General features: G+C 34.6%; 2 long non-coding RNA genes and 1 pseudogene across 2 annotated transcripts; 2 read left to right on the top strand and 1 right to left on the bottom strand.

Annotated features, from left to right (window-relative positions):
* Positions 1–13,216: 13,216 nt before the first annotated feature.
* Positions 13,217–26,769, top strand: LOC144287636 (small ribosomal subunit protein uS2 pseudogene; annotated as a pseudogene).
* Positions 26,770–82,247: 55,478 nt separating this feature from the next.
* Positions 82,248–185,641, top strand: LOC144287550 (uncharacterized). The gene is made up of 6 exons (XR_013355333.1): positions 82,248–82,322; positions 107,607–107,670; positions 115,232–115,272; positions 168,255–168,285; positions 174,768–174,847; positions 185,570–185,641. It is a non-coding gene; the product is annotated as an uncharacterized LOC144287550 (long non-coding RNA).
* A 9,706-nt stretch (positions 185,642–195,347) lies between these two features.
* Positions 195,348–265,605, bottom strand: LOC144287549 (uncharacterized). The gene is made up of 4 exons (XR_013355332.1): positions 265,469–265,605; positions 254,433–254,500; positions 206,765–206,889; positions 195,348–195,491 (listed from the first exon to the last, which is right to left on the bottom strand). It is a non-coding gene; the product is annotated as an uncharacterized LOC144287549 (long non-coding RNA).
* Positions 265,606–288,358: the final 22,753 nt, after the last annotated feature.

The following is a 288,358-nucleotide window of genomic DNA, read 5'->3' as shown; positions in this document are numbered from 1 at the left end:
GACATTTTCACAATATTAATTCTTCCAATCCATGAGCATGGAATATTTTTCCATCTCTTTGTGTCTTCCTCCATTTCTTTCAGAAGTGTTCTGTAGTTTTTAGGGTATAGATGTATTTCCCCCTCAGGACTGCTTTTGCTGTATCCCAAAGATTTTTAATCATTGTATCTTCATTCTCATTAGTTTCCATGAGTCTTTTTAATTCTTCTCTAATTTCCTGGTTGACCCTTTCATCTTTTAGCAAGATGGTCCTTAACCTCCACATGTTTGAATTCCTTCCAAACTTCTTCTTGTGATTTAGTTCTAGTTTCAAAGCATTATGGGCTGAAAATATGCAGGGGACGATCCCAATCTTTTGGTATCAGTTAAGACCTGATTTGTGACCCAGTATGTGGTCTATTCTGGAGAAAGATCCATGTGCACTTGAGAAGAATGTGTATTCAATTGCTTTTGGATGTAAAGTTCTATAAATATCTGTGAAATCCATCTGGTCCAGTGTATCATTTAAAGCTCTCGTTTCTTTGGAGATATTGTGCTTAGAATATCTGTCAATTGTAGAAAGTGCTGTGTTCAAGTCACCAAGTATAAGTGTATTATTATCTAAGTATGTCTTAACTTCGGTTATTAATTGATTGGTATACTTGGCAGCTCCCAGATTTGGGGCATAAATATTGATGATTATTAAGTCCTCTTGTTGGATAGATCCGTTAAGTATGATATAGTGTCCCTCTTCATCTCTTATTACAGTCTTTGGGATAAACTTTAATTTATCTGATATAAGGATGGCTACCCCTGCTTTCTTTTGAGGACCATTTGAATGGTGAATGGTTCTCCAACCTTTTGTTTTCAGGCTGTAGGTATCCTTACATCTCAAATGAGTCTCTTATAGACAGCAAATAGATGGGTCCTGCTTTTTTATCCAGTCTGAAACCCTGCGCCTTTTGATGGGGTCATTAAGTCCATTCACGTTCAGAGTTACTATTGAAAGATATGAATTTAGTGTCATCATGATACCTATTCAGTCCCTGTTTTTGTGGATTGTTTCATTGGACTTCCCCTTTCTTTTACAGAATCCCCCTTAATATTTCTTGCAGAGCTGGTTTGGTGGTCACATACTCTTTCAGTTTCTGCCTATCTTGGAAGCTCTTTTTCTCTTCCTCTATTCTGAATGAGAGCCTTGCTGGGTAAAGTATTCTTGGCTGCATGTTCTTCTCATTTAGGACCCTGACTATATCCTGCCAGCCCTTTCTGGCCTGCCAAGTCTCTGTGGAGAAATCTGCTGTTAATCTAATACTTCTCCCCATAAAGGTTAGGGATCCCTTGTCTCTTGCTGCTTTAAGGATCTTCTCTTTATCTTTGGAATTTGGAAGTTTCACTATTGAATGTCAAGGTGTTGAATGATTTTTATTGATTTTAGGAGGGGACCTCTCTATCTCCTGGATCTGAATGCCTGTTTCCCTTCCCAAGTTAGGGAAGTTCTCAGTTATAATTTGTTCAAATACACATTCTGGACCTCTGTCCCTTTCAGTGCCCTCGGGAACCCCAATTAAACATAGATTTTTCCTTCTGAGGCTATCACTTATTTCCCTTAACCTATCCTCATTATCTTTTAATTGTTTGTCTCTTTTTCTTCAATTTCCTTCCTTGCCATCAACTTGTCTTTGTCACTCACTTGTTCTTCTACCTCATTAACCCTCATCGTTAGGACCTCCAGTTTGGATTGCATCTCATTTAATTGATTTTTAATTTCGGCCTGATTAGATCTAAATTCTGCAGTCACGAAGTCTCTTGAATCCTTTATGCTTTTTTCCAGAGCCACCAGTAGCTTTATCATTGTGCTTCTGAATTGGCTTTCTGACATTGAATTGTAATCCAAATTCTGTAACTCTGTGGGAGAGAGGACTGTTCCTGATTCTTTCTTTTGAGGTGAGTTTTTCCTTCTAGTCATTTTGCTCAGTGCAGAGTGGCCAAAAAACAAGTTGTACTGGAAAAAGGAGAAAAAGAGAGAAAAAAGAAAAAAAAGGGGGGGGGGACAAACAGTAAGCAAATAATAAGGGGGGTTATCCTCTGATTCTATATACTATAAATCCCTCAACTTCCCCTGGAACTTTCCAGTGCTGCTTGGTCAATAACTTGCTTTTCTCCTGTCCGTCTAGCTGGTCTTCTGGGGGAGGGGCTTGCTGTGCTGATTCTCAAGTACGTGCCCCTGGGGGAGCTGCCCAGCCCCCTGCCAGGTGCACAGCACAGTGGGAGCTGTTTATCCTGTGAGGCCCCTGCTCAGTCCCAGGTCCAAGGTGAGGCCAGGAGTAACAACAACAGTGGCGGCGGCCAGCTCTCCAGCCCTGGAGGCAGCTCCTGCAGTAACTATGGAGCTCTCAGTCCGTAGGGGCCGGGATGCTCCAGGGGCGGGGCCGCTGATCTGCTCAGCTCCGGCTGGAGGCTGGAGCGTCCTCGCTGTCCTGTGCCCTCCCGGCCTCCTCCTGTCCCAAGGGGAGCACCGGATCCTGGGCTGTGTCCCCTGTGCCCTGGTCTCCTGGGTCTGTGCTGCTGGAATTGCACTCCCGGCTGTGCAGCCCCCTCCCCTGGAGCCTCTAGCTGAGCCACCTCCCAGCTGCTCCTGGGCCCAGCTGTGTGCACTGGAGCCCTTTAGGGAGCTCGGCCGCGGGGTGTGGGGCTCTCCCCGGGGTGCAGGTCCTGTTAGTGCCCCCGGGAGCCTGGGGGCATCACTGCCCTCCTGGGATCCTGCCCGAGCTCACTGCCAGCCCTTCTCTATCCGGGAAGGTTGGTGAAGCTCCTGCTCCTCCTGGCGGGGCTTCCCTGTCCTGGGGACACTCGTAGCCCCCCTTAGCCGCTCCTCACGGGCCCTCCCCCTTGGATGTCTTTTTATTTCCTTATTTTTTTTCTGTCTTCCTTCCTTGATAAAAGCAGACTCTTCTCTCTGTAGCATTCCAGCTGTTCTCTCTTAAATCTCAGGCCGAATTCGTAGGTTTCAGGATGATTTGAAAGTTATCCAGGTAAGTTGGTGGGGACAGGTGACTTGGGGACCCTGATCTTCTACTGTCTTGCCCCTCCCCTGTCGGGGATCCAGCTTTAAATCAGGGCATAAAGTATGTAAATGCTCAGTATGTTCACACTACATATTTCACAGGTCACAATACTGTTAATAGGTGACTAAACATCTGGCTCAGTGTTTTGCTGCGGTGGTTAAAAATTCTAACTTGCAAATCTGGTGTGCTATATAATATGGTTGTTAACCACTTTTCAAGCAAGAATAGATATCTTTAAGTTCAAATCTCACAAATCCTATCTGGACTTGTAAGAGCTCATTCTGAATTATTCATCTAAGTGTATGATTAAATCAGGTGATGAACATGCATTTGTTAAAATCATACCAAAGATTTTTAAAAAGTGTTTAAACTGATTACATTAATAGCTTCAATTTTTTACCACTTTCTGTATCCATATACCTTTATATATGACTTTATGCTTCTTTACCCTGAAGAGTACTGGTGTCTCATTCCCCATTCTTTAAACTTGGGCTGGTGCTGTGATGTACTGGATCCCATAGATGGTGGCAGAAATGGTGTTATGCCAATCCTGAGCCTATGCTCAAAGAAATTTTGCATATTTTCTCTTGTGTTCCCATGCCTCTGTTATTCCCATGTGTGATAGTTAATTTTATGTATCAGCTAATCAGGGCCACTTAGCAGCAAGCTTTTTATCAAACATGACTCAGGGTCTTTCTATGAGGGGGTTTTTGGATGACATTAACATTTAAATCAGTGGAATTTTAATAAAGCAGATTGTTTTTCATAATGCAAACAGGCTTTATCCAATCAGCAAAAGGCCTAAATAGAACTAAAACAAGAGCCATCTCCATATAAGGGAGAATTTTTCAGCAAATTGCCTCTGAACTTCATCTGCAACATTGACTCTTCTTTCTGTAGTGAACTGCCTTTGGACTTAAATAGAACTTTCTGGGTTTCTGGGTCTTCAGCCTGTACACACACACACACACACACACACACACATACACATGCACGCTCTGTAGATTCTGTTTTTCTGGAGAATGCTGATTAAGACACTGTGATAATCTAATAGAGGGAGAAGCACAAATTGAGGGGAGCTGCCATATAGGCCTCAGAAAAAGCCAGTGTAGATCACTCACTAACCATTCAATCCAGACAAGATGATCTGAGTCTCCTAACTGACCCCAGCTGACTTCAGATGCACAAGCAATAAACATTTGTTTTTTATTGTTATGTAGCAGCATTATCACAATACTTATTTCTATAGGAATTAAAGTTTCTTAGTGCCTAAGATACTTTTCAATTATTATGCACTTTTAAAACTTTTTAAAGTTTTGACCTTAAGAAGGGCATTGTTGCATTGTTTACTGAGTAACAGAATTTTATTTTGTTTGAATTTTTAATGAAAACACATTCCTGAACTTTTTCCAATTCGTTATTCATCAAAACCACTAAATATTTGAAAATTACCATTATATTCTATAATTTACATATTATTTCTACCTATGTGAAAACAATGAAGTAAAATTGCTTACCTTTAGTTACATACATCTGAACGCTATACAAACTGACTAGAGGTGAGTTCAAACACTTTGACCACAGGTCTCAGTGAGGATGGAAAATAATTTTAAAAATTATTTTATTTTTCATCATGTTAGTGTATTCTAATCCCTGTCACCTGTTTCATCCATCTAGTAACCATCAGTTTGTTCTCTGTAGTTAGGAATCTGTTTCTTGGTTTGTCTCTCTCTCTCTTTTTTTTTTTCCTTTACTCATTTGTTTCTTAAATTCCACATGAGTGAGATCATATATTTGTCTTTCTGATTGACTTATTTCACTTTAGCATTATACTCTGTAGCTCCATCTATGTTGTTGCAAATGGCAAGATTTCATTCTTTTTGTGACTGAATAATATTCCAGTGTGTGTGTGTGTGTATGTGTGTGTACACATACCACATCTTCTTTAGCCATTCATTAATTGACGGGCACATGTTTGTCTATAGTAACTAATGCTGTAATAAACATAGGGGTGCATGTATCCATTTGAATTAGTGTTTTCGTATTCTTTGAGTGAATACTCAGTAATGTGATTATTGGTTCATAGAATAGTTATGTTTTGAAATTTTTGAGGAACCTCCATGCTGTTTTCCACAGTAGCTGCACCAGCTTTCACTCTCACCAACAGTGCATGAGGGTTCCTTTTTTTCAACATTCTTACCAACGCTTGTTGTTTCTTGTGTTTTGATTTTAGCCATCAGGTGTGAGATGATTTTTCACTGTAGTTTTGATTTGCTTTCCCCTGGTGAGAGTGATGTTGAGCATCTTTTCATGTATCTCTTAGCCATCTGTATGTCTTCTTTGGAGAATTGTTCATGTCTTTTGCCCATTCTTAATTGGATTATTTGGATTTAGGTGTTAAGTTTTAGAAGTTCTTTATATTTTTGGATACTAACCCTTTATCAGATATGTCATTTACAAATATCTTCTCCCACTCAGTAGTCTTTTAGTTTTTTTGATTGTTTCCTTCACTGTGCTAAAGCTTTTTATTTTTATGTAGTCCCAATAGTTTATTTTTGCTTTTTTTTCCCTTACCTTGGGAGACATATCTAAGAAAATGTTGCTGTGGCCGATGTCAGAGAAATTACTGCCTTTGCCCTCTTCAAGGATTTTTATGGTTTCAGGTCTTACGTTTAGGTCTTTAAACTATTTTGAGTTTATTTTTGTGTGTAGTGAAAGGAAGTGGTCCAGTTTTATTCTTTTGTGTGTAGCCATCCAGTTTTCCCAGCATGATTTGTTGAAAGACTATCTCTTTCCCATTGTTTATTCCATTCTTCCTTTGTTAAAGGTTAATTGACTATATACGTTTGGGCTTCTATCTGGATTTTCTGTTCAATTCCATTGATCTATGTGTCTGTTTTTCATGTTAGTAACATACTCTCTTTTTTTTTTTTTAGTACTATACTGATTTAATTACTATCACTTTGTAATATAATTTGAAATCCAGAATTGTGATACCTCCAGTTTTGTTTTTCTTTCTCAATAGCCTAATTGCTTTGGCTATTTAGGGTCCTTTGTGGTTTCATACATATTTTAGTATTGTTTGTTCTACTTCTTTGAAAAATGCTGTTGGTATTTTGATAGGAATTGCATTAAATCTATGGATTTGTTTGTATGGTTTGGACATTTTCACAATATTTGTTCTTTTAACTCATGAGCATAGAATGTTGTTCCACTTCTTTGCATTATCTTGAATTTCTTTCATCAGTATTTTATAGTTTTCAGAGTACACATCTTTCACCTCATTGGTTAAGTTTATTCCTGGATATTTTAGTGTTTTTGGTGCTATTGTAAATGCAATTTTTTTCTTTTAATTTCACTTTCTACTGCTCCATTATTGGTATACAGGAATGCATTTCTGTACTTTGATTTTGTATCTTCCCACATTACTGAATTCATTTATCAGTTTTAATGGTTGTTTGGTGGGTTCTTTAACGTTTTCTGTATATAGTATCATGTCATCTGCAAATAGTGAAAGCTTGACTTCTTCCTTGCTGATTTGGATGCCTTTTATTTCTTTTTGTTGTCTGATTTCTTTGGCTAGGACTTCTGATACTATATTGAAGCAAAGTGGTGAGATGGGGCATCCTTGTCTTGTTCTTGACCTTAGAGGAAAAGCTTTTGATTTTTCCCCATTGAGTATGATGTTAACTATGGGTTTTTTATCTAAGACTTTTATTATGTTGAGGTATATTCCCTGCAGACATACTTTGCAGAGGGTTTTATCAAGAATGGATGTGGTACTTTGTTGAATGTCTTTTTTCTGCATCTGTTGAAATAATCATATGGTTTTTATCCTTTATTGATGTGATGTATCATGTTAATTGTTTTGTGAATATTGAACTACACTTGCATCCCAGGAATAAATCTCACTTGATCCTGGTGAATGATTTTTTAAATGTATTGTTGGATTTGGTTTGCTAATATTTTATTGAGGGGTTTTTGCATCTATATTCATGAGAGATATTGGCATATAGTCCTCTTTTTCTATAGTGTCTTTATCTGGTTTTGGTGTCAGAGTGATACCAGCCTCAGAATGAATTTGGAAGTGCTCCTTTCTTTTCTATTTTTTGAAATAGTTTGAGAAGAATAGGTATTATCTCCTCTTTAAAAATTTAGTGGAATTTTCCTGTGAAGCCTCCTGGTCCTTCATTAAATAGATACAGGTAGATAAGAATATATAGATAGGGATATGGCAGATGCAGATATATAGAACATTCCATTCAGCCACACAAAAACACATTCTCCTCAAGCATGCAACAAATATTCTCCAGGATAGATCATATCTTAGTTTATGGAATGAGTCTTAACAAATTAAAAAAGTTCAAGATGCTATCAAATATCTTTTCTAACCACAATGGTATATGTTATATAATGATAAAGGGGTCAATTCACCAAGATACAATAATTATAAATATTTAGGCATCCAGCATTGGCACACTTATATATGCAAAGCAGATACTAAACAAACTAAAAGGAGAAATAAACAGCAGTAGAGTAGTGGACTTAATACTGCACTCTCAACAGATAAACTATCCAGGCAGGAAATTGATAATAAAAGAGAAGATTTCAAAAGCACTGTAGAGCAAATGAACCTAACAGATACATAGATCTAGATAAAGTTATAGAAAAAGCTCATGTAAACAACTTGAACTTACACCCTTTAAAGGAACTAGAAAAAGAAAAACAAACAAAACCAGTAGGGAGAAGAAATAAAAATTATTAGAACAGATCAGTAGAACCAGGAGTGGTTCTTTGAAACAATCAACAAAATTGATAAACTCTATCCAGACTCATCCAAAAAAAAAAATAAAAGAGAGAGAGAGAGAGAGAGAGACAGAGGGAGGACTCAAATATATAAAATCACAAATGAGAGAGGAGATGTAACAACAAACACCACAGTAATACAAACACTAGTAACAGAATATTATGAAAACTGATATGCAAGCAAATTGGACAACTTAGAAGAAATGGATAAACTCTTAGACACATACAACCTATACAACCCACCGAAACTAAAGCAGGAATAAATAGGGCCTCCAAGTCCTTTTGTTTATAAGAATTCATGAAATTTAGCCTCTCCCTCTCTCAAGGCAAATATTTCAGGGATTCATCCTCCCCATTCATCAACTCACAAGTGTGAAAGTCTGGTTTTTGTCATTTTCTGCATCACTGGCACCCTCCCCACTGTGGACAACCATGGTCTGTTTTGCTCCCAGACTGCATCTTGAGCCATTCCTACCTTCTTCAGTGTGGGCTCTTGTCTACCTGCAGTTGTGGAGTTTGCTCTGATAGTCTCCGATTCTTTCCAGGGTTATTTATGCTTATGTGAGTGTTATCTAGTTGTATCTGTGGGACAAAGTGAGCTTAGTTAGCATCCTTCTACTCTGCCATCTTCCTGGCTGACCCCTGGAAAATAATTCTTGATAAAAGGCTTCTTAATGCTATGAACAGTTGTCTTGCTTTTTATTGTGCTTTTATAAAAATATTGTATATAGTATTAAATTTTCAGGAAAGCATTGTATTTAGGTGCTCTTAGCTTTTATAATAAAACTCAAACTCTGATTTTGTTCAATCTTATAAATACTTATTTCTTCACCAGTGGATAAAGAGGGTAAATTTGAGCTTACTTAAAATATATATCAAGAGTATTTCTAATTAAACTTTAAAAAATCCTGAATATTGGAGAAAAACATAAAAACAAAGTTACTGAAGATAAAATAAACTTTGTCTTCAGCTAATAATACATATACACACTATCCTATATATATATATATATATATATATATAAAACTCAAGTTATTTATTACATGAGTCATAATATACATACATACACACATATATATGCAAATATGTATACACATTATGTTAATTAATATATACATATTATGTAAATTGAATTTGTGGCCTACCTTAGAATTTCAGAAAATTCTTGAAACATATCTAGGCAGTTACATATATTTTTTCTTTTGTGTAATTGAAGCGAAATCCTAGAAATTATTTCGGTCTTTTTCTTTCTGAAGATCTCTTTACTTCCTGAAAGTACAATACCCTTACAAACACATACAGTTACAGGGAACTTACATTGAGTTAGTTAGTGGACCTACTTCTTTTCTCTGTAAGTCACTTATTTAGTCATATATTATGAGAACATTTACTAAATGTCTGCTAAGCACCAAAGAATGTTTCCCCCCCCCCGCCCTCTGGAAATTAAAACTTGGACACAGTCCCTGTCTATAGCTGGCTCCCAGTCCTGGAGTAACTTGGCCAAATAAGCACTATACCCCAATTTTTTATTTCTTTTGGAAAATCCTAAACTACAGTGGCTAATACAATAAATACAATTTCTCTGAACTATGCTGTGACAGAGTGAGGTGAAAGGATAGTGTTCATTTAGTAAATGTAAACTGCTTTGGATTTCACTTATTAGTGAGTTAATGGCAGCATTCCAGGATTGTGTAGCTTTACTCTAGAGGGGTAACATCTTGAATAAAAGTTGATTGGCATCACCATCTGTTTGTGGTTGTAATAATTGATTGCCATTCTCCACCTCACAAATGACTCTTTTACTGAGTAATTAGATAAGTGGGCTAAAATAGGAATCATACCTTTTCATCTCTCATGGATTTAATGGTATTTATAATCTTTGAATTTTCACTGAAGAGTTCGTATTACCTTAGTTTATTATTGAAGCAACAGAGCATGCTTTAGATAAGGCTACAGAGAAATTTTGCGTATTTTCTCTCCTTTCCCTGTGCCTCTGCTTTTCCATTGTGTGATGGTTAGTTTTATGTATCAGCTAGTCTGGTCCATGGATATCCTGTAAATAGGGTAGAGATGGGTAGTTATTGGGACTTTTGCTTAGCTTTTACTACCTTAGTGCCCCTGACTTAATGAGTCTAGGGACTACTAGTGGATCCATGGTACCACTGGAAGTACTGTTAAATGAGCTGGGCTTAAGTCTTTATTTAATCCCTAATGTCTTTAAGTCTGCTTTTGCACTCTTGGGCTTCAGGGTGTTGAATCTCTCAGGGTCAATGTAAGTTCAGTGTTGTGTTAGTAACTAATAACTCCAAAAGGAATAGTTGTTTATCTATTCCAAGTTTCTGGTCATCTGTAAAATGTAGAACACTTGAAGAAAGATTCATGGGATACAAATATGACTATAAGACAGGATCTTTCCCCAGAGAGACACACAGACTCTCCCTTAATCAGGGGACTAGAGGTCTGGGAACCATCTTAGTTCTAAAACCTGAAAAGACCATGAATTTTCATGCCCTTGAATTGAGTTATGATGCTTATTTTTTCCTCCACTGTATGTCAAGCAGCACTTTAACAGAGTGCCTGTCTATTTCACTTTTACAAACTCTGAGATTAATTAACCATCATCAGAGAAGTCTCATAAACCAGTGCTTAGTGTCTCTGTTTCAATCCCATGGCTGACTATATTAGCTATGCTTCTCTGTTCTCAGATAGTTAACAAAACTTGGCTTTTACTCCTCCAAGTTCACATTATTTTTCTTGAAATGATGGAATAAAATATCATTGCAGCATTCACATATCATCCCTGATCTACGAAAGTGAGCCAACAAAAATGTCTTCAAAAATGGTGGTGTCCCCCTTAGCTGGGAGGATGTATCCATTTCTTCTGGGTTGTAAAATCAATTGGAGTATAATTGTTTACAGTAGTGTCTTATGGCCCTTTGCATTTCTGTGATGTCAGTCATAAAGTCTTTTTTATTATTTAGAATTACATTTGAGTCCTCTGTCATTTTTCTTGGTTGATTCAGTTTAAGATTTGTCAATTTTAACTTTTCAAAAAAAAAAAAAAAACAACACTAGTTTCATTGACATTTTCAATTACTTTCCTAGTTTCCATTCCATTTATTTCTACTCTTACCTTTTTTAAAAATCTTCTTTCTGTTAATTTTTTGCTTAGTTCTTTTTCTCTAGTTCCTCGAGATATGTTAAGTTGTTTATTTGAGATCTTACTTTTTTCTTAATACAGGCATCTTTATAGCTATAACTTTCCTCTTAGAACTGCTTTTGCTCCCTCCCATATGTTTCGGTATTTTACGTTTCCATTTTTGTTTGTCTCAAGATATTTTTTTATTTCCATTTTGATTCCTTACATGATCCATTGTTTATTCAGGAGTATGTTGTTCAATTTCTACAAGATTGTGAATTTTTCAGTTTTCCTTCTGGTATTGATTTCTAGTTCATACCATCGTGGTTAGAAAAGATACTTAGTGTCATCTTAAACTTCTTTAGTTTGTTAAGACTTATTCCAAGGCCTAAAATATGATTTATCCTGGAGAATGTTTCTTATATGTTTGAGGAGAATATATTATGGTGCTGTTGGATAGAATGTTCTGTATATCTGTATCTATCCATATCCCTATCCAAATATCTATATCTACGTCTAATCTGTATTTGTATCTTTATCTATATCTATGTATCTGTTAGGTCCCTTTGCTCTACAGTGTTTTTGAAATCTCCTCTTTTGTTATCAATTTTCTGCCTGGCTAAGTTATCTGTTGTTGAGAGTGGGGTATTAAGTTCCCCACTGTACTGCTGTTTATTTGTCCTTAGCCTGTTTAGTATTTGCTTTGCATATGTAGGTGTACAGTGTTGGATAACTAAGTATTTGTAATTATTATGTCTTGGTGAATTGACCTCTTTTTCATTATATGAAATTTTTTGTCCCTGGTGACCATTTTAGACTAAAAATCTATATTGTCTGAGTTAAGTATAGCCATCCCGGGACTCTTTGGGTTACCATTTTCTTGGAATATCATTTTCTTCTTTTCATTTTATGTGTCCTTAAAGGTAAAGTGAGACTTTCATAGGCAGCATGTCATGGGATCTTGTATTTTTATTCAGCCAGTCTATGAATTTTGTTTGAAAAATGTAATCCATTTACATTTAAGGCAATTATTGATAAAGGCTTACTACTGCCATTTTGGTAATGTTTTTCTGACTGTTTGGGAGATCTGTTACTTTCTCCTCTTTCTGTCTTCCTTTGTGTTGTGAAGTCTAGTGGTGTGGTATGCTCAGATGCCTGTATCTTAATCCTTTGTGTATCTTGCTATAGGGTTTTCTTTGAAGTTAATTGAGGTTTACATAAAATTTCTTATAGTATAATATCCTATTTTAGCTGAGAATGAGTTTGGTTCAATAACATATAGAAACTGCATATATTTCCCCAGTCACATTTTAGGTTATTGAAGTTACAATTTACATCTATATTATATTTTGAATTTAGTAACAAATTACTGTAGTTATAGCTATTTTTTTAAGATTTAATTTTTAGAGAGGGAGTGCGAGTAGTGGGAGGGGTATAGGGGAGGGTGAGAAAGAATCCAAAGGAGACTCCTCACAGGGTACAGAGCTCTATTGAGGGCTTGATCTGACAACCCTGAGATCACACCTGAGCTGAAACCAAGGGTCAGACATACAACCAGCTGAGCCACTGAGGTGCCCCTAGTTACAGCTATTTTTAATGTATTTGTTCTTTAATTCTTAGAGTTGAAAATGACTTATGCATCATCATTACGTTAGTAATGTATGTACTTTTATCACAGAATTTTACATATCCATAAGTTTATACATGGTTATTTAGTTTCATTTCAGCTTGAAAAGTTCTCTTTAGTATTTCTTGTAAGTCAGGTTAGTGGTGATGAATTCCCTAAGCTTTTTTGTTTGAGAAGTGGTTTATCTCCTTTTCACTTATGAAGGACAACTTTGCCAGGTCAGTATTCTTGATTGATAGGTTTTTCCCAGTATTTTGAATATATCATTCTACTTTCTTCTGGCCTACAAGGTTTCTGTTGAGAAACCCAGTGATCTTCTAATGTGGACTCACTTGTTGTGACAAGTCTCTTTTCTCTTGCTGCCTCAAAATTTTGTCTCTGACTTTTGGAAACTTGAAAGCTAGGCAGTGCTTATCTGGATAGTGCTAGTGGCTTGAATCCACATTTGCAGGGCTGAAGGCAGGGCTTTATGATTAGGTGGGTTCTTAAGCTATACTCTGTGCTCAGATGGGACCATAGGTTATCTCCAAGTTGGGCAGGGCCACTGGCTGGGCTCAGCTATTGGGAGAGGTCACTGGCCAAGCAGCCTGATCAGCCATGGCTGACAGCCATTCCTGGCAGTTGGATAGGGCTGGAGCCTATCTGCTGTTGGGAAGGTTGCTTTTTGGATTTACTGGTCCAGTAAGGCTACAGGTTATGCCTTGTGCTTGGGTGAGGCCACTGGACTTCCTGCTTTGGTCAGTCTGCAGGCTATGTTCAGTAGTCAGACAAGGCCTGAGGCTGTGCTCAGTGGCTAGGTGGCATAGTAGATTGTTCTAACAGACTGCCTAAGTTCGCTGGAAGCCATTTACTGATTAGGATCCTTAGTGAGTTGGGGAGTTGGGGTCAGAGATTATGCTTCATAGCTGGGTAGGGCTTCTATCTTGGCTCTCTGCCCATGTAGGTTTGTAGGATGGGCTCTGAGATTGACACAAGATTGTTCATTGGTTCCCTGTCCAAGCAGTCTATAGCATTTGCTCCTTAGCTGAAATAGTCCATTGCATAAGAACCCAAATTGGGCAGAATTGTGTTTCTTTTTTTTTTATTTTATTTTATTTTTCTTAAATTTTTTTTCAGAATTGTGTTTCTTTACCAGATAGAGCCACCAGCTTGGCTCCGCAAATGGGAAGAGCCAATGGATGGACTCTATGCTTCGGCACTGCTGCCAGCAGAAATGTGGACTGCCAAGATCTGGATGTCAGTTGCTGTGAGCTCCACCTCCTTCTCTCTTTCTAGCTGATCTCCTATAGTCTAGCTTCTCTGATCCCCCTGGAACCCCTGTGAAGCAAGACCTACATGGGCCTCACAGGAAGTGTCTTATAATGCTGGGGAAACTGAAAGTCCACTTTGGGCTCTCTTTTTCCCCACTATAGAAACGATAAGCACAGGGAGGTACTCTCAGAGCAGTGTTATAGCATCTTTGGAAAGGGGAATGTGTTCAAGGTAAAATTGCTTCTCTTTTCCTTCTAATGCAGTTTTCCTTTTCTCAGTTTTTGTGGTCCAAGGGGTTGCTTCAGTGTCATTTCTTAGTTCTGAGATTTTCACAAAGGTATTGTCTATATGGATACTAGATAGCTGATCTGTGAGGGGGATTGAAGTTGGGAACCACCTACTCTGCCATATTGTGACATCATGCTTATCAGGAATTTAGTTGCTTAGTTTATCTAGTAGAATAGTTCTCCAAATTTTTGGTATCGGGTGATTTTATGCCCTGAAAAATTGTTGAGGACCCCAAAGAGCTTTGGTTTATATGGGTAAAATCTATATATATGTGCTGCATTCAGTATTACAATGAGAAGTTCGCTGAATATGTATTTATTGATTCACTTTAAAGTAACAATAGTAAGCCATATAAGACAATTTGTCATATATAATTTTATGAAAGTATCACTACATTTTCAAAAAAAGTGAGAAAAATATCATTATTTTATAATTTCATAATCCACTTTAATGTCTAGATTAATAAAACAAAGTTGAATTCCTAGAATGAATTGTATGTTTTTTAAGTTAAAGTATGTGAAGAGTACTTGGTATTACAAAGGCATGTAGTTAGAAATAGAAGTCACACTTTAATAGCATTTCAGGTAATTATGGCTATTCTTTAATATTACAAGAAAACTGGAAAAGTGGTAGTTTCTTAAAGGTCAGTTGTAATGCAGAATTTGAAACCTTATCAATAAATTTCATACTCTATTACATCAGCCCATTTGCACTTTGAATGGATCTTTTATGTCTGCATGACTTTGTAACATCATGCATTGATCATTTGGAAATATTGATTCATGGTGTTATGTAGACCATTCAAATTTTGACACATTTTATTATGCAGTGTCAAAGATCTCATTCATAAATACCATGACAAATCTTATTTGAAAACTCTTTAAATATTGGGGAACTGTCAAGTTCCTGGTAGCAGATACAAGCTTTCTAAAATTATAATTTTCTACTTGAAAACTAGAATTTTGTCATTGGCAACAAATGCTCTCAGCTTTTTTTTTTTAAAGAGAAACTATCTATTTTCAAGGATATATTAGCCAAATGCCTAATTCTTTACCACTATGACTTTTGTACCAGCCTTTTAAGTGAAAATTTAAAAGAAAAATATTATTTTGATTTTAGGTGACACACAATGTTACATTAATTTCAAGTGTACAGCATAATGCTTGAGCAACTTTCTATGTTATGCTGTGCTCACCAAAAATATAGTCACTGTCTGTCACCATACAACACTATTACAGTACCACTGACTATATTCCCTATGTTGTGCCTTTTATTTCCATAGATTCTTCATTCCATAACTGAAGCCTATATCTTCCACTCCTCTTCACCCACCCCCCTTTCCATCTGGTTACCATTAGTTTGTTCTCTGTATTTATCAGTCTGCTTTTGTTTTCTGTTTGCTTATTAATTTGTTTTGCTTTTTAGATTGCACATATTAATGAAATTGCATTTGGCTTTCTTTGTCTGACTTATTTACTTTCTAGAATCCATCTATGTTGCAAATGGCAAGATCCTGTTTTATGGCTGAGTAATACTCTTGTGTGTGTATGTGTGTGTGTGTGTTTATATACACATACAAATATATATATAGACACACACTTACATATATATTCCCATATAAATACATTTGCATATATACACATTACATACATATATTACATATATTTGTTTGTATATATATATCAAATCTTCCTTATTGATTCATTAAGACTTTATTCTTCATAGAAGGAATATATGGTATTGTAACCCCCATGAGTCCACATTTTTGTCAACCACCTCAGCAAACTTCAGAACCACCTAAAGATGCCCAATTTAGTTCTTTAAGTCCAAAATCTTTGTCCAGTACACCTTTATAGATATTTGGGGCTGTATTTAAATATATATATATTTTTTTCTTTATGGTTTTAATTAAAAAAAGTAATTTCTACAATTCCCTAGATTTCTACTGATACATGGAGTAATGCTGCAACATTTGTGGCACATGAGGTTTTTTTGTCTCAGATAGAAGTTTGTACTATCTGAGGATGTGTTGAAATCTGGGTCCACTTATAGACGTGAGAAGAATTGGAATCACTGGGGCGCGCCTTGAGATCAGTGTTCCTTGCAAGATAACTTGCCTAGGATCAGTCACTACATTGTTTTTAAATAAGCCCAAACTAGACCATCAGACAAGTTTATCATATAATTATATTCACATTCAACTTCATCCATAATTTCTCATTTCCATTCTTACAGTCCTACTTTATCCTGTGAATTTCCCAATTTTAAATAATAGTTCCAGCAAGAATGTGAATTAAACTTATAAGCCATTTCAAAAGCCCAAATTATCAGACCCTGAATCTGATAGTTTGTGAAACAGGCCTATAATCACAAGATATAGGTTTTATTTTAGATGGTTGAAACTATCCAGTTCTCTATGCTTTGAGCCATTAATTTGATATCTTGCACTGGCCATTTTCTTCCTTGAATCTTTCTCATAAAGGGAGGAGAGAGCCCATGCAGTTTTCTCCATCAATATGTTTTATTGCAGCAGACATTTGACATCTGGTGTTTCAAAGTGTTATCTTAATTGACTTTTTATTCCAGATGACCACAGAATAAAATTTAAGTAACTATTTTGTCATCACGTGCCATGCACAACTAGTGTCCCATTTTCCAATAGTAACCAGATAATAACTGCCTTCTGTCCCATTTTCCAATAGTAATCAGATAATAACTGCCTTCAGTAATAAGCCATTCAAATAGTCATATTGATTCCCTTCCTCAAGTGTCTGTAACCATTTCTAGCTCCAATGCTGTGACATTCAAAACTGAGATTGACAAAGAGCAAATATTCTCAGTGCTTTAGGAAAAATATTATTAATATAAGAATATAATGGATTATATAATATTTGAGGCTCTAGAGGATGGTACTCTATAAGCTCTTCCTGTAACTGATAAATTCAAGACCAAAACACGCGCATGTGCGCACACGCACACACACACAAACTGCCATAGCTGCAATTCAACAAAAGGAAAATGGAATAGCTTCTCTTGCTCTGCTCCCCAACTTTCCTCTTGCCCAAGAAGAAAGAAACTAGATACCAGAATACTGAGAATAGTCCTTGCCACCAAAATTGCCAGGAGAAACTCATATACCTCTAGTTTTGCTTCTTGGCAGGAAACTTTATTTTATTTATTTATTTTTTAAAAGATTTTATTTATTTATTTGAGAGAGAGACAGTAAATGGGAGGGACAGAAGGAGAAGGAGTCATAATCTCAAGTCAACTCCCTGTTGAGCATGGAGTCCAATGCAGGCCTTGATCCCAGGACCCTGAGATCATGACCTGAGCTGAAACCAAGAGTCAGATGCCTGACTGTGCCATCCAGGCGTCCTGGCAGGATATTTTAAAGCAGCAAAAAGATGTCTTTTGTTCTTCTTTTAAAATATTTCATGAATATATTTAGCTAATGGGATCTAATTTACATCCAGAATGCTAACTAAAGAGTATATGTGAAATAAAGCTTATTATTTTCTGGCTTTTATATTTAAAAAAAGCACAGTAGATGTGAGGATAAACAACGAGTCTGCACCTTTTATAGTCAACCCGTTTTCTGTGTCTCTATATTGCTTATAACCTTCAGTGGTTCCCTATAGTCTTTAAGTCAATTTAAAAAATATTAATTGAGCATAAATAATTTTCTAAGTACTGTGATAGTTATAAAGAAACTGGTTATAAAGTAATTTCATGAAGCTTAGAATCAACAAGTTAAGGCAAAAATTAAACAGTTTGGTCACCTGAAATGAGTGGGGAAATAAAGTGTGCTAAGGCAATGCAAGGAGAAGGGGTCTAAAATGGTGTAGATAAGGAGTGAATTATAAGCTGAAAAATGAAGGAAGAAATTGGTCCAGCTAGTCTATGTGTGTATATAGGCAGAGGGCAGAAAGGAAGGTCCCAGAGAAAAGACAGAGAAAGGTTAATGTACTTCTGTTTTGGGAGAATACAGCACATCATGGTAGTAAAATAATGTTGCATACAGTACAAAAAAATAGCTCAAGATAAAGTTGATTTACAGTTGGTTTAAAGTTGGAGGTTGATATCATATGTTATAAGATGTGATGAAGATATAACTTTTAGCTTAAGGGTAGTAGCATTCTGTTGAAAGCACTAAGGATGGAAGTGGTATAATCATACACTTGATTTTTCCCAAAATAATTGATTACACGATGAACAATATAATGGGGGAGACGGAGATGAAATAGGAGATTTTCAAAGATGGTGAATCAGGCAAGAGTGGTTATAGCCAAAAGAAGACTGATAGGGATGGGAAGGATAGAGCCCAGAATATATGGAAGAGAGGGACAAGATGAAGTTATGTGTCAGAGGAAAACAAATTACAGCATTCTTTATAATTGAGATTTTTGAAACTACCAGAAATCTGTCAATATGGAATTTAGCTAATTGTAATATACTGATATTAATACATAATTAAAAATTTCCATGGTTATGAAGTATATTCTAGATAGGTTATAAAAATCCTTATATTTGTCAATGAACAAAAAACAGCATATGCTAATTTATGTATAAAGTGAAATTATCCCAAGTTTTTGGTAAGGTGTGTGTGTGTGTGTGTAAAGAGAGAGGAGAGATTTTCCTACAGGGAGGGATATAAGAATAGATTGAAAATGTGATCAATAGAGGGGTACCAGTGGCTCAGTTGTTTAAGCATCTGATTCTTGGTTCTGAATGTAGGGCTCCATGCTCACTGGGGAGTCCACTTGAAATTCTCCTCCCTCTCTCAGCCCCTTATTCTACTGGCAAGAATTATTCACCTAATAAATTAATTTCCTCAAGTTCAAAATATCAGAGAGAGACAATATTATGTTTCCTTCTAGTATTTATTTTTCCAAGCAAATTCTTCTGTGATAGATATCATTTCTGTGGGTCTCAGTGTGCAGTTCTGCTCAGAGAAACATTCTCGGTCAATGCTAAATAACTGTCCGGAGAGAGTAGTTAGACCCCTATAGAAAGCTTCACAGTCATCAGTCTTGAGACATGAAGCAACCTGGCTTTTGGTCTCTCTCTCTTTTTTTCTCCTTTACAAAGCACTCACAAACATATAAGCAAACTCTAGTAATCAAGATTTTATTTCACACTAATTTATTTAGGTCACTTTGATTCAGGCATTTATTTAGAAGTAACCAGTATGGAAGCCCATCTAAATGGCATGATGCCATCCCATGGATGCAATCCATTGTATAGGATTCCTTCCTGTCTGGTATGACCAAGAGTATCAGTGCCATACTTACCTTGAGATTTCCAACTCTCCAATTAGAATGTGTATCTTTTTAAAACAGTATGTTATGTACACAATTAAATGGTTGCTTTTGTACTCTCAGATTTTAAGAGTCTAGACTGAGGGCTGGCTCTTAGCTTCAAAGAACTGTTTAATCTCTGTATCTTTTCTTCCACAAAAAAAAATCTAAGATTTTTTGCTATAACCGGTTACACATGACTTCATATCATAAGTCCTGCCAAGTATTTATGAATTTATGATGCATCCGATATGGTTACACTCACTTACGTGACATATTACACCTGTTTCTCACATGAGAAAATCAGGATTACAAATTGCTTATAAGACTTTCATTTCAAATCCAACATTTTAAAATCATTTATGCTACTATATTAGTTTATAATTATACGTTACTATATTTAGTTATATCCAGATAACTGGATGACATAGAGAGCTTTAATTAAAAATGCCTTCTTAGTCAATCAGAGAATTTTCCTCTAATTTCTCTAAGTAATTTACTTAGTTCTATAAACAGAATAAGTCGAGGACTATTGATGTGTAGGATACATATAACTAACAGGTAACTAAGTATACTTAAGATTGAAACAAAATTAGAATAAATCAGAAGAGGAACTTTTGAATCTTCCCATGCTTCACACTTGGCCATTTTCTCTTTAAAGCACAAAAGTTGGAACTGGAGGGTATTATGCTGAGTGAAATAAGTCAATCGGAGAAGGACAAACATTATACGGTCTCATTCATTTGGGGAATATAAAAAATAGTGAAAGGGAATAAAGGGGAAAGGAGAAAAATGAGTGGGAAATATCAAGGAGGGAGACATAACATGAGAGACTCCTAACTCTGGGAAACGAACTAGGGGTGGTGGAAGGGGAGGTGGGCGGGGGGGTGGGAGTGACTGGGTGATGGACACTGAGAGGAGCATTTGATGGGATGAGCACTGGGTGTTATTCTATATGTTGGCAAATTGAACACCAATAAAAAATAAATTTATAAAAAAATAAATAAAGCACAAAAGTTGTGAACACAAGAGATTTTCTTGTCTTTTCTATAATTTTTTACCATCTAAACTAATTGTTTTAGATTATCATGCAATTGCCCATATCCCATGCAATTGTAAAATGTACAATTTACATAATGTGATATATTCAACATATAATGCTGAACTTGGTGCTATAAGTCAAGGAGTAATAAGAGAAAAGTATCCTGGAGAGAAAAAATTTCTGGTCTCCTTTGTTACTTGTACAGCCATAGAAATGCCAGACACTAGAACTTGTATTCTAAGGAAATTATAATATCCAGGCATAAGAAATTCTGTTGTGTCAGAATTGCCTGACTTCCATAGTATAGTGAAATAGAATAAAATTTTGGAGGATTTTGTGTTAGTTCTGGTACTTTGGATCCAGTTGAAAGATTCTGATTCTGACCACTTATACTAAAGGCTATAGTGAAATGTGTAGAATAGTCTAAGAAATTAAGCTTTAAAATAATCATAGGGATCCCTGGGTGGCGCAGCGGTTTAGCGCCTGCCTTTGGCCCAGGGTGCGATCCTGGAGACCCGGGATCGAATCCCACGTCGGGCTCCCGGTGCATGGAGCCTGCTTCTCCCTCTGCCTGTGTCTCTGCCTCTCTCTCTCTCTCTCTCTGTGGGTGTGTGACTATCATAAATTAAAAAAAATAAAAATAAATAAAATAAAATAATCATAGTAAGAAATTTTGGTGCTGTTATGAAGGAGTATTGATGGGTACCAATTAGTCAAAAATTCATCAAACATTCTAAGGTCAGCTGATTTATTTTATAGTTTGCCTTAATCTGAGATTCTAAGATGTCAACAGGGATGCACACACACATTTTAGTAAGTACTTTTTACTATCAAATATTTTTAAAACTAATGGATTTGAAGAAAATTAGGCTAAGATTTAGGTTGTATTTTATAAATAATAATACATAGTATTTAAGCAGAATAAATTTAAACTTTTTTTTTTGTTTTTTAGTCTGCAGAGATCACAGGCAATTTAATATACCACTGGATATTTAGAATACTAGATGTTTAAATAGCAGTATGTCAGTCCTTTCCTCAAATAGAGCAAATGCCCTGATCAAGATTGGTTTTATATCTGAAAAATCATTTATTATGGTAAGTGCATTTTTTAACACAGCATATATAATGATAAATGTCACTTTTGACCTTCTTGACTGATTTGGAGAGGTTTGATTAGAATATTTTTTTCACTATCTAATATTTTGAATGCTTACCCATTATTGGATTTGTTACCATTTCTGTGAGACATTTACCTTTTAAAGATGTCCAGCTTTGTGTAATTGCTATCCTAGCTTACTGTACAGCCACTACAATATTGAAATCTCTACATAAATAATGGGTGGTCCCCAAACTCTTTACCATTCTCCAAAATCTAAACTACATCTGATAGAAGTAACCTCTCTGAAAGCAAAATAAACTGTAAATGATTTGTTCATATTATTATTTAATCGAAGAACCATGTTTCAGAAATAAATATAATATTATGAAGAAATAAGTTACCACTGAGAAATGCTATATTAGCTATTTATTCCTGAAAAATGAATCCCAGTCTGATCCCTGAAGTTCTTACCCAGAGTTTATGCTTTATACTCAGAACTGGTATTTATTGTGTTCTACCTATTTGATAGATGAGGGGATTGTACCACAGAGGTACAAAGTCAACTTCCAATGTCAGACATCTCTAAACTTAAAATTACTATTCTCAGTCTAGGAATTTCACTAAAATACAATATTACATAGAAAGGAGCTAGTCCCTAAATGTCTGACCTGCCAGTTTATGTAAATAAGAAGCATAGGCTTTGGACTAGCCAACCCATTGCTTTCTTCTCAACACCTGGAGCAGTGCCCCAACAAGTAGCTCCAATGTAGGCCATCAATTGGTGTGTATGGTGGTGAGACATGGGTCTGTAAGTCAAATTTGCCCACTGACCAGGCAGACAACCAGCACATTTCTTTTTTTTTTTTTTTTGAGATTTTATTTATTCATTAATTCATGAGAGACACAGAGAAGGAGAGTCACAGACACAGGGAGAAACAGGCTCCATGCAGAAAGCCCGACGTGGGACTCGATCCTGGGTCACCAGGATCACACCGTAGGCTGAAAGCAGCGCTAAACTGCTGAGCCACCCGGGCTGCCCAACCAGCACATTTCTTGAAGAATATATTCCTACTGTGTTTTATAATTATGTTGTGAGTGTTATGGTATGTGGAAAACACATGACTCTTTATGGAATACAACTAGAAAAGACAATTATGTTAGTTTATGTCTTCTATCTTATCCACAAACAGATACATTCTTAATTTTTTTTTTCCCTTTGAGTCCTAAATCATTTGACAATATCTGCAAAGGGGTATCCTGAAGTGCAATACTGTTGTCTCAACTCCCTTATTGTCCTAGTGAGAGCTATGATCCTAAAGGTGATAAAGGCATAATTGGGAAACTGTAAGAGATCATTCTCATTGCTGCCACACAAGGCTTAGCCATGATTGAGGGTTCTGTCACTTCAAGGCAGTTTTTGATGAAGCTTCTCCAGCAGTTTCCGGGCTATTCCCATCAAGAAGAGGAAGGGAAAGTGTCTGCTGGCAAAAATCTAATACTCTCATTTCCTTGCTCTGTCTCTCTTAGAACTGATGTACATTTTGCTCAAAACTGGTGGAGCCTTTACATTCAATGCCAAATTTTTGTTACAGATTAGTTTTTCCATACAATCATTTGAGCCAATCAGAAATTCTAGAGTTTTGTATGTTTAACGTATGAGTTCAAATTTTCATATTCTATTAAAATTTAGCCCCCAGATGACAAGCTTATTTTTTTAGAAGAAGATTTTATTTATTTATTCATGAGAGACACACAGAGAGTGGCAGAGATATAGGCAGAGGGAGAAGCAGGCTCCCTGAAGGGAGCCTGATGCAGGACTCAATCCCAGGACCCCAGGATCACACCCTGAGCCCAAGGCAGACACTCAAGCACTGAGCCACCCTAGTGCCTGACAAGCTTCTCAGAGACTTATTTTCAGTACTCTTTATCTTTGCTTAGATTGAGTTGCCAAAATGCTCTCTGAACTATGTTGCATTATGTGCTACAAACACTAGGCACTGAACTGTTTTATGGACTTTTGTCTTTAAGAAGCCTGTAGCTTCTGATATTAAGAAATTGAGATGTTTTTAATTAGTTTTCAGATATGTAAAGCAAAACACCCTCCTTAATGAAATGTATTTTACTATATTCAATAATTTGTCAGTGTTCATTCCATAATGCTGTACTGTATATCATAATGTAATGAGAATAGCTCAATTCTTTGGATGAATCTTAATATTGTGATGAATTTAAAAAATAGTTTATTAGCCTTTGCTGAGATTTTGAATAAAAATCTTATTCCTATGTTTCTCCTAATGAAGTATGCTGCTCTTAGCTGTGGGTGTACTGGAATGGAGTGTGTGAAATATTTGACATGATCAAAAGATGATGACAGTATTTTGACAAAATATGAAGTGGAGATTAACATACACTACACTGTACACAGAATAATTAAGCTGAATAAAATGTCACAAGTAAAATTTCTAAAAGGTTATTTTCTGTCAAATGCAGTTGAGGATGAAGAAAAGTTGGTATTATCACTGTTCTCTGAGGCTTTTCCTTTTTTTTTTTTTTTACACCTGCCACCTCTCCCACGGTTGAGTATTTAATTCACTCTGAATAATTGCTAACTTAGTAAGTGTACTTCTTTTCTCCTCCTTTACGTGCATTAAGTCTCTGTATTACAAAATCTTCCTGAAAAGTACGCAAATTTTGTGGATTTTTTTGTAGATTAGCAAAAATGCATTCTTGTTTTTGTATTACTTTATTCAAATTTGATATAAGCTTTCCTTAGTTTTCTAGGAAGTAGGAGTAAAAATCATCTGTTGCAGGTTTACAGTTTGCAAAATATTTTATTCTTAAACTATGAATCTTAACGTCCTGTCTTGCCAGATTACTAGCACTGAAACTGACCCTACTCTTTACCTCACCTACATGGACATGTGCTTCTATCACTGCTTTGCCTAAAAATGTTACTTTGTGTTGGTGAGGTTTTGAAAACTCAGGGACAGAACAGACAATGTTCAGTACAGTTTGCCCACTGGAAGAATAGTGGTGGACTTTTAACGACTTTTAAGAACAACATTTTTAAATGAATAGTTGCAGGATTGTGGAGTGATTTTATATATGGATTTTTTGCTCATAAAATTAGCAGCATATTTTGCATGTATGAGTTAATAAGTCCTTGAATCAGTGAAGGAATTTATTAACAACTATATGAACAAATTTGATAACTTTGATGAAATAAAAGTTTGAATGAAGTTCAAACTTCAAAGTTGAAATAAACTTTGAATGATATTAACTACCAACACCCACATGAGAATACATAATCTGCATAGTCTATATCTGTTAAGTTGAATCAACAGTTAACAATCTTCCAAAAAAGGAGGCATCAGGCCTAGATAGTATTACTGGTAAATTTTACTAAACTTTTAAGGAAGATATAATACCCATTCTCAGAAAATTATGTGATAAAATAAAAGCAGACATCTTAACTTGTTCCGTAAGGCAAATACCAGAGTACTAAAACCAGTTCTCACAAAGTACCAAGTCAAACTCAAAAAAGTATAAAATATTGTACACTGTGGCCAAGGATGAACTCATATGTAGCTTAATATAGATACAAATGTTTACACATAGAAGTGTTTATGGACATGTGCATATACACAGTTTAGGTTATAGACATACATATCCTTTGTCAACTGAGACCAGTATACAATGACACTCCATTAGCAGTGAGCACATTTAATACCCAGGTTTTAGTTTCTAATACCCTTCTCCAATATAAAGAGCTAGGGCTCCTTGAGAAATGGAAAATCCCATGGTTTGGGGGCAGGAAATACACGAAATGAGTCTGGAGTGTCTTACATTGCCAGAAAGTAAGGAAGTGCTCAAAACAAACAAGCAAACAATAACAAGGAACAAGAACAACAAAAACACATAGATGAGGGTATGATAAAGGGACACAGGAGCTGACTGAACAGATTCCTGATGGCCCAAGCTGGAACATTTTGAAGAGCAAAAAAATAAATTACCACTGAATTATAACTTAAAGTATAAAATAAATGTTCCTGAGTCCATACTGATACAGAGTATTAATTAAATGAATGACTGGAAAAAAGAGATAAATCCTCATGCAGAAAAATTCCAAAATGTTTATGTAGACCTGCTACCTTTAAGGAAGGAGCATATTAACTCCCCACTCCTTTAGTATGGGCTGCACCTAGCATTGAAAGGAGAAGAAAGAACAACCTTGCCTTTCTGCACTACCCAGGGAGGGGTATGTATGGCCTTATTCTGCATTCCCATAGGAACTTAAAGGAAAACTTTCACAATATCTGGAGCCTTTAGTCTCCTACAAATGAAGGAGGAGGATGTCTTCAAATTCCTTGCAGAAGGAACCCGCTTAGGTGACAAAATCCTTGACTTCCAAATGGAATGGTACATCTATACAAGAAATAGTGATGCTATCTATATCATAAATCTGAAGCGAACCTGGGAGAAGCTTCTGCTGGCAGCTGGTATCCTTGTTGTTATCGCAAACCCTGCTGATGTCAATGTCACATCCTCCAGGAAGACTGGCTGGCAAGCTGTACTGAAGTTTGCTGCTGCCCCTGGAGCCACTCCTACTGCTGGCTACTTCACTTCTGGAACCTTCACTAAGCAGATCCAGGCAGTCTTCCAGAAGCCAAGGCTACTGATCCCAGGGCTGCCACCAGCCTGTCGTAGAGGTGTCTTATGTTAACCTGCCTACCATTGTTCTGTGTAACACAGACTCTCCTCTGCACTGTGTGGACATTGCCATCCCTTGCAACACCTCAGTGGATCTGATGTGGTAGATGCTGGCCTGGGAAGTTCTGCACATGCGTGACCCCATTTCCTGTGGACACCCCAGGGAGGTCATGCCTGATTTCCACTTCTACAGAGATCCTAAAGAAGTTGAAAGGGAGAGCAGGCTGCTGGTGAAAAAGCTGTATAACCAAGGAGGGATTTCAGGGTCGTTGGACGGCTTCAGCTCATGAGTTACACTGCTACACAACCTGTAGCTGCAGACTGGTCTGAAGGTGTTTAGGTGCTCCTTGGGGCTATTGAGCAGTTCCCTACTGAAGACTGGAGACCCAGCCTGCCACTGAAGACTGCCACTGCTCAAGCTCAGACAACTGAATGGGTAAGAGTGACCACTGAGTGGTCTTAAGCTGCTCTTCCACAAAGGCAAACAAAATGCAAGTAAGGTCCTCAGGTTGATGAAAAACAAACATTTCTGCCAAAAGAGAGAGAGAGAGAGAAGAAAAAAAGAACAACCTTATACTGGCAAAACCAGAAAAATACTATTATCTCAACCACGTGATCAAGGTCAACATGAGCAGTGCTAAATTATGTAGAGAGTACATACTTTGTATATTATGTGATAAAAATGGCATTGTACCTCTTCCATCTTTCTCTAACAATCATATAACTAAGTCTAATTGTGAGAAAATAATCAGCAAATTCCAATAGAGAGGTATTCTACAAAAATACCTTACCAGAATTCTTTAAAATTTCCAAGGCCACCGGAAATAGGAAAAATCTGGAAAACTCTCTGTGAGGAGAAAGCTAAGGAGATGTAACAACTAAATGAACTACAGTATCCTGGATGGGGTCCTGGAACTAAAAAATGACATCAGGAAAAAACTGAGGAAAACTGAAAACTTTGAAGAGAAGAATGTAAGGGATAAAATCTCTCCAGTTAAAAAGAGAATTGTTTTTACAACAACTTCTGTATGTATCAACAAGAATCTCATAGTATGGGTTCAGCTAAGGGAGGAAAATGACTTAGCATCATACTGATATATTCATTCATTTAAAAAAAATAAATAAAAATAAAAATAAATATATGCCATTTTATTTTCTTCAATTTTGAAGAAAAATTTGGTTAGCAGCATGTATTGTAATCAATAGTAATTCATTAGATGAGAAGATTGTAAGCTTTTATTTTTCTTTTCCTACCACCAATTGCAAGAACATCCCCAGATTAAAAACAAAACATAAGAAAGAGCAAAATTCATTAGGAAATACATATTTAAAGATTGATACATAGAATCATTTAAAGAGGACACTCATTTCTAACTTAATGTCCAATTAATGACTCTAAAAAAGAAATAAGTGATGATTCCTTGGAATATTGGGGGTCAAAAAGCTTAATTCTACATTCTTTATCTTCAAAATGTTCATGCTAATCAGCATAAACATCACCATTTTGTTAATTATGCTTCTATTTTTGTTACAACTTACATGTTTGTTTATATCATACAAAATGCATGACCTTAATGTTCATAAATAAACATATAAATGAACTCCAGTTCATTGTGAGATACTATGCCCTAGGCAATTTATAAAAATACTAAAATTTATGTACAAGTTAATTTAGTTTTCATATATTTTTTATATCACAATGCAAAATAAAGCTGAGTAAGATTTAGTATTTACAATGAAGATGTGAATAGAAAAAGTTGGTTTCCTAGACTAATACAGTGAGTTATTTTATAGTTATGTATTTACACATTATAATAATTTATTGATTTGTGATGATGCATTTCTTTTTTGTCTTTGAATATTTTTTCTTTGATAATGTCAATTGTTTATATATGAACTAGTAGATTCCTTTGATTATTTAACAACTCTGGTAATGTACAGTCATCAGTTATATTAATGTATTTGTCAGGATGAGTTTATAGAAGTAGAGTATTACTGTATATAAGATGTTCCCTTAGTTTAAGTGGACAAATAAAAATAAATGCTTGCTGCATTTATTTTTAATAATGTACAGTTATTGTCTCATATGGTTACAAAAATGCTTTTTATTTTCTCATACTGAGAACCGTTAGGATCTACTGTTTTAGTGCTTTCAAATATACTGTAGAGTACTGTTAACTATAGTCACGCGTGTTACATAAGGTAACTAAACTTAATTTGATTATCACCTAAACACAGTTAACTAAATTTACTGTGGTAATCATTTTATAGCATATGGATGTTAGATTATTAGGCATTATATCTTAAACTAATACAGTACTGTACATCAACTATGTTTCTATAAAACTGAAAGAAAAGTGGCCATTTTGAATAATTCAAGTATGATAATTCAAATAAAGGGTTTATGGACACATGCTTTATTTACTTTAGGGTAAATACCTAGGAGTGGAATTGCTATATTGCATTACTTTAACTTTTAAACATAAGAAACTGCCAAAACGTTTTCTAAAGTGGCTGTATGTCCTTGATTTTGGAAATTCCAGTTGCACCACATTCCTTCTAATACTTGATTTTTTCACTTTAAAGGATTTTTTAAATAATTCTGTTTTATGTTTCATGTAGCTTTTCTTATTTTCTAGTTGTTTATGTGAGCAAGGAGAGGGGACAGTAAACCTAGTTTTTATTACTCAGTTATAGACAAAGCAGAATTCTTAATTTGACTTGTTAAGTAATATACTAGTGTTATTTAATATAAAAATTAATTAAAAATAGCAATCTGAGAATGATATATTGTCATCAAAGGAGATACCAAGATTGCTGAAATTAAATGTGTATATGTGCATATGTGTAGGGTGTTTTTAAGATTTATTTATTTATTTTAGGGAGAGAGAGAGAGAGAGAGAGCATGAGTGGGAGGGGCATAGGGAAAAGGAATCTCTTGCAGACTCTGTGCTGAACATAGAGCTGGAGACAGGACTCAATCTCATGACCCTGAGATCATGACCTGAGCCAAAACCAAAAGTCAATGCTTACCTGACTGTGCTACCCAGGTATCTTACATGTAGATTTTAAACAATAGGATCATTATCCAAAATCAGAACTAATTATTTGAAAAAAATGAAAATAGAAACACTAAAATGTGGAGGCAAATAAACTAGGAAATCTGTTATCAGAATAAATGGAGCAGCAGCAGGAAGAAAAGGATCACATGAATAGCATTAACAAATGAAGAATGAAATTATAGGAGTTTAAGTGAGGTGGTTAGAAAGATTACATCATGAAGACCCAAATAATCTTTACACAAAAGATCCATATTTATTTGCATATTTTTCCCTAAAACAGCAGCATTTCACTCTATTGAACCTTTGGATAATTCTCTGTAGGCTGACAACTATACATTAAAGGCAATTCCTATGAAGTTTTTGGTTAAAGACCTCTCCTGCAAGAATAGTGAACATAAATCTTTATTAACTATAAAAGGTAAAACTGCTGTTTCCTCTTACCTAACATACTGTAAGAGCTATTACTAATAATATATCTTAAGCACATCTCTTATTTATCACACCTTTGAATTTTTTCACATTAGTTTAACTAACTTGCCTGAAGTCACAGATCTAGTAAGCATCCTTTCCAAAATGTAGCCTCCAAGTTGGCTGAATCTACCACTGGCATTTCAACCTCTATTCTAGTTGGGAGCAATTAAAATAATAAATATCACATCAGCATAATCTGTTTTTATCATTCAAATATGCAAACCAGGCTAATCTGTAGTTTAAGTGATACAAGTGGAAAAATATACTCATAGAAATTGTCCAGATTAAATTCCCCCAAATCTAATGTGTATGAAAATATAGTCACAGATATCTTTGAAAATTACTCTAGAAGTAAAAAATATCCCTGAAACCTAATTTTGTAGGAACAGTAATTAAATTAGTTTGAAAATTTCTTTGGTATCCTGCCTCACCCCAATTTTATACACATACATATACACCCCCACCACTTATCTATTATTAAAATAAATTTAGAATAATAAGAATTCTCATTCCTTTATTTTATAAGTATATAAATATATTCTAATATTAAGATCATATAATTAAAGAATTTTTCAAATCAGAAACTTAAAATTCCTTAATTCAACCAAAAAATGAATTTGAATATTTGTATATTATGGAAACAATAATAGATGATAGATAGATAGACATCACATCTATAAGAGTATTGAACCCAACCAAATTAAATCATATGAAATAACTGTCCTAAGTTTAAGGCATCCATGTTTTGATTTCAATATTTCCTTAACTAAATTAAAAAATTTTCTAATGACTTGTAGGAAAGTATCTTGAGCCAACCAAGATAAGGTTTTTTAAATTAAACCATAAACAGAATCCAAGCCATAATATACAACCTCTTTTTATGGAATGAAATTTCAATTACCTCAAATCCCCATTTAATATAACTTCATGTCTGATTCTGTCTTAAATGCATAAAAAATGGAATATTTGCATATCTTTGAAGTGTAGCCTGATATAAAATGATATTGATTTTTTTTCTATATTCATTCTTATTTTTCCATGTAGTTACTTTATGATTGGAAAGCTTTATCTTCCTATTAATTTATTTCCCTTGATAACAAAAAATAATCTGTGTCTCCTATAATTTTATTTCAGAGTTCCTCATTTTCCCGAGCCTCACTGGCCTGGGTAAATGAAAGGTATCTCTACATCTGAGGTCAAACCCTTAAATTATAACTGTATTCATCTCAACATCAGTCCAGTATTAAATAATCATTTAAACTCAAAATTCCTAGGAGAACTAAGTTATTAGATCTTATTTTTAAAAATATAATGTTCTCACATATTTTTTTTAAATTGCCTTGCCAATTATATTGCACATTCTTAAGTGATGAGGACCCATACCAAATCTTGTACTTGTCTAAATCAAAGCTGATAGGGAACGGACTCTTCAAAGCATTTTGTTTTCTGATTGATAGAACATCAGAAGATTTTCAATAAATTTATATGCTAGAAAACTCTTGCTCAGGGGCATCTGGGTAGCTCAGTGGTTGAATGTCAGCCTTCAGCTCAGCTCAGCTCAGCTCATGATCCTAGGGTCCTGGGATGGAGTCCCACACCAGGCTCCCCCGTAGGGAGCCTGCTTTTCCCTCTGCCTATGTCTCCTTCTTTCTCTCGCCCATGAATAAATAAACAAAATCTTAAAAGAAAAAGAAAACTCTTGCTCAGGTCTTAAGAAATGTTTCTTAAGATACATCACATTTTGACATAATAAGATCCAGACCAAATCATGGCAAATTTCATCAATGCTGTTTATAATCTAATGGGAATTCAAGTTGGTGAATTGTGCTGTTTCTGAATGTCTTACATTATTTATACATAGAAACAGTTCTTTTTTTTAACTTCCCTGTAGTAACTGAGCACAAAACAAAAGGTGTTTTTTATAAATTTAATCGAGCGCAAAGTCAGTTGCAGGAGCAAGTAAATGCACTTGAGACCTCAAAGACTCTACTGATTTTTACTGTGATACACGACAAATACATTGTGAAATCACTTCCAAAAAATGAAATGATGTGAATCTGTGATGTCTATCATCTATCTATCTATCTATCTATCTATCTATCTATCTATCTATCATCATCTATCATCTATCATCTATCTATCATCTATCTATCTACCTACCTATATCCATCCGTTTGTTTATCTATGTGTGTATCTATCATGGTTATCAAGAAATTAATATACATATGTATATTTATCCCTGTAGAAAATCTAAGGTTGGAGAATTTGTTAGCTTTCAATTTTTCTTAAAACCATTTAAAGTAAAATTCCTAAATCTATTCAGCATACATACTTTTTGGAATAAATTCATTTTCCAGATCCATCTTCTATATTAATTACATATTATATAGCCCTTCCTTGCCAGATTGTGCACAGAATTGTGGTTAAAATAAAAGAAAATGACCTAATAAGGAATTAAAATGTGCTACAAAAGGCACAGTGTTCCCTCTTTTTCCTAGAGGTTTTATTTATCTTTTTAAACTGTGTTTTTATTCTTCCAAACACATACAGTGAGACTTTTATATTTGACCTTAGACTTAGAAGTTTATCTGTTGACATTCCTTGGAAATGACTTTACAATAAAAACAATAATGTATACCCAAGGGCATCTGGGAAAGGAATTAGATTTTTAGAAAAAAGAATGGATTCTCTATTAATTTCTCATATAGAATAATGTGACATCTACTGTCAGGAGTGTTGTACTCCAATGGCCATGAGATAGGGAGTCAGATTTGATGGACTTCTACCTTCAGTGATTTCATTCCTCCTATAGAGACAGGACGCCAAAGGGCAGCATTGGATATTTGTTCATTTACTGTGAGAGTTTTTGTATAGCACCTCACGGGGTTTTATTTCATCTCTTTGCCTCTGTGGTACTTATTTAAGACGCTGTGAAGGCTGTGATGGGCTGTGTATTATAGTACTACCAGTTCACTGATGACATTTTGATTTATGTGACTTTTCTGTTGAGCTGGAAAGAATCATTTTTGTTTTCTTTTTCCCTTACAGGGAACTATTTTAGATAAAGGAAAGTGTAATTTTTTAAGTATTTTTTTTTTTTTTACAAAATGTGGCTAAATATATACTAGGTTTTAACCCTTCTGAAACATGAGTTATTATTAATGGGCTGTATTTGCTACACTGCTGATTACTGGTAGTTTGGCCAGACTTCTATATGAATTGTCTCTCCTTCAGTATTTCAAAATTACATTCTTACTATTATATTTCATTGTGCCTGATGGGCCTTTAAAATCACAGAAGTTTCATTGCTAATGCTAGATTTCAAAAATCTCCAACTGTTATCCTAATTACAAAATTCCAGGTAATGTTCCGTGTATTAGGTCTTATGCCATATTAGCAATGCACAACAAGGAAACACTCTCTATTTTCTCTCATTATGTATAAAAAAACTTTATTTTAGGCATGAAGAATATACTAAGAAGTTTTCCTAAGAATGATCCTTTGATATTGTCAAAATATAAAAATGGAATTGAGGGACACCTGGGTAGTTCAGTTGGTTAAGCATCCAACTCTTGGTTTCCCCTCAGTTCATGATCTCAGGATTATCAGGCCTCCATCAAGTGGGGAATCTGCTTGAGATTCTCTCCCTTTCCTTTTGCCCCTCACCCTGCTGACATCACACACTCTTTCTCTAAAATAGTTTTAAATAGATCTTTAAAAAATGCATTCTAAATTATTAAAATGTGCTTATTATAATCAGGATAGTTTCACTAATGTATGATTTTTATTACCTACTATCTGAAATAAGTTAACCAGATGTAATAACTATTTATGGATTACCTGCCATATATTAGATTCTTTCAGCATTTGACTTTCATTTACACTTGACAGCAATACTTAGTGTGAGTTTTTTTTTTTTTTAATAGGTGAAAGAAAGAGGTACAGGAGAGTTAAGTCAAGCACAGAACATAAGAATCATTTGTGTTTGTATGGGTGGTGGAGCTGGTTTTTAATATCAAGTATTCAAACTTGAAGTCCGGCATTCTTTCCAGTAAACCATAGCTGTGTTTACTAGTAGTAAACTCATTGAGTTAACTAGAACTTCTCATTATCAGTACTTGAGGAAATTAGTTTCCAATTTGGGGGCATACAGTGATAATAGGACACGTATATCTGATTGTAGTTGAAGGCATGGTATTTTCAAATATATCTATATTTTGTGTTTAATATTTATTTCTTCTCTGTAATGTATTCTGTGACACTTAGAAGAATTGTGGCACACACTTACATTGGCATCTTATGGTGTCAAAATGCAATCGAGAGTAGGGACTGAGCTGACATGTTGACAGTTGAAGCTGCAAGAGATCATTTCTTTGATAAATTCATTCTTCTTTGACTTGTGATTCAAACACTGTGTTTATCTTCAGAGCACTGCATTTAAATTCTAATAGCTAATGATTTCTCTCTCAATATCATTCATTATTCAGTTATAATTTTTTTTATTTGGCATGAATTAACTACCATTTATAAATTAATATTTATAAGTGGGAAGATGTGTACATGATTCTGTACACCTTTGCATTGTTTTTTAATATAGCTTTATTGAGAACTAGTTCACAGATCATGAAATTTACTCTCTTAAATTATACAGTTCAGTTGTTTTTAGTGTCTTGTGGATTGTATGACCGTCACCAGTATTTTTAAAACATTTCACTGTTCCCAAAGGAAATCTCATACCCATTAAGCAGTCACACTCTATTCCCATAGCCTCTAGTCCCTAGCAACCAATAATCTACTTTTGTCTTGCATTTATTTTCCTAATCTGGACATTTTGCATAAATAGAATTATCTAATGTGTGATTTTAAAATAAATAAATAAATAAATAAATAAATAAATAAATAAATAAATGAGTAAGGAAAGGGGCAGAGGGAGAGGTCGAGAGAAAATCTTATGCAGGTCCTCCATGCCCATTGTGGAGCCCTATTCAGGGCTGGAACTCACAATCCTGAGATCATGGCCTGAGCTAAAATTAAGAGTTAGGGTATGCTTAGCTGACTGAGCCACTCAGGTGCCTGTGTGTGATCTATTTTTAGCTGCCTTCTTTACTTAGAATAATTCTTTCTCTTTTTCTTTTCTTTCTTTCTCTTCTTTCTTTCTCTTTTCTTCTTCCTTTCTTTCTTTCTTTCTTTCTTTTTCTTTCTTTCTTTCTTTCTTTCTTTCTTTCTTTCTTTCTTTCTTTTCTTTTCTTTCCTTTTTAACATTTTATTTATTTATTTGACAGAGAGAGAGAGCGCACAAGCAAGGAGTGGGGCAGAGGAAAAGGGAGAAGCAGACTCCCTGCTGAACAGGTAGCCAGATGCAGGACTCTATCCCAGGACCCTGGGATCATGACCTGAGCTACAGGCAGATGCTTAACCATCTGAGCCACCCCAGTGCCCCTAAAATAATACTTTCAAAGTTCATCCAGGTTGTACCATGAATCAGTACTTTACTCTTTTTATTTTTCATAGCTAAATAATACTATATTCTATAGAAATATCACATATTTTTTTTCCATTCCACAAGGGATATTTGGGTTGTTTCCACTTTTTACTGTTATGGATAATGCCACTATTAATATTTACATATAATGTTTGTGTAGACATATGTTTACAATTAAGTTGAGATGTACTCAAGAATTAAATAGCTGAGTCTTATGTTTAAGCTTTTTAGGAACTGTCAAATTGCTTTCCAAAGTGGTGGAAACATTTGAAACAATCCTGCCACCAGAGCATGAAATTTACCACTTCTCTGTGTTCTTACCAACATTTGTTACTGTTTTAGTCATCCTAGTAACTGAATATCTCATTATGGTTTTGATTTGTGTTTCTCTAATAATTAATGATGTTGAGCATCTTTGCATTTGTTAAGTGGCCATTTGTACATCCTTGGAGAAATGTCCATTCAAATTCTTTAACATTTTCTTTCTATTGTTGAATTGTAAGTATTTATGTGTTCTGAATATAAGTCCCATGTCAGACATGATTTGCAAACATTTTCTATTCTCCAGGTGGTTTTTCTTTTTATTTCCTTGATGGTATCCTTTGATGCATGAAACTCTTTAACTTTAAGAAATCCAATGATTTATGTCTTTTTTTGCTTGTGTTTTTCTTATTGTATCTAAGAAACTATTGCTAACTCAAGTCTATGAAACTTTGTTCCTATGCTTTCTCCTGTTTCATATGTTTACCTCTTATATTTAATTCTGTGATTCACTTTAATTTTTACATATGACATGAGATAGGGATGCAAATTCCTTTTTTCTCCTTTCTTTCTTTCTTTCTTTCTTTCTTTCTTTCTTTCTTTCTTTCTTTCTTTCTCTTTCTTTCTTTCTTTCTTCTTTTTCTTTCTTTCTTTCTTTCTTTTTCTTTCTTTCTTTCTTTCTTTCTTTCTTTCTTTCTTTCTTTCTTTCTTTCTTTTCTTTTAAATATATAAATAGTTATTCTAGTGCCATTTGTGGAAAAGAATATATGTCCTCACTGAATTGTCTTGGCATGTTTTCAAATGTCAATTGACCATAAATGTAAAGGTTTATTTGTATTCTCAGTTTTAATCCATTGATCAGTGTGTCTATCCTTAGGCTATTATGCCATTACCACATTTCTTGATTATTGTTCCTTTGCAGTAACCTTTAAAATCAGGAAAAATGAGTTTTCCATTTGATCTTCTTTATCCAGGTTGTTTTGACAAATCTGGATTCCTCAAATTTCCATAGTATTTTTATGAATATTAGTTTTTGAAAAAAGAAAAAGAAAAAGAAAAAGCAACTGGAATACTGATAAGGATGAATTTGGAAGTTCTTACTATTTTAACAACATTTCTGGGATGACAAGGGATGTTTTTCCATTTATTTTGTTCTCATTTAATATCTCTCAACAATGGTTTATAGTTTTAAGTGTACATCTTTGCGTTTTTGCTAACTGTAACCATAAGTATTATATTCTTTTTGATACCATTTTAATTAGAACTCTTTTCTTACTCTTATTGGGGATGTTTATTTGCGCCTCTCTATGTAAGCACGATAATAGTTTCAAGATTTCCGTTATGTCAGAATCTCTGTAAGTATTGGGAATTTGCCTTAAGTATTAAAATCAAATTATTTTGACTTATATCTTCCAGAGAACAATTACTGGGATGTTGCACTATAACAATGATAATAAAATCTGAAGTCCTGCTCTGGGTCAAGTAATGTGAAAATTTAGGCAAAAGATAATTTTATGATATACTACCATTTACATAAATGAAAATAATATAAATAAGTGGAATCAATTCTTTCAGGGAGTTGCAGGCTGTTAGGGTAAAGAGAATACATGAAAAATTAAATTTAGACCACATTTAATTGAGTGATGTTTTCATATTGTTGCAAAATACAGATGTACACATATTACATTTTACTTTTAAGTAGGCCTTTCTTTCTTCTCTTATCTCATTTCTTATCATATCAAATAATATTCTTCAATTTGTTCTAAATAAAATAACACTTGAAGAAAATCCCACAGAATTATTTCCTGAGTTGATACGTAAGTAAATTTGTCGTATCATCAATGAAACTGAGATTCAAATAACCAAAACTACTTTTATCTCTGAAAATTGTCACTACTTAAATTTATTTATGTATATTTAGGTTCTTTATTAATGTTTTTTTCAAAAACTTTCATATTTACATAGCTTGGATCAATATTAGTATTCATATATCACAACATACTTCTTTTCATAGCAATTCTTTAAGATAGGTTTCATAATCCCCTTTCAAGAATCCCCTTGTTAAAAAAACAGGATTGGAAGATTGAAAAGGAAGTGGACAGAACTCTGGTTCTCAGATCCCAATTCCCCTAATCTCTTTACAACAGCTCTCCTTCCATTTCCCTCTCTTCCCCAAACAGGAATTTTAATTCTATCTTCTCAAAAGAAGCACCACTAAAGAGAAAATGCAAATGGTTTAGACTATCTGAATAATATTTTCTATAAAAGTAATATGTTAAAATTTCAAAACGCTCAAGAATATTTATGAAGCTAAAACTTTATGAATTTAATCATAGCATTTTGACAAAGTCTTAGAGATTGTATACTTCAAGCCAATCATTACACACTTCAGGAAATTGAAACCTGAAGAGGTTAAACCACTTTTTGGTGGTCAACAGCTAAGAAACTGTGCAATCAGGAATATAAACCAGGCAAAATAGAAACCTTTTTTTGAACTGGAGCAGGTTGAACAGCCAAACTGCTTGGATTTGAAAAGAGGGTCTGTCATATACTATTGTGTAGTATTAGGCAATTTTCTAAAATGTCTTTGCTTCAATTTCATCATCTGTGAAATAGAAATGGCAGTAATAGCACCTTCTTCTCAGGGTTGTTTTGAGGATATGTAAGTTAATATATAGAGAGTACTTCTTACCACATATTAATCACTCAATTGACATTTTTAAAATCCCCACCCACATATTTCATCTTTCATACAGAAATAAATTTTTTTTCCAAAAATAACTCACATCCAAAATAAGTATTTATTTGTCCAAATTTCTGAAAGTACTTATATTACCACCTTTCCTAATGTCATTAATGTTGCAAATTCTAATCTTGTCATTTGAATATTCCTAGGTATTCCAGTTGTTACATTTGTAGATTCTTATAGGCAGCTTGAGGAATGTCTCTCTCCCTAAATATTAATCAAAAGACTTGCATGTTTCTTTCAGAACTATTAACAACAGGAATAAGAATTGCAGCCAAATGAAATTGCATAGGCCATGCATTTCCATTGAAGACTTAGTTATTTTTTATAATAATTGGAGAATATTAGTAAATTATGTTATACAAATTCAGTGGTGGAGAAACTGTGGTCTGTAGGTTATATAGCTCGTTGCCTACTTTTAGGCAATGGTAAATAAAGAATTACCGCAAAACAGTCACACACACTTATTTAAGTATTGTCAATGACTGATTTTGTCTTACAGTGGTAGAGTTCAGTAGTTATAAGAGAGACAATGTGGGTCATACATCCTAAAATATTTACCTTCTGGTTCTTTCCAGGAGAAAAAAATGCTAATCCCTAATTTAATCCCACAAAACAAGTCAAACTCATGCAAGCATACCAGTTTACTCCTGGATTATCCCATATACTACCATGCAAGTGCTATATCATTTTTGATGCGTAAACTGATATGCCACAAAATATTTCTAGAAAATTATTTTAGAGTACTTGTCACAATCTGACTGGTATATAACCAAACTGATAAAAAAGAAAGTTCATATGAATAAACACCATTGTGCTGTAATGTAATATACACCAGAGGAGGTATAAACTCATGTATGTGAATATATGCATTATGTATACCATAATATATCACAATATAACAACATAATTATGATATATGTTGTGCTGAATTAATAATTTAATGAGCAAAAACTTTACAGTTTAGTACCTTAACACAGAAGAATATTATATTCACTTTAAGTTTAAATATCCAAAAACTAGAAACATTTTCATAAAATTTGAAGCATGGGGAGGAAAGAGTTTGTTGGGCATTGTGAAGATTACAAATTAAGTAGAAATTTATTTTGAGACATAAATTGAAGTTTATGTCGGATATAATTTTGTATATGTAAATGAAGTATATGTTTGGTATAATTTTTGAGGATGTGACTGCAGATTCAATTAGAAATTTGATTCTAGATAGTACTTAATGGCCTCATGTGTCAGACTATGGCATCTAGAATTTTCCTGCAGGGAATTGTTGGCTACAAAAGATATTTATAAGGGGAGCTGTGTATTATTCAAAAGTTAATTTAAAGTAAGTAGGACATAGATTTATAGGGTTTTTTTTTTTTCAGTTTGAAGTAAGAAAGAACAGACTTTAAGTAATATCAGATCCTTACTCTATTTATTAGACATTGCTAAGTTTTGAAATATGTTTTATAGCAGAACAAATGTATCTTCTAGGACACCATCATGATTTTTCTGTCAATGACTTCCCTAGGAAATTCAGGTTTTACTATCTGGTGTAAAAGTAACTTTCCCCAATAATACTCTCTTATGTTTTGAAAAATTATGAATAAAGAAATGCTAGTAATTCTTAGAGTAAAAAGTGATGTGCCTTGGTTTAGTTCTTAATCTTATGAAAGTCCCAGGGAAGAGTGAGTATTTAGAAAATAGAAAAGCTAGCTGTTTGCCACTTGCTAAAGATTTTTTACAAGTGATTATGTAAAACTTAATGAAATCAGTGTTTGTAGAGGTGGAGAGTCTTGTTCTTATTTATGTTAGTTTTGCCTGAAGAGGTACTAATTCTTTCTGCCTTGACCTACTCTGCTTTTTGGTCATTGGGAAACAATATACCTAATAAAGTAAAATTATCCCTTGAATCTTTTACATGCAATATATTCCTTTCTTTTATTTATTCAATTAACTTGCAAATAATGCAAATGAAGTCATTCCATAGATAACTCTCATTCTCATTCTCATTGCTTCCCACAACCTTCAGCCTGTTCTGTGCTAAATAAGAACAGAGGCAATGGCATCAAATATAATGCCAAATACAAAAGCATAAATACAAAAAGTCATAGACACAATAATAAACACATCTTTCTTCCATTGTTCATGTGCTGGTTTTGTGATTATTCATAAATGCACAGCCACAAACAAAAAATGATCTCAGTTGATCATGTGTTGGCTTAATAATTAAACTGTATAATGTTGGTTTGATAAAGTAATTCATCAAGTTATCAATAAATCTATTATTTCCTCTTAGAAAAAGAATCAATAAATATTTAATAAGAATATTTTCAAAAACACACTCCAGGTCATTTTAATAGTAAAATATTCCCTGATTAATGGTTAATTGACTATTTAACTACTCCTTCTTAAGTTTAGTATTGCTTAAGCAATAACAACAACCATATGATGTTAGGTCATTAGTTAATATATAAAGAAAACCACTTAAATTATCATGCTGTCAGTTTGGTATATTATTATTATTTGTCAAGATAAGGCAAATATTATTTGAAATATAAGTGGAGGTTGGGGATCCCTGGGTGGCTTAGTGGTTTAGTGCCTGCCTTCGGTCCAGGGAGTGATCCTGGAGTCCCAGGATTGAGTCCCACATCAGGCTCCCTGCATGGAGCCTGCTTCTCCCTCTGCCTGTGTCTCTGCCTCTCTCTCTCTCTCTCTCTCTCTCTCTCATGAATAAACAAAATCTTTAACATTTTTTTTGAAATATAAGTGAAGGTAAAAAAAAATGAGGGTTTCTTTTACTAATTTCTGTATATATTGTTTCTTAAGAGGTTTCTTCTTAGAATATATACATATATTTCATTCCTTGGAAGTTTCAGAAACCTGTCATGAAAGAAATTGTAAGATGTTCAGAATTTTAACTGATGTAATGCAGATAATTTCAAGATGTCAATAATTCCAATTTAGAAAACAAATCTAGTAATTTTGACTCCATATGGATGATTACTGTGATAGCCAAGAGGGCATGAATACAATGTGTCAGCATTTCTATAGCGTTGCTTGGAGAAAGACTTAGCATATGGGAGCACATTTCACATCCTTTATGGAGAGGTGTACTTTTGAGGGGTAGATTAACTTCATCAGATATCAGCATGTCCTCTATGGATTTCAACATTTTTCTAATTAAAAAAGAAAATATGACTACTGACTTGATTTGACAAGAATCTTGACAAATGATGCTAGCATTTAAACAACTGTAATAAAAAGACATCATTGTAAATCAAGGAATTGAATTTTGTTTTATGAAACAGAAAATATTATTTCTCTTAATCACAGTTATGTTACTGAACTCCAACTTCATATATTTAATGCTCTATTGACAGCATCAATTGGATACCTAATATAAATCTCAAACTTAATTTGTGCAAAAGTGAATTTTTTTCTTTCCCTGAAACCTGATTTACCCATAATTTTTCCCATCAGAATGGGTGACAATTCTGTACTTCAGGTTATTTAGGTCAAAAATTTTTACTTTTTTCTTTCTCTTATATCCCATATTAAATCAGTAGGAATTCATATTATTCAAACTTTAGATTTTATATAAAAATTCAGCCATACGTCCATAAATCTATTGTAATCACCATGGTTCAGGCTATCTTCATCACTCACATGAAACATTGCAGTAGTCTTCAATTAAGAATAGCTGCTACCACACTTAATCCCTGATGTTTGTTTATCAAGCCAGTGGCCAGAAAGTAATTTTAAAACCAAGATCATATTATTTCACCCTCCAGTTCAAAATCATAGTAGGCTAACAAATCAAAAAGATTATATACCATGATCAAATGGTATTTTTCATGGGAGTGCAAAGTTGGTTTAATATTGGAAAACCATTGAATCTAAGCTACCATATTCAGAATCTAAAGAGGAAAGACCAAGTGATCATATTAATAGATGCAGGCATCAAAAAAAAAAATTGGCAACATTCAGCAACCATCTTAGCAAAAACTTCTCAGCAAACTAGTAGTAGAAAGCAACTTCTTCACCAAATAAAGGGGCATCTATGAAAATGAGAAACAAGGGTGGTTGGGTGGCTTAGTGGGTTAAACTTCTGACTCTTGATTTTGGCTCAGGTCATGATCTCAGGATTGTGTGATATCTGGCTCTGTACTGGGTGTGAAGTCAGCTTGAGACTTTCTCTCTGTCCTTCTGCCCTCCTCCTGCTCGTGCTCTCTTTCTCTCTACAGTAAATAAATAGATAAATCCTTAAAAAAAAAAAGGTGTCATGAGGCAGCTGGGTTGCGCAGTTGGTTGGATGACTGACTCTTGGTTTCAACTTAGATTGTGATCTCAGGGTCCTGGGATGGAGCCCACCTTGGCCTCTGTGCACTCTCTCTCTCTCTCTCAGTCTCTCTCTAATATAAATAAATAAATCTTTAAAAAAGCTGTCACGGGACATCTGGGTGGCTCAGACGTTGAGCATCTGCCTTTGCCTCAGGGCCTGATCCTGGGATCCAAGATCGAGTACCACATTGGGCTCCCTGTGAGGAGCCAGCTTCTCCCTCTGCCTGTGTCTCTGCCTCTCTCTGTCTCTCATGAATAAATAAATAAATCTTAAAAAAATAAAATATAAATTTAAAAAGTTGTCATAAAAAAGCACTAATTGATGAAAAATTTCATCATAGAAAATTCCTACATAGATGGGCTTAATATATTTTTAAGTTGGAGGATGTTTTAATATATTATCTTCAAATTGATTTATAGATATGATAGACTCTCATCCAAAATTCCAGCACTGTCTTTGTAGAAATCTACTGGTAATTTTTAAATTTAGGTGGAAAGAAAAATAATTAGATTTTTCAAAATAATTTTGAAAAAGATCAAAATTAGATTACTGATATTACCTGATTTTAAACCTACTATAGTTCCAGTGATTAAGGTAGTATGTTTGAGCAAAATGATAGTTGTACAAAACAATTAAAATAGTGTCAAGAGTTGGAAAAATTCGATATCCACATGCTAGAGATGTTTTTTCTCTCTTGCTCCTCCAGCTTCCTTACTCAAGACCACAAAGATTTTTTTTCTTTTTTTGTCACATTTACTTCTAAAGGTATAGAGTGTGACACTTTTAAGTCTTTGGCCCAATTTGATTTAATTTTTTATTTAATTGATAGTATGATGTCTGGGAGGTTTTCTTAAAATAATGAGATGCATTTAATTTATTTATTTTTAATTCTGATAAGACAACATTGAATTGTTGGTATGAAAACTGAATATGTCAGAATATGTCAGAAATTCAAGAGTAATTTGGTGATTTCAGGCATCTAGAAAGATTGCACAATGGCTGAAAAAAAATCCTCTTTTTTATGATTGAGAACACCTTTAATTATACCATGGTAGGAACAATCAACTAACTATTAAGTAGAACAAACAAATGAACAAACAAAAGCAAAAAAGGGATAAAAGAATCTGTTACTATATTTGATTATAATAGAAAACTCTTTAACGCAACCAGTGTGTGGTAGCACCATAGTCTCAGCTCAGTTCTCTTCAGATGATCTAGTAACAGTGTTTTTTCAAGTTGTGATTCTGTTTTTCTTTGGTATTGATTAGAAGCATAATATTTCCTCTGACTCTAGACATTCATGTAAGCTCATCTTCTCAAAGCCAAATTCCTTATTCAATTTAAATAAAGGGATACATTATTTTTGTCCATAGGAATCCTTGGTTAAATTTTCATAAAAATAAATTTTTATATAAAGATATACATTTGTCCATGTATTTGTGTACATAATATTTGTTTCCCATTATTTATTTAATTAAATATGCTGCTTTAAATAAAGGCAAATATGCCTTAAATAAAGGAGCATATTTTCATATTTTTTCAAGATTATTAGTTGAATATATTTAGATTTTCAACTACATAAAAATGAAACATAAAATGAAGATGGATTTTTATTTATGGAGGTCAGGTATCAAATGGAACCATAGGTGTATATAGTCAAGGTAGTTAAATATTTAAATTTTTCTTTTTTCAAAACTTTTGTACTTTTTTAAAAAAGATTTTATTTATTTATTTGAGAAAAAGAGATAGAAACAGAGATAGCAAGAGAGAGCAGGAGCAGGGAGGCAGATGCTTAACTGACTAAGCCACCCATGCCCCCAAACTTTTGTACCTCTTCAGGATATCTTCCTTTTAGATTTCCTAACCACAGTTCAACTCCATTAAAATATATACAGTATTGATTATGGGCTAGTATATATCATATCCATAAAATAATCCTGCCAGTTATAGTTTTTCTTTTCTTATCTTTATTTTTTTAGTTTATTATTATAATTTATCAATCCATTTTTGCATGGAAAAATTTCAGAATGAAAAAGTGTATAATGTAAAAATAATTTTCACTTTAATTCCTGTTCCTTTATATTTTTATATAATTAAATAATTTAGAGACTTTTTCCTTGTCTTCTATTGACAAGTTCTTTGAGGGAAATATGATAATCTCGAAATCATATTTCATATGGTCTTATGTATTTAAAGATTGATAATTAGCAAATCTGCCTTAATCCTGTCCCAAGCAAAAAAAAATGAATGCTATGTGATTTATTATTTTTAAAGTGGTAGGTTAATACTAGTCTCCAATAAAATAATGAAGATTACTTGGAAAAAAGGCTAGTTCAAGGCTGGGTTAGGAAATACAGAAAGTGAGCTTGGAGCATCTTGTTCTACCAGAAAATAATATGCTAATAAGCTAACCAACCAACCCAGAAACCAACCAAGAAAAAAAGTTTTGTTTTGTTTTGTTTTGTTTTGTTTTGTTTTTTTAAACTGTTGACGAATTAGATCAAAGGGACCCAGGAGCAACTGCAAGGGCTTCCAATGACTGAAGCTGGGACTGTTTGACCAAGTAAATCATGTAATTGGATTATAACCCAAAGTTTAAAATTTCATATATCCATACTAATACACACAAATGATTGACATATTTATAAATAGAGGAAATAAATCTCTTATGCAGAATTCCAAATAATTTAATAATTTTATTAGTAATGAGTGTCTCCCCCTACTATACTGTAAACCCTCTGATGGTAAATATGTCTCTTTTTTCACCATTTTATCATCAGTGATTTACTAAATCCATGATATACAAAGGTTTATTTATAATTATATGTGGGCTAAATGAATCAGTTCAATAATTTTAAACAGAAACAAAATTTTAATTAAAATATATAACTAATTTTCTGTTTTATAAATAATATGTTTTTATGGCCATTTGAAAAATTCTACCTACATGATTAGTATTTTATATGCTTCCTTTTCAAATGTTCTCTACTTTAAGTCTCTTTTTTCTCATTTGACAATTCATGTTCCTTTCATTTTTGGAAGTAGAGTTTCAGTGGGATCAGGTGATGACTTAGTACAGGTGCTGGGACACTGGCATCACCTTTTTCATTCTCTTTCAACAGAAGAATCAATCTGAGCACTTTAGAATGATCAGTAACACAATGAATATATAGTGCTACATCTTTCTTATAATAATCTTTATGAACATCTAAAGATTTTCTTGGGGTGGATGTTTCCTGGAAAAATTATAGATAATAGTGAAGATGTTATTAGCTTTGAAAGCTTGATAATAAATGTAAAGTATCTAGACACATGGTAGGCAGAAAACAGACCTGGCCCTTTTATCTGTGTCTAACTATATTGAAGATGCAGTCCCATGAAGAAGAATTCCAATTTTCCTTTAAAACTGTGGATTAGCAAATTTAGAAGCTTGGTCTTGAACTTAGATCTTTTGATGCACTGATATTTGATTCCTATAGAATACCAGATCTACTTTGAATACAGACATCAATGTATAACACATTGGAAATGTTATGTTTAAACATTGCTAATGTTACTAGTTGATGGTGTTTCCAGGACAAATTGAAAGAAATAGGTATTAAAAGACTGTTGTTTAGGAAACTTACTGGTAATAGGATTTGAACCAGCAGACTGGGAGAAGGAAATTGCTTCTATTGCTATACTTCTAAACTATACTTCTAAACTATAATGAAAATTATAGTAGCAACAAAATAGCACTACTCAGAATTCAAAAGGCATGGGCAGAAAAGGCAGAGTTGAACTATATAATCTCAAGATCAGATACTTCCAAGATGTTATTTAATTTCCTTTTTCATGTTAAAATGAGCTGTTATCTGCTGAAGAAATTTTTTTTTCAATATGTAGTTTAGTAATCCTTTAGTAGAATGCTCTTATCTTTAAAATCCTATTTAAAAATTTTAAAACAAAAATAGAGTAACTATTGACTAATGAATGCATGACACTGACTTAATAAAAATACTATAGTCAATAAGTGGAAAATATTTGAAGTATTCATTATTCACCAAATGCTACATGTTTGCCCAAATATTTTTCTAGAATTGAAACTTGTGCCTGGTAATATAGTTTCAGTCACGTAGTCAAAAACAAAATTTATTTAAAAGAAAGCTATAAAGTACCTGCTATAGTATTACATTTTTTATTAGTGTAAAACTTGGAAAATAGTTAATGAAATCAATATATTGGTTATTCTCAGAATAAATGTTTTATAATATAGACCAGAAATATTTTTATTTGCTTGTATTTAAGGGAAAAAAAACTTTCATGGAAGAAAGTGATCAAAACAGACAAAGAAAGGGGAAAAAAAAACAAAGATAATATGGGGAGAAAAAGAAACTATCTATTATCTGTTCAGTAGCTTATTGAAAAATTACCTATTTCATTCTAGACAGTAGTGATTTTAGAATTGACCCCATTTCTTGGGTTCAAGAGTAGTTTATGATTCTGGTTACAAGATTGATATTCCACTTGCTATAAAACATGATTGACTCAGATATAAATGAGTGACTCAACTTGGATCAATCAGAATCAATGTGAGTGCTTTGGCTGAAAAACTTCAGTGGGAAATATTAGAGATTTTTCAAAAATTTTCCTGTTTTTTTTTTTCCATTTTTCTCGCAACAGGAAACACTTTCTAGTATTGGAAATACTTTATAGTAGATGTTGGTGATTTGTTAGTCTGAAAATCCTGCCTTCACCAGTGTATATTGACAAATACCTAGTAATTAAACCATTGCAGAGAAAGTAGAGTCTAGAGTTGAAAAGACAGATTTAATAGCAGTACCATTGGTTTTCATACTGAATAGAGCCTACTTGAAAACAAATGTACACAAACTTTCTAAATTATGCTTTTTGTCACTTGATCCTAATAATATCAAGAGATACCCATGTAGATATCAAGAGATACCCATGTAGATATCAGAAATAGGTACAGCAGTGATGGATAATAATATTTGGAATAACCTGAGTTAAGAGAGGTTGAGGAGTAATGAGAATTTCTGGATGCCCTGCATGGAAGCCAACAATCCTTAAGAGGTAGTGAAGTAGTTGCTTGAACTTGCAACTCAGATCATTTACCTTTCTAGCCAATAAATTTAGGAAAACTTAGTTGGAGGGGGTCAAGGGAATTGGTTTATTGGAGAGTTGTGACTATGTCCTGTAATTTTCAATAAAATCTTATAGGAAAGGAATATGTGTAATCATAACGAGGAGCAGAGAGAGAAGGAAATGTGACCTTGCTAACGGAAGCCATTTAGGTCACATCCAACATTCCAAGATGGCTGAAATTTGCAGTATTATAGCAACTGAATTTACTACCTACTTTTCATTTAGTGAGATGTTAGGCAAGTATAAGGAAGTGCGTCATAAACAAAGATAGCAATATGTGAAAATCCTGAACTAATGTTAAACGGCATTCTATCTGAAAACAGTGGCAATTTCCCCTTGAAATCATTTATCTATCCCTTTTTCTTCAACACTGTGGTCTATATAGCTAGAGAAATAAATATTCCCATTAAAAACAGCAAAGAGCTAGATAAAATTTTATATGTTAACAAATCCAGATAAGCAGATAAAAAAAGTAACAAAACAAAAACAGGTTAAGAAAAGGAAAAAAAAAAAAAGACTGAGTCAAGGAGCACTTGGTGGCTCACTCAGTTAAGCAATTGACTTGATTTCGGCTCAGGTCTTGATCCTAGAATCCTGAGATCCAGCTTCATGCCTGGCTCTACATTGAGAATGGAGCCTGTTTAAGATTATCTCTCTCCCTCTGCTCCCCCCCACCACTAGCTCATGTCTGCACACTCTCTTAAAAAAAAAAAAAAAAAAAAAAAGTCAAAAAAGGCTTTGAATATAGTTTGATACAGCTGATATGTTGCATAATAAAAGCAATGAAATTTGGAATACGCTAAGTAAGAATAGATAATTTTCTGAGTTTTCACACAATAGCCCATTAGTTTTGCTTGATAGAGACAGAGACCAAGATACATCAATAAATAGGTAAGGAAATGGGTAGAACACTGAGTCATAGTTCTAAGAGAAAGAAGTATAGAGCCTGAACTTCACATTAAAAGATCAAGATTGCACATTATTTCTGATTTGGGTCCTGGCCACCATGTTCAGATACTGCAAAACCTCCGTGCTATTTCATTTAAAGCCCTTATTGCACCAGTAAAATGCATGACTGAAGATAAGGGGTGGTTTTTACTTCTATGTCTTTATACATAGTACTTATCAGGATATAGATTAAGGAATTCTAGATGAATATAAAACATCCATATGCATTAATATATGTATATACATAAATATATGATTATGTATTACTAAAGGATAGACTGAGACATTTAACACAATTCTTGTTGAAAAGTCCATTTATAAACTTTTACATCTATTTAATTTCCTTGTTCTTAGCAATTATGTTTAGATTACTCATGAAAGGGATGCCAAGGGGACTCAATGGTTGAGCGTCTGCCTTTGGCTCAGGGCATGTTTCTGGTCCAGGGATCAAGTCCCTCATCAGGCTCCCTGTGAGGAGCCTGTTTCTCCCCTCTCTCTCTATTTCTCTGCCTCTCTCTGTGTGTCTGTTCTGAATGAATGAGTGAATGAATGAATAAATAAAATCTTTAAAAAAAGATTACTCATGAAATTTCATGAGACATCAAGCAGCTAAGCATTATCTTAAATTATCTGTCTGATAAATTCTGTAATAGAAATAACATAAGCTTATTTGACTTTTAGTGAACCTAGGAAGAATGAAAGTACTATATATTTAATACCAGTAACTCTAAGAATTGACTGTTTTAATTAAACCAGCAAATTCAACCTAGCTTTTATTTACTAAGATTATCCTAGATTATGTGAACTTGAAAAGCATTTGTATTAGTTTCTGTATTTCTCAGAGTATCCCTGATTTATATAAACACTTGTTTCCCTTTAAGCCAATTAAATAAACTCCTTTACAAACTGATTTTGGCAATGTCATCCAGGGGTAGAAAAAATTTCACACATTTGTAGTATACATACATACATAGGTATACATAAATATAGAAACAGAGATTTTACAGCTGTTGTTTTAAGATTTTAGCCATAAGACAGTTATGAGAATGCAAAACTCACTAGTTTATAAAAGAACATTTGCATCCAAACTGTGTTTCTGGCAGATGGGATTAGTTAAGGTACCTGCTCAGATGTCAGATGCTAAAACTTTCTACTAATATTTGTGGAAGAGACTTTTAACATTTTTCATAGGCATAGTTTTCAAAATAGAATTTCCTTTCTTTTCCCTTCTGGTAATAACTACCTTGGTTCCTAGAGAAGACCACATAGAATACTTATATCTCAACAGCCACACACACACAAAAATAAAGTTTCACCAAGAAGGACTTTTGTTCTCTCTGTCCAGATCCTTTCCATTATCTACAAGCCTTTGAAATGAATAGGAGAGGTTTGGAAATTGTAAAAAAAGAATATGTGGGCTTTGAATTCTTTCTAGAGTCACATTTCTGTTCTTGTAAAAGCTTTATTTGTAAGACAAGCACAGTTTCTAATTCCTCATAGAATTGAATTGCAACCTGATGATATCAAGGGATTAACCCGTCCATCCAACTATATTATCTTCAATTTGACTCTTTATATCAGGGAAAAGATCTTCCACTAAAATGGAAATCAGTGGACTCCTATGTTCTAGATTTAGAGCTATGCATCCTTGGAATGTTCTAGTAAATCCTTCCACAAAGGCTTCAGAATGTTTTTCTTTCCCTGTGGGTACAAAGTTTCATTTTAGCTTACTAGAGAAGGCCTAAAAACAAATTTGTATCTCAGCTTCTAATTTGGCCAACTTTCAGCCATAGACCTACCTAAAGAAAATCCTTTCAAATATCATGTCATGTCTCAGCTGTGGCAAAAAAGTAAATATTACTGACAGTATTGAACAACCCTATGGATGCCAGAGACATCCTCAAAGAAGGTGGAAAAGATACTACCCTCCCAAAATGCAGCATCATTCCCAAAGATAACCAAAAGAAAGAACACTTTAGATAATTTCTCTGTGAGCTGGCAACGTTTTGTAGGACCTTGGTCACAAATTCAGTGAGTTGCAGTGCAACTCACTTATTTTTGTCCAGCCATATCTAGCCACAAGTGGGGTACAGTTCATGTTTCTGTCTGGCCATATTTTGGGGGCCCCCAACTTGATGATGGTCAAACCTAGTTCTCAGGACACAAAACAAGAGGAACAATAATGGCAAAGCCGTCCCTGGGATGGAAAGGATTGATAACCAGAGGGCATTGAAAGCAGATTCACCAGTCACAATTCAAGGATTGAATTCTTACAAATGTTTTGTGTGGTTTTTGTTTTGTTTTGTTTTTTGGCTGCCCTTTTGAATTTGGGAAGGAAGGGAAAAGATGAAATTTTACATTCTTCTCCTGACTAAGGCACCACAGCTAGAGATCTGGGATTTCTCACTTTGGTAAAAAAAAAAAAAAAAAAAAAAAAAAAAAACCCTTTGCTGATTTCTGCCAATTTTTGCAAGATCTTGTCTGCAGGCTCTGGGGTGTCCCAGAAGGTCTCATCCTGATCAGCAGGAACTGTAGTAGAGGAACAATATTTTCCCTCTATGCTTTATAATGAGTGCTTGGCTTGAGACCCCTTTTTCTCTAGGATACCTTGTAAATGTTTTAGCTTCTATAAAATGGTTAAAAGTTCTCCACTGGGGCCACTGTAATTCGAGATTATCTTTGGTAAGACTAACCTTCTAGTTTAGCCTTAAAACACAATTTTACTCACCTGAAGCCTTATACTGGACTTGGTCCAACTTAAGACAATGACAGTCCAACTCCAGGTGTACTCTGGTTTCCAAGTCAGACCCAACCCAACTCCAGTTGGTTTCTGGATCCAGTCCAGGAAAAGAAATGCTCAAAGCAAGTCTGAAAGCTCTTACTACTGCAGAGCTAAGATCTGAGAGGGAGTTACCCATGGCCCCCAGAGGCAGTGAGAGAGCAGTGAACTCAAGGGGCTCTATGGGTATACCTGTCTGTTTGCTCATTACTCTTGGGGGTTGTTGGGGTCTCACTTGGTTCCCTCTTTTGACACCAGAACCATTAAAAGATAAACTGAGTATATATTGAGAATTTTAAGAATTTGAGTAAAAATCTATTTGAATCCGGTGGCATCTAATCTAGCAGGTGGAAAGGAGCTCAGAGACGTTATACAAAATGAAAGTCTTTTATAGACAGAGAGAGCAGGGACAAGGAAGTTATACTATGCAAATAATAATAATAATAATAATAATAATAATAATAATAATAATGTCGGTTATTGTGAGATCACTTTCCTTTAGGGAGCAATAGGGATCTATCAGGTAGATTAATAACTAGTGTGATCAGGTGATTGAGGATTGGTTTGAAATTCCATTTCTGAGAAAGCCAAAACTGTAACTAATTATAGTTTGGTGACTGGCTTTGCATAAGTGACTCCATTTGGGGCCTTTTGACTTGTTTTTTAACAGTATGTATGCATAATGTGAGAGAGTTAGAGAATGGTAAACCAAATGGGAGAAAAGTTTACAATTATATCAAAATTAGTTTTTCCAAAATGAGTTATATTGATTTATAATGGCTTTAATTTTTTCAGATTTTTATTTAAATTCCAGTTAGTTAACATACAGTGTAATATTAGTTTCAGGTGTAGAATTTAATGATTCATTACTTACAAACAACACCCAGTGCTTAACATAAGTGTCCTCCTTAATATTCATCACCCATCTAATCCATCCCCCGACCGGTCCTCCAGAACCCTCAGTTTGTTCTCCATAGTTAAGAGTCTGTTTCCTGGATTGCCTCTTTTTTTTTTTCCCCTATGTTCATCTGGCTTGTTTCTTAAATTCCACAGATTAGTAAAATCATATGTATTTGTCTCTCCGACTGCCTTGTAATAATACTCTCTAGCTCCATCCACGTGGTGCATGCAAATGGTTAATTCTTAGTTTGAGTGATGGTATAATTGCAAGTAGGGATATTTCAAAAGGCACATAATACTGTAGAAGTCATTGATATCTAGGCAAAAACTGATTAGAATCATGAAAAATGTAAAGTTAGAATACAGAAGAACACTGGATTAATTCTACCCTTCATGTGGTTGTATAGAGGTTATTTTTTTTAAGATTTTATTTATTTATTCATGAGAGAGACACACACACACACAGAGAGAGAGAAAGAGAGAGAGAGGCAGAGACACAGGCAGAGGGAGAAGCAGGCTCCATGAAGGGAGCCTGATGTGGGACTCAATCCCGGGACTCCAGGATCATGCCCTGGGCCAAAGGCAGGTGCTAAACTGCTGAGCCACCCAGGGATCCCCTGTATAGAGGTTATATAGCACTTCAGAAAGATTGCATTTCAGTAAGTGTTGGGGGTTAAGTTTGAGTTCTCAGAGTTAATTACATACATTTTAGGAAGACATTATAGTATGATGAAAAGTGTGATGACACTATATAAATGTTCAGAATAATATGTAACACGAATACCAGTTACAAGATTAAGCTGAGTTAAAAGTATTTGATTCTCTAGTAATCTCTTTATTTGTGCTCAGAACCAGGAGCCATTATTTCTAATATGTGTGGTTCTTGGGGTCCCAGTGTTATTTAACAGAACATAATGATCCTTTTTCCAGCTGAGTCTTACAAAACGCTGATGATGACATAACTTTCTGGTGTTAGAAAATATCCAGATTTGGGAAAATAAATAAAAAATCCTTTAAATTCTATTTTTGTTACTTTTCTCTCATTGCTCCCATTTTTACTACTTACAGTTCCTTAAAATTTCACATGACATTCTTACTATATCTTACCCAGAGTTCTTGACTCATTCAGTTTTTAATAATCCACAAGAAAGTGCAAAGCTACTTGTATTTTACATACCAGCAAAATGTTTTCTTTTTTCTTTTTTTTTTTTTTAGCAAAATGTTTTCTTATTGGGGTAATGAATATTATATCAGAGGAATGTGGTTAGCTAGCAAAGAAAGGAATGGCATTGACCCAAATTTGTGACCAATGAGAGCTTTGATCTTTAGAACATCATCAAAGAGAACTGAGGAGCAGATGATTTTTCTCTTGATTATAGGTCTCTTCAAATACTGACTACCTCTAATATCCCTTTCACCTGTAAAATGTTCAAAATATGTGAGCATTAAACTGATTCTTCACTGGCTAAAAAAGTTTACAGTTTAAACTTAAAAAAAGTTAGGCTGTGTTACAAGGAATGCAATGAAGACTGTTTATTTTCAACTACTTGATATTGTTGCCTACAAAAGACTTTCAAAAAGGCCTGCTCCAATGTTTGTCATAAAGCAAAACAAAACAAAATGAGACAAACTAAACAATAACTAAAAACTCTAATGATGCTTTCTAGCTTGTTACCCTTAGAACTGAGCTAGTAGATAGAAATCCTGTAGATTCAAATGTACTTTTCCTTTTATCCTTTTTAACTTCTCATTTGTTGGGGAATTATTTTCCATATCAAGGAAAGTGTTAGAAATGACAAACCCATTATGACTGTTAATGATCCACATAATGTTAGAATATATGGGAATATATATGCATATATATATATATATATTAGAATGAAATATATGTCATTAAACACAAAGGTAAAAGGGCAGTCTTCAAGAAACTGAATCCTAGACTATTTTAATTTTCCGTTATTTCCCTACCTTGTTATATAATTTATTGAAACAAATACGACTGGACTTTGCGTATAAATAGAAAAAAAAGTATTATCACCCTACCCACAAACTGACTAGCTTCGATCCCCATTCACATTGAGCCCTGTTTCAAAACTGCCCTGGTTATTTTAAAACCCTCTGAGGATATTTTGCGACCTGCTTCACAACTAGTCTACTCTTTGCTCTTTTGCCTTTTCCTAATACAGGGAGTGATTTTCTTACTTTGTGTACACTGGCTTTCTTCTCTGAGACTTGTTCAGTTGGTGACTATATTCCACTACCATGTTGTTGCAGAGATTTTTCCATTTCAGATCAGTTTTAATATTAGAAAAGGTTGGGGTGTTTTTATTGCTAAATACATTTCTGATTTCAGATTTTATTGCTATATTATTTTAGTACAAATATTAGTTGCTAAATGTGAAGCTTGATCCCAAGACTCTGGGATCATGACTTGAGCTGAAGGTAGACACTTTAACCCACTGAGTCACTCAAGCACACCCCAAAATAATTCTATACATGAACCCCTTGAAATATTCAGTTCAAGAGCTTTCTGCAGAGTAGAGGATGAAGGTATTGTAGGAGTAAAAGTGATTAAGACAACCATTAGTTATTGAACAAAATATCAAGGTGCCTATAATATATCACATACTGTGCCAGGAACTGTGGCTCAAGAAAGATAAAGAGGACTCTAGTCCTCTCTCCTTATTATTTACTAGGAAGTTATCAAATCAATAATAATGACATAATATTCACAAAGGTCCTCTGCAACAAGAATAATAGGCTCACAGAAGGAAATGGGTTTTTCCTGGATACATAAGGAATGCTTTACGAAGGTATAACAGAGATCTTGCAACAAATTTTACGATAATTCAGTATCTTATGAGACATGAAGAAACCGAGAAATATCTTGTTTTAGTGAATTGCTAATGTTTGTGCAGCTTATTAATGATAATTCAGAACTATGATTTAGATTAATCGTAATATCAAAACCCTCAAAAGTCCCTAAGGAGAGGGCAGTATGAAAGATGATGAAAATATACAGCCTTATGTGAAATATATTCCTTATGTGAGTGGACACACTGGAATGTGCTAGAGAACAAGTAGAATCCAGCCAGGAGTCTAGATTTTTAAGTAAAATTTTGGCTCAGATTTTTGTTTGTTTGTTAATTTGGTTAAGTTATTTGAGCCAAACAAATCTTTCCATAGGCTAAATACATTGTCACCATTTTGGGAACTCACAGAGATTTTGAAATTATGCAATGATTCTGTCCCTTGCTCCTCCTTGAGACTACACCAAGGGAGAGGACTAATAAATATACGTTGATAGAACTGATAAAATAATAATAAATCCTTATTATTTTGGCATTTAAAAGATTTAAAAGAAGTAAATCTTACATAGTTACTTTGATAACCTTATCCACTGTCTTTTTTCTTTAAAGCAACTATATGCTTAGGCAATTCTTAGATAAATTTGTCCCATATACAGTGCATTTCTATGGTTACAGGATAAAAGAATCCAGCCAAGCCCAATATAACAGGGGATTTGATGATCCTTAGTGTAAATGTGTTACTTTTTCTAATTAGTAAAATGATACCATTTTCATAAGTGTTACTTGACAGTCCTCAGACTCATATACAATTATTACTCTTCTATATTTTTAATGAGGAATAGAATATAATAGCCTCTTAGAATCCCCACACTCAACAAATCAAAGACCATCTAAGGCCTTCAGTGGAGTTGAGCCTCTTAAGGTTAATCAAATGTCTTTAAATCTTTCTCCATAACAAAGAGATGATTGATTTAACCTCAGTTTGAGAAATGACTAAGTTCACAAATCTAGTACTCAGCACCAATATATGGATTGGTTGTTAAATGAGTTCTCTCTTTCTCTCTTTCTTGTTCCCCTTTCTTGTAAAGAGGAAGATGAAGTTTAAAAAAAAAAATCCCATTTGGCTGGTAAAGAATTTCCTATTTCAAAGGTAATTTGTTCTTTCAGAACTATCAGCAATATGGCTTTTTTCATATCCACCTTTACCTTGGACTCAGCAGTCTTGTTTTATAAGCTGTTCACACACATTCTACCTGTGAGGACAAAGTGTTTTTAGATTTCTGGCGGGAAGTAGTTTATTTTCTTAGGTATCGAGTATCATTCTGAATCCTTTCTTCAACACCATTGACAATGACTGTACTGATTTTTTTGTTCTTCTTCATTTAAGTTTTTTACATTCTTATAATAATATCTTTTTTTTTAATTTGTATTTATTTATGATAGTCACACACACACAGAGAGAGAGAGAGAGAGAGAGAGGCAGAGACACAGGCAGAGGGAGAAGCAGGCTCCATGCACTGGGAGCCCGACGTGGGATTCGATCCCGGGTCTCCAGGATCGCGCCCTGGGCCAAAGGCAGGCGCCAAACCGCTGCGCCACCCAGGGATCCCAATAATATCTTAAATTTTTTCAAAATAGTGGAATTATTTTTATGCTGTAGTTTATAGGTGGCCTCAACTTCTGAAAAATTTTGATTGGTTCTCTCTGTTTTGTTTTTTTTTTTGTAAATAATGTACATATCACAGATATTAAATTCTGAGTCTTTCTACAGAATTTTAGAATTCACTTTGCATTTTTTAAAAAATATGCCCTCTTATTATAGTGAACATTCAAGCTAGAGCTTTTTCTAAGCCATCTAGAGAGCCATAGACAAATAATCTTTATTGCCCAATGTTTTCTTCTCTGTTTGGATATTTTCCTCTTTCTTGACAGTCAATAATGAATTATGGAGTTTGAAATTTTAAAATATTTTATTCCTTAGTAAATTTTTCCTCACCCCATGTTTCTGCATGTTGCTATTTTATCAATTTAGAGTACTATTCTTGAATATTATGTCACTTCTGTTGGGTGCTATTCAGCATTTATCATTTCTTCTGTTAGCCTGTAGGTAGTATTCCTTGGAGGCATGTAAAATAACAAAAGCCCTTGGCTTATATCAACATTTGACAACAAATTCTTTATTTTGCAAAGCACTTTTGCCCAGAGACAGATAAAATGGATTTATTGAATATTTTGAGTCTATGGCAATCGAAAATAAAATGTAAATTCATTGTAAAGCATCAGGCAAAACAGAACTGCATTTCCAGTCTGTTTCTAATGCAACAAAGAGTATATCAAATATAATGGAATTGACATTTCTCTATGTGGAAATACAGTGTTTAAAGGTTTTTTATAAAATTCAAAATTGAGATTATAAATATAAAACTAGATCCAAGCCATGTAATACTAATGGTGGATTTTAAAATAATCCAGAATCAGATTTCTCATATAAAAATGACATGAATCTGAATTCATAAATATATAACGTTCACCTAAATTATGCCCGTGGCCACTCCATGTTGTTTTAAAATTCAGCAGTTTAGTTTTAAATCATCCCATAATTTAAAAGGAGTCAAGTTTTAATTGAAACTTTTTTTCTCTTAGTATTTATTAGTTGTATTCCTTCAGTTTTTTACAACCACCAAGTAGTATCAGCCAATTCTGCACATGTGGATAAATTAATCTTATGCTGGTTTGATGAACATCAACATTTTAATAATTAAATCTTTAGTTTTAGCTTCCTAACTGACTCATCAGAATTATAAACTCAGAGTGTGTGTATTGTTCTAAAACGGGACATCTAGGTTGAGATTTCCAGTAAGTTGTATAATCAAAGTTTACTGGGTATTTCTATACAGATATTCAAGTGGAACTTTAAGTTTGTTATGCCCCAAACAGGGCTTTTTTTTCTTATACATCGACAAGGCTCAAGTCGTTTCTAATTCTATTCTTGGAAAAGATATAATTATCTACTCATATATTCAAGCCCCAAGCTTTTAACTAGTCAAAACACCACCTCTTTATTCATTCTTACTTCTTATCTGTTCCTTCTCATTCAGTCAATAATCACTAGGGTTCATCACCTGGCTTCATTAACTATTAATAAATATCCTGCCACTTGAAATGCACAAATCTTAATATTATGATCTTGATTAATGGATAAATCTGTTTTTTTTTATCTCCCATGTGAAGTTATCAAGTTAGAAAATTCCAATATGTAATTTCCTTCACCCGTCAGAGGCTATGGTGACATGTACATATATAAAGATGTATACATCTGTTTCTCCATCATCTTTGCCTGCTCTAGAAATGCAGGTAAATGGAATCATGTATTTTTATGCCTGGTTTTTAAATTTTAATTTTTTTGTGCATCCAGCATAATATCTGTAAAATTAGCCATGTTTTTTTCATGTAGCCGTATTTTTTTTTAATTTCTGAGTGTATATCATTGTGTGAATACACCAGAGTTTACATATTTGTTCTCCTGTAGATAGACTTTTTTGGTTGTTTTCAGTTTTGGCTATGAATAAAGTGAGTATTTTCATTTCTCTTGGCTAAATACCTTCTTACACCTAGTGTCCTTAATAATGTATAAGAATACATTTCAGTTTCTAAGGTGCTGAAAAAATATGTTTCAAAGGAATTGTAGATTTTACATTCTCAAAAGGGTTATATGAGAGTTCTGATTGTTATACCTAATTACTAGCATTTGGTGCTATGGTGTTTTTATTTTTTATCACTTTAAAGGATGTATAGCAGTATGACATCATTGCTTGGATTTTCATTTCCCTAATTACTAATGATGTTAGCTCTTTTATATATCTTTCTGTACTTGTCATTCATATGTATTTTTCACTTTTCATCTATTTATTATTATTTTTTTGTCTTTTTGATATCAGACATTTGTCAGATGAGTGTTTTCCAAATATGTTCTTCCTATCTCTGACATACCTCTTAATTTTCTTAAAAGTACATTTTGATGAGTACCAATTTCCAATCTCTCTTTCTCTTAATCTTCTATAGGCACTGCTAAATGTAATGACTTTTTGGAGAAAATAATTATTTTTCTACCTCATATTTCTACTTATTTATTTCATTGTAGTAACTTTGGATGCTATTTGTTCCTCCTTTTCAGAGTTTTAAGATAGAAGCTTAGATAATTTATATCAAGCCTTTATTTAAGGATAAAGTTTTTAATACTTTAGTTTCATCCCACATATTTAAAAATGTGTTTTCTTTATAATTTACACTAAAACATTTTTTAGTTTCTCTTTTGATTCTCTTTTTTAAGATTTTATTTATTATTCATGAGAGACACACAGAGAGAGAGAGGCAGAAAAACAGGCAGAGGGAGAAGCAGGCTTCATGCAGGGATCCCGACATGGGACCTGACCCGGGACTCCAGGATCACACCCCAGGCTGAAGGCCGCGCTAAACTGCTGAGCCACTGGGGCTGCCCCTGATTCTTCTTTAATGTAAAGGTTATTATATGTAAATATAATACATATGTATATATAATATAAATTTATATACTTCTATACCCTTTGAGTCAAAAACAAAAAGATTTAAGAAAAAAAACTAAAGAACTAAAAAATGAAAAATGACCCATGACTTGAATAGACACTTAAAATAGTTATATGAATGACAAATAAAAGAAAAAAAAAGATATATAAAAGTGTTTAAAAGCATTAGTCATTAGGGAAATGAAAATCCAAATAATAATGTTATACTACTATACAATTTAGAATTACACAAAAATTAAAAACACATAACACCAAAGGTTACTGAATACGTAGAACAATTAGAACTCTCATACATTACTAGTAAGAATGTAAATATATATATTTTCCCAATATTTAGCATTTTTTAGAGTTTTGTTTTTAACTTCAAGTAAGCCCAGTGTGGTCAAGAGACATACCTTATTTTATTTGAAATTTTAAATGTACTGAGATATTAGGACCATGATATGATCCTATTGGTGCATGTGCATAGATAGAGTCTATTCTGTTGTTGCAATTAGTGTTCTATAGAGAGAGGTCAATTAGGGTAAGCTGGTTGATTGTTCAAGTTTTCTATATTCTTTTTATTTTTTAAATTTATTTATTCATGAGAGACACAGGATGAGAGGCAGAGATATAGGCAGAGGAAAGAAATAGGATCCCTAATGGGAAGCCTGATGTGGGACTCAATCCCAGGATCTCGGGATCACAACCTGGGCCAAAGGCAGAGGCTCAAACACTGAGCAACCCAGGTGTCCAAGTTTTCCAAATTCTTACTGTTTTCAATATGTTCTAACATAAAAGGTTTTGAAATCTCTAGCTATAATTGTGGATTTTTCAGTTTCTTCTTGGAGCTTAATTTACTTGATGTATTTTGAAGTTGTGTTATTAGTTGTATAAATATTTAGAATTGTTATGTTCTCTTGCTGAATTGATCCTTTTATCATTATGAAATGATCTTTATCTCTGGAAATATTCTTTGCTCTGAAATATACTTTGTTATTAATAGTTATTTCACCTTTCTTTTAATTGGTATTATTATAATGTATCATTTTCTATCCTTTTACTTTTAGATATTTGAGTATTTTTATTTAAAGTGCATATTTTAGTAGACAGGATATTTGTGATTCTTATTTTTTCACCTAATTTTAAATATCTGCTTTTTAATTGGAGTATTTTATCTATTTAAACTTAATGTGATTTTTTATATGGCTGGGGTTTTTGTTCTTTTTCCTTCTTTTCTGCCTTCTTTTGAGCTGAGATTTTTAAATTTCTAATTATGTTGATAAAATTAATTTATTAAATAGGTTAATTTATTAAAATTAGTAATTAGTTTATCTGTTTTTTCCTTCATGGTGACTTATTTTCAATAGCTCTTTGAAAAAAAAATAGCTCTTTGTTGTCTTCTTTTGGGAGTTGCTTAAGGGATTCTTGTATGTAGTTTTAATGCATTACAGTTTCTATCTTCAGGTAACATTATACTATTTTACATAGCATACAAAAATTTTTCAGTGGCATACTTCATTTTCCCAACTCTGTGTCCTTATATTTCTTGTGTATTTTAATTTTAATTTTACATGTCATAAAAGTCATACGAGATTTTTGTTATTCTCACCTGAAAAATCATTTATCTTTTAGAATTTTTTAAATTATAAGATTTTTATACTATTTCCAATTATCTTCTTTCCTTTACGTAGATCCAGATTTCCATCTAGGATCATTTTTCTTCTGCTTCAAGGAATTCCTCTAAATGTTCTTTTTAGTAGATATATGTTGCAGGTGACTTTTTTCAGCTTTTGCATACATGATAATATCTCTGCGTTTGTAATATAGGTTTTCTGGGTATAAATTCTAGCTTGAAGGGTGTTTTGTTTTTTGTATGTTTGTTTGTTTATTTTGTCTTTCTAGTACTTAAACCACATTGTTTCAGGTTCCTCTTATTTTTGTTGGCACTAAGGAGAAATCTGCTGTAATTTTTATTTTCCTCTGTACAAAATATCTTTAATTTCCTGACTATTTTTATGGTTTTTCTCTTTATAATGAGTTTTGAGCAATTTGATTATGATGTCTTTGGTATTGTTTACTTATTATTGATTTTGCTTGGGGTTTATTGGGCATTGTGAATTAATGGGTTTAAATTACCATGAAATTTTTAGTATTTTTGGCCATTATTTCTTGAATTCTTTTTTTTTTTTTTAATTTATTTATGATAGTCACACACACAGAGAGAGAGAGAGAGAGAGAGGCAGAGAGTTCGAAGCAGGCTCCATGCACCAGGAGCCCGACGTGGGATTCGATCCCAGGTCTCCAGGATCGCGCCCTGGGCCAAAGGCAGGCGCCAAACCGCTGTGCCACCCAGGGATCCCTATTTCTTGAATTCTTGAATTCTTTTTCCTCTCTGTTCGCCAGTTGGTATGCTAATTATATGAATATATTTGGCTACTTAATCTTGATCCACAACCCATTGCTCCTCTGTTCCTTTTTTTTCTCCATCCCTCCCCGCTTTTCTTTGTTTCATGCATATAGCTTCTTCCTATGCATCAAGATTACTGATCTTTTATCTGCCAGGTCTTATTTGCTATTAGTCCAATCTAGTGTGTATTTCATTTTAGGAGACTATATTTTTACTTTTAGAATTCAAATTTGGGGATCCCTGGGTGGCGCAGCGGTTTAGCGCCTGCCTTTGGCCCAGGGCACGATCCTGGAGACCCGGGATCGAATCCCACGTCGGGCTCCTGGTGCGTGGAGCCTGCTTCTCCCTCTGCCTGTGTCTCTGCGCCTCTCTCTCTCTCTCTGTGTGTGTGTGACTATCATAAATAAATAAATTAATTAATTAATTAAAAAAAAAAAGAATTCAAATTTGTATTTACCCATCTATGCTTTATACATCTCTAATGAACAAGACTATTATTTCCTCTATTTGGATGTATGAATCTATTATAAATACTATTTTAATGTACTTGTTTACTAGTTTAGGTCTCTTTACATTGATTTTTTTCCCTATGATGTGTTATCCTTTCCTGTTTATTTCAATATCTTATAATATTTTATTGGAAATCAAGCTTTGTGTGTTCTGTAGACTGAATGTATTTGTTATTTTTTTCAATATTCTAGTAGTTTGTCTTGGATAAGTTGTTAGTGAGAAACAATTTGTTCTCAGGGATGCTTCAAACTTAAAAGTTTTGCCACTCAGTACTTGAGCAGTCTGTAGTTCAGGGCTGTTCTTTCCCCTAACTACTGAAATGATTTCCTTCTGTTGATTCTACATGATTCTCCATGTTATATAATGTTTTTTTTCCAACTTACTGGTGAAAATATGAAATTTACTCACCCTGGGTGAGCAGCAGCAAAGATTTTTTTTTTCTTTTGTTTCATTCTGGTGTTTTGTTTTTATTTCTGTACCCTCCCCCATCCCTGCCACTCTGGTTAATTTCTCACATGTATGCAACGGTAGGTATTCAGCTGAACATTTTAGGGAAATTACTTGCAATTATCCTGATCTCTCTTTTGGTGCAGTCTTCTTTACTTGGTGTAGTCTCCTCCTCTCCAATTTTCTTATCCATACGTTTTAGCTACTGTGGTCTCCGAGAGAATTCAGCTCTGCTGTTTCAACTGAGGGGGACTTCTGAGATTTCTTTGGGCTTCCTGGTCTGTGATAAGGTCTGAAGACTCTTTACAGGCAGTAATACTTCAACAATTGTAGACCTTATCTCATTTGTTTTCCTTCCTTAGAAGACACTTTTTTTTCTGTTTTCTAATACTTAAAAGATGTGTTTGTTTGTTTGTTTTAATTCCATGTGTTTTGTTTTTGTTGTTTATAGCAGGCAAATCTGGTCGCCATTCTACTATCATGGAGTGTAATAGAACTCGAATTTTAAATTTTAAAGGATTATTTTGCCAGATGCAGATTTTTTGCTTTGATGTATGTTTGTATCTCTCTGGATTTAAAAATATAATTTCAGGGATCCCTGGGTGGCGCAGCGGTTTAGCGCCTGCCTTTGGCCCAGGGCGCGATCCTGGAGACCGGGGATCGAATCCCACATCGGGCTCCCGGTGCATGGAGCCTGCTTCTCCCTCTGCCTGTGTCTCTGCCTCTCTCTCTCTCTGTGACTATCATAAATAAATAAAAATTAAAAAAAAATTAAAAATATAATTTCATTATCTTCTTGTTTTCATTTTTTCTAATGAGTAGTCAGATGTCAAATATATTTTAGTTTTCCAGAATGTAATATGCTAATTTTCTCTGGATACTTTCAAGACTTTATCTCCATCCTTAGATTTTGGCAGCATTATTTTGATTTGCGTAGGTGGATTTCATCTGTATTTATCTCTCTTGGGGAGATTCATCTCATTGAATTTTGCTGAATATCTAAGTTTAAAGTGTTTAGAATTGGGGATATTTTCAGCTACAGATTATGAAAATATTTTATTCTGTGCATTTATTCTCTCCTTCCTTCCTGGAACTCCAGTTACATGTATGTTCGAGGACTTCATATTTTCCAACATGTCACTGAGAGTCTTTATTTTTTCTTGAATCTTTTTCTCTTTCTGACTGTTCATTGAATTATTGTAATATTTTTTCCAGTCTAAGGACTCCATCATCAAATGGCACATCAAGTGACTTTTATTTTTATAGTTCTTTTCTGCTAATTGCAGCATCTTGGTTCTTGGGTTCATTCTCTTATGACTTTTTTCTCCTAATTATGATTACATTGTTCTGTTTCTTCACAGGATTAGTAAATTTGTAATTGTATATTGAATATTATGGATATTATATTCTAGAAGTTCTGAAATCTATGTTTTTCTGAAGAATATTTATTTTTCTTCTAGCAGATAGGTACCTGCTCTGAAATCAAATGCCAGACTATGCCTCCCTTGGATGCTAGCAGTTAAAACATCCACTTAATGATTTTAACTTTCTGCTTTTGTTCTTTTTACAGTCCCTTTTATACTTCTCTGTAGGTGCATAGTTTAGCAATCAAATCAGCTTACTGTTTGGTGTAATTTATATGCATATCTGCAGGTTTCCCATAACTGTGACTCTCTTCTATTACTCCTCTAACTTTGACTCACTCTGCTGTTCTGACAAGTGTCTGACTCCTCAAGGCAATAAGACTGCAGCTTGTCACCGACTCAAGCAAAGTTTGTAGGTTGAGAAATGACCTAAATCAAAAAGTGGCAAACTGACAAATCTCACTCATTGTAGTTCTGTTCTTTCAAGACTAAACTTTTGCTGTAGATTGAATAGTTTTGCTGCTCACTACCCCTACCCCATTCACCCCCAAATTCATATGTTCATATCTCATTCCTAATGTGCTGGTATTTGGAGGTAGGCTTTGGGGAGTTGATGAGATTACAGGCCTTATGAAATAGACCTTTCACCATGTGAGGACAGACAGAAAAGACAGCCATCTGAACCAGGCAGTGAGTTCTCACCAGACACTAAATCAGCCAACACCTTGATCTTGGACTTCCCAGTCTCCAGAACTGTATGATACACATTTCTGTTGTTTACAAGCTGCCTATTCTGTGGTACTTTTATTAGAGCAGCCCAAATTGATACCTTTTAAGACTATCTCTTTTCCAGTCCCTGCCGTATTTTTGTCGCCTTATAGTGCCTAAAGATATTTGTTTTTATGTGTGTATTTTTTTGTCATCTGTCTCAAGTCCCATAGTTATCTGTGAGAAAGTTAATCTAACCAAATCAATTTACCATTACTAGAAACCAAAACCCCAAACTGAAATAAACCTCTGTTTCAGCTTTGTTCTTCTCTTGCATAGCCGATATACAGCCCTCCCCTCAATTAAAATGCAAATTACTACTTCACTTTTTACAATATTTTAATCAGGCCTCACATATGCTTTAGTCTTATCACAAGATTATTCATGATTTGTTTACCGTTAATTCTATCCTCTCAAATTACACCATTCTTCCCACTTACACTCTATTCTAATTGCCCTGAAGTACTCACAGCTTCTTATTCATGTAATGGCATTCCACACTTCCATACATTTGCAGATGCTTTGTCCCATTTTATTATATGTGCTGCCAAAGAGAGCACACTTGGTTCCATTTTAAAAGCCCTTTCCTGGGTGGCCCCCAGGTGGTTCAGTGGTTTTTCAGCCCACAGCCTGATCCTGGAGACCTGGGATCAAGTCCCACATCAGGCTCCCTGCATGGAGCCAGCCTGCTTTTCCCTCTGCCTGTGTCTCTGCCTCTCTCTCTCTGTGTCTCTCATGAATAAATAAATAAAAATCTTTAAAAAAAAGCCCTTTCCTTATTAACCAACTACATTACACCTACACATTTTTAAAAACTGAGCTTAGACCTCACCTTCTCTTAGAAACTCCCAAGTCATCCCTCCTACTGCCTTTTCTTGAAGGTGTTCTCGTAATCTCAATCATGGCATATTCAGCACATTTAAAACTATGTTGTATTTGTTGACCTACCTGTCCTACACTTTCACATTTAAGTATTTTTAGGGCATTATCTATGGTATCTAATAAATAGGTGTTGAGATAATAGATAAATGAGAAAGTATAGATAAGTGTCTTTGTACTCGTATATCTGGTTTTCAAACACATTGCTGAAAAATTTTAATTTGTCTCTAAGAAACTTTATTAAGTAGAGTATTAGCCAAAGGAATACTTTGTTCACTAACTTTAGTCCACAGGGAGGTTGAAATGCTCAGGGCAGTGGATAACCCTGTGTCATGCTGTCCTTTAACCTATGCTACAGTCCTTAGTCGAAGGAATTGCATTCTGAATTGTAAGTTAACCCTATCATTTTCAGAAATATCACACAATATTTACTTTACATTTGCTAAGAAAGAAATATAAGAACAGAAGCAAAGCAAACAAACAAAAATACGGTTAAGGCCACATTTGCTATGATTTAAAGTAAACTCTTCATGATTCATGCAGACGCAGAAAAAAATCCAAATAGTGTGTTGGGAGTGTTATAATATTCTCATTGCATGATAGACAAATTATTCTCACTGTTAATATAATTTAATTTTTAATTTATTCCTATTAGCTTTCTCTTCTGCTTATATTTTATATACAGCTATAGTTATACACACTCCAGCACACACACACACGATATATTCCTTATTGTTATACATGGAGGAGCTCTCTCTCTTTCTGGTAGGTTTGGAAATACATGAAGATGAGGATAATAAACCTTATGTTAACTCAGGCTTGGGAAGAAAACAGCTATTATTTTTTTTAATGTTTATTCATTTACAAATGGAGAATTGCTGTTCTGGCATTCAGGAGCATATGCTGCTCTCATTCTGAATTGCACCCTCTTTTCTAGAATATAAACAGTTTCAAGTGGTTCTTTAATTGAAGAGTGATGCAATTATTTCATACGAAGCTATTGCAGAAAAGTTGAGAAATTAACTTATTGACAAAAATTAACTTTATAACAAATCAGTTAAATTACTAACAATATGCTAGTTAATTTAGGTTTGTTAAATTATCAGTTTTCATTGAAAAAATAATGAAATAATACAGTAGACCAATATGGAAGAGCAAAATAATCATCTTTATAGAAGAAAATATCTCATTGCCAGAAATTTTTAGTTTCTGTTTTTATAAACAGGAGAAAAAATATTTTATGGCATAATTTTTACTTTCTGACAAGTGAGGGAATTGAACCAGATAATTTTTATAGCTTTAAAAATCTGTGACTGATATGAAGTCTCTGGGGCAGGATGAAAATAGGTTCTGGGGAAGAAGTATAAAACAACAACAACAACAACAACAACAAAACAACTTATACATGGTTATGGGTTCTGAAGCTTAATTGCACCAACCAACCAAAATTGCATTCTTTAAAATTTAATTACTTTTGTTTGGTTTTCTGGAATTTGACATGAGCAGCTTTGACACTGAGTTATGAAAGATGCAGTGGTATAAATATATGGCTGTAATCAGGCAAGATTAGAGACCGGAGATGGTCTGAATGTGTATAGGGGGTGCTATTGATTGCTTTATGGATATTGTTTATATTTGATCTTCAGTATTTTTATGGGTGACTTGGACTTTGCGAATTCAATAAAAATCCTTTATGTTTTATTGTGCAATTCTACAAAATTTATTTAATTCATCATTAATTATGCCAAGTGCAGAAAACAAAAAAAGAAGCTGACAATTTCTGAATGACTGTCTTGCAGTTAAGGTACACAGTATAAGGATCCCTGGGTGGCGCAGCGGTTTGGCGCCTGCCTTTGGCCCAGGGCGCGATCCTGGAGACTCGGGATCGAATCCCACGTCGGGCTTCCGGTGCATGGAGCCTGCTTCTCCCTCTGCCTGTGTCTCTGTCTCTCTCTCTCTCTCTGTGTGACTATCATAAAAAAAAAAAAAAAAAAGGTACACAGTATATTCTTTAAGCAAAAGTTAAAAGTTAAGTGTGTTAAAAAGTTTTTAAGAAATGTATTATTTAATTTTTCTCATGAAAATTATTTTTGATGATTTTTAAAACTGGATTACACTATTAGTATGTATTTCTATGATCCATTAGCATGATGTTCATATGGAACTTCATACATTCCAATTTATATATGTACATAAACTGCATTAAAATTACTCAGCAAATGTAATTATAAAATTAAATATTACCACCTTTTATTTTATTTTTTTTAAAGATTGTATTTATTCATGAGAGAGAGAGAGAGAGACAAGCAGAGAGAGAAGCAGGCTCCAAGCAGGAAGCCTGACGTGGGACTCGATCCCAGAACCCCAGGATCACGCCCTGGGTGGAAAGCAGGCACTAAACCGCGGAGCCCCCAGGTGTCCCTATTACCACCTTTTAAATGTAACTTGAAAATTTGATTTTGTCATTCTTAATATTATTCTAGTCACTCTTAAATTAAATATTGTAATTTTTTTACTATCCTTTTTATGAATACCACATAGATTTACATGCAGTACATGAAAACACAGAATACCTATATTAAAACTTCATGTAAGAATATTAGGAAAAAATGGTCTCAACAGCGCTGTAGGGGACAATAGTAAAAAAGAAAATAAAGTAAGAAATTACTGCTGTAGGGAAAACAAAATACACTCATAATTTCTATTAGTTTTTTTCACATTAAATCCTTAAGAAGGAATGAATCTGAAATATAATCATCCACCAAAGTTTTACTTGATGGAGTATCTTAAAAAAATAAAGAGGGGCACCTTGATGGCTAAGTTGGTTAAGCGTCCAACTCTTGATTTTGGCACAGGTCACGATCTCAGAATCCTGGAATTGAGCCCTGGCTCAGTCTCTGCGTTCAGTGGAAAGTCTGCTGGGGATTCTCTCTTTTTCCTGATGCCCCTTCCCCTATTTGCTTGCTGCCTTTCTCTTTAAAATGAGTAAATAAAATATTTTTAAAAATAATAAAAATGAAGTTGCATTTGGATTACATACTGAATAGTGAACACACACACAAATTTTGACAAAATAGTTTACATTATAATGATTTCTCTGATAGATTTGCAAGGCTTCCTCCGCCACCCCCCCCCCCCCCCGCCCCGAGATACTGTTTTAGTCTGTTTGAACTGCTATAACAAGATACCATAGTCTGGGTTAAACAATAAACGTTTATTTCTCATGTTTCTAGAGGCTGAAAAGACAAAAATCAAAGTGCTAGCAGATTCGTTGTCTGCTGAAGCCCACTTTCCAGTTCACAGATGGCCATCTTCTCAGATGTTGGCACATAGTGATCTTCTTTAAAAGGGTATTAATCTGGGATCTTCTTTAAAAGGGTATTAATCTGGGATCTTCTTTAAAAAGGTATTAATCTGATTCATGAGCACTTTACCCTCATGACCTGATCACCTCCCAAAGGCCTCATCTTCTAATACAGTTACACTAGATATGAGGATCTCAGCACATCGATTTGAGGGTTGGGAGGCACAAACATTCAACCTTTAGCAGATACTATGCTTATAATTTGAAACATTACCTGTAGATTGAATGTGATACCTAAGTTATTATATGGGTAGGTCAGAAAGAAATTGTATTTCCTAATTAAATGAGTCTTAACATACCACTATTCCTGGAGATCATGGCTTTCCTAGATAATAAGTGACATTAAAATAGTCCATCATTAGTCATAATTGTTAATATTAATGTAACCTCTAAGAAGAATTCAAGACCAACTTGCCATGGCTGCCTCTTCCCATCTCAATCCTGTCTTCCATATCCCTAAGAAAAAGGAGTAGCCCCTCCCCACACCTTTTTTTAGCTTAAAAAAAAAAAATTGGTACACTCAATGTACAGGCTTTAAATTACAACCCTGAGATCAAGAGCTGCATGCTCTATCTACTGAAACTTCCAGGCTCCCCTTCTCCCCACCCCACCTTTTCTTTTCTTTCAAGTAATCACTGTGAAAAGGAGTCCCTTTAAAAATCAAGGGAACCTACCTGCACAGTCCTCAGAAGTAAAGGAGAAAACTGCTTTATTTTCAATGTAGAAGAACCACCTCTCCTCTTTCTCTCTCTCTCTGCTAATGATTTTTTCCCTCTTCCTTTTCCTTAATTCCTTTGTGTTCTAAGATGACATTTTAAAAATTCTTTTCTGAAAATAACTTCCTTCCATAACTGGGGAAATACCATAGCCAAAGAACTCTCTCCAGTTAAGAAGTGCAGAAACCCTCATCTTTCCCACACATTTCTTCTCCCTTCCCTTATATTCCCCAAGGGAGACAGAATGTAAAGACTGCTAACTCTGGGAAACGAACTAGGGGTGGTGGAAGGGGAGAAGGGCGGGGGGGTGGGAGTGAATGGGTGACGGGCACTGGGGGTTATTCTGTATGTTAGTAAATTGAACACCAATAAAAAATAAATTAAAAAAAAAAAAGAAACCCTCATCTTCTTACCTTCTTCTTTCTGTAAGTGTCCCCTCGGTTTGTTTGGAAATTCAAATGAAAACTAGAGTGAAGTCAGGGTAAATATCAGAAATGACTAATTTTGAAAGCTGATTTGAAGTTTTAGGCCTTAAGGTAGAAGAGCAAAGGAATATTCAAGGCATGTTCCAGCAGAGTTCACTAGGGAGTAGACTACAGAGGAGCTGGCAGCGAGCTTCCTCCCTGGGAGTGAAGTATTGCATATGTCTGAGTGCCTTTGTGCCCTTCCTCACCAGCAGAGCGACGGGGTAGCTATAGCCACAGGGTACAGCTGGCTGGCAATCCAGACATTGAAGAAACTGGCCAAATCTTCCCCTCATGGGATCTGTCTGACATCTGCTGTAGCTTGGCAGACAGGTGAGGATCTGTGAAGCCGACCCCCCCAGGAACTGAAAACTTCAAAAGCAGCTGCATCTCTTCAACAGCCAGCTCCTAACATAGGGGTAAGTTCCCGAATTGCTAGATAATATGTATTGTTACATCTTTTTAGGATCTTCTGTTATTCTAGAGCCCGGGAAAACTCATCAGAGACTCTCAAATTATAAATGAGGAATGGCATTATAGTAATTTCATATATACACAAAGAGTGAGTCCTGTATAAAGCCATATCAGGATCGATTTAGACTTAAATAGCAAGAACATATGCATGACTAACGGATCATGCATGATGTTGAGCAAGGGGGATATAATATTAGCAGAGGAATAAAGCTAAGTTGTGTCTTTTCAATATAAGCAAAGTTTGATGGTGAGTTGGACTCGATTTTATTTGGTGGTTCTAGATTCTTCTTTTTCCTTCTAATTTAGCCATGGCTCAAAGCTTTGCATTATAAAGAAAAAAAGTTATTTCAATTGGAACATTCACGTTAAGCATGTGAGTTCACATGCTAACTATATGTCAAGAGATTAAGGTAATGCGTGACCAGTAAAGAAAACAAGGGGATTTTGGGGCAAGGAAGATGCCCAGTGCTATAGATTTCTAAATTTTGAAGGAATTTACATCTTTTTCTAGTACTTTCTAGAGGGACTAGAAGTTTAGCAGATCCTTGTTTCACATAACTGGACCATTCATTAGTGAATTAACTTACATTTGAGATATTTCCTTATTAGGTACATTTCAATATTTTATTCATTTATTTATTTTTATTTTTCAAGGTACATTTTAAGTTTTGAATTGATTCTTATTTTTTAGTATAACAGATATATTACATTTTATTGGGATATCTTTTATTTTTTTATTTTTGGGGAGGATATCTTTTAGATGGTGCTGTATCACTTGTAATTTTAGAATATCGAAGGGCCAGTGATATTATTGTACTTACTTAGTATTTAGGCCTTAAGCTAGAGAGGTAAACACAATTCTCATGGCTTATAGACTGAGCTAAGTCACACACCAGGGCAGAAATTTAACCGAGAGTATGTAAACCAGTCTTCACAAAATAATAAATTTTACCCTTTTCAAGTAATATAAAGTGTACCATTTCCTCTTTGGGATGTAATTGTGTGAGAAAAAAAAAAAAAAAAGAAGAGAGTCTTGCTTTTTGTGCCTTTGGATGTTATCATGGGAGCAAAGGATACTTATTTTTGCCTAAGCCATCTTACAAAAGTGAATGGAGATGTTAGAACACATTGAGGTTGGAAGGGTTGAAATGTGGAGAGCACCAGATACTTGATCATTGAATCAATGAATCAAACTCCAAAGTCTCCAGATCTCATTACCTGAGTAAATAAATGAATTCATTATTTACTCTACTGTTAATTTGGTTTGCATTACTTACAATAAAAATCATCTTGATGTACCTAGAAAAATGTATTTCAGGATAAAAATGCTCTATCACATTAAATAATTTTGAGAAGTCATTTAGGTAGCCAATCAAAACATAAAAACTGTTTTTAGGAAGATAATCACATTAGGGAAGTGGCTTGAGCTCTCTGTACATGTGAATGCTAGGTTGGCCTGATAAGCCTGGAATCAAGATGCTGCCATCCATATATTGTTGCTGTTATGACTTGATCCTGGTTATGCTAGAGAAGGGAGTCACTCCATCCTTTCCTAACCTTGCAACTTAAAAGCTCCACAATGCAAACATTGTGATCCTTCTACAGTTGCTGTCACTCACTGTTAGATGTCTATTAATTGCCATAATAGGAAAGGATGGCCAACAGGTGCTCACACACCTACTGCTCCTATCTCAAGAATGTAATATTCCTGATGGTCTAGAATGTGTGTTTTCTGGCCCTTAAGCTTATTTACACTGCATTTCCTTCCTGTCTCCCTCTCTCCCTCCATTCCTCCTTTCCTTTTCTTCCCTTATTCTCTGATTTATTTACAAAAGACTTTCTTTTTTTTATTTATTTTATTTTTAAGTCTTTTATTTACAAAGACTTTCTGTAATTGATAATGATATACAATAGAAAGTGATAGCATAAGAAAAATAAGGATAATATGGAGAAAATAATAAATAATAAAATTGTAAAAGGAAGACAGGGTTAATTCACATACACAAATATGTATAAAGCATATCCTTAATGGTACTTTCATAAATAATTTTGAGAACACTGCAGATAAAATAATTATCTGGATACTAGTTTAATTGACCCGTTGATAAATTTCAATATATGTCAAATACTACCAAAAAGAATCTGCTAGAAAATATCTTTTGTTTTTATTTTGAAAAGATTGATTTTTTTAAAAAAGATTGTATGTGTTAGAACACATTGAGTTTGGAAGGGTTGAAATGGGTCAGTTTTCTATTAGAGTCACTTGATATTTGTGATAAAATGGACTGTTTTTGTTCTTTAGGACACCCATTTTCCATCTTTATTTTATGGTGAGGTAGTGAGTTAGAAAGATATCCAATTTATTTAGAAATTGTTCAATTTACACACTCTAGCAATTCTGCATCGTGTGTTTTATGCATTTATGATTAAATTAAATACATATGGCATATGATTGAAGACTTCAGTTGCTAAATAATACAGTCAAGTCAAGGAAGCTTCAATGGCATACAGATAAATGAAAAGAAACATGTAATTAAGTTTAAATGAAAACATTCTAATTTTATGAAATTGTGCTTTTCTATTTTTTAAAGAATGAATTTATTTATTTATTTATTTATTTATTTATTTATTTATTTATGACACACAGAGATAGGCAGAGACATAGGCAGAGGGAAAAGCAGGCTCCTCACAGGGAGCCTGATGTGGGACTTGATCCCTGGACCCTGGGATCATGACCTGAGTTGAAGGCAGATACTCAACCACTGAGCCACCCAGGTGCCCCTGTGATTTTCTTTTCTAACTCTACTCAAACACAGTCTCCTCGCTGAGGTACATTCTATGTCCTGAGTACCGATAACCATTTTACCTATTTAATTTCAATGCACTGTATGTAAGAAGGAAAAAAAGTCTTATTCATCTGTTCATCCATCGTATTGTGCTTAGATTTTTCTATGCATGTTTGCTCGATGGATTAGTGTAATGAATACCTAGCAAATGGACAGATACATGTTATCAGGAATTTTTAAGAACTTTATAATCTGAGAGTCACTAAGCTGCCTGCACAACCACTAATATTAGGAGGAGGATAATAATTCTAATGTGACATATTACAAAGTTGTCTGCAAGAGTCAAAAGATACCATTACTTCAGTTGAAATACAGTTGCACATTATTTTAATACATAATTTTTCGCAGCTTCCAGTAAATGGTGACTCATAGGCAGGTCACGTTTATGCAAAGAATTAAGGGACAGAGTGCCTACACTTTCATTTGCCAGAAATCTGGCAGAAGAGAGGGAGGAGTTTAAACTCTACTCTTATTAATTAAATAGAGGTAAAGTAGTATTTTTTTTTTCTTGAGGACTTTTATGGAAAGTCAGAAATCTCTAGCCCCAGAAGAAGATCCATGCTGAGATCTATTGAGATTGACCTATACATAGGTGTTTTCCTTTCACTTAGCTCCAATGATCCTTACTGTATTTGTGCTTCTGGATTGTGCTTCTGGTTACCTATAGTTAGAACTACTTTGTCTAAGAATGCAACCTGGCTGATTTAAAGCATAACTTAAAACCTCGTTATAATTTTAATTCCTCATTAAAAAGTGAATTTAAAATTAAATGTACTTGATCATGCTATAATTTATATTCTTCATATAGAAAACTCAATTTTTATAATTCACACTATCTATTTAGATGGATTGTAAACATTAAAACAAATATATTAAATAATATTTTTCTAGGGGGGTCTGGGTGGCTCAGTCCATTGAGCATCCCACTTTTAGTTTGGCTCAGGTCATGATCTCAGGGTCTTGAGATCCAGCCCCTCTTTGGGCTCTGTGCTCAGTGTGGAGTCTGCTTGTCCTTTTTCTTCCCCCTGTTTACACATGCTGTCTGTCTTTTTTTTTTTTAATTTTTATTTATTTATGATAGTCACACAGAGATAGAGAGAGAGGCAGAGACATAGGCAGAGGGAGAAGCAGGCTCCATGCACCGGGAGCCCAACGTGGGATTCGATCCCGGGTCTCCAGGATCGCGCCCTGGGCCAAAGGCAGGCGCTAAACCGCTGCGCCACCCAGGGATCCCTGCTGTCTGTCTTAAATAAATAAATAAATAAATAAATAAATAAATAAATAAATATTTAAACAATATTTCTTTAATTATAGCAAATATTATTTATATTAACTATTACTCCAAGTGCAATTTAATATGAATTAGAGGTGTGATTACAGCTGAGAGCGGTCATCTCAAACCTTAGAAAATTTATGTTTACCTTTTGCCTATGGTAACCATCTGAATTTGAGGCATAGAAACAAATGAAGTATAGAACTGGTATAGGTCAGGCCTTAGCAATTAAAACAATGATGACAAACTTCAGAAGCTGACTGGTTAATATTTATGGTTTCTGGCTTGGAATGGTTTATTCTATATCAAATATTCCTTCAGTATCACTTCAGGCCATGGAAATATTACATGTTCCATTTATACTGCTCTATTAAATATTCAGAAATGTAAAAGAAAACATGTGAAAATATTTTATAATTACTAATCAGCTTTATAGTCTTAACTGATCAATCCTTCCATGGTTCTTTAGTGATTAGCATATTTCTTCTCAAAAAATAAAACCTATTAATGAATTTTTTAATTGTTAATGACAAGCACTAAATGATGTTATGAAGTCATTAGACAACTACCATGGGTGACTTGAATGAGAATCTCAGTTCAAACAGAAGAAAATAACTAGTTTATAAATGTTTAGTGGGGATGAACAGGGGTTAATGATGAAGGGAAGAATTTAGGGGAAAGTTGTCATCATGCTACATAGAAAAGGTAAAAAATTATAAATATCCTGACATATAAATTTCTTAATCCTAATACAATGAATGCTGACTTTGCCTTTTGCAATAGATGTTACTGTGACTCAGAGCTTTTTTTTTTTTCAGGATATTATAATTTGTCTACTTGATAATGATCAGAAAAGTTGTTACTAGTATCAGCATAAATATGTTTTGGTAACTTGTCTAGCTTATAACAATTGTGTATCAGAGAGAACTCCATGTCTTGTTGGTGAATTCAGTTCAATTAAATTAGGAATACAATGCGAGTTTTAAAATAATGTCTCAGAAGAAAATAATTACTGCTCCATTTCTTTTTAAAGTCAAAGTTTTAAACAGAGTTGAAAATTTGTAGTTCTGTTATTTAGGAAAAAGATAACCTTGGGATACATAGTAGGAAAGAGGACTTGTAGCCTATTTTTTAAGTTAAAATATTACTTAAATGTTACATTATTTGTGTATCACAAATAACTGCAGTGTATCACATAATGGATTTAATGCAAATGAAGTGGAACTTCAGATGCTCATCTTCTAAACAAAATAATTACATTTTAAAATGACTTTAGAACTTTTGTATACTATGTAAGATGTGGCAAATATCTGTAATCATTTTTAAAGTGTCAGAGAAATTTTCGACATATTTCCAGTTCTCCTTTAGTAAGCTGAGAAAAAAAGCCCATGCACTGTCAATCAAATTAATGGCCCTAGAGATTGGACAATAAGAGTAGAAATGCCTATTAAAGTCAAATCTGGAAAAAAGTTTTGTCAAGTACCAGACTCTTAAGGGAACCAAAGCAGCTTCAGTACTTAGGGCCACAAATAGGCCAGAAAGTAGAGAATTAAATAGATCTAAGAAACTTGCTTAAGGTAGAGGACACAAAATTTCAATGGTAGAGGAGTTTCTTTTTTACTGAGTGTTGATGAAATTGGATAGTGTGGGCAAATAGAACTGAAGACACAAGCTCAGAGACTTATTCATTCTCGTGAATAAGTTCTTGATATGTAAAATCTTATCATTTTCATAATTCAGTCATGAGGAAAGGAGGAATCTTGGAATGGCCAGAGTTACTGGCGAAACTAACTGGAATGCAAACCTCAGTAATGCAAGATGTTTGAACAGTGTCAGAATTCAGGCAATCATTGATATTTGAGGGTCCAAGCAGATAACAAGTTAGGACACGGAAGGAATCTTGCCAGCAGGAGATACATAAAGTAAGATAGATTGTTGCCTTTTATTTCTTAACTAATATATTCATAATGGTGGTGTAATAAGATGCTATAAAAATGAGAGCCTGAGCCCAGTGTCTGGTGACAGCGACTGTTAAGGGTTTGCTGTGGACAGATTGTCTGAAATTTAGGTTAGAGATTCAGTCTTATGGACACAAGAACAGTATGTGGATGAATAACAATGACCAAATTTCAGCCCTGAAATCAGATTGTTATAGTGGGGAGGATGAAGGAGTTAAGTAGAAACTGTTTGTAGGCAAGTGTAGAAAATAGAAGAGGCCTTATAGCTTATCCTTAGCATTTTAGATATATGAAAGATTGATGCTAGCCCCCCTTAGCTTGAACTGTTGCTGCTGATACATTTTCCTTCTTGATTTAGGAAGATTCAAGAACAATTCCTTCATTGATTGCATTGATTCTTCATTTCTTCTTGGTCGTTCTTGATGTTCTCTGTTATAACTGTCTCTTTGCTAATCAGATGATCTTATCATTATTATTTTATATAATTATCTTTACTAACTTTTTTAATTTTTTAAAGAATCACTGCCCTTATATACCTTGATATGGTCAAAATCTTATGCAATACCTGGGAAATTATGGGTGCTAAGTAAATGAATAATTATAAATACAAATGTAGAGATATAGTTAAAAGGAAGCTATAGGCAGTAGGTACTGAAATTCCTGAGATGGACAGTCTTTTCCAGATTATGCCAAGAGAGGAAATGAGATTTCATTTGCTACTTTCAGTTAGAGACAATTTCATTGAACTGGAGAACAAATTATGCATACACTAACTGCTCATATATTCTGATTTCATGAAAACCAACATTTCAACAGCAGACCCCAGGACACTACATAGCTAATTGCCTGTGAGTTCTTTATGTGCCATATCTTTTTAAAAACTAGTTTTGCTTTAAAGTCAATGTAGAAAATCATCACTTTGGGGTTAATGTGCTTGAAGTTTAGACAGCAATCTGGTAAGTGAGAACCTACTGGCTTTGGTGTTAGAGAACTTTGGAGGGAAGGACATTCTGTTTCATTCATTAACCATTCATTATTTAATGCTAAGCATCATGTATATAATAGTAAAAAAGTACTTATAGTCCTTGATTTCAAGAAGTATGACATTTTATGAGAAATGCAAATAATCAGTAAATGATACAATTAGAGTAATCAACTCTATATTGTCATGAAATCAATGAATAGACTTCTGTGAGTGAAGGAAAAATGAAAAAAGAGCCAGCCATGACCTAAATTGATAGTTTAAATCTTCAGGAAGGGAAACATATGCAAAGCCTGAGTGACCTGATCAGACTGGTTAAGGAAAACTGCTGTGTGAGGGTGTTGAAGAGGTAGGGGGGCAACCGACAGACACAGTACGGAGAGAGGAGAATTAAGGTGCCTAGACCTGCATCTAGATATGGAAAGAAAACCTATTACTAAATATGTAAAGGTGAAAATATTTTACTTTACATCATTTTAAATCTCTGGAAATAAATTTGCTAATTAAGTGAGAGAGTATAGATAAAATTAGAAGGCTTAATGCAAGAGCCTAGGAATTCCAATATTTAGAATTTGAATCAAATGAAGGATATAGGACATAGCTTGGAGAAAAATCAAGGCATAGTGGTATCAAAGAAGAGAAGACAGCATTTTAAGAATGATACCATTTTTAACATTTCATAATAACAATAAAAGTTCAAGAATGAGGGCAAATGAGAAAGACCCAGGATTTTACAGGACATTTTTGGTTTGATTCATAAGAGTAGAATCAAGTGGTAAGAGGGGGAATTGTATTAGAATAACTTGGAGAAATAATAGCATCAGAGAAAATTAAATATAAAGACAATGTTTTCTAACTTTTTGTATATTAAGAGAAGAAGAAGGTTTTGGTTGTTGGGAGAGAATTTGAGGTAAAAATGGACTTCTTAAATGTAGGAGAAATTAGGCCCTGGGTATAGGTTGATGGAAAGCAAAGAATGGAGATGTAAATGTTGACAATTCAGGAGAGATGTACAAATGAACTAAACCCCTCAGAAAGGGAGACCATTCAAAGAGGATCTAGAAGAGCCTTTGATAGGAAGAGAGGTACCTCCTCTACTGTAAAGGAAAATCAAAGAGAAGGAGGGTGCAGAAACATGGAAATTGATGTAAGAAGGTATTCTAATTTGATGGTTTCTACTTTTTCAACAAAGTATGATGTAAATGGTCTGGTAAAAGTTCATGAGAAAGATGTGAGATAAATTTAATGTAATATGAGCTTCAATTTATTTATCAGACATTGAGTAGTAATATTAATTGCCACTCAAAATTCTGGGACTATGAAATGGGACAAAATATAAATTGATGCAAAGTAAACTATTAGTCACATACACACATATTTCCAAGTCCTCCCCAACCTTCAGATATCATGACCAGGTTTCCATTGAGTTATCCTGAAATCCATAGAACATTTATTTCATTTTCACATCTAGACTTTATTAATGGGGAAATTCTGAAACAGGCTAAATTATTTACCCTTATAATTTACAGTAAACTTCAGATAAGCTAGAAAACCATTGAACATTTTGGCTATCATTTAATCTCTTTATTTCTCTGTTGGATAATGCCAATCACTAAAGTTAACTGAGTAAAATTTACAGTAGATAATGGAAAATAAGGCAGTCTATTTAGATATATTTGGTATCACCAGATTTCATGTAGATTATGCATTTTATAGTGGAACAAAGAAAAGTTCTATATGTTTTTTTTTCTGAAAGTCTTTAAGTAGTGAAAAAGAAGGCCACACATAGAATAGAAGCCTCCTCATCTCCAATGCAACATGTTTCATCAAAAAACATTGCCTTCTAAGTTTTCAGTTATGTTTTGAGGATTAAATGAGATGTAAATTTTCAAGAAGTTTTCCTTTAGAAACTATTGACATGAAATTAATCTAACATATTACCATAAAACTACTGGTATTATTGCCTGGGTTATTCTGTTGATTTTACCTATTTACTAAACAATTATTTCAGCACATCCTCACTACTTATTAACGATAGAGGAAAATTAGAAAAGAAAGTTGTTTCATTATATTTTATATTACTTTGATGTTTAAAATTAAACTACTGCTATACTGAAAGTTGTTTTAAAGTACATTTTATACCCTGAATGATGCATCTCCTTTAATTATGACAGTTTAGGTATAATTTTCTGGATCTTCTCGAACATATGCAAAAAATAGTCATTTTCTCCTCACATTAAATGAGAGGAAAAGACATCACCTGTTCTTCCAATCAGAGCTCAATTTCTAGATTGTCACAATGAATTTTCAAAAATATTTCAGTCATAAAGATGATCAAAAGTTTGTAAACCAAAGATCAAATTGATTCAGATGTCAGACTGCATAAAAGCTGCTAAAAGTGAGAGTACAAAGATGATATAGGATTGTATTTTTAGAACTGTTGGAATAAGATCCCTGACAGTAGAATCATTAATACTGAACTTTTTAAGTTAAGAAACAACTTTAAATAGTATGCTATAAACTGTATGAGAAACTGGAAGAACAGGTGATTATGCTTGCAGTCATGAATGTTGCACTTCCTTTGCTTAGCATTTGAAATTTTCTGCTAGTATTTTTATGCAAAGAACAGTGTTTGACCTCACAATCAATTGAAAAAGAAAAAAAATCCATTAACATCGATAGCATCAATAGACAGTACATTTTAATTTTACAGATTCTTTTATTTCCTTACTTACAGTATTCTAATTTTTCCAGATATGTAAGTACATCATTTAGGAATTTGATGTGTGTGTGTGTGTGTGTGTGTGTGTGTGTGTAATCATATGCCTTCAGCCATATAGAAATCTGGTGTCTATGAAACATCAGTTCTTGATTTAATTTTACCTATATTCCATTTTTACAGGCTGTTATAATAATTCTATTCAAGTGACACCTACATTTTTTGTGACAAAAAATCATGAACAATAATTTCAACTGGCAAAATGGCATGGAACTTGAGGTATTATATTGACCTTCCTTGAAATAAGATTCTGCATATCTGCAATTCTGTAACCTCAAATCTTCTTAATGAAATCCCAGTTCTATTTCCAATGCAGCATGTTACCTTATTATATAAAATATGAAGCAAATATCTGGAAGAACATAACATACTGTCATTGGATTTGTAACATCACCTTTTTTTTCTGGGATAGCCATATGCTGCTGAGAGAACATGAGCTTTGGGAGTGTGGAGAAATATATTTGATTAAGGTTTTTCCACTAACAAGCTGTGTGACCCTAACCATGTAAGATACTCAGTGATTCTTAAATGATAAGATGAAAATATTTACAAACTTGAATCTAGAATCCACAAGAGGATTATGATGGTATACATTGTGTTTAATCAAGTATCTATTCCATGACTTAGCATTCTTATATTTTAAAATAAAAACTTAGTTTTACCTTTCTTATATTGAACTGCAAACACAGGAGAGTTAACATAATGAGAACATATAAAATAAAGGATTGATCCATTTTCTTTGGAACTTTAATATATTAGAATCTGTATAATTTTGCCTCACTCAAAACATTTCCTTGGTTTTTGTTTTTTACCTTCTTGGTGGTTGGTATAAGTAATTGCTTTATATGCCCTGCATCTGGCATTCACTCAAACAGAAAATGATCCTTGGAAAAGCACAAAGATTATGACCAAGCAGTCTGGTCCAAATGAGCTGGGAAAGTGCCCAAAATGTTCTTTATTCCCGGGACTGGGTTTTTCTGCCAGTGAATGTCACAGATTAATGTTACAACTGAATAGCCCTGTAGTTTCTGTGGAGCCGTTGAGAAATGTAGGTTCCCCAAGACCTGTGAATCCTTACAACCAGTGTGGTGGATTTTCTAATGGTTAGGAGTTCAGTAAGTTCAAAAACTAAAAAACACTGAGCTGAGGACAATAGCTCTTGTTAAACTCTATGTTACAGAATTTAGAACCTTACAGTGCTTTAAAGTATATTCTGACGTTCTAGACAAGAAAGTAATAGAATTAAAGGCCTGATGGCATGGCTGAAAATTGTGAAGCTAACTTGATCAGATTTTTTGGTCAGTGGGCAGGTATTCCTGTTACCTAATTGTCTAGTCATACCTTTCGCTATGGATGAAAATTCATTTTGCTAATTTCTGGGTATTTACTTTCTCAAGAAAGCTTGTGAGGGTTTATTTAGTACAGGTAGACCCCAAATGAAGGATAACTTACTGAAAAAAATTATTTATATTTGTAGAGGATTGGAGTTCTGAATAAATAATTTTTTGGAACAATAATATATTTAATGTCATCCCAGCATTCCTTGGTGAAATTGTGAAGTATTGTCTCTGATTCATAACTGATATATAGTGCTGCTAATATATATCACTACTAATACTTATAAGCCTAGACGTTATTTTTAAACAATATATCTACAAAAGGACATAATGGGACCATTAGACATATGTTTTGCTGTTTTGCCTTGTCAGAGTCTTTCACAATCATCAAAATTATAAATGAGACATCTTACTATTTTTATTTACTATTGACAGTTCTATAATAAAGAAGACCTCAAACCTAATTTGGGGGAAAAAATTGTTAAGTAACTCAGTTTAAAAGCCATTCCCTTAGTCTTCTGAACAAATGAACAAAGGACTCTGTCTAAGGTCATTTCTAGTAAGTTCTTAACTCAGGGAGGATGATATCATAGAATATTTATCTGATATTTTATGGTATGCTGTTGGTTTAACATGATGTGAAGCCAACTCAAACTGTTTTAAAAGAGACTGTATGAATTCATTAATTTGGGAGACCTGAAAGGTTTTAGGTATCTCTTTGAGGCTTGAAACAGAATGCAAAAAGATTCACCAGAAAGTATTTCTCAAATCTGTTCCTTCTCTCTTTTTGTCTCTCCCTCTCTTCTCTCTCTCTCTCTCTCTCTCTCTCTCTCTCCCTCAGTTATGTAATATTGACCTCATTCTTGACTCTAGGAGGTGCTCTTTGGAAGTTAAGGATTAAATAGTTCTTAGCTTCATAACCTTATACTTCTTAGGGAATTGGAGAGAGCTAATTTATTTCATCATTTTCCTAGTAAATAATAGTAAATAAAATGGCATGCCTTCTGTTTGCAAAAAAAAACTTAAGTTCTTTGTACAACTCAGTAAATCATTATGGCCAGGATGGCCACTCTGGAGCTGGGAGGAGGGAAATCAATTCTGTCTGCACCTTACAGTTTGCAAATTTTGTACTATTAAGAAGGGGAACAAGAAACTGTGTGATGAAAAGCAATCCAGAGACAACCTTGAAACTTCTTTATTTCAATTCAAGATAAACATGCAAAGTGTGCATTTCTAGTTTTTTAGGCAAATATACAATAAGACAATTCAAAATGTTTCACATTTTACTTAGCTTAGCATTTAGTGAAGCAGATAATATGGTACAATTTTGAGCAAAAATGATACAAGTTTATAGTATCAAATTTCATGGTAACAAATATGACAATAATAATGTTCAGTCATTATTTGATCAGGATTGACTGAAATGAAAAATGCTCTATCAACTCATTTTGCAGACCTATACACAGGTATCATTGTCCTTTGAAATGTAGAGCTATCTGCAAAATTATTCTTAATATTTGCTTTTCTGGATGTATTTGCTGAAAAATGATTCTCTAAGAAGAGAACTTCTCTAAACAATAGCTATTTTTCAGAAACCTTTAGCCGTGGCAAACATTTTGAACTTGTATTTTAAAGGTATGCTTGAAAACCTTTGGACAGAGAACCAAATGATTGTACATAATGATATGAATTTCTATACTCTGGATCTATTAGAAATGCCACTTTTTATGTTTTTATTAGTCTGACAAGTGAGAGGATTTGAGGTTTAAGCAGTTGAACTATAAGGATATCTTAAAACTTTAGAGAAAGAAACAGTAAAAATGTGCAGTAACTTAAATATGGAATTAGCAGTTCAGTATTTATTTAAAAATGTGCTAACAGTATAATGAAAGACATAATAGTCACAAAAAATTGTGCCAACATATAATAAAAGTCAAAAATATAATTACAAAGCACATATATACCTCATTAACCTACTGATCTTGGTCTTGATATTCACACATATGAGAATCCTCTCAATAGGACTGAAAAATAATTATTATTGCCTTATTTTACAGTTTAGGAAACTGAGAAATGACAAAAAATTAAAGTAACTTACTTAAAAATGTGCCGTGGTCTGAATGTTTGCATACTTCCCGAATTCATATGTGCAATCCTAACCCCCAAAGTGATGATAATAGAGAGGTTGGGCCTTTGGAAATGCTTACGTCACTTGGGTAGAGCCCTTATGAGTGGCTTAATGTCCTTATAAAAGAGGCTTAAGAACGCTTCCTTATCTCTTTCACAAATGTAAGGACACAATGAGAAATTGGCAGGCTACAACTCAGAAGAGGGCCTTCACCAGAACAAACCATGTTGACACCTTGATATTAGACTTTCAGGCTCTAGAGCTGTGAGAAATAAATTTCTGTTGTTGATAAGTTACCCAATTTATGGTATTTGTTATAACATTCTGAACAGATTAAGCTAAAAAATGAGGTTTATAATATGACAGCCCCCAAAGAAGCAGCCTAGCATAATATTGAGGACACAGATTTTTGAGGGGAATTCCCAGGGTTCAAATTCTGGTTCTGGTACTTACTTACTAGGTGTGTGACTTTAGGATATGGTTTCTCAGTTTCCCTCCCATCTGCAAATAAAGATAATAATCATAGATAAGTTACAGAGTTTTTCTGAAGATTAGACAGGTACCTAGAGAAAATCCTTACCCATTTAAAGAGCAACATGAGTATTTCTTTTTATTAGGAACCCAAACTGTTCTCATGTTACCACACTGTGCGCAAAGTTATAGTTTTGATAGGGTTGGTGTAAACCATTGGTATAATTTAATAACCTCTTTAAATCCACTTGCTTATCAAACTAGATTTTGTTGTAATTTCATTTAATTATACAATAATGTGTCAGGTGAACAAAAAAGAGAAAGATGAATGTAGACTATCTTTTTAGAGCATTATTTTTACTTTTAAAAGATGCACTATTTGTAATATAAAATGCACACATTTGAAATGATATAATACAAAGCAACCGATAAAGTTCTAGTGTTTAGTAAGCTGCTTTGGATTCTGACTTACTTTTCTGGGAAATGGATTAATTTTCCTATGATCTTATGGAAAGTCGGATTAAAATTTTGGATAAACACTAATCTATGTCATTTTTGAGACAGAGCAAGATTTACTTTATACTAATTTGTCCTTTGATTTACTTGTTGAGCTTTGATTTGATCTATCATCAGAATTCTGAGTGGTACTAAAATGTCTCTAAAGACACTGAAATTTGTAGCGAAAACTCTGAATGATAATGCAATTTGTAACCATAGAACCTATTATTGTGACACTTTCCTTTGAAGAGTTTATGCTTATCTGTGGTAACATATCATATAGATAACTTGCCTCTTACAAGGAGTTTCTTAGCCGTATACTCCCTATAGTTGGACTCAAAGACAAAATATATATGTAAGAATTAATGGAACTTTTAGTAGGAAGAAAAATTAAAATGATACGTTTAAAGCTATAGAATTTTTGTTCTAAATTTAGAATATAATCTATCTTTTATAAATGTGGAACAAGTAAATAATACATCTTTAAAATTAAAAAAAAATAACATGTGTTTTCTGTTTTGGAAAACAGAAACTTGCACATTTTTTCCTATTCTCACAAATATGTAGTGTTTGTTAAATCAGAAAACAAAAAATTAATGTTCACTTTTAGAAACTATATTTCCCTTCAATTTATTTGAAAATGACTTAATTTTACTATTTACCAATTTTTTTAATTTACCAATTTTTATCAAACACCCCAAAAATAAAATTTAATTTCTAATTTTCTCTTTCTTAAGTCTATATTAATAATTTTGAAGAAGTAGGTAAATAGTAAATGATAGATAAATGTTCTATACTAAAAGACACTCTATAGTCTGTCAGGACCATATGTATAGATTTTTTCCTTTTTTTAATTTTTAAAAATCTTTTATTTTTTTAAGATTTTATTTATTTATTCATGAGAGACAGGCAGAGGCACAGGCAGAGGGAGAAGCAGGCTCCATGCAGGGAGCCCAATGTGGGACTTGATCCTGGGTCTCCAGGATCACACCCTGGGCTGAAGGCAGTGCTAAACCGCTGGGCTACCCAGGGTTCCCCTAGATTTTTTCATAGATAAGAGAGTCACATTTAAGGTTCATCTTACAGATGAATATTAAGATGCAAATAAGTAAAATAAATGATATTAGATGGAATGTGAGGTAGATTCTTTAAACTTTATATTCAGTCATAACAGAATCCATTGTTCCTAGAGTGCCATCTTCTATCCTAAATCCTATGCAGAGCCTGCACTAGGTGCAGAGCCCATGACTAGAGTCAGCTTACCTGACTGAGCCACCCAGGTGCCCCATGATTTTTTATATGGTAAACCTAAAAACATAATTAAAAAATGTTAGAACTAAGAAATGAAGTCAGTAAAGTTACAGAATACAAAAATAATTTGCATTTCTATATGTTAACAACAAGACATCTGAAAAATAAATAGAAAATAATCCCCTTGATAATCAAAATCATCAAAATAACATAAAAAATAACATGAAATCTATGAAGGCCAACGTGCTGAGAGCAAAAAGTTGATGGAAGGATAATTTCTTGGATATGAAATCAGAGACCAAGTACAAAAGATCTAATGTAGTAGGTTTTAACCTTTCTTGTCAATTAGAATCACCTAGGGAGGGATGAATAGATAGGTGGATAGATAGATATAGATAGATAAATGATAGATGATAGATAGATAGATAGATAGATAGATAGATAGATAGATCACTATCTATTTTGATCTGTCTATCCACCCATCCACCCATCTTTCAAAGCCAACTTCTTATTCTACATATTTTTATATAATTGATTTCATCGATGGCACTTGGACATTTTATATTTTGAAATAGTGATTGCTAGCAGTGAAATTGAAGAGAAACATTTAGAATTTATAGCAAAAATAATTTCTGGCAAATTGAAATGTTTTTTGTTTGTTTAAAAAGTCTCCTTCATTTCTCAAGAATAACTTAAGTTTTGGCCTGAATAACTTAAAGGATCAAGTTGCTATTTGTTGAAATGGGAAACATAAAAGCAGATTTGTGGTGAGGATTTGAATGACTTTTTTATATCCAAAAAGTGTACTGTATTTTCTACTGAAACATAATTTTCCTCTCTACAATCACTCTCATTTCTACAAAAGATAATCACAATAAGAATAATTTGTTGACAAAATAAGCCAAGTTTCATTAAACTTGGGATGATTATTTGCATGAGTGCAGCAAGAACAGGGATTGACCATATAGGTTCTTTTTATGTCTGCTTTGCTGGAACTTTTCATAAGAAATTTCACAGTAGGCATTTAAAAAACTCTTGAGGCTAGGAAGCCAAGCCAAGGACTCCCCATCAGAATTTGCCTATAATACATATAGATTTGGGTAGATCCTTCACTTTTCAACATCTCTAAGATAGTCTCAGTTTCCTGTACCTGCCAGGAAGTGACTTTCTTTATTTGCTAGGCAAGGCTGATGCGGACACTATAAAGAAGGCACCAGGAGGTATTTCTAGGGGGCTTTCTTGTTTCCATAAAGTCAAGCTTAGTTCCTTAAAACTGTCTGGTCATATTTGATTCTGTGCACATCACTCACAAATTTGATATTCCAGTCAAAACCTTGGTATTATAACCAGTGCTTCCAATTGTGTTCTATTACAAAGAGAACGTATCTTTATTGAATTTAATGCAAATAATATATCACCATAGAAATAAGAATATTCAGTGCGAGTTTCCAAATTCTGAAGAGATCAGGTAGGGAGAAAATGTAATTATTTAAATTCTGGTTACAATGGTGTAAGTTACCAAATTGCTGTAAGTTAGAGATAAAAGAAAAAGTTTCCTTATGTCTGGAAATACAAAGCATTACAAAACTTGCAATGCTTTAAACAATAAGAATGTCCTCATGAATTCATTCAGTCCCACATAATTAGTTCTTGTTGATCTATTGTTAGCAGTTTTATAAATCAGTCAACGTCTCTGATAGAGTTCTATAGATTTTTACTTTAGTGCCGTCATCTGAAAGTTATCAGAAACCTGAACTTGTCAGAGACGTTTCTGTGCATCTCTTAAGAGGAAACACTTTTGTAGGAGCACCAGAGTAAAACAGAAACTGCCACCATCTGCCAGTCTTGCAGGATCTCATTTGCAGGTTCTTAAACAAGCAGTCTCTCAACAGGTCCCATCACAGGTTGCCAAACTTTTGCAGCCCACCAGCACAGAGTCTTCACATTCCAATTTTCTTTTTCTTACTTGTTGGTTTTGTCAAAGTTCCATGGTTTCCTAATATGCCAGCAGCATGTTTGTTTTTCTTTTCTTTCTTTTTTTTTTAAAGGATTTATTTATTTATTTTTTAAAAAAAATTTTATTTATTTATGATAGTCACACACAGATATAGAGAGAGAGGCAGAGACACAGGCAGAGGGAGAAGCAGGCTCCATGCACCAGGAGCCCGACGTGGGATTCGATCCCGGGTCTCCAGGATCGCGCCCTGGGCCAAAGGCAGGCGCCAAACCGCTGCGCCACCCAGGGATCCCAGCATGTTTGTTTTTCATTGCTTGTGGCTTATAAAGCCACAGATGTGGTTGGGTAGCCTTGAATAACTATCTTAGGAATCACTGCAATCTCATTCTGAGTAACATTTTTCTTAAACTCAGCAAATTTTAAATAAGAACATAATAAATGTCATAATGATATAGAGATGAGGGTAAGGAAGATGAAATGTATTTTTTTGCTTTAAATATTTACTTGTATTCTATATTTGTGGCCCATAGTATACTTATTAAAATAGACCTATCATCTCTTTTTTGGTCCATCCTTGAAAGATATATTTTTAGAACTTATATTTGAAACATTTATTGTCTCTTTTTCTCTTTGAAGTCACTACTCATTAATCCTCCTCCAATGCAAACTGATTTAATCCAAATCTATATAAAGGGTAGGGGGTAAAGGAGAAAGGCCATCAGAGAGAAAAGAACTACACAAAAATCAGTGTATACTTTGGGAAGATAACACAAAATCTCTGAAAAGATAGAAACGTTAGAAATTAGACAATGATGGTAATCTGTTGCTTACAAATGTATGAGGAGAAATATACAGACAAATCATAGAAAATACTGGATTCACTGAATATAAATAGGTGAATTTTATGATTCATTGAACCCTGTTGAATTTTATTGGACTCTTCTAAGCCTTATTACATGAGCTTGTAAAGTTCTTCTTTCCCCATTGATTTATTTCTAAATAAATAAAAGTTGCTATTTTTCATAGGATGTCATAATTCTTCATCATTATTGAGTGGCAACAGCAAAATGTCAGAATACGAGTTTACTACCATCTTCCCCTCCAAAAAACACCAATTTTGACAACCACCCATTGACAAAAGGGCCTTTTTGGAAGTCAAGAAGTCCAGCAGAGAAGTTCCAATACGTAGTTAGAGAAAAAAATAATCTGAGGCTGGACACATTTAAGAAGATAGGAACAGGGATCCCTGGGTGGCGCAGCGGTTTGGCGCCTGCCTTTGGCCCAGGGCGTGATCCTGGAGATCCGGGATCGAGTCCCACGTCGGGCTCCCGGTGCGTGGAGTCTGCTCCTCCCTCTGCCTGTGTCTCTGCCTCTCTATCTCTCTCACTGTGTGCCTATCATGAATAAATAAAAAAAAATTATAAAAAAAAAGAAGATAGGAAAAGTTTCACTTTATCCTCATCACCCTTCCTGGATGGCACAGCTTAGTGCCAAGAGACACTCATCCTACCATTTCTCCCATGGGCAAAAAAGGAGAGTGTATATGTGAGCTTCCTACTTCCTCAGCTGTGCTGGATGCTACCCACAAAGCCTACTTCTGTCTGAATACTGAGGTGCTGCAAGATTAGGGGATGGGAGAGGGCTGGAAGAACAGAAGCTAGGGCTCTTGGAGGGCATTTAAGACATGCAAATTCTAAAAGGTTCTCAGACTCCAGAGTAAGAATAGACTTATGGGGTGCCTGGGTTGGCACAATTGGTTAAGTATCTGACTCTTGGTTTCATTTCTGGCCCTGAGATCCGCATCAAGCTCCACGCTCAGCACAGAATCTGCTTGGGAATCTCTCTCTCTCTCTCTCTCTCTCTCTCTCTCTCTCTCCCTTTGCTCCTCCTACCCCTCTAAAATAAATAAATCTTAAAAAAAAAAAAAGAAAAAATAATTCCCACATACCACTGGGGATACCTCACTGGCAGATCCCTCACGTAGCCCTTGGACACCCCCAGTGTTCTGCACATTTCAGCCACATATATCTCCAACTCTCTGTGCATGATCACAGGGCAGTGAGGGCAAGCCTTTGCAGATAGCTAGGGAATGTGTGCAGAGAGCTGCCCCACACTGAAGGAATAGTCAAAGCAATCTTAAGAAAGAAACAATGCTGGATGTTTCACACTTGCTTATTTCAAACTGTATTCCAAGGCTATATTATTAAAATGGCCAACAAGTAAATGAAAAGGTGGTCAACATTCCTAGTTATCAGGAAAATGCAAGTCAAAACCACAAGGGAGTATTGCTTCACACTTGCTATGATGTCTACTATCAAAAACAAAACAACAACAACAAAAAAAAACAAGAGATAACCAAGGCTGGGGAGGATGTGAGGTTAAAAGAACCCTGTACACTGTTGATAGGAATGTATATTAGGGTGGGTAATAGAATGGAAATTCCTCCAGTAATTAAAAATAGTGCTACCATATGATCTAGAAATCCCATGTCTACGTATGTATCCAAAGGAATGGAAATTACTATCTAGAGATATCTGCATTCCTGTGTTCTTTGCAGTGTCTATTGACAGATGAATGGGAAGATTATACATTTAAAGGATATGCAATTGGGTAGCCCAGGTGGCTCAGCGGTTTAGTGCTGCCTTCAGCCCAGGGCGTGATCTTGGAGACCCAGGATCGAGTCCCATGTCAGGCTCCCTGCATGGAGCCTGCTTTTCCCTCTTCCTGTATCTCTGCCTCTCTCCCTCTCCTCTCTGTCTGTGTTTCTCATGAATAAATAAATAAAATATTAAAAAAATAAAATATATACAATTTATCAATTATACTTCAATAAAGCTGAAATAATACATCATTAATTTTGTCATATTTGATCATGAGAAATAATGTCATAGATTCTGTATTTGTTTAAAATTTATGAAATAAGGAGCAGTGCCATGCAATAAAATGAAATTTTTAATTGAAACATAAAACAGCAACAAAAAAGCAATTGCCATTTACTAAATAAAAATCTATTTCAGTGATAATGGTACAAAGAGTGTTACTAATTTCACTTATGAGAAGAGAAAAATCTACTTTGTCTTAAGAATATGACATTCAGCAACCTAACAAATGAGGGACTTTTGGAATGGCAAAACTCATGAAACATATACAAACAAACACTACTTACTATTCAGTCTTTTCATAGTCCTTTTTGATTATTTTCTTGTTAAGTCTGTAAAACTAGCTGATTAGAAATAATTTCCAGGTATCAGTACTAAAGGAAAAAGACAAGGACAGACCAATTTAGAAATAAAGTAGATTCTATTTCCCATATGCTCCATTTCTAAGATGTGACAACTTGTGTAAAAGGGAATTCTTCATTTTTACTGAAAATTGTTTCCTTTCATACAAGTGATTTTAAGGATTACTTATCTTATGTTACATATGAAATATTTGACTAATTATGCCAACTACTTATTTCTTTGTATGTTTTACAAAAATCTGGCTCTTTTCCCATTGTTATCGACATGATTCTAATTCAATTATTACCATTTCTTTCTAATACAACTTCAGTAATATCTAACTGATCTCTCTTTTCTTCTTCCTTTTTTTTCTTGCCTTCCTCACTTCTTCCTTCATTATGAAAACCTCAATAAAGTAAAATGCAGATAAAGGTTAATCCTCTATGTAAGATCATCTTAAAAAAGAGTAAATTCATGAGTCTGATCCCAAATTATGGGCAGGCTAAATCTTGGCTGATACCTTCTTATGGCATGAGAAGGTAAAACATAAAGCTCTATGTCAAAGTAGGGTGAAATGTAACCAGAATACAGTAATTTATGAGATAGCCACTCCTAGTTTCTCCCAGAAATCCATGATATTTCTCCCATCCAGGTGTATGAAAGGATTGTAACTTCACAAGCTGATGTCAAGATCCCCTCTGAGAGCTCATCAATATGAATTGCCTGTAATCACTGATTTCTGATTATTTAGTTCTCTGTTAAACGGAATAAAAATAGTGTATTTTTCTATTAAAAATAGAATAGCATTACCCCAGAAATTTCCAGGTCAAAATGTAATACTCTCTGGTGTTTTAACAAGGACATGATGAGATTTAGCCTAACTATCAAAGTGAATACAGTGAAAACTTCTAGAAACTAAGGGGGAATAGCCATGGTCTAGGAGTAATCTAGGCAGCCTCAAGCTTAAAATCAGAAACTGTGATTCATCTCCTAGAGAATAAAACAAAATGTTAATTTTGACTTTGAAGATTGTTATTCTTTTTTTTTTTTTTTTTTTTTTTAACATTTACTGTTTTCTGAAGTTGGTTTACACTAGTAGTAGTTCTGGAGCATGGACAATATCCAGGGAATGGAATTCAAAACCTATCACAAGTGCCTATTTTGGCTATCTTGATCTGCTCCAAACGATCAGTTTGGCAGTCAATGAGAGAAATTACAGTGCTGCCATGCTACATTTTGGAAGAAATGTTATCTGAATTTACTATGCATTTAGAAATCCCATCCCAAAGTGATTTTCACCATTTATTTCTCCTGACATATTTGTTTTTTTCTGAGGAGAGGGAGTCACATTATATAGGCATAAACTTAAAATATACTGGTCTGTTAGTAAGAAATGGATGTATTTATGGAGAGAGTATTAAAGTTGTAAAGTTAAAAAAGAAATTTAACTTATTTGAAGTCAGTCTTCCTCTTTAATTATGACCTTATTATAGTGCCCTTATTAATTTGTATTTATCCTTTTTTTAGGCTTTTTTAAGGACATGGCTGCCAGAAAAGTGGTATCCATCTCTAATTATCTTGTGGAGGAAATAACAAGAAATGGGTTTTGGGAGGAAAAAAAACATATATAAAGATCTTTTTAGGTCTTCTAAATTGCTGAAAAGTTAAACAAGAGAGCAGACAATGTTGTTTCATTTGATCCAAAAATACTGTGACAACTTTTCACTCCTTGTGACCCAATTTAGCTGATGTTACCAACAGCTTTACATCATTGCTTAAAACCTGCACAATATAAATAAATGGTTACAAGAAAAACAAAAAATAACCTTATATAGCATAACTTTTGCCTGACTCATTCATTTCATAGAATACTATTAAAAATGTTCTTCTTATAAAAATAATTGAGTGAATAATGTTTCTACATAAAAGTACTATTATGATTAATGCATTTATAGAAGTATCTGGAAATTGGACAAGTGGAAGGAATAAATTCATGCTGTGCCATTATATCCTACTGTATTCAAAGATGCTAAAGGAATGGATATAGATGTTATCTAATCATATTCAAGAGAAATAGTTCATTAAAATTTGTTATTTATTCATAGGTAAAGAGTATTTTTAGAGTAAGTTTAAGTTTATAGCAAAATTGAAAAAGACGTAATTCCTATATACCACTTGTCCCTGGACATGCTTAGCTTGCCCATTATCAATATCCTCCACTAGAGTGGTGTACTTATAGAATTGATGAACCCACATTGAGATACCATAATCACTCAAACTTCATAATTTAGGGACATCTTGGTGGCTCAGTGGTTAAGTGTCTGCCTTCAGCTCAGGGTGTGATCCTGGATTCCTGGGATCAAATCCTTCATTGGGCTCCCTGCATGGAGCCTGCATCTCCTCCCTCTCCCTATGTCTCTGCCTCTCTCTCTCTCTGTGTGTCTCTTGTGGGTAAATAAATAAAAGCTTTAAAACATAAACTTCACAATTTACATTGTAGTCATTCTTGGTGGTGTACATTTTATGGGTTTGGATAAATGTATAATGTCATGTATTCATCGTTATAGTATCATACAGTGTAGTTTCACATCCTAAAAGTTCTGTGTGCTCTCTTTTCAATTTTACCTCACAATCCCCAACTCTTGCTAAGTACTGATCTTTTTAGCATCTCTATAGTTTTGCTTTTTCCAGAATATCAGATAGTTCGAATTTTACAATAAATAACCTTTTCAGATGGCTTCTTTCATTTAGTAATATGCATTTAAGATTCCTCTATGTCTTTTTATTCATTTTATTAATCCATCTACCCACTGAAGGGCATTTTCGTTTGCTTTCAAGTTTTGACACTTATGAATAAACTACCTATTAACATCCACTTGCAAGTTTTTGTGTAGACATAAGGTATTAACACCTTTAAGTAAATATCAAGGAATGTGATTGCTGGATTATATGGTAAGAATATTTTTTGTACATATGGAAGACTGCCAAGCCATCTTCAAAAGTATCGGTAGCATTTTGCATTTCCAGCGGCAGTAAATGAGAGTTCTCGTTGCTCTGCAGCCACAGCAGCACTCAGTATTGAGCCACCCAGGTGCCCCCAAAGGAAATATTCTTGAACGAAATTAAAAGTGCTATTCTGGTAAACACACAAATAATAAGAAAGCGAAACAGCCTTATTGCTGATATGGAGAAACTTTTAGTAGTCTGGGTAGAAGATCAAACCAGGCACAACATTTCCCTAATGCCAAAACCTAATCAGGAGCAAGGCCCTAACTCTAGTTCTACAAAGGCTGAGAGAAGTGAGAAGCTGCAGAAGAGTTGGAAGCTGATAAAGTTGATTTATGAGGTTTAAGGAAACAAGCCATCTCCATAGCATAAAAGTACAAGGTAGGGCAGCAAGTGTTGATGTAGACGCTGCAGCAAATTATCCAAAAGATCTAGCTAATGAAAGTGGCTACACTAAACGACTGATTTTCAGTGTAGATGAAACAGCCTGTTACTAGAAGATGCCATCTAGGACTTTCATAGCTAGAGAGGGGAACTGAGTGCCTGGGGTCAAAGTTTCAAGGACAGGCTGATTCTCTTGTTAGGAGCTAATGCAGTGGGTGACTTGAAGTTGAAGCTAATGCCCACTTAGCATTCCAAAATTCCCAGGGCCCTTAAGAATTAGATAAAATCCACTCTGCCTGTGCCATACAAATGGAAGAACAAACCCTGGATGTTGTAAACACAACATGGTTTACTGAAAAATTTAAGCCCACTGTTGAGAACTACTCAGAAAAAAAAAAAAAAGATGCACTTGAAAATAATAATTCTCATCAACAATGCACCTGTTCACTCAAGAGCTTTGATGGAGATGTACGAAATGAACATTGTTTTCATGCCTACTAACAGAGCATCCATTCTGCAGCTTATGGATAAAGGACTAATTTTATTTTTAAAGTCTCATTATTTAAGAAATACATTTTGTAAAGCTATCGTGGCATGGGGATTACTCCGATAGATTTGGGCAAAGTAAATGGAAAACCTTCTGGAAAGGGCCTAACATCTAGATGTCATTAAGAACATTCATGATTTATAGGAAGAGGTCAACATGTCAATATGAACTGGAGTTTAAAGGAAGTTGATTTCAACCCTCATGGATGATGTTGGGAGATTCAAGATATTAATGAAAGAAGTACCTGAAGATGTGGTGGAAATAGCAAGAGAACTAGAGCTGGAAGTGGAGCCTGAAGATGGGATTCAATGGCTACAATGTCATGATAAAACTTGAGCAGATGTGAAGTTTCTTCTATGGAAGAGGAAAGAAGGTGGCTTCTTCAAATAGAAACTATTCCTAATGAAGATGTTATGAAGATTGGTGAAATGACAACACAGGATTTAGAATAATACGTAAACTTAGTTGATAAAACAGTGACAGGGCTTAAGAGGACTAACTTCAATTTGAAAGAAGTTCTATTTTGGGTAAAATGCTATCAAACAGCATCACATGCTACAGAGAAATCATTTATGAATGGAAATGTCAATTGATACAGCAGAATTAATTTTTGTCTTAATTTAAGAAATTGCCACAGCAACCCCAACCTCCAGAGCCACCACCCAGGTCAGTCAGCATCTATCAATGTCAAGGCAAGACCCCACCAGCAAAAAAGATTACAACTCACTGAAAGTTCAGGTTACGGTTAGCATTTTTTACCAATAGATTATTTTTAATTGAGGTATGTACATTGTTTTTTTTTTGACATAATGCTATTGCACACTTAATAGTCTACAGGATAATGTTAAACATAACTTGTATTTGCATTGAGAAACCAAAGAATTCATTTGACTTGCTTTATTGTGATACTCACTTTACTGCAATGGTCTGGAACTGAACCTGCAATAACTTGGGGGTATGCCTGTTTTTTGTATGCTTTTTTTGCCATTTGTATATTTTCCTTCTGAAGTTTATGTTAAGATCTTTGGCCAATTTTTAAATAATTTTTTTAATTGACGTTGAGCTTTAAGAGTTCTTTGTATATTTTGGATAAAAGTCCTTTATCAGATTTGCCTCTACTAAATGTTTATTTCCAGGCTGTGCTTTGTCTTCTTATTCTTTTGACATTGCCTTTTAGACAGCAGAAATACTTAATTTTAATCAATCCCAACTTACTAATTGTTTCTTTCATAGATCATGCCTCTGGTGTTCTATCAAAAGTCATTATCATACTCAAGATTATCTAGGTTTTCTCCTATGTTATCTTTAAGAGTTTAGAGTGTTGCATTTTATGTTTTAATCTGAAATATTGATCCATTTTGAGTTAATTTTTGTGAAGGGTGTCAGTCTCTGTCTAGACTAGCATTTTTTGCATATGGATGTCTTATTGTTCCAGCACCATTTTTTGAAGAGACTATCTTTGCACCAATGTTACAGTTTTTGCTCCTTTACCAAGATCAGTTTATGTGGGTCTCTTTTTCGGCCCTCCATTCTGCTCCATTGATCTGTTTTTCCATTCTTTCACCAATACCACGCTGTCTTGATTACTATAGCTTATATAGTATTTCTTGAAGTTGGGTGACATCATTCCTCTAACTTTGTTCTTCTCTCACTCTCTTTCAAATAAATAAATAAATAAATAAATAAATAAATAAATAAATAAATATTTTTTTAAAAATCTGATTTAAGGGACATCTGGGTGGCTCAGTGGTTGAGCATCTGCCTTTGCCTCAGGGTATGATCCTAGGTCCGGGAATCGAGTCCTGCATTGGTCTTCCTGCATGGAGCCTGCTTCTCCCTCTGCCTGTGTTTCTGCCTCTCTCTCTCTTTCTCTCTCTGTCTCTCATGAATAAATAAATAAAATCTTTTTTAAAAAATCTGATTTAAATATAAAGTATGAACTTCAGGAGAGCATTCTGAACTCTAGACAGAGATTAGGTGTACTAAGCACACAGAAATTGAAGCCTTGAAAAAAGTAGAATTCTCCGGGAGAATACGTAGAATGAAGAGATAAAAGCTAGCACTTTATGATAAAGAATTCCTCAAAGAACAGAAGTTAAAGCCAGTAAGAAGACTAAGAAAGAGTGGTCAGGTTTAAGAAAAAAGTAGGGAGTTTGCTAGTAACAAAGAGATCAGAGTTGGGGAATTATCAACAGTGTCAAATGTGCAAAGATGTGCAATTATTTAGATAATTAGTTTTTTAATATATCTACAAATATGTTACTAGTGATCTTCATGAGAATAATGTCATTGTAGAGACATTGGAGATGAAAGTCTTTTTGCAATACAGTGAAATATGGTTGGATAAAGTAGACCCAGTGACTATAGATAAACTAATCGCAGTGTTTGTACACAAAATGGGTGATAGGGATAGGACAGTAACAAAGGAGATGTATCTTCAAGGAACAAAGCTGTTTTTATTAGCTATATAATATTGAGCAATTCTCTTGAAGTTTTTGAGGTTTAAAATTCTTCCTTATTAGCCAAAAACCATAATAAAACCTACACAAGGTTATGAAATATATGTGAATGTGAGATTTAATTTTATAAGACACTTTTCAAATGTCACTTCAATGCTACATTAAATAATAGAAAATGATAGAAGTATATTTTATCACATAGGATGTTTTCTATTTTTTATTTTTTATTTTTATTTTATTTTATTTTATTTTATTTTTATTTTTTATTTTATTTTTTTTTTGGATGTTTTTTAGATATAAGAGTAAATTTGAAAATAATTATATATTTGAATAAAGTATGAGGAGCTATATGATTGTGAATTCTACTCAGCTTGTGATTTTTAAATTTTTCTCTTACTATTTACATCTGGGATTTATACTTTTTATTATTTTAAAAAGTAGATTAGTGCCAAATGGCAACAGAATTGTAAATTAAGATGGGGCACCTGGATGGCTCAGTCATTTGAGCGTCTGATTATTGGTTTTGGTTCAGGTCATGTATCTCAGGGTCATGGGAGAGAGCTCCACATTGGGCACTGTGCTCAGTGTGGACTGTGCTTGAGATGCTCTCCCTCCTCCTCTCCTTCCATCTCTCCCCCTGTTCTTTCTCCACCCCCCCAAATAAATAAATAAATAAATAAATAAATAAATCTTTAAAAAATGTAAATTAAGGGCAGTGAAGTTTGAATTATATTAAGTAGCCAAGAGAGGAAAATAATGAATAATAATGATAATATTATAAAGAGCTCTCTAGAGAATGCTTAATATTGCAATTTTATAGCAGAAGCATCATGACCTAAGGGAACACAGACAATGCTACTTTAGATATCAATAATCAACTTTGTAGTGTATTTCTTATGTCTTAAGAGAATAAACTTCGTAATAAATCTATGTAATTGTTCATCAAATAGCTGAGAATAATGGGACAATCTGCATAATTTCTTGATAAGAAAAAAGTCACCAATATGAATTTTGTTTGGCTTTTACCTTAATCACATTTTTTATTTACATTGACTTTCCTGACAATTATTTTTACACCAATGCAGAAGAAGTTTTATAATCTCTTTTGTGAAATATATATGAGCATATGTATATTGAATATTATGAATATACAGAGTATATACAGTATATGTATATATACACACAAATCCAGAGTCTCTATGAAAGTTGTATTCTTATCCAGTAGCCCAGTGACTGATGCTTCTGCTTCCTCTTCCTATTGTATGATTCTCTGTAATGCTGATGAATTTGTGGTGACTGAAGCAACCAAGTATAACTGAAAACCCAAAGGTAATAGATTTTGTAATATGCCTCAGAAAAATTCAGGAACTTTAATTTAAAAATCAGATTTCTCCTTTTTGTACATTAGCATTTTATCTTGGTAGTATATGCTGGTAGTCATTTTAAATTAATGGGGTCTAGTGAAAATGTGCTTCTTTTCTAAAAACCCATTAGAGACCGCCTGATGAATTGATAAATGTTGACATGGTGGTAAAACCACTAACTTTATCTCTCTGTAATGATATTATCTGCTTCAGTTTTACTGATAAATTTGTTGTATATCTTTTTTAAAATCACCAGAGGAAATTGCTCATCAAAGGGGACATGTAAGAATTTAGAACAGGTCCTTATATAGACACAATCTTCTACATTAGGAATGCCAGTTGTTTTTGGTGATTGTGTTTTGCATGGTTACTTTGGAAATGCCCTTAGGGATCAGTAAGAGCTATATATCATCGATCTCAGTTACAGGTAGAAAGTCTGACAGCAGTGGCACCAGCCTGTGAAGAGGAATAAAAGCTGAGTATAAGATCATGTTCTTTTCATAGCTGGTGCTTGCAGTGTCAATAAACATCGTGGTGTTAAATTTAAGACTTAAAATAGTTATGGCATATCACATGTACATTGCAGTATTTAGTTCCTTTTATATGATTCTTTTGTCCGTGGCATATGATTTCTCCCCATATTTCCAAAATGGCTTAACGTACCAAAATAAATATAAATCTGCATTTGTCTTTTTCCTATTGCACATTAAATGCTTACAATTTTATACTTCTTTTGGAAAGGATAGTTGAATGAACAAGACAACAAAATGGGTGTATAAAAAGCAAGGTATGATATTGCAATAGGAGCTTCTGATAATAGTCAAAATAATCTATTTTGGTTAGAAATAGAATCTTCCCATTAAGTAGTTTTTCTCACTACTTTGCTGGTACATCTAAAATCCATCCCAATATTTATGATATATTAATATCACTGATTATATGTTTTTTTTTAAGTTGAAGGTATTGTTACGAGCTAAAGTTTGCCTCTTTAGGAATTTGTACATTGAAGTCCCAGTCCTATGTACCTCAGAATATCACTATATTTGGAGATGGATCTTCAAAGAAGTGATTAAAATAAAATGAGGTCATTCTAATTTAATATGACCAGTGTCCTAGTAAGAAAAAAGCATTTGAACAAAAAATACCCACAGAGTAAAGACAAATAGAGAAGACCACTATCTATAAGCTGTGTCAGATCCTTCCCTCATAGATCTTAGGAAAAACAACCCTATTGACGCTTTGATCTTGGACTTCTAGCCTCCAAAACTGCAAGAAAAAAAAATTCTATTGCTTTAGCTACTCAAACAGTGCTACTTTGTTACAGCAGCCCTAGTAAGCTAATACAAGTATCAACTGCAATGATAGATACTGAATAGACCTTTGCAAAATATGTAATAAAAGAATATTGGGAATATAAGTCAAAACACTGGTCTGAATATGTGAATTCAATTCCCCCTTCTGGAAAAATTAATTAAGATAATTAAAAATGCAAAATATAAAAATATCCTATACCCATTCTAGAAAATAGAAAAGGTCACCATAGATATTCTAGCAATATTAAGAAAATTCTCTGATGCATAATTCAAGAGAGATCAATCTACTGGAAAGGCCAACCAACCCACAATTCTTGACTAATGGAAATGTCTGGATGGATGAGAACTGAAATGAACACTCAGGAGAATGAGACTAAAATCTAAGTAGAAATCACTGGGGTTCAGTGTAAATGCAAATCATGAATCAGTGATGCAGCTAGGATATGGAGATACATTTCTTTTAAATTGCACTTTATTTTAGCAGATTTAATGAAGATAATTTACATATCCTAATATTCGGCTCTTTTTATTTAAATTCTACAAATTTTAGTAAATTTCAAGAGTCAAACAGTCATCATACAATCAAAATTTAGAACATTTAAATTTAGTTTTTTCTCTCCTATCCATGTTTCTTGGTTTGTTTTGTGGAGGGGAGCTAGTGTGGTTGTCAATCACATGTCCTTAACTTTATATATGACACACATGCCACAGTTCACTCATAATACCCCATTCTCCTGGATGGAGTCATTGTCCAACAATGGGCCATTACCAAAATAAGGACTTATTTGAATCCCTTAGAGGGGACTGGTATGTCTATTCTCCACCAAATCTTAGATATCCAAGAAAAAGCTTTGTTAAGAATAAAGTTAATGTAGAGGAAAACTAAGCAGACTGCCTGAAAAGATACAGAATTGCTTGCCTGAAGCAAGTCAATTTCTTAAAATTCTAAGAAATCATATGTGGTTTAGGAAAGAAAAGACATTTTTTTTTTCTCTAAAGAGAATATGGGAACCAGTTGCCCTAGGTAAGATAAGATAACCTGATGATAGTATTATTTTATTTTATTGTGGTCTTTATAATATAGCCCATAAAATAGTAATATTTCTGTTTGATAGATGGACTTAATTATATAGCTCATTTAGTTAAAATTATTAGTTTCTTATGACTCGTGTACAAGAAACAAGAAAATGCTAACTTGGTTGGCACTTCTACCTTTGGTTTTTATTCTGAGATCCAGGTGTCACTTAACATGATTTCTGTTCTCGGGTCTATGGTATGCAGTAAACATTATTGATTTCTGAATAGTATAAAATCCTCCTTATGAAGAATGAAGAAGTATACTCTGATAAAGGAGAAAAATGGAGATGAAGTGAGGCTTTATTTATGCAATGTAGAAGGTTAAAAACAGACTTTCAGGGGCATCTGGGTTGAGTGGGCATCCAACTCTTGGTTTTGGCTCAGGTGGTAGCCTTGGGGGGCATGGGATAGAGCCCTACATCGGGCTTCATGCAGAGCGGGGAGTCTGCTTGAGAGATTCTCTATCTCCCTCTTCCTTCCCCTCTACCTTCCTATCACTTGTGTGCTCTCCCTCTCTAAAGAAAGAAAGAAGAAAGAAATAAAGAAAGGAAGGAAGGAAGGAAGGAAGGAAGGAAGGAAGGAAGGAAGGAAGGAAGGAAGATCTTTAAAAAAAATACCAGACATTTTTTGGCTGTTGGCTGTGAGAACGCTCTCTCTATATATAGCTTTTTTACATTCAGTGCATGCTGTAATATGTCCCTTACTTTGAGTCCTCCCAAAATTTCAAAAACATTCAAAATTACTGTGCGTAATATATTGACCTGTGTGAAGTATTGAAATTTTATAGAATGCTTTTTAAGTCAAGGTTTATATGAGTTGACACAGTCAGGTCATAACATCAAGGGCAATAACTGACATGATGATGTTACAGAAAAATCATAAAGAAGAAAGTGCATTAACAAAAATTATTAACTGAACATGATGCTTTTAATTTAAACACATTAAAAATGAAGTTACAAGAGAAATTAAAATAGAGGTAGTGTATAGGACAGGCATATAGCTAATGTATTTGCTCTATAAATATTTTATATTCCCCATTGGTAAATATATATGGTAAGATATGTTGAGATATTATTCTCTGTGATTTTTCTCTTCTGTACTTTTTCATATTTTATTTTTCAATAAGATTCAAAGTCATTCAGATTACCCAAGTATAACTAAGATAACTTATAGCTGAAGTTCAAAGAGGAAAACCTGTCTCTTTGGTATTTGACAAATACTATTCTAGTATTTGGCTTCCAAAGCAAACTTTTGCTGCCCCTAAGGGTAAAGATACTTTTAAAGTTTTAAGCAAGTGCTGGGTGAGTCAGGCTAGCAATTGGGATGGGACAAGATTCTTGAAAACAGTAAACTCTTGAAAGAGGTAGTAGGTAGAACTAATACAATGACAATGGATTGGAAGGAAAACATAAGAATGATCCAGACTACTTCTTTTTTGAGAAAAACTAAATGAGTGGAAGAAAGAGAATAATGTTTTGTGAGCATATACTATTAGATCAGAATAAAGAATAGCTTATGAACAAAATAAAACTATATACCACACATGGATGTAAGAATTAAGTGAGATATTATTTATGCATGGAGTAATGCCTACTTCTTGGTAAGTGCTTAAATATGTATTAGTAGACATAATTTTATATATTAATTTATATATTTCTGTTCATTAAATAAAACACATTTTAAAATATTGAAAAGCATATGGGGAAAGCTGCTGCTAGTGATCTTTTTGAACTACTACTAGAGACTTTCATGCTTTGTATTACATACTCTTGTGATGATTAACAAACTGTGAGTTTTTAATCAGAAAGAAATGTAAATAAAACACCCACACAATAAAAATACATTTAGTAGGAAACTGAGCAACCAATCTGAGCAGAAAATTCAAAAACAAAGGCCAAACCCAGAGGTTACACACCTACACATAGGAAAAGTCCGTTGAAGTAGCACAAGAGAACTGAGAACAGTGGCTGGCCTGTGGCAGGTATTCAGTAGTGAACTGTAAATGAAAAATGAATGAAACACAAACCCAAAACTTAGTACAGTTTTGTCTATAAAACTGTCAATAATTCCAATGGCATTATGTGTTCATTTTCATTTGGAAGCTAAATTGCAATATATATTATGCATTTTAATATATTCATATACTTCTTCCAGTAATTTCATTTCTGCTAATCTATTTGGAAGATATATTATTAAAGAAAAATTATACCATTTCACAAACTTTCATTTATTTTTACCATGATTTCTACAATAAAACTGGGCAAACTAAACTATTAAAAGGAATTAAATAGGAGTTTATAAAAATTGCAGTATAAACAAAAGTCCTCAGTAACATCCCAATTGCATTTTTTATTACATTCAACTGCTTCAATGCAATAAGATGAATTAAAAGAAAAAGCTGGCATTATTTTGTTTATCAATTTTTCATAAGCACAGTTATTACCAAAACAGACTGAAGCAGGAACCAGTCATTGCTCTCAGGTCCACATAAGTGGCAGTCCCAGACTGGGTTGGCCTGACCACAGGAAAATGAAAGTCCTGGCGATGCACTGATATTTCAAAATAACTCTGTTATTGGCCTTTGGTACTTAAGCAGACAATCTCAGTGTTGCATGGTCTGGGGATGATGTTTAGTAAAACTGAATCAAAGATAAAACTGTCAAGCAGAGAAGAAGATGTTGGTTTTCAGTAATACATTCTAAAATATTTTTGGAAAAATTAGAGTATTGGAATATTGAGCATTTTTTTTTCTTCTGTTTCTCTGTTTCTCATAGGTTGCTTTGTTATTTTGATTTTTGTAAAACAGTTATCTGAGGATAAAAAATATAAAGCTCATAAACAGAACTTAGTTTTTAAAAATGCAATTTTTCTGTTGCATAAAAATGGCAAAGCTGATCACAGAGCAAAAAATATTTTTAAAATAAAATTATAGCAGGGGGATATCTGGTTGGCTGATGAAACATGAATTTAAATTTACATATGAAAGTATATCATTAAGTACATTCAAATATATATATTTATAGGATAATATATTTATATATATTTTATATATACCATTACATATTATTCATGATATATATATACTGAAAGATGCTAATAATCAAATTACTAATAAATAATAACCGTCCATGCATAAATGCAGCTACTAGTCAAAGTAATTTCCTTCCTTTTTTCTGAGTCTCAAAGTGTATTTTTGAATTTGAAGTTTCATGATTTTTGGCAATATGCAAAGTAATACATCCATGATTTTTAAAAGATCAGAAAAAAGTCAGCAATTAAAAAAGGTGTTCTGGATGTTTAATCATTGCAAACAATGAAAATTTCCTTTGAAAATTTTGTTTCTTTTGGTTTTGTTATTACTAGAAAGTTATAATTCCTTATCACCTGATATATTTCTTAACTCTCTGTGGTTTGGGCCCCAAATTTCAAAATTTCATGTTAAATGTACATTGCATTTCTCTTGTTCATCAGGAGAAGAAACTGTATATATGGTAATAGTTGCATAGCACCTAACTCTTAGGTGATTGTCAGAAATAAATGCTATAAAGAACTATTCCTGTGCTTATGTTATCTGAAAGCCTCAGCAAATGCTAGTACTCAGTGTGGCCTATGGGATTAACTGAGCTAACATATGTAAAGCACCATGTATAATGCACAGTACAGGATGAATGAAGGAGTAGTTTTATTATCATTATTATTAAGAAGGATTTAAAAATCAGAACTATATTAATGTGATGCTGCATTGTGTTTTAATCTCCATTTAGTGAAAGGGCAGAACAAGTGTAAATAACATTTTCAGACTCATCTTAATGTTTGGGATACTTTTTTATTCTTTAAAAGTAATGTAATTATGACCTACCTAATCTCATACACATAATGCCAGAAAAGAGTTTAGGCCCTCCAGCTAGTGTCATTGGTGGCCAAGATTAGTCTTGATATTGTCACAGTCACACCTATTTAAATACGTAAACATAGAAAGTCTCCATATTGAGCAAAACATGGAATTTTAGAACTGGAATAAATAAGAGTTTTCTGCTCTAAGCCCAAGTTTTGCAGTCTGAGGGAATTTAAATAACTTGCCAAAGTCAAACAGAATTTTTCTAAGATAAGAGGGAGTTTGGTATTTTAGTCAATAATGAAAAAACTTGTAAATTTTAGCCCAAAACTTCTAGAAATATGGTTAATGTTAGAAAAATTTTAGAGATGAGATGGAGCAACTGGAAGAAAGGTCTTTGTTAAAAATATCTGACTTGTGATAGAGAATTCAATGGGAAGATTAAAAAAAAAAGGTAGCACTGCAGGTATCTGGTGAACACTTTATGGTCTATTTAATTTAAATACTTAGTTCAATTTGGTATTTGCATAATTGACTTTTACTAAACTATGCTATATTTAATCTCTCTGTAGGCTTTACTAAACATATATTTTTCATTCTATAGAAGTCACTGAATTTACAATTTACCAAAATATCTAAAACTTAATGAGCTGTAATTATTATGTCACTTACTGAGATGCTTAAAAATGTATTTAAACTTGTGCAGAGGACTAACTTTATTATTTTTCCACTTTCAGTCATATGAGAATTTTAAAAGAGCTAACATTTATTTATTGCTAACTCTGTGCCAGAGAGTAGATTAAGCATATTTGGGCCTTGTATTATTTAGTCACCTACAATCTTATAAGTTTGGTATTAGGTGTTTGTTTATCTGTAAAGTGTTAAGAAAGCAATGCCCCCAGAATCATAGAGCTACCACTGGATGTAGAATTGAGTCTAAGTATTTTTCTGACACCTAACAACTTCATTATACTCCTATTCGTTATAGTATTCATAAATTTATGTGCAATGTCTATATTTTCTGTAATATTGAATATAAATTCAGGACTTAAAATTCTAGTGTACTTACATGATTATATTTTTCTATTCAAAATTTGGAATTATATAAACTGACCAGGGATAAAGACATATGAGCTCAAAAGGACCTAATTTATAAATGTTCAGGTACACATCACAGCCACCATATTGGTTTTGTCCTTTAAGTGGACTAGAATTCAACTATAATGTTGTGGCATAATCAATTTGGTCACGCACAAAGAACTAAATAGTGCACAAGTAGTCCATTGTTTCTAGTATTCTTCTCTTTCACTTTACAGAAGACCAATATGAGTCTAATAACAGAAAATAAAGTCAGAATGGAAATATTTCTTTCTTTTTCTACCTTTCTTTCTTCAACAAAGCATATATATGATATTGGAGCTTTTAGTAACATCATCACTTCTTTCCTTGAGGCATTGTCTTATTTCCCATCTGCACATTTTCATATACAGAATATAGGGAGATCCAATAACAAAATTTAACAAATCACTTTTCTATCATATATGATTATTTGTGTATCATAAATTCTTTATTGTTTAGGGTACAGAAAATAAACATTCTATATGTTCACTTCTTATCTAAAAATAATGTATCTAAAGTTTATATTGCTAAGCTCACATGAAACACCAACATGAGAAAAAAATGTTCCCCAAACAAATGGTTACACATTGAGGTTCTTTTTGATTTCTTAACTAGGAAAGATCTTTTCAAGATATTCCTGAAATTAATCAAGCCAGTCAACATTTGGAGAAAGTGCCAGGTGGGTAAAACTTTTTCTCTGTATTTGTATTGCCCTATTTGGAGACCCGTTTGCAAAAGTTTCTACACCACTAAGAGATAAGCTATAATGTTTCTTTGTTGATATACGTCCAAGTTAATAAATGGTTCTACCCTGCAAGAGTGCAAAGGAGAGAATTTTTGAGTAAGAGTCATTTGAAGATCAGTTTGCCCTACCCTATTGCCTTAGGAAAGTTATGCATTTTGAGCTATCTTTTTGAAGTATTAACTTGCACCTAGTCTCCCTTCTGTTCATAAATTATGTCAATTGGCAGAATTCAACCAAAAGAACTTGCAATTCCCCTGAATCCTAGAGGTTATGGTGAGAAAAAATAAAGCTGTTTAAACTCATTTTCAACTTTACAGGTATAAAGCATTTTCAGATATTACTATCTATTATTGGCTTCTTTCAACACAACTTTTATCCAAAAGCAGGCAATACCCAAAGGTCTACTAAATCACTTCCCGTTAAGTTTAGCAAATGTTTGACATTTTTAAAGATATGCTTTGCTAAACTTGAAGACACGTTTTAATAGCACATTCTAGACCTATGGAGACTATGAGGTATGTGGGATGCTAATGTAAATCGTACTCGGCAGCCTCTTTTTTTTTTTTTTAGAAATAGAAGTATATGTTTGGGTAAAATATGTGTGCAACAAAGCATATTATTTTTAAAACGCTCCCATGTAAACTAGATATTTGATCAATGTTATGTTGCATGCTTGTTACTAGGCAAATTAGCAAAATGTACCCTGTTAATCTGAAAAAAAACAAAAACAAAAAAACTTGATCTTAAATAAGGTAGCCAGTTGTCTCAGAGTGAGAGTAACTTGGCAAAATTCTAGCAAACCATAAATATCTCTTTGCCTTCTAAATTTTTTTTTCTTTTTTTCTTTTTTGCCTTCTAAATTTTTGATTGTCTAGGGAGTGAATCTTTATGTTGAATAGTTATAAAGTTTCCAATTAGTGTCCGATAGCAGCTCTATCTTATAAGCAAGCAGTGTGCCATAGAATTCACATCCATGAGTCTTGCTAGGAGTGGAAGTCATTAAGAATGCAGAGACCAGAGACCAAGTAAGACCAAGTAGGTGGAGATGGAATCAGAGGACTTCAAATTTCATTCACAGATACCATGGTCTAAAGGAAACAGTGGCAAGAAATTTAAAATGGTTAATGCTTTGGCTCATGGCTCAGTGTTTTGAATTTTTTTAATAGGTGTTTTGTTTTATCTTGTTTTTCACTGTGTCTGAGGCAAATGACTTTGTTTCTTGAAAATATTTTGTGTTTTTGTTTGTTTGTTTAAATAATGCAGGTCATTGCCTAACATAATATATAGCAAAGTCTTGGATTTGGTGCTTTGGAAAAACAAAACATCGGTTCCTCCATGACCCCTGAATTGGCAAGCCATGGAAATAATCTAAATCAACATGATCATGAGACATGATGGATTCAAGGAAACAGTAGTCCAGGGATTTAAGAAATGTGGACAATACTCTTTCTGCCTAGTTAAAGTAATCCATGTCCTATATTGATTTTTGTGTGAATTTGTAATTAAGTAAAGTTAGAGTGAGGGGACAGAAGCCCAGCAGCCATAGAAGACATCATGGCCTGCTTGGGCAGGGGAGCAATTCACAGTCCTGCCCAACTGTGGAGCCTAGTGTTTAGTCTCACCTATTGGGACATGTGACCACATATGCCCAACAGCATCAGGGCATATTCTATGACCCACTCAGGCAAGGAGCCAAAGAAACAGCCTTGCCCAACAGTTGAATATAACCTCTGGCCCCACATAAAACACGAGCCTGAAGAGTGACCCTGAGCAACTGATGGAGCCCATCCAATAAACCCACCCAGAGGCAGTCCTGAGCCTACAGCCCTGTCTAGTTGCTGAAGAGCCTGTGATGTCTCCAGCCAGGGACCCAATCCAATTGTGGAGCATAGCCTATGGCCTCACCTGATCCGGAAGACTGGGCAGCCAGTTAGTCCAAATGTGAAGCACAGTCTCCAGCCACACACAGTGGGGGGTAAAGCAGGGGACCATGTCTAATCATAGAGCCCTGCCAACAACCATGCCCAACAGCATAGCTCAGCTATGGCTGATTCACTTGCAAAGCCCAAATTCACAATTTCAGGACATAGCCTGAGACCACACTTGTTTTCAGAGCAAGGTCTAAGACTCTGCCCTGCTGTAAAGCCTGATCTATGCCCCTACCTGAACACAAAGTCTAGCTAGCAGCACAATCTAGTTGGGAATCACACCCTGAGACTCCACCTAATTGGAAGCAATTGCAGACCATGCCCCACAGGCCTGCCCAGTAGTAGATTCCAACCATTGGTACCATGCTGTAGGGAAATACAGCCTGTGACTCTTTATGACCATAAGTTATTTCATGGGACACCTCGGTGACTCAGTGGTTGAGTGTCACCTTTGGCCCAGGGTCCTGGGATCAAGTCCCACATCAGACTCTCTGCAAGAAGCCGGCTACTCCCTCTGCCTGTGTCTCTGCTTCTCTCTCTGTGTCTCTCATGAATAAATAAATACAATCTTTATTTTTAAAAACTGTTATTTCAAAGCCCAGGTACTGGCTCCACTTGACTAGAGAACACAGCCAGAAGCCTCTCCCAGCTGTGGAGCCCAGCCTGTGGCACCTCCCAACTTTAGAGCACAAGTATCAGCCTTCCCAACGAGAGATACCATACCAATAGCAAATCTCACCTGCCCACAGACACTACTGGCTGACCTGTCCAGTACCCCAAGATGAGCTGACCAGTGAAAGTCTTTACCTGCCAAAGTGAACTTATATAAAGTCTGGAAGAGAAGACTACATAACTCGATGCACAGATAGCAACACAAGTATACATGGATTACGGACAATTGGGTTAAAACATGACACCACCAAAGGAAACTTACAAAACTCTAACACTGGAGTCAAAAGAATTAGAGATCCATGAACTGTCAGCCAGAGAATTCATATTAATCCTCTTAAAGCAGTTCAGTGAATTACAAAATCACATGGACAACTAAACGAACTTAGGAAGAAAACACATATGAGCAAAACAACAAGCTCAACACAAACAGGGAAAAAAAAGCTGGAGATACTACATTTTCTGATTTCAAACTATACTACAAAGCTAGAGTGATCAAAACAGATAGTACTAACATATAAACTGACACAAAGATTAACGAAACTGAACTGAGAATTGAGAAACAAACCCACACATAGATGGGCAGCTAATATCTGACAAGGGAGCCATGAATATTAAATGAGGGAGAGGTAATCTTTTTCATAAATGGCTTTGCAAAACTGCATCATCATATGTGAAAGAATAAAACGACACCTATCTTTAACCACTCACAAAAATTATCTCAAAGCAAATCGAAGTTTAAAGGTAAGACTTGAAACCATAAAACTAAATCAAACATAAGGGAAAATCTCCTTGATGTTGTCACAACAATGATCTTTTTAGATATGACGTCTAAAGCACAAACAACAGAAGCAAAAATAAACAAATAGAACCATATCAAAGAGAATCAATGAAATGAAAAACAACCCATATAATGGTAGAAAATATTTGCAAATCATCTATCTGATAAGGGATTATCATCTAAAATATAGAAGGAACTCATACAACTTAATAGCACTAAACAAATGTTCCAATTTTTAAAATGGTCAGAGGACCTGGATGGACATTTTTCCAAAGACATATACAGGTTGCCAACAGGTACATGACAATGTTCTCAACATCTCTAATCCTCAGGGAGATATAAACTAGAACCACAATGAGATATCACCTCACACCTTTCTACAGTGGCTATTATCAAAAAGCTAATAAATAACAAGTGGTGGTAAGAATGTGGAGAAAAGGAAACCCTTGTGCACTGTTGGTGGGAATGTAAACTTGTGCAGTCACTGTGGAGAACAATGTGGAGGTTCTTCAAAAAATTAAAAATAGAACTATGATATGTTCCAGCAATCCTACTTCTAGGTATATATCCAAAATGAAATCACTCTTTTTAAAGAGATATCTGCACTCCTGTGATGCAGCGTTATTTAGAATAGCTAAGCTATGAAAATAACCTAAGTATCCATCATGGATGGATGGATAAAGAAAATATGGAATGTGCATGTGTGTGTGTGTGTGTGTGTGTGTGTGTATACACATACATACATATACACCCTTCTAAATGCACACACACAGTGGGATATAATTCAGCCATAAAAAAAGGAGACCCTGACACTTGTGGCAACATGGATGAAACTAGAGAGCATTAGGCTAAGTGAAGTATGTCATAAAGACAAGTATTTTATTCGATGCTCCTTACATGTGGAATCTTAAAACCTGAACTCATTGAAACAGGGATTTATTGGTGGTTGTCAGGGATACGGAGGTGAGGGAAATGGGTGAAGGTAGTCAAGGAATACAAACTTTCTATTCTATTTTAGATTATTTCTGGGGATCCAATGTACAACATTGTGAGTGTAGTTAAAATATTATATTCTTGAAAATTGCAGAGTGTAAATCTGAAAAGCTCTCACCACCAAAAAAAAAAAAAACAAAAAAAAACAAAAAACATTAACTATGTGAGGTGATGGATGAGTTAACTAACCTCATTGTGGTAATCGTCTTACAAAATATACTTGTATTAAATCATCACATTGTACACCTTAAATATTACGTGTCAAGTATATCTCAATAATCCTGGAAAACAATGAAAAAGATCAGTACAGATGTGACAGAGGAGTTAAATTTATTTGGCAAAAATTAAAGTGACTGCAATTAATGAAGAGTTAAAATATACTTAGAACAATAGAAAAATAGTTTCTGCAAGGAAAAAGAGGATATAAAGAAAATATAAAGGGAAATTTTAGAACTGAAAATTCAAATTATTGATATAAAAACAAATCAATGAGTTCAAGAGCTGCACAGAGGAAATAATCTGTGAATGGTAATATAGAACAATAAAAATTACCCAATCTAAACAATAGGGAAAATAAGCTGAAAAAAAAATATAACATAGCTTCAGGAACCTGTGAAAATGTAACAAAAGATCTAACACTCATGCAACTAGACTCTTAGAGAGGAAAAAGACTTTTCCAACAATGCCCAAGCTATGTAAACATTTTTTACATTTGTCTCCAAGATATACTCTTATTTACTCACCTCCTTGATAATATGATACTATCTCTGTTTCCCAGAGATCACTCTAAATTCCATGTTCCCTTCCTTCCTTCCTTCCTTCCTTCCTTCCTTCCTTCCTTCCTTTCTTTCTTTCTTTCTTTCTTTCTTCTTTCTTTCTTTCTTTCTTTCTTTCTTTTTCTTTCTTTCTTTCTTTCTTCTTTTTCTTTCTTTCTTTCTTTCTTTCTTTCTTTCTTTCTTTCTTTCTTTCTTTCTTTCTTCTTTTTCTTTCTTTCTTTCTTTCTTTCTTTCTTTCTTTCTTTCTTTCTTTCTTCCTTCCTTCCTTCCTTCCTTCCTTCCTTCCTTCCTTCCTCCCTTCCTTCCCTCCCTTCCTTCCTTCTTTTCTACCGCCCTTCCTCCTTCCCTTCCTCTTCTCCTCTCTTTCCCCCTCCATCCTCTCCCAACCCTCCTTTTTCCTCTCCTCACCTTACCTCTCCTGGCTTCTGTTCTCTTTTCCCTACAAGTCCCACATCCCTTTACTACTCTTTCTCTTTAGTAACCACTCTAAAGACCTTCCCCAAGAAGTCTTTTATTTGGGGATGCAAGGAGGGACAAAATAATAAGCAATCATGAAAATTAGTTTAAGAAACTGTACCTAGGGGCACCTGGATGACTCAGTTAAGTGTCCAACTCTTTTTTTTTTTTTTTAGATTTTATTTATTTATTCATGAGATACACACAGAGAGAGAGAGGCAGAGATATAGGCAGAGGGAGAAGCAGGCTCCATGCAGGGAGCCTGATGTGGGACTTGATCCTGGGACTCCAGGATCATGCCCCGGGCCAAAGGCAGGCACTAAACTGCTGAGCCACCCAGGGAACCCAAGCATCCAACTCTTGATTTTGGCTCGGGTCATGATCTCAGGGCAGTGAGATTGAGCCCCTCATCAAGCTCTGTACTGGGTGTAGAGCTTGCTTAAGATTCTCTCTCTTCTCCTCTCCCTCTGTCCCTCCCTCTCTCCCTTGCACTCTCTCTTAGAAAGAGAAAGAAGAAGAAAGAAAGAAAGAAAGAAAGAAAGAAAGAAAGAAAGAAAGAAAGAAAAAGAAAGAAAGAAAGAAAGAAGAAGAAGAAAAAGAAAGAAAGAAAGAAAGAAAGAAAGAAAGAAAGAAAGAAAGAGAAAGAAAGAAAGAAAACTGTATTCAAAAGACTTTCAAAACTGTATCAATTACCATCTGGCTTGGCTGAACCAAACATAAAGGCCAAATGATAGCAGTTTATTCTTTGTTCACATAAAAGGAGTCTGGATGTAGGCAGAACAGGGTCAGTGTGGCAGCTCTGAGTTATCAAAACGCCAGGCTTCTCCTTTTGTTTTACTCTCTATCATAGGTTTCTAGCTTTAGGATTACTTGATCCTTTATCCCTCTGATCCCATAGGGGTGTTAGTGATCCAGTCATCTTGTCTGAATCCCAGGCAACTGGAGGAAAGGGTTAAAGGTAAAGGAAAGATGTGCTAGAGGACTGTTTTCATTTTCAGAAGTCTCCTAAAAGCCCCACCCCAAAATTTTCCTTCCCGACTAGCTAGAAGTCACCTTACTATACTTACTACTATACTTAGCAGTCAAGATTAGGATGCAAAGATGTAGTCTTTTAGCTGGGAGTGCAAGAGGGAGATGGAAAGAAGAATACATTTCGATAGGCCATAGCCAGTCTTTGCCGTAGGCAGTTTGAAAAGTGTTTTAGAACACAAAACACATTAAGGAGGGCACACAATGAATTGATCACTGGGCGTTATACTATATGTTGGCAAATTAAATTTAAATAATTTTTTTTAAAAAAAGAACACAAAACACTGAATAAAAATTGAATTGTGTCCCAAGAGCATATTTAAGTACATATTATTATGTTTATTTAAAGGGATTAGATTTGAGGCATCAATATTAAATCATGCCTAATATAGATATAGATGGTTCATATAGAAATACTTAACAATATGTGAATATAAATGGTTAATATGCATACATATATCTTTTTTTTCATCTGAGAGGGGTTAAAAGCAATGATACTCTAGTAGAAATGACCATACCGAGTGCTTTGTGATTTCCAGTTATATTTCTACCTTTGACTCTGATGGTCAACAATTATCTGACCTTGTGAATATAGATTACACAAGGTTATTGGATAATTTTAATATTAAATATTAATTGCCATGCAATAAAAGTGTTACAGTGAAGTGACTGTGGTATCAAAACAAAGTTGGCTTCAATGATTTTAGTGGAAGCATAATCAAGTTATCATAGGGCAATGAACCCGTCTGTCAGATATAACTCACAAGTCATTAGTTGGTCTGGGTGCCCTCTTTTTAGGACAGAGTTGACAACACTGATAAATTATAATTTATTTGCCTCCCACACTTCTTTTTTTCCCTCAGATTTTGACTGTTCTCCTCAGAAAACAATATTACTTCAGAAGGTAAGCATCAAAAATAGTAATTATATTTTATATAGATAAATCATAATCATTTTATTTTATGATTTTATCCTGGAAAATATTTAGAAGTAAATTTTCATCATAAAGCCACAGAAACCTATTTTATTTATTTATTTTATTCCAGTATAACATACAGTGTTAACTTAGTGTCAGATGTACAATATAGTGATTTCAACAATTCTATACATTGCTCTGTGCTCCTCAGGTAAATCTATTCTTATTCCCCTTCACCTTGTTCACTCATCTCCCCTACCCATTTCCCCTCTGGTTTCTCAGAGTATAACTAAGAGCCTGTTTTTTGATTTGTCTCTTTTTTTCCCTCTGTTTCATTTCTTAAATTCCTTTTATGAGTAAAATCATATGGTATTTGTCTTTCTCTGACTGACACAGATGCTTAATTTAATGTAATCATTTGCGACAAATGGAGAAAGCCACGTGCAACAGAAAACATAGGGCTGATTTGAGCTTAGATATAATGTTACCCTTTAAAATTGTTATAAATTGGGGATCCCTGGGTGGTGCAGCGGTTTAGCGCCTGCCTTTGGCCCAGGGCGCGATCCTGGAGACCGGGGATCGAATCCCATGTTGGGCTCCTGGTGCATGGAGCCTGCTTCTCCCTCTGCCTGTGTCTCTGCCTCTCTCTCTCTCTCTCTCTCTGTGACTATCATAAATAAATAAAAATTAAAAAATAAAATAAAATTGTTATAAAATATTATGCCATTAGTAATTACATGCTATCTAAAATATAGAATATTAATTGGATGAATGTTATGTAACTGATAAAAGATTTGTGTACCTGTTTACATCATGTTTATCATAATCACCAACAATATACCAGAAGAAACAATTTTAACGATTAACTTTAGGTAGTTGAAATTTTGTGGCTTGTGTTACTTCGATTTTCTATATAACTTGTCAATACTTTCAATTTAATTATTTAATGAAAAATTTCAGTAACTATAGGGCTTTATTTTATATTAGGTTTTATATTTGTCATTAAAAAAAAACTAAATTCTAACAACTCACATATATGTTATATGTTTCTTAACCTAAAGACAAATTTAATTCTTGTATATGGATTTCCACTGTATGTTAACTAAATTAGGTGAACTTATTCTATGAAAAATGAGTTTATAAATTAAAAGAAAGAATTGGCAATTTATTTTGATTAGAATTTTGCTCTGTAGATTCTTATAATATTTAAAGTCATCAAAATATGTGAATTCATACAAACAAGTCAACCAAATAAAATATTTTAACATTTACTTCTTTGGTAGGATTTGATGGTATAGGAATCAGACCTTATTTTTTTTTAAACTTGCATTACAAATGATGAAAAGTATAATGGTATGTTCTAACACTACTGCGGTGGATAAAGAGAAAAGAAAAGGTAGTTAATGATACAGTTTCAACATTTTTTGTTCTAAAAGCTCTATTCAAACCCCTGTGGGGAACAACAAAGCATGGTGTATACACTGGCATTTGAGAATATTTTCTGTATCCGTATAGCTGGTGTTTGCAGAAAATGACATTGTTCAAAAAAATTATCTTCAGTATAAAATATTGTAAATAGTAATTTTATGCTGTTGCCAAAGTGTCAAAAACTGTTGATACAATTAGTTATCACATTCAATTACTTCAGTCCATTATTTATGAAAGCAACCTACTGTATACACACATATACTATTTCATAAATAATCTTAGTGACAATTACTTAACCAAACAACCCCACAGTTACACAATAAGGTAATTTGCTAATATATATATATATATATATATATATATATATATATATATATATACTATACCTCTTATACTACAGAATTTAAAATGCTCTCTCTCTCTCTCTATATATATATATATAGAGAGAGAGAGAGAGAGAAGTAAAGAGAAAAGAGTAGAAAACAATGATGAGATCATTATTCAAAATAATGGAGTGAAAGAAGCTTTGGCAGAAAATAGTATTACCAATGCAATTATGGTTTTCAACATTTTAATGGTGTATAGATTTTTAAATTTAGTTAGAATCTATTAATAATCCCATTAGATTAGTTAAAATTTATGAAATATTGAGGATATGAAAATGTATTTCTTGCATTAGTGTATATTTTCTATCAAAATTGCCATAAATGCGGGGATCCCTGGGTGGCGCAGCGGTTTGGCGCCTGCCTTTGGCCCAGGGCGCGATCCTGGAGACCCGGGATCGAATCCCACATCGGGCTCCCAGTGCATGGAGCCTGCTTCTCCCTCTGCCTATGTCTCTGCCTCTCTCTCTCTGTGACTATCATAAATAAATAAAAATTAAAAAAAAAAAAAAAAAAAAACAAAATTGCCATAAATGCTAATTCTATACTCAGGATGAAATTCCTAGAAAAAACGAGACTAGAACTAGAGTGAAGAAGGTACAACGCTAATTACCAACTGAGAAAATAATAACTCTAAAAATGAAGTAAAGATAGCGACCTAAAGAAGAGAAATTAAGAAAAGAGAAGGAAGTCCACACAGATTTGGTAGATTTCCAATAGGCTACCTGTTATGCATCTCCACTCAAGGGTAGTCAATGTATCCATTCTTCAAATTCAGCCTTGTCATTAATAGAATGAAATAGAAGTGCCAGTGCTTGAGTTATAAGCCCAGAGTGAAAGTGGCCTTACAGCTTCTATTCTTGTTCTCCTGGAACACAGCAACCATGTGATCAAGCAAGGAAGCCTGTGAAATGCAAAGAAATGATGAAGGGCTGATGTAGTCTCTCCCTGTTGAGTCCATCACAAACCTGCCAATCAGCTGACTGCCAAAGCATGAGGGGGCCCAGCTGAGCGAACAGGTGAACAAACTATTCACTTGGGTCCAACACAAACTGCCATACTACAACATTGAGATTAAGTGAATGCTGTTTCTTTAAAGCCACTACATTTTGAGATTTTTTTATTTTTGTTGTGCAGCAAATACTGACAAAAAAATAGGTGTCATAATTAGGATGCTACCATAAGAAAAACCTAAAATATGTGGAATTGGCTTTGGGGCTGAGCTATTATTGGCAGATGCTAGAAAAGCAGCAGAAAAACTATTAGAAAAATAGTGAACAATCATTTAGTGGAGCCTAAAACTGGTGAGAAAATTGCTATAGCAGGTAGAAAAAAACCTGTTGACCCTGATATTTTTAATTGATGTTGGCAAATAATAAACAATTTGTGTTTACTGTACTTGAACACAAATGGTCTAGGTCTATAAAATGGTGCAGCAAGAAGCTCCAGATTCTTGCTTTTCCACAGTAACACTGAAAAATAACATTGAAAAACAGACAGAAACTGTCAGAACCAACTTTGTCAGAATCACAGAAACAGTCACAGGCTTACAGCAATGAAGTGGACACCGAATCAATAAAAAGCAATCTGAAAATGGTAGGGAAGTCTTTTGGTATTTTTGTTTATCCTTTCCCCCCTCTGTCCCTGGCTCCCAGTGGTCTTGAAGATCACACTCCACATTCCCAGTGTGGAACCCTGGAACCTGGTTTTAGAGGGATTAAGGACAGATATTATTTGCAAATTTTTGTGTTCTTCTATTCTAAACTTTCTGGGGGCTACCCAAAGGATTGATACAAGGTGCTCATCTCTGATATGCCTAACTCAGAACTAGTTCCTCACAGAGAAGAATTGGGGCGCTGCCTGAAAATATGATAGGTAAACAAAATCTTAGAGCTCTCTGAAGCAAAAGAATACATTTAAGATATACATACAGGAGTTTACCTAAAGCCTGAGAGAAAATTCTATCCGGGGAAGTAGTTTCTTTGGGAAATTAGGATATTTAAAGATGCCTCTTATACTACAGAATTTAAAATGCCATGTGCATGCCCAGGAAAGGACACATGCTAAGAAAGACCTGAGAAGGTTATTTGTGACCTGGGAAGACCCTACAAGGAATGCTAAATGTAGTGCTCCTGAGAAACAATGGCATTAGGGTGAGGAATTAAATTTTCATTAGCATGAAAGGCTAAATTTCTAGAAAAAAAATTCTAGTAAAGTGTATTTTAAAATTCTGAATTATAAAAATGTAAGAGCATATCTTACATCTAGTAATGTGTATCTTTCAAATGAAAAAATGTGGAATACGTCTGGGGCCCAAAAACAAGGAGAAAGAGAAAATCTGAAAATGTATGAGAGAGCTAAGGAACTCCTACTTCTCAAGATGGGTCTTACTAGATCTTTGTACCCTAACATATGGCCTACAAATACCCGATATAAAAGATAAGAGTTAAAGGCTGTGAATAAAGCAAATAGTGGGAGATTAGATGAAAGACACCACAAAGGAAGACCCCTCAAAATGTAGAGGGAGCCTTAGAACAATCTCAAATGATTACTGGGGGCCTGGCAATTTCATGGAGGCTGGACTGATTGGGACCTCCTGGCTGAACAAATTTACCACATTCAGCTATGAAAAATCAGACCGGAAACAATGAAAAGTGAAAAACTTATCATTGATAGAAGACAGTGATGTGATGATACTTGGATTCTCAAACCCGTACATCATTGAAGTAAACAAAAAATAATGAATATCTCATAGTGTCCCTATACAAAGTTCTGTGGAACATGAGTTCCAAAACAAAATTTATAAAACACAAAAGGGAATCAGCTTTTATGAGCAAAATTCAGCAGAAAAAAACAGACTGAAGAGGAGTTTCACAAAGGCTTCATGTATTGGAATTACCAGCTGTAACAAAAAAGCATAATTAAAGGAACAAATTAAAGGAACAAAGAAATTAAGGGACCAAAATTAAAGGAACAAAATGAGCACAATTAAAAGAACAAAAGGAGCAAAAGAATATATCAAACACTAACAGGTATATTATTTGAATATATTTAATAAATAAAACTGAAAATCTCAAGTCAAAAACTAAATAATGCTCCAAATAGGAAAAGATAAAGAGTAAAAACTGTATACAAAATAAATATACTAAACACACATGAAGAGAGATTAAGCAAACTAAAATTCAAAGTTAAGTAAAAAGAAGCAGATTAAAAAGAGATGGGAAACATGAAAACTGCTGAAATATCCAAAAATGAAGTTCTAGTTGCAGAACCAGAATGAAAGAATGAGGAAGAGGATAATGGGTAGGCAAGGGGAAATGTAGAAGTGACATACATAAAAATACTGCAAGATTGATGAACAACACAAATCATCTTAATTAGAAAATGCAATACAGGAAAGAGATATGAATTGGGGGAGAAATGCATCTGAAACCTTGGACAAAGTTGCAGATAAACAAAGAGAAAGAGGAGGACACCAGAGCATCAAAGAAAACAATGTAGATGACCGCACATGGGATAATAATTAGACTGGCAAAGGACTTCTCAAAAGAAAATAGAACCCAGAAGACTTTGAAATAATATGTTCAAAATGGTGGGGAAAAAGTCAATATAAAACCGTATACCCAGTGAAACTATTTTTTGTTTTTGAAGAATAGCACTGATTAATGATGTTTTCAAATAAGCACATATTGAGAGTAAACTCGCAATGACAGAAAAATATTCACTTCAGGAAGAATGGAAAAAATGCAGAAAGGAAGGTCAGAGAAGCTGAAGAAACATTAACTGCCTAAAACAAAAAATAAGTGCTTGCAATTCATTGCATAAAATAATTAATAGAAAATAAGAACATATGAGTTGAAAGAGAATGACTGGTGTTAGAGTTTGAGAAGTAAACTCGCACTTCGTTAAATACGTACATTGTTATTTCCATTGTAAAATGAAAGAATAGAAATGAGATTCATCAGTCAAGACCCCCTTTTATCGACTGTACAGTGGCATTCTATAAGGCTAATCTCCCCACTGAGAAACATACAGCTGTTGGATAGAATCATGAAACAACAAACAGAATTTTAGAGTCATTGCAGCCTAAAAAACCACACAGGATTTGAGTGACCAGATTCTAAAGAAAAAGCAGCACACTGAGGTAATGCCAGTATTTACCTTAACCTTCTCACTTGGAGATGGTGCCAAGTTTTGGCACACGAATAAACCTGAACTTCTTACTGGTACTGGTGCTTCTCTTGTCAGACATTGTTTATGGCTTTTGAGCATGATGTCACTCTGGACCTTTCTTAGACCATGATTATCTATGGAGCTTTAGTATTTTAATTATTATATACATTCCAATATGTTCCCTTTTGTGTGACCTTTAATCCCATAAATGCCTACTACCACAGAATTTCCAGCACTTTGCCCTTCCTTAGTGCGGGGACTCATGTTTTCTCTATGTTTCATGGAACCATCATAGAAGCAAGTGTGGATTATCCTCTCATTTACCTCACTTTCAAGTGAAAAAGGAATGCTTGTTTTTGTCAGGGAGTGATAGCCTTATTTGGCAGATTCAGAATTCAAGAATTTGGGGATGTGAACTTAGATATCTCCATCCATATGTCAGAGTCCTGTTCTTTCCGAACCAAAGCTCTGACTTTGGTGCAGTATATCTGTTTTGATTAGGATTTAAACTTTTTGGAGCTCAGCTTTCGATGAATAACTATTTGCTCTGACCCTCAGTTTTCTCTGCCTTACTCCTGAAGACAGGCTCCTTGTGTGCTGTCAGTGAGACAATTTGGCTTTCACAGCAGGCACTCAATTGCCAGTTAATCTCTCTCAGATTTGCATTATCTTTCCCTAGTGTGTGAATCTAGTTTAGCAGTAGCCTTCTACATCCATTGTCTGTGTTTATTTTTTCCCTTACTGTATGACAATATTACTGCAAGGTTAGAATGTAGTTTAAAATGGCAACTATGCATTCTATTACAGTTTGTGTGAGTCAGGAACTCAGGTATGGCAGCTGAATCTTCCACTTAAAATATTCTGAGGTTGCAGTCAAATATAGGCTGGGCTGCAGTCTCATCTGAAGGTTTGATTAGGGTAGGGGCTATTTTCCTGTTTGCATGGTTGTTAGCAGCTTTCATGTCCTTATAGATGTAGTACTGAGAGCTTCGTTTCAGATATTTGTACTGTCTCATGGCTAGAAGGTGCCCTCAGGTCCTAGAGATCATCAGCAGGCTCTGCCATATGAAGTGCTTCAGTATACCACTTCCTTCTTCATGGCAAAAAGAGAGAGAGAGAGAGAGAGAGAGAGAGAGAAAGCACCAGCCAGATGGGAGCTATAATCTTATGTAACATAGTCATTTTGTTATGTACATGTTGTCATGTATATATTATCACCTTTGCCATGTTCTATACTGATTAGAAGCAAGTGACAGGTCCTACTTACACTCAGGGGGAGGAGATAACACAAAAGCATGAATAATAGGATGCAAAAATAAATGATGGCACTCTACGAGTCTGTCCACCACAGGAGGGAAACTCTCTAATTCATAATTTCCAAATACCTTATACATTGTACCAACTTGTACATTGCCTTCCACCAGTATACCAAAATGTTCCAATTTATCACATTTAAAGTTTTATTGCTACTTTCTCTTAGTGTTTGTCCATGTCATCAACACCAGTGATGGGGTCTTGTTGCTAGTCAAAGATTGGGTGATTCCATTCCAAAGCACCATCTTATTGCCTGTGTTCTTGGACAACTCCTGGCACCACCTGGTAGCTTTTCTGGGAAACTGACACAGAAATTAAAGTAAAGGATGTTTTTTAATGTGAGACCTCAGGACTAACACACACGGAAGAAAGGAGAAAGAAACCAGATTGGGCAGAGGAAGAGGTAAAGTTGGGCTGCAGTCCATGCAGGCTTTGCTCACTGCACATCACAGCTGAAGCTAAAATAGCCCATCAGAGATTTTCCATCTTCCACTAGAAAGACTACTGTCTCAGACTAACCTTATCCAATTATTGCATGCAAGTGTACCCGGGACGGTATGAGTTACAGCAACACAACTTCTTGAAGCTGACTTATTCCCTATAAAGTCTGAAAGCTGAAGCTGTTTTCTAAAAGCACTGCCAGCAGCAGGAGAAACAGTTTCTTACTTGAGGGAAATCTTGAGTGGTTGGTTCATTTTTTAGTCTAAAACCACTTCCCACTTCCCCTTTAGAACAAAGAAACTCATTCTACCATCTACTGGATGTACTGACTTCTGACAGCTCTACAGCTGAGTCTCTTCCCCAGGGAATTTCTCTAGTCTGAAGGAACCTACCTTGCCCAAGTGTATGCCTGGGAGCAGCCTTGCCATATATCCCATTAATGTTGGGTGAGGGCAGGAAAGGATGGTCCAATGTCTCAACTGAGGCAACTCTGAAGATCCTTCTAGTTCCAGATTTTTCTGTGGGATTGTGTGAGGCCTCTGATGCCTCACAGAGTCCAACTGGTCTCTCTGTCCATTCTCTCATAGATATTATTCCCAAGAGAACATTACCAGACAGACAAACAACCCTACATACATATCTCAGTGTCTGTTCCAGGGAACCTGACCTAAAACACTTGGCTTCTGATAACTTCCCAATTTTCTGTGATTTTTCAGAGATTATAAGCAGTGGTTTTGATACTACCAGTGATTTTAATACTCAGAAATTTTTCATTTTTCACAGCATCAACATTTTCTGGCATTCCTTCCTTCTGACTGGCAGTCTGATCCCTCTTTTTCTCTCCTCATGATTCTTCCTTACTTGACTAATTGCCAATTTTGACATATCCCTGGATTCCATCCTCAACTCTCTTTTTTTCTTCGATCCCTCTCTCTCTCTCTCTTTATGTATACTTTTCAGTTCCTGTGCATCCTAACATCCTCTCTGCATCCACACCCCTATATCCAACTGTTTATTGACAATCCTACTTAGATGTCTAATAGACATATTAAACTCAGCATACTCAAAACATAACATATGGCCTCCTCAACACTGTTGTGCTTCAATAAAACTGTTTAATTGACAATATTCTCCATCTCAGTAAATGGTATCACTATGTCTCCAGTCTCTCACACCCAAATCAATGATGTTATCATGACTCTTCTTCTTTCCTTCATTCTCTACATAAAATATATCAGGAAGTATTGTAAGCCCTATCTGTGAAATGTGACCTAATTGTATCGATTCTTACAATAATCATCATCATCTTTATTCTGGAAGTCTGGCTAAAGATTCTAATTGTGCTTCATCTATTCATTCATTCCACTGAGAATCTCTTTGATATAACTGAGATAATTTGATATTTTTTAAATGATAAATGGTATCTTTCACTCTCATGCCGACCTTTCAATTCTCCATCACCTTTGAATAAAATTCACATTTCTTATCACAGTTTACATGGTCTAAATTATCTATACAATTTGCCTCACCAACCTCATCTCCTTTCCTTCCAGGCTAACTGTGTTTCAGCATCTCTGGCCTTTTTCATATTCCATAAAAATGCAAGTTCATATTCAACTTGGAGCCTGTGCAAAGACTGATAACAGAATCTCGGTGTCCATCCTTCCCTTCCTCCTTTCTGTAACATAACCACCTGAATTGTGGCTGTAACGGGCTTGGCAGCTGCAGACTATATTCTCCATCTCTTTATTGAATTGTGACCAAATTCAGGCCAATGTAATGTGAACAGAGGTAATATATATCACTTTCATGTCATCCTCATAAAGATTGCTGTCCTGTGCTCTTATTCTTTATACTTGCCATGAAACGGTGAAGGCTGGAGCAATCTTGGGAGCTGGAGGATGACAGAACCACCCAGGAAGGCCTGAACCACAAATCTAGAAGTTTTTTTTTTACAAGAATAACAAACTTCTATCTTCTTTAAGTCACTGTAGGAGGAGTTTGTTTGCCTAGAATGCTGTTTTCCCTGAAGTCGCACAACTCTACACTTTTTATCACTTATATCTGTGATGGAATATCCTCTTAAGTGAGGCCTCTGTTCCTCCACTGTTCTCAGAAGCTCTTTGTCCATTTACACTAATTGAAATGACCTGGTTGCTCTGTTTGATTTTTGTTTTGCAAAGGCAAAGAGAGAAAGAAATCTCATCTGCCTTATTTACCCCTGTTAACTTAGCAGCCACAGATCCAGAGTGCATGCTCGTTAATTTTTTTTAATGTGGTTAGACAGTTAACTGTCTTTTACTGATGATTTTCCTAACAAAGTATTAATTCCTAATAAGGTATGTAGTAATTCAAGCAGTGAGTTATGTTATTCTTTGCTTAATAGCCAAGCACTGATACAGGATTTCTGGATAATTATCTGAAGTAGGATTATACTTTGTTCGTCACATATATTCCTAGAAATCTTTAAATATAGGAGAGTTAATAAAGTATTTGGAAAACAGTCAAAAATACATTTTGTGTAATTTATTATTTTTAAAAAATGGCCAACATATTTTTATAGTGTATGTTGCAATTATTTACTTGTATACATTTTAAAATGTACTCAATCTTCTGCATAGAGATGGAAAAATATTGCTGGGAATAATTTCACTGTGAGGAAATGTCCTAACTTCAATGCAGGGCCTATTTTTTTTCTGGATCTTTATAAGGAAGTTCTTTATTCTGTCAGAGGAAGCAGAATAAAATGTTCTCCTATTTACCATCATACACAAAAAATAATCTGCCTACCAGAGAACATTGATAATGGCAAGTGGAATATAGCCAGAAAACCAAACATGAATGCCAGTGTTCAGATAGAGAAATGAATGAAAAGCTACAGCACTCCAGGGTCATTCCTATTCTCTAATAAATTGTTCAGTACATATTTTTCCCAAGGATAATGGCAAAAAAGAAATCCTCCTTTAGAAATCGATGTTACCGGAATGATGCCTTGAGCAAGGACATGAGCAATGACAAATTCTCCGGCCATAGATTTGTAAAAATAATTCTGGAAAATGAATCATTATTCGTTTACATATCCTATGTTAAAAGGAAACCATCAGAAACTAAATGGAGACTGTATACAAGAAAAGAACAGAAACTAAGACTTATCAATGGTTTCTTAGTGGAGACATGTCTGACTTGAACTGTACAATTTCTATATATTTGTAAAGAAATTATAAATATATGGGTCTTCAAAATGCTATATATATATAAAGGTTTTATTTATATTCAAATATATTCAAGTAGAATTTTATAGGATTATTGCATATAATTTTATACACATACACACATACACACAATAAGGGATTTGATAGATTTGGTGGCTGATCAAGGGAAAAAATATAACCAGCAGGTGGCCATAGTGTACTCAATTATTGGGAGATGATAGGACAGGTTTGTATGCAGGAGAAGCCCCTCACTGCAGGAATCTGTCCAGAGGTTGTTGGGATCCAAGAGGGAGCTTAAGTGTGTAGGTGATATAGCTCAGCAGCACAGCAGGGAGTTTCTGGGTCAGAGAACTCTCAAGGACATCAGTGGCTTGAGGGAGGCCTGTATGGCCCCAGAAACTGGAAATAGCTAGCAGATGGAGGTTGATGTTTCGTGGTTTTTGCAAAGCAGGTAGGCTTTACATGGCTAAAATCTCCTTGTTTGGGCTATTGGTAACATATGTGGATCTATAAACATTTCAATTTGGCACTAGTGAGCTTTTGAGCAAACGATTCTCAGTCTTCATATAGAAACTAATATGCTCAGACTATCTTTTCGTCTCAATTATATAATACATAGTTCTTTCTGCCTTTATATTTTTATATCTATCATATATATATATATATCCAAGTCCTATTGCAGAATGTGGTTTCAGATATTGTAAACAAATTTTTGTCTTAACAAATTTAATCATGATCCCTTAGGATCATGATTTTTAAAACAATGCTCTAATTATTTTTATATTGAGATGACTTGGCCTAGATAAGCACTGAGTTCTTACTTATCCACTATTATAGAAATGTAATCGCCTAAAATTTTTATGATAGTTCATTTGCCAAAAGTATCATTTGTGAAATCCCTGAATCCTTTAAATTTATAATTCTAGTTCTAGTAATGCTTTCTTATAGAAATAAGGGTAAGTGTTGAAAAATATTTCTGTTCAAAGCATCCAAACTTAATACTCTTTAAAATAACAGAAATTGTAAACAAACAAAATTTGGAACAAAGATATGGTAAGGTAAATTATAGAATAACATGGTGTACAACTTATTCTCATTAAAATATTGAGAAAATCCTTTCTTTATAAGTTCCATGGATTCACAATCTCTGTTTTGTTCTTGTTACACAAGTCCTAGAAATTGTGTTACATAGTAGGCCTCCAGTAAATAATCATTGAATGATGGATGACCTCCCCTATATAAATTTCATAGAAAATAACCAATAAAATATTATAAAATGTCAAAAGAGATTATGATTTATAGTATTACATGTTATTTTTTGTGTGACCAGCTGTTACACAATTTTAAAAATTGACAATTGTGGTAATTAATCAAATCTCATGAAAATTACATTAAAACTAATCTAGAGTTACTTAACCAAGGGTTGGCTCAATTTTTCTGTAAAGGGTAAGATAGTAACTATTTTAAACTGTTGAAACATGTGATATCTGTTACAACTGCTCAGCTCTGGTTTGGTAACATCAAAGTAGCTATATATTATATGTAAATGAGCAAATATGGTAGTACTTCTGAGACCAAGAAGTTTTGTTTTGTTTTTGCATTTTTTCCTGCTTTATTAAGATAATTGACATATGTATTATAGAAGTTTAAGGTGTACAATGTGATGATGTAATACACTCACATATTATGAAATGATAACCACAATAAGTTAACATATCTATCCCCTCACATAATTAATTTTTTTGTGTGTTGAGAAAACATTCAAAATATACTCTCTTAGCAACGTTCAAGTGTACGATACAGTTTTGGTAGTTAAGGTCACCATGTTGAGTATTAGATCCCCAGAACTGATTCATCTTATAACTGTATCCTTTGGTCAGCATCTCCCAATTTCACCCCTAATCATGCTCCACCAGCCCCTGTAACTCACACTCAACTCTGTTTCTATGAGTTTAGCTGTTTTTGGATTTCACATGTAAATGAGATCATGTACTATTTGTCTTTCTCTGTCTGATTTCACTTAGCATAATACCTTCAAGGTCTAAGTTATCACAAATGGCAGAATTCCTTCTGTTTTTTATGGCTGAAGAATATTTTATTTTATATATATGTATATACTACATCTCTTTATCCATTCATCCACTGACAGCCAATTAGGTTGTTTCCATGTCTTGGCTATTGTTATTAATGCTGCAATAAACACTGGAGTGAGGATATCTTTTTATATCCTATTTTCATTTCCTTTGCATACATACAGAGAAGATTGCTGGATCAAATAGTAGTTCTATTTTTAAGTCACCCAGGAATCCTTGTACTGTCTTTCATAGTGACTTACTGTACCAATTTAAATTCTCACTAACAGTACAGAATGGTTCCCTTTTTTTCTATATTCTTGCCAATATTTATTATCTCATCTTTTTGATAATAGCCAATTTTAACAGGTGTAAGGCAATTTCTCACAGTGATTTTTATTTCATTTCCCTGATGATTAGTGAGTATCTTTCATGTATCTATTGGCAACTTGTATATGTTCTTTAGAAAAATGCCTGTTTGGGTCCTCTGCCCATTTTTTACTTGGATTCTTTGTATATTGCTATTGAATTGGGTAAATTCCTTGTATATTTGGGATCATAATCCCTTATCAGATATTTGATTTGCAAATATTTTCTCCTATTATGTAAGTTAACTCCTCATTTTCTTGACTGTCTTTTGCTGTGCAGAGGCTTTATAGTTGGATATAGACTCATTTATTTTTCCTTTTGTTGCTTGAACTTTTGTTGTTATACTCCTCCAAAAAATGATGCCAAGACTAATATTAAGGAGTTTTTTTTTTCCTGTATTTTCTTCCAGTAGGTTTGTAGTTTCAGATCTTATATTTAAGTCTTTAATACGATTTGAGTTAATTTTTGTAAATGATGTAATATAGGGGTCCAATTTCATTATTTTACATATGAATATCCAGTTTTCTCATTGACTATTCCTGGCTCCCTTGCCAAATATTAATTGTATATGAATGAGTTTATTTCTGGGCTCTCAATTCTCTTCCATTGCTCTATGTATCTGCCTCTGTCGATATTCTACTGTTTTGATCACTGTAGGTTTGAGGTATACATTGAAATCAGGAAGTGTTATACCTCCAGTTTTGTTCTTTCTCAAGATCGTTTTAGCTATTTGGGGGTCTTTTGTAGTTCCATAGCAATTTTAGGACTATTTTTCTATTTCTATGAAAAATGTCATTGGAGGTTTGATAGAGATTACAGTGAATTTATAGATGGCTTTGGGTAGTATGAACATTTTAGTAGTATTAATTGTTGTGATCCATGAATAAGGGATATCTTTCCATTTATTTGTGTTTTCTTCAATTTAATTCAGTAATGTCTTACAGTTTTCAGTATAATGATCTTTTACCTCCCTGGTTAAATTTACTCATAAGTATTTTGTTGTTTTTGATGCTGTCATAAATGGGATTTTTCTTTATTTTTTCAGACATTTCACTCTTAGTATATGCAAATGCTACTGATTTCTGTATGTTACTTTTGTGTCCTGCAACTTTACTAAATTCATTCATTAAGTTTTAATAGGTGTGTGTGTGTGTGTGTGTGTGTGTGTGTGTGTGAAGTCTTTAGAGTTTTCTATATATAAGATCAGTCTTCTGCAAACAGACGATTTTACTTCTTCCTTTTCTATTTGGAATCCATTTATGTATGTATGTATGTACGTATGTATGTATGTATGTATGTATTTTCTTATTCCCTTCAGACTTTCAGAACTATGTTGAATAGAGTGGTGAGACGGCGTCATTGTCTTGTTCTTGATTTAGAGGATAAGCTTTTAAGATTTTTACCATTGGAATATGACATTTATTGTGGATTTGTCATACATGCCTTTTATTACATTGAGGCATATTATTTCTACATACAATTTGTTGAGAGCTTTTATCATGAAAAGGTGTTGAATTTTGTCAAATGCTTTTTCTATATGTACTGAGATGATCGTGTGATTTTTGTTCTTCATTCTGTTCATGTGATGTATATTTCTTGATTTGTTTATACTGAACCATCCTTGCATCCCAGGGATAAATCCCACTTGATCATGGTATATAATCTTTTTAATATGCTATTGATTATAGTTGCTAGTATTTTGTGGAGGATTTTCACATTTCCACTCATCAAAGATACTTACCTATAGATTTCTGTTTTGGGATGATGTTGTTGTAGTTTAGTGTCCTTATCTGGCTTTTGTATAAACGTAATGCTATTTTCAAGTGTTCCTTATTTTAGAATAGTTTGGGAAGGATTGGCATTAATTTTTCCTTAATTTTTTTGTAAAATTCACCAGTGAAACTATCTGGTGCTGGTCTTCTATTTATTAGGAGGTTTTTGATTACTGATTCAATCTCCTTTGTCATTATTGGTCTCTTCAAGTTTTCTGTTACTTCATGATTCAGACTCAGTAGGTTGTATATTTCAAGGAATTTATCCATTACTTCTAAGTTTTTCAGTTTTTTGGCATATAATTGTTTAGAGTAGCCTCTTATAGTCTTTTGTGTTTCTGTAGTCTCAGATGCAATGTCTCCTCTTTCATTTATAATTTAGTTTTAAAATTATTTCTGTTATTTTCTTGGTTAGTCTAGCTAAAAAGTTTGTTGCTTTTTATCTTTAAAAAATTTGAATCTTAGTTTTATTGACTTTTTTCTATTATCTTTCTAGTCTCCTCATTTTTCCTGCCTTAATTTTTATTATTTTCTTCCTTTTTCTCACTTTGGGCTTAGTTTCATCTTCTTTTTCTAATTCCTTGTGTATTTATTTGAGTTTTTATTTTTTCTTAAAGTGAGCAGCTATTGCTATTATCTTTCCTCTTTGAACTGCCTTTGCTCTATCCCATAAGTTTTAGTGTGTTGTGTTTTCATTTTTGTTTGTTTTGTGATACTTTCCAATTTTCCTTTTGATTTCCTTTTTGACCCTCTAACTGTTCAGGAGTATGTTGTTTCATATCCAAATTTGTGAATTTTTTTTTTAATTTTCCTCCTGTTACTCATTTCTAATTTCATGCTATTGTGGTGGGAAAATATACCTTATAATTTCAGTTTTCTTAAATCTGTTAAGGTGTGCTTTGTAGTTCAACATGCGATCTATACTGGGGAATGTTCTGTGTTGACTTGAAGAGAATGTATATTATGCTGCTGTCGGTTGGAGTCTGCTGAATATATGTTGTTAAGTCCACTTGAACTAACATATAATTCAAGGCCAGTGTTTTTCTATCTGAATGATCCAACCAATGTTTCAAGTGGGATATTGAAGTCCTCTACTATTATTGTATTGCTTTATACACCCGTCTTTAGTTGATGATATTTGCTTTAAATAAATAGTTGCTACAATACTGGGTGCATGTATAGTTATAATTATCACATATTGTCTTGATGAAATGACTGCTTTGTCACTATACAGTGAGCTACTCTGTTTCTTGTGACTGATTTTGACTGAAAAATCAATATTATCTGATGTAAGTATGGTCACTCTTGCTCTTTCTTGGTTACTATTTACATGGAATATCATTTTACATTCCTTAACTTTCATTTTATGTGTGTCCTTAAAGCTAAAATGCCTTGTGGGCAGCATGTCATATTATTCTCCTCCAAGACTTCCATTTGATCTTTTTATGGTTTCTATTTCTTTTTGAAACTTCTTATGTTATTCATGTATTATTTTTCTCATGTTATTCATGTATTTCATTTAGTTATCTATTTGTGTTTCCTTGCATTTTATTGAGTTCCCTTAACATGATTATTTTGAATTCTTTGTCAGATAAATCATAGATCTTTATTTCATTGGGGACAGTTGCTAGAGCTTTTTAGTGTTCTTTAGTGGTGTCATATTTGTCTGCTTCTTTGTAATCTTCATAGCTTTGCATTTGTGTCTATGCATTTGAAGGAGCAAACACTTCTTCCAGTTTTTATAGTCTTGTATTAAAGAAAGTAAGACCTTCTGTCAGTTCCCTGGGCTGTTGCAATAATCTCTGGAATCACAGAAATACTGGGTTGAAGCTACTCCAAAGCTGTTATTAGGTGACAGTGGGGTTTGTGATTGGTGGACTTGTTACCAGGATTGTGGGCAAGGGTGGATCCTGTCTGGTTTCTGGATAGATAAGACTCCCTCCGTACATTGAGTCAGGTGGTGATGGGACAAGAGTCCTCTTGGGGTTTATAGTTGGGTCTTCAGATAGTAGGCTTATTACCAGGTGTGCAGATGGTTGTAGCTCCCACCAGGCTCCTGGGAAGGCTCTGCCAAATCTCTGGATGAGTACCTGGGTAGGCAAGACTGGAACTTGACTAAAGAAGTCTAGAGATGAGCCCATAGCTATTTTAATTTAGTTTAGCCAAGATTTAGGTCTTCAGACTTGGCTCTGGAAGCATGGAGATTTCCAGACACAAGTGTGTCACCCACCAGATCTCTGAGTGGACTGGACTGCTCCCTGACTACTACTAGAGGGCTTGGAGTGGAGCATTGGGCCTTTTCAGGAGTTTTAGGGGCACAGACAGGAGTTTCTCCTTCCATGCCCCTGTGCCAGCAGGAATGTTCATAAGGTGTGACTGCTGGGGGTGGGGGATGGAACTGGTTCAAGGCCTACTTCTGGGTGCATAGCCAAGGCCAAGATCTGTGTGCCTATTACTCAATACATAAGTAAGAGTAATTCCTCCTGGATCCCTTGGCATATGATACTTGGTGCAGAACCAAGGCCAAACAGGGTTGTAGCTAAGTCCACAGGAATATGGAGCCATGCCTTTGTAGCTGGGACCATGGTTGGTGGTTAGCTGCCAAGAATGAAACTGCCTTCTCACAGTGGCTCCCCATGGTCTTGGACTGCATCAGAGTTTCACAATCACCTACCTGCACCCCAAAGCTCCCACAAAGGCATTTTTGTCTTTAGACAGATGTTAAATTATTATTGTTCAGGGAAGACTTGAGTGGGAAATGTCTTATCCAGCCATCTTGCTGACATCCCATAAAATATTGTGATACAACTTACTTCATACATATAATTTAGCAGCATCCATTTCTGATATATCAGTTTATTTTGCTTTTAGTGTGATTAAATTTCTAACACTAAAAATTAAAACGAACAACCAAAATAAACAATCTTGATATTGAGAAGAATTTCTAATATAATACTTGCGAGTCTTCATTGGATCTGGTCATCTCTGCTCAATTTGAGACAGATTGATGATATATTAGCTTTAGTATCCTGTGGGGTTGGTCAAAACTACGGTGGAAACTCCATCAGAACTTGATTTCTCTCTCCTAACTCTGTTTCCTTCCCCTCTTTTCTAGAGGTGTGGGTACCAAGGGCACTACTTAATAAGTCTAGTGCACAATAAAGTCTATCTCAGCAGCTGGGAAGCCAAGCAGCAACATTCATCAACTATTTGCCACATAGATTAAAACTCTCCAACAGAAGAGATTATTTTTGTTTCATTTAGCAGTGTATAATCAGCCCCAGCACAGTGGGTAGTACCTGATAGACTCTTGGAAATATTACCTGCATAGATTAAATATGAGTTGTAGAATATATACTAACATAAAACATGTTCATAATTTAAATATTAAGTAAAAAGTATATTGTAAGATTAATAATGTTAATTAATTTATATAAAATATGTATACATATGCAACATTTATCAAGAGAAAACTGTTAGCATGTTTCTGACTGTGGATAAATAGTTTAATCTTCTTGATCATTGATATTAAGAAAACTCTTCAATTACAACTTCTATAATTGAGTAATTATAACCTCTATGATTGATTCATTAAATAATTACAGCTGAGTGCCTTTCTATGTTGTAATTTGAGACATTAGGTATAGAGAAGTGATCAAAACTGAGGATAATTGAGGCAGGAAACAACTGAAGGGTCGATCTATCACTCACATGTCACATGTTTAGATCTGGAATGGCTGATTGGGTCCAGTGTTGGTCCACATCAATCTCTTGGCTTCCCCATGTAGCCAGCTTGGGCTTTCTTACTGAATGGAGGCCTCAGGATATAAAGACATTTTATATGGTCACTGTTTTCCTCAGAGTGCACATTCCAAACGATTTATATAGTAGATGCCAGGTTTTTTATGATCTAGTATCAAGAGTCTTCCAGTATCACATTTGCTGAATTTTATTCATCAGAATATGCACAGACAAAGGGAGGGCAGGTATGAACTATACTTTTCAGTGAGGAATGGATTCAACATACAGACAGAAAGAATTAATGGCTCTCATCTTGGATACAAGCTAATACATAATATTTCAAAATATCTCTGTTCTAGGTATGGATCCAGTTTTGCTTTCTGACCCATTCCTAAAACTTTTTTATTTTGATAGATGAATTATCTGTTACACATATTGCTAAGTCAGATGTGTTTGGACTATAATAATAATAATAATAATATTTTAGGATGCGTTTTCCCTTTTTGTTTCCTTTAAAATATTTGATATATATATTAGTACTGATTTTTGGAAGTTTTGAAGCTTAATATTCATTTTCTTTCTATCATTAATAAAGTTTATAATCTGTTTTACTTGTAGTGTTTGCCTTTTTAATTTATATTATGCTAAGATGTCTAAATATTAATTTAAATAAATTTATTCTTAATACAACAACTTTAATAACTGCCTAATGGCTCTGTACTGAGAAGCAGAAGAATAAGTACACTTTAAAAGATATTCCCTATCACCACTTTGCTTAACAGGTTAATTACTTTGATGCTTTGTTAATTACTCGATTCTGGTTAATTACTTTGATACTTTGATATTTTTATTTATTTTAGTTATAATGTTTCTTTTTGTTTCTTTCCTTTTTCTTTTCTTTTTTTTCAGTTTTATACCTTAATTTGACAATCAGTAATCAGTTCTCATCCACATTAACTGTCAGTACATTTTTCAATGGGGTCACAGGTACATGAGTAACCAATGTATAGAGCTTGTTTGCTGAATCTTCATCCTTGTTATGTTTTCTGGACAACCGCACATGGATACAGTTTGGAAGATTCCTTATTCCTTTGACCCAGACAGCTTTATTGAGCCTGTTGTCCATGCACACATCCAGAGTTCCCATCTCCTTCATGGAAAATTTCCAATATCTTTGAGTGTCTCAGGTGTGTGCTTCTTGGAACCCACTCCATGGATGTACTTGTGAATGTTGACAGTATACTCTCTGGTCACTACCTCACTGATGATTGAATGGCTCTACTTGCCACCCTTTGAGGGAGCCAATATGCTAAGCCCTGGTTAGAAATGAAAGCAGATATAATATTTCTATTTCAATAATACATTTTGATCTTTATAACTTTTGTCTTCAACTTATCCTAATTCTAAATATTTACAATATTTAAACTTTGCAATTAAAGTCCAATGTTTAGACTATTTCTATTTTAAATGGATTCAAACTGTTGTGCTTTTAACAGAAGTTCTACTTTCAACTCTTTTTTTTATTTTTTTATTTTATTTTTTTTTACTTTCAACTCTTGATAGACACTTAAAGAAATTCTGTTTCTTGATTTCAAGCAGTTTAACAGATATCTATTATTTGAACATTAAGAGAGCTGACATATCTATACCACATTTTCTTTCTCCAAGAACACTATAGTTATGTAGATATTACTCTACTCTCATCTAGCATTGAACATTCTTCCCAAAATATGTTATTATTCTTTACTGGTTTGCTCATTTAATTCATAATTTATCTTATCATTTTGACTCTTATTTTTCACCCTTTTTTGTTTTTAATATGCATCCTTTTCTCTATATGCAAACTTTAGATGGAGTTGCATAAGGACATTAAAATTAAGCTTCTCCCAAAACCCTCCAGAGACAGAATTGATCTCTACCTTCTTGCCTAAGTTACTGAGAGAGCACAAAAGGCTTCACAAGAGATGGAAGTCTTACAAGATGAATCTTGCCCTCCTCAAAATCTGCAGCTAGTTCTGCTGGTCACCTTTGATAAGTTACTATGGGCAAGTCTCAACATAACCTGGCAGAGATTGATTTTTTTTATGGGAGGCATTGCTTATTAAAAAAACAAAAAGCAAAAAAACACAGGTCCCAGCAGTTTTTGGAACTTCTTCATCTTGTAAATAATGAAAGTCAGAATTCTCTTAGCAAATAAATGTGGAAAGGGTAGGGAGGCTCAGGAAACTGTGCATATTAGATAGAATGAATTTTCCATGTCAGGCAAAAGCCAGAATACTGAATTGACATCATTAAAATAATAAGAAATACAGTACTGAGTCTGTCCTCTATGAGCCAGAGCTGATAGGAAAATATAATTAGGGAAGCTTTCATTTTTTTTCTTTTTTTTCCTTATTCAGTGCTTTATTCTGTTTTATGTTTTGTTTTCCTTGTGTAGAAAGTTCTTTATTCTAGAAATACATTTTTGCTCATAAAGTACAAATGAATTAACGATGATCTATTCTGTAAGAATCAGTGTTTAGCTAGTAGGAAGTCCTTTTAACAATTACATAGCTAACATTTTTATTTTTAAAGAACAAATACCTATTTTGCTGAATTTTAATTCCAGTATAGTTAACATACAGTGGTATATTAATTCCAGTATAGTTAATATATGGCATTATATTAATTTCAGGTGTATACTATAGCAATTCAGCATTCCATACATCACTAGGTACTCATCATGACAAGTACACTCCTTAATCCTCATCTATTTTGCCCATCTCCCAACCCCTCTGATAACCATAAGTTTGTTCTCAATGGTTAAGAGACTGTTTTACTTGGCTTGTGTCTCCCTTTCTCTTTCTCTTTTTTTTCCTTGTTTGTATTGTTTCTTAAATCCCATGTTTGAGTGAAATAAAAAAAATATGCTACAGCCAATGTCAAAGACCTTATTGCCTATATTCTCTTCTATGATTTTTATGCTTTTAGGTCTCACATTTAGGTCTTTAATCCATTTTGAGTTTATTTTTGTGTATGGTGTAAGAAAGTAATCCAGTTTTGGAACACCTGGGTGGCTCAGTGGTTGAGCATCTGCCTTTGGCTCAGGGCTTAATCCCCCAAGTCCCAGAATCGAGTACCACATCCGGCTTCCTACCTGGAACCTGTTTCTCCCTCTGCCTATGTCTCTGCCTCTCTTTCTCTCTCTATCATGAATAAATAAATAAAATCTTTTAAAAAAGAAAGTGTCCCAGTTTCATTTTTTTCATGTGGCTGACAAGTTTTCTCAACCCTATTTTTTGAAGAGAAATTCTTTTTCCCATTGGATATTCTTTCCTGATTTGTCAAAGATAAATTAACCATACAATAATGGATTCATTTCTGGATTTTCTATTCTGCAGCATTGATCTATGTGTCTTTGTGTGTGTGTGTGTGTGTGTGTGTGTGTGTGTGTGTGTGTGCCAGTACCATACTGGTTTGATTCCTATAGCTTTGTAATATAACTTGAATTCTAGAATTATGACACCTCCAGCTTTACTTTTATTTTTCAAAATTGCTTTGGCAATATGGGGTCTTTTGTGGTTCTATATAAATTTTAGTATTTTGTTTAAGTTCTGTGAAAACTGCCATTGATATTTTGATAGGAATTACATTAAATCTGTATGTCACTTTGGGTAGTACAGCTCTTTTAACAATAAATGTTCTTCCAACCATGAACATGGAATGTCTTTCCACTTCTTGGTGTCACCTTCAGTCATCAGTGTTTTAGAGTATAGGTCTTTCACTGCTTTGGTTAGGTTTATTCCTAGGTATATTATTTTTCTTGCAATTTTAAATGGGATTGTTTTCTTAGTTTCTGCTGCTTCATTATTAGTGTATAGAAATGCAACAGATTTTTGCACGTTGATTTTGTATCCTGTGACTTTACTGAATTCCTTCAGGTAGTTTTTTGGCGGAGTCTAGGGTTTTCTGTATAGAATGTCATGTCATCTGCAAATAGTGAATGTTTTATTTCTTCCTTACCAATTTGGATACATTTTATTTCTTTTTTAAAAAAATATTTTTGAAAAAAAAAAAAAAATAAATAAATAAAAAAATATTTTTGATTTATTTATTCATAAGAAACACAGAGAGCGAGGCAGAGACACAGACAGAAAGAGAAGCAGGCTCCCTGTGAGGAGCCCGATCAGGGACTTGATCCCAGGACCCTGGAATCCCAACCTGAGCCAAAGGCTAATGCTCAACCACTGAACCACTCAGGTACACCACATTTTATTTCCTTTTGCTGTCTAATTGCTTGCTGTGGCCGGGACTTCCAGCACTATGTTGAACAAAAGTGGTGAGAGGCAACATCCTTGCCTTGTTCCTGACATCTGGGATAAAGCTCTGCCTTTTTCCCCATTGAGTATAATGTTCACTGTGGATTTTTCTTATTATAGCCTTTATTAGATTGAGGTATATGTCTTCTAAACCTACTTTGTTGAGGGTTTTTATCATGAATGGATGTTCTATTTTGTCAAATGTTTTATCTGTGTCATCGAGATGATTATACGGTTTTTATTTTTTCTCTAATTGACATGATATATGACGCTGATTGATTTATAAATATTTTACCAGCCCTGTATATGGGGCTTAAATCCCACTTGATTATGATGAATGATTTTTAAATATATTGTTGGATTCTGTTTTCTGGTATTTTGTTGAGGATTTTTGCATCTAATTTCATCAAAGATATTGGCCTCTAGAGCTCCTTTTTAGTGATGCCCTTACCTGGTTTTGTTATCAAGGTAATGCTGTTCTCATTGAATAAATTGGAAGTTTTTGTTCCTTTCCTTTATTTGGAATACTTTGAAAATAATAGGTATTAACTTTATTTTGAAGATTTGGTAGAATTTGTCTGTGAAGCCATCTGGTCCTGGACTTTTGTTTATTGGGAGTTTATTGATTACTGATTCATTCTCCTTGCGGTTAATCAGTCTATTCCTATTTTCTATTTCTTCCTGCTTCAGTTTTGGTAATTTATATGTTTGTAAGAATTTATCTATTTCTTCTAGGTTGTCTAATTTATTGGCATATAGTTTTTCATAATATTCTCTTATAATAGTTTATATTTCTGTGATATTATTGTTTTTTTCTACCCTTTCATTTGAGATTTTGTTTATTTGAGACCTTCCTCGTTGTTTTTTGATGACTCTGGCTAGAGATTTATGAATTTTGTGGATCTTTTTAAAAAAGCAGCTCCATGATTCATTCATCTGTTCCACTGTTTTGTTTTGAGTCTTTTTGCTTGTCTTGTCTACAGCCATACCACCCTGAACGCGCCCGATCTCATCTTTTTGCTTGTCTTGTGGTGTTTAAGTTTTTATAATATTTATTTCTGCTCTAATTTTTTACTATTTCCTTCCTCCTACTGGTTTTGGGTTTTGTTTGTTTTTATTTTTCTACCACTTAAGGTATAAGTTTAGGTTGCTTATTTGAGCTTTTTCTAGCTTCTTGAGGTAGGCTTATATTGCTATAAATTTCCCTTTTATAACTGTGTTTTCTGTATCCCAAAGATCCTGGATCCTTGTGTCTTCATTTTCATTTGTCTCCATGTGTATTTTTTTATTCACTCTTTTATTTCTTTGTTGACCCATTCATTGTTTAGTATCATGTCATTTAACCTCCATTTATTTGTGTTCTTTCCAGATTTTTTCTTGTGGTTAATTTCTCATTTCATAGCCTTGTGGTCAGAAAAGATGCAGGATATTACTTCAGTCTTTTTGAATTTAAGACTTGTTTTATGGCCTGATATGTGATCTATTGAAGACTGTTCCATGTGCACTTGAAAAGAATGTGAATTCTGGTGTTTTAGAATGGAATGTTCTGAATACATCTGTCAAGTACATCTGGTCCAGCTTGTCATTCGAAGTCAATTTTTCCTTGTTTATTTTTTGTTTAGATGATCTGTACATTGATATAAGGGGGGGTGGGATTAAACTACCCTACCATCATTGTGTTTTTAGCAATTAATTCCTTTATGTTTGTTACTGTTTTATATATTTGAGTGCTCCCATGTTGGGTGAATACATATTTACAATTGTTATATCTTCTGTTGTATTGTCCCCTTTATTATGATATAATGCCCTTTTTTGTCTCTTGTTACAGTCTCTTTTTTAAGTCTAGTTTGTCCTTTGAGTACCTTTATGATAAGTACTTTAAATTCCCTATCAGGTATGTTACTTATATCTGCTTCACTTAAGATATATGGCCTTGTCCTGTTCTTTCATTTGGGGCAAATTCCATTGTCTTCACATTATGTCTAAGTGTCTGCGCCTGCCTCTGTGTATTAGGAAAGTCAGCTACATCTCCTGTGTTTGAGGGTAATGGCCTTATGAAGAAGAGGTCCTGTTGTGCCCAGCAGTGTAGGGTCCCCTGTCTCCTGGGGCCTGGTGCTTCCAGGAGTGTCTCCAGTGTGCACTGTGGGCTCTGTATTGCTTTGTCCTGGTTGCTTCATCTTGCAGGCCCACCATCTGCAGAGGCTCTCTTTGTCTGCTGTGAGCAATTTCAACTAGGTGTACTGTGGTCTGCTTGTGAAATGTGACCTGTTGGCATTGCTGCCAGAACCAAGGCCCTGCAAAACTCCCAGGTCAGGTGTGATGGCGTGGGAGGGGACCCACTGCTCTGAGATTGAGGCAAGCATGACTGTTCCACCAGAACAGGATGGGGTGGGGAGAGGTAGGGAGGGTGGGCTTGGTATAAGCAAGTGAGGCAGGGAGTGTTGGCCCTGTGGTTCCAGCAAGGCCCTCTGTGCTTATGCTGAGGGCCAAGGGAGGGAAGTAGTACCTGCCAGTTCCTTGTCACCAGAGGATTCTCTCCCTAAATGCTGCCTCTCTTGGACACACTTCCAAGATGAGCACATAAACTCCCCACTGTGTGCTCCAGGTGCTCCTCAGATGGCTGCTTCCACACTGTATGTCCACAGGATGTTTGCCTGCCTTCTGTCCACAAGCAGCACAATGCCCTGCAGGCTTTATCTCAGCCAAGCCTCCTGACCTTTAGAGCTCCAGGCTTTAAGCCCCTCTGGGTGCAAGAACTTACAAAATTTGGCCCCTCTGCTTTCCATTGCCAAGTGCCATGGCCATTCGTTTTCCCTGGTCCTCCCCTGTGTGCTAGTGTCTCTTGCCCTTCTCAGTGACCATACCTCCCTCCCTACTATAGTGGCCATGATCCCCTTCTCTCCTGAACTGCATTTCCTCACTTCCTACCTTCTTCCATGGCCTCTTCTCTACCTCTAGTTGTGGAGTTTATTCTGCTAGTCTTAAGGTCAGTTTCTGGAGTATTTAAGGTGATTTGATAGTTTCCTAAATGTCTGTGGGATGAGACAAGCCTAGGGTCCTCCTTTTCTGTCACCATTTCCCCTTGCCATTTAGTGAAGATATTAGTAGTGTCCCACAGTCTGGATATTTTCTGGACTCATCTTAAGGTATCAAAATGACTGCACTTTACACTTTCCATCTTAAAGAAATAGGTGTGCCATTTCTTTTGGATTTATGAGGCAGCATTGCCTCATATATCAATACTGCTCTGATCAGACAGTTATGATAGATTCATAATCATAGGAAATATCAGTGCCACAATATTACATATTATCCAATAGCTGTCAGTCACATGGAATACTGAAGTGACCTCTTTAATGCAGCACCTTGGTGATAAAACTCTATGTGTATAGGGCAGTATCTTCTAGAATTTAGTGTCTATGTTGCACAAATGGCCATTAAATGATGCTGTGTTCTCAGTCTGGTACTCAGTACCAGAACTAGGGAGGAGAAAATTGGACCCTGTCACCCACATATACAGGGATTCATTAGGGAGTTTGTTTCTCCTGTTTCTGGAAGTTAACCCACATCATAATTAGAAGCCCCATTTGGAGAGGGCACACAATAGGGGTACCACTAAATTAAAAGCTATTTAGTACTACTAGTGTTATTAGACCAGCAAACAAAGTAAGGGATTACTGTATGTCTAGGTTAATAGACCTTGCTTCTAAGAAGCACTAGATACTGCTACATAATGGGGTTAGGCAGGAAAATGTCTGAAACTTGAGGGATTCACTGGGGCATCTTTATCTTTGGGTGTTTCCATTCTTAGAAATAAAAGCAAAAAAGGCAATTGCAAAAACTGTGTTCTGAAAGGGAGAAGGAGTCAGACTCCATGTTAATGAGGATTTGTGTCACTTCTCTGGGCAGGCATTACAGAAAAATGAAAGTGCTATATGAGGGTGAACAGAATCTAAAATGATCCTTAATCCTTCCATTTTAAGGAATTTTAAAAAGATTTTAAGAAGCTTTTGTCCACAGGTGTCACCGAGAGAGTGGATTCAGTGCAGATTATGAGCAGAAGTGGATTTCAGACTCTAGCTAACTCTGTTCATACACTGCCTCATATCCCTTCACTCCACCTGCTCTTGAAGATATTTCTAGCATGTTAGTTTTCCCCTTCTATTTCCTAGAAGCTTCCTCAGCCAAATTAAGCTACAGAATGGAAAATTGCATGAGTTAATCCTTATGAGGTATCTCTCACCCAATGAATAAAGGATTTGTTTAAAAGAAGGTTTTTTTTTTTTTTTTTTTTTTTTTTAAATTCCCCAGCTTCCTTGATTTTTTTTTAAGACAGTTCTGAAGAAGGTTCCATATGGTGTTGTGGAAGGTTTGAGAAAGATTAAATCCCTGTAGTCCCAGGAGTAATATGTCCATTAACGTAATTTTTATTGGCTTTTCCCCTTCTGTCTCTCACTTTTTTCACCCTTTCAATTTGTATTTCCTGATATCATGTCTCAAATAAACTACCTGCCCCCATGACTTTGTCTCAGGGACTGATGGGATCCTAAGATAGGATTGCATACACACACACAAATACACACACACATACACACCACAAAATCCTGGATTGCTTAAAAAAATTGTGCATCATCATATTTAACACAGTGCTTTTATCTCTTTGTTCATATGAAAGTCAACTTTTATTCTCCATGCCATCAAACATTTTAAGTTAGAAAAATAATAAATGAAAGCTTGGACCGAAATAAGCTAATTCAACTCTTTATCCATCTAATACGTGTATGTAGCAATAGCAGATTTTGCTGTCTCAAGGTTAAAACTGAAAACAAAAGATACTTCCAGGAGAAAGCGTAGTGTTTCTTGTAAAGACTTTAACCTTGCCAAATTACTTAACAAAAAGAAAAGATACAATTAGACAATGGGAAAGCATGCTAATTTTCATTCCTGCCTAGTTTAGGCTCATTATCAGAATAAAATGAATATTAAATAGGTTGCCTTAGGCCTTAAACTTTCAAAAAACAAGTTAGATTGTGAACTGTATTATTGTTATATATATATATTTCAGATTAAATTGTCTTGCTCTACAATCTGAAGCTTCCCTTCACTATTTCACACGTAATTTCTGCAAGAATACTATTAGTTATTCAAAGCATTATACATTTTACCATGACTCAAAGTATCATGTATATCTTAAATTACCTTATAAGCTCCTCTAAATTTAAATAAACCCTAGAAAATCCTACTTCACTGCATAACTAAATAAAGGCTTTAATGGAACTGAATTTGATCTGGAAGAGAAATAGGGGAGATTATGCTTCTATTTTTATTCTTATTTAATATCTATAGGGATTAAATTTTTAAGTAAAAATTACATTTAACTTTAATACCCATTAAATATATATTAGTACGTGAATTCCAAATTACATTGCCATTTTGTTTTAAAATTATTTTCTATAAAAATTTTGTCATTACAATTTATAGATCCTTGCACAGATATAAAATTTTTATCATGCACCTTTTTGTGTCTTATTTTTCTGAACTGCACATTGAATACACTATTGTACCAGCCCATATATGAGGGCTACATGGACTAAAATTGTAAAAACCCTTAGAACAGTATCTGGAAGTGTATATGCATTTTATTATGAGTTAAATACATTTTTCAAACTTTAAATAACACTTATATGAATCAAAGAAATAAGTAGTAACCCAGTAATACACTTTTCAAGAAGGGTAAAATTCTTGGCATTGCAATGACCAAAGCCATCCAGATTTAATTGTCAAGGCTAAATAAAATTTTTGATAATAAATTCTAATCTGTGTGGGATATAAGTGATTCCTTATTTCCCACAAAATTCACTTTGTTGGGAATATCTAAGGTGCCGCCAGAATAACAGCATGTTGTAGCTCCCCAACCACACCACCACCACAGTCATGGGTGGGATCCTGAACTGTTGGATATGGAAAATGTAGGACAGGTATAAAAATAACACCTCTGTTACTAAAAAGGCCCTATTAATGATAGAGTTTTACATCAATTGGTTGGGTGTTTTTATTAATATCGAAGTTCTTGAAGTAGTCAACTATATCCAGTGTTAATTAACTGAGCTGATACCAAGTTCAGATGGTGGTTCTTAGTTGTCGGGTGTGGTGGCACTCATCTGTTCCTGCTTAAGTGGTAGAGAATCTGCATTATTTCTTATCACACAGCAAGCATGAATATCAGCATATTTATCTGAGTAGTCCTGGGGTAACACTCTGTCATATACAGTTATATGGTGTGCCCAAATGTATTGTGACACACACACAGTGGCTTTATGTAAGAGCTGCAAAGTCCCAAGCTTTTATATACAAGCAGAAAGAAATTGTGCTTTTGGATTCGATGATGTTACCTTATCTCTTCAGGTAACTCACTGTATAAACAACTCTAAGAAATGGCCCAGAGGAAAGAGTGGTCAGAGCCTTGATTGGAACATTCAGGAAAATGCAGAGTACCACTGGCGACCCAAAGACCCTGCCTCCCAACCCAGCAATACCTATCTAAGTACCCTATGTGATGCTTGTATATTACAATGTGTTTGAACTCTAGGTAATGGAGAAACAATTCCCAGCTCTCTAGGACCGCTACGAATCATTTGGCCTATTGATTTCCCTTGGCTCTTTCCTTGAACTTGGCCAATTCCCTCAAAAGTACATGGATTAGTACACAGAAAAACTTGAGGTTGCTCTCCAAAATTTTGAAATCCCCTCTTTGTGTTATAGCCTCCTATCTGGTGTTCTGTCTTAGATGTGTACCTACCTAGGCCTCCCTGAATTCTTCCTTCTACCTCTTTAATCTTGCAATTCGGTGTGCTCTTATTTATAACAGGATGCCCTGTAAACAGTCTTCATGCAGTAAACTGGGATAATTGTAGGTTCCCTTTGCTTCCTCTCAGGAATCATGATTTTGCCACTTGATAACTAATATCTGACAACTACTGTTTTATATGCATTAACATATATTAGCTCTTTTAGATTTTTCTTTTATCTTCCTTTTATTCTTTTTTTCCCTTCTTCCCTTTCTTTCTTTCTTTCTTCCTTTCTTTCTTTCTTTCTTTCTTTCTTTCTTTCTTTCTTTCTTCTTCTTTCTTTCTTTTTCTTTTTCTTTCTTTCTCTTTTCTTTTTCTTTTTTTCCTTTCCTTTCCCTTCCTTCCTTCCTTCCTTCCTTCCTTCCTTCCTTCCTTCCTTCCTTCCTTCCTTTTCCTTCCTTCCTTTTCCTTCCTTCCTTTCTTCCTAACAGAAGGATGTTAAAACCTGTTCCTGTTAATCCAGAAGTGGAAATTGTTTTCTTGTTTAGATCAACTATAAAATTTATTAATGAGAAGTGCTGCTATGTTACATCTATATTTTATTCTTGATAAATCAGAAATAAATAAATGCTATTTCCATCATTTCTAATGTTTGAATCTGATACTTTAGGAGGAGTGTTTCAAATTATGCGTTACTACAAGTTGTCTAGTATGTCTGTACCCTAGCTATTATGACTTAATAATAAAAATTATCCTTTCATAGGAGTACCTATGTGGTTCATTCTGTTAAGCATCTACTCTAGATTTTGGCTCAGGTTACAATCTTTGGGTCCTGGAACTGAGCCCTCGCATCTGGCACCATGCTCAGGAGGGAGTCTGTTTGAGGATTCTCTCTCTCTCCTTCTCACCTTGCCCTTCCTTCAGTGTCCTCTCTCTCTAACATAAATAAATAAATCTTTTTTAAAAAGATTATACTTTCATGATACAGTGCAGTCTCAGAAAACCAGAAAACTGACTTCAGTTGTGTCTCTGTGTCTGTGTATGTGTGAATCAAGTGGTATATTTATATACACTTAGAAATTATATCCTTTAGCATGTTATTGAAACTTATTAGCTAATTAATATCTTATTTGGAGACTTTAAATACACGTTGAATGTGAGAATAAGCTGTATTTTTCATAAGTGATTTTCTTGAACAACTGAAATCTATGTTTGAGCTATAGTTTAAGCAAGTTTTTTTTTTTAAGATTTTATTTATTTATTCACTAGAGACAGAGAGAGAGAGAGAGGCAGAGACATAGGCAAAGGGAGAAGCAGGCTCCAGGCAGGGAGCCCACTGAGAGACTTGATCCCGGGATGCTGGGATCACGCCCTGAGCCAAAGGCAGATGCTCAACCGCTGAACCACCCAGGCGTCCCAGCAAGGTTTTTTTTTTTTTTTTTTTTCCAATGGCATATTAAAAAGAAAAATCCACCACAGAATGTTGCCCATCAATGCAAAAATGTCTTAATAATAGATACTAATAGAACACACTGCATACGTATAAAATGAAAAAAGATATGCTAAAAGACATTTGATAAAACTGAAAGTGTATTTCTGATAAATTTAGTCTACTGCAAACAGAAGAATGGATCATTAACAAGATACCTTAAATTATCAGCTCATATTCTATTCAACAATGAAACTATTAGGCTCTTTAATTAAAATCTGGAATATGACAGACATACCTTCTAGTGCCATTATTAAAGAAATGAGGTATAGTTTAGTAAAATATACCAAAATTATTACTATTGTAGATTGTTTGAATATCTTCTTAGACAATTGCCAAAAATAAACAAAATACTATAAAATACTATATAAAGTGTATACTATATAAAGTGTGATGTGCTTGACAAAAATGTGCCCCAAAGTATCCACACATAGCAACTATTACTTAAAAATATACTTGAGGGGATCCCTGGGTGGCTCAGCGGTTTAGGGCCTGCCTTCGGCCCAGGGCATGATCCTGGAGTCCCGGGATCGAGTCCCATGTCGGGCTCCCAGCATGGAGCCTGTTTCTCTCTCCTCCTGTGTCTCTGCCTCTCTCTCTCTCTCTCTGTCTATCATAAATAAATAAAATAAATAAATCTTTAAAAAATATATATATATACTTGAAATATTCAAAAGTTAAGTTATGAGATTTGTTGTATTAATAGCAGATGTAATTTTTGACATTGTATAATAAAGTTGGCAGTATTTGAAAGTGCTTCATTATCTTCATTATTAAGTGAACCAATATAAATTTATTCCAAGTGCAAGATAGATCAGTGGACTTTAGTGAAACAGTACAAAAAGTTTATTGATTTGTGTTTAGACCTGTGTAAGAACTATCCTTTAAGAAACTACTACTTGTGGAGTTGGTGGGGTAGTGTCAGAGAAGAATATAACTACCTAAAAAAGTATTTACTTTCTTCCCTCTTTTCCACATGTATATCTGAGTTAGGCTAGAACTTTTACATATTTCAAACAAAGCAACATATCACAATAGATAAAATATAAAAACAAATATGCAATATAGGAGGTTTTCATTGATTCAGATGTTAAGGGCAATGCTATTGTTCTCACTAATTTATTTTTGTTTTTTAAATATACTTATTATCCAAATAATATATTATTTGTATTCATTTGTACTTATTATTTGAAATAAAATATTTTTGTTTTTTTTTAGTTTTAATTTTTATAGTTACTAATAATAGATATAACCCACATAAACAGTATATCTTTGGGTCCTCAATAATTTCTTCCCTTCTTTCTTTCTTTCATTTTATTTCATTTCATTTCTTTCATTTCATTTCTTTCTTTCATTTATTCATGAGAGACACAGAGAAAGGGCAGAGACATAGACAGAGGGAGAAACAGGCTCCCCGTGGGAAGCCTGATGCAGGACTCGATCCCAGAGCTCCTGGATCATGACCTGAGCCAAAGGCAGACACTCAACCAATGGGCCACCCAGGTATCCCTCTTCAATAATTTCTAGGATTATTAAGCGGCCATGAGACCACAGTGTTTGAAAGGTGCTGTCATAAAATAACAGTAATATACATTTAGTAGGGTTACTGGTAAAATGTACTTAGGACAGAATCAGATAGTGCTTTTTCATACTATTAGTTTTTTTTTCCTTTGTAATTATAATATTCACAGTAATCCCTTATATGAGAATAATTGCTTGATATTGATACATTTACAGATTCTTGAGTTCCATCAAAATGCATTAAGTAAATGTTCCAGGATTATCATTCATTATAAAGAGCAAGCCCTAAACATTTTATTTCCAATTTTATTTGGAGCCAAGATAAGCTGTGTGTTAGCTACAACACCTGTGCTTTTTGTGTATTTAAATTACAAATTTTCTACTATATAATATCTATATAATATCTATTAGACCAATTAATATCTATATAATATCTATATAATATCTATTAGACCAATTATCTAATATCTATATAATATCTATTAGACCAATTCCTTGCATTGGTCTGTCTTCCCTCCGAGATTCAATTAGGAAAATATAAGCGAAATATAAGCGAAATCAAGTGTTTTAGAAGAACCATACACTGACTGTTAGTGGGCAGACTTGACAGTTGGGGATTGTAAATTCTATTTTCCCTTCCAAGGACAAGTGAGTATGACCGGGGCTTGGCACCATTTGCTTTAAAATCCTTCTCTATAAAATGGGAATGATGCTAATGGTTCCCTGTGGTGCTCTGAAAGTGGAAGGTTACTAAAGTACTACTGTGAAATACTCAGATTTGAAGTGTCACCCCGGCACAATGTATTAAGAATTTGTAGAATTGTGAAGGTATAAGCCAATTTAAAGGAAGAATATCATCACAAATGTGGACTCTTTTTATGGAATGAACTTTAAATAAATATTGAGTCCCATTCAGTCCTAGAACTAAAGAAGTCTAGTACTTACTGTCAGGTCATTGGTTATTGAATATAAACACTATTTAAATAACAATATATGCAGCTGAATATTAGCAACATTGAAACCTAAACAAAAGGATGCTGAAACTATTATTTGGTCCTTCTAGGAAACAGTGGAGGTTAGAATAATGTATTACTTAACATGATTTTGTGGTATTTTTCTCAACAAAATTCTCTTCAACCCTTCACACACATTCATAGGCGGTTGGACCCAATCGGAGACATCCCATCTTTCCCAGGGCATAGTTCTAGTCACAGTAGGTTTTGAGTCTTCTCTCATGCCTTAAGACACAAATGGCCTGGTCTGTGTATTTATGCTAGTGAATCACATTGGTAGGTGACTTAGTCTTAGCCCTACTTAGGTGAGAAGTGATTCTATGAGAAAAAAGAAAACCAAGTGTCTGTTTTGAGAAGAGGCTTAACAGAAATAGACAGATAACTTGGTATGACATTGAAAGGAAGTACAATAGCAGATGGATTTCCAGCCAGGACATTAAAATTCAGGAAAACTTGAAATAGAGGAATTTCAGTAGGCAGGGTGGCAGGAAGGAGCAGGAAATAGTGGGAAGACTAACAGGCAATTAGTAGAAGGGGTGTTTCTCTGCAGTGTTTAATTAGGGTCTTCAACCCCTATTGTAAACATCAGAGATAGAGTCAAATCAACCGTAATGCTTTTGATCATTTCTTTATCTTACTGATATCTTTCTGTAATCTAAGCCCCACTCCTGGTATTTTATAAACATTAGCCTATTTAAAACTCCTAACCAAATATGTGGACAAGAAAATGAAGCACTGCTATTTGCCCAGAGTAAGTGTGAGAATTATTTACTAATATGTCTCAATTTAAATCTTTATGAGTTTGACACCAATGTTGATGTTTTTTTTTCCACTACAATAAAGGGTTTCCAGAATCATCAGCATCAAATTAAATATGGAAAATTATATATTTTTAAAATTCTGACTTGAAAACACCTCAAACAAGACCTAGCAAATAGAGCTGCTTCTACTAAAAAGTTTAGTTTCCAGAAAAGCAGCAGTGTGTCAAATGACATTCTTGGAAGGGAGACATTAATTATAGATCTGTTTTCCAACAGATATGAACCATTGAGGTGGACAGATATCCACATTCTACACCCTGGGACATATGAATTCATAACCTCACATGACAAAAGGGACTTTGCAGATAGAATTACATTAGTATCTTCATGCAGGAACATTATCCTAGATTATCTGGGTAGCCCAATGTAATTGTAAGGTTGTTTTTCTTTTTCTTGTAGTGTTTCAAGTTTTTATTTAAATTTTAGTTAGTTAACATATAGTGTAATATTAGTTTCAGAAGTAGAATTTAGTGATTCATCACGTACACATAATACCTAGTGCTCATCACAAGTGCCCTCCTTAATAGCCATCACCTATTTAGCCCACCCTCCCACTTACCTCCCCTCCAGCAACCCAGTTTGTTTTCTATAAAAGAGAGAGTGAGAGCAAGAGCGAGAGAGATGTAAACCATAAAAGAGGCTCTAAATTGCAAATAACTTTGTAAACAGAAGAAGAGATGGAAGAGTCTGAGTCATAGAAGGAAATGTAACAGAGGAAGCAGAAGCTGGAGTGATGGGATTACTGGCTTTGAAGATGGAAGAAGGTCATGAGCCAAGAAATGTAGGCAGTCTCTAGAAGCTGGAAAACATAAATAAACAGTTTTCCTGTAGAAGCTCCAGAAGGAATGCATCCCTGCAGAGACCTTGACTTTTGGCCCATAGGACCCATTTCAGACCACTGATTTCCAGAATTATAAGTAATAAATTTGTTTTGTATTAAGCTTCTAAGTTTTCGATAATTGGTTATAGCCACAAGAAGAATCCAATAAATCATGCTAATACCAAAGTAAGCATCTTGCTTGGAAATTATCCCAAGTAATTTTTGGCTTAGAAGCCTTGGACTCTGGGTAGCAGGTGTAGACATCTGGCCCCCTGGTGAAACTAATACTGTTCAATTAGTTTCCATTGCTATGGTCTCTGAAAATATTGAATACTGGATTTTGTAAACATAGTTTTACCTGAGCTCATTATTTTAAGAACTAAGGATTGAATTGTTTTTCTAACAATTTCTAGGTACTGAGTCACTGCTATGAAGATCTAGTATGTTCTTTTAAGGTTTTAGTCTCTTTATAAGTGAGGCTTCTGAGGAATTTGCAATTAAATTAATACCACTCCCAGGACCCCAAAGGGACCATACCTATTCAGTAGGAGAGAAAGCCCAGTCAGAGTGCAACTAATGTGAGTCCTAGTTCTATTCAGGAATCAAGAAACCACTGGCAGTCTCTAAGCAAGATAAGAAATTGCATAATATTTTGGATTTTATGTAATTTAGGATTTCAGATACTTGGCTTTTGATACTCAAGGTTTAAAGCAAATGGTATTGAACATCAATTCCTTTGATCTTTCCATTTTAATTTTCAAAGACATTTATTATTTTAATTTATTTTTCTCCTTCAGAACTTTATAACAAGGGGAGACTTAGATTTAAATTTGGTCCATCTCTATGCTATTTGCATGTTATTGTTGGAGTATATTTAGGTTTCATCTTAATTTGGCCTTTTATTTTTAGTTTTATGTAAAGCTTTCCCTAAAACTGCTAGAAAAACAGCTTGAGAGTATAGTTACAGAGAGAATTCTGGACAATGCCTGTAATCCTCCCTGTGCAGTTGGCTAACTTGGGAAAGATGACTACTGCCTCAAATTGTGCACCATATCAGAAGACAAACTCTAGTGGATTTGCATTTCTGTATCTGTAGAGGTCTTCCTTCTTCACATGATAATTTAATAATTTCTTTTGTGAGTTCACATAATGTAGACTAATTTGACAATTCACAGGCTTACGTATGTTATTATGATGATATACACTCTTTAAAACAGTTTTCTTCTTTTAAGTGTATTTGGTGAAACTTTCATTTCTTTTCAAAATATGTGTAGGTAGCCCACTATGTACCATGTATTCTCATATGTTGGACAGTGAGGGAAAGAAGATAGGGAAGGGAATACTCCTAAGAAGATAGGGAAGGGGATATTTCAGGTTTAAGGACAACTTGGCCTTGGCATGGATTTAAACAGAACAGCGTTCTAATCCATGGTTTGTGCTGGAAACAAATCCATTCTAATGTGCTGGAAACAAAATGTGGAGCATCTACCAGAATTCCCAGGAAGACCTTTGGGAAACAGGCTCCAGAATGGCTGAAGAAAACCATTGACTTACTGATTGATAGATAGATTGGCAAAAATAACTGGGTATTCTAAGCTGAGCTATTTTTTCTTTCTTTTGGGAGAAAACCCATGCAGGGTTTTCTCCTTTGTCCCTCTATGTAGTCTTATTGAGGTACCTCTCCACATCAGGAAGTTCTAGTTCTGCATAGTAGCCTACAGTTTTAAACAACTTTTCCCAACCTAGTCTCTATTTGTATAAATGTAATATATCAGCCTCCATTTTAATTCCTTGTTTTATCTATCAAATTATTCAGACACAGACAGGGAAGAATCCCATTTACTGGGCTTTCTTCAGAAACTCCAACATGTTTTATGGCAAAAACTATAAGTTAAAATACAAATAGTGTACAGTATCTCAACTGGACCATGAAGGATTGGAAAAATGAGGGGGAACACCCAGACATGTGCATGCACACATGAATGTACACATGTACACACACATACATGTGTACTCCTATTCGATGTGAATGGGTTTGTGCTGTGCTTTTTATTTAGGTATATCACTCCTTTGAGCCACTAAGCTTCAAAGAAAGTATATGCTTACTGAAGAGAATGCTAAGGATAGAACTTGCTCAGGAATATGATGGCAATCTCATCAGAGGGAACCAATTACAAAGGCCAGAAGCAAGACAAAATAAGTGGTAAAGTGCATTAAGGAACAAAAACAAACAAATAAACCAACCCTGGTGGGAAGCCACTGGAAAATGGGCTTACATTTTGAATCAGAGTAATTTCCTGGAAACATCATTCTCCCTGTTTAAGTACCGATGCCATAAGGTTCAGTGACAAAATCTTTAGCAATATAACAGGTTTTCTTACATCGGTTTCTTGATCCATGCTGGCACATTTGCACAATATGATGCCCTGGTGTTAATGGAGAGTGCAGGGGGCAAAATCCATGTTAAGTGTTTTGCAGAGGGGAAACCACCCACCTGTTAATGCAGAAAAGTTTATGAAAAAACACTCCAAGTATGATAGAGGCAGAAACTCAAGGAGAAAGTACAGCAGGCAACATGAATTGTCAGTTGCCTCATTTCTGTCTCCTGTGAATCTTTCTCACTACAGAATGTTCCTAAAATGAGTCCAACTTGGAGCAAAGTTGCATAAGCTCAGAGATGCATGAGGTCAGGTCTATGTCAGACTGAAGATAAAAAAGAAGAAAAAAATATATATATTGGGAATTCAGGGTAAGGTTGTCTTCATTTCCCTACTGTACAGTACTCTGAAAATTCTCATGGCCCTCTCATGGGCTCTGAGCTCTGCGTACTTCTCACTTAACTAAAGTCAATCTTTACTGTTGTATTATTGACCTAATTTAGCACCATGCTGATGTGCTGCAGATTCTGAAAAGTGTAATGACACACATTTAAAGCCTCCGAATGGGATCCTGTTCCTGGCATCACATAAGAATAGCTGAAGGCGGTGACAGCATAGTCTCACAGTAACAAGGACAGACTGAAACTAGACTTCCCAGGATTAATGCCAACCTTGATCATACCAGGCTGGGCTACAGTGGGAAAATTTGTACCTTCCTTGCCTTCACTCCCAGATTGAAATAAAATGAATTATTTTCATCTTATAGGGTGGCAATGAAGATGATGGCATTTAATATTTACAATCACCCTTTGTCACAAGTGAGAGATTTATATGTTCATTAAATTAATTTCAAAAATTAATACTCTAGAGGGAGGCCGATGTTCCATTACAGGACTTCCTACGATCTGAAAACATGGTTTAGTCATCTTGTATGTATCGTCATAGTAGTTTGTATTTCTCTTTTTCATAAAATTTTTAATCTTATAAATTTTTATGTATCATTTACTCCTCAAGAGGGTATCAACTCCAGGATAGCAGAGACTTGTTACTTGTTACTTAATGGTTAACATACTGCATGACATGGTTAAATGATTTAAAAACTGTTAAATGATGGAGATTCCTGGGTGGCTCAGAGGTTTAGTGCCTGCCTTCAGCCCAGGGCCTGATCCTGCAGGCCCAGGATCAAGTCCCACATCAGGCTCCCTGCGTGGAGACTGCTTCTCCTCCTGCCTGTGTCTCTGCCTCTCTTTCTCTCTCTCTGTGTCTCTCATGAATAAATAAATAAAATGTTTTTAGAAAATGTTAAATGAATGGTGGGAAAAAAGAGCTGGAAATCTGGGTGGCTCAGTGATTGGGTGCCTCTGGCTCAGGCCGTGATCCTGGGGTCCTGGGGTTCTGGGATCAAGTCCCATATTGAGCTCCCCACAGGGAACCTGCTTCTCCCTCTGCCTATATCTCTGCTTCTCTCTTTCTCTGTGTCTCTCATGAATAAATAAGTAAAATCTTAAAAAAAAGAGCCATAGTTCAAATTATGTTTGATATATACAAGTGACTGTAATAATACTTAGTAGACACTCATTTTTTGTTAAGTTGAATTGAATTATCTCTAGGCTATTCCGGCAAAAGATCAATAGGCTACTAAAGGCTTTCATGTGGATCACACAATGTCTGTTGCAGTCATGAGTGTAATGCTGCAAAAAAACAGCCTGAGAGTATACAAATAGAGCACGTTCTGGACAATTCTCATTCCTATCCTGTGCTGCCTCAAAACTTCTAAAGGTAACTAACAGATTATCCAGTTTGAACTCCCAACATAGGAGAAGGCTGTTGATGAATTTGTAGGGTCATGACAATTCTATATTTCTAGAGGTCCCCACTCTTTAGATTAAAATGAAAAAAAAAATTGTTCTGTTATTTTTTGACATTATAGACAAATAGTCTACATGCCAATATGCATTTTATGTCAGAATATATTTCCAAAAAGTTGTAGTTTATTTATTTTTTTAATTTTTTTTAATTTTTTTTTTTTTTTTTTATGAGAGACATACAGGGAGAGGCAGCGACTTAGAGGGAGAAGCAGACTCCCTGCAGGAAGCCTGATGCAGGGCTCATTTCAGGACCCCAGGATCATGACCTGAGCCAAAGGCAGATGCTCAACCATTGAGGCACCCAGGTGCCCTAAAAGTTGTAATTTATTTTTAAATGAACATACAGTAAATGACTATTTTTAGTGTATAGTTCTATAAATTTAACTCACATAATATATTCATTTAACTACCATGATAATCAGTATGGAGAATGTTTCAACATCTAAAATACTCTCTTAAAAAATTAAAAATAAGATAAAATAAAATAAAATACTCTCTTATGCTGTCCACTTGTAGTCACACCTTCTTTTATAACCCCTGATGCCACTGATACGTTACTAGAGTTTTGTCTGGTTTTTTTATTCCACATAAATGGAATCATAGAATATGTAACCATCAGAGTCTACAATTCATACAAGTTGTGCCTGAATCAATAACTCATTCTTTTTATTGCTAAGAAGAATTTCTTTGAAGGAATTTGTCACTGTTTATTTATCCTCGCACTGAAGAAAATTTAGGCATTTCCATTGTTGAGTAATTATGAGCTAAAAATGGTAGAGAAGCTTTTTAATACCACATGTTCTTCTAGTTGAAGAAATATAGTGACAGCGAGGGCAAAAATGTTTCAATGCCCATTATTCTTAAAGTCTATTGAGAAGTTAATTATATTCAAAGGTTTTCAAAAATCATATGGTCACATATGTGGCTTAAAGTTTTCTCTAGATGCTAAGATTTTATTTGAATATATTTGAAAGAATGAAGAATTGAGACTACTGAGTCATTCACACTTTCTTAATCTGCATCATGATTATATGTTAGTAAAACAGACAATGCGGGGGCTGGGTGGCACATTCAGTTAAGCAACCGACTCTGGATTTTGGCTCAGGTCATGATCTCAAGATCATGAGGCTGAGCCCTGCATCCAGCTCTGCGCTCAGCACAGAGTCTGCTTAAGACTCTCTCTCCCTCTCCCCCGCAACTGCCCCCTAAAATAAATACATAAATACTAAAAAAAAAAAAAAACCCAAAAAACAAAAAACATACAACTAAGTTTATACTTAGAATTATGTATAGAGATTTTTCATCGTTTTGTTCTGTGTTAAGATTATTGAGCCTAATCCCTCATAATTTCAGAAGAAGGGCCAGGGAACATGTATTTTCCTTACCCCCGTCCTAAGTGATTCAGATGAACACTCCAGGTTAAGACTGACAGCTCTAAATTTTTGAAATTGAAACCTGAACGACACTGGACAATATCTCACTCAAAGAAGATGGAATAAAACTAGTAGATTAGTTTCCATATATCATGTCATCTTAATCTGATTCTTAGTTAACTTTGAAATATTTCTTTTCTATTCAAATATTCAAAATCAGACTATTTTCTAGATGCCAGAGTTTTTATTACCAACCCCCCCAAAAGTTATTGGTAATGAATATTCTAATATAAAAAAGTATATTAACGTTATACTGGACGAGACTGTCCTGTTTAGACATATGTGACAGCTATGGCCCAATGTGGAGCCCACTGTAAAATTGGAGGTAATGTGCTGAGACATTTTGTGAAGGGAAGGTGGTAGATCGATGCCAGGTCTCCTTTAACACTTGCTGTCTTACAAGGATCAAGCACACTTCCAATGTTCAGTCATCTACCATACATTTCCTTTTCCCTGTACTTCTGATACTCATACCAAATTGACTGAGATACTAAATTTAGCACATTATGCCACATTTTTCAGTACTTCACTATCAAATATGTCCTTTCTGTGCAATTCCCCTCACTGATTTAAATCAAAGTATACACACATGTCTTCTATTGCAGTTAAAATCTCTCTGGAGGGATGCCTGGGTGGCTCAGGCGTTGAGCCTCTGCCTTCAGCTTAGGGTGTGATCCCAGATCGAGTCCCACATGAGGTTCCCTGTGAGGATCCTGCTTCTCCCTCTGCCTATGTCTCTGCCTTCTCTCTGTGTCTCTCATTAATAAATAAAATCTTAAAAAAAAATCTCTCTGAAAGGGGCACCTCAGTGGGTCAGTGGTTGAGCATCTCCCTTTGGCACAGGTTCTGATCTGGGGATCCTGGGATCAAGTCCCATATCAGGCTCCCCTCCAGGAGCCTGCTTCTCCCTCTGCCTGTGTCTCTGCCTCTCTCTCTGTGCCTCTTATGAATAAATTAATAAAATATTTAAAATAAAAAAAAATCTCTGGAAAAATTCACCTGTTTTCTTTCTTTTTCATGGTGATATGAGTTGTGCTATTTAATTTCTATGTTTCACAAGAAATAAGTATATACTTAGACTAGTGTATCTGACTCATTGGTAGAAGAGCCAGAAAGGAATGACAAAGGTTACCTGCGGTATTAGAATCAATAAAAAAAAAAAAAAAGAAATAAGGTAATAGGAATGAGTTTTATCATTATTTAAAGTACTGCTTCTTCCCTAAATAACAATATTTGTTCCTCAAATAGGACTACAGATGACTGATTGGTAGATATGGAATTCATAGTTCTAAATTGGTACTATTTCCATTGAGCAATTTTGGTGTAAAAGAAACAGTGGTTGTGACAGATGATAAAAACAACAGGAAAAAGCAAAAACACAACAGTTGTATTGCTCTTGTTTAACAGAAATGCTCAATTTATGAACACATGCCTACTGGTCTGAAGTGGTTAATTCAGCTAATGGAAAAAGTATCTTATTTCCTTTCCTTCTTTTTTAAATCTATGGATTTATTTAAGAGTATTATCATTGGGTTTCTTAGGATAAATTCACTTTACAAACTGGCTTAATATCTGTTCCCTTTGTTCATGACTACGAGGTTAAGTAGGGATAGAGGTAGACATATTATTCACATATGTTTAAGACCCCGATATTTGAAGTTTAAGAAGATTGAGCTCATATGTTCCGTGGCTTATTGGAGAAGTAGTTATATTATTCTTTTTTTGTGGAATGCTTGACATTCCACGTGAACATGGTAAGTTCATAAATGTTCATCCTGTTAGAAGGGGAATATGTCAAGTTTATACTGTCAAGGTTAAGGGAAGTGAATCCTTTTACTTAATTTAGGTCATAAGCTTCTTAAACAAGTTTTTAATTTGAGTTTCTTACAAAAGATTATCTGAGCTACTGGGAATTCTTTCTAAAAGACTTACTTATGGACTCAATTAGTGAAGAGTTCCATCATCTTTGTGGCTTATAGTTCAATGAGGCTTTTTTTTAATGCTGGCTTTGTTTTCATAAATGCCCAACCAGGTTAAAATAACATTTAAAAGCACATTTGTTAATGATGTTCACTAGTGCCATTTACATTTAGTGCTAGACAATTATGACACGATTTACTTATTTCTTTCGAATATTAGCATTTCATAATGCTTGAATACTGTCCCACGCAAAGCTTCAAATTTAGTTTAAGAATTTTTATAACGCAAGTGCAGTTACACATTTAAAATCCCACTATCATAAACATAACTATTAATTCCACTTTCAACATCAAAAAGAGATCGAGCTTTAACATGCTCTTTTAAACAATTTCATTCTAGTATGAAAAAAAAGACAGAGATGGCTTCTATATAAAGTTTCTATTATTTTGTCAAGGGGCTTTTTTTCCTTCTTCTTTCCTCTAAGTATGTAGAAATTAGCTTCATTGCAGCTGGTGTAACAATCGAGCTTCCCTTTGAGCGCTTTAGAATGACTAGAAAGATCATTTCTCTTTACCATGTCTGGGGCAACCTGGATGACCAATTAAACAGACAACCAAACAAATAGGCCTTGGTTAGTTTGGCATTTTTATGACATAAAAAAGAAAAATAAGTTTTTGTCTTAGGCATATATAAACATACATAGCTGCATTTTTCTCTTCTGAGCAAAAAAATGTTACAGTAGATGTTATATAATGTCGGAATAAATATTCACAAGACAGGAGGTTCCAAACTAAGAACGTAATAAACCCGGAGCATGAAAACAGACCAAGCATATAGCAAAAAAAGTTACTTACCCATTTAATCACATTGCACATTTGTGGCTTTTCTGTTCCAAGAAAGCAAATAACTAACTACCTTTTGAGTTTTTAAAGTTTGTGGAGGAGTGAGGAGAATGGTTACTAAACATAAAGTGGGGGTATTTTGGATGGTTTTGATTGTTTTTGTTTCTGAGTGGGTAAAGATTATAATAGCCTAGTATTTTGGCTTACAGTTGTGTAAATTTCATTTATATGTTTTTTCCCTAAGTACTGATCATTCTCTGTATTTACTATTGTTATTATCTCTTACCCCATTTTACAAATAAGGAAACAAAACTAAGTACATGCTTAGGATCACAGGAGCATTGAGTAATGGAGCCAGGGATTAAAATAAGGCATTCTGGCTTTAGAACATGTTCTCTTTCAAAACACTATGTATGTAAGCATCCTTCGGAAGACTTTGAAGTGTACACTAATTAAAATATTAAAGGCCCAATGCAGAGTGAAGTAGTGGGCTTTGAAATCTTGCACTAGGATAATCTCTTATAATGAGGTTGGTATTGGTACAGATATATCCCTGTACCTCTGAGTGTTCATCTGTAGCTCTATTTTTATGAAGGGTCTTGAATGCATTCTGTCTCAGTGAAATAGAATCAATATTGCAAATTTGAAACTTTGGAAATTAACCATTTCAGGATTGGGAAAGACCACTGCATGAATGGTTGCTGGATTAAATGCTATTGATTGCAAGTGTTCAATAAAATTCCATCTCCTATGAGATGCTTTTATTTTATTTGTAACATATCTGAGAGAAAATTAACTATTGCAAAGAAGTAATAAAATATTATAAAAGGGGTTCTCATAATTCCTCAAGTTCTGTTTTATTTGATATCAAGTTATAAGTGTTATATCTACCATGCTTCTCTTAGTTAAGCACTGAGTGTTTATTATATAGAAAGAAGTTGAATTATCTATACTGGTTATTTGAAGTTCTTGGAAAATCAAGCATTGTATACTCATTACAAGGTATGCATACATCAAAATATAGTTATTTTTAACTATAAGAGGGAATTTTGAGACTTAAGTCAGGTCTCTGGAGGAACAACTCATAACTTTGGTCCTACTTTACACTGGCATCAGCCCTTCCTTTTAACCCATACCTCATGTTTTCTAAAAGTAGTGTTAGCTCAGCGGAAATCCACACTTGGGTATACCACCAATAAACCCATTTGATGGCTTTGTGGACATTTATCTGTCTTTGGTCTGCTGATTTTAATAGCCAGACATCCATTCTTAGCAGAAGAAAGTAACTATCCAGAGAAAGTCCAGGAATATAAAATATTCCAGCTACAAAAAAATATTCAGGGTAACCATTATGGCAGGAATATGAAACTTTCTGGCTAACTTTAAGAAAAGGAAATTAAAGTGTTCTACAGACCCTCAAAGAAGTAAGAAATGCTGATTTGTGATGTTCTCAAAGAGGAATTCCTTCCTCTCTGTGATTCCCTTGTATGAAAGAATAATTGGTGGATTCCAAATTGAGGATTTTCTTTGAAGTGCGTTTCTATGGATTCCGGCCAAATATATCAGCACATTTAGAAAATCATAATTGCAGAAATGCCTTTCAGAGTATCTCAAATATGTCTTGGGGCTAGATCTAAAGTAAAACTCTTAAGGCTTCAGAAATTCCCCATTTTTTAACCCAGAAGCCAAAAATCATCTCTTGTGTCAAATATACTAGAGACCTTCTAGACTACTTAAGAGGAGAATAAAGGACCACTACAGATGTCTATATCCCAGCCTTTAAAAGAAATCCTACTTCCAAAGCCTGTTCTCTAAAAGTGATATGGTCATTGAAAATAAACCTTGACAGAATATGATAGATATATCCCTGTACCTCTGAGTGTTCATCTGTAGCTCTATTTTTATGAAGGGTCTTGAATGCATTCTGTCTCAGTGAAATAGAATCAATATTGCAAATTTGAAACTTTGGAAATTAACCATTTCAGGATTGGGAAAGACCACTGCATGAATGCTTGCTGGATTAAATGTTATTGATTGCAAGTGTTCAATAAAATTCCATACATTGTAAAGGATTCCTAGGAAAAGTTAATGTCTACATGTTGAGACTATCTCTTTATTCTTACTCTTTTCCCCCAAGTTTTTATTCATACCATTAACACCTAAAATACAATTTATTCCTAGATATGCTAAATAACCAAGTATATCCATTTAATCCTGCATGGATTTTTATTGCTTCTATTTCTATATCTATAAATCTATGTGTGGACAAAATACAACTGGTTATAATTATATTCTGCATATTTCCTGTTTCTTTTAACCTAGTCAAAATATTCATATTTTTACAATTTTTACACTAATTTTCTTAAATTTTTGAGTTAACAAAGTTTGTAAATGAACTTCTGATCTTTCTCACACAGTTTGGCATTTTTATTTTCGATCTCACCCTAAATCTCTGTTAAAATCTTTAATTTCTTCTGTTTCTTGAGTACACAAATAGGTATCATGCCTATTCTGCTTATACCAAACAGTCCCCTTTCCTGTTTCCAAGTGGTTCCTCAAATACTTAACATGGATTCTTTCAACAAATATTACTTCTATTAAAAATAAACGTAGAACAAATATATCTTGAGATTTGTGTTCACTACCGGAAGAAAGACCTACTGGAAGACCGTAATTTAGGCTGTCCATCATCAGCCTTGGGTAGCATTCAGGCAGGGGAACCATCTCCTGAGCTCCTGGGTATTATCATTCTTTATCAGGGTATCAGGGTATCATAATTTATCAGGGGCAAATTAAGGTATGCCCTCATTTGTCACATGGCTTAGAGTCAAGGTCCTCTGTTTTGTTTTATTATTATTTTTAAAGATTTATTTATTTATTTATTTATTTATTTATTTATTTATGAGAGACAGAGAGAGAGAGAGAGAGAGAGAGAGAGAGGCAGAGACATAGGCAAAGGGATAGCAGGCTCCTTGCAGGGAGTCCAACGGGGGACTCGATCCCAGGACTCCAGGATCATGCCCTGGGCGGAAGGCAGGCGCTAAACCGCTGAGCCACCCAGGGATCCCCAAGGTCCTCTGTTTTAAAACAATATCTCTTCTAAATTTAGCAATAGGGAAATGAACCCTATTGCATAGATATAATTATAGCATAGATGTAATTATTAAAATATCCAAAATGAAAGAAGAAAGAAGCATAAAGGAATTGCTACTTTTAGTAAAGACATTATCAGCCATAGGAAAAAAGTCCTAAATAAGAAAATAATACTAGCTGAGATCCAGAAATCAAGCAATTGTTAAAACTACTAGACTAAACTAATAACTTCAAAGCATTCTATTTACCATGTATCATCTTAATTCTTTTCTTACTAAGATATTTTATTGCTGATTATTCTAGATGATTTTCAGTATGAGCATATGGTTCATGTCATAATTAAAGTCAACAAACATTAAGATCTGTTTAAAAATAATTATATTCCACCAAACTTATATGGCATTTGGTTATTTTTTAACTATAGGGTTCTAATTGGAATCTAGTTAAATGTATTTGTTAAGGAAAGGGATGTATTTTGTTTTCACTAAGTTTCTTTTAATTCTTATGAGATTTTAAGCTTTGTCTTCTGCTTTTAAGTCCTAATAAAACAGTTTCAATAGAAAAAACTTCATTTTTCTCTCTCTGTCTCTCTATATTACATATACACATACTTACAGTTACTATATATACACACAGCACACACACATATGCATGTATATGAATTTGAATAAAAATAAGTTTTAACATTACTAGTTTTAGAAATGTCTATATTTTTTACTTGATTTCATTTTTATTCTGTGAGAAAAACATTTTCTAGGGGATATCATTGTACATGCTTTATTAAGGTTGACTTTTTCCTTATGATTTGGATTAGCAATGATAAAGAAATAGGGCATTGAAAAGGGGAAAACTATAAGCAAAATTGTTATTTTAAACTCTTTCACATATCTAAGTTACCTAGAAAGTCTTTCCTTATGGGATATTTCTGTTGTGTGTAAGTAGAGAGTTATTTCTTGAGTCATTTACTATATTATATTAAATAAATGATAATAAACATATAGCAGGTGTATAATACACTAGATTAAACTTGAATATAGGTTATTATACTTTTTTACTCAGCATAATCCTGTAACTGCTGCTTTACTCATTTCCTGTTACTCTTTTTTGGTTATTTGTAAACTTCTATCGTGTTAGCCTTCTAGGATGCTAATAATTTTATTGTCAAAATGAGTGATCCTGACAATTTAAACTTTGAGTTTTCAGTAAATTATAGGATGTAAAGAGAATAGAAACAAGTTATCACATTTTGTCTTAAACTGTAGATGACTTTGACAACAATCTTTCAATGTAAGTATTCAGGAAACTTGATAAAATATGCCATCAATTTTGATGCAAATTATTCTCAGACTTCTTGGTGATGTGTTAAGTATATGGCAGATGATTAATCATGCTAAATAAAGTAGATGCATTGATGTTGAAAAACAATTTTTAAGTTTTACTTTTCTGGGCTATACGTTTACATTTTTATCTAGTTCTGGATCTTGAGGATTATGAACAACAGGTCAAGGCATGTAGTGTTATGTCAGTGTTATGTGCTAATAATCAAAATAGTATAAACACCTAAACCTGGTTAGACAGCTCAAGATCTCTCCACCACATTATTTAGTGATCCCAAAAATATCCTTAAGTTCTCTCAGACTCATGAATTAAGGTAGAGGTCAAATTTAATTTTATGAATTTCTTTCTTTGTCTACTATTTTATGATAGTGATAAATATGTCTCTAAAATATTGGGATAGGGGGCAGCCCTGGTGGCACAGTGGTTTGGTGCCACCTGCAGCCTGGGGTGTGATCCTGGGGACCTGGGATCGAGTCCCACATCAGGCTCCCTGCATGGAGCCTGCCTCTTTCTCTGTCTCTATGAATAAATAAATAAAATCTTTAAAAATAAAATAAAATAAAATAAAATATTGGGATATGGTAATTTTCTGAAATACAATAGGAAGGGTACTCTTGCAGATGCCTGAGAAACATATCTAAGCATGTAGCCAAAATGTCTTTCTGTATACTTGAGATTTCTTTCCATTCCATTATTTAAGTTGAAAGATACATGTAAATACCATATTCTAGTAATAGTGCAACCTTGTTTTATAGTAATATAAGATAATTTTTAAAGTTTTAAAGAACTAAAAATTCAAAATGTTGCACAGAAATCTTAGAGTATAACTTATGATCCCAGAAGATATGCAGGAAATAGTCGGTCATTTTAAATATCACCTGGCACATCATCAGTTATCAAATTAAATAGTGAGACTCCATTAATTGTTAAGTATCTAAAAATGGTTAGTTTTTTTTATAATAATTTTATAATATTTTTATAATTTATAATATTGCCAAAAACTAAGTGGGTCACTGTTCTATTCTATGTTACTGAAGACAACAGTAAGACAATCATATTTCTGGAAGATTTAAGAATTTAAAGAGGAGAGATGATCCCCTCTTTCATATGATTTATAAATAATACTGAAAGAGAACAAAAAACTACTAAATGATTAAAGAATAATGAAGATAATATAGAAGACAATGGAAGGTATATAATTTCTTACTGATTGGGTATGTATTCGTCTATAGACTTTTGTTTTAATGAAAGTTTGCAGTTATTGGGGATAAATAAGTGTTAGAATTGCTGGATATAATGGTAATTACAGGCCTACCATTTTCATGTACCTCACTTTATTGGACTTTGCAGATACTACATTTTTTTTATAAATTTAAGGTTTGGGGCAACCCTGCATCAAGCAAGTATATTGGTACCATTTTTCCAACAACTTTGGGCTCCTCAAACTGTACTATATCAGACAGCAAACTTAGATGTTGTATTATTCTGACTGTCCCATCAACCACACACTCCCTCATCTCTTTTCCTCTCCTCAAACCTCCCTATTCCCTGAGACACAATAGTGAAATTAGGGTGGCTCAGTCAGTTAAGCCTGAAATTAGGGTGGCTTAGTCAGTTGAGCCTTAACTGACTGGGTGACTCAATCAGTTAAGCATCTGAATCTTGGTTACAACCCAGGTCAGATCGCAGGGTCATGGCTTAGGCTCATGCTCAGCATGGAGACTACCTGAGATTCTCTCCCTTTCCCTCTCCCTCTGGTCTCTCTCTCTCTTTCTCAAATAGATAAATAAATGAAATCTTTAAAAATAATACTGAAATTAGGCCAATCATTAACCCTACAATGGCCTCTAATGGTCAAGCGAAAGGAAGAGTCATACATCTCTCACTGCAAATCAAAAGCTAGAAATGATTAAGTTTAGTCAAGAAGCCATGCCAAAAGTGAGAAAGGCCAAGAGCTAAGTTTCTTGCAACAGTCAGCCAAAGTTGCAAAGGCAATGAAACAGTTCTTAAAGGGAAATAAAAGTGCTACTGCAGTGCACAAACAAATGATGAGCATGAGACAGCTCTACTGCTGATATGGAAAAAGTTTTAGGGATCTGGGTAGAAGATCAATGCAGCCACAACATTTCCTAAAACCAAAGCCTAATCCAGAACAGGGTCCTAGGTGAAGGCTGAGAGAAGTGAGGCAGCTGCAGGAGAGTTTGAAGCTAACAGAGGTTAGTTCATGAGATTTACAGAAAGAAGCCATCTCCATAACATAAAAATGCAAGGTGAAGCAGCAAGTGCTGATGCAGAAACTGCAGCAACGTACCCAGAAGGTCTAGCCAAGATCATTAGTGAAGGTGGCTGCACTAACCAATAGATGATCAATATGAACAAAGTGGCCTTTTATTGGAAGAAGATGCCATCTAGTGATTCCATAACTAGAGAGGAGAAGTCAATGCCTGGCTTCAAAGCTTCAAAGGAGAGCAGCTGATGCAGCTGGTGAATTTAAACCAGTGCTCATTTATCATTCCCCAAATCCTAGTGCCCTTAAGAATTATGCTAAACCTACTATGCATGTGCTCGATAAACAGAACAACAAAGTCTTCATGACAGCACATCTGTTTACAATGTAGGCTACTGAGTATTTTAAGTCCACTTTTGAAAACTATTACTCAGAAAAAAAATTCCTTTGAAAATATTACTGTCACTGCTCATTGACAATGTAGCTGATCACCCAAGAGATCCGATGAAGATGTACAGTGAGATAAATGTTTCCTTGCTTGCTAACACAATGCCCATGCTATAGCCCATGTGGATAAAAAACTAATTTTGACTTAAATCCTTATTTAAGAAATACATTTCATAAGGCTACAGTTTCCAAAGATAGTGATTCCTGTGATAGATCTGATCTGGGCAAAGTAAATGGAAAACCTTCTGGAAGGGAATTCACCATTCTAGATGCCTTGAGGACATTCATGATTCATGAGAACACGTCAAATATCAATGTGAACAGGAGTTTGGAAGAGATTACAATCCATACGGGTGACTTTAAGGATTTCAAAACTTCAATGGAGGAAGTAATGCAGATATGGTGGAAAGAGCAAAAGAACTAGAATTAGAAGCGGGGGAGGAAAGGGGGGCTGAAGATGTAACTGAATTGCTACAATTTCACGATAAAACTTCAGTGGATGAGGAGTTGTTTCTTAGAGATGAGCAAAGAAAGTGGTTTCTTGAGATGGAATCTACTCCTGGTAAAGATGCTATGAAGATCATTGAAATAGTAACAAAAGATTTACAGTATTACATAAACTTTGTTGATAAAGCAGTAGCAGGTTTGAGAGGACTGACTTCATTTTTTTTATTTGATTTAAATTCAGTTTGCCAACATATAGTATGCACCCAGTGCTCAGCACATCATGTGCTTTCCTTAATGCCCATCATCCAGTTACCCCATCCCCTCACTGACCTCTCATCTGCAACCCTTTGTTTGTTTCCCAGAGTTAGGAGTTTCTCATGATTTGTCCTCCTCTCTAATTTTTCCCCACTCAGTTTCTCTCCTTTCCTTTATGGTCCCCTGCACTACTTCTTATGCTCCACATATGAGTGAAACCATATGATAATTGTTTTTCTCCAATTGACTTATTTTCACTCAGCATAATACCTTCCAGTTCCATCTACATTGAAGCAAATGGTAGGTATTCATCCTCTATGATGGCTGAGTAATATTCCATTGTATATGTATGTCACATATTCTTTATCCTTTCATCTGTTGAAGGACATCGTGGCTCCTTTCACAGTAGGGCTATTGTGGTCATTGCTGCTATGAACTTTGTGGTGCAGGTGTCTTGTTGTTTCACTACATCTATATCTGGGGTAAATGCCCATAATGCAATTGCCGGGTCATAGGATAGCTCTATTTTTAACTTCTTGAGGAACGTCCACATGTTTTCCAAAGTGGCTGCACCAGCTTGCATTTCCACCAACAGTGTAAGAGGGTTCCCCTGTCTCCACATCCTTGCCAACATTTCTTGTTTCCTACTCCAATTTTAAAGAATCTACAGTGGGTAAAATGATATTAAACAGTAACACATGTGACAAGAGAAATTATTTGTGGAAGGAAGAGTCAATCGAAGTGTAAACTTCATTTTTGTCTTATTTTAAGAAAGTGCCACAGCCACCCCAACTTTCATTAACCACCACCCTGATCAGTCACCAGTCATCAACATCAAGGCAAGACCCTCCATCAGCCAAAAGATTATGACTTGCTGAAAGCTCGGATGATGATTAACATTTTACCAATTCGTATTTTTTTAGATTAAAGTATGTGCATTGCTTTTTAAACATAATGCTTTGGCACACTTACTAGATTGTAGTATAGTATAAACATAATTTTTATATGCACTGGGGAACCAAAAGAGTTTATTTGACTACCTAATTGCAATATTTGCTTTATTGCAGTGTCTGGAACCAAACTCCCAACGTCTCTGAGGTATGCCTGCATATGTTTGACTTACTAGAAATTATAAACATGTTTCCCATAGTACCATTTTCAACTCCCAGTGCCCTCCAAAATATTATCAGAGTTAGAAATATATCTACTGTGTATCCATGTCAGAACTTGATATTTTCAGTTTCGTTTTTTTAGTGTTTTTTTTCCCATTCAGTTGTTAAATGGTGGTTTTTATTTGCATTTATCTAATGATTAGTAATATCGAGCATCTCTAGATGTGTTTATTTTGCCATCCTTTCACACCCTTTTGGTGAAATATCTGTTCATATTTTCTGTACATTCAGTTTTTATTTACATATTCATCCTGTATCCTGAAATATTACTAAACTTACCTGTGAGTTCTAGAAGCACTTCATTTCTTCTTTTTCTATTACACCAGCAAGGACACCAAGTGTGATGTTCAACAGTAGTGGTAGTACAGGACTTTCTGCCTTTTTCCTGATCTTAAGGGGGGATTTTTTGAATTGTTATGTATAATATTAGCTGTGGCTTTTGTGTGCGTGTGTGTAAATAGCCTTTATAAGATGGGAAAGGTCCCTTATATAACTAGATTGCTGAAAGTTTTTATCAGAAGTCAATGATGAATCTTACCAAAAGCAGAGATTAGTTCCTATTTCCTAGGGTAAATATCAAGTCTCTGAGTCATTCTCCCCAGACATGTGCCATCTCTGGATGAGTCACTCTGTGAGGGATAATTTCCCACATCCAACTGATGAGCTCCATCTCATAGTATTTAGCTATGCATGCATTGATTGGAGAGAGTGATTCAAAAAGAAATGCAAGGCAATACTTAAATATATATGTATCTTCAGCTCAGATACTATTTTTGAGTATTTAAAAGACATATTAAATTTTAAAGCTTAGTCAATAATTGAATGCATTATTTCACCCTTACTCAACAGCTTTTGTTCTGTATTCAACATCTCAGTCAAGGTCACCCCTATCCACTCATCTTTACAGATTTAGAAGTCTTGCTGTCAGCCTTATCCCCTAATAAAATTTGTAACTAGGTTTTATCTGTCTCCTATTTGGGAACCATGAAACAGGGTACCAATGAGTTTTATTGATGCTGTATCTAGGTCCATCCTTGTCTCTTTCTTTTTTCAACTTCATATTATCCTTATCAATGCATCTTTCCTCCAAATTTCTTAACTGTCTAATACATCCACCAAGTATTTCTCTATGAGAACTATTTGAAGTCTATGACAGTACTTAAAACAATTAATACTTCCCCCTTGACTAACATATAGTGTCCAAGATCTTCTGTATTATACTACTTCATAAAAATGTTTCTTTGGTTTTCCATTTGAGCCTCCTCTCATTGCTCATCACTACTTTGGCCACATTCCAGTTAAACAGAACCTTGCATGTTTTTAGATGTGCTGCATGCTCTGTTGTCTCAATGCTTTTAAAAAATTCTGTTTCAAAAAAAAAAAATTCTGTATCATCCTTTTGGATTCCTATGCTCCTACTCCATTTTCAAGATCTAGTCTAATTGCCCTCTTCTCTTCTAGGAGTGTAATGGATTTCCTCAGGGAAAATTTATTCATCTTCTATCAGAGAGAATCAGGAGAATTTTGTACCCACATTTATTGAAATATTTCATGAGTTATTTTCTATATTAATATTATATCAGTACTATTTATTGAGATATATAGATCTCCTTTCATTATTATATTTTTATGATATGTATTCTAAGCTCCTAGCAACTGCTCCATACATAGCAATTTATTAGTTATCTAAACCAATTAGTACTGGTATGATATATCAAATGCAACTTGATTCTATTATCTTCTCTTATACAGGGCTTAAGCCTAGTTATATATGTTAATATTTTCATCTTCTAATAATATCATCTGTTTCTAACTGCTAATCTATAGCCATTTTATTTTTCATTAGAGCTTAGAATTCTATAATTACAGCTTAATAAAAGGTACTAATGCATTTATGAATGATCTTCCTTAAAAATAATTCCATCATCTCTTAACTTTAACTTATAGGTTATATTATTATTTTTATAAGCATTGACATGGAAATAACATATATTTAAAGTGTTCTTTATAATCATTTATGGATAAATCAGCTATTTTTCCATTATTACACATCTTTTCTAACATAGCATATGTGGAACTATGTAATTTTTAACATATTTGAATTCCAAAAACTGACTTAGAAAGAATATTTTACATCAAAGATTATTCCTTTCCCACAAAAGTGAGTTAAATAGCATTTACTCTTTCAATATTCTTAAATGCTAATAAGCATAAATGTCATGAACTGTGATAGACACTGATACTTGCTTTCATAATGAAAGGGAATATGTACAATAAAGAAATAATTATGATAAGAAGAGATAAGGATGATTATAACCTTGAATAATGTTTATTTTATTTCAGGCGCTATTAACTCATTTAATACAATAAGCTGTGAGTGATCTGTTTGAGCTAGAGTAGGAATTCATTATGTAAGAGTTCACCAAATATGGCAGATCAATTTTATTTTATTCATTCTTTTATTCCTAGTACCTGGAAAAAGTTTTTGACAATAGTTATCTCAATAAATAAATATTTTGGAAGTTTAAATTTAATTGTACTATATAAGCAGTTAGTAATGATAACTAAATGACTTGTATCTTATTAGAAATCAGTACAATTTGTGCTTAAAATAATAAAATTCAGCATCATGTACTTTTATAATTGCTAACATAAATATTTTATTCAACAAAATTTTAAAGTACAAATATAGATTTGAGAAAGAAATTCTGTGACATTTCATGTACCTAGGATGTATTTGTAGCTTTTAAAATAATTATCTAAAGTTATGTAACTGTAAGTTCAGTTAATATGTAGTTAAATACAGATGTAAAAATTTTAATAATAAGCTTCTTTATCTGTAAAGTTGCTCTAATTTTGCCTATATTTGTGAGTGCTCTGTGGATGTATCTTTATTTTTTCTTTTTTCTTTTTTTGGATGTATCTTTAAACATGAAAGTGTTACCTTCTGTTCTTTAAGTTTGGAGACTACTTTCTGGATTCAATTATGAGTTTGGATAATTGTGTTTAGATGCTTTAACACCTAATTGATTATGCTACGTTTGTTTGATCATGGTTGAAATGTAATTTTAATGCTTGGTTGGTGATTCTTTTTTGGAATGTTTTAAATGGATTAGCTGCTTAGGAGTGAATTACTTTTTTACACAAGTTGTCAGGAATCTTCCAGGCAGGGAAGCACATGTTTTGATTATCATCATTATTATTATTTTAACAAAGAGGGAAGATAGACGACAGAAACCCAGGAGGTAATTAGAAAGCAAGACTTGAACTGAATTCAAAACATGAACTCTGATTTGCTACTGTAATTTTTGCGAAGATGTTTTGGCTACTGCATCAATAAAACCAATACTCAAATTTCTTTTATAACATGAAGTTTTCTTGTTAAGATAACTTTATCTAAAACTTTAGTGTCATTCATTAACAAAGTGAAAGGCTGTGAGAGGCAGTCCTTGAAAAATTTTGGTTGAAAAAAATCAAATAGTATTTTCAGTGTTCTTAATGTAGTATTAGTTTAGCTATCTTGATGTAAATATTGCCCTCAAAAGGGAATGAAAAGATACAAGACTTCTTAGACTCTCTTTTTGAAGATTATCTTGAGAACATGTTTTGAGACGCACTAGGCTAATTAAATCAATCTGGGAGTATATTCAGGAACAGGAAAGCATAATACTTATGTTTACAGCAGCCTCACTAACATTACTTTCAAGGGGACATTTGAAATTCACTTGAAATAAAATGTTTGTGTTCTAATCCAAAATCTCAGCTTCTAATTTTTTTCAGCTTCTTTTCCATTTTGTTTCATTCTACTTCTTCCAGCCACTGCTCTGACTATAGTTATACAACATATGTGCTCCACTTCACAGCTGATGTGAATTTTCTTCTATAATTTATTTGATTTTTTTTTCTTTTCCTTAGCTTCCATGTACTATAAAGAAAAGGGTTTTTGGTTTGGTACCAATATTTGAGTGTGGAAAATGATAATTAGAATAAAAACAATGATTTAAATAACATGGAATTTTTCTTCCTCATGAAAAAAAAAATGAATAGGTGACAGGGCCATTTCTGATGTTAATGGTTTTGGGTAATCCCTCTTATTCCTCCTTCCTTCTTATTCTTTCTCTGTGAATGATCTGGAGTCATAGTCCATGATGGGGGCTTTTACCATCACATCCATATTTCAGCCACCAGGAGGGAGACAACAAAGAAGGAAAAAGATAAACATTACACAAAACTCTTCTACTTACATCCTAGTCATAAATCCCTTTAACTATAGAAGCTGATATAGTGAAAGTGAGGCTTAAAAGTGTGTATTATTGCTGACTGATTTCCCAATTGAAATATGATATAGTTTAGAAATTCCATCCAAATTTATCACATTCTTGATGTCTAGTGAGAAAACTAACTACTATTAAATATGTAGTTAGACGGAATAGGAAAATGAAGGGGCGCTTGGGTTTCTTAGTCGGTTAAGCACCAACTCTTGGTTTCAGATCAGGTCATGATCTCGGGTCAGGAAATTATTGAGCCCTCCATGGGGCTCTATGCTCAGCAGGACATCTGCTTGGGATTCTCTTCCTCTGCCCCTCTCCCAGCTTGCATGCTCTCTCTTTAAAATAAAAATAAATATTTAAAAAGAAAAAGGGAAAGGAAAATGCTAAAATTAATTGTCTAAAGAGAAGCCAATTCATAAAAATTACCTCACTTGTCAAAGTTAGCGATAATGCTTACATATCCGTGTTAATGAGTAAATTTAGTTTTTATCTAACTTGGCATCTGTCTCTCAGTTTCCCTTCCTTTCTCCCCACCCCCATCCTCTTAATTTGGGAATATTTCAGGCTTTAGTTCTTGGACCTCTTCTCTTCTACTTACATTCAGTTCCTTAGAGATTCTTCCACTCTCATATTTGTAAATATCACCAATATGCAAAGGAAATAAAAAAATCTCTCCCTGATCTCCCGAGTTACATATTCAACTGCTTTTTCCACATCTACACTTGAAGGTCTGGTAGATAGCTAACTCTACCTTAATATGTCTATTACTGAACTCCCAACACTACTCCCTCACCAAAAAAAAAAAACGGCTCGCCTAATATTTTCCCATCTCAGTTGATGACAACTCCATTCTTTCATTGTACAGGAAAAAATATTGGAGTCATCTTCAATAACTATCTTTATCTCTTGTTCTATATCCAATCTGTTATTAATTATTCAAATTGGGCCTGTCTGTAACAGACTCTAACCCCTTCTTACCACCTTGACTATCTGTGAAGATCAGGTCAATATTATGTCTTCTCTGCATTGTAGCAATGATTTCCTCAATGGTTTCTTCCTTCCACACTCACCCTTCTATGTTTATATTCACCATAGTAGATGCTGAAGAAATGTAAGCCTGATCAAGTCATTTCTTCACTATAAATACTGTAGTGGCTCCCTCTTTCATTCATAATAAAAGTCTAAGTCCGTACAATGGCCTGCAATGCCTTCCTATCCTTCCAGTAAGTCTCCTATACAGTGTTTCACTCCCTCTACCCTACCTACATTAGCCACTTTCGCCAGAGAGATTTTGCAATCTGTGGGTCCTCAGCCTAAAGTGCTATATATCCAGATTCCACACATCTAAATTTTTTACCACCTCCAAATGTCATATTCTCAATTAGGCTTACTCTCACCAGTTTAACTTCCTTACTTTATTCTACTTAATTTTTTTTCCCATTTTCATGTTCCTAACAGACTGTCTAAACTTACTTATTTTAATTGTTGTTTCTTGCTTAATATTTGTCTTCCTGCAATAGAAGGCAAACCCTATAAAGACAGGAGGGTTTTTTTTGTACATGTATATTTATTTAATAATTAAATGACTATGCAAGAATGAAATCAAAATGGATTCAGGTAAGCTACTCCAAATAATAATCTGTAAATAGCTGTTTAAGGAATTTCAGTGAAAGTTATATTGAAATCTTGGTGACTTAGGATCAAATCAGGGATTCAGACCCATTCAATTATTATAAATTATAAAAATAAACTCAAATGAATTCTATTTTTCCACCTAACTTTCAGAGTGTTAACATAATTATGATGGCCAGTGTGGAGATAAGAAATGGAAGTGTAAAAGTGTGAAAAGTGTTCAAAGGTGTCTTGTTTTCTACTGGGAAGGACAATTTGCTGATCCAGTGGCAAGTATGTATTTGCTCAACAGGTTAACATAGTCTACTGAAATCACCCTCGATATAATGCAGCAAAATTCTCATTCACTGATTGGATTTTTGCAAAACAGTGTTCTCATGACAATTTTGCTTTCCTCACATATTTAACTAGTGGTAGAAAATAAAGACATTGTCAAAAGCACTATACTTGGCAGTTACGATTTAATTTTAAATTACTAAAAGGTAATCTCGTATTTTTTTTTCAGATGAGCTAGATCCTTCATTACCTCTGAAGATGCTAAGAATTTGAGCTACAAAACCAGGAAAGCTAGTATACAGGAGTAGGGTAAGGACCAAACATGTGACTATCCAAATAGGTGTTTATACTTTTATGACAAGACTAAGGGTAATATGATAACATGACTGACTTTAATGCAGGAGGATAAACATGATTTTTTTTTCCATTTTGAAAGATATCTACCATTGCCCTGTGGAAAATGGATGACAGAGCAACAGAGCAAGAACAGTGGAGGGAGACAGTTGATAAGACCACTGCATTAGCCTAAGAAAGAAGGAAATGTATTATGGTTATGGCAGTTGGGACAGAGACAAGTAGACAACATAAAAAAAAATGTAGATGAGAGGATTGACGCAACTTAGGAAGACTGTCTAATGCAGCAAAGTAATATATCCTGCATTCTCTGTTTTCTAAATTCCATCTTCTTGGGCAAATTAATTATGCGAGAAGCTTTAGTGTCTTCACAATAATAATGGTAATTACCTCAAAGCGTTGTTGAGATAATTAAATGAGATTGTGAATATAAAGCTATTAACACAATGCCTGACACATAGAACTCAATAAGTAATTAATACCATTGCTATTTATTGCTGGTATTAACATTAGTTAATGATTTTATATGCAGTGTGAAAATTAGAGAGGGATCCCAATGACTCTTAAGATTATGACTCGAACCAAACTGTGTGGATATGGGAAAAACTGAAGGAGAAGCAGGTTTAAAAGGCTGAGTTGAAATCTAAGATAGGAAGTTTAAGTAAAAAAATCCATTTCTTTCTGAAAACACATTTTCATTGTACATTATATAAGAGAGTTTTTGTGCTGACTTTCAGAGATGCTTAATAGAGGCTTTCTACTGGTGAATAACAATAGCAGTTAATTCTGTGGCTCCACCTTCTTAATCCTCATGTACCTGATAGAAGATCCCTCACTTTCCTGATCCTGAGGCTAGCATGAGCACTGCGCCCCAGCAGAATTCCGAGAGAGGAACTGGAGGAGAAATTCACTTGCCTCTAAATCACACCCGCCTCTCCAGCTGAAGGGAGGATTGTATAGGATTATAGAGGCTGGTGTACCAAGGACAAAAGAACCTAGTATTTTTGTGTTTCAATTTTTTTTTAAATGTAAGATGAAAACTTTGAAATCATAGTAGAAATTCAAATTATATTTAGCCAAAGCTTACAAGTTTTTCCAAAATAATAATTATTTTATGTTTACAGACATCTTAAGGTTACTCAAACAGATAGCATACTGATAATAAAAATCAGGGATAAAAGAGGGAGATTGTCCAGAAACAAAAATCACTGAGAGTGTAAGAAAAGAATTTCTGATCTTTTTCTCTCCTCAAACATACAAGTAATAGCATTTTTTAATGAAGTTTCTTCCAGTTTGTCAGGCAAAAATTCTTGGTGTTATCCCTGATTCCTTATTTTCTCTCTCACCACATATCTAATCTATTAGCAAATATCGCTGGCTATCTTCAAGTTTTTATGAGAATATAACTGCTTTTATCATCTTCACTGCTACCACCCTAGTCCTAGACAGCTCCATCTCCAGCCTGGATTAGTACCATAGATTTTGGTCTTGGATCTTTGTCTCTAAATTTGACCCCTGACCTCTATGCTTCACATATTCTTTATATATCCAAATGATCATTTTAAAATGTAAATCTTATCGTATTACTCCTCTGTTCAAACTCTTGCAATGGTTTCTCACTTCCCACAGAGTAAAAGCCACAGATTTCACAATGCCCCACAAACCCTACACATCCTACCTTTCCCACCTCATTCTGCTCCATCCTGCTTGCTCTTCTGATGTCGGTGTCTACTATACTCACCTCAGTCCATCCACACTGGGCCCCATTATTCTCTTTAGCCCACTTCTGGCAAACCCCCTTCTCCTGTGCAGTCACTGCTTCTTCTTTCTGAAGCACTTTTCCATCAGGTATCTGCCTGCTCTGTCACTTCTTCCAGTAGTTTATGAAGCACTATCTTCTACATGAAACCTACCCTGAGTACTCTAGGTTAAGTGTTGGCTCCTTTTCAAAGGAAAACCTCTTCCCCTTACCCTGAAGTACCTTCTTATCTATAGAATATAGCCCGTCTAACATGCTATAATGTGTAATTTTTATAATTATTTCTATTATTTTTTGCTTGGTGTCTGTATCCCTCTCACCTTGGGCAAACTATACGATAGCACTGAACTTTGTATTGATATCAAATATTGATATCACATACTAGTAGCCGTTCAAAAATATTACTGAGTGAATGAATGAATGGCGTCAGCTACATGAAAATCACACAGACATTTCTGTGGTATTAGCTTCTTCTATCTGGTATGCAGGCCAATCAAAGGTAACCTTTTAATTGTATTATACTGGTTAGAGCACTAATCAGAGCTTCTGAGTTTAACCGAGGTAAAAAGTGCCCTAAAGTCTAGGTGATTCATTGGAGTTTTCATATGTTAGATGAGTCCCACCACTCTTTGATCCAGTTAAGCTATTTATTATTAGAGAAGTAAATAGGTGCAAAGTTATGAGATCTTGCATGTGCGAAAATGCTGTTCAACAGTATAGTCCATGTATATATTGTTATATACTGTGTAATGCACAATGATGTTGAGATTTTTAATGCTGTCTCTCGTACAAAGCAAAATAAAGAATAAGTGAGAAGAGCAAAGGAGATCTTTTAACAGCTTGCTATAGCAAGGGGATCCACCAGGTCCCTTCGATTTTGGCAGGAACTCAAAGGCAGGCAGGGAAATGGGAAGTCTTTATAGTGGAACAAAGGGAAGACTTCAGGTATGTTTTGATTAGAGGCCGTTGGCATGGGGGAGCTGGAGGCAGGCTAACTAGAAGCAAGGTATGCAGTGGTTTTGATGAGGGGGTTGTATATTTGGCTTTCTCTGGTTGAGTCTAAGTTAGAAGGGGGGACAAAAATCAAGAAAGCTGTCAGTTATTAATCGAGTCCTGGACAGTTTAGGCTGATTGTTCCAGAAGTTATTGCTTAGCTTACTAGATTATTACAAGGATAGCAATTGGGCTTCCTTCAATTTCAACTTACAGCAGGCTGGCTTCCTGGACTGGTTATTGCAAATAACGAGGCTGGTCTCCTAGGCAAGTTATTGCAGGTTATGGGGCAGAGTTCTATTTTTATATATATTCTGGCCATTGCCTATTTGTATATTCAGTCTCTCAGCATGTTCACGATTCAAGATAACATTAAGTACTTACTATGAATTTATGTTGTTCTCACAAAAACTATATATTTTATACTCTTATAATCTATATGCTATTGGTGAGATGCTTAAAATTTGGCAATTCGGAGATTTGTCTATGGTGATATAGTTAAGTGGTAATAATCAGATTAAAATTTAGGTATATATGACTCAGGAACTTTAAGAATTTTTTAACTCAAAGTTATATACTTCCTACCAAGATACAGATTTTAGCTTATATTTTAAGGCTTGATATGAGGAATTATCACAAGTATTATATAAATATGGGAAAATAATTATTGTGCAGGGAAAATAAAGACCTAAGAATCATTAATTAAGAAAAACTTGGGGCACCTGGTTGGTTCAGATGGTTAAGCATCTGCCTTCAGCTCAGGTAGTGATCTCAGGATCCTGGGATCCAGCCGCACACAGGGGGGAAATCCCTGCCTAGTGGGGAGTCTTTTCCCCTCCCCTAGCCCATACTGTCTCTCTCTCTCTCTTTCTCTCTCTCTCTCAAATAAATAAACAGATCTGAAAGAAAAAGAAAGGAAGAAAGGAAGAAGAAAGAAAGAAAGAAAGAAAGAAAGAAAGAAAGAAAGAGAAAAAAGAGAGAGAGAAAGAAAGAAAGAAGAAAGGAAGAAAGAAAGGAAGGAAGAAAGAAAGAAAGAAAGAAAGAAAGAAAAAAAGAAAGAAAGAAAGAAAGAAAGAAAAGAAAGAAGAAAGAAAGAAAGAAAGAAAGAAAGAAAGAAAGAAAGAAAGAAAGAAAGAAAGAAAGAAAGAAAGAAGAAAGAAAAAGAAAAATCCAAACTGAGGAGCCCGGGTAGCTCAGTCTTACTTAAGTGTCTGACTCTTGATTTCAGCTCAAGTCTTGATCTCAGGGTCTTGAATTAAAAAACAAACAGACAACTCAAACTAGAATGATGCTTACGTAAATAGCTTACGCATACACAGGTTTATATATATGCTTACATATAGATAGATACATGATAGACAAGTAGCAATATTAATTTTTATACACTATGTGCAAAATAGATAAAAATTAAATTTAAAGAAGCATGGCATTTATTATAATCTTTCATCATGTTTAAACAAAAAAATCCTTAATACCACATTTCAAAAAATGTAAGAAATTTTAGTCTTTTATGCATTATCTCTACTTTCTCAGTACATGGTATTTTGAAATAAAATCTTTCTCCAAGGACTATATATCCCAATCACACTGTCATAAATATTCATGATGACCACATTCCATGTACTGATTTCATGTAAACAAATTTTATTTAACCTTTCAGCAAGTCTGCTTTCTTGCAGGAATTAAATACCCACAAGATCAAGTATGTTAATAACTAGCTAGGTCAGAAACCAAACAAACTGGGGCATAAAATATCATGTGAGTAAAAGGGAAAACTCAAAGATAAATTTTCCATATTAAAAACTCAGTGTAAGTTAAGTCCTGAATAAACTACTAGATTATTTTTTTTCCACAAAATTAACTTTTACAGTGTGAAGTGAGTAGGCTTTTTCCAAATTAATGTACAATTAATTGAACTAATCAATAATCTTATATTTTCATACACTGTATCATTTTAAAACCACAAATTAAACTGGAAAGGTCATTAGGAATTCTAAGCATTGCAAAAGAGGAAAAGAAGTCATTGGTTTATCTCTACAAATACATAGCTAGTCAAAGACCAGACTTAAGCCACAGATCTCTTAACTTCCATTTATTTTTGCTTTACTATCACACTGTCATTACCCTACCATAAATGCTTCCATCCTTTGTCCAGATCATATTTATAGATTCCAATATAATTTTAAGAGGTGTTGTCCAGTGGAGCATAGAACATGATTTATTCACGGCCATGACAGGGCAATTCCTCCATAATCACTTGTATTCAATGGCCCTGGAAATTAATAGAGTCAATATTATTTGTAGACAATCTACTATAGAAAACCTTGTGAATTATATTAATGGCTTTATTATAACCATAAACATCTTTATGTCTCTCAATAATTAGCATTTAGGAGGCCCAAACACTGCTCAGATGCAGACGGGAAAAATCAACATTAGTTTAAATATGCTTATTGTGCTTGTATATAGTGTTATTAATGGTGGGCATCAACAAATCAGGATAATTAATGATTTATTCAAACTCTCTTTAAAATCCAAGTCTAGTACTATATTTTCATATATTCCTGCATAATTTTGTATTATTTAGAGATAATATTCTCTGCAATTGAAGCAGTGGGAAAACTGATAGATGAAAACTTTACCCAAATGTCTTATCTGTTTTCATTATCACTAAATAAATGCAATCTGCTCTGGATAATCTCTGAACCAGTTAATGTTACAAAGTGAGTATCTGTAACATAAATATGATTGTACCACAGAAGTAAATTTGGAAATAATTTCTTTATGAATCTTTTTAAGGATTATAAATATGTTGATCTTATAAATACTTTTAAAGTGTGTCTTTAAAGGACTATACTCAAAATATCTTAAAATTATTCATATTTTTATATTAATGAATATTAATAAATTTTAAAAAGATTTATTTATTTATTTATTCATGGCAGACACACAGAGAGAGAGACAGAGAGAGAGAGAGAGAGAGAGGCAGAGACAGGCAGAGGGAGAAGCAGGCTCCATGCTGGGAGCCGGTGGTGGGACTCGATTCCTGGTCTCCAGGATCATGCCCTGGGCTGAAGGGGGCGCTAAACTGCTGAGCCACCCAGGCTGCCCTGAATATTAATGATCATAAGTAGGAAGAGCCACCTTAAGGTGATTTAAAAACACCAATAAATGTATTGGTGTTTAAATGTATTTTTTTTTGGTTTAAATGTATCTAAATGTATATGTATAAAACAGCTTATATGTAATAACTTCATTTAATAATATAAAAATGCATTATAGGCATTATTTATATATAATTATTTGTCATTTATATATGCTGTATTTTATATTATTTATACACATATTTGGGGAAATATTTAGTTGAAACCATTATATTTTTTCATTTCCCATATTTGATATTTAGAAATATTCTAAAGTAACATTTCTAAATGAATTAATCTATATTTTAATATTCTCATACTTAATCTTTTTTTTTTTTCCAAAAAGAACAGTTGTATTCAGAAAAAGCCATCCAATATAAAGTACACTAAGACCATTCAGACAGCTAACTCTGGCCAAAAAAAAAAAAACAAAAAAAATGCACAGTAGGATAAGCCTATAAAATTGTATAGTCAGAATTCAAATAGACTTAAATTCTCTAATATAAATCAATCAACTTAAAATGATACTTACTTAACCTTATAAAAACTAGTCACCTTCTCCGATTGACTTATTTCACTCAGCATAATACCCTCCAGGTCCATCCACGTCGAAACAAATGATGGGTATTTGTCGTTTCTAATGGCTGAGGAATATTCCATTGTATACATAGACCACAGCTTCTTTATCCATTCATCTTTCCAAACATTATATGGTCTCATTCATTTGGGGAATATAAAAAATAGTGAAAGGTAATAAAGGGGAAAGGAGAGAAAATGAGTGAAAATATCAGTGAGGATGACAGAACATGAGAGACTCCTAACTCTGGGAAATGAACAAGGCGTAGTGGGAAGGGAGGTGGGCAGGGAGTTGGGGTGACTGGGTGATGGGCACTGAGGGGAGCACTTGACTGGATAAGCACTGGGTGATATGCTATATGCTCGCAAATTGAGCTCCAATAAAAAAAAGACTTAAAGTATGTGAAACATAAAAAATATATATATGGGTGATAACACTGTTCAGAGACACAGACCACATACACTTCTTCCTTGATTACATCTTTTGTATTCTAAGGGCACAAGTTCATTTAGTGAAAAATGAAATATAAATCACTTAGGGTGATGCACTGTAGGTGGATGTATGGAAACACCGCTTTAGTGCACTGTGTTCAGTGTACTTTTTGCACAACTTGTTCAACTATGAATCGCTAGTGAGGAATAGTACATTTGTTAAACATTGTTGGAGTATCAGTAAACTTATGGCCGCCTGAACAATTTAATTTGGAAAACTGAAGAATAATCATATATATTAAATCCTATGAAAAAAATCAACTTGAAAAAGATTTATTATACTGCAAAGCACCTTTTATAATAAACAGGTTTTCCTAATTGAGCCCATTTTATTCTGATCGTTAAACTTATCTGTTTCAGTTGAACTACAAAAAAATGAAAACAAACAAAACAACAACAAAAACTAGTCACCAATTGGTGATGCCACAATCTATTTGGTTATTTTTATCTATTTTTTTTTATTTTTTGTTATTTATTTTTAGATACTGCACAATTTTCTTTTTTTTTTTTTTTAAGGATTTTATGTATTTGTTCATGAAACACACAGAGATAGAGGCAGAGATATTGGCAGAGGGAGAAGCAGGCTCCCTGTGGGGAGCCCGATGTGAGGCTCAAACCCAGGACCCCAGGATCACGACCTGAACCAAAGGCAGCGGCTCAACCACTGAGTCACCCAGCCGCCCCTAGATACTGCACATTTTTCAACCCTAATTCAAATAGATCAAACTAAACACTTAATTTCATTCATACACGTATTTATTTTATCACCTTGAGGTCTCTTTTCCACATTCCAAAATGGAATAATTTCCCCACTGCATTGCTCACCATTTCACTCTTGTTTTCAGGGTGTTTGTATGTATGGATTCATATGTTACGTTTAATTCAATTAAAATTCTTTCATAAATACCAAGTTTTACTCCATTAAGCATCTCCTCAAATTAGGAAATGGTATTATTTCACAGCATGACTTGTAATGCAATCTAGTCAAACCTTTCCTTGTACTATTTTCGGTGTACTTGTCCTACCTAAAACGTCTTCGTAGCTTGCTTTCTTCATCCATTCCATGTTTTATGCATTATTTCTATGGTCTGTCACCAACATCTTTTCCCCATTTTCTTTTTTTTTTTTCTTTTCCCCATTTTCAACATGCTCTGAATGCTCCCTTGCTTATTATCCTCTTAGAAACCCAGAGAGTCCATAATCTAATGTGTTTGTTTGTTTTTTTTTTTTTTTTTGGTTTCAATTATACCCACAATGAAATTATAATCATTTGAGGTGAGGTATTAACTAATTCATTCTCTTCTTTTCTCTCTACCTCACTTTTTCTCCCCCCATGTTTTTTTTTCTATTTTTGAGAGAACTACATATAATATTTTCTTTTTGTTTTTTTTTCAAGCATTTAAGCATACTAAACACTAGTGAATTCAATAGAAATATTAATGGTTTTCTTGCTACTTCATTCTTAGAGTTTGCAGTTGATCTCATTCTCAGGAATGAAGAAATTTGAAGAGCTTGTTTTGTGTCAGTTAATGCATTTATATATTAGTATATAACCTTCATGCCTATCTAAGTTGTACATGAATGTGGTATTTTATTATGATTTTAGAGATAAGGTAGAAATTTATTAACATAGAAAGTGGTTCTGTGCAGTATTATTATGAAACAAAACAAAAGAAAAACATTGAAAAGGAAGAAAAATAGTACTAGGAAGAAATGAAACCTCCTACTCTCCTTGTCCCATCTGGCAACAATTATGGGCTGTGATTATGGGATGAAGGAAGAGGAGACAGGTTGTATCACTGGGCACTCCTTTACTTCCTATTTATAACACAATTAATCTGGAAAATAAATACAGAAATAACATAGATTACTATTTTCCCCACCTCATCATCCTAATTCAAGCCACATATTACCTTAATATACTTTCTACATTCTAAAGATCTGTCTTGTTTTTCTAAAGTTCTTTTGAGGTTTAACTTATGTCACTATAAAGGTGAGACCCAGGATAAAACACAGTATCACAGTACATTCTAAGTACCATGGCATAGAAGAATAATCACCTCATATTTTCTACTTATTATTCATTCATTTCCAAGACATTGTTGCAAAGATATTGAAGACTAAAATACTTATAGGTCACCGGACAATTGCCATTTCAAGACACTCAATGGGACAGTATATTTATGCATTTGAGCAAATGGGCTTTGCTAAGTTATTACCCCAAAAATAGCTGAAAGGAGACAATCTATATTTTAAAGTGTTATGATTAATTCCTTTTGACATGGATTACAATGTGGCAAGATCCACTCTGGTCACTAAATTTGGAGATAGGTTATTTCCTGTTTATTATAAAAAAATCACTAATTAGTGTAAACATTAAAATCAATGATTAACATTCGGTTATTGAAGATAATAAAGGTAATTGTAAGAATAGTGACATTAATAGGTAATAGAGAAATAATATCCTCCCAATTTTTGTACCTGCCTGTCAAATTTATTTCAGAAACAAAATTAATTAAATTTTATCTCAATTTTCTTTCTAACCTTGATTCCTTACCTGAGAGATGATATGTATTAATTGGCTTATTAAGAATCTTTCATAAGCTGCTGCCAAGTGATGTTTAACCATGTTACACTAGGAAATATTAGAACCCCCAAGATCCAGGGCAACAGAAAAATCAGTACATAGCTGGGTCTTCAGTCAAAAAGTTACTCTCTCTGCCAAAAAGGACAAAAATAAAATAGCTTTATCACTCTAAGGAAAAGATGGGTCACCTAGTTCTGATGAAGATGGAAATATATTCATATGAACCTTTCTAAAATATCCAATAATCCCCTTTATAATGAAAATACATAAAGATTACTTTTTGATTTCCAGGTAGTTGTGTAGAGAATTTGCCAGTTTAAGGGCCCTGCCACTTTACCTCTTGGAATTTCTTCTGTGTACCCTAGAGAAATAACTCCAACCTTGACTGCTACCACAGACTAATCAGTGATTTTTGTATATTTAATCTTGATGAAATATTAAGATTTAAATATATAGATATATATTGATTAGGCAATCAAGATATAATTAATTCTGAAAAATGATGGGCAGCCCAGGTGGCTCAGCGGTTTAGCGCCACCTTCAGCCCAGGGCGTGATCCCGGAGACCCAGGATCGAGTCCTACATCAGGCTCCCTGCATGGAGCCTGCTTCTCCCTCTGCCTTCCGTCTCTCTCTCTCTCGCTCTCTCTTTCTCTCTCTCTCTGTGTCTCTATGAATAAATAAATAAAATCTTTAAAAAATTCTGAAAAATGAAAAGAACACTTTTTATGTCTGGAAATATTACAGAGAGACAAAGGTACAAATGAGTTCATAAGTCCAGCATTTCGGTTAACTACATGCACATTGGGAATTCAGAGTTTGCCTGTTGTATTTTAACACTGTTTATATTTAACTCTAACCTTGAGAGCTTATAATAAGTCTTTGCAGAAGGGTGTTGTCTTTAAATTTGTAATTCATTATGAATTTGATTCTTAAAGTATTGTGTAATCTAATATCTGGAGAAAGAGCCTATAATGAATAGTACAGGAGCACCACTGTTATTTTACAGAAGAGATCACTGATTATCCTTGTTCTCTGAACAAGCTATCATGTAATACTTTCAACAATATTTCCTATAGGCTTTCACAGCTTTTTTCTTTTTCTTTTTTTTTTTTCCTGAACATCAAGATACTGATCACTGGCTATTGGCTTGAAGTTCTTTGAGTGCTTTCTTCATAGGCAGTAGCATAATCCAAACAGGTAATAGTGGAGCATCTTGTGATAATTTTCTGCTTGCTACTTGTTATTTAAAAACAAAATATCAAAATGCGTATCCACATGGCATATTCTGTTTTCTGATTTTTGGTTTTGTTTTATCAGTATTTTTCATTAATTTATTGTATTCTCAGCACTTCTGTGAATGCCTGGAATATAGTAAACACTCAATAAATAGTGGCTGAATTAATAGTCATTGAACTCTGAAAATCTAGAGAGATTCATAAAAAGCCTGATTCATTAAGTATAATCCAAGTGTATTGATTTAGAGTATATATTTTAGTCATTAATACCCCCTCTAAAAAATTTTTTCACTTTTCCTAAGCAAGAACAAAGCAAGTAGCAATAGAAATTCACCTTGAAACTAATGTTATTGGTTTAAAATGTTAATGATTAGTTTTGTGGGTTTTTAGTTTAAACAGAAAGAATTGATTTTTTTTTAAATGGGCTTTCTGTGGGTAAAAACCAGGGAGAAACATTAGTAGGGGAATGATGATGATGTGGGCATAAAAGGCATAAAACCTAGAGTTAAGTGAAAGTTTTTTTTTAATTATTTATTTATTCATGAGAGACACAGAGAGGCAGAGACCTAGGCAGAGGGAGAAGCAGGCTCCATGTGAGGAGCCATCCCATCCCCGGGATCACAACCTAGGCCAAAGGCAGAGGCTCAAGCACTGAGCCACTAGGGCCCCTAAGTAGAAGTTTGATTGTCATTATTAAAAATTTTTTCTAGCACAAGAATTAAGCATTTGTTCATTCATTCATCATTTTGTAAATGTCTAATTGCAGTGATAAGAAAGTCATTTCATTTGTTTTGTTTTTTGTTTTGTTTTGTTTTGTTTTTTCCTAAGGAGCATCATTCTATTAAGGATCATGCTTCTTTCAAGACTTCATTTCTAAATATTTAAAGTTCAAACAATTCTCATGGCATTAGGGAATTTGTCTAGTTATTTAAAGATGCAAATGCATTTTGAGGAGAGCTGCACATCTCCAATTCATATTTCTATTTAAGAAAGGTAACCATTGTAAAATATTTATCAGAAAGATAATCATAGAAAATTAAATTAATTAGAAAGATTACTTTGAACCCTATCTCTTCATTATCTTTTAATATTTAAGTGCTATTAATGAGTATATATTTCTAAGATAAAATCTCAGTATTTTCTCCGTCTCCCTACCTTGATAGAAGTGCAAACTCTTCTCACTGTAGCATTCCAGCTGTTCTCTCTTTAAATCTCAGACCGAATTCGTAGGTTTTTCAGGATGATTTGAAAGTTATCTAGGTAAATTGGTGGGGACAGGTGACTTGGGGACCCTACTCTTCCGCCATCTTGCCCCTCCTCCCAAAATCTCAGTATTTTGATCTACATGGCATCTAGCAATGCATTTTCCTTTTAACTCTGAAAAATTAAATACACATAAAATTACCTTTATGTACATTTTTCAGGAGGAAATTGAAAGTTTTAATAAAAGCATTACATAGGTTTAAATGAACTATTTATCAATGCTAATAAATTTTTCTTTCTAAAACTAAAACACAAGATGCAGTGGCTAATAGGGAAAAACATCTGTAATTGAATGATGCCAGTAGTAATGAAGAGGATGGATATGAACAGCTTTGGATTTTCATGTTTCCACTTCCCTGTCTATATTGCAGATTTAAAATTACAGGGTAGAAAGCAAATTTAGATGAAAATTTGACTTCTTCCCCTTTTGTGTAGATCTTTATTTTTCTAGAAGGATTCTAAACTAGTGTTCTGAATAGCAAATAATTACTCCAGTCTGCTCACCCCCACCTCCACCCTGACACACACACACACACACACACACACACCCCTAATGAATTGAGTAGATTAAACTCTATATGTCATGTATTGAATTTTATATTTCATTCTATGCTCTCCAATTGGTCAGCACAATAGAAAAAGATTTTTGGTTATGGCTTATATTTTGGTACTAGTTTACTTTCTGGATACCAAAGAGGATCCTTTTCTCTTACCAATGACCTGTTTTTCACAAATGAGATTTAATATATTATCAGGAATTGCAAGGATGATTTATACCTAACAAGTATAAATTTATTTGACCCCAATGTAATTTAATAGACATAAAGAAAAATAATTTTAATGCTTGTAACCATAATGAAAGGCTCAAGAAACAAAATTAAGTCCATAGCTTTAAGGGGGAAAATATAAACAAATGCTACAGACAATGTCTTCTAACAATGCTTTAAAAAATAGGTAACTTGGGGCACCTGGGTGGCTCAGTTGGTTAAGTGCCTTTGGCTCAGGTCATGATTTGGGGGTCCTGGGGTGGAGCCCCACATTGGGCTCTCTGCTCAGAGGGGAGTCTGCTTCTCTTTCTCTCTTTCTCTCTCTGTACATCTTATTCTCTCTCAAATAAAAAAAAATTAAAATCTTAAAAAAAAAATAAGTAACTTATTGCCTGTGGAAATCACCACTTGACTCCTTCTCCAAGCAATAATGTCTAGTGAACAGCAACAATGCCACATGTCTGAGTACCAGCGTAAGAGCAAAATTCAACTTTTCATCATCAAAAAATGATGTATTACCAAAATGTGGTTTTAGGGCAATATGCTCACAGTTTGGGAGAAATACATCTTACCAATTATTAAACCAAACATAAATGAGTTTTGTAATTTTGGGGAAAATATCACTGAATATTTACTTTCTTTAAATAACATGTCTGTCATGATAATGTTTTAATAAAAGAAGTAAAATGAGATTCCTGCTACTAAAATATTCTGTACTGATTTTGCCCCTCCATATAAAGCATTTCTTTTTATGTACAAGTTTTTTACAAAGCATTCTCACTATAAAGAATTCCTACATCTTTTCTAATCAATTATAAAATAATAAATGCTAAGGATCTCATTCTATTTAAGGGATCATTTGCCAATGAATCTCCCCTAAGAAGTGAGGGTGCTTTATATTGGCCAAGGTAGAGCTTAGGCATATTTAAACAATATTATCTTAACATCAAAGACATTACGATTTGGTTTTGAGTAATAGATAAGGAAAAAAAAATCAGAAGACTTTGGAGAGATAAAAACATAAACATTCTATCCTATTAGGTTAAAAAACTTAAACCCTAAGTTTTAAGAGTGCAATTAATTCAATAATCATTTATGTACAACAGTAATTTCACTTTTTATATTCATCTGTTTATCATATTTTAATTTATTTCATCACATTTAATGTTGAAATGTCTCTGCTATCCAGAGGCCTACTGCTCATAGAAGAAGTTATATGCATGAATTTCTGTGAAAAATAAACTTACTAATTGGTCTCCTCTATTTATTTAGATTTAGGACTGGAGTCACAAGCTGATTATCCTAATATTTTTTTAATGAAACACGTTTGCTAAGCAGTTTAGTAAATTGCTTATATATTAAGTAAATAAAGTAAGTTACTTAAAATGATCATTATTAATTAAAACATCCAATTGCCTTGCAACTTTTATTGTGATTATTAATCACCTATAATGTTTATTAATGACATGGCTCTAACAATCTTTACAATGCAATAGTTTCTTTCTTTTGCAATGCAATAGTTTCTTTCTTATAATTTAATATTTTCCCTAAAATATTAAATTATAAGCAGTATTTCCTTTTGAAAGTTCCAAATTCAGTTCTGACTGGTGTTTCATCATAAAATTTCTCATATCATTTTGAGTTACATAATCTTTATTTTGTAGTAATATACATTTTTAACTATCTTGTAGACTCACCCCTGAAAAATAAGTGATACATATATTCTCTATGAAATCACAGATACAAGACAGTAAAAACTCAACTGTATCTTATTTCCTATGTTAAAAAAGCTCTTTTTGTTATTAAGCCACAGTATATGAATACAGCCCCAACTTGGAAGGCATGTCGCTTGGATACTCTCATTTTACCTACACAGTAAATCCAGTATTTTATTCTAAATCATTCTTTTTCTTGCATTCCCATCAAAGATACTTTCCTAGCTTTATCTTTCTCTTTAGTGTCCTGCTTCTTGAAAGAGTAGTATCCAAATGCTGTCTCAGTTTTTACCTTAACTTTACTCCCAAGCCCATGTTATTCTGGCTTCTTATTTTATTGTTATTGTAATGAAATGTCCAAATACTAATTAACTAATGAACTCCCAACCATAGCTGGAATGTTCTTCCATATTTAACACTGTTCATCATACATATTTTCACATTATACCTTATTTATATTTTACTGGATATCATTCAAATCACACATTGTACAGTATATAGTAAATCCACAATAAGTAATTTTTATTATTTTTTAAGATTTTATTTATTTATTCATGAGGCACAGAGAGAGAGAGAGAAGCAGAGACACAGGCAGAGGGAGAAGCAGGCTCCATGCAGGGAGCACCCGGAACTCGATCCCAGGTCTCCAGGATCAGGCCCTGGGCCAAAGGTGGTGCTAAACCGTTGAGCCACCTGGGCTGCCCAATAAGTAATTTTTAAATTTACTTGTTGGTACTGAAATTTTTGGACAAGTTACACATGTAGCTCGTTAATAGCAGTGGCTTAATAGGATTGCTGTCCTCCTGTTTTCTAATGTATGGAAAATTTAGCGTGGAAAACTTAACCACCTAAAAATAGGGCTAGGGTAATCTTTGTATGGTCAAAACATAATCCAATAAATGTAATATTGAAATATGTTATATTTTTTCCAAAATACATTTTGGTACTTAAATCACATACTTTTTTTATATTAACAATTAAGTTCATTCTATTATGAAAAGTTTTAGGAAAGTTTTAGGAAATTACTAGTTTTTTCCTTTTTTTTTTTAGTCTGAAAAAAACTTTTTTGAAAAGGTATTCAAAAACCATTTATAATAATGGATATGGTAAATAAAGATACAGAATTCATTTTAATGGTATTATTATTAGTGTTGCCAATAAAACTTTATCTGCAGTTTTCCCAAGATATTTAAGGAAGAATAAACTTATCAAATATGAATATGTACTTTTTCTATCACTTAATATGAACTAATAAAATGCATTTAATATCTGTGATTAAAATGCATGAGTTCCCTCATGATTAAATCATTCTTGGTAATAGCTAGGTTCAAATTTTAATTATTTTAACTACTTGCTTAAAACATGGAGTTTCTATTTTATGCTCTGATTCTACTCCAGATTTCATGGGGGGAGGGGGGGGGAGGAAGTATGAAAATTCAAGCTGTGAGATGGTCAGAAGGGGCTTTGGCGCCATCTTGCGGTTAATTATATTTTGGTCCTGGTTTGTTTTCTTTCCCAGTTGCTGGCCAGGCCCCACAATGAAAGCAACAACATATATTTTGAATTCTTAAATTCCATGGCAACCCAGCACATTTGTAAATATCTTTTAATAAGCACGCAGGCTAGGCATCTTCTACTTAATCATTCGATGTTCCTTCTGGCTTTCATGCATTTTCTAAAGCAATTTCTGTCTCCTGAAATGCTGCACTCTTTTATTCCCTCATCCCATATATCTGACTCTTATCTACTCTCCACTACCAAGGTGAAAATGACACTTCGTTCACAGAGCCTTCATAAACTCTTCTGTGTCTCAGTGGTTCATTTCTTTAAATAGGTATTATACCTAAAGTCAGTGAGAAAAACACAACTTGGGACCTCACTGTTTCAGTGGCAGCATGGTATTATCTGCTCAAATGATTTAGAAATATTATTTTAAACAGTTTTTATTGTATTATGAAAAGATTAAAAATATATAGAATGAAGGAGAGTGTTTCTATGGGGCCCCATGTAGCCACTACTCAGGTACACAATTACTAATTCACGGCCTTTCTTTTTATCTGTAACCTTATAGCTCAAAGTGTATTCTAGGGACCAGTAGCATTGCCTTTGCCTAAGAGCTCGCTAGGCGTGTGGATTCTCCTTGTGCCACGACAGAAGTACTGAATCCAAGTCTGCATCTTAACAAGAATCCTAAATGAATCCTAAATGTTCTTATGCATTAAAACTTGAGCAGCATTGTTCTTCAGTATGGCCCGCTTCTGTACCACTATCACACTGGATTATTTTGAAGCAAGTTCCAAGGATAATCATAATATCCTTGAAAATATTTCAGTATATGGCTCACAAAGATTAGGAATGTTTTTAAAAAACATAATCACCACCCCATTATTATACCATTAATAGACTAAATCATTATCAATAGTTTTTAATATTAAATCTTCCTATTTAAGTCTGAATGTTTTCATTTAGGATTTGTTTATTAAGATTAGGACCCAAGGCGCGCCTGGGTGGGTCAGTGTTTAAGTATCCATGTTCTGCTCAGGTCATGATCCCGGGTCCTGGAATAGAGCCCTATGTAGAGCTCCCTGCTAGGCAGGAGTCTGCTTCTCCTTCTGCTCCTCCTCCTGGTCTGGTTCTCTCTCTCTCTCTCTCTCTCAAATAAATAAATAAAGTCTTTAAAAATAAATAAATAACTTAGGATCCAAACACAGCCACATACTGCATTTGGTTGAATTGTGCCTTAAATCTGGAAAGTTGTAGGTTTCCCCCTCACAACCGTTTTCCTTTTACTTAATAATTTATTTGTTAAATAAAATGATTAATTTTGAAGAGTTTTTCATATGCAGTATCGTGCTGATTTTATGTCTAGGGTAAGAATGCATATAATAAGTCTATTTCAGTTACATACAGCCACAATAACATGGTATAACTAATTGCTCCAAAATTCTTGGCTTCACACAGCTGGACTTAATTATGTGTCTATGGTCAGTTATAGAGTAGCTAAGATGACTTACTGTTTTAATTTGTTTGGGCTGCTGTAACAAAAATACTATAAACTAGATGGCTAACAAACAACAGAAATTTATATCTCACAGTTCTGGAGGCTGGGAACTCCAAAGTCAAGGTGCTGGCAGATTCAGTGTCTGGGGAAGGCTCGCTTGCAGGCTTATAGTTGATCATCTTCTCACTATGACCTCACATGGCAGAAGGGGCAGGGAAGCTCTCTAGGGTCTCATTGATAAGGGTACAAATAACCATTCATGAGGGCTGTACCCTCACGATCTAATCATCTCCCAAAGTCCCCACCTTCCAGGACTATCGTAGTGGAGGTTAAGATTTTAATACATGGATTTTGCAGGGACATAACAATTCATTATTTTGCACTTACTGATACTGGACAAACTCTCTCATATGTTTGGGTTTAGCTTGAACAAGTAGGATGCCTTGGTTTTGTTTCTTCTGGTCTCTCATCCTTCAGAAAGTTATCCTAGGCTGATTCTCATAACACGTGTAGGAGTCAGAGAGAGCAGAAGCAAACAAGTTTCCCTTGGATGTAGGCCCAGGGTGGGGAAATGAATCCACCTTTTAATGTGAAGCATTGCAGAAACATATCCCAAAGATTGTGGAAGAAGGAGGAGTGGAGAACCAGTCTCATTTTTTTTTTTTTATTCAATTGATCACATATTTTTTTAGAATATTTTACTGCAAATTTGAAAAATAATGTCAATGCCATACCATTTCTATGGGAAGTTTCACTCACTTAAATATTAATTATTATATATTATTCCACCCTGCCAGCACCTTTACTTTGGAGGTTATTATAGGTAAAATAATATTTTTTCATATTCTAGATTTTATTCTGAGTATCTTCCTAGATGTTTAACAAGTGTTTTCCCCTTCCAGTAAAGTTAATTGTGTTTTTTGTTTATTTTCCATAGCATTATTGGTCATTCTCTCATATATTGATCAAAGCTCCATGTTAGGGGCACCTGAGTGGCTCAGTTGGTTAAGCCTCCAACTCTTGGTTTCAGCTCAGGTCATGATCTCAGGGTCCTGGGATCAAGGCCTACATCAGGCTCTACACTCTACCTGGAGTCTGCTTGAGATTCTCTCTCTCTCTCCCTCTGCCCCTCCCCCTGCTCATACTACCTCTCCCTAAAACAAATTAATATAGTTTGGAAAACTTAGGTGATACACACACACACACACACACACACTCACACATACACATTCAAGTATATAAAGGCAAAGAAAAGAAAAGCAGAAATTTGATGTCCTTATACCCTGGTGGCCATCACCATCACCATTAGTCCTTCTGCTACTCAGTAACTGAATGTCGGGATCTTCAGCTCTGGGCTGGTTTCTCATCCCTGTCTATCAGCTCGGATAAATACATACCTACTACTTTTCTTAAGGCCTCAGTAAATAGTACTCAGATTCCACAGGTATCCCAGGCAGGGTTCCATTTGGGCCAGTTTTTGCAGATGTTAGCCTGATACAACAGATCTCCATTCCAGAACACCCAACTTAACCTACCTTTGAGATACTGATTGAGGAAAATAATAGAACATATATTGTTTTTGTAGGATTCGTTAACAAGCCATTAATAAACAACACCTTATATAGAGTAAGAATTCCTAAATACAACCATTATTTATTTGAATTATTAGTAGTCAAGTTATATTAAATAATGTTTTTAAAATGTTTTATTGACAGATTGATTGATTGATTGAATGAATGATTGATTTGAGAGTGTGTGTGTGTGCACAAGTGGAGGGAGGGGCAGAGGGAGAGGAAGTGAGAGAATTTTGAGCAGACTCCACACTCAGTGAGGAGCCTGATGCAAGGCTTGATGAGACCATGAGATTGTGACCTGAGCTGAAACCAAAAGTTGGATTCTTAATGGACTAAGCCACCCAGACAACCATTAATAATGTGTTTTTATGTAATTTTCATACTGTGCTAATTAATTCAAATTTACCTAATACCACCATATGAAAATAACTTTTTATTTTAAAATATAAAGTTTTCTTTCTCTGGCTTTCCAAAAGAGATTTTTGTGGAGTTTTGTTTCTTTTTTTCTTTTTCTTTCTTCTTTTTTTTCCTGTTTTGGGGGGTGGGCTTTTGTTTTTCATTTCTCTTTTAAAAAAATTAAGTATAGTTGACACACAATGTTACATTATTTTCAGGTGTATGACCTAGTGATTCAACTTCTTTATGTTATGCTGTGTTCACCACAAGTGTAGCTCCTATCTGCCACCACACAACACTATTACAATATCACTGACTATATTCCTTATGCTGTGCTTATTCCTGTGACATACTCATTGCATAACTGGAAGCCTTTTTCTCCTACCGGCCTTCACCCACCCGCTATCCCCTTCCCTCTGGTAGTCATCAGCTTGTTTTCTGTGTTTATAGGTCTGATTTTGCTTTTTGTTTGTTTATCATTTGTTTTGTTTTTCAGATTCTACATATGAGTGAAATCATGTGGTATTTGTCGTTCTCAGTCTGACTTATTTCACTCAGTGTAATACCTTCTAGGTCCATCCGCTTGTCACAAATGGCAAAATCTCATCCTCAAAAAGAGATGTTTTGATTTGATTTCTTCATACACAATGAGCTGTTATCTTAATTATAATGCCTGGAAATTTTTTATTGCTTTTTCTTATTTAAAAGACACATTTCTTTTACAAGCAGTATTCCTGAGGAGACTAAGAAATAGATTTTAAAGTACAATTGATTGTGATTTTCTCACTTTAAATACAATACATAGTACTGGACCAGAGACCTTAATGCCAAAACTAGAGACCCTAATACCATTTTAGGTGATACCCTTAATATGTCTGTGTTACCTAGGATAATACTATATCCTATAACAAATAAACCCACAAATGTCAGTAGTTTAATTCAGAGAGGTTTATTTTCTTCTTTACGTGGAATCCAAAGATGGATATTTCTGGAACCTGTGAATTCCCCAAATTCCATGAACTCACTGCTTCAAAAGAGTATTCAGATTCTCAGGCCGACAGAGGCTGCTCCATATGCATGTCACCTCCAGGCTTCACTGACATCAACCATTATTGAACAGACAAGAGAAGAAACAGTTTGAAAACTCAGTGGGAGGTTATCATGGTCCAGGTCTGAACATATTGTTATTACTTCTACCCACATTCCATTGGCCAGAGCTGAAAGTCTCAGCCACACATAACTGAGAAGGGTTGATAAAAGTACTGTAACCATGTGCTTGGAACTAAGAGAAAAGGGATTTCATGAAAAAGTAGCTTGTGACTACCAGTGTTCTTGATACACATTGAACTGAATATGAGGTACATCAGGTGACACATAAAAATGTCATTTTTTGTGTTGGGGAAAAATAGACTGTTAATTTGAAGGTCAGTTCTCTGACTTTAGCTCTACTATAACTTAGCTTAATCTCACTAGATCTGTATTTTCTCATCTGTAAAATATTGGACCAATAAATTGATTTAACCATTGTGTGAGTCTCATATTTGTTTGAAAACCCAAGACATTCTCCCTCTCTCCTTTTTCTTTCTTATTTTTCTTTTTCTTTGAGAGAGAGAATGCAAGCAAGGGGTAGGAGGAGAGGAAGGAGAGGGATAAGCAGACTCTGTGCTGAGCGTGGAGCCCAAGGAGGGGCTTGATCTCATGACCCTGAGATCATGACCTGAGGTGAAATCAAGAGATCCTTGGCTGACTGAGTCACTGAGGTGCCCCTCCAAGACACTCTCTTAAAAATGTAAATACAGGGACAGCCAGGTGGCTCAGCAGCTGAGCATCAGCCTTTGGCTCAGGGCATGATACCAGGGTCCTAGGACTGAGTTCCCATCAGATTCCCTATAGGGAGCCTGCTTCTCCCTCTGCCTATGTCTCTGCCTCTCTTTCTATGTCTCTCATGAATAATTTTTTTAAATTATGTACATAGTACACATATACCATATTACACCTAATCCCATATAGGTTGCAGAAATCCTATAATGCAGGCCTAATATTTGTAAATATAATATAAAGAAGTTATTTTAGGAAGTAACTTCCACATCTTGCATAAGAAATGCTTTATGTTTGCTTGCTAATAATACACTAGTGAGAAAGTGTCTGCAAACATCGATGTATATATATTAATGTTTTTATTAGTGGGTGGAAGAAAGTTTGAGGAAAATGGAAAGCATTGCTGGCTGGTCAACCTTGTGTGACTTTAATAATAACTCATTGCAATGACAGTATTAGTTCATACCTATGTGAGGTACATATTTCTAATTTTGTGTCTTAATTATTTTTCAAAATGGGATAGACTTTGGGAAAAGATAGATTGATCAGATCTTTAAAAATCTGATAGATTTTGGAAATTGGGAATGTTGCCTTCATAGAAACAACACTTTTCATTTTTTTGAGTTGAATAGGGAACAGAGAAAATATATCTTTACTCTTACTTTCTTTCTCTGAGTTGCTCATATATCACAGACCATAACATGGCATGAGAAAATTGATTCCACTGGGTATAAGTATTAAGGATCAAAACAATTCCATTAATTTTATCCATTACTCTTCTTCTGTCCTAACATTTGGACTAACTGGACAATGTCAGCTATTTTTGTGGTGATAAATAATAGGGCTATTATAGAACTAAGGTGTTTTTGGATCATTCACACTTGAATTACAGGATGAAAAATGTAAGTTAAACTTAAAGGCTTTTAAAATATCAGTTTCCACCAAAATTTATAGTTAACCTATAATTTCTACTTGTATTTATGCCAATTTCATGAAAATTCTCCATTTTCTTAATTGACAACAAGATGTTTATGTAACTGCATACTACATAATACCTACGTTGTTAGTATGCACAGAATTTCTGATTCTCCATCTCCTTAGTGAGGCTAACTATTTTTTGTGAGTTATGGAAAACTGAGACCTTAATGATCTTAATGGACATGATGAGTTGCCACAGAGACGTAACTAGGTAGAAATTCTGCTCACCCCCCCCTCCCCAATTTATTCTCAGAAAATTTTATTTTCTTTTAATTCTGGAACATGTTTTTTTATGTGTGACCAAATCAAATGGAAAGACAGAGTGCACTCCTAATTTAAAAAATACTTTGGGGGTCCCTGGGTAGCTCAGTCAGTTAAGTGTCTGTCTTTGGTTCAGATCATGATCCCAGGGTCCTGGGATGGAGACTCACAGCTTCAAGCTCTTTGCTCGGCAGGAAATCTGCTTCTCACTTGTAAGTAAGTAAATAAATAAATAAAATCTTTAAAAGAATACTTTGGAAACTAATGGTAGACAATAGCTTTCAAGGATAACATCTAAGGGGCAGCCCGGGTGGCTCAGTGGTTTAGCGCCGCCTTCCGCCCAGGACGTGATCCTGGAGACCTGGGATCGTGTCCTATGTTGGGCTCCCTGTGTGGAGCCTACTTCTGTCTCTGCGCCTCTCTGTATCTCTCATGAATAAATAAATAACATATTTTTTTTTTTTTTACAAAAAGAAAGATAACATCTAAGAAATGGATGAGGGGGCAAGGGATTGTACATGGGAATAATTCTGGAGATGAGTCTTTAGCAGTTGTATTTCCAAAGTTGATGAGCAATAGAACATCCTACAAAGCTTGGAGGCCTGAAAAGGCAGAATGGATGAATGCTGATCAATACAATCAAATCCAACATGTTAGAGGGCCTCAACTTGCTCCTAACAGCAGGGTGAAAAGAGATGAGAACATTCTGAAGTGACTTGTTCCAGTAGTGAAACTGACTAAGCATATCCTGGATTTACAAAGATTATGTCTTTCTTCCTCAGATGGAATGGGCTCTGACTAAAGAGTAACTTCAACTTGGAAAAATGAAATTATTTTTTTAAACATAATGCAGGGCTTAAAAATATATTCAGTTGATTTGTTTTGTACTATATGCTTCCAAAAACAGTTTCATTTTCTGTCTCGATGTTCCTCATTAAACAGATACATTATATCCATAATAGATAAGAGGAAACTGAAGGTTTTGAGGCTATGGGAGTAGCATAATACAGCCACTATGTGGAAGAGAGGGAAGTCGATTTCAGGATTCCTGGTAAACTCTCTGATTCTATCAAACAGTGCTCCATGCCCTTATTAGTTAGGACATGTGGAGGTGGGTAAAACCAAACAAGCTTTTCTATGCAAAGATCACATTAATGATGTTATACTATGTAGTTTGGAAAGCACTGCTCTGGATAGTTCTCTGATAATCATCTTGTATCTTGAGGTAATGCTGATGATGGAAACCAAGACTTAAATTGGATAGATCAGAAATAGATTGTTTCCTCATGTCCTCAAACAGCCACCATGCATGCCTTGGACTACTTCTCTCCAGAAAATTATATGATGTTAACATCACTATTATTTTGAGTTTTCATATTAGATTATATTGAACTGAAATTCATTTTACTTTGCACACCTTATAAAAATTAAACTGTAGGGCATAATAAGAAACATTAAGTAATAAATAAATAATAGATAATATACTATGAAAAATAAGATCATACATAAAATTTTTCTGTGAATGACAGAAGTAGAGACTGGGCTCCAGGACATTGTGAGACTTTACATTATTTAGATAATTTTAGCATACCTTAAAAAAATAAAAGAATAGATCATAGAGAAGGAGGAGAAGGTCAAAGAGGAGAAAGAGGAAGAGGAGGAGTCAGAAATAGAGTAAGAAAATTGAGTAACCGGGGAGCAAGGTTGGCCGTTCACCTTCTGCACTGTGCAAGGAACATAGAGTTGTGACATAAAACTCCACTGTCTTGGTGCTTATGGCAGACATCTTTCAATGATGGAAATCTGTAAATGAAGCAATCAGAGCCTGATGCTCTGTAATATTTGAAGCATGTAAAATCACTCTCCTTATTGTGATTTGCATGCTCACAGGAAAACCTTCCGACCATGATTTGGTTTGCCAAATTGATTTTTTGGCCGCCCAAGCAAGTATTAGTTTGTGTGACAGGTATATTGCTCACTGAGGATTAGTATATTAATTTATCTGCTGATATATATTTTATTTTTTTTGTGTGAGTTTAGTTAGTGTGAGTCAGCCTGATTAAATACGGGGAACTCTGGAACCCAGATAGAAATGTATTTTTTCTAACCTGTTTGTTTCTACATTTTGCGTCTTTCTCACAGGATAGAAAAAGCTAAAAGAGTAATGCTTATAAAAGAACCTGATACAGGAACTGGCCTATAAAAGGCCCCCGCAAACGTTCTCCCAGCTTTTTCCAGCACTCACTACATGAGTGATCATTGATGAAGTGCCCAACTTCTGATTTCCTATTTCCTCATAAGTATCAAAGAAATTAGCTTAACATTGTTGAGTCTTGTGAAAAGAAAACCTATGCGATGGTTGCATATTACAAAATGTTTCACCAATCTTAGCTTTCTCCCATATGGATATATAGTGCATTCATTCCAGACATTTTTTTGTAAGAGCAGCAAAAAATAAAACGGGGGGAAGGGGGGTTGAGTTTCTGGACTGACTGTTTATCAGGTTGTTTCATCTACTACCAGTATTACAGAGTGTTTAAAACCGTATTATAGGAACACCTGGGTAGCTCAACGGTTGAGCATCTGCCTTTGACTCAGGTGTGATCCAGAATCTGAGGATCGATGGAGCCTGCTTCTCCCTCTGCCTATGTCTCTGCGTCTCTGTGTTTCTCAGGAATAAATATATAAAATCTTAAATAAAAAACATATTATAAATATTCTCAAATAGTGCTATAGATTATAGCATATGTCAGGATACAACAAGGCCAACTATAAAAAAGTCAACTCAGAAATGGTTTGTTCAAAATTAGGCTAGTTTCTATGGAACCATCAGTAAGGACAGATTCTAGTACAGTAACCTTTGTCTATTATTTGAGGACAATTTTATTATTTGTTTATTTTAAAAAATATTTTATTCATTTATTCATGAGACAGAGAGAGAGAGAGAGAGAGGCAGAGGGAGAAGTAGGCCCCATGCAGGGAGCCTGATGTGGGACTCGATCCCAGGTGTCCAGGATCATGCCCTGGGCTGAAGGCAGTGCTAAACCACTCAGCCACAAAAAGCCACTGAGGACAATTTTAGATTTTTTTTTTTTTTGCCTCCTTTTGTCTAGTTTTCATACTCTGCCCTTAGGCAGTTAAATTTTAATAATATCTGCTCTCCTTAAACATCACTTCATCCTTTCATAGGCGTTGATGAGAATCACTATTCTTAGAATCTTAAGTTCCTCTGTCATGTTAGTCTTGATAAATCATGTATATTTTCACCACTATAAGTCTGAGATCTAGGATGCACATAATCAAGAAGAATGCTATTCTCATAATTATAGCTTCTAACCTCTGATTCAGTGAGTTGACATAATCATATTCATCAAAGATGACTTACACATATATTGGGAATGTAGGACAATTTACTTTGTCATTTTGTGGAAAGATGCATCTTAGAAGTAGAATTCAGAAGGTCTGTTAATATATTGTAACCACAGTGTAAGGCCTACTACACTTACCTCCACTTACACATCTATGGATAGCATGTTGAATATCATTGAGTATGACATCTGATATTACTTTGATACTATTTTATTTCCAAAACCAATTTATAGTTATCAAACTTCCCATATTTCAGGGTAGACTTCACTTCTGTTTCTGCTATAATCTGTTTAAAAATCCAGATATATCATCTAGTCTAGATTGTTACAGAATCATTTCATCTGTCCCTGACCCAGTACATTTTTAAAAAATATTTTTTTCTAATATCTCTGAAATGTCAGTATGATGGTAAAGGATACTTTTCATCTCTGAAAAACTATTTTTTCTTAACTATTTTGATAATTATGATCAATTAGACATTTCATAAATACATAAATACATCTCTGGGTTTTATTCAGAGGAAAAAAACTCTTTTTTCTAAGTAATGTATAAGAAATAAAAACTTTTACTGATTAGTAGTATAGACATACTCAAGTGTAAACCCCATGAGAGCCTCAAGTTTATCTGATCAGTATTATTATCTGATCAGTATTATTTTCTCAGGACTCTCACAATGAACGAGAAGGTGGATGGATGCATGCATCTGTCACACACACACACACACACACACAAACACACACACAAAAGCTCTGTGCATTCTGAAGATAGGAATTTTGGAAAAAGAAATGAGAAAATTTCATTTTACACTTTCTCTAATCCTCATCAAGCACATTGCCTATGTTTGTTTTTTAAATAATTGACTTACAGTGATAGTAGTAGTAATAAAACCTATTGATTTTAGAGCAATTATGGTAAGACAGTCATTTTAAGTACTTTCGTATAGGAATTCATTTAGTATCCACATTATTAATATCCAATTTTTCAATTGAGGAGAATCAGGTATAGAAAGATAAATTATTGTACCTAAATTCAAAGAAGCAAATGATTATCAAACCATTATATAGAATCTGTGCTCTTAAGCCTAAGACTATCCTGTCTGTCAAAATTTGAGTGGGGCAGTATTTATAAATCCAATTCCTGGACACCAATCCAACATTAAAACAGATTATGCATATTTAACATTTTTTCTTATTATCTGAGAACTTTAGTAAACACTGATTTAGAATAACTCCTTAATGTAAAGGAAGTATAATGTCTTTTTCCACATTTTTTTGAGGCAGATTTAAAAAATTTTCTATTGATGCTATAAATCCACATATTTGTACTTTAGCAAGCTGGCAAGCTTGCTAGATACTGTGAATTTGGATGTATACTATAGCACTACTTTGACAATAAGTGAGACTAAAATGTATATGTTTTAAGGATCTGTATTTCATACAATAAAATTATTTTAAGTTTAATATTAAATGCAAATGAATGAAATGTAAAAGTATAGTTTTACCCATATATTTTAGATTTTAATTCCTCCAGAGAAGTATCTAAAATACATAGCATACCCACATTCAATGTACTACAAATATTATTTTGTATTTACATTTTTTTTTTTTTTTTGTATTTACATCTTGAAGTCAAGGCAGTGTTTTGAAAAATGTGATACTCAACACACCATCAATTAGTCTACAGGTCATTTTTTGGTCCCAGGGAAAGAAGGGATGAAACAATTATTCTCCTATACATTTCACAAATTTGAAATGTAAGGTTAAGGTAATTGCTAGGAGCTTCTAAGCCACCTACAAAGGTAATAACGCATAATACATTCGGGGACAAAATGAGGTTCTGGAAAATAACCTTGCCAAATTACATGCTTGACTATTCAAAGCAGTGACATATAATGTGCAAGAGCAAATAACACCAAGAGTTTGGGCTATCTGATAATTTAGCTTACAATGGGTAAACACACTAGTATGGAGAGAATATGCCATCTTTTGTAAATGTGTTTTGACACAGGAAGGAAAAATGCTTAATGACTTTTTGATCTGTTCAGCATTGAGAATATATGTTACAGGAACAGGAATATTTTCTTTAATTCTTAATACTGGACACCTGGGTGGCTCAGCAGTGGAGCATCTGCCTTGGGCCCAGGGCGTGATCCTGGAGTCCTGGGATCAAGTCCTACATTAGGCTCCCTGCATGGAGCCTGTTTCTCTCTCTGCCTATGTCTCTGCCTCTCTCTCTCTCTCTCTCTCTCTCTGTGTCTGTCATGAATAAAAAATTCCTAATACTTCTTGGTCAGTATTGACAAAAGTACTATGTGAGCAGCAGAAACCTTCATATAGACATAAAAGATTTTGCATCTGAATATCAATCCCAAAACCGCACTAATCAAAAAATAATTATCAGTCAAAAACATTCTTTTTATTTGGAGTCAGTGTTAAAAAGAATAGTGAAAGTCACTTGTTAAAATATCATGACCACTTACGTTTTCTTGGATACCTGTTTGAATAAATGGATGTAGGATCAAAACATATATATATATATATATATATAGTTTTTTTTTTTTTTTTTTTTTTTTCAAATCTGGAAGGCTCTCATGGTTAATGAAACACATGTTCTTAAGAATGTCTGAATTAGGGGGCAGCCCCATTGGCTCAGCGGTTTAGCGCCGCCTTCAGCCTGGGTGTGATCCTGGAGACCCGGGATCAAGTTCCCCGTCGGGCTCCCTGCATGGAGCCTGCTTCTCCCTCTGCCTGTGTCTCTGCCTCTCTCTCTCTCTCTCTCTCTCTCTCTCTTTCCCTCTGTGCTTCTTATGAATAAATAAATAAATAAATAAAAGAAAAATAAAAGAATGTCTGAATTAGAGGACAAAGCTACAGATATTTTCTCATGGTATTCAATACAAGGTTAAGAGAAACTAATATTTCAGTGGGCCTCTTACAGCCAGTGTTACTACCATGGGTTTTGTAGCTTGAGGCAACTAAGAGTCACAGCCAAAATGTGATAACTTTTAATATAAAATAAGACCTTTAAGATTTTAGGATTTTTTAATAGGATTAAAAAGCCAATGTGTCAGTCTCTGAATTTAACTTCTCCCCATCAACTGATAATTTTTGTCACACGTCTGTGAAAGAAATGATAATGAGGACATACTGAAAGTGTACATCGAAGCATGGGATTAAAAAAATTGGAAGACTTTTCAAAGTGTGAAGATAATAAAAATATACACTTTAAATCAATATTCCAGTATCTCCAAAGTCTCCTTATACCTAATGACATGCTTTTTAAATTAGTATCTGAAATTAGAGCTGAAAGTAGTCTTTAGTGACTATTTTCTTCATAACTCATGGATACAAATTGACCCCCAAAACTAAGAAAGTCTAGCGGAGCTGCAAATGACATGCTACTTACCATTCTTGACAACATATAATTTTGAGGTAAGATTTCTAGCATGGTAACAGATGAATAAAGGTGTGATTATAGATCCTACGCTTTAAGCAAGCTCTTACTGGGTATACATATCTTGGAGAATATTTTACACATCATTTTTGCACTGTTCAAAAATAATTATGAATAATTTTAATATATGTTCTTGTATATTTACTGTTAATATTGCAAATAACTAAAATTGATGATCTGCATGCACACTAACTTTTGACTATTATTGAAATGTTAAAATTGTAAGACACAATGGGAGTATCTAATCAAAAAAAATATTTGAAATGCAAATATGATAGGGCACTTTAGTAACTCACTGAGAAATAAAGATGTTTCACAATAAATTAAATTATTTTATATTTTTTCCTTCAAGATATTGATTCAGCTTTGAAGCATGCATCCTGTTATCCTGTAGAAATATGGCTGTAAAGACAAATCCTCGTGCTGGAACAGGGACTCTAAGTAGGGGCTATAAAATAAGTGGTAAATTTCACTTAGCACATTTGGATCTAGAAATAGTCTTAATATTCTACTATACAGAAGACATTTCACTCATAATCACTAAAATAATGGTTTCTGTCATGGTATATGAGACACAATTCATAAGATGTGAAAGCAGTACTCAGCACTAACTGTAAACCTATTATGAAAGTCTTGTCCTGGAGCCTACAGCTTATGAAGTCATGCTCTTGTCTCCTTCCAGTCTTATGCTACCCCATATGATGAGGCACTTAAAGGCCAGAGTAAACCATAATTCAGATCCTTCCTCTGTCCCAGCAGCCCCAAGCAAGTAGAGTGAACTGGAACATTGAATTTCCCAACCAAATAATCTTGAGCCTAATTCAAGGGGAGGACCTTCTGTCCTCCTGAAGGTCTGCTAATGTTGAGTCATTAACTCAAAGGCAACTCTGGTGGGGATAGGGGTGGATCTTGGATATGTGTATGAGTTCCTTTGTAGTGCAGAACAGACTGGAAAAGAGAAGAGAAGAGGGATGACAAAGCACATGGATCCAGAGAAATGAGAGCCAGAAGCATAGGCCTACTATTCCCACATCATTCAATCCCAGCACAGAAATCCAAGGATTCTGAGATTTTGCATATTCAAAATTGACCTACCAGCTTATTCATGCTGTATTTCTACATTAGGGAGGACAGACTTTTTTTAAATGATTTTTTTAGCTTGATTAATAATTTTCAAATGCTTAGAAATATACAATGTGAGCCTTTGTTTATTATCAGGTATACTTCTTGTCCATAAAAATGAAGACCTCAGAGTATTCAGACTTCATGCATGGGAGCTGATTTGCCTCAGAGTGCAAAATTGGAAGATGTCAAACCTTCATAAGGCTTAGCCTGGAAACTGACACAGCATAACTTCTGCTATATCCTATTGAGTCAGGCAGGTCACAGGCCAGTGCTGATGAGAAGGGATTACACTAATCCCTGAGTCATGGTTCACTGGACATCACTAAAACCTCTCAGAACATACTTAGAAAGATTAACTGGCATATTAAGTATTAGATCAGAAATTAATATAGTCAAAACTTAAGGCATAATGATAGTTAGGAACCTGCTACAACTTTTCAATTGTGAGGTAAAAAGTATGAATGAGGAGGAAGATTTCACTGCACTCTGTTAGAAACCATCAGGTAGTGGAACAAAGTTGAGTTTGCTGGCTTTTTGCGACAGGAAGAATGTCCTTAGTGAGAAGTCATGCAGCATTTCAGTAAGAGATTATTAGGTAAGACTAGGATTTGACCTTGTGTAATGTGATTTGGGGGGAGCTTACCTATGGATTCAATGTTGTTGGGAGCCAGAGTAATTTTGGGATTTGTATCTAAGGATTTGTATCTAAGTTAGTTTCCTGGGGCTGCTGTAGCAAAGTTTGACAAGCTGGAAGGTTTAAAACAACATAAATGTATTTTTTCACCATTCTGGAGACTAGAAGTTGAAAATTAAGGTGTGCACAAGACCATCAACCTCTGAGACTCTAGCTAGAATCCTTCACTGCCCCTTAGCTTCTGATGGTGGCTTTTAGTCTTTGTTTCGTAGCTGTGTCACTAGTCTCTTCTTCTGCCCTCACATAGAATTAACCAGCATTTCCTCTTTCAAGGAGGACCCAACCTTACTCTAATATGACTTCATCGCTATTGAACAAATGATACCCATGATGACCCTATCTGCAGTTAAGATCACTTTCTGAGGTACTAGAGAAGGATCTCAACATATTTTTTGGTCCATAATTCAACCTGTAACTGTATTCTAATCATTGTTATCTAAATGGTGAAATAATAAAGCAAGGTGAAAGTAGCAATTTAGGAAAGAAGCAGAAGTCATTCATATTAGCCAAGATCGGGGGAGGTGGGTGGGGGCGTTTGGTCATTTTTGTGGTTTGCACAATGAGTATGTTTTGTTTCTCAGTGTATAGATATGATAATGGAGTGGTCTTGTTTTTGTTTAGTTCCATCACAGCTACAGACTGGCCTTGTTCCATAAAATTACTATACTCACCATGAGAACCCTGTGGCCTGGCTGGGGCGGATGGGCTGGCTTCTAGCAACATGAAGGCCAGTTGGTAGTGCCAGGTCAGCTCCCAGCTGGCGGGGACTACTTTGCTCTTTGTTGCAGTTCTGGGACTAAAAAAAATAAAATAAAGTAGAGAGTCATCAACACTTCTAAGCTATTTGAAAGCAGAAAGTAAGAAAAAGGAAAAGAACCAATTACTCATATACTAAATAGAGATGTAAAGGATTAGGACTGGAGTTTAGGCAAAGAAGGTTTTTTACTATTAGAGTTGGTGGGCCACTGGAATATTTATATGGGAATGTGATTAAGGAGTTAGAAATGTGATATGGAGCTCTGGACTGTTTTAAGAAGAGATGGATTCACTGTAAGAGATTATATGGGAAGACAAGATGGAACTTTGGATACCTATAATTAGGTTTTGGGAGAAATAATGTAAGGCAACTAAGAGCATAGTTAGAGCTATTCCATATGGCTATAGGACTTCAACAAATGGGAATATATTCCATAGGATAGGTAGACAAACCCTTATAGTAAAAGTAGAATAGTACTTAGAGATACATTGAAAGAAAACAAGGTGCTTTATTAAAAAGTTCATTCTCTAATAGAAATTTTAAAAGAACACCAAAATTCCTGCCTTTTGGTAAAGTTTCCAGACTGGGCTTTATGAAGCCAGGTCCCTTCTGATCCTGAGTCCACGATTCTATTAGAGGTGATGTAAACTGGTGGTGAGGTAGAGGAGATAAGTTGGACACTGATGGAGAGGTGGTTTACTGAAGCAAAATACTAAATCTTTGACCAGATGTTCTTAATTAGTACATGCAAGAATTTTTTTAGGGGTGCCTGGCTGCTTCAGCCACAAGACCCTACAATTCTTTTTTTTTTTAAACTTTTATTTATTTATTCATAGGAGACACAGAAAGATAGAGGCAGAGACACAGGCAGATGGAGAAACAGGCTCCATGCAGGGAATCCAACATGGGACTTGATCCCGGGTGTCCAGGATCATGCCCTGGGCTAAAGGCAGATGCTCAACCGCTGAGCCACCCAGGTGTCCTGAGCCTACGACTCTTAATCTCTGGGTCATGAGTTCAAGCCCCATGCTGGGTACAGAGATTACTTAAAGAAAAAAAAAAAAACTTAAAAATTAAAAAAAAATTAAAGCAAAGAAGGGCACTCGATAAAGAGTGATAATGTAAGAAATGAGGAAGAGAGTTGAACAATATCTCTGAGTCGGGATAAAGGAATCAAAATTGCAGCGTTTCAAGTTACAATTGGCATAACAATTGGCATCCCTTTAAGAAAAGAGTTTAGAAACAGTATGTGGAAGCTTTTCTTTTCACAGATGATTTTTGTCTTGTTTGTAACAAAGCCAGAGTGTATAGGAACTTGGTAAGTGAAGATGCTTTCACACGGTAGGCCAAGTGTCCTCAGTATAGCATGAGAGGAGGACCTCTGCTGACATAAAAGGATCTGGAAGTGTTGAGGTGTTTGAAGCTTGGGGAATAAAACCATGGAAACACTGAAAATATGGGGGAGGGTAGGAGATAAAGAACATCAAAATAATACCGGTTCCTAAGACTATCCAGGCAGGATAGTGCTTTTCTCTAAGTTTCAATGTGTAGAAGCTGACAAGGTGAATTTCGAAGTGATGTAGATTTTTAATTGGCATAGATGAAGTTCAAAAATAAATAAGTACAAGTGGAAAATTACTGGAAAGTGTTGCTCATATCATCCTTACAAAGGAGGAGCCAGGTGGAGCCTGAAAGCAAGTGAGCATGTTAAAGTGCTGTGAGAGAGCGGCAGTTCAGTGGTATGAGGTTATTGGCAATATTTCAGGAAGTTGTAATCTGCTTGGTAGCAGTAGTCTAAAATAACCATTTTTTTAAATTAAGAGGGTTAACTTAATGTTTATTGAAAATAGTTCTTATACTTAATAACATACTGAAAAAGCTCAGATAATTAATTGCCTTACATAGAAAAGAATAATTTACACTTGAGACGATATTTCAAGTACTTAGTATAACTTATTAAAATGGTTTTAATCAGGAATAATGCCAATTCAATTAGGAGAATAAAATAGTCTTTGCGGTAACAGGCCAAAAATCAAGTTTAGTAATGAATAAAGAATATCAGCAATAATGCCTCTATTTGCTAAAACAAAATGGAACCAAATCATTAATCTTCATTTATATTCTAGTTTAATAAAATGGCAACTATATATATGGTAAATAATTGAATAAAATAATTGAATACAAATGTTTGGTTTTATTCTCTGGAGGATTACGCATGGAAGTGGAGAAAATATGTAGAGATTGTGCAAAACCCCAAAGCATATGTCAGAAGAAAATTACTTTAATTTTTTGAAGAACAGATATGGTACAGTAGATGCATGGTCAATTAAATTTGATGGAATTGTATTGGTCAGCTTCGTGTGGTAGGAACACAGGGCATTTGGGATTAATCCTATACAGATTCTGTTTCTTTTACTAACTAGCTGTGTAACCTTGGGTGTCTATTGGCCTTTCTGCGATTCAGTGCCTCTTCCTCTTTGTAAAATGGTAACGATATTTATCTCTTAAAATTGTTGAAAAGATTAAATTGTTTCATGCAATCGGTATGTAAAAATTTCCAAGTATGGCATCCTTCACATAGTGGATAATAAAAAATGTTATCCTTCGTTTCTCACATTTGTCCACTCTACTTAATTTTTCCCCCTTTCAGAGAGCAAGTGTTATGTAGGAGACAGAGTCTGTAGAGCTCCATTGCTCCATGGTGGCATGATCCACATTGCTCTCCTTGTAAGTACAACTCCTTGGGGACAGTGAAATGAGAATGTTGGCACATTTAGTCAAGGAGGAAGAAGAGAGGAAAAATGAGATTAAAATGAATCTTTGCAGATAATTATTTTTAAATGGAAGATTTATTATTATTTTTAAATGGAAACTAATGAAATTTATTATGATATCAAATAATCCTTTGGGTTTGGAGGGTTTGTCTTTGTTGTCTTTTGGTTGACATACAAAGAATACTCAACATACATTAAAGTCAGCACCAGGTGTGTTTGCTTGGTCTCTAACATCAAAGCTACTACCAGAAAAAAACTGGCTGGTTATGTGTTTTTAAATCTATGGTCCCTTTAGGGGGTGCTTTTCTCAGAACAGTGAGATGACTGCTTGAGTGGGTTTATTCTAAAGCCAGCATTCTTAACTCCTCCTGAAGGTAACTAATTGTCAAACTCTTCAAAACTTGAAGGAGGCCCATAGATTCAGACGGTATGCAATCATGTCAGAAGTCCTCTAAACTAGCTCTAACATGTGTTTCAGAGAGATAATCACTTGATGATCCTGGTAGCAGACTGGCGAAAATACAAGGGAAGAGAAAAAATTCCACCAGCACAGACATTTCTCTCATTCCTCGGTCCATAATGTGGTACACGTTTGGAATCAGGATATCAGAAATTGAAGAATATATTTAACTTATGTTTTTTTAAAAAAATGAAGTGTTACCAATGCAATTGCTGTCTTCATTGCTGTTCAAATAGATGTTGTTTTTTAAAATTTTATATTATTTTTAAGATTTTATTTATTTATTCATGAGAGACCCCGAGAGGCAGAGACATAGGCAGAGGGAGAAGCAGGCTCTGTGTGGGGATCCCAGTGCAGAACTCAATCCCAGACCCCACGATCATGACCTGAGCTGAAGGCAGATGCTCAACCACTGAGCCACCCAGGTGCCCCAGATGTTGTTTATTTTTAACAAAATGTAACATAATTTCCTAGAATTCTGGCATTTATCTTAGATAGATGTACTTTCAAGAAATGTGTTTTCAATGTTTTTTATTAGTATTATGAATAATATAATATAAATTTTTTAATAGTTTTGGTTAACTAGGAACAGCTTTTTCTAGCTATCTAGCTAACAACCACAAAACAAAAATGAACAGAGAATTTATTTGGTTTCAAGTAGTCATAACTACTGCTATGTTCAAAAGCATCAATTTGAAATTATTTCATAAATAATTTTTGGTTGAAATGAGTGAAGAGATATCTTAAGCAACTTTACATAACAAAAATTATGGGTTTCAAGTCTATAATATTTGCTTATCTTGTTAAACTGTCCTCTTTTGAATTGATATAAACTGTCAATTTCCCTTGATAAGTTCAAATGTGCAGAAAGTACTTTCCCAGGCCAGATTGCCTTTAGACCATCTCCTTCTGTGAACTGGGAACTGTGAATTGATCTCTGGCTTAGTCCTGAGCCCACTCCACATTCCTGTTTCTGATCACCATTTTCTTCAAGCCTGTTTATTACAAAGTTCCTAATTACCAAAAAAGAGAGAGGGTGGGCTCTCAGAGTTATCCTCCCACCAGCAGATGAGGCTTTCTGTTCTCTCTTATTCTAAAACTTCCAACAGAATAAGAAAATAAAGCTTCATTTTAGGAGAATTTGGAAATTTGGAGAATCAGATAGATGCGGAAACCTTAGGGGTATTTTTACATCAATTGGATGTTACCATTAATAGCCCTCATCCAGATAATTGAGAACTGTGGAATTTGTTCAATAGGCACCAATGGTGTGCTTGGAATAATACATAATTTTTAAGGCTTTTTAATCACAAATATTATATTGATTAAGTTTTGTGCGTATTGCATCAAAACTAGTTATTTAGTATATAGCTAAATTATAGTTTTTGTTTTCACATGTTGTAATGTCTTTGTATCACTACTATTATTTATGGGGCAAGGATAAGATTGATGTTTTAAAGTTAGAAACTTTACTATAAATTAAATTATCTCTACCTGATATCCACTTTCTTCCTTTTCCCAACTATCAAGTGTAAGAGTAACTTGTATACTTCTATAGTTATACCAATCCTGTTTTACTTTGTCTTCCCCACTTGCATGTAAGATTCTTGAGTAAGGGAAATGTCCTTTTGTATCTTTATATCTTTAGTAACTAGAACAGTCACAAATTTTTGACTGGTACATAATTTTATTGGTGTGTTTACTAAGTAGATAATTCATGAAAGAATGGAATTATTTAGGAGGTTTTCTATTAAATCAAATATAAAAAAATAAACTGATGATTCTTTCAATCATTTAGTTACTATTTTAAGGTCCCTGATACACCTTATTTTGTGAGTGTTCTTGAATGAAAATACAGTGCTGGAGCAGCCTGGGTGGCTCAGCGGTTTAGAGCCACATTTGGCCAAGGGTGTGATCCTGGAGGCCCGGGATTGAGTCCCACGTGTCGGTCTCCCTGTATGGAGCCAGCTTCTCCCTCTGCCTGTGTCTCTACCTCTCTCTCTCTGTTTCTCATGAATAAATAAATAAAGTCTTTAAAAATAATACTGTGCTAGTAAACATACTTTATTTTTCATTTTATTTGCATTTTATATTTACCTTTTACCAATTTCTGAAGTTCAAACTACTTGATTTTTTTTTTAAAGTTAGCCATCTGCTGTTCAAGCTCATTTAACATTGCAAAGTGTCAGAATTCAATCAGAGATCTGCAAATTAAGCAATGGTAACCAATTACTTGAATTAAGTGAGAAGTGAGAATGCATCATTTACTCTTAGACCTCCATTAGATCTTGGCCTTCTGTTTCTAATAGAGTGGGAAGGTTGTATAAAAATGCTGAAGATGGAGGAGGAAGAGTCAAATACTGCAGTTATTCATAGAAACAACTTACTAATTGAGAATAAAAAACACTGACCCTTCTGTCTCTGTCTCTTTCTATGTGCCTCTTTCTCTCTCATCTCTCTCCTCTCAACTCTAGACTACCTGTTACCTTCCTCCAGAAGTAGACTTTAAGATCCCGTTGGATATAGTAAATTGTTATATTTGCACTGGTAAGAAAATTAGCATCAAGAAGAATTTAATCATCTTCAATTCATATGCACATGACTTCATTTCACATATCATTTTGTATACTTTGGGTCTCTAAATATTGTAAATCATATGTATCACCTAAGATATTGGCAAAGGATGTTGTCTCCCACCTGGACTTGTGAGTTAGATTCTGATTGCTTATGTAAAAACTTACCATGAATTTAGGGGCTTGAAGAACACAAAAATTTTATCTTGTATTTCTGGAGGTCAGAAGTCTAAAATCAAGGGAACAGCATTGCTGTATTCCTTCTGGAAGCTTCAGGGGAAAATCTTTCTTAGCTCTTTACAGAATTTGTATGGATTGACTGAATTGGCTTGTGGCCCTTCTTTCATATGCAAAAACCTCTGGACTCTGATACTCTTGTTTCTCTTTCGCAGGATGCTTGTAATTACATTTCAATTATCAGGACAATCAGGATAATCTCTCCATCTCAGGATCCTTGACTGGATTACATCTGCAGGATCTTATATACCATGTAGGGTAACATGTTCATAGGTTCTGGGGCTTAGGGCATGAATATCTTTAGGAGGCCATTATCCAGACTACCACATTATGGTCTTAAATGTTACATAAAAGATATAGTAGAAAATGAACTCTTCTGTTAGGATATCCATATAATAGGATTACTCAAGAATAGAAATGACCATATATTATATGGTTATATGACACTTGACAATATGGTCTCCATTTTAATACCCCTGCAAACTAATTGCATATCTTATGCTTAAATAATTCCACCAATAAGTTTGTAATGAGCTAAAACATGTCTGCTGGGAAGTTATGTTCATCATGCCTTAGTATACAAAGACTTGGAATTTAATACTAATTTACTAAATCTATAGTGTTAGAAAATTTTATAAGCCTCTATAAGCCCTCTACCTTACTTTCTCATTTTTAAAGTGTAGATAATTATACATAACTTATAATTTAAAAGAAGAAAATTATAAAAATTCAAAAGTTAAATTATTTGTTATTAATATTAAAATAATTCTCATGCTCAACTTCATTTCCATTTCCCTTATGAGAGCAGGGTAATCACCTCCTATAGGAACTGGCAAGAAAAGTAAGATGGGACAATTTTTATTCCTTCAGTTTCACTAAAAACATGATATCGATTTTTGCAGTTAAATTTAGAATTTCCTAATTAAAAACTAACTTTCTACAGAGTTAAAATTGATATGAAAAGTTAATACTCTACTAACCAAATATTTTATCTAAGGAGATTACAGAAAAAAAGAAATAGAAGAAAAAGCTGATGGAATGAACTAATAAAAATTAAGGCAAAATCAATGATACTGAAAATAGGAAAAAATTGGAAAAAAAGCCCCACAAAGTCAATATATGGTTCTTTGAAAAGATCAACACATTTTGTAGCATCTAGCCAGGCTAACCAAGAAAAAAAGAGAAAATATCATGAATGAAATAGAGGATCATCAATTTTTTTTTAAAGATTTATTTATTTATTTATTCATGAGAGAGACAGAGACAGAGAGACAGAGACAGAGAGACAGAGACACAGGCAGAGGGAGAAGCCGGCTCCATGCAGAAAGCCCGACGTAGGACTCAATCCCGGGTCTCCAGGATTACACCCTGGGCTGAAGGCGGCGCTAAACCGCTGAGCCACCCAGGCTGCCCCAAGGATCATCAATGTTATAACAGAACATTAAAAGGATAATAAAGGAGTATTACAACCAATATTATGCCCACAACTTTGATTATTTAGATAAAATGGACCAATTTTTAGAAGAGGCAAACTAGCAAAAATTATAGAAGGAGAGATAGATACTATTAATGTACCTGTATCAATTAAAGGATATAAGTCACTAATTAATAACTATCTGAAAGAGAACTTATAGGGCCCAAAATGATTTTACTCTTGAATTCTACCAAGTATTTAAGGAATAAGTGATACCAATTTAACAATAACTTCCAGAAAACAGAAACAGAGGGAAAATTCCGAGAAGCCAGGATTACCCTAATACCAAAATCAGATAAACCCAGTACAACAAAGGTAAATGACAGATCAATATCTTTAATTAACAGGTTTAAAAATCCTCAACAAAATATCAGTAAATAAAATCCTTAATATATATAAATTTTATTTTTTCAAGATTTTTTTTTTTTTTTTTTTTTGTTCATGAAAGACACACACACACACACAGAGGCAGAGACACAGGCAGAGGGAGAAGCAGGCTCCATGCAGGGAGCCCGACGTGGGACTCGATCCCAGGTCTCCAGGATCACAACCTGGGCAGAAGGTGCCGCTAAACCGCTGAGCCGGCCAGGCGGCCCTATATAAATTTTATACACAGTGATCACTGTGATTTATTCCAGGTATATAAGGATGGTTCAGTATTTGAGAATCAATCAGTGTAGTCTCCCACATCAACAGACTAAAGAAAAGTCGTATGATAACATCAATGGATGGAAATAGAAGCGTTTTATAAGATTCAACAATAATCCAGATAAAAGCTCTTAGCAAGCTAAGAAACAGGAGCATAACTTCATTTTGATAAAAAAATTATAAAATACACAGCTAACATATTTTGAGAAATTGGATACCTTACCAAGATAGGGAAAATGGGAAGCATTTCCTCTTACCTCACTCCTACTCAAAACATCATACTAGCAAGCCCTGGCTCATGCAATAGGAAAAAAAGAAAATAAAATGTGTTCAGATTATGGAGAAATAAAACTCTCCATGCAGAAAACTCCTAAAAACCAACAAAATCTCCTCACACTGAAAAGTTACTACAAAAAGATTGTAAAATGCAAGGCAAGTTACAAAGGGCCGTGGCTGTCATATATAGCAGCAATGAACTTTCAGAACTTGAAATTAAACATTATTTGCAATTGCTCTCAGAAAAATTCTGCACTTAGCTATTAGGACTAACAAAATATTTATAGGGTTTCTCCAGAGAACTACAAAATACTAATGAAAAAAAAAAAATCAAAGCAGATCTGAATTAATGGAAAGCTAGTCCATTCTCATGGATTGGAAAGGTCAACATTGTTAAAGTATCAATTCTTCCCAACTTAATTTCAACCTTGTTTTTTTTTTTTATTTTTTTTTTATTTTTTTATTTTTTCCAGAGGGACTGGTTCTTTATTTCAAAAAGACACTTGTCAAATTTCACTATCAAAACAGTTTGCACTATTGTTTTCTTTCTCCCAATCGGCACCCAAAGAGAGGCCACCAAAGGAAGAGTGCATTTTATGCCAATAAGCTGCAGGATGCACACCTAACAGACCTCACAGAAACCTCACCTAAAAGGAGAGTTGAGGAGGGAAAGAAACTTTTAAAAGATCAGCACACTGTCAGCCCACAGACTGTAGAGAGTTCTCAGCCAGACAGGGGTGGTCAATGTGCCCCAAACCTAAAGAAGCAAAGCTTCAAAATAATATAAAATTTAAAAACAGTTCTGTACATAAGCTATTCAAGATTTCTCCAGCACTAACTGATACAAAGCACAATGAAAAAAAAAAATGAAAAAAAAAAAAAAGCACAATGAAATGGCACTTTTAGAGGCAGCAGCTTTGGACCCAGAAAAGGGTGATGAGATGAGTTTGCTTCATGTCAAATCCTTGAGTTATTCTTGCAAAAGAGTCTATCACTTTGGCAACATACAAGGAAGTCTTTATTTCCCGCAGATTGATACTTTTCTTGCCTCAATCAGCTTTTGTTTCTTTGCATAAACTTCCATGTATTCACCAAGAATTACCATTTCTAGGGGCGCGTGGGTGGCTCAGTTGAGCGTCTGACTCTTGGTTTCTGCTCAGATAGTGATCTCAGGATCATTGGATCAAATCCCAGGGCGGTGTCATACTGAGCACAGAGTCTGCTTAAGATTGTCTCTCCTGGGATCCCTGGTGGCACAGCGGTTTGGCGCCTGCCTTTGGCCCAGGGCGCGATCCTGGAGACCGGGGATCGAATCCCACGTCTGGCTCCTGGTGCATGGAGCCTGCTTCTCCCTCTGCCTATGTCTCTGCCTCTCTCTCTCTCTCTGTGACTATCATAAATATATTAAAAAAAAAAAAAATCCTCTCTCCTTCTGCCCCTCCCCACTGTGTTCTCTCTCTTTCTGAAAAAAAGAGATCATTTCTAAATTCCACATAAAAGTGAAATCATGTAGTGTCTGTCTTTTTCTGTCTGTATTTCACTTAGGGTAACACCCTCTATGTCTATGCAGGTTGTCACAATGGTAAGATTTCCTTCTTTTTTGGTGTAATGTATAGGATTGTTGAATCACTAAGTTGACAGTTGAAACTAATACAACATTATATGTCAACTACACTTCAATTTAAAAAGAAAACAAAAGGAGTTACCATTTCTACATAAAATTCTTGAGCCTGGAGCTCATCCTACCCTCAAACATATATAGAATTATGAGTAATTATAGCAGATTAGGGAATCCTTCAGAAGAGTAGGTGATGGTGGTAGGGAAGGGATCGGCTAAACCTCTATAGCTCAAGACAGACATAGATTCTTTCAGTTAAGTGTCCTGTGAAGTCATTTCACCATCATGTTCTTCAGACTTTTCACTAGTTATCTTATTTCTTAGATTAGAAAAGAAAAGCAGGGCTGTCCGGGTGGCTCAGCGGTTTAGCGCTGCCTTCGGCCCGGGGCCTGATGCTGGAGACCCAGGATCGAGTCCCACGTTGGGCTCCCTGCATGGAGCCTGCTTCTCCCTCTGCCTGTGTCTCTACCTCTCTCTCTCTCTCTCTCTCTCTCTCATGAATAAATAAGTAAAATATTTAAAAATTTATATATAAGAAAAATAAAAGGATATAAGCACATTCCACGAAGAAAATGATTCTTGGGGTGGTTATGACTTAATAAATCTTTAAAATACAAACAATAGTTCAATAGCCTTATAATTAGCAATTTGAATTCCTTCCTTCCTCTGGAATCAACAGGAACCATTATTGTGCACAATACTGATTGGTCTCTTCCTGACCATCTTCAGAGATGACATGAATAAAAATAAAGCCGATTTACTACCCAGTAGCTGCTACCTGATTAACAAGAAAGTCTCTAAAACTTTTATTTTAGTTAGAATAATAAGTTGTCTCTGTGAGCCTTCCTTATCCATCTTCTTCTGTAGTAAAACAAAAAATGATAGCCTGGACTACTAGCTCTATTATTACTGTTTTCATTATTATTACCAGGGCAAAGTTTAATCAATTATTTATAGCAAAATGTCATAGTAATTCTTAAAAGACAGCTACAGTGACCTCTGAGTTTGCATTTTTGAAGGTTTGAATGTTGCAGTTTGTTTAGATTTTTTTTTAATTTTTAACACCCAGATAAACTATGACAGAGGAGGATGAAAAATTCCATATTTCTTTTATAGATGCAGTATTTCTACTAATAAAGTATTTTTTTGCATTAGATTTACTGGAAGCATATTGCATTATTCATTTGTATTGACTGTGAGCTACCACTTGTAAATTATCTTTCTGGATGCACTTGTTTACATAAGTTCCTCTCAGTTTAAAATAAACAGTTGATATTTTGCACCAAACTGCAGGACAGATATTTATCCATATTAAATTTATTTAAAATCAGTTCATCATCCTACCTAGTAGTCTTTGGGTTTTTGTCATGTAAGGTGACAATTATTCTTCTCTGTGTTTAACAGTCCAAAAATCAGATGAAAATGTCTTTATGCATCAGATTAAAATATTAAGCAAAATAAGACTGAAGAAAAGATGCTGTACCACAAAATTAGGTAATATTTACCTATATTATAATCTTAGGCTCCACATCTTTATATCTACAAACATTATCATAAACTTCCTGACAGAATTTTGTTAAAATCTGGATACTTTATCAAATTTCTATCAACTACTAGAGTAGTATTTAAAAATAAAATACATGAGGGATGCTTGGGTGGCTCACTGGTTTGGCGCCTGCCTTCGGCCCAGGGCATGATCCCAGAGTCCTGGGAGAGAGTCCCACATCAGGCTCCCTGCATGGAGCCCGCTTTCTCCCTCTGCCTGTGGCTCTGCCTCTCTCTCTCTCTCTCTCTGTGTCTCTCATGAATAAATAAATAAAAGCTTTAAAAATAAATAAATAAATAAATAAATAAATAAATAAATAAATAAAATCTACTATGCCTCTCCATATGTAGAAGATACTTTGTCATGCTTTATTTTTGTTTATTCATTAAAATCAATTCAAAAATTTTCCTAACACAAATACCACAAATTGTAGTTAATTGTAGTATTAATGTGAAGGAGAAAAATTTTCTCATACATATATTTATGTCTCAATAGTCCTTATATTACCTAACTATAAAGGATCTCACCTCTGGCAGGCAGAATTTGGCTCCATGGTCTTCACTGCCTGTTATTATGTTTATAAATATGTTCTGCTATATGCAAAATGAAGTTTGCAGATAAAATTAAATTCATTGACCAGTTGACTAAGATTAGGGCATTATCTTGGATTATATGAAGAAAGCCTAATATAATTGTATGTACTCTTAAAGTGTAGAATTTTCTCTGGCTGGATACAAGAAAGTATGACAGAAGGGGAGGTCAGACATTGAAAGCATGAAGATTTGATACCCTTTTGATAGTTTAAACATGGAGGAGCCCAGGAACCTCAGTCCCACAACCACAAGGAACTGAATCCTGCAAACCATCTGTATAAGTGTGGAAATGGAATTTTCCTTTAATCATCTAGGTAAGAGTCCTGCAGGGCCAATACCTTTATTTCAGTTTTGTGAAACCTATTCTGTGTTGGGCCTCTGACCTACAAAATCTGTGAGATAATGCATTTGATAATTTAAACATTATGTAATTTTGCTAATTTGTTTCAGCAGTAGAAAATTAATGCATCCCCTGATTATCAAATAGAGGTTTTGTTTCTGAATTATATACCTTATTTTGCAGTTTTTTAACTCTTCCAAAATAATAAATGAACCTATAAATATTTCTGAAAGTGGAATATTTCACCATAAAATGGTTTAAACAAAAAAATTTAAGTATATATATTTTAATATTAGCCAGAGAACTACATTTTGACACTGCTTTAATATTATTTATTTTCCAAATAACCAACTTTAAACCTTTGATTTGATGTATTAGACTCCTCTCTAATGGTATTTTGGACACCTCTTTGACACTTGAATTTACTGCCATGTTCAGAATTTTACATTTATTTAATCAAATATATAGCTCCTCTATTTTTGAAAGCATTAAAAGTAGTAAAAGAAGTGGGAAATAGGTAGGCTACTAAAAAGGTTATTTATTAGTCATAACCAGCAATCCTTAGTTGTGTTAGTGTATTCTGCTCCTTTTATTATTTATATCATTTTGAAAATCTTTCGAATTCTATAAGACTATGATATGTTTATTTTATAGAATAAAATAACTTTACCTGTATCTTTTCTTGAACACTACTTGAGAATTTGATGCTATTTTTAAAATTTCTTCTCACCTAACTATAACAAAAACAAAGTTAATAAACTATCGGGATGCCTGGGTGGCTCAGCAGTTGAGCGTCTGCTTTTGGCTCAGGGAGTGATCCTGGAGTCCTGGGATCGAGTCCTGCATCGGGTTCCCTGCATGGAGCCTGCTTCTCTCTCTGCCAATGTCTCTGCCTCTCTCTCTCTCTGTGTCTCTCATGAATAAATAAAATTTAAAAAAATAATAATAATTAGTAAATATTGATATATAAGCATTAATTTATTCATGTAATCAAGCAATGATTGTTGTCATTTTTAAATACTAGCTTAGTCTGTTATTTTAAAAGTCTGGTAAAGTTTTGTTTTATTATTTAGAAATAAACCTCTGATTTAACATATAATAGAGTATTGATATTGGTAATGAATTTGTAAATAAGTTCAATTACATAGGAATTTTTATAAGTAAAAATTATATTTAAAAAATTATTTGTGTTACAAAAAATATATACCTTAAATCCACAGCAATGTGATTTTAACTATTTCTTCGCTTACTATCCATACTTATTTAGAATAGAATAGACAGCAACATTTTTCTCTCACCTTTAATAAGCAAAAATTCTACTTTTATGCAATGATTTAGAAGGAGTTTACATTTTCCAACGTACATGTTCAATGTTACTATTGTTTTTTGAGGAAACAAAGAGAAGGAGCAAGCACATTTTTAAAAAGATTTTATTTTAAAATGATCTCTACACCCAATGTGGGGCTCAAACTTCCTACCCTGTAATCCAGTCACATGCTCTAGGGACTGAGCCGGCCAGGCACCCCTGGGAGCAAACATAGTTTTGATTAGTTGCATAAATCTTCTCATTGAACCTAAAGGTAATTCTCTCCAATGTGTGCCATTCTTTATTCTCGTTTAAAAAAAAAAAAAAAAGACTGCTCTGAAGTTCAGAAGATTTAGGTCACACATTTGAATCATATCATTGGGATGATTAGGAGCCAGCCAGTCTTTAGAAACTAAAGTGTATCTGATTACAAAGATTGTGTTATTTGTACCACAGCAAAATGCTTCCAAATTCTCTAGATTGCCACCAAATTTTCTAATTTGTTTCATTCCAGACCAACATCTGTTTACTATTATTGAATGTAGAATTTTAGGATTTTATAGCATAAATTCTTACTTAGTTTTGGAGCCCTTGCAGAATGGTTACCATATAATCAATGATAAATTACTGTTTAAGATGTTTAAGAATGTGTATATAATAAGATTTCTTCTCTTTCTTGAAAGCCTATAATTTGAGTGTAGAGGGAAGTTTCAGCTTTGGTGATCACACATAACTAGGAACTCTCTAAGATCTTTCCACTCTGAAACAGTCTATATACTTTCTGACTTATAAGGGGAAAGAAAAGGACTCCTTATGAACTACCACTCGTATAGAAAGATATCAACAGTAGAAGAGCTGATTTGAATTGTGGGCAACAAGGAGAAACAAGTATCCTGGAGACAAAAGCACTAAAACAGCATATAAAATCCTAGGGATAAGACATATTGTTTTACTTGAATTTATCCTAGAAATAAGAGGAGGATTAAATAGTAGAAAAGAATCTTTAAATGGCAGTTACTTCATTACTTTAAAGGAGAAAAGCTGTAAGATAGCCTTCGTCAATGAGATATTATTTCATAAAATTAAATTACCATTCATGATTTTTAAAAAATACTTTTGTTAAGAGTAGAATATAGTGGTTCAGAGACAGGCCAACATTCCACTAATCAAATATACTAAAATATATATATATATACTAAAAATAGTAAATCTATAATAATTTTAAATAAATAACAAATAAATTTTAAAAAATAATAAGTAATAAAAAGTAAACTATTATCTTTAAAGCTGTGGAACCAACCTGGACCAGAGTGCATACAATTCTGGAAAGAGGAGAAACTTTAATAGATTATGTGAGAATTTGAAGGCCTCAATGGTGGTATCTAACCAACCCTGGTTCAGGCTGAAGTCTGGGAATTTAGTCCAGACACAGGCAAAGGGTTACTGCTTGGATGGAGAACTTTTGTCAAACCATGGAGTGGAATGACAAAACCAGGTATCTGAGGGGTTTCCACTTGGCTAGTTTTCCCCTCAATATAGATGCTAAATTTTATATCTATGCCAGACAAGGGACTTGAGAACTAAACCAAAGACCTTAGAAAATCAGGGTTTTTCTCTTGAATAGACAAGTGTTTATTCAAGAGAGAGTCTCAAAGATTATATATAAGAAAAAAGCTTTTGAGACAGTGACACTGAACATCCTTTTTTGCTCTTTTTCAAGAAGTTTGCCTATTTTGGTGGATTTGGAGTTTGGCTGGGAACTAGGCCCAGAGGAGAGAAAACTGGGTAAGATTTTAGGTACTGTTAGGGTTTGAAATCTAAGAAATAGTGAAATGGATTATAAGGGAAAGGAGGGGAACTGAGTGGGAAAAATTAGAGAAGGAGACAAACCTTGAGAAACTCCTAACTCTGGGAAACAAACAAAGGGTTGTGGAAGGGGAGGTGGGTGGGGGGGATGGGGGTAACTGGGTGAAGGGCACTGAGGAGGGCACTTCATGGGATGAGTACTAGGTGTGATATTATATGTTGGCAAATTGAATTGAAATTTTAAAAAAAGAGAAAACTATGAAACATCAAACTAGGGACTTGAAGATTCTCAAAAGCACAGATTGAAAACATTTGCCATATTTTAAAGCTATGTCAGTCTAAGCCAAAACTTCTAAAAAGCAATGTAATATTTTCACTCTCTTGTGACACTTCTGTGACATGCCAGGATCACAAGGAACAAAAATATAGAGGACTACATATTAGATACAAGGACAGAGTAAAGAGGTAGTCTCGCTTTTACTGAAACTGCAACCCAGGTTGACCTCAGCTTTGGGATTGTCTCTAGTATATCTGCTTAGCAAAGAGTAAACCTTCACTGGTTGAAGATATTAGCTGGACTCTCTAGATTTTTTTGAAAATGTGAAGCTGCTTATTCAAAACCACTTGTTATAAAAATAGACATGGCTATGTAAGAGAAAGAATACACGATAAAGGCAATAAATAACTATGTTGTTTAACAGCAGATTGAGCACAGGCATTAGCATCAGTGAAATGGATAATGGGTCATTAAAAATATCTAAGCTGAATCAGATTCCCTTAAATGAGGGGAAAGGCAAGAAATATGATGATCAACCCTCTATGTCTGTTATAATCTGAACAATAAAACAAGAAAAATAGAAACAAAATTTCTAAAAAAGGAAGTAAAACTATCATCTTTAGATTACTGGTGATAGAAAACACCAAAGAACTCCACGAAGAATTTAATAGGACAGTTTTAAAAGTCAACATAAAAATAATGTACTATTTACCAGTGAAGACATAAAAACAAGCTTTAAAACTTCCCCTACTTATTTGAGCAATATACTTAGGAATAAGTAAAAAAAAAAGTGAAGTCTAATTATTAGGAATTTATACAACTTTTCTGTAAAGAGTTAAAGAAGACAGAAATCATCAAAAGATATTGTATATCCATGAATTGGAAGAATTAATTTTGTAAGAATAATAGTTTTCCACACTTATTCTGTGGATATAATCCAATTCCAATCAAATTGTCCAAAGAATTTTCATGGACCCTACAAAGCCAATGGTACACATTTTTAATGATAAGAGCCAATCCTTTCCATCTGTTCTTTAAGTTTAATCACTCTGAGATTCATAAAAAGCTAGATTTTTTTTATTGTAAAAAGTAACATGTGAAATATTAATATTCTGCACTTCCAATTATGTTTTGGGGGGACATAGAGTATATTGATAACAAGTATGAGGTTTTGAAGCTTTTGATTATATGTTTGAAATTGAAGTTTAACCTGGTACTGAATATAATATCTTTTAAATCTGATTGCATTCATAATGGATGATCAAAATTGGGAAAGGATACATTTTTGTTGGTAGTTTGATTAAATTCTGCGAAATCACTGATTTTATGTTTCTATATACTTTTATTTGTTTTCCTTGTACTTTTAGAGCCACTTCATGAATTCAATTGAGATTTTTCTCTTCTAGTAACAATATGTTACTTTCAACAGCACCGTGTTAGCTTGATAAAATCATGTGCATCTAGATTTCAAGTGTATTAGCATTTCATGTGTTGGGTGCTTATATTTAAAGCCAGATCACTTTAATTGTTAACCAATTACAATTCATCTCTCAAATATTGTCTGTATTCAGTAGTAAAGACAGAAAATAAATGAGGTCAAACTGAAAAACTTAGGAAATCTAATTGAGATCTTTTCCTTGAGCCAATTCCAAATTAATGTTCTCTCAACCTTTCATAATTAAAATGTAATATTGTGTGGAGCAGTGCAATTAAACAGCAAAGCAGATGGTGGCAGAGGGGATAAAAATTAATCCTTAGCCACTTGTTGAGTCATAGGCTGTAGCTTCAATTTTAAAGAAGCATTATTGTAAAGTACCTAATTCACTAATGGAAATTCTCCAAGTTCCCAAAGTCAATCAAGAATTGAAAGTTTATGTTATCTTACCTATAAAATTTAGTGCAGTCTATCATGATGAGCACTGAGTAATGTGTAGAATTTTTGAATCATAATGTACGCCTGAAACTAACAGAACACTGTATGTTAATTATACTTGAATTTAAAAATATAGAAATTTAGTGCAATCTAGGAAATATCATAATGAATGTTCATACATTTTTTTAAAGATTTTGTTTATTTATTTGGCAGAGAGAGCACAAGGAGAAGGAGCGACAGGCAGAGGGAGGGAGAGAAGCTGACTCCTCGCAGAATAGGGAGCCTAATGTGATGTGGCCTGGATCCTAGGACTTGGGGATCACGAACTGAGCTGAATGGAGACGCTTAACTGACTGAGCCACCCAGGCACCCCTGAGTGTTCATAAATTATATCTCCTATAGCCATGTGGCTACCATCATAGACTAGCCAAGGAACACTTTTTTTTTTTTTAGTTCTCTTAAGTGAATACCCATTCAATTACACAGAATTTCTCGATCTTGACACTTTTATCATTTCTTTCTTAGATTTTGATTTGTCAATCATATTATAATACTACATTGTTGTGAGGGCTAGCCTGCACATTGTAAAAGCTGCTTAGTGGCATCCTCGGTTTCTATCCACTAGATGCTATAAGCAACCCCCAGCTCAAAATGCAACAAACATGTCTCTAGATGCTGCCAAATGTTCCCTGAAGGACAAACTTACCTCCAATAGGAAGCCACTCACCAATACCATAAAGTTGAAGTTTTTTTAGGATAATGTCAATGCCTATGATAACTTCATCTCTTTTATTATCATTTCTTTCTTAGATTTTTGCTCTATGAACACTAATCCTTCTCTGTGTTTCTGCATACACTCTGTGATTTCTAGCCTCTATGTGATTGCTTCTGTTTTCCTGCCTTCTAATCCTTTTGTGGCCACTTCATCTAACAATGTGACAAGCGTCTTTTAGAACTTGATTAAAAAATATCCTCTCAAAGTTTTTCCTAATGCACAAAAGACGGACTAAATGCTTTGCTTTGGGCCTTCTTTCCTGCCTTGGTCTGTCTCTGACTTTGTACTCACTGCATTGCATGCATGTCTGAGCAGAGAAGCATAATTCAGACCCTTTAACCCAAGCATCTAGCTCCACACAAACTTTGGATGTTATTCAAATAAAGAACTGTAGGAGTAAACTGGAAAGATGCTTTGCCAGCAATATTAACTTTAATGTTAAACTATGATCTACCTATTTATCTATCATCTACTTTCTATCTCCCTGTCCGTGTCTATCCATCCATGCATCCATTGACTCATCCATCCAACCATCTATCTACCTATCCATCTATCTATATTTTTCTGAATGTAATTGCCCCAGTTACAGAGCTTGGTGGTAATGCTATACACCCATATATTGATGCACTCATGCACACATTCATGCATTCACGCATACCATCCCATCCATCAAGTCATGGGGCAGGGCTCTGGGCTCCTGTGAGTATATGCACTCCCCCACCAGTATCCCATTGCCCTAAGGAATGCAATATTAAATAACAAATTAAAAATACCATGATAGGTAAGGAAAGGGCCTCAGAAAAAGGAAAAGAGTTTTTTCCTGTTTTTCTTTTTTAACAAGGTTCACTACATTTTATTTTGTTTTTTTTTTAATTTTTATTTATTTATGATAAGCACACAGTGAGAGAGAGAGAGAGAGAGAGAGAGAGAGAGAGAGGCAGAGACATAGGCAGAGGGAGAAGCAGGCTCCATGCACCGGGAGCCCGACGTGGGATTCGATCCCGGGTCTCCAGGATCGCGCCCTGGGCCAAAGGCAGGCGCCAAACCGCTGCGCCACCCAGGGATCCCCACTACATTTTATTTTGAACTGAACCCCACAAATTACGTAGGTGGACCTCTTCCAGATGTATGACAGTTTCATTTCTCTTCAATTAGAAAAATCAGAATATAATCACCGCTTAGGTTGTAACTATTTTTAATTAATTTTTGGTACCATTAACATGCTTATGTAAGTGTTTGAACTTTAAACCCAGTCTTTGAAGATTATATATGAACAGATATCAGCATCATAGTTCATGATCTTTTGTGACCCAATATTGAGTTTTAAATTTTAATAGTTAGCATCTAAATGGAACGAACTACATTTGCATGCATCAACATAAATGTTTCAATAAGAAAACTCCTGGTTTAAGATGTAACTTTTAGATTTTTATAACTCAGTCTAATTTATATACTCCCTGTTTTACTTGCCGGTACTGCCAAATTTCAATTTGTGAAAACACTAATTTTTATTAACAAGTCTCAAAATGTGACATAAAATTAGGATATGTAGTCTTATAACTGCTGAGTAGCTAGTAAGATCACATGAAATTAGTATCACTACATACAAATGTTAGGCTTAGAAATAAATGAAAATGTCAAAAAGTACTTTTTCTTAACTTTTTTGATAACATGAATATTTTAAAAAGTACTTTTTCTTAACTTTTTTGATAACATGATTATTTTACATTTTATTAGTTCTCATTAAGACTTTTCCTATTAAAATCTTACATTAGTTTTGTATTTGGGAAGCCTATTATGTAAACAAAATCAGATAGATGATAGAGACTAAAACTTCTTTTCTCACTTCAACTATATTAAAGTTACAGCATGTAGTATTTGTCCTATGACTGGCTTATTTCTTTAGCATAGTATCTTCCAGATTCATCTATGTTTTCACATGTGGCAGGATTTCCTTCCTTTTAAAGGCTGAATAATATTCTATTATACATTTATGCCATACGTTCTTTATTCATCTATCAGTGGACATCTGGGTTGTTTCCATATCTTACCTATTGCAGGGAGCAATGGGTATGAAGTTTCACTTATGCAAAATGAATAAGTTCTAGAGATCTCCTTACAACATTGTGCCAATAGTTAACAACAACATATTATACACTTAAAAATTTAAGAGGGTAAGGATACTTAGGTGACTCAGTTGAGTAAACATCTGTCTTCAGGTCAGATCATGATTCCAGAGTCCTGAGATCAAGCCCTGCATCAGGCTCCCTGCTCAGCGGAGTGTCTGCTTCTCCCTCTGCATTTACTCCCCCTCAAATAAATAAATAAAATCTTTTAAAAAGTAAAAAATAAAAATTGAAGAGTGTAGGTCTGATATTAAGCGTTCTTACCATAATAAAAATCAATCAATAAGAATAGCAATAGTTTGAATGTTATTTTTCTCAGTAACTGCTAATCTCTGATAAATGCATTGCTCTGAAATCTGCTTTGTTGGACTCTAATGTCTGACACTCCAATTGCCCCTCCCCCTCTTTGTTAGTTTTCTATAATTTTCTTCATACCTTTAGTTTTAATCTAGTTGTGTATTAATACATAAAATCTGTTTATTGTGGCAACATAGTTGGCTTGTCTATTATATTTACAACATGAATATTTTGTATATGTTTTAAGTATTTCAATTTCTAAAAATAAATTTGTGTTATTTGGGGGTTTCTGTGAGTTACTTCATTTCTTCCTAATAAATATCTTCTTTTCACACTTCTGTTAGTCCTATCTCAATAGGATGCATTAAAAAAAAATAGGATGCATTTGTTTGGATCGTTCAATGCAATTTCCACTTTTTCAAGGCTAACCTTTACATTAGTTGAATTCTTTGTAGACATAAGTTTAGATATAAGCATAGATGTAAGGCAAACTTGGAATGCTGGAATTCCTCTTCAGTGACAGGAAAATCATGACTTCCTTGTTCTTGTTTGTAGCTAAAATGATGGACAACACTTACCCATTAGCGGGATTGGAAAGAACTCTATTTCTTATCAGCATCTTTTAAAAGTAAGCACAAGAGATAAACTTTCTTGCTAGTCGAACAGAGCTTCAGCTCTCAAATTCTGACTCTCAATACTTCTAGGGACAATCAGGGTAATTTACCTTTGCATATGAAAGCAAATTTTCAAAGAAATTAACAAATTTACCCCAGGACATAGTAAATGAATCATAATATGGCAATAAACTTATTCTAAGAATGTGGGACTGTTCAGATTAATTTATCCATCAATACATCATTTATGGTTCTAAGGACCAAATGCTTATTATTATATCCATAGGAGACAAAAAAAAAGTTTGTGCTGAGTTAGACAATTCTAATTATAATTACACAAAACCCTACATAGGATAGGACACACTGCGAAATGTGTTAGATGCAGAAGACAGGATGAAGCTAAAAAAATATCTATATATTAAGGTCAACTGTACAAAGATTTTTCTAGGAAGGTACTTGACATCCTCAGGTGAAATAGCCCAGAAACCCTGAGGACAGGACCTCATAGATCTCTTGGAAATTTGAATTTAAGACCAGAGAAGAGAAAAGTCCTGATCCCTGACAACTTGTTGCTGGGCAACCTTATCTTACTGGGTCGCTTAGTAACAATCCTGCTGGTTCTTCTCCAAAGGATATTTTCATATTAAATAAATACGTTTTGCCAAAATCTTCTAAAATTATATTTTAGCACCAAAGATCATAAATATTTAACATTTGTGCCTTTCAAAATATGATCTAAATAAGACTCTAGGAAAATCACAAGGGCTATATTCATCTGTAATTTTTGTTTTAATTTTACTGCCTAATATGGCCTAAAAGTCTTTTTAACATTATAAAAATTCCATGATTTGTATTCTGTGTATCTCCCGAGAAGATATAAACTGTTTATTCTCCATTTTAAGGTAAGTCTTACTCTTCAAATTAACAGAGAACAACAACTCTATTTATCGGGAAAAACTCTTAATTGAAGGACATTTTTAAAAGTAAAAAAAAAAGGGGGGGCAATCACTGGTGACATTTTAAAATATGTTTATAATTTTATAGAAAAGGCATCTCTCTTTTTTATTTCTTCTGAAAGCATTCAAATTCTTATTTTTTAAAAAAATATCTTACTGAATCTCTTCTTTTGGAATGTGGCATAATTATAATATCAGTTTCTAGAATCAGACAAAATTGGTGGGGCGGGGAAAACAGCCTTATTTCAAATCTAGATAATCTGTCATAGACAGTTTTTCAGGTTAGTATTTCTCATTTTGCAAATCTTGCAGGAAAAGGATGAGAGTCCAGATTAAGAAAAAATTCATATGCTCCAAATTTATTCATAACATTCAGGTCAATTTTCCCATTTCCTATCCATCAAGCTGCAATGTAGGGAATGCTATGAAAAACAAGTATTACAAAAAAGACCATTTCTTCAATACATTGATGGTTTTTACTTAATTTCTCAGATTAATTGAATTTAGCTAGTAGGTTTATTTTTAGGAAACATATGAGTGTCTTTATTTTTTATTTTTTATTTTTTTAAGATTTTATTTATTTATTCATGACAGACAGAGAGAGAGAGAGAGAGAGGGAGAGAGAGAGAAAGAGGCAGAGACACAGGCAAAGGAAGAAGCAGGCTCCATGCAGGGAGCCTGATGTGGGACTCGATCCTGGTCTCCAGGATCACGCCCTGGGCTGAAGGCGGCCCTAACTGCTGGGCCACTGGGGCTGCCCTATATGAAGTCTTTTGAGAGGAATTTATACGATTATAGTTGCATGTAAATTTTTGAATTATTTATATCAGCTTTAGATATCAGTTGTACCCATTTCCTGGTAGATTAAAACACCCTAGATTTCATATAGTAGAACAGGTAAGGAAATGTCGGTGTATAACAACCCCTGTCCATTCACTCTCCCATATGGAAGCATTTTTTTAACTGAAAATGAAAATAAAGGGGTGAATATCCGTGAAAGCCCAAATTTAAATGGTCCTGAAGCTTTATAGTTTGTATTCATAAAAACAGGATCATATAATAGGCAAACTTTTGTGTCTGGCTCCTTTCACTTCACTTAACGTCATCAAGATTTATATTATAGGGTTATTACCATTTCATTCTTCTTGTTTGGCTGGATAATATTCCATTGTCTGACTATACTATGTTCTGTTTATCCATTCAGCAGTTGATGAAAATTTTGGTTGTTCCTAGGTTTCTAGTATCAAGAAAATGCTGCTATGAATATTTGCATACAACTTTTGGGTGGATATGTTTTATTCCTCTGGGATATAAATGTAATAGTGGAATCGCTTCACCATGTGGTAATTCCATGCAAAACATTTGAGGAATTTTAGTCTTTTTTTTTTTTCCTCTCTTTGCCTTTCCATTTGGGAATTTTCTACTGACATATCTTTAAGTGCACGGATTCTTTTTTTTTGGGGGGGGGCGCTGCTGGTGAGCCCATTAAAGGCATTCTTTATTTCTGTTATTGTGTTTGATTTATAGCATTTCTTTCTGATTCTCTCTGAGTTCCCAGATCTGCTTATATAACATGTTTTCTTCAATGCTGTCTATCTGCTTTTTCCATTAGCTCCCTTAGCATAGTAATCATAGTGAATTTAAATCCCTATCTGGTCATCTCAAACTCCCTGCCATATTTGACTTTAGTTCTATTGCTTACTTTGTCTCTTACAACTGTTTAGCTTTTTAGTATATCTTTTAGTTTTCTGTTGAGAGCCTGACATGATATGGAGTGTGAAAGGAGTTCAGGTAAATGGGCCTTTAATGTGAAGTTTTCTGTTTTATCTGGTTAGGGGTTATGCTGTATGTGTTGTTTGCTATGGCTCCAAGTGTCAGAGGTGAACATTTCTGTCAGTTTCCTGGATTTTGTCTCCCTTCTTGGCTTTGAACTCCTCTAGAGAACTCCTTAGGTAGAATGTGAGCCTTGCTGCTCTTTTAGCTCTAATAACTTGATACCATATAGCAGCCCTATGGAAGTGGCGGTAAGGTGTGTGTGGGGGGGATCCATCCCATATTCCACTGATCAGGTCCCAGTCTTTTCCTAATGCTCCTTGGGCTATGACCTTCACAGAACCTAGGCCCCTAGACTATGACCTTCACAAAAGCTTCTCTGTCCCTGCCATACCCCTACCCTTGGGTGACACCAGAGGTCAAGAGGGAGCTGGAGTTGGGTTTGTCCTTCTCTCAGGTTGGTTTGGCTCTACTAGAAGAGTTTCTCTGAGGCAGATTTAGTTAAAGAGAACAGAATGGTTTGGAAATATTTCCAAATGAAAACTTTTCTCCTTCTCTTACCCGTTTCCCTTCCAGGATGGAGAGATTTTTTTTTTTCCCTGATTGTCACTATGTGAGCCTGGTGGGGTTCCTAGAGGTAAAATTCAATAAAGTATGAGGGCCGCCTAAACCTGAGCCTTATGTAGAATTTTTATCTTACAGACTTGTCCACACTAGGCCTGCAGCAATTTATCAGAGTGTAAATCTTCCTACCTTGATACTAACTGCAGCACTTTCTGCTCCAAGCCTCCTCTTTCAGTAAGCTATGATTTTTGGTATTCACTTGTCTCTTCAGTATTCAGAGTGGTGGTTTGTCATGTGACTTTAATTCCTGGGTGGAATTAAGAAAAGTTGATTTTTAGTTTGTACAGCTTTTGGCTTGTTGAGAGACAGGTAATGATTTCCACACTGTTTATATATTAGAACAGAAACAGGAAGCCGATGGCTCATCTTAGCACTTTCTGACAGTCCTTTATTTTGATGAAGCCAATTTATTGTTTTGTCTTTCATTGTTTTTGCTTTTGCTGTCATATCCCAGAAACCATTGCCTACTCCAAGATCATGAAAATTTAAACCTGTGTTTTTCTCTAAGAATTTCATAGTTTTAGTTTTTACATTTATGTCTTCGTATATTTTAATGTATATGATGTCAGATAGGGTTCCAAATTCATTCCTTTTTGTATATATCCAGTTGTCCCTCCACAATTGTTGAAGACTTATTTCTCCCTTTGAATTGTCTTAAAATCAACTGGTGATAAATTTTTGGGTTTACTTCTGAATTCTCTATTCTATTCCATTGATGTATATACATCAATCCTAGACTGTTGTGAATCTGTCTTGCTTGTTGTAGCTTTGTTTAAGTTTTGAAGTCAGAAAGTGTTGGTCTTTATATATATATAAATATATTGGACTATATATGTGGCTATCCACATCCCTTGCCTTTTCATATAAACTTTATAGACTCATAAAATTCTGCAGAAGAGCCAGTGTGGATCTTGATAAAGATTGTGTTGAATCTGTAGAACAATTTAGGAAGTATTGTCATCTGAATGATACTGTCTTCAAATTTATAAGCATGAGATATGTTTCCATTCATGTAGGTTCCTAATTTTTTTCTAAGATGATTTAAGGTTTTGAGTGTACATGTCTTGCACTTCTTTTGTTAAAACCATTCTAAGTATTTTATTCTTTTTGATGTTATTGTAAATACAATTGTTCTATTAATTTTATTATTTGTTTATTGCTAGAATATAGAAATACACTGATTTTTGCATATCAATCTTGTACCTGCAAATTTGCTGAACTCATTTACTAACATTTCTAATATGTTGTTGTTTTTTGTATAATGTTATCTAGAAATGGTGAGCATTGTGCTTGATCTTAAGAGAGAGGCCTTCATTCTTTCACAGTTCAATATGATACTGGCTGTGGATTTTTTGGTAGAAGTTGTTTTTTTAGGTTGAAGTGCCTTCTATTCCTACTTTGTTGAACAATATGCGATAAAAGAATAGTGTTTTTTGTTAATGCGGTTTCGTGTGTGTCTGTGAGCTGAGATGACCGTGTATATATTTTCCCCCTTATTCTATAGCATATTACAAAGATTTGTTTACTTCTATTGAATTTTGCTTGCATACCTGGAGTAAAGCACACTTTGGGAGGGTGCAACATTATTTTTGTATTTTCCTGAATTTGGTTTGAAAATATCTTGTTGACAATTCCTGCAACTACAGTCATGTGGGATATTGATCTGTTAACTTTTTTCTTGTGATGTCTTTGGTTTTATGGAATGAACTGGAAACTGTTACCACCCCTTTGAATTTTGGAGGAACTACAGAAGGATTCACCTTAATTTGTCTTTAAATGTTTGAAGAAATAACCAGCGGAGCCATCTGGCCCTGGACTTTTCTTTACTGGAAGAGTTTTGATTACCTATTCATCATATTTACTTGTAATAAGTACACACATATTTTCTATTTTCCTGAATTCAGTTTTTGTAGTTTGTGCATTCCTAGGAACTTGGCAATTTTATCTAGGTTATCTAATACATTGCCATAGAATTGTTTATAGTATTCCCTTATAGGACTGTTTTTATTTCTGCAAGGTTGATATTCACTGTCTCCTCTTTTTTTGAAAAAACTGATATTTGTCATTGATCTCTCTCATTTGCTTGGTCTTTCCAGCAAAGTTTGTCAAGTTTGTTTATTCAGAGAATCAGCGTTTTAAAAATATTCTTTACTGTTTTTCTGTTTTACTATTTATTCCTTTCTGCTCTGATCATTATTATCTCCTTTCTTCTCCTTGCTTTAGGTTTAGTTAAAAATTTTTTTTTTTTTTTAAGTTTTAAGGTGGAACTTCTCTTCATCCTATAGGATTTGGTACATTGTGGTATATTGGCTTTATATGTTTATTCATTACAAAGTGTATTCTAATTTCCCTTGTGACTTCTATGGTGGTTAGATTTTAAGTTATTTAGGAATATGTTTAATTTTCAAATATTTTTAGATTTCTCAAAGTTCCTTCCATTACTAATTTGTCTTTTTATGCCTTTGTGTTCAGATGAGTTTATATTATTTATTTCTGTTTCAATGTATTGAGAATTGTTTTATGGCCTAGCATATGGTCTATGCTGGTACCTCTGAACTTAAGCAGAATGCATTTTCTACTGTTGTTAGAATCATCTGTAGGTTTCTCTTGGTTCTACCTGATGTATAGTAATTTTTAGATGTTTTATTTTCTCATTGATCTTTTTTCTAATTGTTCTAACTAATATGATAAGTATTTACAGTCTTGAACTATTATTACTGAATTATTTTTTTCCTTCCTTCAATTATGTCAGTTTTTGTTTCATTTATTTCTGGACTTTGTTGTTAGATGTATGTATCTTTATAATTGTGATTTATTTGTGATGTATTGCCCCTTTTGCCTCTATAAGGCAATCTCTTATTTTTCTGGTAGCAATTTTGTCTTAATGTATATTTTGTCTGATGTTAAAGGACCCCTCCAATTTTCTCTCCATTATTATTTGAATGGTATGTCTTTTTCCATTCTTTTATTTTCAACTCTCTATTTATATAAGTAAGATATATAGGTAGAGGTTATGAAATATGAGAAATCTCTTATGAAAAAATTATGCTATTCTTTTACCAATTAATGTTTTGTGGCTTGCCATAGACTTTAGAAAAAAAAAATGTCATCCCAAAAGACCTTCAAATAATGCAAGTATGTCCTTGCATCTCTTCGATATTTTTCTTATCTTTGGAATATTTCATCCAGTATGCATCCCGATTATAATCTGAAGATTTTTCTATCCCTTTTGTTCATTATTAATCTTATTGAATATTTTTGAAATAAATTTATATTTAAACTATCATTGGATCAAAATCATGACAGTTATCAGAAATATAAATTAAATTTGTTATTTTATACTAGGAATTGGCAGAAGAGAAAAATATTTTGAAATTCGAAAGGAGAATAAAAATATCAAAAGAATAAAATATCTAAAATAGTTAAAATAATATTATAACAAAATATTGGCATTGTGGTTTCTACCAATAAACTGTTGAAGAACAGAGATCATATAGCAATTATAACTTGAAAGGATAAATACATTTGAGACAGTCAATTAGAAGTGAGCATGGTGGAACACATTATTATAGCAGAATACAAGATTAGTTTGGAAATTAAGAAATTAACTAGGAAACAGCCACAAAAAATTATAAAGTTTATTATTATTATGATTAAAAGTAAAAAAAAACTTTGCTATGATATTTGGTAAAGTGATAAATAAGTAGATACTGAAAAAATAAATTGACATTAAAATTCATTATAATTAATTTAGAATAAAATATTAAATCACAATATAGAAAATGAATTAGTATTTAATCATACCATTTTAAAATATAAATTTTATAATACTGGATACTGTAATTAGGCAAAAATTCTGTATATCTTTTAAGACTATAAAAACCGTAGGATTTTCTTTCAAAAGTAAAAATTTGTGGTCCTCATGGTAACATATATTTTCCCATGTGCCAGAAGCAGTAACCAATACTAAACATTATTTATAAAGCATTTAAACATTTCTGTTAAAAATTTAAAGTTAGTACATGTGCTAAATCAACAGTATTGGCCATTTGCTAAAATGATCCTTTGGTGTATTGATTTCTAACAAATTGGTTTCAGGCAAATGGCCTTTTAACCAACATGGCTAGATCAGAACAGAAAGGAATGTGGGAAGCATCTCAAGTCAATTTTTGTGGGGACACAGGGTGACTATTTCTTGAAGGGATTGAGAGCAATTCCATGCTGGAATAGAACTAAGTTTTCTTTCACCTTCTCTGGATATATGAGGTCCATTTGCATAGCTATCTGTACATGTATTGTACTGTGTTTATTTAAGCAAAAGAGTAAGGAAAAAAACAGATAATTGGAGAAGAAAGTGGAAGGAAAGAGGAAAGTTAAGCAGAAAAGGTGAATAATAATAGAAAAAAGCATGAGTTCTAAACGAAAATAAATAAAATAGGAGATTTACGTTTGCTATTTAGTCTCCCTTTATGAAGATCTGCTATCTTTTGATCAACACACAACAACTTTGGTAGTGCTTAGCAAAAGAATAGTGCTATCATTCTGTTAGTTCCCTGTACTCCCAGGAGAAGGATAACTAGTTTATAAGTGGGGTCAGAAACCTTACATGCTAAGTTTTTTATTTTTAAGCTAATAGAAGCATGCACACAAACACACACTGATAGAATAAACATTACAATGTATTCTATATAAACATCAGTATCAGTAAAAGGAAAAGAGATTAAAAATATAAAATCAAATAAACTAGCTGCAAGAACTTTACAATTTTTTATTTGAATGGAACTACTAACATATTTTCTCTTAAAACTAGTTATTTTGAATACTATATTTTGAATGCTGTGTCAAAATAGACTGAAAGTGAGCAAAAGCCGGGACAAAGGTAGGAAAGATATTCCAATCATCCAGGTAAGAGATATGGGTTTGCTGTGCCTAACCTATGGAAGCAATGTTTCCAGAAAAAAAAAATAAAAATAAAAAATAAAAAGAAACACAAACCTGTAAGGTATGGAGTGAAGTATGATAGAGAAGGGAGGAAAAATTCAGCAAAAATATGGTAGCTGGTAAACTCTAATATTGTCCAATAAAAGGGAAGCTTCTGCAGCATAAAAGCTTAAACCACATATTAGAATTCTTGTATGCCTCCATCTGCAAATACTGAATTTGGTCACTTGAGAGCTGGAAGAGATTTAACTTACTCCGTAATATGGTTTCCCTTAGTCACTTGAAAACAACTTTCACAAAGGCAGAGGATTGAGTGCCACCCCTGTAAAGGAAATCTGTGAGGGGTATCAAAACACCACAGAGAGGTTGAGAATTGCTTAGATTTTAAGTTATATGTTGAAGATAGATAAACAGGATTTGTGAGAGATTAAATATTAGAACAAGACAAGGTAATCAGCAATTACTAAAAAAATCAATCCAGACAATTAGAAGAATGGAGTGTCTATTTACTGAAATGTGAAAGTTTCCAGAAATAGCATATTTGAAGAAAGAAGGAATCGGGAGTTCAGGGTTTTATATTATAATTTTAATATACCTATGAGATACCCAAGTGGTAAGTGAATATCCAAGTCTGGAATTCAGGACCTTTGTGGAGATGTACATTTAGAGTGGTCTTCATTTAGATAATGTTTAAAGCTAAAATATTAGGGGCACCTGGGTGGCTCAGTGGTTGAGTATCTGCCTTCACTTCAGGTCCTGATATGGGGTCCTGGGATTGAGTCCCACATAGGGCTCCCTGCAGGAAGTCTGCTTCTCCCTCTGCCTCTGCCTCTGCCTCTCTCTCTCTCTCTCTCTGTGTGTCTTTCATGAATAAATAAATAAATAATCTTAAAAAAATAAAGCTATCAGATTATATGAAGTAACAAAGGAGTGAGTGTAGAAAATGGGCTAGGTCTATGCCCTGAACTTTTAATTATTAAAAAAGTGGGACACTGAGGATGAAGCCACAAAGGACACAATGATGGACACGATGACTGTAAACTAGTATTGAGGAGTTTTGATATAAAGGGAAAAGTGAAATGGGAAACACCGGCAAAAGGAAGTAGGTCAAGAGAGCTTTATCTTGAAGACAGAATGAATATTAGGATACTTGTCTAGTGGTAGGCCGAAAAATCCATTAGAAATGAGGGGAAACACAGTGATTCAGAAGAGAGAGCAGAGAGCAGTATCATTAAGTAGGTGAGAGGGGATGGGATCTGCTCTACAAGTGGAAGTACTGATCTTTGCTGAATAGCATGAGAATCCATCTAAAGTACCCCCCCCCCCCAAAAAAAAGCAAAATATAGAAACAAAGAAATAGATAAGTTGTTCAGGTGGGAGAAGCTTGTGGCAGGATGTTTTTCTATTTTCTGAAAAATCTTTGAATTTTGTTGAGACCATTATTAAATCATTCATTCCATACCACAAAAGGATTTATATATTTGAGAGGTATCTGCTTAGTGAAAAGCTATTCATGAGGAGCAATCATAGGAATCAATTTGTACTAGGGACCCCAGACAACTCCAACAAAACTTCTCTACTGGCAGTAACAGGTATGTCAGGAGGAGGAGAAGGAGAGTTGAAACTAATTTTTATTGGAGAGCATTGCTATGCTATGTTATGCTGTTCTATTCAATTTATACTCTTTCAAATGTGTATAGTATATATTCATAAAATATCTTCTTATCTCCATCTTATTGCAAGAGATTGAGTCCCTGTGAAGCAATTTTCTCAAAAGCTATTAAGCTAGTTTCTAACACAAATTAGCCTGATACTAGCATGCTATTAACATGTTGTTGTTTAACGTGTTCCTCTGAGTCTTGAATCTGATTTGAGTTAATGGTTACAATCAGAGATTTGAACAAACTCAAACTTCATTTTTTGGAAGAATATTTTATACATTGTTCATGTACTTTCTAAAGCATCACATCAAGAGGCATGTCCTATATGATTGTTTCTTCCTTTATACTCTTGACTCCCTTGGTTTCTGATGCATTAAGATATCCTGAATTTGTTCTTCCACATTTTCTGTACCTAGGTTTGGCCATTAATAGAAAAATCCTACTTCTTTTCAATGGGGAATGTATGTACCTAGTGGACCCAAATTTGATGCTAGAAGTTTTCATTGCTTTTTGGTTGTTGTGGTAGATAATTTCTAAACATCAAGGCTGTGTTTCCTTCTATTCTGTATGTGCTTTTGTGTTATGTCCAAATGTAAACCTGAAGAGGCCTTCCAGCATCCATTGTTTGCCCTCTGGGAGGCCAGAGTCTGGGCTATCTGCCTGATGAGAAACATCCTGGAGGATAAGACTCCAAATGATGACACACACCATGTGGAGAACAGCCAAGGATCCAGTCATCAAATGACCTTGAAAAGAAAGCCAATGGAATGGAAAACATAGATGAGCCATCTCTGATGACCCTTTCCTGAATTTCTGGTTCTCACAATTGTGAGCTATTTATTGTTCAATGTTTAAAGCCACTAATATTTATTTAGTGGTGGTGGTGGGGTGGATTGAAGAGGGAGAGGGAGAAACAGATTCCTTAATGAGTGGGGAGCAGGAGTTGGGCTTGATCCCAGAATTCTGGGATCATGACCTGACTCGAAGGCAGATGCTTATCCCACTGAACCACCCACCTGCCTCCTTCTTAACTCTCTTACTTCAGTTGATATTCTCTTCTCCCTGACTCATTCCAGTGCAGTGACTCTGGCCTCTTTGAGGTACCTTGAAACATTAATTATATTCTCAAACTTAGAGTCTTTGTGCTTGCTGTTCCCTCTGCAGGTAAGTACTTCTGTAAGATATTTGCATGGCTTGCTCCCACACTTTGTCCTGATATTTAGTCATTTGTCAATATTCCACTGTAATCTCCCATTACCACCTTGATTAAAATTGCAAACCCAACTTTACAGCATAACATTACATATATTTTTTCCTCAGCTTTTTTCCCCAGAGCTCATATTACTTTCTAACTATAAAGTTAGAAAACAAAATATAATTTTCAAAATATAGTTTTAAATAAATTTAATTTTAAAATATACAATTTTATATATTTGCCTATATGCACAATATATATTTATAAACATATAAAGATATTCAAATATATTTTAATAAATATAAATATAATTTAAAGTACATTTTATTTTTTATTGTTGCTTTAAAGAGTTTTTTATTTATTCATGAAGGACACACAGAAAGAGGCAGAGACATAAGCAGAGGAAGAAACAGGCTCCGTGTAGGGAACCTGACGCGGGACACGATCCCATGACCCCGGGATCACGACCTGAGCCAAAGGCAAACGCTCAACCACTGAGCCACTCAGGTGCCCCTAAAAAACATTTTAAAAATGCTTTTTAAATAATTTTCTTACAGTTACTATCCATTCACTAGAATGAAATATTCATGAAGACTGTAAATTTGTGTGTTTTGTTCACTGGTCTATCATCATTGACTGATAGGTTCTCAACAAATACTTGTTAATGCAAGAGGTTATCTTATCGAACTGAGCATCAAAATCTGGTAATTGTGGCTACAGCTCTTTATGACCCAGTGATATGTGGTACATGTGTTTAGCATCCACCTTTCACGTCAAAATTTAGATTTAGGTATTTAAGAAGAAATATAAACTGCTTATATTTTTCTATAATAAAATAAGTGAAACTATACTTTCTTGCTACTCACAATTATTCAAGATATAAAGGAAAACTAAACTTTGATAATATCATCAAAGAGCTGTAGCTGACACAAAACCTGCATGTATTATACAACAATAAAGGGGAAAGAAATTAAATATGCCACTTTCAACATCTATTTTTAACTTCTTCAGCACTGTGATATTTACAAACCTTATTTTTTAAAATATAATTATCTAAAATAAGTCAAAGGTGTCATTTTATAGCTATAAAACAGATGGAGGATGATGTTGAAACCTAGAAGCATAATTTCATGAAATGCTAATTGATCCCAGAGGTTGATTATTGCTTTAGTATTTCAAGAACGTTTCACTTAGATTTTCATAAATTTTCTCTTTCCCTCTCTTCTCTCTTCTTCTCTATCTACCTTTCGATAGATAGATGATAGATAGATAGGTAGATAGATGATATAAAACCTATAAGCATCTGAAGACCTGTAAGGTATTTTGGTGTATGCAAAATCACATATAAATATCCTAAAGAGGGATCCCTGAGTGGCGCAGCGGTTTGGCGCCTGCCTTTGGCCCAGGGCGCGATCCTGGAGACCTGGGATCGAATCCCACATCAGGCTCCTGGTGCATGGAGCCTGCTTCTCCCTCTGCCTATGTCTCTGCCTCTCTCTCTCTCTCTGTGACTATCATAAATAAATAAAAAATTTAAAAAAATAAAAATAAAAAAATAAATAAATATCCTAAAGAGACATTGAAAATTGTTGTTGAGTTACTGTTAGACATTTCCTTCATATATAAATAAGGTATTTGCTATAATCACAGAGGGGCTGCTATTTACACATAATAATCAGGTTATTTGGTGTTGACTAGTTGTTTCCATGTCAACTGCATTCACTAACAGGAATTAGTCACCGAATAGTTGAGAGAGCCATCTGTGTACTCCAAGGACTAGCCTGTTTATGCAAATGGAATCGTGTTTTGTAAAAGGTTAAAATGACAGAAATATATGAATTATGTAATGTATCAATGAGGTTGCACAAAGTACATTTTCCTAATTGTTCATATTAAATTCTCTTGGTTATTATTGAATAATGCCATTTTACTTTAGGTGAGAAATACCATAATATATTAAACAGACTTTAAAAAAAATGAAGAAGGAAAACAACAAATTAGCTTAATAGTTTAAGCAATTTTGCCAGATTACCTTACCATGAAATTCACTGGACATTTTGAGGTACCCAACCATTATGTACATTCTGATTCTTCAACTGGCTATATGCAATATTTTGCAAGTCTGAGAATTTTTAAATATTGGCAGGAAAGCACAAACAGTATATTTCAGTGGCAAAACGTTAAATCCATCCTGAATCTCTTTCCTTTTTACCAAGGCCACTTCTGTAAGCATGAATTTTTCTGTTCCAGGAAGATCAGTTTTTAAGTAAATATCCTTTATGACTATTTAGGAAATTCTTTGAATCTAATTTATTGAATCAAATTGGTTGCTCATCTGGGTTAAATACTCCTTTTTCAGGATAATAAATTCCTTACCCAGGCATCCAGTTTACTATCAAACAACTTTTGTTTGATCACCAAGATTTAATTTAATTTCCTCACTAAACATTTTACCACAGAATTTGCCTAATCCCAACCAGATAGCCATATTGGAAAATCCAATTTAAATCTTTTGAGTGTAGCTCCTCTTCCAGCCTATGAATATCAACCCATGACCTCTCTTTCTGAGGTATTATTAAGTCTCTGTCAAGATAGTGTTCTCTCCATCTGAGTTAGGGCTCATAAACAGATCTGTTTGATCAGTGGAGGTCATTTGGGGAATGTTTGCTGTCAGGAAGCCCAGAAACCTCAAGTATATCCAATTGAAAGCCCCTCTTTGCTGAGGCTCAGAACCTTAGCTTAAAAGCAGCATGTTCCTCTGAGACCCTTCAGCCTCCCTCTTAGGGATCCATATAACTGCAACAATGAGATAAACCACATAATGGTTTGTGCTATAATTTCTTTGTTCTGCTCCCAAATTTTGATTTCTAAGAATTAAGAAAGAAACCTTTTTAGTGTTTCTTCAATTAACTGATCTTAGTTAGAAACATATTCTTTTTTTTTTAAGATTTATTATTTATTTATACATGAGAGACACAGAGAGAGAGAGGCAGAGACATAGGAAGAGGGACTCGATCTCGGGACTCTGGAATCATGCCCTGAGCCGAAGGCAGATACTTAACCACTGAGCCACCCAGGTGTCACAAAACATATTCTTAATGTTATTTTTAACAACACTATTCTTTGTCTCTCTCCTATCCCCATCCCTTTTGTTAGAGTGTCTTTAAGCAAATATTCACAGGGAAGAGAACACACATCATATAAGATCAAAAGGTCTGAGAGATTAGATACTTTAAAGCATAAACTTTGCCTTGAGTCTTCCATCAAAACCTTATAAAATTTTTCTTGAACCTATCTTATAATATCTGTTAAAAATATGGCATTAGGAAAATCTCTGCTCCAAAATTTTCCTTTTCTAAGAAAAACAGATTTATTGATACCACTACAGAAAATGATCCCTCACTAGTTTGAGGCCCCCAAATCACAAAATGCACAAGTGTTATATGTTACCAACTATGGCCAAACTCTTGTGGCTTAGATCAAGTTGAATTCAGTCTAAGAGTACTCACTCTTGGACTGATTGATATGATCCTATCTTAACCCATGCTTCTTCCCTTCTTATCTACCAACTGGCCTTCTCAATGGGTCATTTAGAGATCAGTGCAAATGCATTATAGTTCATGTTAGGCACTCGTCTTTTTCAGAGTAAAGAAATATTGTCAAAGCTTGTTAGTAGTTAGACAAGATATGTAGACATTTAGAGATTATTTAGAATGGGTAGTATATAATCTGAGGCTCTATAATATTTACTAATTCTTTAATATGTAAATTGGACCCTCAGATTAAAAAGACAAACAAGCAAATAAAAAAACAGAAAAAACAAACAAAAAAACCCCATGAACAGAAAAGTTCAAAATGGGGGCACCTGGGTAGCTCAGTGGTTGAGCGTCTGCCTTTGGTTCAGGCACGATCCCTGGGATTTGGGATTGAGTCCTGCATCGGGCTCCCCAGAGGGAGCCTGCTTCTTCCTTTGTCCATATCTCTGCCTCTCTCTGCCTCTAATGAATAAATAAATAAAATCTTAAAAAAAAAAAAAGTCAAAAATGGGAAAACCATGATAATAACTTTAGAGTCCATGAATTTCAGACACAAGGTCTTTGGAGGCTATCCCCAATTCTTTCCTGTGTAAACATATGGGACTCTCCTGCAGTTTTTAAAGTAATGAAAGGATGAATCCGCTGGGAAGTTCAAGGATAAATTTACTCTTTAATGTCTTTGTAAGCTTTGAAATATATCCTTGAGAAAATGTGACCCTAACTACCTATCTCCTGACTTTTTAAAAATAGACTAAATCTAGAAATACAAGATTTAGCTGGCAAACAGAAACTAATAAGAAATTATCCCATTGTCAAGTCTCCAAATCTTTGCTGAACATTTTGAAAGAGACTTAAAACAAAAGTAGAATAATACCCAGCATAAACTAATGACCCAGATAAAACAAATTCTCCCACTAAAGTTAATAAATAACATCAGAGGAGGAATCCATTTGATAAAGGTACCTATAGGTATCATATGCAAAAAATATTTTGGAAAAATAATTGTTTTGCAATAGCTTAAGAAGATGAAGAAAAAAATATAGCAATCAATGAATGTGCTGTAAGAGAATCAAGTACTCAATTATTCATTTTACTCTTAAACTCAGAAAGAGAAATCTATTGAAATACTTAAAGATAGCTGTGCTACTTAATTTTATATATCAATTTGACTGGCCCACAAGGTGCACCGATACTTGAGTATGTCTCTGAGGGTGATTCTAGATGAGATTAACATTTGAGTCAGTAGAATTTATAAAGCAGACTTCCCACTCCAATGGCAGTGAGCCTCATCCAATCCATCAAAGACCTAAATAGAATAAAAGCTGAGTAAGAAAGAATTGTCTTTCTGCCTGTCTTTGAGATGGGACACCAATCTTCCGTGTTTGGACTTGATTCAGACTAGAATTTACACCATTTGCTCTCCTGGTTTTCAGGCCTCTGGACTTGAACGGGAGCTCCACCATTAGCTGTCCTCAGTCTCTTGCTTGCCAACTGCATATTTTAGGATTTCTCAGCCTCCATAATTACATAAGTCAATTCTATTTCTCTGGCAAACCCCAACTAATACAGATTTTTGGCAGTGAGACTGGGGTTCTAGAAAAACAGAATTTTAAGGATGAGTTTTCTGAACTGCTTCTGGAGTTTCTGGAATTGGCTCTCTAATTTGCTTATATTTAAAGATGCTAGTGACTATTTCCAGTAGTAAAGAGTACATGATACATGATCTGGCATTAGAGATATGCAAAATATCTCCCGGTTGGATTCTCCTAATCGAGCACTTATAAGAAATAAGAAGCTTGGTGACTGTGTATATATTTTCAAACATTTTTGGAAAACTAATGAATATTATGAAGCTAGCTGGTTGCTCCTAATGTCTGTCAACAAAGTAGTAAAAGAAAAGGATGCGCTCAGGGATTCAAATTCCCAGCTCAATCACCCCAGAAATGGCCTTATAGCTTCTATGTGTGCACTGAAGGAAATTTTTATCTTCTGTAGCCACAGGCAGAGTTTGCTGAAAATCACAGGCAGAGCCTCATTCTGTGATTGGCTAAATTACAATGCAAGTAGAACTCCCAATCTTGCAGGTGTCCATTAAAGTGAGGGCACTTACTGGGAAAGAATAAGATATTTTAAGTTGGAATGGGGATGACTGATATGCCTGATGAAACTGGAAACATCGACCTTATAAACTCTGATAAATCTTCTTTGCTAAGGAAAGGTACCTCACCAATCCTAGCAATAGTAGCCTCCCCATCCCAGTTTGCATTGCTAGAGGAGATGATAATAGGCTCCCCTGAGGCAGTTGCCATTCAAGACAGTGCTGATTCTCCTCAGACTCACCCCCATCATTCCACTCTGCTTCTAGATCTAACTAGATTTAAGTCCCAGCAGGCTCCTAAAGGTAAAGTACAGGATGTGACCCATAAGGAAGTGAGCAGTCCAAAAGGACTTCTTATGTTTTTGTTTTTGTTTTTTTTTTTTTAATGTATATACACAGAAGCCCAGAAACATATGTGGGGATGGATATTGAGGGTATGATATAATGATGGAAGGAACATAAAGTTGGATCAGGCTAAATTTTGATATGGACTCACTAAACAGAGATTTTACATTTAAGGCTGCAGCTTGGAAAGCTAGGATGGGCTCTAATTGTTTTTTGGTTGGTTGGCTGAAACATGAACTAAATAGTGGCCTACAGTGAGTAAATTAGAAATGCTAGGCCTACTAAGGGAAAGATTCAAAGCCTCAAGGAGATTGAAATGTTAGAGCAGATTTATCCCATGAGACATATGTGTCCACACTTATGCTGGGAGGGTCCAGAAGACATACTTTTACTCAACTATGAGAAAGAAATTTGGGAGGTGAGTTCCAGAATCCTTGAAAAGCTCTGTCATTGATCCTACCAATAGGCCAGACGTAACAGTGGTGACTGGTGACTGCTGTTAATGAATTGGTAATTGGATCCCAGTGGGAGGACCAAGGGGCTGCCAATTGGCTGTGGTTACTATAATGGACAGCAGAGTTAAAGCAACAATCAGAATAGTCTGACTGACCTGACCCTATGATGTTGGCTAGTTAATCATAGTGTTCCTAGAAGTGACACAGATAGGAAGTCTAATAAATTCTTACTTGGTGTGTGTAAGTTAAAAAGTTTGAGATTAAAAAAAAACAAAGATCTATCCTGAATCATAAAAATGGAGAGTCGTGTCTTCAAAATCAGTTCCCAGACTTGAGCTGGTGTAAGGGTCCCAGAATGTTTTTTTGTTTGTTTGTTTGTTTGTTTTTATTTATAAATGTACTTTTTATTGGTGTTCAATTTACCAACATATAGAATAACACCCAGTGCTCATCCTGAACGTTTTGAATGAAGGGGAAGTTGTATCCCTTTGAGGAAGGACCTTTGTACACTGTTAAAAATTGACACTGTTAGTCTTTCTCACAGCCTTCCCCAAAGGGCCCTACAACATTTTACCAAGGTAATTGTGCACTGGGGAAAAGGAAATAACGAGTTCTTCTGGGGACTACTGGACAATGGTTTTTAAATGACATTAATTCCAAGAGACCCAAAATACTACTGTGGTTTACCAGTCAGAAATGACTCACAGACATCATGTAATCAATGAAATTTTAGGTTAGGTCTGTCTCATAATGTGTAGAGTGGTTCCCAAACACACCTTATGGCCGTTTTGCTGAAATGTGTGTTTGGAGAACATATTCTCAGAAGCTGACACAATACCCACATTGGTTCCCTGACCTGTGAAGTAAGGGCTATTATGGTGGGAAAGACTGAATGGAAGCCATAAGTGGACCTTTTTAAGTGTGTAATTAATTCCAACTTTTACCTTCTAGCTGGTAGAGAATGTTTGACCCATATAAAGTTTATAGACAGCTGTACTATTCATTTTTAATCTCATGATTTGTTTCTCTTTTTTTTGTCTTTGTCTCTTCTTTTTCTCTTTCTCTTTCTTCTTTTCCTTCTTTACTTTCTCCTTCTCCTCCCCAGCAATATTAGTTTATATGTCTGTGTTACATTTGATGCATATCTGTAAGCCACATTAGATCATTTCTAGAAGATGACCAGATTTAAGTAAATACATGAATAAATAAATGGCCGTATAAGCTATTATTTATATTTGGATCCAGTTGAATTCCTTTTTGTCTATTATAGTAAAATGTTACTTCAAAATTATATCATATTGAAAAATATATCAAAAAGTAAAAAAAAAATTAAGAGTAAATATATTTGGAGACCATAAAAAAAAATAAATAAAAGGACAAATCTGTTGGTAGTTAAAGCCACCAGCCGACTGAACTGTATATCTAAATGCAAGTAAATAACTGCAACATATTTTGATTATTACAGAACGAGAAAACATTTCCATTTAAAGAAGAAGACTATTTGCTTGAACATAAGAATGGTATGCATACTCCCCATACTCCTGTTTTAGGCTGAAATATTCTATTGTTGTTTGCCTCTTGAGGATACACTTAAATTTTAATGAACGTATCTGAAAGAAGGTTTGAGTACAGTTCTATTTAGTAGGAAAAAATTATCCCCCTATGTGTATAATACTGTAACCAAGAATTGACACATAACCTGCTGCTTGGTAATAGAACCATCATTCTGGGGCAAGAGCTCTAAAGTTATCATATAAACTTTCATTCTGTACTGAATACCTCAGAGAGTTGAGCGGAGACAACCATAAAACTAAAGATAAACCATTTTATTCAAAGATCTGCAAACCCGAATTCTGAATTAGATATGTAAGAAAAAAAACATCTAACACTAGAAAGGCATCCATCAGAATAAACTGCATTATTAGTTCATGTTTTTAAGAATTAATATCATAAAATAATTTAAAATACTCTAAGTGGGATTTTTTGAAGTATTCTCAAAAGAAAATGATGAGGTGATATCCATAATTAACAAGAACTAAAGGGCAAAATCATACAGAAATGAAAGAAAACTGAAAGAAAATTAGAAATCTTAGGAAGAGCATAGTCATTAAATTGATAATATAGTTAAACAAAGATGCAAACCATTAGGTCAATCTTTTTTTTTAAGATTTTATTTATTTATTTGACAGAGAGAGAGAGAAAGAGAGAACAAGCAGGGGGAAGAGCAGAGGAAGAGGGAGAAGCTTACTCCCCACTGATGCAGGGCTGGGTCTTAGGGTCCTGGGATCATGACCTGAGCTGAAGGCAGATGCTTAACTGATTGAGCCACCTAGGTGCCCCTAGATCAATCTTTATTAAAAACAATTCTGATCTATATCAGAAATAACCAATCTGGAAATTAAATAAAAAGCAAAAATTATATTATCCATAATGACAGAAGTCATAAACTATATGGAAATAAATTATACAAATATTGTGCAAACTTTTTTTTTATTTTTATTTTTTTAAATTTTATTTATTTATGATAGTCACAGAGAGAGAGAGAGGCAGAGACATAGGCAGAGGGAGAAGCAGGCTCCATGCACCGGGAGCCCGATGTGGGATTCGATCCCGGGTCTCCAGTATCGCGCCCTGGGCCAAAGGCAGGTGCCAAACCGCTGCACCACCCAGGGATCCCTGTGCAAACTTTTTAGGAATAAAATGATAAAAATAATATTAAAATAGATAAAAGGCATTAATAAATTGAGACATAAAATCACAGTGAAATGGCAAACTCAGCTTTATAAAGATGTTAATTCTCAATGAATTAATTGGCAAATTCAATGAAACTCCAGTCAAAAATCAAATAATTTGGTTGGTTGCTTTGTTAGTTATAGTTGTCCAGGTGATACTAAAATCCATAATAAAAATTGTAAGGGGCTTCTGTTGCCATCCAAGATGGACCAACAGGGACCTAATTTATCTTTCTGTTTGAAACAAAGACAAAATAGCCAAAATATTTTAAATAACATATTTAAAGACACCAGACAGCCAACAAGGGGCAGTGACTGTGAGAAGTAAGAAGCAAACAAGATTACCCCTATCGTTGCCTACCCTCAATTTCTTGATAGTGTTTCCAGGCCATGGTACAAGGGAAAAAAGGCAGATGACCCCAACAGACTTTTTGATTTGAGGACAGTGAGCTGGAGGTTAATAAAGGCAGAGGTGACAATGGTGGTTCATAGATCAGAGTAACGAAGTGGAGGTAGACATCTAGAACACCTCACAGGGTACCTCCCAAATATTCAGCTAAATATTGATAAGCACACGTGTGAGAATAAGGCCAGGAAAAGATCTAAAGAATGAGTGGTGACAATGCCAGTGTCCTGGACTCAGGGCCTCCTCCTATCATCCATTGTGGAAAACCTCATGATTCAAAGTGCTAGGGTGAGCACACAGAGGGCATTGTGTGAGTAGTGAGAAGTAATGATCCCTGCTCTGCTTTTACCTAACAAATTTGGTAAACATTAGGTCAATTATCCTTCTAGGAAGCTTCCTCAAAAAACGAAGTGTACTTCATTTTGGAGACATATTTATTGCTGAGGGTTACATGATTTATCATGAGTGGTTTCTCAAGATTCAAGATCTCTTACAAATGAGGGTGCATGTGTTCATGTTTTTAGGAGGTAGGTGTTTTAATTACTGACTTCAACACAATAAATAAAATTTAATGAGCTAATTACCCCAGAAAGAATTTTTTTTTTTTTAGATTGTTGAGACCACCCCCCTTCGAACCAACCAACATACACATACGAGATATACATCAATAACTGGGTACAGGTAATAGTACATCCAACATCCAAAGGGATTTGCCAGCCAAAGAGTAGGTCGTAAGTTTCACAGTTGAGTTTGAATAATTAAGTTGAATATTTGTTTTTCAAGGACTTCTAAGGGCCATTGGACCAATCTGTCCTAATATCCAGACCATCAGTCAGGTGACACACATCCATTCCATGGCATAACAAAGTGATAGTTTTAGGAAAGAAGGTGGAGAAGAGATCTAGAGTAATTGTTAGGTGTTTTGTGTGGGAGGTACAGGAGTTGAGAACATTTGTTGTTTGCTAATAGGTCAGAACAACTCAACAAGAAATGTCAGACCTAAGAGTGAGTTAAATTTAAGGTCCTTGCAGTGGCTTTTAAGATTTGTACCATGGTGTTTTCCTTCATGAGGGAGGATTCAGAAATGGTTCTAAGAGAGAGAGATGACATTAATGTCCCTCTATCCTACTTGTCCTATATTCTAAGGTGACCCCTCTCTAGGAGTCAAGTTGTTGTCTTCCTTCCACCATTACAAAATCAGTGTGTACCATTCCAGTATGTGTAAATTTACCTTTTGCTCAATTATCATCTCCCTTCATGAAGATCTTTTGTCTTGAAGGTTAGATAGAAAAGGAACAAGGTGATTTTCATAATCTTGTTTTTTAGAGATTTTATATATTTATTCATGAGAGACACCCAGAGAGAGGCAGAGACACAGGCAGAGGGAAAAGCAGGCTCTCTGCAGGGAGCCCAATGTGGGACTCCATCCTGGAACTCCAGGATCATACCCTAAGCTCAAGGCAGATCCTCAACCACTGAGCCAGCCACCCAGGCATCCCTATAATTTTATAGATATCCATTGTCTTCCACTTTGACCTACTGGTAGAAAGGGAACTCAGCAAGGAGTGTACTCAACAACAAATGCTAATTATCTTTATTGTATAAGACTGCAATCCTAAATGAAAAATGTAGGTGTCTAGAACAAAATGAGTATTGAATCCCTGAGGCCTTCTTTTGACTTGCTGATACCTGGAAATTTCATCAACCAGATCAGCCTGGATTGCCACAGGGGAAGAATAAAGCATAGTACCCAGGAAAAGTCAGGATGGAATTACAAATTTTTGAAAAATGGCTATATATCCCGTGTACTTTTTGTCTTCATCATTATCTAGACTGAGAGGAAATGATCCCTTTCTAGAAATAGCACATTCAGTGACAGAACTGCCTTATTAAGGTCAAAGAAGTGAGGAAGATAGAGTCAGAAATCTTTGAGTGGATTTTTCGAGGAGTCTATTCTACTGCTCAGCAATACCAGATATCAGTGGATGGTGGGGAATGTGGAGCATCCATTAAATAACTTGACATGAGTCCAGTATTCAGAGGCTTCTGGGATAATGGCTGCACCATTGTTGGATGGGAAATAATCTGAAAAACTGAAAAGATGGCAAATAATAGTTTCAGGGGCCAATGTGATGTAGCCAAGTCAGTTGATTGACTGAAACGGCATCATCATAACCTGAAAATATATCATCAACTATACAGCACCACTGACAGCCCCTGAGAGGAGGCTCAAAATCAAATGTAGTCAACATGCCAAAAGCAGGTAGAGACAACACTTCTGTCAACCTGAGACAACTGGGTCAACTTTGACAATCTGGCAAGCAGTTGTATCCTCTGCATTAGATACAGAATTGTTTGCTTAGAGCCTGGTTTGTGTTGGTGATGGATTTCCATGCCTGGTATGATGATGAATTCAGACAGAAATGGTAGGAATCTGAGTGTTGCTTGATTAGTAGATCGACTTCAGTCTGTCTCATCAGAGATTGTTTTCTTACAATGGTCATCTACATGCATAACTCAGCTCATTCAGTGACTGAAATCAGTTTCAGTTTTAAATCTATCAGCCAATAGTTTTCCAAATGTCAGACAAATAAGCAGTCAATTAGCAATGGCCCAAGAGTTGGTAAAAAATATAAGAAATTTCATTTGACAAAGACTTGGGAAGAGCTATGAAAATGCCCTTGATATCTGTTCAATGAGGGAAGAAACAATATTCATGTTTGGTCCTGCTTAGCTGGTGCTGAGGTTCTCCAGTGGTAGCAGCCTACTATACACTATCAGGTTTTGACTTATCTAAATCATCATTGAAACAGGCCTGGAATTTAGGGCAAGATCTGTAAATTGAGAGTCTAGGTAATTCAATAGCTTTGCTTCAAGTAGCATAGTTAGGGCTAAATTTTCCCTAAAGTGATAGCTGCCAATTTTTCAGGTAAAGATGAAATAATGCTGGGACCCAATTATCTGCATTCTTTAATATTGCATATCTATTTCTCAGGTAAGCCTCATTGGATCCTTTTTAACTTGCTGACCATTAGATTTGTGATGACTTACTCTTAAATGGCAATATGATGAATAACAAGGTCTCAAAAAAAAAAAACAAAAACAAAAAACAAGGTCTCATGAGTCAGGAGTTAAGTTTCAATCGGAGTAAAGTAGCAAGCTAATAACTTATTTATAAAAATTGGAATAATTATTAACCATATCTGGAAAGTGAGTCCACAACTCAAAAGACGCATCCAAGTAGAGGCTTTTCTCTTTGCTAGAAGCTCTAATCAGCAGAATCATCATTTACCAAGACATGTGGCTTTAAGAGAACACTAGGCTTGCAGTGCCCTAAATATAGAACATGTTCAGTTTACTGGATGGATTCTAAAGAGTTAGATCTATTGGTTTGGGTAACACTCAAAAAAGTCTGATGTGGGATGCCTGGGTGGCTCAGTGGTTGAGCGCCTGCCTTGTGCTTGGGGCATGACCCCAGATTCCCAGGTTCGACTCCCACATCGGGTTCCCTGCCTGGAGCCTGCTTCTCCCTCTGCCTGGGTCTCTGCCTCTCTCTATCTCTCTCTCTCGCCCTCTCTCTCTCCGTGTCTCTCATAAATAAATAAATAAATAAAAATCTTTAAAAAAAGTCTTATGTGTGGTGGCCTATATATATAAAACCTCAGTTTAAGGTAGAAGGGAGCCAAGGAGAGATATCGTTCCTCAACTGTCAAATAATCCTTATGAATCTACTCACATAGTTCTGAGAAACATTACTTACCAATAAGGCCCCTAATTTTCATCAGAATTCATCATTGACACCTTCTGGAGGAAGGTCCATGGACTGTCATGGTCACTGGGTCCTAGTCTGATTAGTCATACAACAGTATATCATCTACATAGTAAAGCTTTGGACATTAGAAATTAGAACCATTCATGCTAAACCCTCATCCACCCCAAACTGGCAAATGACAAGGTAGTTTAGATGCTCCTGGGGGAGTATTATGAACACATATTGGATACTTTATGTTATACTGTGAACTTTTCTTGAACCTGGTATGTCCAAGACTGCTTACCAAGTACTATCATTTTGTGTAATGGATTTGGATATAGTTGCAAAGTCTGTAGCAGCCAGGGCTATAGAGGCAACAAATGAGTTCACTTAAGCAAAGATCCATTCTAAGCTCCCTTTACCACTGAACATACAGGGCTAATGTATTGAGATACTGCATCTCACACTCCTGCTGCCTTTAAGACTTTGATCAAAGTCATGACTTTTAGTTTCTCCTCTTGTATTCTATACTGAATGCTGGACCACCCAGGAAGTTGTAGAGAGGCAAGTTGGCATTTCTAGAGAGGTGGTGTGGTTGTTCCTGATGAGAAGAACATCTTTTGGCACTCTAAAACAGGAGGCACGTGCGTACAGCACATTAATTCCTGCTAAGCGTTATAGGTAGGAGCAACAATAATACAACTAATTGACTCAAAGGACCCTGTCAACAGAGTCATGTTAGCTCTCCTTTTCCACTGTGAACTCTGCCCAGGCAGAATAAGTGGAATAAGGGCCCCTTTTCCTTCCAGAGTTGTGGGTAAAATAACAGCTTTAGTTTCTATATTCAACAGAGCTGTAATTGAGTCCCTTGCTTCAGAATTCCCCAGCATACTCAGACAGGTACATGGGGACATTGATTTTCTTTGATGACAAGGTGTCCTTAGCCCCACCTTATTTATCTTTTACTATAAAGTCTCTGACTTGTGAATAGAGGGGGAGAGATTGAAGGAATAAAGAGGGAAAGAGGTGTTCCATGCCATTAAACAAGGCTTGGCACTTACTTTTCGTTTGAACTTTATGGCGACAGGTGTGATTCAACCAAATAAACTGTCCTGTGTTTTGGTCTGATGCTGTATATTAGGTAGCATGGATCTCATTGCTACCATCATCTATTACAACCTTGGGAATCCCTGATTCAACCCCAGAAGGTATACAACAAGCTGTATTTCTCAGACTTCTCATTTTACAAACATCCTTGAAAAGATAGTCTGGTACAAAGACAGACTGTAAGACTTGTAGTGATGCAGGGGACCCACAGTGGGTTATCTCCTGACAGTTGTAATTGACGTGAGTTTGTTGATGCTGTTTTTCCTGTGGTTTTCAGAAATGAATAGAGAACTTAACCCACCATATTTTACTCTTTCTTATATTAAGCAATTCGGAGACAAACGTACATGCTTATCCATCGGAATGAATTTTTGAGAAAGATTACTTACCTGTGTTGGCACTAAACAATACTAGGGTTAGGCAAAACTTATCTCTTTGTTCTGGAGAATGCTTATTTCTGAAAGATAAGAATGAACCAACTAAAATAACTTACTTATCAAGATTCACAGTTCAATTATCAAATATACACATCAGTACACTTGCCTTCCTTTGCCCACCAACCAAAGCTCTACATTATAAACTAATGCCAACTGAACTATATCTCCACCTTGCAATACCATCCTTAAAATTACACAGACCAGACTCTAGTGCTCAATGCTCTCCACTGCATAGATGATTATAATGCAATCTGTTACTAGGACCCTGGCACTTTTTACCTGGCAAATCTGACAACAGTTTTTTTGCTATCCAGCTTTTTCCATTCCTTATTTTTACAAATGACATATTCTATTTTAGGACTCCAAAATGACAATACTTAAAACTGTGTCATTTTTAAACAAATGTCTTTAAAAATGTATATTGTGTATAGTTTTATTCACAGTAGGTAAAAAATTTATTTACACTTTGTATTTATATTATCACAAAGATAAATGATTTTCTTAGACCAATTTAAAACATTTTATAGCTTTTCATATATTATTCCACTGAAATAACAAATATTTAAACTTATAGTTCATTTTTTTATTCTTCAAAATTCTGCCACCAAATCAAATAATGTGCAATCAAAAGATTATATATTTTTATGCTGTTAGAGTAAATTGACAGTATGGAGGAATAAAATGAAAATAAATTGCAATAGTAAAAAAAAATACCTCTTTGTGGAATAAAATATGGGTAACATAAAACAAGAAAAATAAGCATAACCAAAGCAATCTATGCATTAAATTATCTCATTTCTTGATTTCTGAAATGTAATATTTTCAGTGGCTCTTTGATTTAGCCTGGGGATTCTGAGATGCACTTTTTATGGGATATATTTCAGCTGCTTAATTGGTACTAATATTATCCCAGTATTGTTTTTATTTTGTCTTCAAGTCATCATTTCAGAGAGAAAGTAAAAATTTCACCACGTGGTGGTGCTGGTGGATAATATAAAAAGCGAATTATTCCCGGAGCACATCTTGAGAGAGCTGGTTATGGTGAGTTAAATAAAATTAAGGGAAGGACAGCTTCATTCACCTCTGTCATCCCCTATTTTTCATTTCTCCTTTTGACACAAAGAGTGTAAATTAGGCAGAATGGTTACTACCGGTGGCTTGGGTCCTTGCTAACTAGCAAGAGGAACAGAGATCTTTAACACAAATTTCATGGCTTTGGAGATTGACGATTAATGAGGCTATTATTTTCATTTTTAAATTGTCCCTGCTGCAGTATGAAAGATTGCTTCAATTACACACACTATTTTCATCCTTCCAAAAGGACAAATTTTTGTGTGACTGCCCATGTTTTCACCTAGCATGATGACCACTGGATTCTATTATCCTGTTCTGGATATAAATGCAAGTATTTTAACATGCCATCGAATGTTTTTATACCAAAATGAATAGTAAATACATGTACAAACTTGAGTAACTGCTCAATTATAGTTGATGTCAGGATATTTTTAGATGGGGAGTGGGTAAGCAAATGGCTCAATGTCATTTACTATTTATAATAATTGTTAGCGCTTGCTTCCAGAAATAAATTGCTTTATCAAAAACAAGCTCTCTTAAAATGGTAACAGTTTTTCATATTTATTTGGCACTGTTTTTTACTAAGCTCAGCTTTGGTTTTCACATTTTAAAAAATGCATATATTATACAATTTTTATGAAGTGTTCAACCATGTATTACTTCAAACACTTAAACACAAGAGAAGTATGTCTCATATATATATATATATATGAGTATATATGTATATGTGTATATTTTATTATCTATTAACCAGGGGCAAGTTCATGAATTTCTTATGCCCAAAGTTAACCTAGACTGCAGTCTCTGCAGGGGGTGTGAGATGGAAGACTTATATGGAAAGGATTTTCAAATGACAAAGTAGTTTTCAGTTTTCACCTCACTTCAAAGAAAAGAACCCAGCAGACACATATTCTTTGTCACATTGGTAGGCAGATACATTATTAACATCTTTGGCATGGAAGAAAAGGCAGCCTGAAGGCCTTAAATTCTCATTCTATATAGATAAAAGAATAAGCAGTCAACTCTGCTACTGAACAACAACTGTTTTAAATATAAGGCAAAGAATGAACCCAAAGCTTATTTGTAACTCTGCGTGCCCATTTAACCTCTGGGTCAGATACTACTTGATTTGAGTTTCCATTACTGCTTTTGATTCTTTCAAATGCAGTTGGTAACAATAAGGGTGGTTAGTGAAAAAGTTACCCCCTACAAAACGCTTGCAAAGGTTAATAATATAACAGTCCATAATTCTAAAAAATCTACTAATACAGATGGAATCAATCATTCACCTTCTCTAATACACACACATAATGAAAGTGCAGTGTATGTTCATTAGCAAGATTTACACAGATTGATTAAAGGAAATGCTAGACCGCCTACTAGAGAAATCTGAACTTAAAAAAAAAAAAAAACTAATTCCAGTATAGTTAACATACAGTATTATATTAGTTTCAGGCGTACAAAAGGGAAAATCTAAACTTTTGTCATAATCTTGTTAATACTATGAAATTTTTTAGCCATATCAGTGATTAGCTTTGTTCTCCCAATAATAATCTCTTATATTATTATTCTGTTATTCTTTGTAAAAAACAGCAAAAATAATTCTCTTTATTTGATCAAGTACTTTTAACTTGCTTTCACATCACACTTTCTTTTCCGGTGCATATTTTGCCTCCCTTCTTTCTTCCTCTTGATTACTGGAAGCACGATAAACAAGTAAAACAAGCAAAAAATATAACAGATTAAACCCAGCAAATTAAAATTACTTAGAAAAACATGGACAAATTTTTACTCCGATCACACTGTACTGTATCATTTTGTGTTAGAATAGAAAAACAGAATTGATTTTAAGTCAAATGAAATCTAATGCAGTCATAGTTCTAACATTACAAGTTGATAAATTGTTGATCTTTCACTTCAACTCTGGCATGCAATTTTCTCATTTATAGAATGGTAAGATATGGCTATTGAGAAATTGAAATGTGGCTACTCTGAACAGAGATGTATGTTTTTGAAATTTAAAACTGACTTCAAAGGCAAGATAAAAACAAGAATGTAAAATACTTTGTTAACAATTATGGGTTGGGTTCATGTTAAAATGATGATAATTTAGACATATGAAGTTAGATAAGACATTATCAAAATCATTTTAATTTGTTTCCTTTCGATATTTTGTCTATAAGAAATTTAAAATTACATGCTCAGCTCACAATTTTGGCGTGCCTTACCATTCTATAGCACAGTGCTGTGATAAGAACCAAAGTTTTTTCTTTTTTTAAGATTTTATTTATGTATTCATGACTGACACAGAGAGAGGCAGAGACACAAACAGAGGGAGAAGCAGGCTCCACGCAGGGAGCCCGACATGGGACTCGAACCCAGGTCTCCAGGATCATGCCCTGGGCTGAAGGCAGGCGCTAAATCCCTGAGCCACCCGGGCTGCCCCAAGAACCAAAGTTTTAAAAATATTTTTGCTGGATCCCTGGGTGGTGCAGCAGTTTGGCGCCTGCCTTTGGCCCAGGGCGCGATCCTGGAGACCCGGGATCGAATCCCACATCGGGCTCCCGGTGCATGGAGCCTGCTTCTCCCTCTGCCTATGTCTCTGCCTCTCTCTCTCTCTCTCTCTCTCTCTCTCTCTCTCTCTGTGTGTGTGTGTGTGTGTGACTATCATAAATAAAATAAAAATTAAAAAAAATCAAAAATATTTTTGCTCATGACAGAAAACTTGTCAGATCTCAACGAATCTTCATCAGTTACTTTGAACAAGATATATTTGCTATTTCGAAATATTCCTTCCATATGTAACTTGTCATTTGAGTGGTTGTTATTTCTTTTTTTTCTAACGAAGTGTTTCTTTCAAATAGATTTCAAACTTATATTGCTATTTATGTACTCTAAGAATCCAACAGCTGGTACTTTGTTAGTAAAACTGTTTTTACCTGTAAAGTTGATTCTCTTATGCTAAGGACACATTTGAAGAGAAATACTGGTAACTGGGAGAAAGGAAGGGAACCTACTTAAAGCAGCCATCTCAGTTGTGCTGTAGGTGTTCCTCAGATAAATGCCTCCTATCAGTTGTCACTACTAGATTTGGATGCTAATAGAATTCCCAATGTTAAAAAAATAGCATGCAAAATATTACAGCAAATTTTCTGGATTAGGTTGATAAGTTTCTATTAGCCTTTCATTAAGAATTCATAATAGTGTGAGTTAACCCATCTGTCCTTTATCAAGAACATATAAAAGAGATGTGTTGCAGTTATTTATGGATTGCTGCTTTATTAAAGCAAGTGATTACTTTAAAGGGATCCCTAACTCATGTCAGAAGAAAAGTCCTATTGTCACTATTCTTTAGCTAGAAATGTCTAGCTGCGTGTTTGTAAAACATATCTCCTTTTTAAGCCTTAGATTAAAGTAAGATCCTTTTAGAGCTAATTATATATATTTCACAGGTTAAAAAGCATTTTATTCTCAAAGAAACACTTTCTTTGTTAGGTTGTGTCATGTTCAAAATCTTTATTTGTTCAAAGCACAGCCAAAGTTATTTTCTCTCTTACAAAAGTATAGCTTCATTGTTAACATATGCATTCATTCAGAAAATGCTGTCTACTTCCTACTTACTGCAAGGCATTGGGTTATTTATAGCACCAGAAAATAAGATAAAACCCATAAGATTGGAAACTATTTTCTTAATGGTAATTCTTTTAGATGATGAGTTTGAGTGCAATAGACTCCAATTACACTTCTGGTTTTGTTGAATAAATGAAAACTACTGAAGACTGTTGATATTAAAAAAGTCATTAAGAAATTTTGTAGTTTTCAAATTGAACTCTACTGTTGAGACATACTTGTTTATTTGTATATTTGATGGTAACAATGGAGGATGACAACCAGAACAAATTGAATTATTTTATCATGATACACGATTGAAAATGCAGGATATTGTAAATAGACTTCTATCATGCTTTTCAAAAATATAAGTGAAAGTAATAATAATAAATATTTGATAAAGCAGTGCTAAAGCATTCCAGGCAATCTTAATTTCTAACAATGATTACTGGAAGTAGGTTTTTTCCCTATTTAGGTTTGTTATATATATGTCTGTGTGTGTGTGTGTGTGTGTGTGTGTGTGAAAATAAGAGTCAGATGCTTAACTGATTGAGCCACACAGGGGGCCCCCACATTTAAAATATTAATGGCAGAGTCCAGATAGAATATTTCCTGATAATATTGAATAATTATTATAAAATTTAGACTCACTTTTTCTCCTTTCCTGCAATTTTTCAATGCAATATAATTGTTTACAGAGTAAACAATGGAATACTGACATTTCCATTTAAATATTGCAATTTTAGAGAAAATATATGTGTAATGTGTTTGTTATGAGAAGGTCTCAATGACATCTTTAGCATTATCTCATTAAGACCATTTTATTATTAATGATATAACTATGTAGGTAGTAGTTTTTCATATTTTCTTTTATTAGTATAAAACTGGAGCAGAGAAGATAAATCACTTTCCTATAGGAATAATGCTTTTAATTGGTGGTTTGAACATTCAATTTATGGAAAGCTAATCCATAATTGAACTGTTATATTAGAGTATTCCTTTATATGTTTTATCTTTTTAGTAAATCTCTTTAAGACTTTACCTTAGAGAGAGAGACAGAGAGAGCGGAGAGAGAGAGAGAGAGAAGGGAGCATGAGTGGGGGGGGGGCAGAGGGAGAAGCGGACTGTCTACTCAGCAGGGAGCCAGATGCTGGGATCAGTCCAAGAACCCCCGGATCATGACCGGAGCCGAAGGCACATGCTTGACCAACTGAGCCACCCAGGCACCCCTCTTTTTAAATCACTTAATTAATAAAACCTTACTTTGTTTATGTGAAATATTCTGATAGTGATGATTTTTATCTTGTTGTGAAGCAGTAAATGAAGATAGTCATTACTTTCACAGACATAATTTGCTTTTGTTTCTCAACTTCAAATTTTAAGCAATAAAAATATAGTTATTTTCAAAAATTGGACTAGTTTTCTTTCATTGCTTAAAAGAAAATATAATAGAAATCAATGGATGGTAGTGAACTTAAAATGACAAATCACATTACTTGAAAAATATTTTTTCCACATATAAAAATTCCCTACATTTGAATTATCCTAAAACAACTGAATACTTTGGAGCTAGGATGAAATTGGATCTGCAACCGGTGCAGTCACTTATAATATATTGGACCTTGAAAAATTCCCTTTATTTTTAATGTTTGGTAGGCTTTCTAAAGCAATCAAATAATATAATTTGTTGCTTTTATTTTTGCTTAAAAAAGAAGAATATTGTGGACTTGGAGCAAAATGAATCTATACATATTCATATTGCTGCTTAGTTGCTATTGATATTGTATAGGAATATCCAGTATAAAGGTACACAACTAACAATCCTCTGGAAAATATAAAAGTAGCAAATGTTGGTCAAAATGATCTAAAAGTATTATATGATGGAAGCATGAGGGGTTTAAGAATTTGCACAGACCAAGATTCTGTGGCAACATTACTGCTATGGAGAAGGACGAAATGACATAGGAACAAAGATCTTTCCAATATTGCAGCATATGAGCCAATACAAACGGGTTAATGTTAAAGATGACACTACCAGTAAATGCTATAAAAAACAGAGTTCCTATAGATCAAATAGTACTTTCACTTCGCACTTGCAAAGTATTCTTTTTAGTTGGACTGCAGTATTGTTTTCCATCATTATGATCTTAATGGAAATGTTCTGATAAATTCTTTTAGTTTTAAATCAAATCCTAATGTGCCCTAAAATGATCTGACCCCTAACTCTCTTTCCAACATTTCCAACTATATTCTTTTTCTCAGTTCCTCAAAAAAGCCAGATACCGTTTTGCTTCAGGGTATTTATAGATGTTATGTAACTAGAGAATGAATGTCCATCCCCAAATAAACACAATTTTGTCTCTTTATTCACCTTCTGTTCAAACTTTACCAAAACCCAAAGACTTTTTCTGGTTATATTATCTATAATAGCCCTTTCTCTATATATCTTATTATGTTGATGCTTTTACACAGTATATATGACTACTTGCCAATAAGTTCGTACATTTGCATTAGTGAGTGTAATTAACTCTATAGCCTCTATAACAAACGATCAACAAAAACATACTGGTTTAGTTCAGTACAAATTGATTTCTCATTCACATTACACTTTGGACCCTTGTCAATGAGATTCTGCTCTGAGCTTGGACACTTTGGGTCATGAATTTTTCCTTCATGAGCCTTTGCCATTTTCTAAGATCATCAGTATTATGTCAGTGAATTAATGGCAAGAGAGTGAAGAAAAATTACAGGGCTTGTCATGGGTAGGTTTAAGAGTGGCATACACAATGCTTCCCATTAGCCAGCACCCAGTAATATGTCCCCATTATCACTGAAAGGGAAGTTGGAAAACAAAAAAATCACTGCATGCTGTGTGCACAGGATAAGGAGATGGGGTTGGGAATCCTCAAGGAAGAGTCTATCATGATATTTATTGGTCTGTATGTTTCTATTCTGTCTCCGGAGCTACATTTTATGCCCCTAGAAGGCAGCCTCATTATTTGATTTGGTTCCTGTTCTATCCTCATTGCCTAGAACAGAGCTTGGCATGTGGTAGCTGCTCAGTAAATATTTTTAAAGTGAAAAAAATAAATGCAGTATTTTATCTTTTGCTTCACATTGGCCTAAAGTCTGATAACATACATTAGAGGCAAGAGAATCTCCTAGGACTAATATTCCTGAGCTAACTGGAACTGATCAGAAATGTAGTCGAGCTAGTAGCTCTGACTTACTCTTAAGGTGGGCAGTTCAGGTTTTTTGGTTCATTTTGGTCATACACTGGCATCATTGCATGCATAGACTAAGTTCCTCTGACTACTAAACAGAATTTGGAAATACATAATTTTGTTAGGAAATTTTATTACAAAGTGCAATTTAAAATCTGATTAGAATTTTGATTTGTTTATGTTCTTATTTTTGTAATGGGAAAGTGTTGGGACTGAATATTATATTTAATTCATCAGGGCACTTCTTTGTTTTTGTAACATTTACATGGAACTTAACAAAACACTTGAAACTTTATCAGTCTCTGGCACAATATAAGAAGGCTGTCGTTCTAAATGCTTCTATTTTACAGAAAAGCACATGCGTCTCAGAATCTGTTACTTTCACAATTTCACCAACTCATGAGCAGCTAGGTTTTAATCTGATGCTCATTCCACTGCATTTATGAACAAAGCTCTCATAACCTCCAAAGCAATTTGCTTAGGAAGATAATCATAATCATTAATTTTCAAATGCATTTTTTGATCTATCGACCACGGTTTCCTAATTTAGTGGTTCCAAGAAAGTATGACTTCAAAGCTCACATGGACCTTTTTTGTCAAACAGTGCTGAAACCTTCATTATGAGTTTTCTAATAGAGGAAAATGCCAGAATGGGGGGAGGAAGAAGATATTGTACCTTACAGAGGAAGGTCTAGCTCCGAAATGTGGTTACCAAAAGTTGGACCAGCTTACCTAAATAGTTCTGGGACCACTCACAGTATAAGAGCAGTAGTCTCAGCACTTTTTTAAAACCATACACAAAAATAAACTCAAAATGGGTTAAAGACTTCATGTGACACCTGAAACCGTAAAACTCCTAAAATAAAACATAATGATCTCTTGGACATTGGCTTGAGCAACACTTATCTAGATATATTCCCATAATATATTCCCATATATATTCATATATATATATATATATATTCCCATAAGCAAGGGAAACAAAAGCAAAAATAAACTATTGGGATTACATCAAAATAAAAATTTCTGCACAGCAAAGGAAACCACCAATGAAGCGAAAGACAACTTAGTGCGAGAAGATATTAACACATGGTATGTCCAATAAATAAGGGGCTAATATTCAAAATATAAAAGGAATTTCTACAGCTCAACACCAAAATCCCCAAACAATCTGATTAAATAATGGGCAGAGAGTCTGAATAGACATTTTTCTAAATAATACATACAGATGGCCAACAGACATATGAAAATGATGCTCAACATCAGTAATCATCAGGGAAATGAAAATCAAAACCACAGTGAGATATCACCTTATATCTTTCAAAAGGGATAAAATAAAAAAGACAAGAAACAAGTGTTGGTGAGGATGTGGAGAAAAAGGATCTTCATGCACTATTGCTGGGAATGTAATCATTGCAGTCATTATGAAAACAGTGTAGAAGTTCCTCAAAAAATTAAAATCACATATGATCTAGAAATTCCACTTCTGAGTATTTATGGAAATAAAATGAAAACAATTCAAAAAGATGTAGGCTATCTGCAAAAAACTCTATAGTTTTTGCAGCATTATCTACAATAGTCAAGATATGGAAGCAACTCACATGTCCATCAATGAATGAATGAATAAGGAGGATGATATATATGATATATATATATATATATATATATATATATTGCTCCATATCATGGGTATTGTAAATAATGTTGCAATAAGCACCCATTATCATGGATATATATTCCAATTAATTATCCAATATTATCCATTATACTATATATCCATTGAATATAATGTGTATATACATGTATATACATATATATATTCTACTACATATGTATGTGTGTATATGTGTATATATGTGTGTATGTATGTGTGTGTATGTATATATAATGGGATATATGTAATGGGATACTACTCATCCATAAAAAAAAAAGAATGAGATCTTGCCATTTGCAACAACATGGATAGGCCTAGGGGGCATCATGCAAAGTGAAATAAATCAGAGAATGCCACATGATTTCAATTTGTTGTGGGATCTTAAAAAAAATGGTAAATAAGCAAAAAGCAGAAACAGACCCATAAATACAGAGAACTAGTAGTTGCCAGAGAGGAGGGAGTTGGGAAGTTGGTCAAAATGACTGAAGGGTAGAGGGAGATGCAGGCTTCCAGTTTTGGAATGAGTAAGTCACGAGGATAAAAAGTACACCATAGGGAACAGAGTCAGTGGTACTATAATAGTGTTGTGTGGTGACAGATGGTAGCTACTCTTGTGAGCATGGCACAAAGTATAGATTTGTTTAATCTCTATATTATATGTTGGAAACTAATGTAACACTGGGTGTCAACCATACATCATTAAAAAAATTAAATTAAAAAAATTAAAAACACACCAGAATAGTAATTTCAGAAAGCATCTTTTTCAAACAGTGGTTGTAGGAATGCTGACAACACGGACTTCATCTTTGGCCCTTTATCTTATTCTCCCCTCTGGCACACAGATAGCACCACTTTAGATAACTAGTAGAGATGACTGGTGCACAGAAGTCTCCACTTTAGTTAACTGCCCTGTGACCTCACCACCATGCCCCTCACTCTCTAAAACTCAAGGTTGCAGTTTGGGCTTGGTAGAGAATAGCTGCGTGGTGATCTGAGTCCTCCGTCCTCCCGTCCCCGTCAGTAAGTTACCCTGACTATAAAACTCTGTAAGTGATAGGGAGTGGCTTGCTGTGTAGTTTGGTATTAAAATGCCCTCTCGGAGTGGAGGATACTTTATTGATCCTCCTTCGCCTTCTATCCGTGGTTTTGAGAGAATTTAAGTGAGGTTAAATCAGAGCTCATGTTAGAGGGAGGCATTTGAGTACAAAGTTCTCTTTCCATGATAGTTGTAGAAAATCACAAAGTGACTCACAGTGGGTTGTGACAACAATGGGAAATTAGGTTTATATGCCAGCAGTAGTCTAATGAGGTAGGGAACAAAAGAAGGAACTTAGGATACTAAGCATATTGTAAGATGGGACGTTCTCAGTTCAGTGCTAACACACCAGATTGCAGGTTAGGGGCTGCAGAATATTGTCAAGCCTCACCATTAAAGAGACAAACATGTAGAATTGCTTCGTACTCTTGGCCCTGAAAACCTGGACAAAATTGAGCCCAGAAGCTAACGGTTTTCAGACAGCTGTTTCAGGGCAGGTCAGGATGAGGCAGGCAGATCTGGGGCATCAGCAATAGCAATGTAAACATTCTAGGGGGTGGTGCATGTGGAACACAGGATGACGTTGAGAATTCTATAGCATCTTCTTTTAGAGTTTGCATGCACTGTGTTTTTAACTCCTCCATCTGTTCAGGAGAGAGAGAAGTAGCAACATGATCTATAGGAAACCGAGTTGTATAAATACATCATGGTTTTCTTGTGGAGAGGATGTTTGTGTAACAGGTATAAAGTATTAACCAATAAGTCTTTTAATTAAGAACTTTTCATTTCTGTTTTATAAACTTAGAGTTTAATTAGTAAAATACTGCTCTTTAAATTTCACAGTGTGCTGCCTTTATTTGGTAATAACGAAAAGTTGTTTTGTTTGCTTCTCTTTACAATAGTTAACATACCGTGTACTATTAGTTTCAGGTGTACAGTACATCAAATCAGCATTTTTATACAACACCTGGTGCACATCACAAGTGCGACCTCATCACCCATTTCACCCATCTCCCACCTCACCCCCTCCTCTCTGGTAACCATCAGTTTGTTCTCTAGAGTTAAGAGTATATTGCTTGGTTTGCCTCTCTTTGTTTCCTTTGTTCATTTGTTTTATTTCTTAAATTCCACATAGGAGTGAAATCCTAAGATATTTGTCTTTCTTTGACTTATTTCGCTTAGTGTTATACTCTGTAGCTCCTTCCATGTCATTGCAAATGGCAAGATTTCAGTCTTTTCTTATGGCTGAGTAACATTTCATTGTGTGTGTGTACACCACATCTTTATTCAACAGTAGATGGAGGATATCCATATCCATATCTTGGGCAAAAGTTCTGATATGAAGTATAGTCAAAGCCGGCCATCTTACAATTAGAGACAGAATATGTCAATAAATGGCCATCTTACAATTAGAGACAGAACAAAATTTAGGTCCATGCTTATTTCCTTTTTCTAATGCAAGTATAGCTTTTAATGTTTTGTTTTGTTTTATTTTGTTTAATGATGGAGCAGTCTGATCACTATCTTGACTCTTATTTGGGAAATGCCTGGGTGACATTGGTTATCAACCTGAAAATTTTCTTTTCTTTCTTTCTTTTTTTTTTTTTTTTTGAAAATTTTCAAGTATGATTTGACATTCTAACAACACTAATTCAAGCTAATTACTTTTTTCTTATATTGGAAATTTAATGGTTTAAATGAGTTTGATTTGTAAAAGCTCTGGATAGTGATTTCTTTTATGTGTTTTAATATTAAATCTCCTAGTGTATTTTTCTTAAAATCTTATGACCTTGCTAATTGTGTTTTTTAAAGAACATTTTAATGTATTCTAATATATTAACCTTACTTCAATGATTTATAATACTACTGCTGCCTTATAACAAGTTTATGTATATGATTGGTCTAACTTTAAAATTTTTTCCTATTGTATTGATGACCCCTATTCTTCACCAATAGTACTCTCTTCATTTTTGTAGATTGATAGAGTATCTCTGCTAGAATAAGTCCTACAACCTCTGTAGATCAATTTAGGGGAGGTTTGAATGTATTACTTCATTGAGTCTTTTAATTTATGAACAATCAGGCTTTCTGTCTTTCTGTTATTTCTGTAACTACTTCCTAAGAAATGTTGTGGGTCTTTTTTTCTAGCTATATTCCTAGCTATGTTTTGATTTTGTAGTCAGCTAAGAATAGGATTTTTGTTTCCAAAGAATGATAATTATTTTTGTATGATAATCTTTAGCTACCCAACTTGCATAATTATCCTATTAATTTAAATGGTTTGTATATATGGGTTTTTGGATTTTCCCTGTAGTCAATTAGTCAATTAAAAGCAAAGAAGTTTTCATTTCTTCTTATGAATCATGACCTATTGTTTCTGGTTTTATTGCATTGACCAGGGACTCTAATACAAGGCTAAATAGACATGGTGGAAAGGGCTATATTCTCCTTATTTCAATTTGGTATTCCTCAATGACAGGTTCATTGTTTACTTTTAATATGTCATTCATTAAGTTAGGAACATTTTATTGCTAGTTTCCTACATTTTCTATAGGTAATGAATGAACGTTGACATTTGCTAATTATTTTTAAGCATCTACTTGTGGGGATCATAGCTTTTCAACTTCTAACTTCTCAGTACACCATATTTAATTGGTTTTCAAACTGGAATACACACAATCCTTAAAAATGTTCAAAAACTTCCCAAAGACTACATAGACTTAAATGATTTTAAGAGAATTAGTTTCATTATCCTCAATTTCATTCGTGTTCTTTCTCAATAGAAACATCTGAAAATGTGCATTTTGCCCTTTTATAGATGCCCTTTGAATGTAATCAGTCCTAATTTTAACCCATTTAGGATTTTTCTATGATGAATTCCCACTAGTTATGAAGTATGTTAGAACATAACATGGAGGGAAAAATTAAATGTGTTTCTTCAAAGACTACTTTAGCCAAGGTACAACAAAGCTGAGGAAGAGCATTGTGTCATTCTCTGTCCTATGCATGTTTTGCTTAAGGGTGCCTAGTGTGACATAAAGATGGGCTGTTTTGACCTGTACTGAGCTAGTCAGGATTCAGAAATGTTCTAATGAAGGGGCAGTGATGATAAGTTTCATCTAATAACTTCACCTCTTCAACTCTACAATTACTGTACAAGAAAGCCTCCCTGCTAAGAAAAATTTAACAAGAAAAATAAAAGCATCCTTAAATAGCAATGAGTGCTATTTATGTGATCTTTATTTCTTTTATGTTAGAAACTCATAGCAACCCTTTCTAGTTTATCTGTCTTCTATAGGTTGGATTATTGTTTTCCTCCCTCTCTGAAAATCGAGTGCCTTTGTCCTGTGATGTTGCTTTGATTTCCATTAGAGTTAGCTGAGTATTTATACTGACCCCTTCATGTGGGGTTTGGCCTTCTTTGACCAATGGAATATAATATGGAGAAGAGAAATTAGCAGTGTAAGTGTTGCTGGCTAAAGCCTTCATGATCATGGAAAGCTTCCACCAACCTTTTTATATGTTCTCTCTCCACCATGAGGAAAACACATTGCAAGCAGTGTTTTCTTCAGCCTGGGTCCCAGAAGGAGAACAGGTGCAGCAGAACTAAATTGCCTCCAAACCTCCCCTACTTTCAAATGACCAGGAAGGCAGACCTGAAAACTTAATTTTGTTTATGTGAAAAGTGTGAGGGCCTGGTTATACCTAAGAAAATATCCCCCCTGCCTCATAAGAAGGGGATATCTCTCAGTAAAACAAAACACTAAAATAGGTGGTGCATTCACAAGTATATTCATGTGATGTGTAGTAATTGTGGAGAACACTCCCTTTTTGATCATTGTGAATAATGAACACTGTTGTGGGTAAAACCAGGAATTACTTTTTTGAAGTTGTTCTTCTCTTTGCTCTGTGAATCAAAACGAGGCATACAGCTCTAGATTTTCCCATGAGCACAGATAAGAACACTTGAAAAGAATACAACTGGGACCCAGATGCATGCTTTTTATGTATGTGTTTTGCATTCCACTCTTCTTTAAAGGATAGACTTCTCTTTAGTGTTATTATAAATTGTATCTAAATTTAAATCACTGCCAAAGGATGAAAAACTAGTGTAGTGTATTCCTAAATGAAGCAGATCTATTCACTGACAAGGCAAACTGTCAAACTGTTAGGAAGAACAAGACTTAAAAAAAAAAAAAAAGACGTGAAAGCTAATATTTTTCTGCTAAAGGGACTTGAATGAAATGGAACACTGAGGATTGTATTTAGGCACTGGTATTTTTGTACTAAGAGGACGCACAGGAGAAACTTGAAACTATTAGGAATGCTTCACCACATAAAGTTGCTGTGCCTACAGATGCAGCAGTGGGCAGCTTAGATTTTAAAGGCAAACAGACGTAGTGGATGTCCTTGTGTGCATCACAGGGGAGCCCAGATAACCAAATCCATGTCTCCCCCTTTCCTAGATAAGGTCAATGGAGACTATTTTAGGAAGGCTGATGCATGTGTTGTAAATTCTAGTTCCGGAATTATAAATATCTAAGTTAACAACCTGGATTCATTTGGAGGCCTAAATTTAGGGCATTCTAATGTTGCTGCAAAGTGTTGATTAAAAATGTTATAAAAGGAACTCTAAAAACTATATGAGCAAACACAAAAGTAGTGCCATTCTGTATGCATTAAATGTCAGTCAACATAGTTTCAAAAATTACAGTCCAAGTTATGTATTTCTGAGGGTTACAGATATCTATTGAACAGATTCTGTTGTTAGGTGGATTATCATAGGATCAACCTATTCTACAAAGAATGAAAGAAACTGAGATTGTTAAGGTCCAACAACTGTTAACTCAATTTTGGAACTGAATATTCAGAATCATGCTGGCCATTGCACTGGTTAAAAATAAAAACAATAAAAATGTAGGGTAATTAATAGCATTATGGGAAGAAAAAAATCCTAGGAATAACGGAATTATAGGCCACAGCTCCTATTTCTCCAGAGATCTTTTTGGAAAGTTAAAAAAAAGGGGGGGGGGCGGTTAATCAAAAATGAAACTAACATAACACCTGGTAATTTATGCTTGTACCTAAATCTCAGTGCAGGAAATGGTAGCAAATCAGAAAACCTGGCTTAGGCTCAAACCTTCCCTAGTCTTTTCTTCTCCACAACTCACACCCACAATGAATAGAAAAGTTAGAAGAAAGGGTCCTGGATTTCAGGAGAGAAGAAGGAGGTGTTTGGCTCACCCTTAAAAGAACATGAATCTGTTTTCCACTCTGATGCCTGTGTACCAACGAGATATCAAGAATTAAATGATTTTATAGGAACCCAGATAATGAAAATGGCATTTTCGTTGTCCTAAAATCTGACCAATCAGATTAAACTGCCCATCCTTGAGATAGGATAGGGAAAGGATAAAGAAGGGAGTAAGTGTAAATGTGTATTTGTCAAATTCATATTTAATAATAATTTTGATAAATAACCATCTTAAAAGGAGCAGTGTGCTATTTTTCTAGGCTATAGAAATTCAACAGGAAAACAATATTTCTAGGCTTCTCTGAGACTTTAAAAGGGAAAAAATAGCATAGGGATGCTAAGAAATTGTTGAGAAAATGCATGGCATCTTACTCATGAATGAATCAAAAATGGAAAAGGGAAATATGTAAAAAGATTGGATGTAGCTAAAGACTGATAAATCAGATTAGAAGGCTAGTGAGGAAGAGAAGGATGATTTTAAACAGGAATACTTAGCAAAATAAAAATGTACATGACTAAAACAAAATGTATAGAAAGGTTAAGCCAAACACAACTCTAGTCTTACAAAAATTTTAAGGGAAGAATCAATGATTTCAACTATATTCAAAATACCTATTTTTGAGGGGAATAATCTTTATAAAAACTGGAAAACAAATATCTAAACTACATAGATGTTTTCTCTCAACGAAGACTTATCCAAATGAAAATAAGTTTTTAATTTCTGGCAAATATTATTTAAAGGCAGAATCTAAAAACAACAGCAAACCAATACCAACCAATGGCAAACTTTCTTCAAAGAACGATAGCCATCAAAATGGAAACACTCATGACATGTTAGAAAAGAGTTGGTAGAGAATATTCTTCTGATACAGTGTTGTTGATATGAGAATTTGAGATTAAGTGCGTGGTGTAAGTCACTTGTAAAATTCTAGAATCATTTAGAAGATATAATTTGGTTGAATGTTTTAAAAGGATCAATAACTAATACACTTTACCAAGAAAGATTATACCACGCAAACCTCACTTCTTCTGGGAATGCATCTCATCCATTCTATATTATTAAACCTATGACAACATAGATATATATCAGTTAAGATTGCAACAAAAGAAGGTTTCTCATGAGACACTCCAGAACAAAATCTGTACTCTAAAGGTGAAGTGAAAAGTTTTAGTTGACTTCTGTTCTTGGCTTTCTCTGTTCACTATCATCAGAAATAATAAAAATAACTAATAAAAGTTGAAGTTGAAGCAGCATTCATAAAATCTTCAGGTACTGGATATGGTATGGTTTAACTATAACCCAAATGCTTCAGTTGAAAGAAGAAGGCTTAAAAATGTGATTCAGGAAGTTGCTGGTATCGGTATCTGCTTTTACCTTATTGAAATAAAGAAATTGAAATTGTGGCATGTATCTCACTAAGGAAAGAGCAATGAGAATGGAAAGCCAGGAGCAGGTGGATGTGAGAGATACTATTGGGGGTATGATGATCAAAATCACTTTCTTGACTGTTATACGAGAAAAACTAAGAATTCAAGATGATTCTTGAATTTCAAGCCTTGATAAGTAGAAGTGTTTTCAAACTAGAGTTGAGTGGAAATCCTGAAGGAAGATTTAGTTTGTGTGTATTGATTATTATACTGTTTTTTTTAAAAGATATTTTATTTATTCACGAGAGACAGAGAGAGAGAGAGAGAGAGAAAGAGGCAGAGACACAAGCAGAGGGAGAAGCAGGCTCCATGCAGGGAGCCCGACATGGGACTTGATCCCGGGACTCCAGGATCACGCCCTGGGCCAAAGGCAGGCTCCAAACCACTGAGCCACCCAGGGATCCCCTGATTATTATACTGTTAAATGCACTGAATTTACTTAGCTATGGAGGTAACTGAATACATTCCTCATTAATAAGTTATTTATATAACTTTCCTAGAGAACACAGTACATACAAAAAACCCTCATATATATATCAAAGTGGGGAAATACAGAAGTTAAGAGAGTTTAGGTACTCCCAAAGGATTAGAAGTCAGCAAGGGCAGGACTGAAACTCCTGCCTAGTTGACTCCAAATTATAAGCATAAAATATCTGCTTATTCAGTCATTGCTGCTTTTTTAAAAATATATATATATATATTTATTCATGAGAGAGAGGCAGAGACACAGGCAGAGGGAGAAGCAGGCTCCATGCAGGGAGGCTGACTTGGGACTCGATCCCAGGTCTCCAGAATAACGTCCCGGGCTGAAGGTGGCACCAAACCACTGAGCCACCTTTTCTAAATCCTAGGGTTTTGTCCTATCCCTCAGAGTTAATTCGGGTTTCCTCAGAAGCAATATACCTTTTGAGCTCAGAGGTTTCAGTCACGTGTGGGTTTGAAACCAGACTCCCTATTAAACAGGTGTATGACCTTGAATGACCACTTTCACCTCCCTGAGGATGAACAGAGCTGTTAATGAGCTCACAAAACATATCACCAAGTAGTCCTCACAAAGTACAATTAGAGATAGCAAGCAGGCCAATTAGTAATCAGAAACAGGAAATGATTCAGATAGGTATCAGGGATGCTCACTACTGAATTAGATCACTCAACAATCAATCAGTCTGGGTTAAGAAAGGAGAAAGAATCATGAAAGATCTCTTGAATATATATGTACTGATTCTGACTTCTTCTGTATCTGAAGTCCATGACCCCTGTTTTTTTGTTTTGTTTTGTTTTGGTTTTGTTTTTTAAGATTTTATTTATTCATGAGGAGGGCAGGGAGAGAAAGAGAGAGGCAGAGACACAGGCAGAGGGAGAAGCAGGCTCCATGCAGGGACCCCGATGTGGGACTCAATCCCAGGTCTCCAGGATCACGCCTTGGGCTGAAGGCAGGTGCTCAACCACTGAGCCATCCAGATGTCCCCATGACACCTGTTTTTAAGGGATGTTCATCTGAGAAGCAGTAAACAGTTGGAAAAACCAGAGCACTGAACTAAGAACAAACAATTTACTGTATCTTAAAATATGCTCATTGTCAGTATTTGGTGTTGATTATAAAAATAGAAATACATTAGAAGTAAGGGGATCTGCCTCCTAGCATGTTCTATCAGGAATATGCGGGTGACCAAAAAACAAAAAAAAAAAACAAAAAAAAAGGAATATGCAGGTGACTCCTATGGACGGTCCTTGAATATCTCTGAACCCACTTCTCTGCTCTGTGGAATGACAGTTTGGGATGAAAAATTTTCAAAGACCCCTTTGACATTAACATTTCTATGATTCTATTACTTGAGTTCTAACAAAAATAAGAGAGATAGAAAAGAAAGCTTCAAACAAAAACATAATATTAAAGATAAGCCTGGCTTGAAAGGGAATAGTCCCACATTAAGGGAGAGATTTTAAATTAATGCATCCTTTAATCAAACATGATTAGAGGTAAAGGGTGTTTTTATTTATACAATACAAATAAGTATATAAAACATAGGCAGAAAGAAACCAAAAGCAGATAAATATTTAGATATATTAATTGGATAAGTACAAGACTATTTGTCTAAACAATCTATAAATTTGTGGTAGTAGTGAAAGGAATGAAAACAGGTTATTCACCCCTACCAAAGAGAACTAAAGGAGGATTGCTGTGCTAGAATTTAAATGAAGGGATCTGAATATTATATGTAATATAATGGTACACATATTTACAATTTATCACACTTAATTGAAAAGAGAAAAAGACTTTTGATTATTAATAGAAAGTAAAAAGTTAATCAGAGATGTAAAATTTTAGATCAGTCTTTAGTGAAATTTTGAGACATTTCATTGTATCAAAAATAGTTGCTTCATTTTTATCCTATAATCCGAAGAATTAAAAAAATTTCAAGTGCACGGCATTTCAATCCATTTTTTTTCATCATTTCATGAATCACATAATGCCCACACATGATAGAGCCTTATATTCTAAGGTTGTAAGATGTTGACAATGAACTACCTCGCCACCTGATCCCAGTGCCATTATTCAATGCTTTTTTGTTATACATGGGATTTTTCTATCACTTTTATTTAAGTCAACCTGAAAGGGCTGTTAAAAGTGCTGTGATTGTTGTTCTTGTATCCTACCAGCATGGACGGCTATGAGACATGGTTTGAAATTGGATTTCATTAATAGCTCAGCAGCCTATTAGTATCCCCTCTGTATGAAGGCATGTCAGATTCATAGAGAACAAGCAGGGACCTGTCTTAGTTTGATCTCACAGGCATCATCCCTTCTAAAATAAGGTAACATGCTCAATCAAACCACAGGCCTTGATGCATGTTCGTTCCTGAAGACCCAAACCCCAGGCATATGGGTTTGTCTCATTTTTAGATACACATAATAAAACGGTCATTCTGAAAGTTCATTCATGTGTGCGTGGTACAACTGCTGACACAGTAAGCTTGCATTCTTTTAGAACGCAGGGCACAGTGGGGGGTTGCAACAGGCTCTAGTTGCTAGTCAGCTCTCACAATGGATCACAGTCGAAGTCCTTTCACTCCAGGCTTCAAAATTGAAACGCGAACCCTCTGAGAAATCTTTCATGTATCCCTTTTAAGCTGCGCTGCAAAAATAATGAGCAATTAGTTCTTGTAATGATGCACTGCTGTTTGGATGAACGACTTGTAGATATTTCAAGTAGCCCATTGGGATCCTGGAGAAAAGAAAAGAAGTCTACTTAGGATGAGCCTTCCTATTTAGTCTTCAAAGTCCTAGGTTGCTCACCACCAAACTGAGCTTCTGAATAAAATGGTTGCTTTTAGCCTCCATGAAATGCTGGCCCCCTGTGAGAATCATGTATTTCAAGTTACATTTTCTAGTGCCAAATTTTCATGCTATGTAACTCTTTAGGTAGCCTCCAAGAAAAGTTAAACCTTTTTAATATATAAAGTCGTATTATTTTCTACAGACTAAGTTCTATTTAATAGGTCTGTTTGTAGCTTTTACCATACCTAGACTTTCATTAAAAAAAAAAAAAAAAAAAAGAGCGAGAGATACTCCATCCTTGAGCTCTTTCTTCGAAAGCCAGTCAAGGGCTTTGGGATTTGATATTTTGTTTTGTTTTCCTGCGTGTGTGTGTGTGTGTGTGTGTGTACATAGATGGATCTGGACCATATTCGATTTAAATTTATCTGAAACCCTTTAATCCCAATTTATATAGTTTAGTAATCCGTGATTGATTAATTTCTATTTGACTTTTTTCCCTTTTATAAAAGATGTGAACATTTTCAGAAAGCTCTAAAATTCTATTATTAGCATTTAACTAGTTTTGGAAAATCTTAGAAAATTCTTTTAGCATGAACACCTGTATAGAGAATCCAGATCCTCATGGTGAGTGGTATTGTTCCATTTCTAATTTTGTATAAATGGTGCTTCCAAACAGTCTTATGATGAAAAGGCAAGAATTAAATATGCTTTCTCTACTGTCATTTAATCATGTTACTTCTTTTAGATCACCTTATTTTATAAAAATATATAAAAATTAATACATTGAGGCAAATACTGGCAGTGTAATTTATTAACACCTTGAGTCCAATTATTAGTTCATCACATCCCTGAGAGAAATATAGAAAATAAAATGAGACACTGTTAGGAAACTTTTAAAGGAAAAAGAAAAACATACATGTATAGTTAGAACATGGTGCATAAGAACCATCTCTAAATGATCTCCCTTAATAGATTATCAGTAACCAGGAAACAGAGGTTACCATGAGACAGCAAATACCCCTTTCCCAGAAACTATGTGTTCTGCATCTTTACCTAGCACAAGATACATCATTCAATCCCTACCACTTAGCAAGTACTCAGTCTCTGCTGAATTAGTAATGTGTGGCATTTGTTTTATGGCATAATCTTCTGACAAAGTATACTGGGTGAAAGTGGGGTACAGAAAGTAGGAATAGGTGCCATAACCAAAGGATGTTTTCCATCCTAATCTTTCATGGGTATGTTCGTCTGTATGACCTCCTTTGTGTGACTATGAGAAAAATGCCTCTCTTCAATATTACCTGCCATATTCTCTCTAGAACCTTATTCCGTTTGAATGGCAAATCATCTTAGTTTTTGCTTCCTTGCACATTGCTGATGACAGCAGAATGTTCAACGTGGGGAATCCTGTTTGAAGCCATCGACCTCCCTGGACAGTGGGAAGGCACAGAGAAGCTAACAACTACAGTATTCCAGAGTAAGAGTTGGAGAGAAGTTCCCTCCATACCAGGCTCCATGTTTTCTGTAAATCTGTTTTATCCTCTCCAGGGAAAGATTCAATATGAATGACATAATTTGTATTTCTGCAAAGCAGGAATATCTCTCTAGTGGAGGATTAAGGACTGAGAAAATTAGAAACACTCCAGGAGCTGAAGAGGGTGGGAAGCTAATAGATGACGGGTAATGGAGAGATCAGAACAAAGGGCCTGGGGAGGATTATGAGTCTAAAGACCACTTCATCAAAAATTTGAAGTGAGGAAAACCTATCAAATAGGAAAGCAATGGAACCGTTTATTCAGCTCACAAAAGAGACTTTTTAGAGGATTCTTAAAGAGACTTTCTAAGCAAAACTTGTAGTGTAGGCACAGCAAAAACTTCACACATGAGGAATCAAACAGAATAGTAAATCCACCATTTTTCTGCATGGAGGGCTTTAATGTTAGAAAATTTCCTGACAAAGAGGATACAAGGCCCACAGGCTCCTTGTTCTGCCCCCAGTAATGATCTCATGCATTCCAGAACTACAGGCACTTAGAAAGAAGCACAAAATGCTAACACCTGGAAAATAAGTCTGGCTTCTCTGTTTGCAGAAGCATATATCTTTCTTATTTTAGATATATTTTCCTGTCTCAAAATATTCGTTTTTAAAGCTAAGCTCCCTGGACAGAGTTTCAATATCATTTTCTCCAACTGCTCATACAGTAAGTAAATGCTTTTTTGTTTGTGTCTGTTTTCACCAAAGCAGCTGCTTGAACTCCCGCATGATCTGTAAACATAAGCTTCCTGGAGGAGAGGTTTGGTAGTACCAGGTAGGAGTTGAATGAATGTGGTTTCCCCATGGCTGTCACAGGCAGGCAGCTTCTTTGTCTTGTTCTGATGCTTCAGTCTTTCTGACACCCGGTGCTCCAATACCTCTCTCCTTCCCAAATGGAGTTCCAATTCAAATGGCAAATTACCATCCTAGAGCTGTCCAAGTATTATGGAACAAGTCCAAACTGATAAAGCCTGTTTGCTGACTCACAAAATCCTCTCCTTTTTTACATTTCTAAACTGTCAAATGATTAAGAAAGAAGCAAAATGAGAATGCTTTTCCATCCTACCTTTTCTTGTAGCACACACCTGGATTATATTTGGGGAGGTTGAAGGGGAGGCGGGAATAGAAGTATGAAAGTCTTGCATCATACTCTTTACCTGGATATTACTCTGTACCTCCCAATAAAGTATCAATAAAGTATACTGGGTAAAGGTGGCGCATAGAAATTAGAATGGGGTGCTATAATCCAAGGATCTTCCCCCTCCTATTCATTCATAAGTAAATTCTTTTTTTTTTTTTTTAAAGATCTTATTTATTCATGAGAGACACAGAGAGAGGCAGAGACACAAGCGGAGGGAGAAGCAGGCTCCATACAGGGAGCCTGATGTGGGACTTGATCCCAGAACTCCAGGATCACGCCCTGGGCCGAAGGCAGGCACTAAACCGCTGAGCCACCCAGGGATCCCCTCATAGGTAAATTCTTGTGTATGATTTCCTTTCTGTGACTACAAAGACTTCTTAATATCTGCAAAATTCTCTCTCTAATATCTGCAAGAATTTTGCTCCCTGAGCATTGCCGATGACAACAGAATGTTTAATGCAGAGAGTCCTGTTTGGTGTCATATACTGTGCAGGATGTGTTTTTTTTTCTTGGGGGGGGGGCACTTCTCCCAAGACTGCATTCCTATTGTGCCTGATAGGAAAAGCCAATTCCAAATATGGGTAACTGCCTGCATCCTAAGTGACAAGCTTTTTTCTTCATATGTAAAGAAGAAAGTCGGGAACCCTGGGTGGCGCAGCAGTTTGGCACCTGCCTTTGGCCCAGGGTGCGATCCTGGAGACCTGGGATCGAATCCCACGTCGGGCTCCCGATGCATGGAGCCTGCTTCTCCCTCTGCCTGTGTCTCTGCGCCTCTCTCTCTCTCTCTCTCTCTCTGTGACTATCATAAATAAATAAAAAGTTAATTTTTTTAAAAAAAAGAAGAAAATAAATGACTTAATAAGGTGATTTCTTGAGAATTATGAAGACTCAACTAAAAAACACAATTTACTTTTAAAAGAGAGTTAAAGCCTTGCTTTAAAATAATTGAGAAAGAAATCTAATTTCATTAAAATTATCATGAGTCTCTTCATTCAATTACAGTCAATCATAAAATGTAAGCCATTTGAATCTCTAAAGGACTATCAGGAAACAAATATTTCTCCAAATACCATTGGAGTTAGAGTCTACATGCTTAATTGTTGGAACTTTAAAAGAAAACGTAAAGCCTAAATCCATCAAGATTTTCTATTTGCCTCCTCAGTAATCTCTAAGAGCAGTTGATGAGAGAGAAAACAAAGTAGGCTATTTCAAAGGACAATACTCATTTTTTGTCTTTCAAAGCCTGGTTTTCAACAATTTCATATTAAATACTGCTTCATTTCAAGAGTGAATTTCTAAAATGTTAGGCTTGACACTGAGAACACCATTGGAGCAGAGGACAAAGACTGTACAGAATAGAATTTTCTTTTTCCTGATTTTTTTCTGCCACTCTGAGGTCAGACTGACCTTTTATCCCTCTGATTTTTACCCTTAAACTTTTCTATCTCATTAGTGAGTTTTTTTTCTAATTTTAATGATTAAGCCTTTTTCATAAAACTAAAAGTGTTTACCAAAAAGGGATCTTGAATTCCAAATGAGAATGTCTTAGACCTAAGGAGAAAGAGGTCAAATTCTGTAATCAGATCAGATCATCCTATCTATTGCAGTGTTCTTTGATTTTTTTTTTTCTTCTCATACTGTTGTCCAGTCTCTTAACAGAAGGATTTTGGTCTATTAAAATTCTCCAGAGTTCATTGTCACAAATCTGATTTAAAGAGACAGGTTGGTATTTCAACTTTTTAAGTGCTACTATTTAATAAAGTATTTACTTTTATATTTCATTACTTTTTAAACTCAATAGTTTTTTTTTTCTTTCTCATGTATTCATTAGGTTCTTATTTGCTAAATCATATTCTTTTCATATCTAGATTTAGGGAAATTTTAATATATAAAAAGGAAATTCCCAGCTCATGTATATTCCTTTCTGATTAGATTCCTTTCCCTTCTTTGATCATGAACAGCATTCCTTTGCCTGCCCTTATGTGCCTCTACTCCTGACAGGGATGTGTGTTGGTTTGAAATCTTGGGACTTACTGGGGTAAGATCCAAAATTGGTTTCTGTACATAGAGGACAAGGAGAGATTGAAAAAAGAGGCAGACCACTCCAGATTGGTGGGTAGAGGATTTATTAAGCAGGGAATTTACATACTAGACTTGTCTTGGGCAGCTGCAAGACAAATAGATCTCCACAACTGCCAACCAGAATATTAAGAGTTTATTTAGAGCCCTTAACAGGGTTCAGTTTTGTACTCAGTCCAGATTGTCTCTACCACACAGTACTGTCTCAAAGCTGCATCTTTGTAGTGTCTTCTAGTGTGGGAACATGGGTGGAGAATGTATATTCCAAGGATAGGAGGAAGGGTAAGGAACCTCTGGTTGCCTGGATTCTGCTTGCAGGTCAAGTGGCAGTCATGACCCCTTGATGATCACCACCAACCAAGTGTTACAGAACAGAATCTTTGGGACTCAACTTCTAGATTGCCCAGTTCCAAGTTGTCCGTGTGGCAGTGAGCAAGGACTCAGCATCTCTCCTTCTGTTTTCTTATCACTAATTTATGGTTAATAATAATAATGTTTAATAGTAATGTTAAAAATGGACTAAGAAAAAAAAATGGACTAAGATGTTTCAATTAAAACATGTAGTGTAGGGGCACCTGGATGGCTCAGTGGTTGAGCGTCTGCCTGTGGCTCAGGTCATCCTCCCGGGGTCCTGGGATTGAGTCCCACATCAGGCTCCCTACAGGGAGCCTGCTTATCCCTCTTCCTGTGTCTCTGCCCTTCTCTCTCTCTCTCTGTCGGTCATGAATAAGTAAATAAATCTTAAAAAAAAAGATTCATAGTGTAACATGTAACACCTACTATATGCAATCGGCTTTAATCTAATGTGAAGAAATGGTGGTGTTAGTCTTGAAGGGCCTAGAATGCAGTGTGCACTCTCTAACTATGTAATAAATTGGAGCTAACGCATCACATCTAAACTAGAGCAAGCTAGAGAATGAGCAAGCCACACAGTGCCTAGAGCCTCTGTATAAGAAGTTTATGTCACATGGGCTGGAGATAACAAATAGTAAAATTAAGACTCCTAAAAGATGAGGATGAGATTTGCCAGCTTCAAACTATTTGTTGTAGTGGTAATGGGTCATAATGTGATATGGATGCAGATAATGGATTGAATATGTTATAGGAGAAAATTGTATTTACTATTATTAGGTCTACTGTTAAAAAACATACAGTAACTTTTAATAAAATTAAGAGAAACACAAAATCTCACTGCCTTTAATCTGAAAATAAGATAATATTCTGATATACAGAAAGATAGACAAGAGCTGGAATACAGGGGGCATTTTGTACTACATTTAGAGTTTTCTACTTGGGAAAGTGAACCAAGAAGGGATTTAGATAGATCTGTGACACAAATTTGCAGTCAGAGTCCTCTTCAGATTGGTCAGAAATGATAGCAGAGGCCGAGAGGTAAAAAGATGGCAGTAGCAGTCGCAGTCACCAAAAAAGGGAGGTGGAAATGCCAGACTTCAATAATTACAGTGGGACTATTAAGAAGCTAAAAAACTAATGTTTTAGAGTTCTGAGTTAGAATATGTGTAAATGAGTGCTTCCACATCCCATACATTATCAGGGAAATAATAGTCTGAAAAGAAGATTAAATCTCTATCTAAGGCACCTATTTAAGATGTTAATCTGTAATATCCTGAAAATTACCCTTGGAGGAAATACATCAATTTATTCAAGCAATAATCTAAAGTCTCTAGCATATGAATGACCTTGCAACTCACTGGACATGTCCAGTGCATTACTGGACCTAATTGTTGATTGTGGGAGCCTGAGCCTCTCCAGAATTTAGCTTCCTCTATGGTAAACCAGCTGAACAGAAGAACAAGTAGCCTTAATGAAACTAACTACACAAATAACAAATTGGTGTAATGCATTTCAAATTAATTGTTACAATAATATCAATGTATTATGAATAAATGCATTCTGAACGCAATGATCTTTACTAAAGTTTACAGCTTCTTGAAGGTCGTTTCACATTTCAAAATTGGTGCATTTGATTCAATTTAGTAAACACACATTGATCTCTTTCTATGTGCCAATCACTACACCAATGCCAGGAGTATAAAGGGGTCACAGAAGGAAATAGACTCAGCCAATTATAGCCAGGATGTAAACCAATCCATTAAATTGAAACAGTTTGGGGAAATATATAGTGTACCTCTCTTTACAGGAAAAAAGAAAGTATCAACTCTAGAGATAATCTCCCAATCTAATTATTAACTAAGATTAATAATCATATTACACTTCAGAACTTCAGAAAAAGGGATTGGAAATATTACCATTTAATTAAAATATAAATATAGGTTAACTGACATGGTAAATGTATATGAACATAATTTGATATTTTAACGTTGCTTTGGCAAGTATTTGGTGAGTGAGTAGCCCCTTTTAGCCATGTTTAGATTCTATCAGATTTTGCTTGTATGGTTTGTAAATGAGAATTTACCTTCCCTACATTCAGGATGAAGAATAGGTATGATAAAAAAGGTTTTAGAAGTGCAATAATTGAAATAATCCACAGCTTTACACTGAGATCTGAAGTCTTTGTGAATCCTGCTTAGCTTCCTTTTGTTGTTGTTGTTGTTTAATTTGAAAGAGATCTAGCAATCCATGGAACTATTATAGGTGAATGGGTACAGAATTCACATCAATGGTACTCTCATCTGTCAAGAAGATCAAATTCATTCAGTTTACCTATCATTTCTCAAGGTTAAGATGGGAGAAGGGTATTTTTATTTAAAAATATTGTGTTCATGCTGGCACAATACAAAAAAAAAAAAAATCCACAAAGCTCCCTTAGTCCTTTGCAAGCAAACAGTAAAATTGCAGAAGTGTGGAGTAGAGCAGCATGCCCTAGTCACAGTTCAGTAGCAATTACTGAGGATGATTGTGTTTGCTCTCTCCAGGAGATGTCACTAAAGAGACTGGCAAAGACATGCTTCACCTATTTGTGGCAAAAATACAACCAGGGGTGGTGGTGGTAGCAGGAGAGACATAAAACTTCACTATACTGAAAAAACATTTGTCCATTTTAAGTGTGTTCTTCCTTTGAGTAAAGGGGAGAGACAGAGAAAAAAAAAAAAAAAACAATGTATAGCTTGCTTTGTAGAAATTTTTAATTTTTGTACCTTTCATTAAGGAAGGCCACTTTTAACTAGATTTATAGAAGTATTGCTGATAAAAATACCTGACAAGGGAAGTCCTTGGTTGGTGTGAAGCACAATAAAAGCATTTTATTTTTTCCAAAGAGAAGTCGTATATGCTTTATTAGAACCTCAGGGCAAGAATTTGTTTGTAAGCTTTTCAGTATGTTTTTCATGCATTGGTTTCCTTAAATATAAAGGAACAGAAATATATTTCTTTGGCAGAGTTGAACATGTATTTAGCTTTCCAACTCGAATGCTCAAAATCTTTACAACATGTATGATTCAAATCTAGAAAAGAGAGTGCAGATTTTATCCATAAGATTTCTCTCCTAGTTCCACAAATATTTTAGTGTAGATACTGTCATAGGAGATGCATATGTTATTGATTGCAACATAAATGTTAAAATCAAACATTATATTTAGGCTTTGGATTATCACAAGACTAATTTTACTTGATGCATTTAATCTATTTAAAAGTTTAGGAATTGAGGCTCCTGGGTGACTGAATCAATTAAGTGTTCAACTTTTTTATCTCAGCTCAGGTTTTGATCTCAGGGTCATGATTTTGAGCCCTGCCTTGGGCTCCACACTGAGTGTCATGCCCACTTAAAAAAAAATCCTGTTAAATACAGGAATGTTTATAGACTAACTAAAATTTGGTGTTTGAGATTTTGTTTTTTAGTTCATAAAAATTTTATCAAACTCTGGAGCCTTGGGACTCCACCTGTAATATGTTTATGGAAGAGGCTGCTAAGCCAGGTCCTTCTTGCTCTCTCATTCTACTTAACTGAGCTAAAGTCCCTCACACATCCACAAAGGTATTTCAAGCTTATCATTGTCACTGACTCACGTGGGACCCCAAAGGTCCTCTCAGGGCCTTTGGAGGAACAGATGCTACTGAATCCCAAATCACTATTCTCTATCTGCTTATAATAATGTACAAAGGATACATCTACTCCTTAGAGTGAAGGGGAAAAGTAAAAAATAAAAACTCAGTAGCATAAGATGACAAAATCATAATCATGTAGCAAAAACTACAATTTTTTTCCCAGTCCAGATTTCCAGGAAAAACATAAAGAACCTAGGAAGAAAGCATGCCATCTGTTTTCCTTGGCTCCTTCCTCTGTAGCAGAGGTTAAACAATCTCTTTCTCAGAGGGTACACATTTAAAACAAAAGACCTATTAACGATATGTAATTGATTTTTAAAACATTGATTGTAGATGGATCTGTGTGTGGATGTACAAGAATCATGGAGACCTCAGGAGACAGCAGCTTGCATGCAAAATGACAGTTGCCACTAGCAATTCTTCTAGAAATCAAGGAATTAAGAAAATCCATTCCAGCTTGGGATTCAGCTATTCCTGTATTTTTCTAGAAGATCTAGAGTGGTCAACTATGGCCAAATGGGATCAGTCATAGTTCAGACCATATTGAAAGGCCTAATCCATGCAAGTGGGTTAAATTGCTTGTAAAATAGAATCTCAGATTGTGATCTCTTGGGTGTCAAAATGGGCTGAAAATCCAATCCTCTGGAGAGGAATTACACTTGCTTCTGCTGGTGCCTTTTTAGAAGGAAATTCCTGGTTTGTGGTTTTACAAATAGAGTGAATTATGTCCCACACCTTTGTGCAGTGCTTTCTGTGGATTCAGTGATGGGGGAGCCACCTCTCTCCTCATAGTCATGTTTCCTCTCTATTGCCTCCACGAAGACAATGCCTTTTCTCATAGATGCTTCCTCTGAGGTTGCAGCACTGCATAATCTTTGAGCAGGGACAGGGGAAGGTTGTGATCTGACTTCCTGCCCTGCATGAGCTCCTGACTTTGATGTTCCTCTTCTGTGCTCTGAGTCACCTGTTATCAGTAACAGGTGGCTTCAGCATCCACTTACCCTAAGTAGACTTGTATTCTTGCTTTGTTCTTGGTTTTAAAATTTACTTCACTATCTTTTAAGTTCATGTATGCATGGAAAAGAGTGATTTTTTTTTTTTTGATATCTGACCTGGCATTTTTAGTGTGAAGATTTCAGGCCATTCTGTTTATACCATATATCCAGAAGCTGAAGTTTGACTCCTTGGATATATTCTCTTTAAAATTCTGATGATTGCATGATTAGATAGCAAACAGTGCTTAATATAGGTGTGTTTAGTGTAGGTAATTATGATATGTTAGAGAGAGTGCTCTACATAGAGGGAACAGAGATTTAAATGGGGTGGACAAGCTGGCATGAGAATCACCCATGAGCTTATGCTAATGAGTGGCCATGGAAAGGAAGACAGAAAACTGCTTTCTGATGATTAAATTCAACTTCTGCAGGACTTGTAATTGTTTGAGAATCTCACAATGCAGTGTGTAATTTGTGTTCAAATGCACAGTACAGATTTTCATATCACTTGGTTACTAATGTTTATCTCTAATCATCTTAAGAAACCTCAATCTGTTTCAATGCCAGAGGAAAAATTGTTGAACCTAATTAATAAGGCTTTTTATCATTGGCTTATGTGACTTTTAGAAAAATTTTGCTTATACTAATTTATTTTACATTCAGAATTTAGAGCTTAATTTCCAGCCTTACCATTGCATTTATAATTTCTAAACTGTCTTCTAAGGCACGTGCATGTTTCTAATAAGAAGATATTTTTTAAAAAGCAGAAGTATTCATATTATATTCTTTATACCCTTGAAGAAAACTTGACATGATTATGCTGAAAAGCAAAAAGAGACAAGCATTGTTAATAGCATCTTGATTATCAATTAATTGCCATAGTGATCCCCAAATTTCTTTTCACCACTTTGACAAAGTTGAGAAATATTTCACAGTGCCCGCTGGGGAATGGATTTTCAAATGAAAATTGAGCACTCTGAAACAAACATTAGGAAAATGAAGGAGCAGAGACTTGGAGTTGGGGGGAAGCATTCACAAGTGGTTCTTACATACTTTCTTGGGAGTTCTGTTAAGAATCATTGCCAAGAAAAACTAGAGGGTATTCTAAGTGAAATAAGTCAGTCAGAGAAAGACAAATACCATATGATTTCAATTACGCATGGAATTTAAAAAACAGAGCAGATAAACATTGTGGAAGGGAAGGTAAAAACAGGAAGGGAGACAAACTATAAGAGACTATAGGGAACAAACTGAGGATCGCTGGAGGGGGTGGGGTGGAGGGATGGGGTAATTGGGTGATGGGCATTAAGGAGAGCACATGATGTAATGAGAACTGAGTGTTACATGCAACTGATGAATCACTAAACTCTACCCTTGAAATTAATAATATACTATATGTTAAATAGAATTTAAATAAAAAACTGAAAAAAAAATCCTTGCCATGAAAAGATGAGTGGGTGTGCTTCATAATTACAATTCACACATAGACCCACTTGGAAGAAGAACAAGAAGAAGGAAAGAGAAACAATACAATTAGAAGCAAGACCCACAAATCAAATATTGAATACTTTACAGCTTTATCTAGTGGTAACTCATGTATATCATCTATCTCATCTTAGATACTTCATGAAAATGTCTGAAATGAAAAGATTTATGATAGATTCTTAATTGGAGGCCAGAGGTGTAAGAAGTAAGATTGGCTGTATGGCCCTGGCTGCTTGAGCACTGACTCCAGTCACTGAACCACCCAGATATTCACATCCCACATGAATATCTTATCATACAATTGCAATAAAATACATGAAACATTTCTTATTGCTAGGGAAGTTATTAATGGCACACAAAAACTTTCCAAGCTTCAATGTAGTTGATAAATCCAAGGACATCAAACAATAAGTATAAAATAGGAGACTTCATGCTTTTGATAATGGTGGCAGTTAGTTTTGTCTCTAGCATTCAAATCTTTAGAAATATTTGATGTCCCTTTGAACTTGAATTTATTAAGATTGCTTTCTTTTCTACGTACCACAGTGAAAGTTGCCATAATATTAAAATCAGCAAATCCATGAATTCTAAACTAATTCCAAGAGATAACGTCCAACATGGCCTTAACATTTCCCTTAGTTTGACAACACCCTGCACAAGTTTCTTGCTGCTCTTGGCCTCTGACCTCCCCTCTGCTACAGCTCTTATGTAATACAGGTGCCCTAACCACAGAGATCCTTTCCCTTCCATTTCTTAGACCACTTCCTTTAGGAAACTTGTAATTGTAAATATTTTCTCTTTTGAAAGTGGATGTAAATCCTTTCAAAAAAGAAAAAAACAAAAACAAAAACAAAAAGCAAAACCTGTTGCTAGTTTTCTAACCCAGGAATATATTTTCCAAGGACATGGGAGCCATCACTTTGAAATGTAATTATTAGGCAAGATTGTATCCCTAGTTGCCAGTTTCTCTGGGAAGGTAGGATCCTAAGTTGTACCACCTCCTTGCTCCAGTGGTGAAACTAATGTCATGAGATACTAGGCTACCTTTGTTAGCAAACATAGGTAGCCTACAGCCTCCTTTACCCCAGCTCCTAGGGATCCCTGGGTGGCGCAGCAGTTTGGCGCCTGCCTTTGGCCCAGGGCGCGATCCTGGAGACCCGGGATCGAATCCCACATCGGGCTCCCGGTGCATGGAGCCTGCTTCTCCCTCTGCCTATGTCTCTGCCTCTCTCTCTCTGTGACTATCATAAATAAATTAAAAAAAAAAAAATCAGTCATACCCCAGCTCCTAAAAACTCTCCTGCCCTTCCTTCCAGTGGAGTGGAGTTGAGAACACATTCTGCTCTAAGTGCAATAGCCTTGAATATAGTTTTTCTTACCAGTTTAACTTTTCCAGGACAATCTTTGCTTTGATAGCTAACATTATTAAGGACATAAATCTTTAACATTATTAAGGATTTAGAATATATTAAAGGTATATTAAAGGCCTGAATTCTACTACAGATAATCATTTATTTGAAATTCCTCAATGCTATAATCATTCATATATTTTTAGTGTTTGGTATTAATTACATTCAGTGATGATTTGACAACAAATCTTCAGCAAATCTTCAAATATTCACTGAATACAAATGTCTATATGATGACTGATAATAGTAACTTAAATTTAATGAATAATTTGTTATGCAGTAGAAATTATGCCTAATTATTTTCACACACTGCCAAGTGGAATCCTTGTACAACTATGTAGAGGAATACTATTATCTTTCCCCAAAAAAATTGAGGCTTAGAGTAGCTAAGAAACTTGACAGAGATTAAACTCATTATAAACTAAGAACCTTGGCTAAACTCAAAGCCTGAGAATCTATTATTTGGCTTATTATTTGTAGGGCAAGTTATGATTTTTTACAACCATTTTTGGTCATTTTTGTAAAGATTTCTTTGGAATACATTTATCTCTGAAAATACCAACTGTACATTAATGATACACACTTTTGCTTATTCTAGAAATCATGCTTTCCATGTATATTCATTCTATGAATATTTGAAATTTATGCAT

The sequence above is a fragment of the Canis aureus genome, chromosome 17 (genome assembly GCF_053574225.1).
Source record: "Canis aureus isolate CA01 chromosome 17, VMU_Caureus_v.1.0, whole genome shotgun sequence".
NCBI classification, from domain to species: domain Eukaryota; kingdom Metazoa; phylum Chordata; class Mammalia; order Carnivora; family Canidae; genus Canis; species Canis aureus.
The sequence above is the reverse complement of the archived record's forward strand: the minus strand, read 5'-3'. Positions and strand labels throughout refer to the sequence as shown.